At 39.1% G+C, this 288358-nt stretch overlaps 14 protein-coding genes and 3 long non-coding RNA genes across 24 annotated transcripts; 8 read left to right on the plus strand and 9 right to left on the minus strand.

Moving 5' to 3' along the window:
• Window positions 1-4046: 4046 nt before the first annotated feature.
• On the plus strand, window positions 4047-10421 carry LOC135083741 (general transcription factor IIH subunit 3). The gene is made up of 9 exons (XM_063978477.1): window positions 4047-4172; window positions 4559-4739; window positions 4960-5058; window positions 5138-5234; window positions 5713-5829; window positions 6593-6721; window positions 7375-7510; window positions 9725-9761; window positions 10294-10421. The coding sequence occupies exons 1-9, from the start codon at window positions 4157-4159 to the stop codon at window positions 10355-10357; spliced, it is 876 nt and encodes a 291-aa protein (XP_063834547.1). The 5' UTR covers window positions 4047-4156; the 3' UTR covers window positions 10358-10421.
• Window positions 10422-12467: 2046 nt separating this feature from the next.
• On the minus strand, window positions 12468-16991 carry LOC135083991 (uncharacterized). The gene is made up of 3 exons (XM_063978750.1): window positions 16886-16991; window positions 16002-16241; window positions 12468-14811 (listed from the first exon to the last, which is right to left on the minus strand). The coding sequence occupies exons 2-3, from the start codon at window positions 16194-16196 to the stop codon at window positions 14560-14562; spliced, it is 447 nt and encodes a 148-aa protein (XP_063834820.1). The 5' UTR covers window positions 16197-16241; window positions 16886-16991; the 3' UTR covers window positions 12468-14559.
• A 1019-nt stretch (window positions 16992-18010) lies between these two features.
• On the minus strand, window positions 18011-46035 carry LOC135083652 (E3 ubiquitin-protein ligase MARCHF5). The gene is made up of 10 exons (XM_063978358.1): window positions 45665-46035; window positions 39152-39397; window positions 32041-32234; window positions 31682-31777; window positions 30402-30497; window positions 30040-30135; window positions 29823-29884; window positions 29195-29321; window positions 28019-28189; window positions 18011-22931 (listed from the first exon to the last, which is right to left on the minus strand). Exons 1-10 carry the CDS (start codon window positions 45836-45838, stop codon window positions 22739-22741), a joined length of 1455 nt encoding a protein of 484 aa, XP_063834428.1. The 5' UTR covers window positions 45839-46035; the 3' UTR covers window positions 18011-22738.
• Window positions 46036-49016: 2981 nt separating this feature from the next.
• On the plus strand, window positions 49017-89066 carry LOC135083736 (P3 protein-like). 6 transcript variants are annotated; one of them, XM_063978466.1, is made up of 10 exons: window positions 49017-49197; window positions 72130-72311; window positions 73780-73932; window positions 74540-74670; window positions 75327-75446; window positions 75831-76005; window positions 79043-79305; window positions 79989-80175; window positions 82458-82533; window positions 86605-89066. In XM_063978466.1, the coding sequence occupies exons 2-10, from the start codon at window positions 72149-72151 to the stop codon at window positions 86714-86716; spliced, it is 1380 nt and encodes a 459-aa protein (XP_063834536.1). In that variant the 5' UTR covers window positions 49017-49197; window positions 72130-72148; the 3' UTR covers window positions 86717-89066. The 6 variants fall into 6 exon arrangements, with proteins under 6 accessions (XP_063834536.1, XP_063834535.1, XP_063834534.1 ...); XM_063978465.1 differs by lacking the exon at window positions 49017-49197 and adding an exon at window positions 51804-51915; XM_063978464.1 differs by lacking the exon at window positions 49017-49197 and adding an exon at window positions 70562-70666.
• Window positions 89067-89398: 332 nt separating this feature from the next.
• Window positions 89399-91735, plus strand: LOC135083744 (uncharacterized). Its single transcript, XM_063978483.1, has 4 exons — window positions 89399-89748; window positions 90209-90470; window positions 91003-91122; window positions 91463-91735. Exons 1-4 carry the CDS (start codon window positions 89546-89548, stop codon window positions 91553-91555), a joined length of 678 nt encoding a protein of 225 aa, XP_063834553.1. The 5' UTR covers window positions 89399-89545; the 3' UTR covers window positions 91556-91735.
• On the minus strand, window positions 91725-120681 carry LOC135083754 (isocitrate dehydrogenase [NAD] subunit beta, mitochondrial). Its single transcript, XM_063978495.1, has 9 exons — window positions 120526-120681; window positions 119867-119956; window positions 115355-115453; window positions 113856-113972; window positions 112605-112812; window positions 107384-107547; window positions 106055-106264; window positions 104431-104567; window positions 91725-92244 (listed from the first exon to the last, which is right to left on the minus strand). Exons 1-9 carry the CDS (start codon window positions 120565-120567, stop codon window positions 92148-92150), a joined length of 1164 nt encoding a protein of 387 aa, XP_063834565.1. The 5' UTR covers window positions 120568-120681; the 3' UTR covers window positions 91725-92147.
• Window positions 120682-121095: 414 nt separating this feature from the next.
• Window positions 121096-143431, plus strand: LOC135083653 (sideroflexin-1-3). Its single transcript, XM_063978359.1, has 8 exons — window positions 121096-121300; window positions 129487-129665; window positions 130468-130622; window positions 131184-131301; window positions 132171-132246; window positions 141055-141143; window positions 141590-141717; window positions 143232-143431. Exons 2-8 carry the CDS (start codon window positions 129520-129522, stop codon window positions 143429-143431), a joined length of 912 nt encoding a protein of 303 aa, XP_063834429.1. The 5' UTR covers window positions 121096-121300; window positions 129487-129519.
• Window positions 135927-139228, minus strand: LOC135083838 (uncharacterized). Of its 2 annotated transcripts, none has more exons than XR_010259722.1 (7): window positions 138913-139228; window positions 138099-138262; window positions 137831-138019; window positions 137210-137714; window positions 136954-137125; window positions 136560-136656; window positions 135927-136037 (listed from the first exon to the last, which is right to left on the minus strand). It is a non-coding gene; the product is annotated as an uncharacterized LOC135083838 (long non-coding RNA). The 2 variants fall into 2 exon arrangements; XR_010259721.1 differs by having other exon boundaries at window positions 138099-138309; window positions 138913-139227.
• Window positions 143432-144125: 694 nt separating the features above from the next.
• Window positions 144126-146965, plus strand: LOC135083839 (uncharacterized). The gene is made up of 2 exons (XR_010259723.1): window positions 144126-144263; window positions 145233-146965. It is a non-coding gene; the product is annotated as an uncharacterized LOC135083839 (long non-coding RNA).
• Window positions 146966-149892: 2927 nt separating this feature from the next.
• Window positions 149893-154987, minus strand: LOC135083943 (zinc finger protein egl-43-like). The gene is made up of 3 exons (XM_063978708.1): window positions 154915-154987; window positions 152436-152579; window positions 149893-150075 (listed from the first exon to the last, which is right to left on the minus strand). The coding sequence occupies exons 1-3, from the start codon at window positions 154942-154944 to the stop codon at window positions 149941-149943; spliced, it is 309 nt and encodes a 102-aa protein (XP_063834778.1). The 5' UTR covers window positions 154945-154987; the 3' UTR covers window positions 149893-149940.
• A 205-nt stretch (window positions 154988-155192) lies between these two features.
• Window positions 155193-166243, minus strand: LOC135083654 (zinc finger protein 271-like). Its single transcript, XM_063978360.1, has 13 exons — window positions 165695-166243; window positions 165211-165345; window positions 164396-165076; window positions 163926-164059; window positions 163388-163721; window positions 162935-163068; window positions 162398-162472; window positions 161708-161837; window positions 160922-161058; window positions 159757-159901; window positions 156262-156375; window positions 155738-155851; window positions 155193-155285 (listed from the first exon to the last, which is right to left on the minus strand). Exons 1-13 carry the CDS (start codon window positions 165800-165802, stop codon window positions 155193-155195), a joined length of 2334 nt encoding a protein of 777 aa, XP_063834430.1. The 5' UTR covers window positions 165803-166243.
• Window positions 166244-166438: 195 nt separating this feature from the next.
• Window positions 166439-169316, minus strand: LOC135083960 (snRNA-activating protein complex subunit 4). The gene has a single exon (XM_063978723.1). It carries the CDS (start codon window positions 168967-168969, stop codon window positions 166663-166665), a length of 2307 nt encoding a protein of 768 aa, XP_063834793.1. The 5' UTR covers window positions 168970-169316; the 3' UTR covers window positions 166439-166662.
• Window positions 169317-170299: 983 nt separating this feature from the next.
• Window positions 170300-171741, plus strand: LOC135083864 (gastrula zinc finger protein XlCGF17.1-like). Its single transcript, XM_063978608.1, has one exon. It carries the CDS (start codon window positions 170519-170521, stop codon window positions 171629-171631), a length of 1113 nt encoding a protein of 370 aa, XP_063834678.1. The 5' UTR covers window positions 170300-170518; the 3' UTR covers window positions 171632-171741.
• Window positions 171742-174254: 2513 nt separating this feature from the next.
• LOC135083746 (dynein light chain roadblock-type 2-like) lies at window positions 174255-175467 on the plus strand. Its single transcript, XM_063978485.1, has 2 exons — window positions 174255-174403; window positions 175054-175467. Exons 1-2 carry the CDS (start codon window positions 174322-174324, stop codon window positions 175263-175265), a joined length of 294 nt encoding a protein of 97 aa, XP_063834555.1. The 5' UTR covers window positions 174255-174321; the 3' UTR covers window positions 175266-175467.
• A 63-nt stretch (window positions 175468-175530) lies between these two features.
• Window positions 175531-217238, minus strand: LOC135083748 (dosage compensation regulator). Its single transcript, XM_063978488.1, has 23 exons — window positions 217043-217238; window positions 216436-216698; window positions 215883-216130; window positions 206585-206758; window positions 205669-205748; window positions 205009-205203; window positions 202124-202218; window positions 201919-202041; window positions 201143-201291; window positions 198099-198225; window positions 197648-197797; window positions 196621-196765; window positions 194507-194613; window positions 193786-194019; window positions 193085-193240; window positions 192437-192567; window positions 191621-191796; window positions 187695-187888; window positions 184719-184833; window positions 184012-184163; window positions 183307-183498; window positions 182417-182575; window positions 175531-176050 (listed from the first exon to the last, which is right to left on the minus strand). Exons 1-23 carry the CDS (start codon window positions 217116-217118, stop codon window positions 175655-175657), a joined length of 3837 nt encoding a protein of 1278 aa, XP_063834558.1. The 5' UTR covers window positions 217119-217238; the 3' UTR covers window positions 175531-175654.
• A 1038-nt stretch (window positions 217239-218276) lies between these two features.
• On the minus strand, window positions 218277-229321 carry LOC135083807 (vesicular integral-membrane protein VIP36). The gene is made up of 6 exons (XM_063978554.1): window positions 229120-229321; window positions 228917-229032; window positions 223781-223978; window positions 222909-223071; window positions 221968-222134; window positions 218277-221133 (listed from the first exon to the last, which is right to left on the minus strand). The coding sequence occupies exons 1-6, from the start codon at window positions 229244-229246 to the stop codon at window positions 220921-220923; spliced, it is 984 nt and encodes a 327-aa protein (XP_063834624.1). The 5' UTR covers window positions 229247-229321; the 3' UTR covers window positions 218277-220920.
• On the plus strand, window positions 225511-228415 carry LOC135083808 (uncharacterized). 2 transcript variants are annotated; one of them, XR_010259705.1, is made up of 4 exons: window positions 225511-226483; window positions 226827-226949; window positions 227285-227873; window positions 228009-228415. It is a non-coding gene; the product is annotated as an uncharacterized LOC135083808 (long non-coding RNA). The 2 variants fall into 2 exon arrangements; XR_010259706.1 differs by lacking the exons at window positions 226827-226949; window positions 228009-228415 and having other exon boundaries at window positions 227285-227660.
• Window positions 229322-288358: the final 59037 nt, after the last annotated feature.

The raw sequence follows: 288358 nt of genomic DNA on the forward strand, positions 1-288358 counted from the left end.
ATGACATTGACAGTGGGGCGCCACCGTCAATACCGGATCGCTGTTCAGATTTTTGCCATGTTGGAAACCATATAGTTGAACGATGGTAGCGCCCCCCTGTCATTGAGTTTGGTGGGACAGTTCAGCGTGGGTCAACTATAGCTGACTGTTTTTGCTCTCTCAGTTCTGTATGATGCGTTCTCGGTTTTTTTTATTGTTTTCGGTTGTTTTGCTGATTCGATTCGATACCAAGTATTTTTGTTTCGATACCGATTATGTATCGCAAAATTGATTCGATACAATAAATACTTGGTATCGAATCAAAAGTATCGAGTACCTACTCGTATTTATTAGTATCGGAATATCCCTATTTCGGAGTACTTTTCGATGTCTTTTTTTCAACGTGCTATTGTCCTACCATCACTGGCCGGCTAACACAAAAAATGATCGAAAAAATAGTTGAAGCTATAGCTTCAATTGTATCTAGCATTAAATTGGTATTTTTATTGTGAGTACCGATTGTTAAGTGTAGTGAGGCAAACAAAGATCACTAACAAATTAAAGGCTCTTGGGTATTTACTGCATATGACATAGGTTATTATTTTTGTGATCATTTTCTTTATACATATACTCGTTCCATACTCGTTCCATACTCGTTTTTCAGGTGGATGTTTCAATTTAGTTTCAGAGAATTAAAAAGGCATCAGTATACGAAGAAAAACCAATCACAGTACTACAAAAAAACTTTCGACTTCCCGCCAAAAACAAAGTCTCTAACAAAAACATGATCACAAACGTATACAGCCTACATAAATAAATAGTTTAGTTAGGCAAAGGTCGTAACATTTGCGAAGTTGGAGCATCCATTATTAGAGTTATTAACAAAACGGAACGCACGGCTAATCTGGGCGCTGTGTAATTAAATTCTGAGAACAAGCGAGCTATTAAGGCGAAACGGTAGCGCTTTCCCATTATGAAACGGAACGTGAATAATTATTTCGTTCCTTGCTTCTTTTGCACTCACATTTCGATTTTGGACGCTAATTCACCGTCGCCTGGCCGCGGCACGGACTTGTAAACAACGTTATTCAATTACAACCGAGCGTTCAAATAAAGTTAACTTTACCGAGTGTTAATTATTTTCGGCTGGCTCTGAGGGTGCACTTTTGGGATTTAATTAAACCGTTAAAGGGGAGTTGCAACTTAATCTCGGACTAATGGGCCGGGGTGTTAAGATGATTAAAACTGAACCTTATTATTAAACTAATTAGTCGTCTATTTTGGCAGAAACCTCAGTCTTAATTACAGGGACTAGAATCATTATTTACTTAATATTACTTAACTGTAAAAGAGCTATGACAGTGTATTAAATTAAAATTTTCTTCATCAGGCTTGTTTTAAAATGATAGATGCCTGTCTCATTACAGGCAGTCATTGAAGTGAGGCATTGTGAAATATTAAACCTAACGTTCTTTCAGATCAGAATACGGGCTACAGTTTTGAGTGGTTTTGTTCTAATTTCTTAACACTTTTACAAGATTAGTATAAGTTTAAGTACTATAATATTTTGCCTCAGTTCAGCCTTCAATCGACTTCAATAAAAAATTGCCTCTTTCTCTACATCTACTTAAATTACGGCTACTTTTTCATCAAAAGTCAAAACATCGTCTTCGATTTACATGTCTTCGCAAAAACCGGCGCAGTTTTCCGGGGACCACCGGCATTCAAATGAGCCATATCATTAGCCTGGCATAAACAATGTCGTGAAATGACAGCTAGCGCCGCTGTCATGTCGCTTGTGCCATCCCGGGAGGAGTTCCACTGGATGCGAAGCTATATTTTCAAATTATTCTGATCTGACCGGTTCTAGCTGAAGAAAGTTATAAACGTAACAGTTGGAATCCTTCGCTTCGGGTTTTTTTAGGAAGTAGTTAGTGCTCCACATAAAACATAAGCGTGGGGTTTATGGCAAAACCCTCCACTTTAGTGGAGAAGGCTCATAGTCCTGGACTGTAAAGAGCTGTTGATGATTATGATGATGATAAAACAGAACCGGAACTCTCTTTATATCCCCTGAGCGCTTGTGAAAACAACAGACATTTTATTAACTCCACGATGATCCCTTTTGTCGTTAACTCGCTCATGTAGAGTAGAGCTAATTATGGCTGGGTTGCACCATCTTACTTTAACTTCAAAAATCTGTCAAATTCCATCCAAAAAACACCGGTTATGTTTAAGTTATAACAGGAAACCTGCCTGTCATATCATATTCCTATTTAAACTTATTCTCAAAATAATGTAATCTTGCAAAGCGCATCGCTTCTACTGTACAGCCGCCTCGCGCGCTTATCAGGGCCGATCTCCATACGCACTGTTAACATGTATTTTGACAGATGACATAAGTTTCGTCGTATCGCGCCGTCATCTCTGTCGAGAGACAATTCGGATGCAATAATAAGCTCCCGTCTTACGATACAGGTATACGTGAATCATGTAATGGGCCCGCGTTAGATACGATAACTTTGTGGGACAATGACGAACGGTTATGATAATTTTCACTGATACACGCACTACGAGTATATTTACGTGTCATAATAGGTTTAGGGTAGGTATTGTAAACATATTGCTACGTTGAGTGTGAGGACCATGCGCCATTTTTTTGTTGTAGGAAGACCGTGAAGAGAGTGTCCTATTCCTGTACCACGCAGGACATCTAGTAGCATCTTTGCAGTTGAAATGTGTTTTTTTTTATTTGGTAGATAAGGTAAAGTCTGGGAAAGAGTCGCGAAAGAATGTCCAGACTGCCTAGCCCCGTACACGTAGGTATATTAGTTCCACCTAGACTTCGGAAGACATTTTCAAGGTTTGTTGGTGGGCGTCGTTCACCCAGGTAGAGCCCTACATAGGTAGGTATAATACTAGAAAATGTGGACTGTTGTGTGGAAAAGTGAGTCTACCTTACTTTAAATTCATAAAGCTAATATAGGTACTTATGAGTACGTACAGGACTTTAATTACCTAATGCTTTTAGTAAAACAAACGAATGCATGTAGGTTACATTCTAAGCATACTTTTTCAAAATGCCGAGCCTTCAAAAATGATGAATTGTTGACAACAATTTTATTTGTACTACCATCAGAACGCGAGGAATGCGCCCGTGACAAATATGTATCACTGGCATCGCGACGTGTGTCCGCGAGGGGCTCCTAAACAATTAATTAGATTAATAAACAACTGATAGGCGCACGCGCCGGGGGAATGCTACCGTTCTACTTGCATGCTCATTAATTTGTTGTCTGTGCAGGTTGATGGACCTTCCAAATAGTTTGATTTGATAATTGAATAATTCTTTGAGCCATTAAACTAATAGAAACAGTATTTTGCCACTTTCGGTTATCTTAACTCTATCGAATAATTATTGTAAAAACGATTTTACACTTTTCACTGTGTAATAATGAAACTTTTTCATGAGCATGCTCCTAAAGTCCTATACCTCAAGTTGCTTGCCCATTGGACCTCCCCTAACCCATTATCTTTAAATTTACCTGTTATACTTTCCAATGGTTATTCTACCACAAGTATTTATTTACTTAAAAGAATTCCTCGATCGCAATATAGATATGTAAAAACACCTGGTTATGAATAAAGAAATTAGAATTTGAATGGTTATTGGTTAGCAATAAATATCTGAGTTTATTACAAATTCATGGCACTAAAAGTTGTGGAATTTGCAAAAATGATGATCAACATTTCATCAAAATATCTCAAATAAAATTAACCGGAAGTTTTGAAAATCTGCTATTCCGTTATACTTCCGGTCAAAATTTTAACAATGGAAAATCACGACCGTTCAATAGAATCTAAAAATACACGATGCAAAATTGCAAATACATAAAAACAAACAATAAATGAAGAAATCAATAAATTAATGCTAGACCAGCAAAAATAACGTTATAAATACCGTTATACGTAACGTTAACCCTTACCAAAAGTTCAAATAGGCCTCTTGACACATGACAGCGTAATGACAATGACAGTGACAGCCAACCTGACAAAATGTGAAGAAACCAAACTGCGGCGGATGCATTTTGCAGATATTTTGCATTTTTATTTAATATTAATTAACAATAGTCTATACAGTGCAATCTTGTACATTATTCAGTGATCCTTACACAAAATGGCTGACGACGAAGGTAAGTGTTTACTATCTAATCTACAGTACTTATTGTTTTGTATTTCTTCTTACATGTACATTTTTTTAACTAAATTCTCTTTCTTCTGTTCTCTCTTAACTCTGGACCGTTTTGGATGTCCCCCATGAATATTCTCAACTATTGTAATCATCTGTTATAGCATTATTACGGAGTAAATAATATGCTGTTTTAGGTTATATTTTGGACTACAAAAACATACACAAACTTATTTTTATCAAACATGAACATCTTTTAAGTCATAATACTTCCAGTCATTCATCACAAACTGTTTTATGCATAAGATTAAGTAACTATCTATCTACTAATATATTTTTTTAGGTATGGACTGTCCCATTGACTGATAATATTATTTGTTTATTTTCTAGCACCATCAGACAGCAGCCTGCTAGTAATAATTGTTGATACAAACCCCAACCAGCGATACATCACAGAGGACCCAAAAGTGCTGACAGGATGTCTGGACGCTGTCATAGCGTTTGCCAACTCACACTTGATGCAAAAGGCTCTGAATCAACTCGCTGTTATTGGCTGCCATTTTCATAAAAGGTATGTTGCTCATTTATATCTAAAAGAAGAGTGGGAATGATCTTATCCTCTCTGCTTCTACCACACTGTTAAGAGAGGAGTCAAGTTATAGGGAGGTCGATTAGTTGTAATATTGTTCGGTATGTTGTTGACCAAATCCTTTTTTACCTTCGGTGACTAATATGTATTTATAAAAAACTTTATACTGATTTTTTAACCACAGGTTTTTGTTAATTTTCAGTGAATATCTGTACCCTGCACCTGGAAAACCATTGGACGTCAGACAAATTGATGGACAGTATGAAGTATTTACATTAGTTGAGAAAACAGTAAAATCCAGGTACATTTGCTATTTGTATTATTTATTTAACTATAATTCCCATATAGTATTCAATATTGACATGTATATCTTGTTGTAGACTGGTAAATTTAATCAAAAGTCAACCTCAGGAAGAGAAACCTGGTGAATCTTTGATAGCAGGAGCTTTAGCGATGGCACTATGTTTCATAGCAAGAGTAAGTTAAAACTTTTATTGTAAAAACTTTACATATTTTTTATTTTTAACCAAATATCAAGTAAAAAGTATAATTTGATACATACGAACAAGGAAATTTTACATATACGAGCAGTATTTCAGCAACAAAAAGGCCCTTGTCTTTGTGTGTGTCTTAGACTGATGTCCTACCATGTTTTTCAGATGGAATATTAAAATTCTGGTATATTTTAGTATTTCATTTTCTCTCTACCATTTATTATATTATGTACTAGCTTTTGCCCGCGGCTTCACCCGCGTGAAATATAGTTGTCACAGATCGTCATAAATAATAGCCTATAGTATATTATTCGGGGCTATAAACAATAATACTGTAAAGTTTCATCAAAATCCGTAGTAGTAGTTTTTGCGTGAAAGAGTAACAAACATTCAGACATCCACACAAACTTTCACATTTATAATTAGTTTGTCCCATTTCAATAAATGTCTCTCCTCTCCAGATGCGCCGCGAATCACCACCAGGTTTACGCCTAAGCAGCCGCGTGCTCATAGTGACGGGCAGTTCCGACACCGCCGCGCAATATATCAACTATATGAATGTTTTCTTCACAGCACAGGTAATCATGTCATTCATATTTACTAGGATTTTGGTGTTTAGGAAAATGATCTCAGACAAATTTTATTTCATTTGACAGTAATTCGATTCGGTGTCACTATCTACATACCAAAGTTCATGAAAATCATGCCTGTTTTCACCATCAATTCCTAATTAGGTAAAAATTAGGACATAAACAGAATTTTGTTTTCATATGGGTCACTTAAAAATTAGGGATTGATGGTGAAAACAGGCATCAGTCTGATTTAAGTGTGAAAAGGTAACAAATAGATTTATGGAAGCATGTATTGTAACTTTCAACCTCCTCAACCTTTCTGACCATGGCCGCATGGGGAGAGTAAGCCAAATCCTGCATTTGCCTCTGGTAAATTTATTTATTATTTTACTAGCTTTCCGCCTGCGGCTTCGCCCGCGTGGATTTTTGTCTGTCACGGAAAAACTATCGCTCGCGTCCCTGTTTCAAAAACCGAGATTAAACTATCCTATGTCCTTTCCCGGGACTCAAACTATCTATGCCAAATTTCATCAAAATCGGTTCAGTGGTTTAGGCGTGAAAGCAAGACAGGCAGACAGACAGAGTTACTTTCGCATTTATAATATTATTATAGATTTTATTTTACTTTGTAAACCAAATCCTGCATGTGCCTCTGGTAAAATTATTTATTATTTTATTTTACCTTCTTAGGAAAACAAACAGTGCTATTTGATTTTTGAATTAGAGATCTTCTTCCTGCACTGGAGACTAAATGACCTGACGATTGCAGAAGCAGCAAGTGCTAATCGACGTGTGCTCACTCGACAAGCACCTGAGCCTACTCCAGCAGGGCTGCGACATCACTGGGGGTCTTTACCTGCTGGTGCCCTCGCTAGAAGGCCTGCTGCAGTATCTACTGGTTAGTACAAACACCTCTAAGTCCCCAAAGTAAATACTTAAGAGTAGGCGCACACCGTTGATTTTTCGTCGGCTGATAGTTTAGTCGGGCAGTTAATCAGTATGGGCATGTATGGGAGTGCGCACACTACGCCGATTCGATTTGGCCGATTCTTCATACAAATTAAAATCGGGCACAACTATCGGCCAACTAAAAATCAACGGTGTGCGCCTACTCTTACTATCCGTCTTTTTTTGGACTTGACGCAGACCGTCCCATTCGAAAACTCAGATAAAAGTTAAAGTCTACGGCCCGGTTCCCACTACGCCGGACCGATAAAACTCCCGGAAGAGCTAGTGGCTGTACAATTTATATGAAGCTATTCCCATTATTCCAGATCCATAATTTTTTGCCAGGACCGGCATTTTTACCGAACGTTTTGTCACTGCGAAGTTCCGGCAGTATCACTGGACCGGAGCAGTGTGAACGAGTGTGAACCGTCAAACGTGTATTCATTTTTTCCTTTAAATTCTAACGTTATGAATATGAAACAGGGCGAGGGGATGGGCGTATTCTTATAATAGGGAGGGGATCAAAAACTAGCTTAAATATTCGTACATAGTAAATAAATGAATGGCCCCTAGACTAACGTTGATGCTTTAAATGACCTACAGTGGGTGTTCCTTCCTGAGGCGTCAGAACGCGTGAAACTAGTGCTGCCTGGTCGCGGTCGGGTCGACTACCGCGCGGCTTGCTTCTGCCACCGCGAGCTGCTGACCATCGGCTACGTCTGCTCCGTCTGCCTCAGCGGTAAGTGGCCCCGGCTTCATACAGGGTGGAAACGATAATATGTGCCTGCCTGAGGCATCATCATTTCAGCCATAGGACGTCCACTGCTGAACATAAGTCAAAGTCAAAGTCAAAATTTCTTTATTTGTTTAGACTAATAAATAGTTCTTACAAATCGTCATATGCTCTTAAGGAGCCTCTACATGTCTCATAATCTTTTTACCCTACCCGCGCTTCGAGACCAACATTTGGCAAGTGCTGAGAAGAAGCGCCGCAACAAACTCAGTCACCACTGTCTGCCGGTTAATATAAATAAATAGAAATAGTAGTAGTAGGTACATTCGATTCAGGAGCAGTTCACTGAATTTACCATGCATTCTTGTATGGTGTATCATAAGAATGGGTATACAAGATTGCGTGGTATACGAGGGTGGTCTGAAAAGTTTCCGACCTCAACGTGAAGATGGCAGCACACATCAATTAAAATCAGGGAATGTAATTGTGCATCTTTTGACAGCAACACTTCAAAGTTTCAGCCATTTTTGACGCGCGGTTTTTATTTGAAAGTCGTTTGAGTGAGTCGATGTGAGTATTTTTGTGAAAATGGAAAAAATCGAGTATGAGCTGTCATAAAATATTTGTTTTTGAAAGGGAATATCCCTACGCAAATCAAAGATGAGTTAGATTCTGTGTACGGGGACTCTTCACCGTCATTTACCACAGTAAAATTTTGGGCAGCCGAATTTAAACGTGGCCGTAAGAGCTTGGGAGATGATGAACGTTCGGGACGTCCAAAAACTGTAACTACTGACGATAACATCGCTAAAGTTCACCAAATGGTGTTAGACGACCGCCGAATTAAAGTGAAAGAGATAGCAGAGGCAATGAAAATGTCCAAAGAACGTGTTTGTCACATATTCAATCAAGATTTAGGCATGAGAAAGCTGTCCGCGCGTTGGGTGCCGCGTTTGCTAACGTCAGACCAACGACGTGTTCGAATGAACATTTCCAATGCTCTGTTGGCGCAGTTTAGGCGCAATAAATCCGAGTTTTGGCGCCGACTAATTACTGTAGATGAGACTATGTAGAAAAATAAAAATAAATTTAAAGAAAAAAAATCTTGTATCTATGTTAGGTCGGAAACTTTTCAGACCACCCTCGTATTAAACAAGGTAGTGACGTGCTAATATCTAGATTAGACATATGCCTCCCCCAATGCTTTCCATGTTGATCGATTGGTAGCGGCCTGCGTCCAGCGCTTCCCTGCTACCTTTACGTCGTCGGTCCACCTTGTAGGTGGACGTCCCACGCTGCGTTTTCCGGTACGCGGCCTCCATTCCAGAACCTTGCTGCCCCATCGGCCGTCAGTTCTGCGTACTATGTGCCCTGCCCATTGCCACTTCAGCTTGCTAATCCGTCGGGCTATGTCAGCGACTTTAGTTCGTTTACGGATCTCCTCATTTCTGATTCGATCTCGTAAAGAAACACCGAGCATAGCCCTCTCCATAGCACGCTGTGCAACTTTGAGCTTCTGTATAAGGCCTCTCTTTCCCACCGCTACAACTCCTGTGTAGCCAGGATCTACAGCTTGACCGCCATTAAAATCCAACCAGTGATGGTCAAGTTTGTGCCGGAAGAAAGTTAAACTGTCATTGGACCCGCTACATGTCGCAGAATTGCTAAACTCAAGTGTAAGTAGGTGGGGCACATAGATCCTAAAGGTGATAGTCGCTAGGGCAGAAAAGTTCTCGAGTGATGACTACGGGCCGGAAGACGCAGACCCCCCACTAGGTGGGCCGACGATCTGGTCAAGGTCGCGGAAAGTACCTGGATGCGGGCGGAACAGGAACGATTTTTGTGGAAATCCTTGGGGGAGGCCTTTTCGTAGTACAGCAGTCGACGTCATTAAGCTTAAACCAACGAACGAAATTGATATTATTCATATCGATTCTACTGGTTACCTAAACAATTTATGATCGATTAATAATCCATAGTGATTGAGTAAGAGACAGTTTGTACCACCACTTCTCACAATCAGCCGATATTATATTGATCCGAAGTGTTGATACACCAAGCTATATTTGAGACCTTAAGTGCCTGAGAATGGCCTACCTACATACTATCCCCCTTATTAAAAGTTACACCCTAGTTGAACTGTGGCTTAAATTGAGATTTAAATCCTAGGTATAAGTTTAATTTAAAACATAATATTAACTGCATTTTTTTTTGTTTCAGTGTTCTGCAAATTCAGTCCAATCTGCACGACTTGCCAGTGAGTATTTTTAGAATTATCATATTCTAGAAAGAAGTGATTATGTATAATGTTATCAAGATTCTAATTACGATATGAACGCGTCTCGTTCGATACGATATGCTTTATTTTGCTACTGAATTTATATTTAATTTCAACATAATTATTATAAAACGATTGAGTATTTTTGACCCCTTCAGAAACCCCTGATAGGTTATTTATTAGGAACTTATCTGTCAGATAAACTACAACTTGGTTTAACACATAACTCGGATAGAAATACTGATATTCAGTAACCACCATTTACCAACTACCTATTTGGAACTTATCTGTCAGAATCACAAAAACAGGTCGTTTTACTGAAGTCTCGTATAGATAGACCGATATGCAGTAAACTTTAAGAAAGCGTTAATATCACTGACATTCTGACATTGTGTCAGTTATATCTAAACCTTCATTTTAATCTGGCAAAATAGGCTGTGGTTCCCGTAAATAAGGAATCTCAAGTTTAAATTGTGGGATAATTCTTTTATAATTAAACTATTTTTTTCAGTACCGTGTTCAAGATCGGAGGGCCTCTGCCCATCAAGCCGAAAAAGAAGAAGATGAAAGTGTAATCCTTACTTATGTACGTAACTGATATTAAAATTTGTAAATAATATAGGTGATAAGCTATTTTTACTTGACTTGTTTTATTGATCAAAATCATTTTTCATAGTATTTTATATTCACTGGTAGTGGAATTTGGTAACCAATCTTCAGTTCAGTCAGTTGCAGTCCACTGCTGGTTCAAAAGCTTCTTTCTTTTCCTCTTTGAAGAAAATGATGACTGAGAATAATTACACATAATTACGTCGATTAAAAATTAAAATGCGTCCAGTATAGGTCGCTCAACGAAAGTTGAGGCAGAGTAAATACTAATGAGTAGGTCATCTTCATAGAAACGCACCTAGGGCGGTTTGTATGTGAGCGCGCCAATATACGTATGCGGCGCGCACGCACACTGACAAAATTCGGCGCAACCACGACTGGCTCCTCGATAATCCATGCTAAATTTTGTCAGTGTGTGCGTGCGCGCCGCATACGTGTTGGCGCGCTCACATACAAACCGCGCCCGTGCGTTTCTATGAAGATGACCTACTCATTTGTATTTACTCTGGTTGAGGTGAACACTAAAGCTAAGTGTCCACATGTCGGTATCGTACGCATCGGACGTATCACACGCAACGGATCGTAGTATTATTTATATAGAAACTTATATAAGTGCGTCCACCTGTCCGCATCGTACGCATCGCACATCCGATACTAATTTCGGTTTCGTAGAGCGTTATCTCTGTCGCGTTCTGTTGTTCAAGTGAACAACGACTGACAATGACGTTTTGTCAAAGTGTAAACAAACTATTTTAAATGTGTGCAATTGATTTTGTGAATTAAATTGCTAAAATCTTTTTATAGTCGTGAAAGAAAAGTTGTTCACAATGTGTTAAAGTATTTGTCGAAGAGAAATACTAAGGGTTCGGACAATATTTTCATTGAATAATGTTTTGTCAATGACGTTTTGTCAATCGTATAGGTAGTGTGCGACAGAGATAACGCTCTACGAGCCGAAATTAACCGATTGTCTCTTTCCAAAGGTCGATGTGCAATATTTATTGCCGGGTACTGTACTCACACTGATTTGCATATTACAGAACATTAAAGTTTAAATATCGAATACACTAGCTACCTCCCGCTTGTCTGCAAGCGAGACAGAAAGCACTAGTCAGTACGACAGTCAGTCAGCGTATACAGATACAAATCTTTGCTTGTGTTGATGGCCTCAACTCTTATTGAGCGACCTATAACGCAAAGAAGTTAGGCCCGATTCGACCAAACTTTTATCCGAGAATAACTCCTGGCATGTTGACAGTTTCAGTATGGGAAATATTATGTCAAAACTGACTTTATTCTGAGATTAATGTTTACTCTTGTTTGGTCGAATCCACTCTTATTATGTAAGTAACTCAAAATCCTGACACCCGTGTTGTAACGTCAGTCTAAAAAGTCCACATGATGATTTACATCAAATATAGACTTCGCCCTTGTCAGCAGATGTATCAAGTACTACTGATCCTATGATTTAATTAGACCAATAGACTTTCCTGTCTTTATCATTATTGATAAATATCTGAGGGTTTACCCTCAAAAAACTAAAACAATTACTAGGTTTCCCTAATCTGACCATCTCTACGAAAATGTAGCATACGATCATAGCAATAAATGCTATTTTAGTTTACAAATCTGTCAGACCTAGTCTGCCTAATAAATAATCTGTATAGATATCAAATGAGCCAAAAAAATATAATTTCTGTGTAACTAGATACATTATCGTAATTTAGATAAATATTATTTTAATAGCTACCGCCTAAGTTTCAGACCGACGATTATACTTTGATAAGGTATCAGTAGGTATATTATTATTATAAGTGGATTATAAAATGCAATTTTATAACCGCAATGCATTTTATTGTGCACGTATTATGTACATGTTTAGTAAGTGCGGGATGTTTTATTACTGTATGTGCCAAAAATTATAATTTTATTAAATTAATTAGGTAATGTGACCTATAAAGATTGTCTGCGGTTACTACGAACTAACTAACGAGGTAATGAACTCGTTAAATGTCACCGTTTTTAGGTCAGATATTTAAGAACTAAAGACCTTAGTTTACCAATAAAAATAACGTATAGCAATCAGTCTTTTAATCTAATCAATATAAACATTAATTTTAATTACAATATCATTCACAGTCGGAAATTTGACTTAAACTAAGATATTTAAACTGATACTAATAACTATAATACGACCAAGTCGATAGAGACAGCCAAGTTGCATCAAAAAATGTAGTCTTTAAGGCCCAGAACAGACGGTGAAACGCAACTGCAACGAAACTGCAACTGATAGTTACTTTTGAGTTGCATCTAAGTTTCTGCCATAGCGTCCGTTGAGAGACCACATATGACGCGACCAGTTTGAAACTTTCAGTTTCAGTGTCATTCATCAGAAAGTTGCAGTTGCGTTTCACCGTCTGTTCTGGGCCTAACTGGTCGAGTGTAGGTAGGTACTCAATTACGTTACAGAATTTGCAACATGTTTTAGAAATAAAATGATTTACCTTAAATGCTGTAGCAGAAAGCACTCGTCATTAGTATCATTGCGCCAAAAACATAATTATAACTATAAAAATATAGATACAAGTAGATATCGAACAATAGTTAAAACAACTCGTGTAAGTTAACAACACTATATCACATAAAACTGGGAATTATTCCATTCTAAATATAGAGATAAATCTAGATTCCAGAACCTGTAGGTACACTATAGTCTTTTTCACGTAAGATGATCCGTATGACACTTCAAGGTTATCCATATTACGCATACTACATATGCAGAATATTTTTGAAAAAATATTTGTATTTTATTAGCAATATAATAAAAAAAATTTAACTACTTGTCTTGAAATATATAGTAAAATCTGAGTTTATTGATTATATTTTAATTAAATACGATGTAAAAATATTTTTTATTTAATGTACGCAATGTGTGAAACGGAATAGATTTAGTGCTGGGGTATTTCTTGTATAATAAAATCGATTATTTCCGCGGTTCATTAATCGATTGCAGTGAATACTTAGTTATTAAAAACATCACAAAAATCAACTATATTTTTCAATTATTGACTTTAATAAACGCATTGAAAATAAATTAATAGTTTTTAATTTAAAGAAACAGAACCAGTACTATTTAGGAATCGTTTTTTTTTAACACGAACCATGAAATTTGAATATTATCAATAAAAAAATTGTTACAATAATATTTGTAATAAAAAAAAACATGTTTTTTGTTAAATAACACCTATACAAAATATTTCTCTAAAAGTAGGTTTTATTAACACTTCGAAAAAAATCGATAGATAAATCGCTATGGTTTAGTTATGTGACATCTCTAAATCTTTCAAACTCGAAACGTCATACGGATCATCTTAGGTGAAAAAGACTATAATCCATTATGTAGGTACCTACTGCTAAAAGGTAGTATTAATTTATAAAATCACTTTTAATTATACGACAAAAGGAACTCTCTCGAATTCTAACAACCTAGAAAAGTACCCAAATGAGCTTACACTAAAATAAATTGTACCTACACACTAGGTAAAGCTGTGTGTTCACTAGGGACAAAATAATGACACCCCACACGTCCGAGTAGCCTACGCCAGTAAAACGGAAAAGTAGCTTGCATATGCTTGTTTACGATACGAGCAAGTAACTGGCGCTATGGATACACTACACTTGCATGCAATTTGCATAATCCATGTATGCCACTATTTTCAACTAAAAAAATCCGATCAAATGTGTGTATCTTGCTATACAGGGTGGAAACGATACTTTATCATTAAAACGATAAGTGATCTCACTCGATTATTTCTAAACTATACAAGATATCGAAAAACTGGTTACTGATCCTGAAAGTGCTTCACGAGCTCTTTCAGCTAGAAACATTGAATTTTCGGATAGTTCCAGTTTATTCTGAAACCTATTATTGGTACAGTTTGAAAGTGCTCGTGAAGCACTTTCAGGATCAGTAATCAGTTTAGAAATAATAGAGTGAGATCACTTATCGTTTCCACCCTGTATACCTACAGGCATGATAATTGCTAGCTAGCGTAAGTACACAATGGCAGTTGATTACTTACAACTGGTATGTACTTTAACCTCTAGTATATACCAAGCTTAACTCTCCCTTCCATCAGACATTATTTCCTAATCCTAACCAACTATGCTAAGGTTTGTCAATAATCTCAAAAGCGCTATCGATTTCCTCATCAGGACTCGTCACAACAGGGCTAGTATTCTCCTTACAGACCACGGTCACCTGGTTCCCCTGGCCTCTTAGGATGACCTTCCCGCTGTCCGAAGATCCCCTGGACTCTCCACTACGCCGGCGCTGGTTCGTGAATGTTTGGACAGGGGGCGATGCAGGGTTGACGTGGTATTCCACCGATTTCGGCTTTTCCGTTGGGAGATTCTCGCCCTGTAGGAGAAACGGTTGGATATAGTCAAACTCAAAGCTTTTATTCAGTTCTTAGGCTTTTTCTAGGGCGCTTAATACACGCCCAAATAGCTGGCCCTACCACCACTTCGAGACAACATATGGGCTGGTGCTGAGAAGTGGCGAAAGAAACTCTGTCACCTTCCTTCGAGTTAGGAAAGAGAAACCAAGAATTATACAAACAATGTTTATAAAGTGCGGGGATCGAAGTCTTCGAACCCGCGACCGCTTATGGCGCAAGTACACTATGCAGATTGGCCAAGACGTAATTGTGTGAACACCATCTCGGTTACTTTCTCCTCTCCTCGCGTGGGTCGCCCATACTTCGGTGTGCGGGCTAGCGCTTCGACTTGGACAATTTGCCGCATAGTGTACTTGCGCCATTACATAGTAGGCTAGCCCGGTACGCGAACCACTCTACCAAAGGGTCAATTATGTTATTAAAAACTTGTAAAATCTCATCCGAGGCAGACATTTTTTCAAGTTTTTTGTTTATTTTATTGTTGTTTAACAAACTAGTTAACTTAGTACGTATGTACGTGATTACGTGACTTGTAATAAAAAGTGTCGGCACTTTGATATCATAGTTGTTGACTGTTGTTCCATAATAAATGCATATCAGCTGATAAACATCGTGCATGATGCGTGCGCGCCGGTAGGAATATTGTTAGGTTGTTATTGTACTTTATTAATTTACTGTCCGATAGCGTTTTCGGGAAGCTTAATTTGGATTTGGATTTTCCAATAAATTAAATTTTACAAAAAAGTAAATGGTGTCCTAACTTTTACAGGCTTAAACCAAACTTTCAATGCTGTGATTCCTGGTTTTTCGTGCTTGGGACAGCACATTACCGTTATGGCGCGAACGGAGGAAGTCTTTAACATGATAGGGAACTTTTGCGGACCTTTTTTTATGAAATGGACTTTTTAATTTTAATATTGACACTGGTTGGTTACAGATTTTTCTCTTCAAAGGCATAGTTTATAACAGCTGGATCTGGATGAAAAATGCGAGAGATCGTAAGTTGTGTGATTCCATGGAAGGCTTAGTGTTCAACACGTGCTGAAATCCACACCACAGAAAAAAGGCACTAACACGCAGTGGAATGAAATGATGATGACAACAGAGTCTGTGATGATGACCATATTCTATCAAAAAAACAATTACTTACATCAGCTCCATAGATTTCCAAGCTCAAAGACAGCCGCTTCTTTTGAGCCTGTCTCATCCTCCCAGACCGGGATATAGACAGCTTCCTCCTCCCATCAAGCGGAGGGTCCGTTCTGTCCTCCTCACTGCTGCCCTCATAACTGACCGTCCTTCGGGTCTCGCTCGGCTGGAATATAGACTTTATGTACTTGGCCATAGCGATCGAATTCTATCGCAGTATTATCTGTACATCGTCGGTTACCTGAAACAAGTAAGTAATGATTATATTTCAAAATTCTTAAAAATCGGTTCAGCCTTTCAGAACAAGCCGATACAAGCACATTTTCATAATTGATCTACCGTCTTAGGGCCACAAAGATCTAATCACTAGGGAAACACTAACTCTAGCACGACTGAAAGACTACATGCTTTGAGACCGTTGGTTATTTAATATCGTTACTTAGTTAACTACCGTCTAGTCGTGAGATATTTATATGGATGTAGATTTGTAGAGACGGATTCATTACACACGTAGGTACAACACCTGCCTCTTTCATTTTCCTACAATAAGTAATTAACTTACTTTTCAGGGAAACTCATCCGGAATTGTTAATTAACTGATTGAATTTACTACTAAATATTATTACCTGAAGTCACTATTCCATCAAATCTGTCGCTACATTTACCGAAGTTGATTTCATTATGAATTTATTACCGAAAATACCCTGATTTCTCTGCAAGACTATTTTTACGCTCAAGTATATAACGCACAAGAAAATTATCATAAACATACCCAAATAAAGCGAATTTACACATCAAAAGATCTATCCGAAGGTCGTTTTAAATTAAACAATCTACCCTCGTCATATCGCCCGATAATCATCTTAGCAACGAAAATGTACTTACTTGCTTTTAATAACAAGTCTATTAACACTTCCTCTACCGATATGCACCTTTTGCAAACGATAACGCACTGCGCGAAACACAAATAAAGACTGCATGCATTGTACATTTTGCCAACCATAATTTCATCTCAGGATAAGATAAGCTTATCAATTGTTTCTTGCGATAGTAAATTAGTTTATCGTTATCAATTTTAATGATGCTTAGCCTTTTGATTTGGCGATACTGTTTTGTTTTTTAATTCGCGAGTAAATAAACTGATTATGTATTTGGGTCGGCAATAAATGTTGAATTTCGGTTACATGCTGGATAAAAATATTCTTTTGTTATAGATTTTTATTACAAATTAGTTTATTGTCCACTTACTGACTTCACTCGCACAAATCCTTAGGAAATCCACTTTTAAAACTGCTGTTATATTGCTATTTAAAACACTACCAAAATTCGCGAATTTGCTTCTAACATCACGTCTATTGAAATATTAACTAACTTAACTAAATTGTTGGTACAAAAATCACACAGAATTTGAATGTAAAATTGTACAAAAACGTAAACCTTGAACTTTTTTTACGTCAAATATTCGTTTGCATATTACGCGAAAAAATTGCAATCGCAAAGAATTAAAACAATCTCATTTACATATCTGTGTACCTACCTATTGTGCACCCACACAGTATACAGGGTGTTAGTTAGGTAAATGGGTATATGAGCCGACACTAGCCCATGTTAACATGGGCATATAAATGGTATGGTGAAGACAGAAATTTCATATCATCATTTAATTTTCATATAAAATAAATTTTATAAAATCCGATTTGTATGAAAATTTAAATAATTTAAATGAAGATATCAATTTTCTGACTTCACCATACCAATTATATGCCCATATTAACATGGGCTAGTGTCGGCTCATATACCCATTTACCTAACACCCTGTATTTTTTAGGTTTGTCAGTCCTGTGTACCAAATATGATACAAAAAAATCATTTTAACCTCCATAGTTCTTTTTCCTATTGTACAGTGGCGGACTTAGTGCCAGGTGGCATTTAGACGTTCTCTTCCAGTCAACCACAGGTCAAGCAGAGAAGAAAAAAGGAATGGGTTAGCAATTAATTGAAAGACGCGTGATTAATAAAAAATATTTATATTCGTTTTAAAATGTACAATAATAGACAAAGTTAAAAGTTCGCGATATCTACAAAGTCGCTTCCGTAGAGCTAGATACAAACGACTAGCACTGCCTCGTGACTACCGACTACCGACCGACGATTATGAAACCACGCTCAAGTATGAACTCAAGATTAGACTTAAACCTGTGATCAGTATAAAATAATAGCCCCTGGACCATAACCCGAAGATTCACACATTCGCATATACTTCGATGCTTTTTTTGTATATTCGCGAGATTTAGCTACTCAGTCAAATCGATGTCGCCCGAACGTTATCGCGATGTGTGGCCAGGGGTATACTTTTTCATGTTCAATTTTAGGTTCTCACTAAAGTTTATGTCTATTTAGATATTGAAATTAACTCAGTTTTAATTAAGCGTCTTTCATAATACAAAAGTTAGTATCAACACCTCCAGTAACATAATTATTATAGTATGTACTGGGTTGGGTTTCTTAAAATTTAAATGTATCATATATGTTACAGGGGGTATTGATACTTAATCGTCGATACATACATGTTCAGAAGACATACAAGAAAAATAATATTAACATACGAATAAAAAAGAAGAAATAATACACCCAAAAACTTCCTAATTGAGTATTCCTAAGAACACCGTTAACGCCATCTATACTAAGTTTCCTTCAGATATTGTCAATTGTTATTTGTATGCGAAAACGATCGGCGTACAATAAAATGAAAAAGAGAAAAAAAAAACAGAAAGAACACAAGTTCGTAGTCACAAGTACATAAAGAACCAAAATAATTACAAACTATACAATTTCACGTTAACATCAAAATACAGAATTTAGTTTGCGCCAACCATTAAAAGATGACAGCGCGAATATTATCATTAAGGTCAGTATCGACTAGAGCGTTTCTATGTAATGTCAAGTTCTTACGAATGGTACAATACAGGTAAAATGTACGACGTTTCGTCATAAAAAGCGTTTCTGTTACAAGTAAATGCTCTAGTCTATACTCACCTTTACACTAAAGCTAAACTAAAATTAAACTGAACACACCGGTAAAGCCGTATTTTCAAAAACAGTGTATTGCAAGTATATTTAATGGGCATTTTAATCAATTCCTTCGTATTTAAATTTACAACGAATCAGCTAAATTAACTATAGCTACATCTTCTAAGTATTTTCTAACTATGTCTTTATCTTTTTAATTCAAGAACTTGCAATTTTGAACGTTATATCTTTTCAATTAGAAATCATTATCTATTCTTTCAAAATCACGGCTGTATAGTGATGGCAAGATATGTCATAGACTTGATGATCAGTCTTATGTCCACTAGATAAGTAACTGCTAAAAATAAACCACAAAGTTACATATTAAAGTCAGCGTCAAATAGTTCGTAACACCCAAAGTGGCCAAAAAGTTGACAACACAACCTTATTCTAATGAGGGCTATCGTTTTTATACTTAACAGTTGGCACCCCTGGCGATTGACAGGACCTTACTCTACAGTGGCGCCAACTGGTGAGCGCTAAAACGATAGCCCTCATTGTAACAAAGACGTGTTGCGATCTTTTTGGCTACTTTTTTGACTCTGATTGTAACAAAACAACGGTATATAACTTATTGCTTTTAACCCTTGCATTTTTAATCATTGTTGTTATATTTACAAAAAAATCATCATCATTCAGGTCACGCTTGCCAAATGACAGATGTCAATTGATTGCTCAAGTCCCTTTTCTATTCTTCTGCTAATTCTGCTATTATTATATAATTTTATTGCTATATTATATTTGACATAGTGTATTTTAGTATTACAGCAGGGATATTGTGCATTTTACGTTGGATAGTATAACGGATAGCTACCAAAAAGGCGTATGTATACTTTATGATACAATTGACAGTACCATGTATCAAACAACTATAAACTATGTCTACTTTTGAACTTTTATATCTTTAGCACCTAGCGAATTTGTAATATTAGAAATATTGAAACGATTCAAAGAAGAAAGGCTGCAAAAGCAAAAGTACATTTGCGTTAAATATTTACAATGAATCGAGAATTAGGAAATTTAAAGTTAACAACATTACTCGTTTTTTTAGTAGGACGAAACGAGAAAGTATTATAAGTAGGATACTTATTTACGTAATCATCACAATCTTAAAATATCTATAATTTAGTACAAAAAGCATTATAAATTCAAGGGACAATCCGCGCACAAATATGAGAAAACTGAAAAACAACTCTAGGTAAGGCTTCTTAGAGTCTACTTTGGATTAGCCAATTGCAATTTTGCAGTTGTCAGGCAGTTCAAATGTCATACAGTCAACGTCAAATAGTGACACTCAAAGTGGCCAAAAAGTTGACAACACAACCTTATTCCAATGAGGGCTATCGTTTTAGCGCTCACCAGTTGGCGCCACTGTAGAGTAAGGTCCTGTCACTTGCTAGTAGCGAAGACAGTGGCGCCGGCTGGTGAGCGCGAAAGTGGTAGGAGGACTATCGCATTTGCGCTCATCAAGATGGCGCCACTGTAGAGTAAGGTTCTGTCAATCGCCAGGGGTGCCAACTGTTAAGTATAAAAACGATAGCCCTCATTGTAACAAAGACGTGTTGCGAACTTTTTGGCTACTTTGGGTGTCACGAACTATATTTTGACGCAGACTGTTACAAGGGATAGTTACTTGCATTTTAGTTGTCCCCATTTTTGTGCACGGCTTACAAATAGTTTTGGATAAAGCTATTTTAACACTCTAAATTTTAATCTAATGAATGACATTTTTAGAACAAAGCATCTCGAGGGCCAGTTTACATGAACACGTACTTTTACAATCGTCAGGAAATGTCAATTGTTTGTTATCCAATGGATTTTGAACTGTATGACTTTAGTATAAGTTTCAAAATCAACTGAGCTGATGTCATTTTGTGGTTAGATGTAACTCTATCCGTCTCTCTCACTTATCCTGATTATTCAGAACGAGAGAAAGGGATAAGAGTCCTATTTTCAATACATTTGCAGATCAATTTATCAAATACCATGACACATGTCATTTTTTTTCTCTGTATCTCCATTCAATTTATTTCTTTATAGATTTAATGTGCATGCTACTAAACTAGCGCATCTTGAAATTAATTTATTTATTTATATTAAATTCCTCAAAATGGTACGATGTCAGTTGGTAAACGTCCCGATGTAAACTGCCCACATTCTACAACTACCCTACGCTATAATATCTATTCTCCTCACGATGAAAGGCACTCCGTAGATTCTTTACAACAATTTATACAGTGACAGTTTGACAGACATTCTTAACTTAATACATCGTTAATTTTTGACAAAAATACAGTTTGTTAATAAAGACATAGTTCCAGATTTTTCCACCGAGTAATTGTGGCGCTGTATAGTTGAAGACTCAAAAGTGCATGAAACATACGTTTTATTTTTAGAAATGAGCGTTTAACAATTTAAATTATGTACTTATTATGATAAAAATACATTACATTTAAATTGTGTTGTTAAGTAAGCAAACTTTAGTTTTTGGTATTGATTTTATAATGTACTACAGCATATTAATTATTCTTTTGCTTCTAAATAATCATTTTTGATGGTGTGGTGTTGCTAAGAGTACATATTTAATCAAAAACATGCTGGAAAACGAATTTAAATAAAATAGACATTAAAAACAAATTACATTAAGCTCATTATCATTATTTTTAATTGAGTGAAGAACATTGGCCTCTATTTACAATTCCGACTAAGACAAGTTCAAGTACTAGTTATTAAGATGTACTTACAACGTTCATATTTACATTTGAATAAATTTCCATACAAAAATCAAAACAATCACAAATTCCAACGTCAAATTTATGTCAATGTACTGTCAAGTGTCAGCGATTTTTTCGCTAAGGACCGGCGCAGACGACGTAATTTTGTCAGTCGATATTTGTAGGGTTCTGTTCCTAAAGTCCGGTCGCTACCCATTCTTATCGCTCGCACATAATTATATTGTTGTCGCGCTCGCACACTCACTACGTGCGTGCGATAAGGACGGGTAGCTTGGGGTCATTGGACGAAATTCTACGTGCTCGGCGACCGGACTATAGATAGTGCCAATGGGTAACAAAATTCTCAAATCTTCTGTTGGTCTGTGAGATATATCTAATGAATCAATACGTAGGTAAAAAACTTAACACAAAATGAAAAATGAAAGGGGGTGGATGGATGGCGCTTACTGGAATTAAGCTGCTATTTTTAAATGTGTTTAAAAATAAGGCCAAGGTGATGCCTAAATTTTTAGTTAAGGCAATCTGATAGGTCATAAAATTATGTTTTACTATTTGCCGACAATTTCCATAACTGAACTTATATGGTCAGAAACTACAAGTTTTGGCGTCACAAGTCTTCGGTAAGCAGAAACCTTTATTTGTTAGCTCGCGTTACATACAGTCAGCGTCAAATAGTTAGTGACAAAGTAGCGAATAAGTTCGCAACATGTCTTTATTGCAATTGGTTGTCAAATTATTATACTTTGGTCACTGGGTGTCACGAACTGTTCGACGTTGTACAAGTGTCAGATAACTATCTGAACCTTTATCAGGCACCAGTCAAACTTGATCACAAATTCAATGGACAAAAAACTGTCGACTGCGCATCCCTTAAGCTACACGCCCATACGAACGTCCAATCATTTATTCCATACAAAAAAGACATACATAAAACTTAAACGACCTGTTCTGAATCATCCCTAGTGCTGGAAACGGCGTCTGTGGTGGTGTTACTCCTGTAAAGTTTCAGGTTCGATTCCGTGTAGTCTAAGATCTTTCTGCTGGAATGCCTGATGTAGAGCATCTGTTTGTGGTAGATTTTTAGGGCTCCCTTTATGGTGATGTACGTGAGTCCACCTAGTATTGTCCTGGAAATAAGCACAATTGGTTATTCATTATTTTTATACAAACAGTCAAGCTTTAGATCCTAGCTATGAAGGAGTCCCAGCGGCAGGAAGGAATGGTGGTGCTAGTTCATTTCATTTTTACACAGGTCACACCAGGATTTCTAAGCAGGGTCCATCCATAGCACGTTGGCAAAGATAAAAAGGTTCAAGATGAGCAGTTACTGTCTCGTTAAACAATATCTTCCAATGTTGGGCATATGAATCAGCCTCCAAAAAGTATTTCATCCTTATATGTTTTGCTGATTGGTGCAAATTAAAATTAAATTAACATTAACATAGTAAGTAAACACAGTTCCAGCTACCTATTTCCGTTTTTTCTGTCGCTCTCATCAAATAGTAATTCTTTGCGATAGAACGAGACGATATGACTGGAAATGTTATAGTTGTTGCAACTCACGAAGGCGAGTGAGCTTTACGTGGCTCGCTACTGTTCGTTTTTCAAAAGTTTTGATAGACATTGACATTACACTATCGTTATGTGCATGTACACGTACACACACAAGTAAAGCTCACTCGCCTTCGTGGGTTGCAAGAACTATAACATCTATACAGGGTGTCCCGTAATGTAACGTCAAGCCGGAACTGGGTGTTGAGGCAAGTTATGCTGGTTATCAGAAAAATATAAAAAAAAATCTATGTGGCATTTTGTCAAAATAATAGGCATTTAAAAAAAATCAAAAAATTCTACTCCCGGTGACGGTCTTTTTACTCGTGTTGCCACAAATCTTCACTTTTTCCAAATTTTTTTTTTTTTGTTATGTAACCCTGAATAATGCTTCTCTAAATTGTTATCAAAATTACAAAACCAGCTGCTCCAACTTGGATGAAAAAAATACATTATTCCCAAAAAAAATATCAAAATAAAAATTTTGCCTAGTTTAAACTGACTGTACTGAAAAAAAATTGTACTACGCGAGTGTGGCAAGTGACGTCATAATTTGGCGCATTTAGTAAGGATTCCAAAATAGTATAACACTTTGTAAAATCTTGGTGTAATTGTCGACAATTTTTGTTTATTGGAAATAATCCCGTTTTTAACTTTATCTACCTTGGTTAAAAATATTATTCTAATGTGCCCAAAATTCAAGTTTCTGGCTTAAGTGAGGTGGAGAAGCCATTTTAAAAGGTATGAGCGGGACGGAGAGGGCCATCTTACTTAGCAACAGGGATGTTATGGATATCCGTAACCGTAACCGAAACTATCGGATATCCGAAATAAAAAAAATTCCATAACTGTAACCGAAACTGATTCAAAAGTTACGGATAGTTTTGGATAAAGGCGGAGTCTAAGGGTACAATTCCAAACTGCAAAACTCTATGAAATCTGCTATACACGCCGCAGCTGCAATGCCGCGCTGCCGATTTCATAGTTTTGCAGTTTGCGGTTGCAGTTTGCGGTCTGCGGCCCGTCTTGGAATTGTACCTTAAATCTTAATATTTGTTATCAACTTGTCTGGCATTCGCTGTCACCATCTAATATGCCAGCCTGTTTTACCTTTATCATACATAGGTGTCGTCTTAGTTGGTACATAAAGTAGCTATGTGGGTCACGCTCACGCAGCATCTTGCTATTTGTATTATACCTACATTTTTGAAATTCTAATAATTCCGTAACCGAAATTATCCGAAACTTTCGGATAATCTGAAATGATTTCATATCCGTGACCGTAACCGAAACCGGTATAATATTATTCTAATATCCGTAACCGTATCCATAACCGAAACTTCATATCCTTATTATCCCTGTTACCAAGTACAAGTGCAGGCAGAGCAGGTAGTAAAGGCGCGCGCGCACGGGTGACTTTTGTCACAGTATGTCAACTACTAATTACTGTCATAATGACAAAAGTTTCTGTGACTGACTGTACGGTAGTCAGTCACAGAAACTTGAATTTTGGGCACATTAGAATAATAATTTTTAACCAAGGTAGATAAAGTTAAAAACGGGACTATTTCCAAAAAACCAAAAATTGTCGACAATTACAGCAAAAATTTACCAAGTGTTATACCATTTTGGAATCCTTACTAAATGCGCCAAATTATGACGTTACTTGCCACACTCGCGTAGTACAATTTTTTTTCAGTACAGTCAGTTTAAACTAGGCAAAATTTTTATTTTGAAATTTTTTTTGGGAATAATGTATTTTTTTCATCCAAGCTAGAGCAGCTGGTTTTGTAATTTTGATAACAATTTAGAGAAGCATTATTCAGGGTTACATAACAAAAAAAAAATTTGGAAAAAGTGAAGATTTGTGGCAACACGAGTAAAAGGACCGTCACCTGGAGTAGAATTTTTAGATTTTTTTTAAATGCCTATTATTTTGAAAATATGCCACATAGATTTTTTTTTATATTTTTCTGATAACCAGAACAACTTGCCTCAACACCCAGTTTCGGCTTGACGTTACATTACGGGACACCCTGTATATACAGGGTGTTACTTTGCATTCTTGCCATATTTACAGAGGTTACTACACTCGCGAGCAAAAGTATGGAATCACTTACATGAAGTTGTTTCCACGCGATCTTGTGTACTAACGAATTTGTTAGGAACAAAAAAAGTGGCACCATTTTAAAGATTAAACTTTTATCTTTAAATTGATACCAAATTCATTTAAATCATACCAGTATTTAAAAAGATATCCTGGCTGATGTGAAGAAGTAACGAAAAAGACATGTATGAACTGTTTGATACGTCGCGAGTTGCGGCCTATTTACCCCCTATAAAAGCACGCATTTTCGGATTTTTGCTTTCACACGTTGATTCATACACATCTCCGCTTCTTTTGACACTTTACCTGGGATTCTACACCTTCAGAAGCAGCACAAATCGTTGCACTATTGCAAGAAGGGCTCAGCCAGCGGGCTGTCGCACGTCAGCGCCACATAAGCCAGTCCTGGGTTTCGAAAGTTTTAAGACGCTTTCGGGAGACTGGTGGCTTTATCCCGAGACCAAGTTCTGAACAGCGCCGGCGCACATCGCAGAGGGAAGACCGTTTTTTCATGTCAAACTCTCTATGAAATCGTCATTTGACTGTAATCGACGTCCAGTAAGAGCTCAGAAATGTTCGTAGGATAGCTGTTAGCGAGTAGACAGTTTGTCTAAGACATAAGCAATAGAATTTAACTCCAAAACCTGCCACAGGCTCGAAACTGACGGCAGGTCACCGATAAGCACGCTTTCAATTTGCTCGTACACATCTCGATGTTAAGTCGAGCAAGCCACCCCCATAAGCCACTGTTTTAGCGAACCAGCACTGCACAAATCGCTCCTCAGGCCGCCTATAAACCCGACCTCTTCGACTGCTGCCCTGCAAACACAGTTTGCATTCATCGGAGAACAGAACTCGCCTCCATTACTCGCCTTCCCATCGAGATGTGTACGAGCAAATTGAAAGGGTGCTTATCGGTGACCTGCCGTCAGTTTCGAGCCTGTGGCAGGCCTTTTTGGAGTCAAATTCTATTGCTTATCATCATCAATCATCAACAGCCCTTTACAGTCCACTGCTGGACTATGAGCCTCCTCCACTATAGTGGAAGGTTTTGCCATAATCTCCACGCTAGGCAGGCGGGTTGGAGATCGCAGTTTAAAAGATTGATGTTTTTCAGAGAGCGCTGCTGCCCATTCTCTGTTTGATGTGTAGTCCCTAAGTCGCCTCTTACGACACCCGCGGGAAGAGTAGGGGTTGGTGACAAATGTATTCTACTCTGCCGTCACCACACGGCACGGCTATTGCTTATATCTTAGACGAACTGTCCACTCGCTAACAGCTATCTTACGAACATTTCTGAGCTCTTGATGGACATCGATTCCAGTCAAATGATGATTTCATAGAGAGGTTGACATGAAAAAACGGTCTTCCCTCTGCGATGTGCACCGGCGTTGTTCAGAACTTGGTCTCGGGATAAAGCCACTAGTCTCCCGAAAGCGTCTTGAAACTTTCGAAACCCAGGACTGCCTTATGTGGCGCTGACGTGCGACAGCCCGCTGGCTGAGCCTTTCTTGCAATAGTGCAACGATTTGTGCTGCTTCTGAAGGTGTAGAATCCCAGGTAAAGTGTCAAAAGAAGCGGAGATGTGTATGAATTAACGTGTGAAAGCAAAAATCTAAAAACGCGTGCTTTTATAGGGGCTAAATAGGCCGCAACTCGCGACGTATCAACAGTTCATACATGTCTTTTTCGTTACTTCTTCACATCAGCCGGGATATCTTTTTAAATACCGGTGTGATTTAAATGAATTTGGTATCAATTTAAAGATAAAAGTTTAATCTTTAAAATGGTGCCACTTTTTTTGTTACTAACAAATTCGTTAGTACACAAGTTCGCGTGGAAACAACTTCATGTAAGTGATTCCATAGTTTTGCTCGCGAGTGTATATTACTGATACTGAACACAAATCCGTAAAAAAATAATGCCCGAAAAAATTTTTTTTTAATCTTGATTATTTTATTTTATCGATAATCTGTTAAACACACCACTAATTATCGTAACGCATGCACATCACTTGTTGGCGATGGCGATGGAGACTTTTTTACTTTTTATTGTATTTTTAAATATCTATTGTCTTTAAAATGTCTTTTTGACACTTGTAAAAACCTGAGAAATCCATCAAACACAAATCACGTTATAAATAATACAAAAATGACTGAAGTGTATTCAAACAACGAATAATTTAATCAAAATGGTGCTTAAAGTGTCTGCAAGAGTCTCTTGTTTATCTTAAATAATAGGTATTGTTACCTACTTTTATCTCTGTGAATATGGCAAGAATGCAAAGTAACACGGTGTATAAAAGAAAGTCGTGTTAGTTACACCACTTATAACTCAAGAACGGCTGAACCGATTTAGCTGAAAATTGTCAGGGAGGTAGTTTAGAGCCAGGAGAAGGACATAGGATACTTTTTATCCCGTTCGAAATTTAAAAAAAGTCTGCTTATTTATTGCCATTAAGGCGGAACAAAGTTCGCCGGGTCAGCTAGTAATAAATATAACTGAAACTGTGACCCACTGTGCATCTTTCTGTAATCAAGTAAAAAATAAACATACCTATGCAAGTTATTTTGTATGGACCGGAAGAATATTTTTCCGATGATGGTGGATATGGTAGGCAGGAGGAGCGCGGAACAGAATATCCTCGTGGGGGAGAGGTGGGAACTCGCGTTCGGGTTCTGGTTGTTCGGTTGTCCCGGCACCACTGCTCCCCTGTCTCCTTCCACGCTGGAATAATAAACAATATTGTTTAGTGGAAAATATAAAGAAGGTAGTGACGAGATATAAACAAGTATGAGTCAGATAAGTAATTAAAATTGGAAATATTGAACGCAAACTTTTGTCCCGAGCGTCTCGTGTACAACTACATAAGCATGTACAGTCACGGAATGAAAAGGTTCGTCAGTTTTCAAATTGATTCCTTCAACGAATCGCGAGCACATATTACCTTTTGAAACTATGTTACAGAATAATCTCGAGTTAGAGAAAATAATCTTTAACTGTTCGTCAGTAAAGTTCAAAATTATTCAGATCAAAGTTGTTTGACGATTTATCTTGTCAAGAAGATTATTATGATTGATAAACTAAAACCTTCTTGTTGGTTCAACCTGCCATTATTATTTCTATTTAATAAAAAAAAACTATTGTCAATTGGTCAATGTCATTATTGCATTGCACTGATGGGATAGAAAAATAAACAAGCAAAACCTTATTTGTTAGCAAACGTCATATTTATTTAAATGTTAGCAGCATTGTTTCTTGCACTGTTATGTTGGCAGGTTTGACTCTTACAGTACCTAGTGCAAGCGAAAACCGACACTAAGGTGACGAACCTTTTCATTCCGCGACTGTACATACGTAGACAAATACCTTAGGCTTAGAGTATTCACCTCTAAGGGAGGAGTACCTACCCTACATTTTGGCGCTGAGGTAGAATTGTGTAAACTGTAAAGCAATCGTTATCATTTGACAGTTCATAACGTACGATTATTCTGTCAAACGCTTTGTTTAACTGACCTTATCGTACGTTATGAACTGTCAAATGATTACGATTGCTTTACACAATTCCACCTCTGATCAGCTTCACCGGAATCGAAAGAGAACCTTATGAACAGCAACGTAAGACTCACTTTTCAAATAGCAGTATATCAGCGTCACCGAGACCATCTACAAGATTGAGGACCTTCAGCTAGATGACAAAAGAAACCTTATAATCAACAACACAAGACTCACTTCCCAAACGGCAGTATGTAGGACAGCGCGGGCACCTTCGCGCAGTACTTCCTAAGGAACAGCAGTACGGAGTCCTCCCAGTTGTACATCTTGGCGCTGATGAGTGTCACCGGGATCGAAAGAGAACCTTAAGAACAGCTGCGTAAGACTCACTTTCCAAACGGCAGTATAATCAGCGTCACCGGAATCATCTTAAGGACTAAGAGGACTAGCAGCTAAATGATAAAGAACCTAAAGACCAGCTACATAAGACTCACTTCCCAAACGGCAGTGTATCAGCGTCACCGGGAACGTCTGCAGGATTAGAGGACCAGCACCTAAATTATTGATAAAAGGAACCTTAAGACCAGCTACGTAAGACTCACTTCCCAAACGGCAGTACATCAGCGTCACCGGAATCGTCGCAGAATTAAGAGGACCAGCAGCTAAATGATTGATAATAAAGGAACCTTAAGAAAAGCCACGTAAGACTTACTTCCCAAACGGCAGTATGTAGGACAGCGCGGGCACCTTCGCGCAGTACTTCCTAAGGAACAGCAGTACGGAGTCCTCCCAGTTGTACATCTTGGCGCTAATCAGCGTCACCGGGATCGAAAGAGAACCTTATAAACAGCTGCGTAAGACTCACTTTCCAAACTGCAGTATATCAGGGTCACCGGAATCATCTTCAGGACTAAAGAGGCCCAGAGGCTAAATGATAAAGAGAATCTTATGAACAGCCACACACGATTCACTTTTCAAATAGCAGTTTAGCAGTATATCAGCGTCACCGGGAACATGTACAAGATTGAGCACCAGCAGCTAAATGACAAAAGGAACCCTATGAACAGCTACATAAGACTCACTTCCCAAACGGCAGTATGTAGGACAGCGCGGGCACTTTCGCGCAGTACTTCCTAAGGAACAGCAGTACGGAGTCCTCCCAGTTGTACATCTTGGCGCTAATCAGCGTTACAGGGATCGAAAGAGAACCTTATTAACAGCGATGTAAGACTCACTTTCCAAACGGCAGTATAATCAGCGTCACCGGAATCATCTTAAGGACTAAGAGGACTAGCAGCTAAATGATAAAGAACCTAAAGACCAGCTACATAAGACTCACTTCCCAAACGGCAGTGTATCAGCGTCACCGGAATCGTCGGCAGGACTAAGAGGAGCAGCAGCTAAATGACAAAAGGAACCCTATGAACAGCTACGTAAGACTCACTTCCCAAACGGCAGTATGTAGGACAGCGCGGGCACTTTCGCGCAGTACTTCCTAAGGAACAGCAGTACGGAGTCCTCCCAGTTGTACATCTTGGCGCTAATCAGCGTCACCGGGATCGAAAGAGAACCTTATTAACAGCGATGTAAGACTCACTTCCCAAACGGCAGTGTATCAGCGTCACCGGAATCGTCGGCAGGACTAAGAGGAGCAGCAGCTAAATGACAAAAGGAACCCTATAGTGTCCGACCGAAACTAGTTTTACGACCGAAACCGAAACCGAAAACGAATTTCGGCAACGGTGTCTATTTCGGCCGAAACCGAAACCGAAACCGAAACTTCCTTACAAGGCTCATTATTTTGAGGGAAAAATAAAGAAAACGTTATTATAATCAGTCAGTCTTTATCGTTTTCTCTTTAAATTGCATTAAAATTGAACTGATAAAGTGCCTTTTTACTCTAAAAGGTATCAAATTATGTATTAAAAAGAAAAAGAAGGATTTATAGTCTGATTTTTTTTAATTACTCGCAATATTCAGGACATCTATGTACATAACCCGTTCCATGGTCGGGTCTTTTACCTTAATAATTTCTCAAAACAAAATTGGTAGTACGTAAGTTAGTATCTAATGTACTTGCCACTTGGATAGCTTGGTGATAAATACTAAAATGAACTTTGAAACTCTGAATCCATAATATTATCACCATGAAATGCACTATAGTCATTACTAACTACTTAACTAATGTTTGTTTACGTATAGAATTTGCGAAACAAAAAAAAAATTGTAGGTTAGATTAAACTTGATTACTTACTATAACTTTTATTAGTCATATTGAATATTTTTTTATGTTTACACCCGCTCTTATAACGACATAAAACGAGATAAAACTTATCATACCATTCAAAATAAATCACTTGAAAACTCGCCACCACAACAAAACAAAACTAACAGCAAACAAACATCGGATTCATCCACCCATTCAACGCGCCGAACATGACCGATAACAGCGCGGAAACTCCCGAATGCACATTCGGTTTCGGTCGTAGTTTCGGCAAGTTTGCCGCCGAAAACGAAACTAAACCGAAACTCGTGTTTTTACCGAAACTCAACCGAAAACGAAACCGAAACCGAACATTCGGTCGGACACTAGCCCTATGTACAGCTACGTAAGACTCACTTCCCAAACAGCAGTATATCAGCGTCACCAGGAACGTCATCAGGACTAGTGGACCAGCAGCAAAATGAAAAAAGGAACCTTAAAACCAGCTACACAAGACTCACTTCCCAAACGGCAGTATGTAGGACAGCGCGGGCACCTTCGCGCAGTACTTCCTAAGGAACAGCAGTACGGAGTCCTCCCAGTTGTACATCTTGGCGCTGATCAGCGTCACAGGGATCGAAAGAGAACCTTATGACCAGCTACGTAAGGCTCACTTTCCAAACGGCAGTATAATAAGCGTCACCGGAATCATCTTAAGGACTAAGAGGATTAGCAGCTAAATGATAAAGAACCTAAAGACCAGCTACATAAGACTCACTTCCCAAACGGCAGTGTATCAGCGTCACCGGAATCGTTGGCAGGACTAAGAGGAGCAGCAGCTAAATGACAAAAGGAACCCTATGAACAGCTACATAAGACTCACTTCCCAAACGGCAGTATGTAGGACAGCGCGGGCACCTTCGCGCAGTACTTCCTAAGGAACAGCAGTACGGAGTCCTCCCAGTTGTACATCTTGGCGCTGATGAGTGTCACCGGGATCGTGGGCAGGAGGACTAGCAGCACTAGTGGGTCGGCTGACTCCATCATCTCTAGCCCTTCTCTGTGGCCGACCACCTGGAAATAACAAAAGTATTCATTCACACGACTCATTTAGGAAACTCAACTTTTCTTATATTATTCTTCCGATACATCGGGTTATGGACGCAGGTCTAAACTACTGGACTTCACTAGTTGGTCAAGGTAAGCGCTTGTACCTACAATCACCGGTACACTTTTTGTTAAAAATCGCTCGTAAATTACATAGGATACCAATGATACCATAGTTATGTACTAAACCAGGCCTGGCTCACTCCGCGCGGTACATCCGATAATTACCTACAGCGAAGCGCCCCGCCGGCGGGTATTATATCAGTCGAGTGTCACGCGCGCGCCCGTCAGGACGCTGGCGTGCGTTGTAGTACCTAATTCTATGATCGAAGTATTATTTAGAAATGGACATAAAGAGAAAGAAATATTATTGTGCGGCGTTCGGGTGTTTAAATTCGAAACGAAATCTACCGGATTTATCTTTTTTTTCGCTTACAAAAAGATGCTGAAAGGTATGTTGGCCATGTAGGTAATCAATAATTCTTAGGATAGTATAGGAACCTAACCTACCATGACTACTGCTTAGAATGCGTTCGTTCGTTTCAGCCAATTAATGACGTCCACTGCTGGACAAAGGCCTCTCCCAAGGTTTTCCATAATGAATGCGTACTTACCTACATACGTACCTCATTACAAATAAGTAGATTAATTATTTTTTTACTAGACACTACTAGACAGCAACCCTAACAGCGTAAGAAGAGTTCAGAGGCACGCGATAGAAAGAGACAAAACTTGTAGGTGAATAAAATTGTAGGTACGTAGTGCTGTGCGAGCTGAATTCCACTGTATCGCGTCGTAGCAAGACTCGCATTTATTTAAATCGTCTTGCGGAGTAATCCTTCTGTACCTGTACTATTACTTATTCTGTGACTAAACTCAAAGGCCGTAATGTTACATCAAAATACTATTTTTATTATAATAAAATGCTCATTATCAATACGTAGAGCAACCATTATCTGTTGCTTTTCTTTATGATTCCATAACATGACATGTATGTAACAGTGCGAGAATCCAACCAAGATCTTGGGCAAATCGAAAGAATAAATTATCTAACCTAAAGAGCATAAGACGTTAACATTTCAAATTGATTTGGTCCACTTTGTGTTGTAGAAAAGAACAATTGACTCTTTTGTTACATTTAAACATAGTGTGCCTTATTACAAAAAACTTTAACGTGTGATGAACTCTGGTTTAAAATGACATTATTTCCATAGGACATTTAATATGGAACAGTATGGAAATAGTGATCAACGCGAGTTTAACTTTTTGTCATAAGGAGGATTGTGTTTAGCAGAACCCAACGTGAACTTTTCAACGACTCCACAGAACAAACACAAAAAATAAGTAGGTATCTTATTTGCTCATGGCATGTTTATTTAGTCCAAAATACTGGTCCAATTATGTCAGTAAAAAAACTATTGACTATTTATTATTTAAACATAGTGTGCCAAAACTGAACCGGTTTCCAAAACGAACCTATCAAACGGCGAGTGAGACCACACGACACGCGCGAAGGCGTTTCGCAATAGAAAGTGAGAAAGTCGGATGAAGAGGAACTGTTACATAAATTGCGTCAAATTGTTACGAAATATCATTTAAGATCATATAGAAGCGATATGGGATTAAATTAGTAATGTTTGTTGCATTTTAAGGTCGTTTTAAGGACATTACTTCGACGTAAGCAGAGCGTACGTTTCATAACGTACGATTAATCTGTCAAACGCTTTAACTGACTTTATCGTACGTTATGAACTGTCAAATGATTACGATTGCTTTAAATGGACAATTTGACACCATTCTCCAATAATTCTAAATCACAACTTTTTTAAAAAGACAGTTAATTCTGGTCTTAAAAACTTAATTAATTTTAAATTACCTGTAAATTACGATTTTTGGTCGCATTCTAATTAAAAAAAGTAGTTTATTTGAGTTGACAAAATAGTGACGTCACTTGCTTGTAGTGCCATACAATCATACAAAATCTATGGGATAGTTTCGTTTTGACAGTTTTAAAAAGTACGTCAATTGATTGGTGGTGTCAACATGTCTATTCCACCTCAGAAGTACTATTATAAACTGAAAGCACTAGTTCTAATCAATAAGCCAACGTTTGCTAAGTAGGCACTGCCCAATTCCGATTGCCTCCCTTAGGCCTTCTTGTTTGCAGGTTATTGTCGATTTGCAGAACAGAATCGATACGTCACGAAAAAAAGCCTGTGACAGTAATTTTGTAAAGTATGAAGAATCGACTTGGTGGCGAATCGACAGTAACCCATTATTGCATACGGATTACATAGAATTAGTTAAGTCCAAGTCTGTGAAAGTAATAAGGCGATAACCACCATTAGGGTTGTTACAGTCCACAAGACAAACGATATGGAAAACAAAATCATACTTTCTATGTCTTTTTAAACACCAGTCGACACGGTCAGCAGTGGCTGGCAAACTGATAATTTGTTACAACAAATACACAGACTTGTGAATTCTACAGCTCAATGCTTTCGAATGTCATTTTTAGGACGAAAGGCGTGAACACACTCATTGTGTTTCACTCGGTGATTGATCCTCATTCAGTTTTCAGATCTGGTGAGTAATGACTGATGACATTAAAATACGTTTGTGTTGATAAATAAGATGGTTAGATAATATTGTTAAAGAAAAAATAAAACTGTGGATTGAAAAACTTTAGAGTTTTGGCACATTTTGGTATTAAGACTGGATGGGTCAATTTTTCTCTTAAATTTGGAACTTTAAAAGACTACCCATTGTTGCAAAAATACTTGTAAAAGGAGAGCTAGTTAAATGAGAATATTTCAAGTTGAGATGTAAATGTTCATTCGAATGTTGGCAAGAAAAAGATTTTCAGAAATAGGCATAGTTCGATGGCCGCTAGTGAAAGACAGGCAAAGCCGTAGGTAGAAGCTAGTTATTGAAATTACCCACGATTGCAATTTTAAACCGCAGCCAAAGGTACTTATAGTCTTTTTCACCTAAGATGATCCGTATGACGTTTCGAGTTTGAAAGATTTAGAGATGTCACATAACTAAACCATAGCGATTTATCTATCGATTTTTATCGAAGAGTTAGTAAAACCTACTTTTAGATAAATATTTTGTATAGGTGTTATTTAACAAAAAACATGTTTTTTTTAATTACAAATATTATTGTAACAATTTTTTATTAATAATATTCAAATTTCATGGTTCTTGTTCAAAAAAACGATTCCTAAAAAGTACTGGTTCTGTTTCTTTAAATTAAAAACTATTAATTTATTTTCAATGCGTTTATTAAAGTCAATAATCGAAAAATATAGTTGATTTTTGTGATGTTTTTAATAACTAAGTATTCACTGCAATCGATTAATGAACCGCGGAAATAATCGATTTTATTATACAAGAAATACCCCAGCACTAAATCTATTCCGTTTCACACATTGCGTACATTAAATAAAAAATATTTTTACATCGTATTTAATTAAAATATAATCAATAGACTCAGATTTTACTATAATATTTCAAGACAAGTAGTTAATTTTTTTTTTATTATATTGCTAATAAAATACAAATATTTTTTCAAATATATTCTGCATATGTAGTATGCGTAATATGGATAACCTTGAAGTGTCATACGGATCATCTTACGTGAAAAAGACTATAGTAGCCAAGTCAATCTCACTAATCTCACGTGCTACTCTTAATTTATAAATGCGTAAGTTTGGATGTCTGAATGTTTGTTACTCTTTCACGCAAAATCTACTGAATGGATTTTGATGAAACTTTACAGTATTATTGTTTATAACACAGAATAACATATAGGCTTATAATTTATGACGATCTGTGACAAACTAAATTTCACGCGGGTGAAGCCACGGGCAAAAGCTAGTTATTTATAAAATACATGTCAGTGCGCTTTTACCGTAACGCACTCCGGAAGTATGTCATGTTGAAACAATAAATAAATCGAACAACCGATGACACAGTGTACGTAAAATAGATACTAAACCGTTATTTTCACACCTATTCTGTCGAATAACGTGTACATTACCCAGTTCATTGCCTTTTTCGTCCAGTTAAACAAATAAAAAACGCTAATTTTTAACCAGGTTTTGTATATTTGTATTATTTTGTATACGGGACTTTTGCCTTTGACGTATAAAAATGCCGCAGTAGAGAATACAAGTACTTGACTCATTTTGTGGTCAAGGTTAGAGAAGTTAGATATCTAGGTTACTACTTAGACTTGACTAACTCGACGAATTAAAACCAATCAAACAATTGTTATTTAAAATGCAAAATAGTATACTTCGTTGGGTTGTGAGATACTGGGTTTACTGTATTAATTTTGCGTCTAATTTTATTCTATTCTAATAACAGAATCTTGTCTTGCTATGAGAGGAAGTCATGATGAAGCATTGTCCCTAGTTATACAAGGTGAAGACATAAACAACTCATAAAACTCATTATTTATGCAAGTAGGCTTTTAAAAAGCACTTTTGTACGCCCCAGTATTAACCCTACGGACCCTACCACTGCATCAGGACAATAAATGGGAAAGGTGCTGAGAAAAAGCAGCGCAAGAAACTCAGTCACTATTGTCAGCCTCTTTTTCAAGGCTTTACAGACTTTAATAGTTTACATAGTTACAAATATTTATGCGAGCTAGCTAAAAACAACTAACTATTTAATTAAAATAAGCATAATTAATATCAATCAAACATAACCGATACTTTTAGTCATAATACATTATTATCAGGTAATTTAGTTTCCACTACAGGAGCACTACCCTCTAATCTCTCTCCCAGAGATAGGTAAATGGAGGATTTGGCCTACATTACCAGCGCTGGCGATTTGGGGAGGCATACTTTTAATACATCATCATCATCTCAGCCATAGGACGTCTACTGCTGAACCTAGGCCTCCCCCAATGCTTTCCATGTTGCCCGGTTGGTAGCGGCCTTTTAATACGGAATATTTTTAAAAAAATTGCATCTTAAAAAAATCTTATAACTATTTTAAATTACAGCTCGTACTCGTAGGTACAATTAAATTATGTTTAATTGCCGTTTCCGCAGTCGTTATAGTGATAAAACATAACAATACTGATTGTTTAAAATTTAAAACAACACTGAAACCATATTAAGGTTTCACACACTGCACCATAAATGCAGCTGTTTTAACTGCTGCAGCTGTAGTCGTAGCGCATCGTAGGATTTCAGCAGTTAACCTACCATGAAAAATAAATGAGGCTTCCGGCGACTGGGACCGCAATCAACTAGGACCGCAGTCCCAGCCGCCGGATCCGTAAGAATTAAATAATTATCTTCCGGCGACTGGGACCACTCATCTTTTATAACTATACCTACATTATCATTTATAACTGAATACAAAAAAATGTACAGTCAAACGAAAATTTTTTAGGTGTAAAAATGGCCTAGCTTAATCTACTTAATACTAAGCGCATAGGATAAAATCATGTCTAGAACGAGTCAATGATATTCATACAAATAATTTAGTTTTTTTTTTCGTATGACTGTACCGATTTTGGCTTGAATAATATATTTTTTAAGTTATCTGTGAGTGGTCCCAGTCGCCGGAAGAAAATTATTTATTTTTTACGGATCCGGCGACTGGGACCGCGGTCCTAGTTAATTGCGGTCCCAGTCGCCGGAAGCCTCAAATAAAGAGGTAACCTACGTACAGTCAGCGTCAAATAGTTTATGACACCCGGTAGCCAAAAAGGTGACACACAAAAGACGCGTTGCGAACTTTGTTTGTGGCTACTTTGGGTGTCACGGTAGTCCGTGACTTTGTCTTTGTACTTTGACCCTGACTGTAAATACGTCTATGTCTGCTGGAATACCAAATCACTGTAAAGCCCTATTTATGAGTCAGTGATGAGTTTAACAGATTTTCCAGATTACTCATATTGATATTGATCCGTGATTTCTTCACCTATGTTGAATTAAACAATTAGGCAAGTCTCAGACCACACAAAATACAAAGAATCGTGAATGATGATGATCGATTGGATGACACATGCAGCTCATTTCATTTCGTTTATTCCAAAAATGCTCTTGAGTCATTGATTCTCGAGAGTATTGCTCGTTAAGTCACGCTTGCATGGCACTTTTTTGGGGTTTAACCGTCAAAACTCCAGTGAATATTTACCGATAAATATGAATTCAAGTGGTGATCACTTCATCAATAAAAATACCTAGTGTAACAATAATTCAGGTATAATACATCATCATCACTACACTTCAATTCATAACTTCTCTACATCACCGCCATCATCAAAATCAGGTCTTAATGTTCACTGCAGGAGAACAACCTATTCTAATTTACCAGAGGCAAAGGGTAGAATTGGCCTACACCGCTCACGCTAGCCTGATGTTCGCATATTTGTCGCTTAGTCGCTTTTTACGGCATCTAATGTTGTCTACTCACGGACATTGCCCGCGGGCGGCGTGACCGGAGGGAGCGGCGAGCGTTCGGCGAACGAACGAGCAATGTTCGGTTCGCGAGCGAACATCTAAGAAGACGATCCTGACGCACTCTCTTCAACGACTTTGGACTAAACGGTCTCAATATCATTGTTAATTTGTACCGAATAGACAATTAATTGTATACAGTCCACTCTTTCATTTAATTAACTTCCACTACACTCACTATCGAAGTAACAAATGTGGATCTATTCTACTTTCTCCTGAACTAAACGATTGAAGCTACAGGCTAGGTCAATCAAATTAGATCCAAAAGATGCGTTTTCAAGAATTACCCAATTCTCCAAGAAAAATTAAGGTTTTTTCACTTAGTAGTGACACACACCACTATAAAAAAAATTAAACTGGCGACCCTCCCAAAAGGATCTTTAATCAACTGACCTGCATGACTGTGACAGCTCCGTACGTGATTGCGATCCAGTATATGGACCCCAAGAGCACTCCTCCAGCTATGAACGGGCAGATCTTGTGGGTGATCTCCTCCATAGCATCCAGGAGAGCCACGAAGGCCCCCATAGAGGGGAATACCACTATGTATTCCGCCTTGCATTGCGGGCAGAGGACTTTGCGGGTGATGTTGCCGCGTTGCTTCTCGTCAACCCATCGTTGGAGGCAGCTTTGATGCACCTGGAACAAGGGACAACAGTAATGTAAGACTTCTGGTGCCTAAAGTCGAGTCGAACCTTAACTTCGAATTCCTCTTAATATGTTCTTCTGATTAATTTCGTTGCGGGTCCAATGATAGTTTAACTTTCCCCCGGGACAAACTTGGCCTTCATTGGTTGGGATTTTATTGGCGGTCAAGCTGAAGATCCAGGCTACACAAGATACGGCGGTGGGAACGGCTATTAAAACACATTTCCTCTGCGATTTCGTGGAAACCGAGAATAAAGCCCGAGTCTGAACTAGTGTGGTCCTGTGTGGTGACTGGTGATCTCACTTGCTACAATCCACACAATAAAATAAGTTAGATGATGACCTAGGACAAACAAACAGAGCTGCGTGACGTATTACATACTGCAATCATCTTATCGGTCACCTCATTATTACTGAAGTAATGTCATTACGATTAAAGAATTTTAATACGATATTTAATACCATTATTATCAGCTCGTAACAATTATTTTTGCTATCTCCTTATTCGAGCCATATCCGATGCCTAATGTGCAGGCAAGTGTAACAGTAAGATATTGTATCAATAAAGTCATATTCATTTGTTTTTGTTAATAAGGAACGTCGCAAATCTATCAAGAAATAAAATATCGTCGCCCATGGGCGTAGCCGCGGCCTTCAACAGACTACTATCTTAGAGGCTCTTCGTTTCCACGGAGTACCCTCATACCTGGGGTCCTGGGGAGGCTTTTGGAGTTATCTCCGAGACAGAGTGGTGGCATACATAGACGAAAATGGAACACTGGTTCGTAGGGCGATGCATTGCGGTGTTCCACAGGGTTCGGTGCTTTGGCCAACTCTGTGGAATATTGGATACGACTTTGTCCTACGTAGCCTCTGTCCTAATACGCGACTGCTCAGCTATGCAGATGACACCCTCATTGTGGCTCGAGGGAGGAGCCTCGCTGAAGTGCCAGGACGATAGACTGCATCCAGGCACTGGGTTTGAAAGTGGCCCCGTCTAAAGCAGAAGCAGTGATCTTTCACCGCGGGTATAGTTTGCTACATATTATTTTATTTTAGACGGCTGCCCCACCCTGAGCCCATAGCCTGAGACGGCTGCCCCACCCTGTATTACTGTGTTTTTGGCAAATAAACGTTTAGAATTTGAATTTGAAATTTGAATTTGAATTAGCTAGCTACGCCTATGTCGTCGCCTTAGAGTGAAAACCTCGGGAATGCATTTTTCTCATATTTACGCATTTCGGTCAATCTTACAAATACCAGTTCTGGATCTTCATCCTGATAAATTGCACACACTTAAGAGGTTTTCACTCTAAGGAAGGCGTCGATATAGGTTCATAAAACTTTTATACTATCGTAGACGTTCTTACAGTACACGCATTAAATATTAGCAGCCAAATCTTTAAATGAGTATTCAAAAAACTTTTGTAGCGCAAAGAATGACGAAATCGAAACGAATTTCAGTGCAATGTCATGTTTTCATGCACTTCACGCTAGTGTTGCCGATCGATAGTCGACTATCGATAGACTATCAATAGTCTATCGATAGTCAAACTATCGCAAGACTATCGATTGGCCTATCGATAGCTCAAAACGAGGCAATACTATTGAATATGAGCAATACTATCGATACTATCGATAGTATTGTTGCTCGTGAAGAATAAACTATCGATAGTATCGATACTATCGATACTATTGTCGCTTTTGAATAAAAAGCTATCAATACTATCGATAGTATCGATACTATCGATTGTTCTAGACTATCGATAGTTTGGCAATTTACAATAGTATCGTTTACAATATTTGGGTATAATAGTCAATAGGCACAACAATAGGGTTATTGGAATACTTGAATTATTTCATATAGGTAGTTAACCATAACATCCCAACTAATATTATAAATGCGAAAGTAACTCTGTCTGTCTGTCTGTCTGCCTGTCTGTCTGTTACGCTTTCCCGCTTAAACCTCGCAACCGATTTTGATGAAATTTGGCATAGAGATAGTTTGAGTCCCGGGAAAGAACATAGGATAGTTTTTATCCCGGTTTTTGAAACAGGGACGCGCGCGATAAAGTTTTTCTGTGACAGACAAAATTCCACGCGGGCGAAGCCGCGAGCGGAAAGCTAGTTTAATTATATGTTTCCAAAATTGGCAATACATTTTATTTGCCGTACTTAACTAATGCAGGTAGTTTTAAATACAAGTGAGATTATTATTTTTAGTTATATGTTTAGTTGGTAAGTCAAGCGAAACATTTGAAATATTGTAAAAATGAATTTAAACATACCCAATACTATTGCAAATTTCCAGACTATCGATAGTCTAGAACAATCGATAGTATCGATAGTATCGATAGCTTTTTATTCAAAAGCGACAATACTATCGATAGTATCGATACTATCGATTGTTTATTCTTCACGAGCAACAATACTATCGATAGTATCGATAGTATTGCACATATTCAATAGTATTGCCTCGTTTTGTGCTATCGATAGTATCGATAGTATCGACAGTATCGATACTATCGATAGGCCTATCGATGGAGAAGGCTTTTTCGAATGAAAACTATCGATAGTTTTACTATCGATAGTTCGGCAACACTACTTCACGCCGTGTTAGAGAGGCACTTCACGGTAAAATTGAGGTTTGCTTTATCAGTAAGTAAGGATATCTCTATCATTTCAGTAATTTATTGGGGTTAGGTACATTTAAATAAGTGAGTTTCACAATAATAAGTACCTAATAATAAAAAAATACGTATGAAATGATATTGATTAAAAAAGTTATATTAGTTATATTTATCGACATATAATTTTAGTCACCATCACAAAAACTAATCGGGCATAGGTATACGCTTGGAATTCCAATACGCAAAATTTTGGAAATGGGTTTATTAGATAGAGCAGCGGTTCCCGAAAGGTGGTCCGCGGAACTCTGGGGTTCCGTGGAAAGGCCGCAAGGGTTCCGTAAAAAATATTATCCCACGTTTCGTGACCGACGTTGTTCGCTCGCACCGACTTGTTTACGCACAAGTGAGGGGCAGGGCGTGCGGGCGGAGTAGTACGGGGGTTCCGCTAGGAAAAATATGATCAATTAGGGTTCCTTGGCAAAAAGAAATTGGAAAACCCTGATATAGGTCAAGGGGAATCGAACTTAGGGACGTTGGGTTTTGTCGTTACCGTTTTAAACATGACCTAGGGTAGGTAATTCAAATTCTTTGCTAGTATGATGCCTTTACAATTTATAAACGCAAATATCTCAATATTAATCATTAAAATACACAAAACAATACCTTTATCAAATACGCTAATGAAGTGGAAAAGGTTATTTCTTTATGTAACTGTGTCATAGACAGATTTATTTACTGATTAGTAATTAGTGAAAAATGATAAACTCAAAATCGCAAAGTTTATCTCAGACACAGTTAATTTGGCGCATTATAACAGGTGTATTATTATGTAAATATTTAATTATCATAAAAAATAACCAATTAACGTTAACATATCTTTGCTAAAAATAGCGCAACCTTTTTGACTAGGGTACAGCTACAGTTTATGCATGAAATTATCAAACTAATCCTGAACTCTGCCCATGAGGACTCAGGGGAGACTTCAGCTAGCAACCTCAAGTAATTTAACATTTATGTGTGCCTGATGTGTTGGCTTTGTCTTATAGTTCCAAAATACTGAACTGTCCTGTGCATGACATTGACAGCGGGGCGCCACCGTCTATACCGGATCGCTGGTTCCGATTTTTGCCATGTTGGAAACCATACAGTTGAACGATGGTAGCGCCCCCCTGTCATTGAGTTTGGTGGGACAGTTCAGCGTGGGTCATCTATACCTGCTTTGAACAGTTTTTAAGGGGCTTGAGGTTTGTCAAATAAGAGGAGAAAACTGTAGGTAGAATACTTACTTAGAGGAGAATGCGGATATAAAAATATTACTGGGAAATTAAATGTTACGGACAATAGCCAAACAGTTGGTGTCGAATTGGCTGATTCAATATTCTAGGAACGCAGGTTCAACGCTGCTGGACTATTGTGGTAACCCCACTTGTAACACAAACATAATATTTAACTTACTATGAGAAGTTTAATTAGCATAAAATAACTTAAAGGGCTTCTATTTTTATTATTTATAGAAATTCTGATGCACATCTCAGAGGTTGTCAAAGATATTGATTTGTTGTATGAGAAAGACATCAACAAAGGGCTATTGTGTGGGATAAGGTTGATAACCTTGAGAGGGCAAACACCTCGATCTTGGGAAATATTCACATTGTAACAAGGATAAAAAAACGCTTGAAATAAGTGATACAAAGTACAAACATTGCCAGAGGAAACTGTTAAGTGGTTGAGACATTGTTTTTAATTATAAGCAAAATTTTATAAATTGCTAAAAATAATAACTTACAGCCATATTCACAAACGATGCACGCTTAAGTGAAGCAGCAACGCTATGCGAAGTCAAATCAAGTACCACTCAACTGTCTATGAACAGGTTTTTGGGACCCTGTGCGTCATCACAGTGTGATCGTAGTAATGTTTGTGAATATGGGTGTAATTTTAAATAATTTTACTTAGTGCATAATGAGGTTTTATTTATGTTTTTAAAAACTATGATATAAAAGATGGGGTTCATCAAAGATCCTGCTTAAAAATTAAGAACGGGCGTGGTGTACTTTTTTTACTATCTAGCTGTAAATCCTATCTACACAGGAGCACAGAATAAGTAATAGTACAGGTACAGAAGGATTACTCCGCAAGACGATTTAAATAAATGCGAGTCTTGCTACGACGCGATACAGTGGAATTCAGCTCGCACAGCACTACGTACCTACAATTTTATTCACCTACAAGTTTTGTCTCTTTCTATCGCGTGCCTCTGAACTCTTCTTACGCTGTTAGGGTTGCTGTCTAGTGAAAAAATAATTAATCTACTTATTTGTAATGAGGTACGTATGTAGGTAAGTACGCATTCATTATGGAAAACTTTGGAAGAGGCCTTTGTCCAGCAGTGGACGTCATTTGGCTGAAACGAACGAACGCATTCTTTCTGAGCAGTAGTCATGGTAGGTTAGGTTCCTATACTATCCTAAGATTTATTGATTACCTACATGGCCAACATACCTTTCAGCATCTTTGGGAAGCGAAAAAAAAGATAAATCCGGTAGATTTATTTTCGAATTTAAGCACTCGAACGCCGCACAATAACATTTCTTTCTCTTTATGTCCATTTTTAAATAATACTTCGATCATAGAATTAGGTACTACAACGCACGCCAGCGTCCTGACGGGCGCGCGCGTGACACTCGACTGATATAATACCCGCCGGCGGGGCGCTTCGCTGTAAGTAATTATCGGATGTACCGCGCGCAGTGAGCCAGGCCTGACAGGAGGTAGGATAGGAATGGTCTTGTGCTTACTAGGGGAGTCCCCAAGTAGTACTTTGGTACATATTTGAACCCTGGATCAATTCTTTCTTGATAATGATAAAAAGATAAAGCTTAATAATGCATGAATCATTTGTGTTAATGGGTTATTAGATACTAGATTATTCAGATAAAAATAAAAAATAAATTAGTCACAATTGTCTTACTAATCAATTGCTTCAATTTTGTTATTTTAATAAAAAACATTAACGCTCCTTCTGGCGCAGTTGGGTAAAATATTAAACAAACAATAATCACCAGAATCTGACAGTTTTTTATTTGATTGTTGTCAATATTTAATAAGTTACATAAAACACAAAATATGTAGGTAGGTACTACAAAAAATTTTAAATGGTACTTTTCTTATAAGATTTTAAGTAGGTATTAATAATATTATGTATTTTGTCATTTACAATATTAACAGTGAATAATAAGAACTAGAGAAAACCTCCTAAATACATTGGTATATCAAAATTAATTCAATAATCATATTAATTAAAATTCTATCATGTGCCGAGTTTTTAAAATGGAACCTAATCTTAAAACACACTCAGCAATAACATATTTAACTTATTTTATTATAACAATAAAAGTCAATTGAATTTTCATTTTAATAATAAAACTGATTGTTTTGAAACAAAAACAAGCTCATTTAAAATTGTGTTTGATGTTCCTGGTCATATTACCCTCAACAAAATCAACAAACAAATTAACTTTCTACTACGATGCAAGTACCTACAGGCCAAAAAACAATACACATACTTCAATAACCAAAGCCGGAAGACGTTTTTGCAACAGTTCGCAATACGGTTCAACACACTCACCCATTTAGTAGTGCCAATGCATTTGCAGGGCTGTACCCACGCCGCCAGACGGTCGTCCGCCTCCGTGGCAAAACACACCCAACAAGACTTCAAGTTCTCATCATCAGCAGGCTGCAATGCCTGAGAACTGCCCTCACTCGTTCCATGATTCCCACTAGGCTTCTCGCTCGACATATTAACACCTATTGCGTCTTCACAAATCAAAACACACTAAAACTCCAAAACCAAATGCTAAACCGCACAACGCAATAAATAAATGCTAAATGCTCTAGTCACAGTACAAAATAAAAGGAAAACAAATATATTTTTTTATCTAAATGATAAAAATATTTTGTAAATCTACTCCAATACAGCTGTTTCAATGTCCGTGACAGAAATGAATGAAATAGTGGTGCACGCACAGACGCTGACAAGCGCAAGCAGCGGTATCGATTATCGTATCGACTCTAACAAAATCAATGCTCGGTTAGTTCGGTAACTCACTGAAAAATATATATTTTTTTAATTTGTCTATACTTTTGCAAATAAAACTGTACAGTGGTGGACTTAAGGCCAGGTGGCATTCTCTGTCAGTCAACAACAGGTCAATTAAAGAGACAAAGGTGGTGCAAAAAATATGACGGTTTAGTTAGTTAATATACTTAGGTACATAGTATTAGATAAAAATATATGTATAATCATAAGAATACATTTTATTAGAGCAGACACAGACAGTAGTAGTAAACGTAATAATAATATTGGCGTACTACACATAGTATAACACATGCCATGTCAGATATAGGAAAAAAGTATTAGTCCTTAAAATAATTGCACAAAGCCTTTTTAAATGTACATTTGGAGGATGCTTTTCGCGAACTCGCCGGAAGACTGTTCCAGAGCCGTACTGCTGAGACTGAGAAGGAGTTATACATGAAGCCGGTGGTATGGCGAGGGGTGACAAGCTAAAGAGGTTCAAGAATATTGACCATCATGAATTTTTTTGTGTCAAATTAATATTTTAAACAGCACTTTGAAACTTGAATAAGGAATGAAGTCGATATGTTGACGTAAAATGTAAATAAAACGACTGAGAGATATTTTTGTCTTTAAATAGATCTAGCAAATAAATTCATCATCATCATTTATCATTTTAGTAATTCTTGGTCTCCCCCAATGAATTCCATCCCCCAATGCTTGTTGGAAATGGCCTGCATTCAGTGCCTTCCTGTCCTGCTACTAATTAAAATAAAGTATCGATAATAAAGTATATCTTTATCGATATTCAACAATAGCTTAGGGTGGTGGTGCGAAGGGTGAACATCCATTTGTCAAAAAACATTACTCTATGGTGATTGTCTGTGGTTTCACCATGAAGCTAAAGATAAAAATGGAGGGCAAAGTTGGAACAAAAACTTGAGTCAAATACCTACTTATATCTATCTCGCTCTCTGCGGCCCTACCTCTCTTTTTAGTGTGAACTGTAGTATTGCTATCTTCTGATTTAAATCTCCTTGTAAATTCTTCGAAATAGCCAATTCACTAACCAAATCAGAAGTTAAACAAATAAATAATTAATATTTGAAACTAAGATTACCTAGTTAAATAAAAAATCACAAAATTGTCGGCCATTTAGGCTTAATGTGTTGGCGAATCAGGGAATTACAATCCCAATTCCTGGGTAATCGGTACCATGTGGCAACATCGGCCCAATCCGGCCCATCATGGCGGTTGTTTACTATTTTGTTTATTAAGCAGTTAATTTCGTTTGAGATTGTTTACAGGAAATAATCATTGTTGTATCACAAGAATTGGTGCAAAATTTTACGTGGTGTCCTGGAAGTGACATAAGATTCCACGCGTAAGTGTTTATTTCGTGATTTCCGACATTGGATCATTGTAAACATTTTTCACATTTTTTACAGTAATTTCTTCCTAAAACGTTTTACCACTAATTACACTTATCATTTTTAATGATACCTATGTCAAGAAATAAAGATTTTACATTGGTTTCATTGAATTTGAGCAATTTTATATTTTTTGTTTATTTAGAAAGAGCGAGTCTGCCCACAGAGAGCGAGATAGTGATACTTAGTTTGTGCTTCAAGTAGGTATTCGGAGTGTGGCCTCCATTTTTATCTGTAGCTTCATGAGTTTCACGCCCTACTTCTTCAATGTCATGATGACAGCAGAGTTGAGCAGAGTGTATATTACTGCGGAGTGTCGTGTCGTCATTATTGATGCAGGTCAGACAGGTCAACAAGAAGGTGGAAATGGGTACCAAAGAATACTCATACTATGGGTACTCAGCGAAAATAGAGTCGATCATATTCAAATTTAAATTGTTTTTATTGTGAAATCACAGGTAAATACATAAGTCACGTCCTGACTGGTCAGGTACTGTGTTCCGCCACATGGGCATACAATTTGAAAGATACAGAATAATAATTGGTGAAATGATAGGTAGTACAATTTTTATAATACAATATTAATGATACAATTGTTAGTCAATGATTAATATATTGATAAGTTAGTCATACAGAAAATATTATATTGTTTATTAAAACGATTGAAATGAAATATTAATTAAATCTGCACAATTATTTTCTTCATAAATTACAATATTAAATATGTCAAAATAAAATTTAATAAATGTCAAAAATAAAATTGAATAAATGTCAAAATAAAATTTAATAAATGTCAAAAATTAAATTTAATAAATGTCAAAATTAAATTTAATAAATGTCAAAATTTTTAAATATTCTCACACTAACTAGTGTAATATTTGAATACGGACCTTAATTTTTTCACACTTATTTACATCGACACAAGAAAACCTAAACCAAACAATATCCACCGGAAAGTGTTTTGAAATAATTCTCATCAACCGATCAACAAATTCATAGGTCAGTCAAAATCTAAAAAGAAGACTTTTCTATAATAAAGCAGCCCCGAGACGATCAATTGCGATTGTCAATGTATTTACGTTCCAATTGACGGAAACGATTGTCAATCGCTCAGCGAAACGATCAATATTAGCTTCAATGGCACCCGTCAATTGGCTTCAATTAAAATTATCATCAATTTGCTTCAATCACGTAAATTCAATTGACAATCGCTTCAATGCCTTTTGTAAACGATCAATGTCAATTGACAATCAGGTATATTGACAACCGCGATTGATCGTCTCGGGGCCACTTTAGGGTACGTCAAAGTGAACTTGTATGCCGAACATGCCCGCGGGCAAGTGTTATCGACTTAGGACGGCGGCGCGACACAGCCTATAACTTCATCAAATGTCAAATAATGACATTTCTCCTCTGGGTCCTTTCTCGGTCGCTGGATCACAGATTAGAGAGTATGTCTAAAGCGCTGGATGGATTTTGGACGACTTACGAATGGATGAAAAGTTAAAATGATTTTTAATGAGATTTATTAACTTATTGCTTAATAAGTGGTGAAGTTGTAGAAAAGATTGATAGACAGCTGTGTTAATTTTTGGGAATTTGCTCCAAGAAGCTAAGTTCTAACCCGTCAGAAAAGAAGAAAGTTTTTGGGTAAGTAACACGTTATTTGTTATGAAACCACCTTGAAATTTCTCACACAACACTTATTTGATTCACTTTAAATTAGAGAATACACAGTTAATTATATCTTAAAATTTGGCCTTCGATTGAATTCTCGGATCGAAAGTTGGCTAAGTCTAAGTTAGTTTGTACGTGCGTTTCGACATGTTACCTAATTTTACATAACTGTTTTTACTTGTTGATTCCACAAACCACTGATCTTATTGTTTGGCGGTGAGTTGAGCTGTGCTTTAATTATATTATCTAAACTACTATTATTCATCCCATTTGAAAAAACCAAAGTTCTTTGCCACATGGTTGTACTGTTATTTTCATTAATTTTTCAACTGTCGTTGTATGAGCTGTGTAGTATTATGTCCACTGTATTGCCTTAGTTGATGTTATTGTTATTTATGCCAATCATAAAAAAATTTAGTAATATTGTTATTTAATTCACAAAGTAAGATATTTTTAAGCTGTATTAAAACTTCAACAAACTTATTAATAAAAAGTTACACCTAGGATGAAGTCTGGATTAAAATGACATTTCCATACTAAATGACAACTTAGGCCAGAATTCAACCAGGGTGTAACTTTTATTAATAAGGCCTAAAGAGAGTGAATGACCTCTCCCCTCCTAAGGCTTAAGTGTCTCTCGGGATTTTGATTAATTTTGGCCACAATCGTATTGTAAGTAATTTCTTTTTAATTACATAATACTTTATCATCACAGGAGGTGAACTTTTTTACTGAATGAAAGTAACCTTTACTTTTATATTTAGCATATTTGAACAATAAATGGGTTGTAACATCCATATTTATGTGTTGAAAGAAAATTGTTTGAATTAAATAATAGAAAGTCTCCTACAATGTTTGTTACTTCATAAATTTTCTATTGAACTAGTCAATTAAAAATATATTACTTTATTCTTTTAGTTACCGATAATAATAAAGATCTTAGGATCTAGTGTAGAGAATTTCATACTAAAAACATTTAGATGTAAACTTATATAAATAAGCCAGTTTATTGCTGGAAATCATCATTATTTTTTACTTTCTGGGAAATTTTAATTCTTTTGTAAACTCTTGACTTTTGCCCATTGTGAAATACTGAACTACACACTTACACAGTTAACATCATAGGCCAGCAAGTAAGTACAGACAAAGTACAGACTTGGAACAATGTTATTGACTGAAATTATAAAATAAAATTATTGTCAGTAAGTTTACTTTTACATTAGTTACTAAAAGTTAAGAGAACCAAATGCATTCTGTATTATTTTTGTCTATTGTGTCCCAGTTTATAATTTGTTGATGTCCCAAAGCAATGGTAGGGTTAATACTGGGCCTTGTAAAAGTGCTTTTTAAAAGCCTATTTGCAAAAATAAATGAGTTTTATGAATTTTATCATAACATTTTTTCTTACTGAATTATTTTCAGCTTTATTGAAGTTGCACAGGTTCTTTTAGTTTCTCCAGATACTGCTTTTAGAGTATTTTCTATGTAATAGTTTAAACAAAAGCAGTAATTCATTTAAGATTTGGCTATAATCATAATTATCTGAAGCTATTTTTTTTTATTCTGATATAAATCATTCAATATGACTGTGCATGTCTCCCATGTAGTCCACTCAGGGATGTAGTTCAGTAATAAGCATTAATCATCTGACTACATTATTATTCCAAAATATTTTTTATTTATTTTCCAAAGTTATATTAGCATTTAAGATACCATAGTCTGTACTTCAGACCAAATCACAGGTCGTAATTAACCTCGGATATGATCGTGCCATAACAATCTATCCTACATTGCGCCTTCAATCACGCCCATTCAACTGGATAGCCTTGAGAACCGCGAGAGGGGACACCGGGAGCACAGCCCGGCGACAACAGACAGCTCAGTGCCCACTGTTCTATCTGTAAGCTGTGGCAGGACCGGTTAATAATTACGACGACTAAGAATGAAGACAAGAGTCGATATCGTGACGCAAATAACAAAGATTTATTTATTTAAAAAAAAATAGTATTGTATGTGCTTTGCATGAAGTCAATCGTGTATACCAGTGATGTCCAAGAGGTCTACCGGTCGACCCCGAAAACAATTTTGGTAGCCCGCGAAAGTTAAATAAACTGAACAGAATATTGAAAATGACAAATGTTTTATTTCAGTCTACCGCAAGAAATATTTTCGAGCATAAGTAGACCTCACAGGTCAAAAGTTTGGCCACCCCTGGTGTATACTATGCATAGCCATATTCACGCTACTCATTAACTTCAGATAAATAAACTGGTTCCTCCCTAATTCGATTAGCTATTTGGTGTTTTCCGGTATTACACGCACACGCCGCACCCCTAAAAAATTCCTGCGATAAATCAAATCTGTCGACTTCTTTCGGCCTATCAGATGGATGGCCACATCGTTCCTCCTTTGGTTAATTCTAATAGGACATTCTCATTAGAAGATAGAGTTCTCCCGTCTTCGTTGGATCTCGTAGTTGCACCATCACCTTTGAACTTTTCATTTGGGCTAGCTGACTTCCCCAGGCTGTGCCTACTACGTAATCCGCTGTTGCAAATGCTCGCGATCTACGTCAGTGCTAACTCGCGTCGCGTCGCGTTCGCTCGTTCTCCCACGGTAGTTTGTGACCCCCATCGGGTAGTGTAGTGACTTTCACTTCGAATGCTTCTGTGTTGCATCATAACATCCCAGGTGAGCCGGCCGTGTGTGGTGAATTGGTGATCTCTATCACGTACGCTTGAACAAGAAAAATACAAGAAATCTACAAGAAAACGTAGAGAAATAAGTTAAAAACTTGATCTAGTGTTGCCGTTAGCTTTGATCTCGAGATAAATTGCTATCTGCGAGTTGATAACGTTCCGGAGTTTGCGTCGATGTCGTTGACTTGAAGTGTGGCGAGTAACCGGAGTGATAGCAACGCGACGGGAACGCGATGTCACGTTACCTCAATTTGTCAGGCTGGCTGTTGATTGGTAAAAGTTTAATCGTACCTAGGGTTGCTAGGTCCAAAAACTTGCTTAATTTGGCCGGACATTTAGCCCTAAAAGCCGAACAATTAGTCCGTAAAAAGCCATAGATGTCCGGCTGCCGGACACCTGGCAAACCAAATCGTACAGGCATCAGTATGATTAGGGGCTTTAGTTCTTTGCAAAAACTCTAAACTACTCTAAAGTTAAACTAGCTAAAGCTAGGTAGTTTCATTACGAGTATAACAAAGATAACTTAAAATAACGCAGTATAAAAACAATCTACGGTATTTACTCTCATGGTCAGTTGCCTACTTAAAGTTAATTGTAGTTTTGCTTGCTAGTTGCTAGGTAGGATGCATTGTATTATTCTGCCTGTTCAATTTTATAGAAAAGACCAATTTTATTCATTGCATATTTTATTCAGCTTTGACTGTTAGCGATCTCACCCAGTCAATTTTCAGATAAAAGCCAAAAGAATTATCAACAGATTAATGTGGAACTAAAATATTATGTAATAGGTGTTATTGACTTGTATATTGTCACTATGTACCTACCTACCTACTATATATGTATTTGTGCTCGTTTTATCGAGTATTTATTTACTAATACTTATGAACCTGTGCTTGAAGAAGGTTTCTGCAGATATCTTAAACCTCGGAGTAACAGAGACTATAAATTCTCAGATACTTACTCAGATTATAACCCGAAATCGTTATCAATGTCCTTAAAGTGCCGCAAAATATTATCTTTTCTACACAATAACCTAAAGTTAAAGATAATCTGATACATACAATGGGCGGCGTATCAAGCCAAACTCTAGCATCTAATGTGGTTATAATAAATTATAATATTTAGCAACCGAAGTGTACAGTGAAGTGCTAACTGTACGTTATGTTTCTCTAAGGCAGCTCGCGTGTGTGGACCTTGGATATGTCATTAAGGCGATGGAACGTCCACTCAGACGGATACCTGCGGCCAGCACGTAATAAAACTTAATTGAGCACCTGTATGGTAAACAACTAGGCATAAAAATGATGCATTCCGACTTAGTACGTCATGTTAAGACCTTTCGTCTGTCTAAAACATAATCTTAATGTGACTCCGGATAAGGAAAAACTAAGGATATTAACCCGGATCATAATCCGCACTCGGTTCAAAATCCTCCCAGTAGTTTTGGTTTTGTTAAAAACTTGAAAGTAGACGGTTAGTTTTGGGTACCAAAGTGTCGTATTTCATGCTAATCACTGGCATTTTATGATAAAAAACAAAAAACCGGTGCGTTCGGGCTAATTATATTAAAATCCTTTGCTCTGCAGAAAAGCCTACGTCTGACCAAAAGTCTTAAATGATCCCGGATAAGGAAAAATAAGGAAACCCGAATCATCATGATTCATCACTCTGTCCAAAGTCTTCCCTTCGCGAATCAAAATGCTGTTTACCTCTACCTAATTACCAATACTGTGTAATCATTGGCATCTTAAGAGTACCTATTCCAAGTGACATTTTGTAACAAAATTGTCAAGTCTCATGTGCTCGGGACAACTCCCACCTAGGGTTGCCAGGTCCAAAAACACAAAAGCCCAGACTCTGTGCTTCATTTGGCCGGACATTTTACCCTAAAAGCCGGACCTGTGACTGGCGTGCCAGCCAAACAAAAAGCCGGACAGGCCGGACAAGACCGTAAAAAGCCAAACATGTCCGGCTAAAGCCGGACACCTGACAACCCTACTCCCACCTCTCGTTCCCACCGCTGCAACTCCTGTGTAGCCAGGATCTACACAACTTGACCGCCAATAAAAAAAGTCGGTCGACTCTACCAACTCCACCTTTTTATTTAGTTCCATTAGGTCAAGTTTAAGGACGTACTGCAAGTACAGTAAAAACAAGCTGGCAGACATTTTAATTGCACTGTAGTAAACAATTTAATATGTATATGTCCTCTATATTTGAGTAACCTTAATAAAGGCAAACTACTCACTCGAAATGTAACTCAATTTTCCCTTAACTGTAGCTTGCCTTCAGTAATTTACAGCTTTAACCATCGCAATCATTTAAATTGGAAGAAAACTGCTTACATTAACTTCGTAACACTTTGATGCGGAGTGTATACGTAAGTGTATATTCACATCGATATGGTGTATATTTTGCTGGCGCATGATGAAATAACAAATATTGGCAGTAATGTTTGCCCAATAAACTTATTTGTGTTTTAAATGAACGACAAATAATAATAAGAATTATTACAGTTTCTAGTATATTTTGTTGTGCTTGATAATACGAGTCATCATGACTTAAAATGACTGGCATATTCAACGTAAAACCTTGAATCACTAGTATTTAGCAATGACGATTAGGATTCAGCTCCTTTCGGTGTAGGAGACAAATCAAGATAGGCAGACACGGGGCTATTCCCACCTCTCGTTCTTGCCACTGCAACTCCTGTGTAGCCAGGATCTACAGCTTGACCGCCAATAAAAACCCAACCAGTGAAGGTCAAGTTTGTCTCGGGGTTAAACTGTCATTGGACCCGCAACGAATATCTGAAGAACATAGGAGGAGTTCGAAGACAGCCAGACAGAATCTTATGAGATGCATAATGTTATTCAGTTTTCAGTGGCTACAGAAATTAAGACACCAATCATTCTCTATTGCGCTTAAGATTGCTGTGCCTTTACTCAAATATCACTTAAGTGTCTCACATTTTGTATTCGTCATCTTGAGCATCTTGAGTAAAGGTTCCTCTACCTGTCGCCCTTTTCAAAAGAACAGAATGTCTAAATAACCCTCCTTCTGGCACAGTCGGGTAAAAAATAAGGCGTCATCATCATCTCAGCCATAGGACGTCCACTGCTGAACATAGGCCTCCCCCAATGCTTTCCATGTTGCCCGGTTGGTAGCGGCCTGCGTCCAGCGCCTTCCTGCTACCTTTATGGTGTCGTCGGTCCACCTTGTGGGTGGACGTCTCACGCTGCGTTTTGCGCTTTTAAAATAAGGCGTACGTGACAAATTGAATTCGACTTGACTGACGTAGCTAATCGAAAAAATAATCGCCGTTCCCTATCCTAATTAGGTAGAGGATATTGATTGGGAAAATCCTAGAATTCCTGTTGTAGTTTAATGATAAGAGAAGGAAAATAAAAACCTGCCATTAACCTTTTATTCGCGTGCCGTAAAATTCTGTCGTCTATTCTAATTCTACTCATGTGAAGTGTCATTAAATAAATAAATAACAAGTTTAAGTCAACGACTAAACTGGTTCCAATATTGCTGACGCACTACTTACGCAAAACTCGTCGTTGAGACATACCTAGTTAATTTTATTGCTTGCATTTAAAACAACTTCATTTTGTGATATGTGACATTAACTGCAAAATGACTCTGGTTAAGACGTATTCCGGGAAGGATGTGCTAATAAAGATACTGATTAGTCGTTATTAACTGTGATAATATGAAAGATGGGGGATACGTAAGCTCCTGGTACTGATATTAACAATATTATAGCAGTACTTCCCGTTTGTGCATTGTTTTTGTTGCATACTTCATTTTTGGAAGCCAAAGTTGTTACAGTCATTCGATCTTCATTAGTTTCATCCACGTTATGATTATGATCAGCATCATCATCAACAGCCCTTTACAGTCCACTGCTGGACTATGAGCCTCCTCCACTATAGTGGAAGGTTTTGCCATAATCCCCACGCTTGGCAGGCGGGTTGGAGATCGCAGTTTAAAAGATTGATGTTTTTATGATGATTATGATAGTTTAATGTAATCAAACGTATTTTGTAACATATTATACGAATAAAACTAGTTTTGTGACACCAATTTTTAAAACGAGCTCGTTGAACACTGTTTTTGTTGATCTGGCAAGAACTAGAGTGACTTGAAACTGAAGATATTTTTCTAGTCTATTTTTCATACGTTTTATATGATTGTTGCTTAAGTACCGACCTGTTGTCCTTGCTGTATGTGATAAGTACCAACTGTGTCATCATTATAAAAATAGTGCATGTAATACATGATAGGTACCGTTTATAATCATATCATCATTTCAACCACAGGACGTCCACTGCTGAACATAGGCTGCCCAATGATTTCCATAATGACCGGTTGGTAGCGGCCTGCATCCAGCGCCTTCCTGCTACCTTTATGAGGTCGATTTGTATCGTTCATTGGGTTAGAAATGGAACCCAGAACCTCTCTCATACAAGAGAGTCAAGCGGAACTCAGAACTTTTAATCCAACAAGAGACTCCAGCTCTTTCCACTGGATTGGATCACATAGGCCTTGATTACATTACTTAGTTTCCTTAATACCTTATTTAATTCCCACAATCCTGTTATTTTTAACCACTAAAGGTTAAGGTTAAGGAAGTTAGTTCGCGATAACTTATTATTGTACCCACGCGCATTCCCAACGTCAATTTTCCGAACAATTTTCCTTATTTCTACGTACGTTATCTAACTGTATTTTGCGTATTATTTATTGAATGAACTAAATCTACCTACAGTTTTATCGATGCAAGGTCTAGGTCGCCATCTTTGAATATGCCTATCTGGTTGCAATTGCAATATGCACCTACAGCTACATACATAATGTTTAAAGCTATTTTAATTAAAACTAGAATATAAGAACTTAATATCAATGTCAAATTAATCAATCTAATGAAATCAAAATTGTTGAAAAAGAAATTGCCATAGATTTTTATGGGACAGGAGGCAAAAACGGATTACCTGACAGTGTCATTTTACTTTTGATATTTTATGGTCAAATAAAAACCAGACTGCAGCATTATCTTTAGATATTGTTCGCTTCAATATTAAAATAACTTTTATTTCTCTATTTTTTTCTCCTTGCGCGACACATACTTTGTTAACTTTACGATAAATCCGCGAGATAGTAAAAAAAACCAGACTAATGTTAGATTGGGACATACATAACTGTTTGGTTGCTGCTTTTCTCGTAAACTTGGTTTTAGTGAAATGCATCTTTTTATGCATCGTTATCGTAATAGCTTTCACGGAAATGAAGTACGGCAAATACTTATTAGTAGGGAATTTAGTGCAAGAACCCCTCCACTTTGGTATAGAAGGCTCATTTTTGCACCAGTTGTTCTTTGGGTGCTCCTGAGTAGATTTCCGTCGGTAGACATCGGGAGCCCCCCCTGTGGTAGCAGGGGGAGGGGGGGCAAGTTTCCTTCTGCCGCGCTTCACTTTGAGGCCCATATCTTCAAAACTATAGGTATTAGGGCAAGTGTGGTGTCATTTTCGGATAACTAAAGGATGGCGAATTCATTTCTAGAACAAACTTTATGCCTTTTCATACAAAAAAATTGAAATATTGAGAAAAAATCACAAAAACCAAAAAGCATTTTTTTAAATAAACGTCGTTTACTTTTAAACCATTGGAGATAATCTAATAAAAAAAAATATGTACTGAAAGCTACATTTACCAGGATTATAAATATATACCATTGTATGGTACTTTTTTCGAAAAAAGTAGGTGAAAAAAATTTTTTCTTCAGGACACAGCGGGCGAATTTTACTGCGCGTCGGAAAAAAATATTTATTTTATCCATGAATTCATACTATTTGGTTCATAAGCAAGTAAGGATTATTATTTTAGAATTTATTTATAGTTCCTGGCACATCAAGCTAACATGATTTGTATTTTTTCTTCAATTAATTTTGAACTCTATGTGTAAGACATAAGGTTGAAAATAGCTTAAATACATTTTAATATTGAAAATATCATAAGGAGAAACCACTGAATAAAGAACTTTAATTTGTCTAAACGTCTAATGATTATTATTATTTTAATTAACACTTATTTCTACTTACTATTGTACCAGTGATTTAACGGAAAGGTAAGTGTGAGGAAAGTGAGGTATGATAATCATAGTACGGGAGATTATTTTTAGCACAAAGGCTACGGCTGTGACCATTATAGTTGTTTGTTCAGACTGCACCAGCTTCTGCACTACTTCTTGCACTTACATCTCACCATTTCCAGGCAAGCTTCGGCAGCTACGGGCAAATCGGTCCATGTAGGCTCCATGTTGCTATCGACTCTGGTCCACCCCCAATCAGAGTCTTACAGCACTCGTTCATAGTCAAGCATGTAGTAATAGTAGGAGGTACTTGATCTTAAACAATACCAGTGGATTAATATGATAAGTGAAAAGAAAACAGTGGATTGAGCTAATAAGTGGATAGATCTTGAACAAGGGACGATTAAGTAGAAAAGAGGACCAAAATCCCAACAGAACAGCCAAATCTGGTTTACTGACAGCTCCAAGCCAAGATGCCCTTGGGAACGGGAGCGGGCGTCTACTGTAAACACGAACACACTGAACGTTTAAGGAGGTTTGCTACAGTATTTCAAGCTGAATTTTACGCTATAATTATGTGTGCACTAAAAAACAAGGGTGTAAAAAACGCAATATTTACATCCTGAGCCACAGCCAGGCAGCACTCAAACAAAGCCATCGCCTTAGTGAAGGTTGAGTCTAGAATTATTCTAGATGCAATCTTAAAGATGAACAAACTCGGAAGGCATGACAAAGTGTACCTGATGTGGGATACCTGGACATACAAGGATCGAATGCAATGAGAGAGCCGACAGTCTAGCGAGACAAGGGTCAGAGACGATAACTATTGGGTCAGAACTGATAGTATCTTTATCTAAAAGCATACCTCATGGCCATAATATGGCCATATCCAAGAAGCACAGGGATGAATGGGAAAGCTTCAACGCGATATAAGCCTCTCCAAATCATTCCTAAAGGGAAATACAGGGTCATGGGGAAAACTCATCAAAGGTAAGCCCAAGCAATTACAGGTACGCAAACTGGGGAACAAACCACATGTCCCACAAAATGGGCCTAACAACAGAAGCTCTTGAGCATTTGGAATACATGTTGGGTCCTTGAAACACTTAATACTGTAAGGATGTGTCTGCTTGGGTCAGCATATCCGGCATCAGAATACTATAAGCTGGCTTTCACTCAGACGCTTAATTCACCTAACTAATGGATAGGATTTTTTTGGATGATAGGGAATAAAAAAGGGAGAATAAAGATCCTAATGGCTCGCTGAGGACTACGCTTAGGTGTGGCCCTACATAAAATAACCCAAACAGCTTTGCATCAGCATTTGCTACTGGCAGTATATCAAGGGGTTCGCGTATAGGGTCAGTTGCAAGCAACCGACTCAGTCTTCCCTTTACTCGACTGGTTGGGGGTGGACCAGAGTCGATAGCAACATAGAGCCTACATGGACCGATTTGCCCGTAGCTGCCGAAGCTTGCCTGGAAATGGTGAGATGTAAGTGCAAGAAGTAGTGCAGAAGCTGGTGCAGTCTGAACAAACAACTATAATGGTCACAGTCGTAGCCTTTGTGCTAAAAATAATCTCCCGTACTATGATTATCATACCTCACTTTCCTCACACTTACCTTTCCGTTAAATCACTGGTACAATAGTATGTAGAAATAAGTGTTAATTAAAATAATAATAATCATTAGACGTTTAGACAAATTAAAGTTCTTTATTTAGTGGTTTCTCCTTATGATATTTTCAATATTAAAATGTATTTAAGCTATTTTCAACCTTATATCTCACACATAGAGTTCAAAATTAATTGAAGAAAAAATACAAATCATGTTAGCTTGATGTGCCAGGAACTATAAATAAATTCTAAAATAATAATCCTTACTTGCTTATGAAACAAATAGTATGAATTCATGGATAAAATAAAATTTTTTTTACGACGCGCCGTAATATTCGCCCGCTATGTCCTGAAGAAAAAATTTTTTTCACCTACTTTTTCGAAAAAAGTACCATACAATGGTATATATTTATAATCCTGGTAAATGTAGCTTTCAGTACATATTTTTTTTATTAGATTATCTCCAATGGTTTAAAAGTAAACGACGTTTATTTAAAAAAATGCTTTTTGGTTTTTGTGTTTTTTTCTCAATATTTCTATTTTTTTGTATGAAAAGGCAAAAAGTTTGTTCTAGAAATGAATTCGCCAACCTTTAGTTATCCGAAAATGACACCACACTTGCCCTAATACCTATAGTTTTGAAGATATGGGCCTTAAAGTGAAGCGCGGCAGAAGGAAACTTGCCCCCCCTCCCCCTGCTACCACAGGGGGGGCTCCCGATGTCTACCGACGGAAATCTACTCAGGAGCACCCAAAAAACAACTGGTGCAAAAATGAGCCTTCTATACCAAAGTGGAGGGGTCTCCATACAAATCATTGCACTAAATTCCCTACTATATGTGGTTTACTCTTTAGCGGTTCCACGCACATAGTTATGTAGTAGGTATTTTTATAGGAGCATGTTTTATCTTACCGCAGACGAAATACATAAACCATATTAATTGGAAAGTAACTTTTTTTGTTTTTACACCTAAAATCAATTTTGGTTAGTGACGAATCCTACATAGATAAGTCTGCGTTGTTAATTAGATTTTTTTGTTATTATCATCAGTGTCCCTTAATTAAAACCAGTTTAATTTATATTTAAATGAGCAGGAGTTTTCCTTTCAATAATCTTCAGTATTAGCATAACAATTGAAAGTTACGAAACATCGCAGATACAGAAATACCTAAGGAGCATTCTTCACAGTTCGCAAAATGTTGCGATGGTTGTAATTTGTACTGTCATCGGTAATATCAGTTGGGTCATGATTACAATACTAAGTCGATTGACGTCGCGGTTATAATCGGAGCGGTCAAGGGTCGCCTCGGTACGGATTCAGTTCGAAAATTGACCATAAATGTTGGTCAATGTTTCAAAACAAGGAATATTACGCGAAACTCGGCGCAAAGTCAAAAATGTCTTTATCTATCTCTTAAATAGTGCTTACAAATCGTCAAATATAAAAAAATAAGATATAGTAAAGAAATATAAATAATAAAGAAAAATTTGAAGCCTTTACGTCTTATAATTTTTTTGCCCTACCGCGCTTCGAGTCCAACATTTGGCAAGTGCTGAGAAGAAGCGCCATAACAAACTCAGTTACCAGTTCACCACTGTTTGCCGGTTGAATTAAATAGAAAGGGTGCGACATCTTTCCATTAAAATTTATTTATCAATTACTTTTGAGTGAGCAAAAATGTTTTCAATTACGCTATCGTGGTATCTTTGCAATTACTATAACTACGAAAATTTCTTTTGACCATGAAACCGGCGACGTCGTTTTTGTAGCAAAATAGGACCATTGCAAATTCCATAAGATTCCACAGTATTTGGCTTGTCGTATCACCGTCTGTACAGTCGCGAGCAGTTAAAACTGCCAAAAAGACTAAATTCTCTTTAACTTAAGGTACAAATTTCACTACTGCTTTTTTACAGTCTGCAGTAAGGTGGTGATTATTACACACCGTACTTACAAGTCAATCTTGCAAATAAAACCCCTGAATACCAGTTACATCGATCAAGGTTACCAAAAGTGGTTCTAGTTCAAACTGGTTAGCTGTATGGCGCAATTTCTTTTTGGTAACATAATACATTGCTTAATCGGATGCCGCCATCGACAGCCGTTGACGAATTGTTTTTGCCCCTTGCCCCTGCCTGAATCTTCAGCATCAGCAGTCAGCACTTGCCACATACCTACAGCTCTTAAAAACTGTGACGTAGAAGAAAATCGATAAACAATAAGTCGTCAATGTAATGAATGCTCTCTTTTTTCTGGAAGGCAAAATTGAACTCAAATTATAATGCCAAAGTCGTCTCCGTATGGGGTAAAATATAAATTTGCAATTTGCACCATTCTTATAGAAATTTGTATTCAAATCTTGCTAGTGTAGAATTCTTCTCCTGAACAATAAATCTCCGGACCAGTTTGTAGACTCTCTTTAAGACTGAGCTTTGCTGAGATAACAATCCTATTTGCTGGAAAAAGATCTTCACTTGGATCAGTCTATCGCAGGACTTCCCAACCGGAGTGGGTCCTAAGGTGGGCATAGAAAAATGTCAGGAGGGGGGGGCGTAATAGGTAATGCATTTCGCGCATGAAAAATATTTTTTTTTGTTCAGGGAGGCTCGGCGAAATAAAGGTTGGGAAAACCTGATCTATTGGATGGTTTACCAGAATAGCCGTCAATTGTGTGGCCGCAGCATATCCGACGGTGTCAACTAACACAATAGGGGAGCAATAGAATAGGTGTTCGGATTACCTGGCTATTGTACTGTAACCGATACCCGTAAGGCTTCTGGGAACAGGTGACAATCTATTGGAGCGATCCAGGCTTATTGATTGACGTTGTTCCAGTTTATAAACAAACTAGTTTTCCGCCCGCGGATTCGCCCGCGTGGAATTTTGTCTGTCACAGAAAACCTTTATCGCGCGCGTCCCTGTTTCAAAAACTGGGATAAAAACTATCCTATGTCCTTTCCCAGGACTCAAACTATCTATATGCCAAATTTCATCAAATCGATTTATTGGTTTAGGGTGGTTTAGGCGTTACTTTCGCTCGCGCGCGTCCCTGTTTCAAAAACTGGGATAAAAACTATCCTATAGTATGTCCTTTCCTGGGACTCAAACTATCTCTATGCCAAATTTCATCAAATTGGTTTATTGGTTTAGGAGGCGTTACTTTCGCATTTATAATATTAGTATAGATAGATACATTAGATACATTGTCACTTCTGAGGTCACTTCTATCAAATTATCTATTCTGTGCTTCTATTTAAACAAACAGTGGTGGACATGTAGTATATGTTGATATAGCTAATAAGTTCCTTAATGATAAAATAATACTGGTCTAATATGGGAAAACCCGCGCCCATGTATTTATTATACCTACATAAATAGAAATCTTAATGAAGTCTCAATCCGGTGCACTCTTCGACCTTTGTACGACTATTATAATGCTGAAGGTTGATTCGCAATAATACCACAGAATAATACTTACGTGCATACGTGTCCGCTGTCCGGAATTTTTGTAGTTTAAGAGTAGGCGCACACCGTTGATTTTTAGTTGGCCGATAGTTGTGCCCGATTTTAATTTGTATGAAGAATCGGCCAAATCGAATCGGCGTAGTGTGCGCACTCCCATACATCCCATACTGATCAACTGCCCGACTAAACTATCGGCCGACGAAAAATCAACGGTGTGCGACTACTCTTAATATTAACTTGAACTTGGGTTTAAAAGGCGCATGCTTATGCTAAATGTAACAACTACCTAGTTAACTACCTTTTAATAACATTGATGTTATAAATTGAAACTGTATTTAATAGAAGCCATTCATCATACTTCTATTCAAATAGCTTAAGCCAAAATAATAGCAGGAACAGGATTAACCGATTGAGTCCCAGGCGGCATTAATTAATGTCATAACAATTGATTATCTATTGTGTCTAGATTCGCGGAGCTTGAAGGATTAAATAGCAATTAAAATGTTTAGTTTAATATATTAATTACAAGTTTGCGTGTCAGCTCAAAAATAAATTACCTATTTAGGCAATTTTACAGTCATAATAAAATAGGTTTGCTTATTAATGTACTAGCTTTCCGCCCGCGACTTTGCCCGTCAGTCACAGAAAAACTTTATCGCGCGCGTTCCTGTTTCAAAAACCGGGACAAAAACTATCCTATGTCCTTTCCCGGGACTCAAACTATATCTATGCCAAATTTCATAAAAATCGGTTCAGTGGTTTAGGCGTGAAAGCGAGACAGACAGAGTTACTTTCGCATTTATAATATATTACTTTCGCATTTATAATATTAGTTGGGATAATATTAGTATACCTAGATTTTTGTATTTTGATTACAAGCGGCTAGTTTCCTAATGGCCCAGAAATTATGATATAATCAGCGTTTTATTGTGGTTTTCGGGCAATAACTGTAAATAATTTGCATGCATATCAAACACCTACGTAGTATAAATTCTTATCTCTGAACACATCTCCGCTTCGATACCATGTGGAGCAAATTTTATCAACTGAATTATGTTATCTTACTAAATAAAGACAAAAACTGACTGCTAAAATACGCTACGGTTCTATTAGAACTTCTCATCTCAATGTCCTTTATAACTCCTAACGCTATTAATATTGTTGCAATGCAAAATGATAGATGGAGTTTTGCAACCTTCATTTGTTTATAATTTAAAGGTCAGCTATGGACTGAAGTACAACAGTCAACAGCACAGCAGACTGTCTATTTTGTTTCAAAATAGCTCCTGTTGCAACGATATAAAGATGCTATTGGTTTTTTACCCGACTGCGGCAGAAGGAATATTATTATCACCATTTTTCTATACAATATTTTGTTTATATCTGTTGCTAAGCTTGTTTTACTCTTGATAACTGCGAGTATGTCATTTTATTCATCCAAGTCATTATATTAACCTTTTATACATTGCCCTTGACGCTGCCTTTCGTTAAACAACTTTTTAAATAGGCTTGGTGATTAATTAATGGTGTGCGTCGTGTGATTCAACTTCTTCGATCAATCTGAGGCTACGGTCTCCTATCAAGCGATATACGCGGCGTACGATGGCAGCGTCATACGTTCCTTCGACGTCCATACACCGACGTCAACGCCTGAAAGATACCACAACAGTACCTACATAGTGACGCGGCGTTTATAGGAGACCATAGGCTTAAACTTGGTCCAGTAGGCCTAAGATGAGCGCCGCGATAAGCGATTATCACGCCATCGCCATTTTATCGATTCGCCCATACATTTTGACGTCGATAAGAGTATATCACGACGCGCATCCTATTCCGGCTGGTGTCGAGGGTTGAGAGTGTTGAGACTTATGAATAGATGTCTAACAGAGGTAGATACTTCAATAAAACCAAGTAACGTCTTAACTTGCCCTAAAAGCATGGAAACTTAATAATTCTATTTACGCACAAAATTCCACCGTTTACTTTACCTTGAAGGTGATGGATGAATCTAAATTGAGACACCTTCATATTGTTATCATTACTCATTACCTTCCAATCCAATGAATGAAGTGCGTGACTGTGTCTTTTGGAAGGATATTTGTACGTAAATACAATCGAAATATTTTAAGTATACTTACGTCACTTACGTGATTGACTCATATTTTGACTTTTGATCAAATCCTAATCAGCTCTGAATTTATATCAGGTCGTTTAGTCTCCACTGCTGGAACACCTCTCCTCCATTTCACCAAAAGCAATAGAAGATTATGGCCAACTCTCCTCACATTACCCAGATGGGTTGAGGAGGCTTTGATGTTCGCATATTTTGTCCCTTAGACATCCACGGAATAAGTGGAGTTTCAGACTCCCCGAGGACTACAGATTTTTTGTTTTTGATTAACATCTATGAAAGTACGCACATTACACAGGTTTGGTATCGTCTGATTCCTCATACAAATTAGAATCCGACCAAACTATCGGCCGACTTAAAGTCCGTAGTCTTAGAGAGACGTCTGCCGTCTGGTACGTCTGGAAGTTTCCAGCACTGAAGTGGAACTCGGTAATTCTTATTCAGTACTGATCAAACGTCACAAATCATCTGATAAGAACTAATAAGCGCTAAGCACTTTATCCTGTCTACAATCAATATTAACACTAAATCCAACTACAAAGTTCACACTCACGTGTACATCGTGATTATTTAGCAATGTCGCTAACAGCTTCCATATAAGATGACAATGTAGGTACTGCAGGAGACCTTCATAAAGGCACACCTTCCTTATAAACGTGATTTTAATCCAGTTCCATAGTTAAAAAAAAATGTTTGTCCAGCGACCCACTTTTAGCTTAGTCCAAGGCCAAGTCGCTGGATTGATTTTTATTTTTTTCTTCGTCCGGCAACAGGGCCCGTGGGCCAAGCTAAAAGTGGACCAAATCGCTGGAAGACTCCAGAACTAGTGACATTATAGCTGCCTATTGCTATACATATCAGGATCAACTAGGTATAATATGCCAACTCACAGGATTAAGTAGGTTTATTCCCGTTTTCACCATCAATCCCTAATTTTTAAGTGACCCCTATGGTAACACATAACAGGAATTTAGTTTTCATAGGGTTGAGTGGCGACCACGAGCTGGAAGACGTAGCGTGGGCAGGCCTCCCACTAGGTGGACCGACGATCTGGTGAAGGTCGCGGGAGGAACTTGGATGCAAGCGGCGCAGGACCGGTCTTTGTGGAAATCCTTGGGGGAGGCCTTTGTCCAGCAGTGGACGTCTTTCGGCTGAAACGAACGAACGAGGGGTGGGTCACTTAAAAAGGGATTGATGATTTTAAGTGACCTCTATGGTAACACTTCAGGAATTTGGTTTTTCACAGGGGTAACATAAAAATTAGGGATTGATGGTGAAAACGGGCATTATTTAAGTACAGTACAAATGACAGCTTATCAAGCTAAACACTAATAGCATCTATGCAGTGGTAATAAATGCTTGTTTACAACAAAAACGTGTAGACTCATATGTTATCAACTGTACGTTATCAGTAATTTAATTACATGTAATAATCTTGTACGTGAGAATTTTAAAGATTGCTTAAAGGGTATCAATCTATGTATTATGTATCTAATAGCTTTATTGGGTTGATAACAGTTATCAGTGAGCGGTTCCTAAATATTATTATAGTAAATTATTCAGTTATTTCATTTATCTGAAAATGTTTTTTTCATCATTAAATTTCAGTTTTATTTAAAACTAGCTATCCCGACAGACATTGTCCTAAGAAAAGTTAATCTGTAGGCCTAAGATGCGCGCCGCGATAAGCGGCTATCACACCATTTTATCGATTTTCTCAATACATTTTGACGTCGATAAGAGTCTTATCACGGCGCGCATCTTAGCTCGGATGGACGTCAAGTTTACCCAATTTTTTCTATATTTTTCCTCCTAAGAACCTTCTTCCGATAATAACAAACACATCAAAAAGAATTAGAGAAATCCGTCCAGCCGTACTCAAGCTATAGCGTTACCAGGAGAAAAAGGAATCTAAAGTAAATTAATGATTTTAATACATATTATGTTGTTAATACACAAATATTCAGTTTGTTTCACGGTTACTTATCTAATGAATGAAATTGGTATCTACATAATTAGTAAAATTAAACGTTATTCGAATACGATTATTGTTAAACCCTTAACTACATAGTAATAAGGGCTATTGTGCAGTGTAAAAATCAACGAATAACTAACTGCATCTCCAACCTTGACGCACTCAATGCGCTGAAAATAACTCATCTCCGGTTATAACTGGTGTTGTATAAACACTTCAGGTGCTTCAAAGAACTGGAAACAAATAAAAATAAATAAAATAAAAAATAATAAGTATTTATGGGAAATTTTGGGATTTTCCAAACTGAAAGAAATAAAAAAAAGTTGAACTATTGGTAAATCACAGACCACAAAAGGTAACAAAAATAAATGAAATAAAAACAGTTTTGTAAAAAAAACAGGACTTTTCCAAACTAAGAAATACGTTGTAATTTGGAATAATTACTAGGACGCCACGAGAGGTTTTTATTATTTATTAAAATAAAAAAAAACTGTTACACTTTAGCTACCTACCTCTCACTTGCGAGTAAAAACTTAACCTTTAAAAAGGCGTATTCCAGTAAAAGTCCAGACAAGGTTAACGGAAAAATATCTCGAGCCGTTGCGCATGACCGCGATACCACTCTGTTTCTCGGTGTTAATAATTTAAATTTCAAATCGGCACCCTCTGTTATCGAACAAAACAGGAAATTATGCGAAATGAATAATTTCCTTGTGATCCCGGAGTCGGGTCACTTTTTGTGACGCAAAAACGTTTTAAAATAGTGCAAGAAGTAATGCTTTTAAAAATGGTCAATCTACATTATAACATCATCTAAAAATAATAAACATTTTACGCCCGTATCCACAAACATTACTATGAGGTCTCATAGTGCGCGTTGACGCACAGGGACATACAAACCAATCACAGAGCTCTGTTCAACGCTGCGCGTTCGATTTGCTGCTTCACTTAAGATAGCATCGTTTGTGAATATGTACACATGACAGCACATCAGGTTACCCATTTTTGTTGCAAACTCGCCCCTATTACAACTGCACAAGAACCCACAGTGGTTACGTTGACGTGCCGTCGTCCGTACTACGATGGAGTTGTATGATACTACATATTTTGCAACAAAAAATTTACAATCTGAAGTGCTGATGGCTGTATCAAGCTTTTATTGATTTCATTTATGTAATAATACATTTATCTTTGAGCAGAAGAGAGAGGAGCTGTGCTTGACCCAGTTAATCAGTTAATGCTAATGTAATCTTTCATTGGCTATTTAAGTCTTGAATGAATTACTGAAGTTAATTACCTAAAGATAAAGATTTTGAGACAAGGAATAAAATATACTCACTGAGTGAACGAAAAAAATAACCAAGTTGTAAGATCACCAAAACTGCTATAAATCCAAGTATTTGTTGAACTTACTTGCACTAAAGCTGTACCTATTGATATTGACGCTTCATCATCATTTCAGCCACAGGACGTCCACTGCTGAACATAGGCCTCCCCCAATGATTTCCACAATGGCCGGTTGGTGGCGGCCTGATATTGATGCTTACGATGCGATATTACAAGTGCCAAAAATAATAATGCTGACAAAATAAATGCACGCGAAAAAGTGTCCTTCGACTAGGTATCTGGATAATCGTAGTTTAGATGAACGTGACATAATTATGATAAGGATATGCGTGCTAAAGAGGCATGATACACGTGTCTGTCAAAATATATCTTGCTAATAAATTAATTGTCAAAACAGATTGGAAATGATGACTTGGAAATTATTATGCATTGTTGAGTTCTGAGCTCGATCCTTATCTGTACTTCCATCACTCCATCTCGCTTGCTTATCAGGGCCGGATTTACCATATTATGGCTTTTTGGGATACAGTCCAGGGCTCCGTGGAATCAAGGGGTTCTTAGCTAAGTGAAGTCAAAGTCAAAAATAAACGATAATGCGAAATAGTATAGAATGTTGGCCCCTACCTAAGTAGAATGCCTACCTATGTAGAATTTATGGGGAAATGTATTAAATTATTTAATAAATTACCACAAACTGTTGTAGAACTACCCATTCATAAATTCAAAGCACATATTAAAAGTACTTTAATGAAAAAGGGCTACTATAAAGTCGGTGATTATTTAAAAGATAAAAATGTTTAGGATGCGTAACTGCCTAGTTCGCATAAATATTTATAACTATGTATTTTGAAAACCTGTAAACCTTTGAAAAAGAGGCTGACAATAGTGTCTGAGTTTCTTGCGCTGCTTCTTCTCAGCACTGGCCCATTTATTGACCTGAAGCAGTGGTAGGGTTAATACTGGGACGTGTAAAAGTGCTTTTTTAAAGCCTACTTACAGAAATAAATGAGTTTTACTGAGTTTTAATTAGCCCCCCTAAACTTACGGTCCGGGCTGGACGGTTGCTTATATCCTGAGCTTCTCCAAGTTTTTCTGTGGTGCAACTAGTAGCTCAGTATGTCATTACTAGAGTCCCTATTGTATGAATAGTACTAGGAAAACCATTAATGGTCTATTCAGTTCATGTATTTGAACCTAGCCTACCTGTACAAACACTAACTAAAAATTAAACTCGTAGCTGACAATAGTGACACTGTTTCTTGTCCTGCTTCTTCTCAGCATTGTCCTCAAACATTACCTAGTTTAGTAGGGCTATTGTTAAACAAGTTATTGTCTGTAAAGATATTAAAAAAACAATAATAAACTGAGCTTATGAATGAAGTTTATCAATGTTTTTTTTTATCATCAGCAGTTTTGAGACACACGTTTTAAATGCACTCTTCTTTTGCCTGAACCACCTGCAGACCAATATCTCAGGCGATAAACACGTTACATGTTATCTAATTACATAATTTACAGAAAACTCACATAACATAAGGGCCCAATGCCCGTTTTAACTATCAATCCCTAATTTTTAGGTAACCCCTATGGTAACACAACAGGAATTTGTTTTCAAAGGGGCCACTTAAGCCTATGCGCAGATCACCGATTTTTAGTCGGTCGATAGATAATTGAGCCCGATTCTAATTTGTATGAAGAATCAATCGGTGTAATGTGCGCACTTCCATACATGCCCATACTGATTAACAGCCCGACCCAACTATCGGCCAACTAAAAATCGGTGGTCTGCGCCTAGGCTAAAGGCTTATGAAGCCCCCAAAATCCGCAAACGGTGCCTATGTACCGTGATATTGATTACCTGTACTAATTAAGTAATCCTTATCAATTACGTGACCAGCCCCACGAGACCACAGTCACGGGTTGCCTGCCTATTCGTGCGCAGTTTTATGACTTTTCGATAGCTTAGTACGATATAGTTTCCGAATTCAGTGATAAGATAAACAATAATGTAGTCAATCGTTTATAATACGTTGGTTTACAAGTATATGTGTAGTAGTTAACCAGCATTCGGCGTGGACGCATGTGCTATACGTTTTCTAACAGCATCGTGTGAGTTTCTTCAAGTGTTGTTTTCCCTTTTCATATTGGTTATGTGTGCGGTTATTATTCGGTTCATTGATATCCTGCCTTAGTTTTTGTGTATTATCGACTCAGTTTCACTGTTACTAAGGATCTTTTTAAGGTTTTATCTTATAATTTAACATTTAAGGAGTGTAATTAAAAATTAATGATGATTGAATGTGGATAAAAAGGTTGTGTGTTACGTGATGCATTATTTATGAGAAATATCAGTTCATTTTCTCAATTAACATTATTTTGGCAATAAACTGTACTTTTTGATGATGATTGATGATGTCTTCTTCCTCTAAAACTTACCTACTATACAATTAATTTTACATAATACTTACTTTACATGCAAATTCATTCATAGTTAATTTATTTGAACACACTCGTTAACATGTTCAACTAATAAGTGTATTATTTACTGTAACTCATGCCTCATACTAATGAAATAACAATACAATAAAACTATTTACTTAAAACATGATTTAAGAATTATAAATAACTTGAAAAAATCGAACTGCCTCAGTTGGAAAAGCAGTCGCCCGGCAAGCGGAAGGTCGTGGGCTGAAAACATTGAATTTTCGGATAGATCCAGTTTATTTTGAAACCTATTATTGATACCGTTGGATAGATCTTGTGAAGCACTTTAAGGGTCAGTAACCAGTTTTTCGATATCTTGTGTAGTTTAGAAATAGTCGAGTGAGATCACTTATCGTTTCCACCCTGTATATCTAACTGACTGTGGAGAACTATTAAATACAAGTTGTAGATAACAATTTTCTTATAAACATGTTGTTTATAAACTCGTTGCACTTGCACATTGTGAATGCAATCACGTGTGCTACACCTGATAATTTTAATTATTTTTAATTATTCTTTCACTTTAATCAAATATTTAAAACAGTAAATCCTATTTATCAGTAATTAATTCAACATAAATATCTTATCTCTCTCTAATCGGGAGTTTGCAAATATTTTTATCGCAGACTTTTATGTCTATGTCTAATATGTCTTATTATCAGTGTAATATCACGTTATTGAACCAATTGATATACACAGTTTTCCAAACCACAAGGCTAGTCTTTTCTTGATATACGTTTTGACTACAAATCGAAATAGGCTAGTTTCCTAAAAAAACTTTTAGTCGTCCAATATTTTTATCCAATAGGATATGACGTATTTTTGTTTGTCAATCAGACAAGTAAATACGAAGTTATGGTACGATGAAGTTCCGCGTGACGTCACACCGTGCTACACTTTTAACCACGCCACGACGTCACGAGCCTCTTCATTTGAACTTTGGCGCGCTTTGTCTCTCTCAATTTTCATTACTTTAAAATAGTGACGTGTCGAGTATTTTTTGATAGGTTAACTGACGACTAATTCATACTTGCTTTTTTACCCAGGAAACATCCCTTTTCTAACCATTCCTTTTGTTTCTATTCCAGTAATTAAAAAAGCGGCATCATGTGTCCAATATGGCCGCTTCACCTTGTGCTGCTGTACCTTCTGGCTATCTGTCCGCTGTGGGTGCTGTGTCAGCAACTACCTCAGATATCGGCGGTGTTCAATCCAGACTCCGCCATGATCCACATGAACTTGTACGAGGATGTCAACGTCACTGTTAAGGGTACGTTCTAACAGTATTATTTAGTTGCTGACGCTGTGGGTGTTTTGTCAGCAACTGCCAGCGATCTCTGCTGTGTCCAATCCAGACTCTGCCATGATTCACATGAACTTGTACGAGGATGTCAACGTCACTGTTAAGGGTACGTTCTATCAGTGTTATTTAGTTGCTGACGCTCTGCCCGCTTTGGGTGCTGTGTCAGCAACTGTTAGCGATCTTTGCGGTGTTCAAACCAGATTCCACTATGATTCACATGAACTTGTACGAGGATGTCAACGTCACTGTTAAAGGTAAATTCTAACAGTATTTTTTAGTTGCTGACGCTCTGCCCGCTTGGGTGCTGTGTCAGCAACTGCCAGCAATCTTAGCAGTGTTCAAATCAGAGTTCGTTTTGCACTGGAGGGAAGTCGAACCTTAATGCGAAGAAATTAACGTCATGATCATGATCTAAGTCTGTGTGACTCTGCTGCTTTTTTTCGTATTTGCTGACGCTTGACCCAACGTGGGTGCTGTGTCAGCAACTATAGCAGATCTCCACAATCAATATGCGAAATAGGCCTCTTTCAATGCTCATACTCTTCCCAATCTACAGATTAGAAGCCGCCTGTCTTTACAATCTAGTCGTTATATCGTAAATATTTATTAAATATATGATAATGTTATGTAAATATAATTCAAAACTTACTAGGCGAGACGTGTAAGAAAATGATAAGTTCGTTTTGGATCCAATCGCTAAACTGGTCTGCATACATGATTGGCACCTAAACAAATACGCATTTTCTGTAACATCACTTTTCTATACAAAGCTAGTTGTTGTCAAGTACGTAACTGTAATAGAAAATGTACATACAAAACAGAATGAGAATTATTTTATGTCCCTATAGGTTGTACAATAAATTGTACTTATAAATTGATGGTGACTAACTAAGGGACAAATAGCTGTAAATCCTGGCTATACAAGAGTTGCAGCGCTGGGAACGAAAGGTGGAAATTAGGCCTAAGGCCTTTTTAAGGGTCAAAGGTGAATGCCTCCCCAACCTCTCTGGCCATCGTAGGGAGCGTAGGCCAAATCCTCCATTTGCTTCTGGTAAATAGAGTCGAGCTCCACTGCAGGAGATGAAAAATTACCTGATTGATGAAATTATTTAAATTCAAGACGGTATCTCCTCAAAAGAGTGTGCAATGCAATGCCAAAAACAAGAGCGTCCGCGGAAGACCAGCTTCTTGATATGCCACAGTGAAATAAGCTGCGCTATATCTATTTTAACATCTACTGTATTACCTGGTCTCAGTAAATAAATAATCTTAGAATCTTTGCCCTTTCAAACATGTCAAGATAAATGCTGAGCGAAAGCCTGTTGGCACAGTATTAACTGCCATTATTTTAGTTTTCTGTACCTCATCAATTTACTAACTTAATTAAGTTTTTTCTATTTCTATGATAATTAATTTTAATACAATGAATTTCCAGGTGTCGGTCTGCTGGAGAACGACGAAATACTCGTGACAACAGAGAACGCGGGCATATCGTTCGCGGAGATAAACTCGACGAGCAAACTGACGCAGGAGGACGCAGACAACGGCGAATGGCACGGGAAGATACGGATATATGGAGAATTCTTAGGTAAAGCTCTTAAACGCCTCTGTGGTCTAGTGGTAAGACCACCTGCTTCAGACGCAAAGGTCCCGGGTTCGATTCCCAGTGGGAGCAGATTTTTCTGTTCGGTTTGGTTGGTGGTAGGGCTTGATCTAAGTCCGCCTGGCTAGCTACCACCATCTTACCTAAGTATGTCGCCATAACAACAATGTTAACAGCATTGTTGTGTTCCGGCAGTTTTGTTAGAAGTAAGATAGCCAGTTCCTCCGTGGTTGAGGATTCCGGGTGAAGCTCGCTTCCACCTTCGGCCTAAACGTCACTTACCATCAGGTGAGATACAGGCCAAGAGCTTAAAAAAAAAGCACGCATGTTTTAATAATAAAAACTTTATTTGACATAAGAGATAACAAGAAAAAAAAACAAGATTAACGATTTATGCTTGCACAGAACTTGTTTTGTCGTAAATAGCAGACAAACAAAACACTGCGTACTTAACTAAAATAAACTAATAGCAAAGTAACTCATACTCTCTCATACTCATGCAAGAAAAATAATATAAAAACATACACAGAGTTGACCACTCCGACCCCTATGTACTCACTGTATCAATAAAGTTTTTCTATTTCTATTACAGGGAGGACAAACATAGGCATCCGTGCGGCACGCAACGGCGAAATCTCCGCCGCCAACGAGACTGTGTCCGTCATTGTGACGCGCCCAGAACGCGTCATTGACACCATCTTCACTGCCAGCATTGCCCTCTTTGTAAGTTTCCTCTTACTGTACCAGGGAGGACAAACATAGGCATCCGTGCGGCACGCAACGGCGAAATCTCCGCCGCCAACGAGACAGTGTCCGTCATTGTGACGCGCCCAGAACGCGTCATTGACACCATCTTCACTGCCAGTATTGCTCTCTTTGTAAGTTTCTATTTATTATCCAGCAGTGTTTGTAAAGCAGTGTCTCAAGAATGAAGTCTTTGACCGTTTCCTTGTGTGAGAACGACAATCCGTTTACCAGAGGCTAAAGGATCATTTGGCCTACACTCCACACGATGGATAGACGGTTTGGGCAGGCCTAAAAGGAGGGGAGGTTTACCATTCATTGCACAAATAAATTGGAAAATCGCATTTCGTCAGCTCATATACAATACTGTAAATTAATTTGTGGTATTAACTAACTATACTTTCATTATGATTATCTGTTAATTTAGTCACTACTGACACTTCTGAAGGACAACCGCCTCTAATTTACCAGAGGCTAATGGAGGATTAGATTTAGCCTACTCACTAGACTCTGAGGTCTGATGTTTGCATATTCTTATGATATCCCCGGAAAAAGTGGGGTTGGTCCTATTCTACTTTGCTGGAACCACGCAGCTGTACTTAACTGTATTTTAATGACGTATTATTTGTTGTCAGGTGTCCCTTATCTTCATAAACTTCGGCTGCGCGATGCACTGGCCCACAGTTAAAGAGGTGCTGAAGAAGCCCATAGGACCCGTCATTGGGATGGTCGGACAGTTCATTTTTATGCCTTTGGTGAGTTAGTATATTAGTGTTTAATAGCGATCGTATTCTTTCAACTTCTCTTAAGAAGTCCGGGAAATGTATCTGTAAAGTGCCACCACCTTTACTAAAAGGGAAAGGGGGAGATATCATTAATGTGCAAACCACATAAAGTTAACGTTTACAGATTTATAAGTTATAAGATTTTTTTTCTCAATCCACTTTTTCACTTAAGTTGTAACATTTCACTTAACATGAGAACACTGTATTTCACTTCAAACTTAACATGTACATATTTGTTAAGGGCGTATGGATTTTACAACAAGACACATTGATATCACTCTTTGACTCTAGTGAAGACTGCAGTTTTAAGTGCTAAATCTTGGCCAAAATTAAATATTGACATTTCATTTCCAGATGACGTTCGGTCTCGGCTTCCTGATCTTCCCCGACAATGCGGCGCTTCACTTGGGAATGTTCATGACGGGAGTGGCTCCCGGCGGTGGTGCCTCCAACATCTGGACTTTTATTTTGGGCGGGAACCTGAATCTGTCGCTCGCTATGACGTCTATATCCACCATCTTCTCCTTCGGTGAGTCTTCATTCTTTAATTCTTACGTTTTAGCCAAATGACGTCCACTGGGAACTTTAACCTGTCGCTCGCTATGACGTCTATATCTACTATATTCTCCTTCGGTGAGTGTTTGGGGCAACACGTGTTCCCAGACTACGTCACGCTTCACTTAGGAATGTTCATGACGACGCATTCCAACATCCTGAGGTGGAATTGTGTAAAGCAATCGTTTGACAGAATAATCGTACGTTATGAACTGTCAAATGATAGCGATTGGTGCAAAGTGGGCGATAACGCCCCCTTAAGAGACCCAGAAAAAAAATCGGGACGTTGTGTAGAGGCTTGGGAGGCGTCATCTACTAGGAGGACTCTTGGACATCGACTGAGCTCGACTCTTGACTACAAAAATGGGAGGCGCTAAAAAATAATTTATTCTCAAAGTGGGCAGTAGACTAAATAAGTTTGGGAACCACTGCTTTACACAATGAGGATCAGTACTGTTGTAGAAAATTCAATAAAACTAGTATCTACGTTAATCTTTAAGACATAAGAAAGATATATCTTTTTGAATTAATAAACATAGGCCGTTTTTGCCGCTAAAAGTCAACGTACGCAGGGCCGCGTGACGTCATTATATCCGAATCGAGCGCAGCCGGCGTACTATTGGGATGGAAAATATTTTTTTCCAGCTAAACTATCAGTTTTAGAAAAAAACTTTTAATGACATTTATTCATCAAAATAAAGTAACCTATCGACCAGTAATTTTTAAAAATAAAAATTGTGAAAAATAAGTATCGCTATGTCCAAAAACCACATTTTCATAGGATTCGATGCAATGCGGAGACGCGGTTGGGGTGAGTGTAACTTTTAATGATTGTTTGTATTGAACATAATAATACATAATTTGATGCTAATACCCAGTTTCTGGCCTGGGGGGGGGGGATAAGTCATACCCAGCTTATAGCCTGGGGGGAGGGGCAAGCCTTACCCAGCTTCTGGCCTTGGTGGGAGGGGGGGAGAGGCAAGTCATACCCAGTTTCTGGCCTGGGGGGGGGGGGGTATGTAATACCCAGCTTCTGGCTGAGGGGGAGTCATACCCAGCTTATGCTTATGGGCTAGGGGGAGGGGCTACCCTTACCCGGAGAGGGGGGGGGGGGTCAAGTCATACCCAGTTTCTGGCATTTCTGGCATGGGGGGGGTGTCATACCCAGTTTCTGGCCGAAGGGGAGTCATATCCAGCTTATGCTTATGGCCTGGGGGGAGGGGCAAGCCTTACCCAGCTTCTGGCCTGGGGGGAGGGGGAGGGGTCAAGTCATACCCAGTTTCGGGCCGGGGGGGGGGGGGTAAATCATACAACTTCTGGCCGAGGGGGAAGTCATGCCCAGCTTATGACCTGGGGAGAGGAGGGGGGCGGGGGAGTCATACCCAGCTTCTAGGCTAAGATTAAATAGATTTCTAGGAGGGAGCAGCTGTCCTTTCCTGCAGCAGCTGGCCCGCCCATGGGAACGGCGCATAGATAGGTAGGTACGTAGGTTTAACTCAGAAAAACTAAATAACAGGTAGGTATTGCGTGTACATCGAAATGATCTTCATAGCAATGTCTTGTAGCCTAGGCAGAGTGTATCTGCCTCAGCTATACCTTATTGTTAGAAGTAAATAAATTAATACATATACATTTTTATATTTTACTTGGAAGAAGATATGACTCTAACAACACTTATGAACACTTTATTTGAATAAATCGCCAAATATACCATCGCGGAGACCCCAATCGCGTCTCTGCGTTCCATTGAATCGTATGAGCGTGTGGATTTTTTGCGTTATTTTTCACAACTTCTATTTTTAAAAATTACCTATCGATAGCTTACTTTATTCTGATGAATAAATGTCATTACAAGTTTTTCTCTAAAACTGACAGTTTGGCTAGATAAAAATATTTTCTATCCACGCAGTACGCCGGCAGCGTTCGGATCGGATATAGTGACGTCATCGTCCCCGCGCCGGGCGGTCAGTGAACTTTTTTAGTAATTTGGCCATAACTTCGTCAATTTTTGTCGTAGAACAAAAATTTTTGGACTGTGTGTTAAGGATTTCTTAGCCCTATAAATCTGCATTCACAGCTAAAAATCGAAATGATCCTCATTCCACCTCTGAACCTTTATATTGGGCGGAAATCTGAATCTGCTCGCTATGACGTCGATATCCACTATATTCTCTTTCGGTGAGTCTTCGTTGTTTAATTCGTTTCAGCCGAATGACGTCCACTCTTGGACAAATGCCTTCCCAAATGATTTCCGTAACGACCGGTCCCGACCGGGTGCTTCGCCCGTGACCTTCACCAGATCGTCGGTCCATCCAGTAGGAGATGTGCCCAAACTACGTCATTCGGTCCGTGATATGCCCCGCCCACTACCATTAAGTTTGACGATTCTTCGGGCTATGTCGGTTCTTATCACCTTCTCTAAATTCCCACGGGGAAGGCCCAGACATGCCCATAGGTGGGCGATATTTTTGTCCTAGTTCTTTGAGGCAATTCGACAAATGTTGAGAATAACACCGCAACAAACTCAGACACATTTGGTTCTGTAATGTTTGGTACTGTACGAGGCGCAGTGTAAAATTTCCAAGTATATTTAGACTGCGTTGCACCATCTTACTTTAACTTTTGACAAACGTCAAAAATCTCTCATACTCCATACAAAAAACACCGGTTATTGTTACGGTTATTATAAGGTGATGCAAGTGGTGCCGTTTAGGCGCGATTAGTCCAGTTCGCGATTGGACCAATTCGCTATTTTCTGCATAATTAGTAAAAGTTGTATGACCTCTTTATTTTTTTCATTTTGGATAACCTTTTATGTTGGACCAATTACGAATTGGCCCAATCGCGAATTGGACCAATAGCGATTTGGACTAATCGCGAATATGTATTTTTTTCTCGATTGGACCAATTGCGAATTGGACCAATCGCGCCTAAACGAAGTGGTGCAACTCATCAGATGTTTATTTATTCCAATGTGCGATACATTTTCTATTCCCTCTTTTCTTGCCCAGGTTTCATGCCACTCTGGATCTTCTCTCTCGGGCAAGTGGTATTCGCGAATGCCAACATCGGGGTGCCATACACCAACGTGATAACGTTCGTGGTAGGCCTCCTGGTGCCTATGAGCATCGGTCTGGCCATGCAGCGTTTCACACCTAAGATCGCAGCGTTTATGGTCAAGATATTAAAGGGATTCTCAAGCACGCTGCTGATATTTATCATCGTGTTCGCTATTGTGACGAACCTGTATATATTCCAGCTTTTCACTTGGCAGGTTAGTTGTTTTTGCTTCATTGAGAATAAAAGATGGTGTTTTTTATAATAATTAATTGATGTAATATTTTTTTTAATGCAGACGTAGATTATTTATTAACTTTGCAACACTTTAAAATTGCATGTACAAATATTAAAAAGAATTGGATGGAAAACCGTCTGGAGAACCGGCCAGCAAGTTATAATACGTTACAAAAACTAGTGCTTAGAACGCGTTATGGCTTTTTGTCATTGCCACAACGCCTCGTGAACTTTTCAAAAGAACCATTCGGCCTAGGAGGCGTATCTTACATAACATAAACTCGTTATCTACTAATATGGTCTAAAATCGATGAAATGCTTCGATAAGATTGTATTGTGGCGCGCATTCAAGGCAAGCATAAAATCGTATACTTACAACAGTCGCAAAACGTTGTAGTTGTTTTTTCTCAATTTCACAGAGATTTTGGTCTCTGAACGAATCATACATTCGTGTTCATCCAGTGTCTAAGTAGCTCGGATGGAAGAGCAGTCGCCCGACAAGCGAAAGTTCGTGGGTTCGATTCGCGCCTTAGGCAGATCCATTTAAGTTGTTTATTTAAAATTTAGTTTGAGAAGCGATTCTAATCGCTAAGAAAATTTTAATTACCATATATTGTGTGTTCTTTTATTCCGTAACATATTCCTTCCTTCAACAATCAACAGATAGTAGTAGCGGGCATGGGAATCCCGTGGCTCGGCTATATGTTCGGCTACGCGCTCGCGCGGATCTTCAAGCGGCCGCATAAGGACGCACTCGCCATTTCCATCGAGACCGGCATCCAAAACACAGGCATCGCCATCTTCCTGCTGCGCTATGCGCTGAGCCAGCCCGAGGCAGACATCACTACAGGTAGGCAGCTATCTAGAAAAATATTCTATACTATAGATCTAAGGGGCCATCCATAAAGTACGTCACACGAATTTCATGATTTATTGAGCCCGTCCTTGTCACAGGTGGTCACATTTCTGAGACCAGAAATGTGACCCATCCTTATCGCCCGCGCGTAATTATATTGCTGTCGTGACTATGCGACTGGCACCCGCAGTGAGTGTGCGAGCGCGATAGCAACATAATTACGCGCGAGCGATAAGGATGGGTAGCTAGGGATCATTGGACAGAATTCTACGTGCTCACGGACCAGACTATAGACTGGAGATCATCATCAGGTCATTTAGTCTCCATTGCTGGAGCGCAATCTCTCTCTCCTCACGCTGGCTAAACGGGTTGGGAGGTGTAATGATCGCATAGTGCCGTGTAGTTCCGCCAGTAAAATAAAACCACTCCAATTTATTTTCGTGGATTTCGCAAAAGCCACTAAGGGATTAACGCGATCATGTTTGTTTAGTTCATGTTTTTATACCACACGGGGATCGAACCCGCAACCTCCAGCTTAATACAGTACCGACATCTAGAACACAGGCATCGCCATCTTCCTGCTGCGCTATGCGCTGAGTCAGCCCGAAGCGGACATCACTACAGGTAGGCAACTATCTAGAGATCTATTTTATACTATAGCGGAGATCACTACAGGTGAGCAAATACGGGCCTGTGGCGACACCGACGATACGCCACTACAAACTGTGTACCAACAGATGGCGCTGTCACTACTACACTATGGCACACTCCGCCGCTCATACAAACCTGCATCGCGGTGACGGAGTTTTATATCCTGCCAAATATATATAGACACACCGAGATGGTGTAAATTGGACCTTGGTCCCCGAGCACAACACCCGCTCGGAAGGAAGCACTAACATCTAACTTCCTTATTGTGGTTGAGCATCATATCCCACAGGCCTATTCCCACCACTGCAACTCCTGTGTAGCCAGGATCTACAGCTCGACCGCCAATAAAAACCCAACCAGTGAAGGTCAAGTTTGTCCCGGGGGATAGTTAAACTGTCGTTGGACCCGCAACGGATGACACGTGACAAAACAAAGGTTTAAGTAACCTTTAAGGGAAGGCGCTGGATGCAGGCCGCTACCAACCGTGCGATGTGGAAGTCATTGGGGGAGGCCTATGTTCAGCAGTGGACGTCCTGTGGCTGAAATGATGATGATGATGAAGAAAAGGTGAGTAGAGGTATTATACAGTGTGTACTCCGCGGGATTTGAACCAGCGACGCGCTCGCATTTCCATCGAGACTGGCATCCAGAATACAGGCATCGCCATCTTCCTGCTGCGCTATGCTCTGAGCTAGCCCGAGGCGGACATCACTACAGGTAGGCAACTAGAGATCATACTCTTCTTAATTGAGGACCCTACAAACTGACCAAATACACTGGTCATCACAAAAATCGACCCTCCCGCGACAAGCACTTTCAAACGTATGCATCCCCACTTCCCACCAATATTGGCACCATTTAAAAACCTAGTTCTAAACTTCATTTCATTAAAGGAAAGGTTTTTACCCCAAAAACCAAATAAATATTTTTTCTTTCTTTCTTTAAAAAATATGTCTGTAGAAGAACCCAGAGTCACATCTTCAAAAAATAGGTAGTTACGCTTGAGCCAACTTTTATGGCTATAAAACTGTTAAGTTGGGATTAATCGCTATCCATCTGTTAAAGAGGACACGTGAGATCATTATTTGGTTTTATAACCATAAAATTGGTCTAATTGATCCCAGAGGTGAGCCCAGAGTGAGGTCTTTTTTCAAGTCACATTTATTGTATATCGCGTTAATGTTAATCGTTTATTAAGAAATTAAATGTGTTTTTCTTTAAGGATATTTATTGGGCTTTCAAATAACACCAATATTGTTGGGGCACCATGATTGTGTCAGTAGAAACGAGTTTTCCTGTAAAACGTAGGAGGGCCGATTTTTGTGATGACCAGTTTGCGAAGCCTTAGGCCCGGTTTCCACCAAGGCGGAACGTAGAAATGTTTTGAAGAACCAATCAGATTTCATTTTGTCAATATCATTCAATTTGAACCGAGCCTTAGTTGCTTGCCTTTTAAGACATCCACGGAAAAAGTGGGAGTGGTCCTATTCCAACTGTTCGATTCTTAGATTCTTTACAAAACATTTCAGGCGTCAATCAACTTGATTTACCGATAAGAAATTCAATTTCTGACTGTCACTTAATAATATGAACGCATATTTATACTCAATTTTATTCGTTTACAGTGATTCCAGTATCCGCGGCCATTATGACGCCGATCCCAATGACGGCGATCCTTATCTACCAGAAGATCAAGGGCTGGTACGTACTACCTGTGTTCGCTTGTGTGCGCTCTAGTAAACGTTTGGCGAGTATGAGGTTGCTGAATTATAAGGCCGTGTAATAAAGTTACATTTTAACAAATTATATTCAAGTATATTTGAGTACGGAACGTACCGGAAAGCGCAGCGTAAGACGTCCACCCACAAGGTGGACCGATGACCTCATAAAGGTAGCGGGAAGGTGCTGGATGCAGGCCGCCACCAACCGGCCGTTGTGGAAATCATTGGGGGAGGCATTTTCAGCAGTGGACGTCCTATGGCTGAAATGATGATGATGATTGACTTGAGTTAGAATCGAATTTTGAGTTTCGTTTTATAATAAAAAAATGCCTTGGAAAACTTAAGCGTTTGTTTTTGGTATCAAAGATGATCTAATAAAGATCCAATTCCAAACGCTATGCTATCATAAAAAATTTGAGACTAAGATATTTTTAAATCTAGTTTATTTTATTTTTCATTGTGGTGATTATATTTTTAAACCAGAATTTTAAGACTATTTTGAATAATTCAGCAACCTTATACATTTTTTAAGTAAGGGATAAAGAAAATAAATATTGGAATCTTAAGTTTACGTAATTAATTACATGATTAAATTGTTTCGTTGGGGATTTTAATTTGTGCCGTCTTTGTCTACAAGCGTAACAGTGGACTTAAATTGTTTTAAAACATGGGTTTTCATTTATTTTAAGTACAAAAACACAAATGGGTAATTCAAAATTAAAATTGGGAAAATGTTTAAGGGGTTTATCAATTTCAAATTGAGGCACAATCAACACAAAACATGAAAAAAAATAGAATCTGTAATAAATGAGTTATCGTTGGGCCCAATTTCAAGATTTACACAAAATAAAAACTACATTAAAGAATGAAATGCGCAACGTATTCTGTTTGTTATTCAATTACTATGGGACTATTCCCACCTCTCGTTCCCACCGCGCGCTGCAACTCCTGTGTAGCCAGGATCTACAGCTTGACCGCCAATAAAAACCCGACCAGTGAAGGTCAAGTTCTTACTACACTGACTTAGGTACTTTGAAAGAGGTACACACCAACAGAACTGCTCATAAAAGTCAAAATATTGTTACAATAAGCTTTTAAAAAGCACTTTTACACTTTTTATAAAAAAATTGCAGCCGCCCGCGACTTCGTACGCGCGGATCCCGTTTTACACCCTTAGGGGTGGAGTTTCGTAAAATCCTTTCTTAGCGGATGCTTACGTCATAACACCTGCATGCCAAATTTCAGCCCGATCCGTCTAGTGGTTTGGGCTGTGCGTTGATAGATCACTATGTCAGTCAGTCAGTCACCTTTGAGTTATATGTATTTAGATTGTCTTGAAATCGGGCCCATACACCAACATCGATTGAAAAAAGTTTGTTTATGTTGTTTTTTTTTTATTTTCATATAAACATTACGTGTCGAACATCATACACATTCGATTGTCGTCATAGTATGGGAGGTACGTCTGTTTTGTAAAAAGTTCGGGTTGTGGTAAAATGGGGACGCTTGCACTATCGGTTTTTGGATATAGGGTAAAATTATCGACATGTTACTTCAAAATTTAATAGTAGGTCGTCAACGTAAAGTATAGGTATAGCCCTTAAATAAGTCTATACTAGCAGAGTAAATACAAATGAGTAGGTTATCTTCATAGAAACGCACCGAGCGCGGTTTGCGCGCAACACCCATCTAACCACGCTACATTTTGTCAATGTGTGTGCGTGCGTGCCGCATACGTATTGGCGCGCTCACATACAAACCGCGCTCGGTGCGTTTCTATGAAGATGACCTACTCATTTGTATTTACTTTGGTACTAGCCTGAGGTATGGGAGCGACTCGGGAGGAGTGACAATGACATAAATTATGTTGTGACAGAGCGTACAAATCTGAAGGAGATCTGGGGGCGTGCTGTGAGTTTACGTCAAACGCATTCGATATTGACTGCATAAAAAAGTGTCAAGAACTAAAATCTTCATATATTTTTTAACGCTGTCGGTATCGTATGCGTTTGAGGTAGCTCACACTACGCTCGCTGACGTCTCGCTGACGTTTGACTGTCACAAAAACACCCTCCCTTGCCGGTCCCATACCTCAGGCAATGACTCAAATAAGCGCTATAGTCTGGTCTGTGAGCACGTAGAATTTTGACCAATGACCCCAAGCTACCCATCCTTATCGCTCGCGCGTAATTATATTGCTGTCGCGACTGTGCGACGGGCGCCCGCAGTGAGTGTGCGAGCGCGACAGCAACATAATTACGCGCGAGCGATAAGGATGGGTAGCTTGGGGTCATTGGACAAAATTCTACGTGCTCATAGACCGGGCTTTAGACCTATTAGTCTATTACACTGGGTCTTTGTTTCGAATTCATTTGACGATTGTTTTTTAACCACACAAACACATAACTTCTACTATGTACAGTCAGCCTCAAATAGTTCGTGACACCCAAAGTAGCCAAAAAGTTCGCAACACGTCTTTGTTACAATTGAATAAAATAATGTCAACTTATTGGCCACTTTGAGTCTCACAAACTATTTGACGCTGACTCTACTTTCTGATGTGACATGCGATAATTTTAAACTACGCACGAGACACGAATGTCTCAGGGAGAAACAAGTGGGAAATAATATGTTCTTATGTACACTGTCGATGTATTTTATGTATGCTGGGTTATGTTTTTGGCTTTATTTCATCACTGGGTATGTGCTGTCAAATTAGTAGTATGTATTTGTTATTAAAATAATGCATGTATGTATTTCTTCTTGTGTTAAAGGTGTATTGAATAATTTCAGTAGAATACAATCTTATTTCACTTGTTCCTTTCTTCTGTCTTTTTCTTCTATTTTTTTACTTCTTTACTATTTTATTTATTTATTTACTCTTCTCGCTGAAATTATACATCGTGCTTCGTATAAATCCGTAAAGAATTGTCTAGATGTTAATGTCAATTTAAATAAATATTATTTAACAACTTTTATTAATTTAGATATAGCTTAGTAAAAGTAGTTAAAATTTAATTAAATCGGAATAAAATTCTAATGTTAATTTTATAAGTATTTGATAAATTGTTTCTTCATGAGTTATAAAATAATTTGCTACACTAACTCGTATTTTCTATAATCTTATCTTTCGAGTTTATGTGACTCAGATAATTAATTATGGTATTTTCCTATACATATTTTTTTCTTATCTCTACATTTAGTCTCTACATATCAATTGCCAAGAAGGTACGTCTATGTGTAATATTTGTATGAACATAAGTCGGCTTCTTTGAAAGTCTTATGCCCGTTTTCATCATCAATCCCTAATTTTTAAGTGACCTCTATGATAACACATAACAGGAATTTTCTTTTCATAGGGGTCAATTAAAAATTAGGGATTGATGGTGAAAACGGGCATTATACAAACATATAGGTACGTGGACCAAATCACGTGGCATTATACTTTATCAGTCTTAATTTATTTTCATATATCAGATTCTAGACAACCCTTTACAAGTCTCACTTGTTTCAATGATCTGAGGCATACAATACAAATACACTTCTACTTCTGTACACTCAATTAAATCTATTAAGAAATGACCAGGGTCTTAAAATTATTTTAAAGTAAGTTAATATAAACTAGGTTTTTAAGTCACTTTCGAATTACTCCAGTTATTACTCGAATAAGATCAGTAAAGTGACGAATGAATAAATGTAGAGGCAGAAAGTGTCAAATCTAAAGCTAATTTAAACTGACTCTTAGAAAAATTGTTTTCTCCAATTTATTATAATAAACGGGACTATTCCCACCTCTCGTTCCCAGTGCTACAACTCCTGTGCAGCCAGGATATACAGCTTGACCGCCAATAAAAACACAACCAGTGAAGGTCAAGTTTGTCCCAGGGGAAAGTTAAACTGTCATTGGACCCGCAACGAAATTATGATAATCTCACTTACTAATTATAAAATATATTTCTGAAACATGCACATTTCTTTGCCTGGTCATTTCTACATCGATATCAACGTCCAACACCAATACGTTTTTCCTAATCATTTATGTATTTTCCAGCATTGTCGCCCGAAGAAATCGACACAAAAAAATCGTGGAAGACCCCGTCACACCCGTATATGAAGTCGGCCAGCCCGACGGCATCACAACCATTGATGGCAACCTCAAATAGTGCTGCCTAGAGTCGATAAACTTGTCGATAGCCCAGGCGAAACGATGGTGTAACTTTAAAGTTTTAAACCGCATCAAAATTGGTCCATTCGTTTAGGAGACATAATACCGTAGTAAGCCACGTCAAACTTATAAAACCACTCTATTGTTTAACTTTAAACCGCATCAAAATCGGTCCATTCGTTTAGGAGATAGTATCATAGTAAGCCACTTCAAACTTATAGAATTTAGTTTAAAACTCAGCATGTTACATTATAACAGCCAAGTTGTGTCATCGTTAAATAAGAAAATGAAGAATAGACTTCAAACTCCATCGTGGCCCATTTGACACTGGTAAAAACGCACCTTTGAGACCATAAAAAAGAAAATCAAAGTTTTTTTGGCATTTTACAATTTTAAAAGCATTTTATACACTGCCAGATTTTTGGACGTCAATACCTAAAGAACCGTTTGAGGCATATTTATGAAATTTGAAGCTGATGTATATCTTGCAAGTCTCAACACATGAGCCAAATTTGAAGTGTTAATGCACAGTAGTTTTTGAGTGATGAGGAGTCAATAGTGGCTCAAAGTGGTTCGTCTAAATATACGCACGGTGCAGTCCCCTCCCTGGAACTAGGCTTAACATGCTCCCGCATGTCTAGAATGATTGCTCAATGTTGATTTAGTCGATTTTCTCCTGATAAGAACATGTAAGACAAAAATAAAATTTCCAATATTACAGACCTTCTAGAGCAGATGCCGCGAAAACTATACAATTTATCAAAAAAGTTGACTATCTCACCTGTAGCAAATTGAATATGCTTTTTTTGGTTCATAGTAGTCATGTCACTAGGACGCATAGTTTCCGAGGATTAAGCGAAAAACCGAAAAGTGGCACCTTTAAACCCCCCTCTCCCCGCCGGCTCAAGGGCTAAGGACGGGGACTTTTGCTATGTTCACCTCCTAACTAGTCTAAATAGTCGTGAAGTCAGAAATTGTGTTCTACAGTTTTCCATCTATAATGCTTTATTGACTGGACTATTTGTGGAGATATGGAATTGTTTTTTCTTTTTAAGAATCTATTAATGATTCACAAAAGCATTTAGTATCATTAAGATCGGAATCTGATAAATTTTAAAGTTACATCATTGTTTTTAAACACGTTAATACCTGGGAGTGTTCTCAGCATTGATATTAATGCATTCAAAACACATAAAAGATCTACTTATCATAAAAGGTAGTGGGAACACTAACTTATTATAAAATATGTATGTTATACTCGTAGATGTGTCTGTATACCAGTGTCGCAGTCAATTCTTGTAACATTTATTTTTTGATGGGTGCTCAAAATTTCTGCATCAAGAACTACTTAAATTTTGGAAGGTTTTTTGAGAACTTTTTAATATATTAATTTATTGTAGAGGTGGCACAGGCCTTCATATGTTTTGGCGCCACTCGCCCCTCTAAATGACATTCCTTTTTGTCATTTTATTTGATTTTCACCTATAAAATGTACGTCACATGCAAAACTGATTTATAATTTTTATTTCAATGAGTTTATCTTGCACAATTAATAGAGATGGGCACTTTTAAATTAATGAAATTAAAATGTAGGAGGATTTAAATGTCTTGTCGCTTATTTTTATGTTATTTTTTGCTTATTATTTCCAATTTCGACGTTGTAGACTAATTTTAACAAAGATATTATTGAATATTTGTTATTATTTATTCGAATTTATGCTGTTTGACAGCCGAATTACATAAATATTTGTTACACAACAAATTCAATGTACAGTTTTTGTCACAATGTGAAATATTGTTCTGTATACATATTCTATTGTTGTTATGTATGTATTTATCTGTTATATGATGTTAATTAAAAATGTAGTCTACAACGTGAGATATTTGTGATATTAGTTATCGCAAGTTTGCGTTCCGTTGTGTTTGCGATGATTGACACAAGCGCCGCCTGTGGCATAAATTATAACTACTTTTAAACGACATGCATGTAGCTTATAACATTGGAATAAGATTCAAAATATGTTACCACAGTTTTTGTTGTTTGTCTTAGAATGATCAGAGTATAATAAATTGGAATATTATTTTTTACATATTTATCTATTACATTAGAACGTTGTGAATTTTCAAAAGATACGCTTGTGTCAATCATTGCATCTTCAATAGAACTTTTAGGTTTGCTTTTTCCATAGTGAAGGATCTCAAAATGTAAAACAGTCGTTCACATGACTGGTTTTATAGGTGAAACAGATGTGAAACAAGGCTGCTGTACGTTTGTGAAGATCAGTATTCTGTTGTGAATTTATAAAAGAACAATTTATGTTAAGGTTTAATACAAACGTTTTCAATCATTTCTGTGGTTTCATTTACATCTTTACATACCTAGTAAATACACAATGTACAGAGTGCGAAAAATAAGTGATCTGAGTTTAGAAATAGTCGCTTGTAAGTGCAAGGTATTTAAAAACTGTTTACTGATCCTGAAAAGTGCTTCACGAGCTCGTGAAAGCTGTAGCAAACGGTGTAAGTAAATAATAGGTTACAAAATAAACTTGATCCGTCCGTAAAAGTACACAAGGCACCCATTTCTCACATCATACAGAGTCACAGACAAAAGTTTGCAAGGAAATACTTTTTCAATATTACAATACAACCTTTCCAAGAAACAAAAAAGTAAAACCCACACTTCGAAATTCAGACACCTGTCAATCAACACCGCCGTCGAGAGCGCACGAAAATGGACACCAAATTGAAATAAACACAAAAATATAAAATGTAACACCCGGACATTCCCCCTACCACCATATAACTCTCTGAATAGCTAGCTACCATGGGCAAGCCGAAATTCGATCTGCCAACGAGCACCTTCCCTTACAAAATATCCAGGAGGCTGAATATCCTGAGTGTACCAAGGAAGTACATCATCGATACGGGTGAGGGCATGCCTGCTCTCACGCCAAGAGGGATACGGAAGTCTGCTATAAACGCGCAACTGTCAGACAGGGTCAATGACGCCGCATGGCCTTATATTCGGTAAGTCTGATCTCACTTCGATAGATAGACTATAGTTAGACTAGCACGCGCGCGATAATAAGGAAATTGGCAATCGTGTGATTGATTACACATACCGTAGCCCTTCAAGCACCGCGAGACTCAATAGATAAATCAATTGTTATGCGGTTAAATACGACTGCTTGGGTTGGGGTTTGATGGAATAAATATGTAAACTAATACTATCATACTACTGAGATTGAGATACACAATAGGTATCAAACTATGTTGAGATCGCAAGCTGCATGGTAGGCTTATTCCACTAATCTCCGTTGATGGATAATCCCCGTTGACAATCTCCGTCAACGGGGATTAGCAAGATTTTTTTTTTTGGAATTGAACCCATGAACTTTATCTAATTTTCAGTGGTCGCCCAGCTTTAATTCTTATTCTAAGTAATCATAATATCGCATCTACTAAATTAACTACCCTCAAATTCCAGCCGCTTCCTAATCATCAAAAAGATGTACAAGCACCGATTCAGCCAAGAGCGTATGGAGCGCATCGACCGCATGATCGAGGCGGCCAACGTGACATGCTACTCCAAGCTCGCCAACTGCGTGTTAGATCTGAAGAAGCAGGACACGAAGGAGGTTAAGAAGAAGCGAGGCTGGACCGAGAGCGAATGGAAGAAGCACATGGATTACATCGGGCAGATCGCCGGGCCTAGAAGAGAGGAGATATTCAAACCCCCGCCTATAAAGGTAAGACAAACCTGTTACAAAAGCCATTCTCTGACGTAGGCATTCTTGTAACGTCTACGCAACACAGAAGACCGAACTTCACTACGCACGCGTCGCATAAGGCCCGGTTTCCATTAATGCGAAGAGCGCAAAGGTGTTTGAAAACTATAAAGATTTCCGAATGAGCGGAAAAGTGATGTGGAAATAACGAGATCCGGTTGCTTATTCAAACACATCCTCTCCTCTCCGCTTTGATGGAAACCGGGCCTAAAAGCTGATCCTTGTGTTGGCCTTTTGGTTGTGGATACAGCTGTACAAGCGAAGAAGTTAATTACTAAAGAGCTCATGTATATTCTCAAACGTATCTCGCAGGACCCCTCTTATTTAAAGACCTGACGCCGACCCTGGTCTGTTTGGCCACGCCTATAATGGCTCATATTTTAGTCTGACATCAAGGATTTTTTTTAAATTCTTCGTCGAGTGCAGATTAGGTTTATGAATTTATTACGTATAATGTACCTATAATGGCAAACCATTTATATTGCTTTTACAGAGAGGCAACATCAAACCTCTAGACCAGTTACTACCGAGGATCAACCAGATATGCTACCGGCCAGACTTCAAGATCTACAAACGGCTCTCGCAGGAAGCTTGGTACAGAGATCCTATCAAAGTAAGTTTAAGAGTAGGCGCACACCGTTGATTTTTCGTCGGCCGATAGTTTAGCATGTATGGGAGTGCGCACACTACGCCGATTCGATTTGGCCGATTCTTCATACAAATTAAAATCGGGCACAACTAGCGGCCAACTAAAAATCAACGGTGTGCGCCTACTCTAAGATTTTATTCATATTATTCCTAATGACAAATTTTAGTGATACCTTACAGATTTTTTGTATCGATATCGATATATCGGTAATCCTGTACTTATAACATTAGACTGCGAGCTAACAATTTGATAAAGTAATGCACCTTCTTTTAGTTATATTCTAATAAAAAATATTCTTCATCAGGTTCCAAGGGGCGCCCTAAAGTACGTGATATCAGACAGAGTGAAGAAGCTAGCAGTTCCGAGAGTTATACCGCAACCCGGCGCTTACGACTGATCCCACAACAACGCCGAGTCAACCGTCCTTACGAAGACAAAGAACAAAACAACCGAAGTCATGTAACTAAAGCAGTATCCAGTGTCAGTCTCCCCTCATATCAATAGTGGTGTACGTTCAACCAAGTCGCGACGGTATCGGTGGATAAAGCAACCAATAAAACAGTAAGCAACTTTAAAATTGTTTTATTGTATTTACATTTGGTAACAATGTCGATTTTCTACTTAATTTAAAAAAAATACTGCGAAATTAAAACTGATTTTTGCATTTTAAATTCATTGACAGATCTAAGACAAAATTAGATTAAAATAAATATTCTTACGAGCTACCGTTGGTTAAATGTTGCGTTAAGTTTTAAAAGTAGTAAAGTATTGTCACTTGTTAGAATTATCGATATTCTACATGGAAGATAGCATGAGTATTATCTAATTGAAACTTACGTTCTACATTGGCTATGCAAATGCTGTCTTCAACATAAATATCGATATTACATTTGAATTATTTTGTACTGTTGACTCGATATAACGTCTACTTTTTCAAGGATATCGATATCGGTAATTATACGCACGCAACACTAGTGTCAGTTCTGTGTTTAGTGGTCGAGGCTGTGGATAACGGCGTTTGTGAAGTCCTTGGTGGTGTTCTGGCCGCCCAGATCCTTTGTCCTCACTTTGCCGTCCATGAGAACCCTGGAAAAAACACATTAGCATTATCTACACTGGTAAAGAATTCGTTTTAGACAAGGCATCTTGTAAAAAGACCAGTTGGGAAGAGCATGTGCCATGTAGTGGGACGTAATAGACAAACATTATCTTAAACCATGGAACACCTAGGTGTACCACTTTGGTGTTCCACGGGTCAGAAAGGATTATCTTTTGTTTTATTGTGTGACTTCATAGTTTCGTACAGCGCCCCTAACGGAAACTTCTAAGAACTAAAATCTCCATATTTTTTAACTCAGTCGATATCGAATTCTTTTGACGTTAACTCTCATTACGCCCCCGAACTAATGATTCACCCGCTCGAAGTACGTTTGGCATTGTAAACACGCAAACGCCAAGATCAATGCCAGAGTAAATACAAATGAGTAGGTCATCTTCATAGAAACGCATTGAGCGCGGTTTGTATGTGAGCGCGCCAATACGTATGCGGCGCGTACGCACACACTGACAAAATTTAGCGTGGATTAGCGGGGTGTTGCGCCGAATGAAGAATGTTCACTAATTTTGTTTTTTAGCTTTCTGTATTCTCTGTTAAAAATAAAAAATACACGTGAAAGAATTATTTCGATACGTCAATTAGTTTCCAAGATATCGAATTTTAAAAGTGCGGACGGCGGCCGGCCAGCCATTTTATGCGCGTGACGTCATATTACAACGACTGGCTCATATTTGTATGGGTGGAATCTTGCAAACTGAATTAAGACCCACTTCCAGGCAACCGATTAAGCTGAAATTTCGCAAACACATGTGATTTGGATGACCATGCAATATTATGATGACATGGAGCTGATCTGATGATGGAGCTGGAAGGTGGCCATAGGAACTCTATAATAAAACGACTTAAATGCATCGAGTTTGGGCTCGTTCGTTTTGTATTGATGAGTATTTTAATTCTATATAGTAATCGGGGTCTAATGATGGAGCTGGAAGGTAATTCGCAATAAAACGACACAATCGCATCAAGTTTGGGTTTGGTTCAATTTTAATTTCTGTGATGGGTCTGGGTGTTAATATGTATAATAAGTTTGTATTTACAAAAAAAAATTATTTAATTATGTTTATATCCGTTTTCTAGTGAGCGGACGCTGTGAATGTACGTCACACGGGGTCACGTGACCGTCGGCGGGACTCAATATTTAAGCGAACTTTGAATGCCTATAAAATCATAACTACTGGGTATTTTTGAATGAAATAAAAACCAATGTATTTGTAAATGTAAAAGCTTAACTGTAACATAGGTTTCAAGTGATTTTGCATACCTAGTAACATTCTCAATTGTATTGGCACGCTCACATACAAACCGCGCTCGATGCGTTTCTATGAAGATGACCTACTCATTTGTATTTACTCTGTCAATGCACACGCGTCACTGCAGTCTGATTAAGGTCTGACATTCATTTTTTGACCGATCGACGATCGGTATGTACCTCTAGCATGAAAAACTTTCGTCTTCGAATCGTTTGCGTATTCGACAAACTTGGAATTAAACGATAATGTGACAATTTTGATTCTCAAAATAAGTTTCATGCAACCATTTCTCATACTAAGTTCACTTTACGACAAGTTCACAAAGGCGCTGTGGTAGTTTTCGTACTAATAGTAGGGAATTTAGTGCAATGATTTGTATGGAGACCCCTCCACTTTGGTATAGAAGGCTCATTTTTGCACCAGTTGTTCTTTGGGTGCTCCTGAGTAGATTTCCGTCGGTAGACATCGGGAGCCCCCCCTGTGGAAGCAGGGGGAGGGGGGGCAAGTTTCCTTCTGCCGCGCTTCACTTTAAGGCCCATATCTTTAAAACTATGGGTATTAGGGCAAGTGTGGTGTCATTTTCGGATAATTAAAGGATGGCGAATTCATTTCTAGAACAAACTTTTTGCCTTTTCATACAAAAAAATAGAAATATTGAGTAAAATTCACAAAAACCAAAAAGTATTTTTTAAATTAACGTCGTTTACTTTTAAACCATTGGAGATAATCTAATAAAAAAAATATGTCCTGAAAGCTACATTTATCAGGATTATAAATATATGCCATTGTATGGTACTTTTTTCGAAAAAAGTAGGTGAAAAAAATGTTTTCTTCAGGACACAGCGGGCGAATTTTGATGCGCGTCGGAAAAAAATATTTATTTTATCCAAAAATTCATACTATTTGGTTCATAAGCAAGTAAAGATTATTATTTTAGAATTTATTTAGAGTTTCTGGCACATCATGCTACCATGATTTGTATTTTTTCTTCAATTAATTTTGAACTCAATGTGTTAGTCATAAGGTTGAAAATAGTTTAAATACATTTTATTATTGAAAATATCATAAGAAGAAAGCACTAAATAAAGAACTTGAATTTGTCTAAACGTCTAATGATTATTAGTATTTTAATTAACATTTTTATTTCTACACTAGCTTTCCGCCCGCGGCTTCGCCCGCGTGGAATTTTGTCTGTCACAGAAAAACTTTATCGCGCGCGTCCCTGTTTCAAAAACCGGGATAAAAACTATCCTATGTTCTTTCCCGGGACTCAAACTATCTCTATGCCAAATTTCATCAAAATCGGTTGCGAGGTTTAAGCGGGAAAGCGTAACAGACTGACAGACAGACAGAGTTACTTTCGCATTTATAATATTATATATATTATATAGTTGGGATACTATTGTACCAGTGATTTAACGGAAAGGTAAGTGTGAGGAAAGTGAGGATTGATATTATCATAGTACGGGAGATTATTTTTAGCACAAAGGCTACGGCTGTGACCATTATAGTTGTTTTTTCAGACATCATCAGCTTCTGTACTACTTCTTGCACTAGCATCTCACCTCAATCGGTCCATGTAGGCTCCATGTTGCTATCGATTCTGGTCCACCCAGTCAGGTAAAGGGAAGCCTGAGTCGGTTGCTTGCAACTGACCCTATACGGGAACCCCTTGAACCAACTAAATTTTAAATAACTTAAAAAATCATAAGGACATAATTACTGCCCTTGATATACTGATACAAAACTGCCTAGGTTGGTGGGCACTTACAGCACTCGTTCATAGTCAAGCATGTAGTAATAGTAGGAGGTACTTGATCTAAAACAATACAGCCTAATCTGTTTTACTGACAGCTCCAAGCCAAGATGGCCTGGCCTTGGGAACGGGACCGGGAGTCTACTGTAAACACTACGAACACAGTGAACGTTTAAGGAGGTTTGCTACAGTATTTCAAGCTGAATTCTACGCTATAATTTATTATGTGTGCACTAAAAACAGGGGTGTAAAAACGCAATATTTACATCCTGGGCCACAGCCCAGGCAGCACTCAAACAAAGCCATCGCCTCAGTAAAGGTTGAGTCTAGAATTATTCTAGATGCAGTCTTAAAGATGAACAAACTCTGAAGGCATGACAAAGTGTCCCTGATGTGGGATACCTGGACATACAAGGATCGAATGCAATGAGAGAGCCGACAGTCTAGAAGGGTCAGAGACGATACCTATTGGGTCAGAACTGATAGTACCTTTATTTAAAAGCATATGTACCTTATGGCCATATCCAAGAAGCACAGGGCTGAATGGGAAAACTCCAACGATATAAGCCTCTCCAAATCATTCCTAAAGGGAAATACAGGGTCATGGAGAAAACTTATCAAACGTAAGCCCAAGCAATTACAGGTAGGGCAAACTCGGCATTATGAAACGAACCACATGTCCCACAAAATGGGCCTAACAACAGAAGCTCTCGAGCATGTGGAATACATGTGGGATCCATGAAACACTTAATACTGTAAGGATGGGTCTGCTTGGGTCAGCATATCCGGCATCAGAAGACTATTAGGTGGCTTTCACTCAGACGCTTAATTCACCTAACTAATGTGTAGGAGATTGGGATAGGAATGGGATGGGATACCTTCGATTGAGCAGACTCCACAGGACGGTCCAAGCTTGGTTCTTCTTTCACTTTCACAAACACTTGAATTTTTATTGAGATGAGTTTAGCGCGCGATTTGTGTTTATTTGAATTGGTTTATTTTGGATACTTATTTAGTATTAACGCCAAGATAGGTAGGCGAAGCGGCGCGTTGCGATGCGAGAGCGAGACTGAAGGTGGGAGGGAGAGGATAGGAAAAGGACTGTCAGAATGAGTGATAGAATAGTGTGACATGAGTTTGAATTGCATGAGGTTTTAATGCTGGCGCGTACAACTCCCCCGGCCTAGAGGTCTTCCTCTAGATTGAGTAGCGTTTGTAAAAAAAAAAATAAAGTTAAAAACGCAAAAAAGCATGCGTTAGAGAGAACTAAACGAGTTAAATTTGAGTTAAATGAGCGTTAAAGTTGAGTTAAATTAAAGTTAAGGTTAAAATAAAGTTAAGAACATTATTTGAGTTACTGTAAAGGAAGAGGACAAACTCTAACTACAGGCCGAACATAAGTACCGGTTGCAGTGCGAATCTTTAAGGTGCGAATGATTTTGTCCTTTCCGGGATATACTTCCACAACCACACCCAATGGCCAACAAAGAGGATGCGCATTGTCATCTTTTATAACAACAACAGAGCCCACATCTATCGGTTTGGTCACCGTATTCCACTTTTCACGGCGTTGTAGAGAAGTTAAATACTCCTGACTCCAGCGACGCCAAAAGCTTTGCACTAATTTATTGACTAACTGATAACGCGTTAACCGATTGTCAGAAATATCAGAGACATTCTCTACTGGTAAGAATTTCAGTGGAGTTATATTGAGAAAGTGATTGGGAGTGAGAGCGGATATATCAGATGGGTCAGAGCTAAGAACACACAATGGTCGACTATTCAATAAGCCTTCTATTTGTACAAGTACAGTGTTGAACTCTTCGTATGTTAACACTTGAAGACCAATAACTTTATAAAGATGCGTTTTTACATAACGAACATTTATCTCTGTGATGCCGTTAAAGTGCGGACCATATGGTGGACTATGAAGAAACTTAATGCGTTGTTCAGCCAAATGTGAACTTAAATAATTTTTGTGAGAGTCAGATTCCAAAAGAGCGTAAATTTCGTCAAGCTTGCGTTTAGCGCCAATGAAGTTAGTACCTCCGTCGCTATATATCATGGAAACGGGGCCTCTTCTACAAATGAATCGACGAAAAGCGGCGAGAAATAGATCAGAGCTTAAGTCTGAAACTAACTCTATGTGTAGAGCCTTAGTTGTAAGACAGCAAAATAAACAAATATAAGCCTTCTGGCTTTTAACACCTCTGCGGCGAATGTGAGTAATAAAGAAGGGACCTGCATAATCGACCGATGTATAAACAAAGGCTTTAGCTTCTGAAACGCGAAATGATGGCAAGTCGCCCATAAGAGGGTTTGTAGATTTAGGGTTTAAACGAAAACAGATATTGCATTGATGCACTCTTTGACGTACTAAGTTACGTGCGGAAAGTATCCAAAATTTCTGTCTAAGCAGACTGAGTAGAAGTGAAGGACCAGTATGTAAATTACATACATGAAAGTAATCAACTAAAAGTTGAGTGAAGCGATGTTTAGGCGATAGAATGATTGGATGCCTTTGTCCATAGTTGAGTTGAGAGTGAGTGAGTCGACCTCCGACACGAAGTATATTATCAGAGTCAATGAAAGGGTTAAGTTTGAGAAGCGATTTGTTAAAGGGTTTATTATTTTTAATTGCGTGCATATCTTGAGTAAAAAATAGTGCCTGTATATGGCGTACTAAATAGAGTTCAGCGAGTTCTAAATCAGAGGATGTAACCACTCCGTTTGAACGTAGTATTTTTGCGAAGCGTAACACGTACACAGTAGCGCGTAATAATTTTGGGTACGTGGAAATGCGATCAATTAATCGATCGAAAGGGTGAGAGTTCGATTGAGAGCTTGTCTCTGAAACAAGAGCGATAGTTTTCTCTTCCAGTCGAACACTGTTAGATGAAACTTGAAATGGCTCGATAGGCCATTGCGAGATTGGCTGAGCTGTCCATTGAGGAGAGTGAAACCAATTTAATTGATTTAATAATGCTTTAGGAGTTACCGGTCGCGATATTACATCTGCAGGATTTTCATTTCCATTAACATGATACCAAATTTTGGCGTTGAGTTTCGAATTAATTTCAGTAATTCTATTCGCAACAAATGTGTGAAATTTGTACGCGGGAGAATGTATCCACGTGAGAGTGACAGTCGAGTCTGAAAATGCGTAAATTGAGTTAACAGGATAACGATTCTCTATACTATCGCGAACCGGTAACAAAAGATTTGTTAAGAGCAGCGCTGCGCACAGTTCAAGCCGCGCAAGAGATATTTTCTTTAAAGGCGCGACGCGCGATTTGGATGCGATAAGAAAGACTTCACCGGGTGAATCTGCATCAGAGCTCACGCGCACATAAACTACAGCTCCGTAGCATACTTCGCTGGCGTCCGCGAAGCCCATGATAGTGACGTGACAACCCGCGGTGATTCCTATATGACGAGATATTTTTAATTGCGATAAATAGTTAATCTCACTATCAAACCGATTCCATTTATTTTTTATTGAGTCTGGAACTGGCTGATCCCATTCAAGTTCGCGCTGCCAGCATTCTTGAATTAAGAGTTTGAGAAACGCTGTCACAGGGCCTAGCAAACCCAAAGGGTCGAATAATCTAGCGGTTGCGGAAAGAATCGTGCGTTTTGTGCATTGGTCAGAGTTAGTAGAGTTAATTTTGTAAAGAAAAACGTCATCATTAGGTTGCCACTGCATGCCTATGATTTTTGTCGTAATTTCTGAGTCAGTGTCAAAATCGACGAGCTGTGGATTTTTATGCGAATCGGGAATCTTATTTATAAGCTCAGGGTTGTTCGAGATCCACTTAACCATTTTAAACCCCCCGGCCATGAACATCTTAACCATTTGATGGTAAGATTGTTCAGCTTTTTCTAACCCGTCCATCGATGAGACATAATCGTCCATATACATACAGGATTGAGCTTCAGACGCGGCGATAGGATAATTCGCGCGCTCGTCCTCAGCGAGTTGGCGAACGACACGCATAGCGAGGTAAGGCGAGCTAGAAACGCCAAAAGAAACCCTATTGTATTGATAAGTATCAATCGGTGATTCAGGATCAAATCGAAATAATATGCGTTGAAACGGGTGGTGATTTTGATCAAGCTTTACACAGAAATACATCTTTTCAATATCAGCAGATAAAGCGACTGAGAAAATGCGTAAGTTAATTAAAAGATCAAAAATATTACTTTGTAAGTTTGGGCCAGTGTAAAGAACATCATTTAACGACTTTCCAGAGGTTGTTTTACAACTTGCATCTAAAACGACTCGAGTTTTTGAAGTGAGTTTATCTGGTCGGTATACTGCATGATGAGGTATATAATAATTTGGAGTATTTTCCTCTGAATTCGATGCGTTTTCGACTTTTGACAGAAAACCGCGATCGATACAGTCTTGAATATTTTCATTATAGTTAGTGCGTAAGCCCGGAGTTGAGTCTAACCTTTTCTCTAAGTTATAAAAGCGACGCCTAGCAGTAAAGTAAGAATCGCCGAGTTCTGATGGGTCGAGTTTAAATGGCAATGAAACGGTATACGTCCCAGAGTCGTCGCGAGAATGAGTTGATTGGAAAATGTTTTCACATATTTCGTCGTCAGGGCTGATGTGTCTCTTAGTAGGTACATTTTCAAGCTCCCAAAAGCGTTGCGTGAGTGATTCTAATGAGTGCGAGTCTACATTGCAAAAGAATGCTTTATTATCATTGCGTGAATGAGCTGAGTAGCACTGAGCGCGTCCCATAGCGAGATATCCGAGCGTGGTTTCGATGGCGATGACAGAGGATTGCGGTGAAGTTATTTTATTACTACCTAAAAGAAGCGGGAATATCTCATTGCCTAACAAACAATCGATTTCAGCAGGGATATCGAAGCTGTCATCAGCCATAGGAAGACCTTGTAAATGCGATAACTGGGTTATGTCAACCCTTACATTAGGTAAATAATCGGTTATTGTATCAATGACGCGTGCGTTTATTGTGTATTTACACCTGGGATCAAAGCGTGAGGCAATTGTGAAAGATACATATCCTAGCGACACACTTTCAGACTGACCTATGCCCTTAATAGTGGTAGGTAGCGGATTGACTTTTAAGTTCAGTCGCGCACAACATTTATTTGTGATAAAGTTGCTCATCGAACCTGTGTCTAGAAACACGCGTAATTTTTGACACGTCTTATTATTGTCATAAGTATACACTGACGCGGTGGGTAATAAGACCGTGGTACTAGATTCATCAGCGATCGACGGCGTGACTGCAGAGAGAGATACATTGTTGGTTGGCATCGATTGCAACGGCGGCGTGACCGGACCGGGCGCGGACATGGACGCGTCGGTCGGCGAAAGCGTCGCGCTGCAAGTCAGCTGTCGTGACGTCATAGGTCTATTCACGTTAAAGTTATCTATATGAATAAGAGTGTGATGTTTACGTTGGCAAACTGAGCAACGATTTTGAGATTTGCAATATTTAACATTATGAAAGCCCAAACAATTGAGGCAAAAGTTACATTTTTTCACTAAAGAGTAGCGAGTTGGCGCATTTTTCGAGCGAAAATAACTGCATTTGAACAGGGCATGTTCAGGTTCCGTCTTACAAAGTTGACAATTCTTGCGTACAGCGGATGGAGTGTATGAGCCTTGCGAATTCGGTTGAGATTGGAAGTAATGTTGATTGGGTTTTACTCCAGAAGCTGTATTAGAAACAAACGACTGTGTCGGTTTCGAGTTTTTAGACTGCGATGCGAAATTCGTTTTATTATTAACGTACGGCTTATTCTGCGTAAAACATAAGCGTAAAGCATGGATTTTATTCTGTTCTTTTATAAAAGTCTTGAGATCATTAAACGTAGGCATTTTTACGTGCTTAATGGATTGTTCAAATAAATTTAGAGTGTCTTTGTCTAATTTACTGAGAGCAATATGAGTCAAAATGAAATCGGAAAGGTCATCAATCTGTAAACGTCGTAAGGCAGCTTCAGCTGAGCAATACTGTTCCAAAAATTCATCTAAAGATTGCGATTTGAAGTTTATTAATTGTTCCAAATACATAGAGGCTTGTACTCTTATGTCTTGGTATTTTTCTAATAGGTTGTTCCAAATTATGTAATAGTTCTCACCAGTCGGTGGAATACCCGAGCAAATTGTAAGTGCTTTTCCGGAAAGTTTTCCTATAAGGTATTGAGCCTTTTCACCTGGAGACAAACCAGTGTTCTCATGAATAAGCGTTTTAAAATTTTGGTAGAAAACGGGCCACTTGGAAGGGGCTCCGTCGAAAGAGACTAGTTCTAAAGGCGGTAATTTTTTTACGAAATCCTGTTTGCGACGCTCTGTGTTGGCCTTTAGTTGTGCGATGGAGCTTTGCACCGAAAGGATGTTACAGTACAAATCGTCAAACGAGTTGAGTGCGGCAAATGTAGGTTTGAGTTCCTCATCATGTTTCATATAACACAAATTAAGTTCGTCAATAGTATCAAGAAAATCCGATCTTGTTTTTTCAATCGAATGCATGCGAGACATGAAAATTTGTTCAATCTGAGGGTCGGAGACCTTTAGGCTGAGGTCGTATAGTTCCTGAACCCTCTGAAAAAGCGCTTCTTTTTTAGCTTCAAGCAAATTAATTTTGCGTTTTACTCCCTCCATTGTATTGTAGGTGAGCAAACACACGCACGAGAGCTAGCGTTAAAAATGAGTTGAGTTGTGCGTATTTATTTATAATCCAGTAGGAAAATAAAATGCGTAGCGTATGTAAGCGAATTTGAAATTGAATTGAAATAAAATTTTAAAAGATTGAATTTAAAAAATACACGTGTTTACAAACAACGAGTTGACGTTTGAGCGAATAGTAATTTCTAGAATGTGTCAAATGTCAAACGAATCGAACTTTCCAGAAAGAATGTGTCAAACGAGCGAATTTTCTAGAATTTTCTAGAGAGTTGTCAAAATGACGGATGCGTGAAAATGTGTAGTTGTGATTTTCTGTAAGTGTAAAGGATAGGAAATGAACCATGCGGCTCGGTAGGACCAGAAAGGAGTTGTAGGAGATTGGGATAGGAATGGGATGGGATACCTTCGATTGAGCAGACTCCACAGGACGGTCCAAGCTTGGTTCTTCTTTCACTTTCACAAACACTTGAATTTTTATTGAGATGAGTTTAGCGCGCGATTTGTGTTTATTTGAATTGGTTTATTTTGGATACTTATTTAGTATTAACGCCAAGATAGGTAGGCGAAGCGGCGCGTTGCGATGCGAGAGCGAGACTGAAGGTGGGAGGGAGAGGATAGGAAAAGGACTGTCAGAATGAGTGATAGAATAGTGTGACATGAGTTTGAATTGCATGAGGTTTTAATGCTGGCGCGTACATAATGGATAGGATTTTTTTGGATGATAGGGAATAAAAAAGGGAGAATAAAGATCCTAATGGGTCGCTGTGGACTACGTTTAGGTGTGGCCATACATAAGATAACCCAGACAGCTTTGTATCAGCATTGGCTACTGGCAGTATATCAAAGGGTTCGCGTATAGGATCAGTTGCAAGTAACCGACTCAGTCTTCCCTTTACGCGACTGGTTGGGGGTGGACCAGAGTCGATAGCAACATGGAGCCTACATGGACCAATTGACCAGCTGCCGAAGCTTGCCTGGAAAAGGTGAGATGCTAGTGCAAGAAGTAGTACAGAAGCTGGTGATGTCTGAAAAAACAACAATGGTCACAGCCGTAGCCTTTGTGCTAAAAATAATCTCCCGTACTATGATAATATCAATCCTCACTTTCCTCACACTTACCTTTCCGTTAAATCGCTGGTACAATAGTATGTAGAAATAAAAATGTTAATTAAAATACTAATAATAATCATTAGACGTTTAGACAAATTCAAGTTCTTTATTTAGTGCTTTCTTCTTATGATATTTTCAATAATAAAATGTATTTAAACTATTTTCAACCTTATGACTAACACATTGAGTTCAAAATTAATTGAAGAAAAAATACAAATCATGGTAGCATGATGTGCCAGAAACTCTAAATAAATTCTAAAATAATAATCTTTACTTGCTTATGAACCAAATAGTATGAATTTTTGGATAAAATAAATATTTTTTTCCGACGCGCATCAAAATTCGCCCGCTGTGTCCTGAAGAAAACATTTTTTTCACCTACTTTTTTCGAAAAAAGTACCATACAATGGCATATATTTATAATCCTGATAAATGTAGCTTTCAGGACATATTTTTTTTATTAGATTATCTCCAATGGTTTAAAAGTAAACGACGTTTATTTAAAAAAATACTTTTTGGTTTTTGTGAATTTTACTCAATATTTCTATTTTTTTGTATGAAAAGGCAAAAAGTTTGTTCTAGAAATGAATTCGCCATCCTTTAATTATCCGAAAATGACACCACATTTGCCCTAATACCCATAGTTTTGAAGATATGGGCCTTAAAGTGAAGCGCGGCAGAAGGAAACTTGCCCCCCCTCCCCCTGCTTCCACAGGGGGGGCTCCCGATGTCTACCGACGGAAATCTACTCAGGAGCACCCAAAGAACAACTGGTGCAAAAATGAGCCTTCTATACCAAAGTGGAGGGGTTCTTGCACTAAATTCCCTACTATAATCTTTTCATGGCGATTCGAATACGCAAACGATTCGAACTCGAAAGTTTTTCGTGCTAACCGTACTGGTGAAGGTCGCAGGAAGTACATGCAGGCAGCGTAGGACCGGTCGTTGTGGAACTCCTTTGAGAAGGTCTTTGTCCCGGCTTTTACCCGTGGTCCCCCCAACATGTCCCCAATTTATTTTAACCATGGTCCCACCGCACTAAGTGGCAAACATTGCATGTCACCTACTATGTCTAGGATGAAATATCAAACGCCGAGTAGGATATGAGTGACTTTAACCCAAATGTGTGATGTGAAGATATTATAAAGATATTATGGTGCCGTACCTACCTATAATTATTTTCTATATTAATTATAGATTTTTTTATAATATTATAGATACCTAGGCTAGGTGACAAGCAATGTTTGCCACTTAGTGCGGTGGGACCATGGTTAAAATAAATTGGGGACATGTTGGGGGGACCACGGGTAAAAGCCGCTTTGTCCAGCAGCAGGCGTCATTTGGCTGAAACGAAGAACGAACTCACTTGTTGATGGCGTTCTTCATCATCTTGGAGTAGGAGTGCAGGTTGACGTGCGCCAGCATGTTGGCGGAGCACAGCAGCATGGCGGTGGGGTTGGCGATGTTCTTGCCCACAGCGCCGGAGAAGATGTGGCGCGCGCCCTGCCGACAGATAGATAAAACGTTTATTTGCATAACAGGAACACGCATTACAAACAGAGTTCCAATAGTAGAATTAAAAAAGTACATAGGTACTATAGTCTGGTCCGCGAGCACGTAGAATTTTGTCCAATGACCCCAAGCTACCCATCCTTATCACTCGCGCGTAATCACACAGTCGCGGCAGCAATATAATTACACGCGAGTGATAAGGATGGGTAGCTTGGGGTCATTGGACAAAATTCTACGTGCTCACAGACTGGGCTTTACACAGAAAAATATGACATGGTATAGTAAAAAAGAAACATTATGGACACATTATAATAGTGACACTTTATACAGCAATGTGTGTCGCAGCAACGCAAAACGGCAATAGAGAGACGACTTGCTTAGGCTGAGTTGCACCATCTTATTTTAACCGTGACTATAACCATAACTGGTGTTTTTAACACTATCTCTCGCTTCTTTCATTTTTGGTCCTTCGAGCCGTCCTACACAAGATTTAGATAATGGGTAGAAGTGTTGGGAGGAAGGTGTCTGATGCGTGAAAATTAAATGCCTTCGTGATGATCACTAGTATCTAGGGCTGCCTCAAACTATTAGAAAGTCCTTACCTCTCATTCTGATCCAGTTACTGCCAGCTGTTATCTTAAAATTTTTGGTCCTTCGAGGCGTCCTATGTTACACTTGCTGGACTGCTAAAACTAATTAATCTCGGAAGGAGAAACTGATGTTGTTTCATGTCTGATGAGCGAATATCTTCCAATTCCAAGTCCTGGCATCTAGGGTTGGCTTCTTAGGGCTCTAACTTCTTACCTGTTCGAACACGGCGCACTCCGCACTATAGGAAGCCCCAGCCACGACGCCCGCGCCGCCCACCAGCCCGCTGGCCAGGTTGTCCACGATGTTGCCGTACAGGTTGGGCGTCACCATCACGTCGAACTGGTTGGCTCCCACGCCGTCTTCCATGCAGCTACTAACAGCTATTCTTCTAAGATTATTCCTTCGAGCAAGGGAGTGTCCTACACTACATTTGCTGAGCTTCTAGGGCACGCAGGTTGCAACTCCTAACCTCATTCTGATTCAGCTACTGCCACCTATTATCTTAGATCCTTATTCCTTCGAGCCGTCTTCCATTTGCTGAACTGTTTTACTAAAGTAATTGATCTTGGGAGAGAGAAACTACTGTCGCTTGAAATGGAGAGGAGCTCCAAGCCGCTTCTTCTAGTTAGATAGTTTGACTTAGCTTTCTGAAAGTGACTTTCAAGAGCAGCTGCCAGTTACTGCTGTTCTCGTCATTCAAGCTCGTCCTCGTCATTCAAGCAGCAATTCTTTGGTCTTCCTGCATCCTCGTCCTACCCTACATCTGCAGGTATCTGTATCTATCTTGGTATCTGAAAGTACTAATGGTATCCTGACCTGTTCAAGGTCGTCCTCGTCATTCAAGCAGCAATTCTTTTGGTATCTGAAAGTACTAATGGAGTCCTGACCTGTTCGAACACGGCGCACTCGGCACTATACGAAGCCCCAGCCACGACGCCCGCGCCGCCCACCAGCCCGCTGGCCAGGTTGTCCACGATGTTCCCGTACAGGTTGGGCGTCACCATCACGTCGAACTGGTTGGGGTTCGACACCATCTGCATCGTGCAGTTGTCCACGATCATCTTCTCGAATTGGATGCGCGGGTACAGTTTGGCCATCTGTGAAGAGAATGCGGGTTATTAAGAGCTGATGAACTTGAAACGGATGAACCAATTTTTTATAAAACATTAAAAGAACTAAACGCTAGAACATTCTGCTTTCAAATCAAAAATAAAATTAAAAAAACTAGACAATGTCTGACAGACATATTATACCTACATAGCAATATTCCTCATAATTATCTCAGATATTTTGTGGACTACAATCTTCACGAACCTCTCGTTACATCTGCTCTTCTCTCTCGATCGAAATTGTTGAAAAATGGCATTTATTACAACTACATAAAAGCCACAAACGTCCTCGCAACATTGCAGAAAAAGCATCTCCCAGCTTTATAATATTTGCCTTGTCTACAATATCGTAGCAGAATATCACCTATTACAATTACATAAAGAACCAGAGTGTTTGTTTTCCTACCCCGTACACATAGTCAGCATAGTATACATATTGCTGCAAAATTGCACCGTATTACAACTACATAGAAGCCACAATGTCTTACATCCTCGCAGCATCGCAGGAAGAGTCCGTCGCCCAGCTTCATGATGTTTGCCTTGAGCACAGCGGTGACCTTCTTGCGGCCTTGTTGACTAAATAATGTCGTTGCAAAATAGTGCCTATTACAACTAGATAAGAAGCCAGTGTTTGCCACGCCCCCTCAGAGTAGCGCAGGAAAAAATCGCTGCAAAATAGCTCTTATCATAAGCACATACGTCCTCGCAGCATCGTAGGAAGAGCCCGTCGCCCAGCTTCATGATGTTTGCCTTGTGCACGGCGGTGACCTTCTTGATAACTATACAATGTTTATGCAAAATGGCACTTTATTACAAATACATAAGAAGCCAGTGTTTGCCACGCCCCCTCAGAGTAGCGCAGGAAAAATTCGTTGCAAAATAGCTCTTATCACAAGTACATACGTCCTCGCAGCATCGTAGGAAGAGCCCGTCGCCCAGCTTCATGATGTTTGCCTTGTGCACGGCGGTGACCTTCTTGATAACTATACAATGTTTATGCAAAATGGCACTTTATTACAACTACACAAGAAGCCAGTGTTTGCCACGCCCCCTCAGAGTAGCGCAGGAAAAATTCGTTGCAAAATAGCTCTTATCACAAGTACATACGTCCTCGCAGCATCGTAGGAAGAGCCCGTCGCCCAGCTTCATGATGTTTGCCTTGTGCACGGCGGTGACCTTCTTGCGGCCCATCTTGACCGCGTAGTCGAACGCGAACTTGGCGATGCGCTCGGACTTCTTGGCGGTGATGATTTTCAAGCATTCCACCACACCTGGGAAATAATTAAGTGGTCAGAATGCGGTAGTCGACATATTAAACAAAATAACAGGTGGCGGTAATGATATTCAAGCATTTCAAGACACCTGGGGAAGAATTAAGTGGTCAAATCATATTTTAGGCAGGATCCCCGCATTAACAAAACTAAAGACGAAACATAAGGGATCCCCGCTCTTCTTACTTTTCCGAAAAAACTGTATTGGCACCACATAGATCCGGCGTTCAACAGTTATCAATTAAATATTGGCTTCGCAGCGACATTCGAAAGACTTACGCTAGTGTGGGAGAGACTTAATGTAGGTATTAGTATTTAAGGGTATACCATTTCCAGCGGGGGCAGATGACCTCACCTGTCCCCCTCTCAATTTAAGTTGCAGGCAGACCTACTGGATTCAGGACGTCCAGACCTTTGCGCAACCTCATTTTAACTATTTATTAAACAAAAGACGATCAGTCTCCACTCACTGGGAACTGACTCGTGCGCCTCGTGACGTCAGCATTGCGCAACTTCATTTTAACAATTTATTAAACAAAAGATGCTGCGCTTCCCGGTAGACGGTGCAACACAATGTGGATAGATGACCTTATAAAGATTGCAGGAAGGCGCTGGATTTTTGGGGGAGGATTATGTCTACATGCCTAGCAGTGGACGTCCTATAGCTGCAATGACGATGATCACTTACCAGGAACTGACTCGGGCTCCAACGCTGAATATTCGCCCTCGGTCTGTTTTCGGATGATGGCATCATCATAGGACTGCATAGTCCATGTTGCTGTGGCGATTGCGCAACTTCATTTTAACTAATTAAACAAAAGACGATCAATCTTCACTTACCGGGAACTGACTCGTGCTCCAACGCTGAATATTCGCCCTCGGTCTGTTCCCGGATGATGATGCAATCCATGTTGTTATGACGAGACTTGAAGTTGGGCAGCGACTTGACGTGCACGACGTTGGCGAACAGGTCCAGAGCGTTGCGAAGCTTCATTATAAGTAATTTTTAAACAAAAGACGATCATTCTCCTCATCACGTCCTGGCTGTGAAGTCGAGCGCATTGCGCAACTTCATTTTAACTATTTATTAAACAAAAGACGACCTACGTTCAAGCCGCGCTTCCCGGTAGATGACGCACCACAAGGTTGACAGGTGCAAAGGCGTATCTAGCTTGTTACCAGGGAGGGGCAGACTGGCCAAAGGGGGCAAATTTTGGGCAGGATCCCCTCATTTAGACACTTAAGGACAAAACATAAGGGTGTACCATTTCCAAGAGAACAGCTGCCATAGCCTGCTTCTCTTTCTCTGTACACCCCTGGAAAGAAGACCGTATAAAGATTGCTGGATGCGGGCCGCTATAAGCCGACGAATCTCAAAATCTCTGGGGAACGCCTATGTCCAGCAATGGACGTCCTATAGCTGCAATGACGATGATCACTTACCAGGAACTGACTCGTGCTCCAACGCTGAATATTCGCCCTCGGTCTGTTCCCGGATGATGATGCAGTCCACGTTGCTGTGGCGGCACTTGACGTTGGGCAGCGACTTGACGTGCACGACGTTGGCGAACAGGTCCAGAGCGTTGCGCGACTTCATTAAAAGTAATTTTTAAACAAAAGACGATCATTCTCCACTAACCGGGGACTGACTCGTGCTCTCCGTCTCGTCCTGATTGTGAAGTCGAGCGCATTGCGCAACTTCATTTTAACTATTTATTAAACAAAAGACGACCTACGTTAAAGCCGCGTTTCCCGGTAGACGGTGCACCACAAGGTTGACAGGTGCATACGCATAGGCGTATCCAGCTTGTCACCAGGGAGTGCCCCTCCCTGGCCTGGAGTGACTGACCAAAGGCGGCCAATTTTAGGCAGGATTCCCTCATTTAGACACTTTAGGACAAAACATAAGGGTGTTCCATTTCCAAGAGAACAGCTGCCATAGCCTGCCCCTCTTTCTCTGTACGCCCCTGGAAAGAAGACCGTATAAAGGTTGCAGGACGCTGGATACAGGCGCTACCAATCGGCCAATTTGGAAATATCTAGCAGTGGTCGTCCTACAGCTGCAATGACGATTATCACTTACCGGGAACTGACTCGTGCTCCAACGCTGAATATTCGCCCTCGGTCTGTTCCCGGATGATGATGCAGTCGACGTTGCTGTGGCGGCACTTGACGTTGGGCAGCGACTTGACGTGCACGACGTTGGCGAACAGGTCCAGAGCGTTGCGCAACTTCATTTTAAGTATTTTTTAAACAAAAGACGATCATTCTCCTCATCACGTCCTGGCTGTGAAGTCGAGCGCATTGCGCAACTTCATTTTAACTATTTATTAAACAAAAGACGACCTACGTTTAAGCCGCGCTTCCCGGTAGATGATGCACCATAAGGTTGTTGTTACCAGACTTACCAGGGAGGGGCAGACTGGCCAAAGGGGGAAAATTTTAGGCAGGATCCCCTTATTTAGACACTTTAGGACAAAACATAAGGGTGTACCATTTCCAAGAGAACAGCTGCCCTAGCCTGCCTCTCTTCCTCTGTACGCCCCTGGAAAGATGAATGTATAAAGGTTGCAGGACGCTGGATAGAGGCCGCTACAAACCGGTGAATCTAGACAATTTTGGAGGAGGATTATGTCCAGCAGCGGACGTCCTATAGCTGCAATGACGATGATCACTTACCAGGAACTGACTCGTGCTCCAACGCTGAATATTCGCCCTCGGTCTGTTCCCGGATGATGATGCAGTCCACGTTGCTGTGGCGGCACTTGACGTTGGGCAGCGACTTGACGTGCACGACGTTGGCGAACAGGTCCAGAGCGTTGCGAAGCTTCATTAAAAGTAATTTTTAAACAAAAGACGATCATTCTCCTCATCACGTCCTGGCTGTGAAGTCGAGCGCATTGCGCAACTTCATTTTAACTATTTATTAAACAAAAGACGACCTACGTTTAAGCCGCGCTTCCCGGTAAATGATGCACCACAAGGTTGACAGGTGCAAAGGCGTATCTAGCTTGTAACCAGGGAGGGGCAGACTGGCCAAAGGGGGCAAATTTTAGGCAGGATCCCCTCATTTAGACACTTTAGGACAAAACATAAGGGTGTACCATTTCCAAGAGAACAGCTGCCATAGCCTGCTTCTCTTTCTCTGTACACCCCTGAAAAGAAGACCGTATAAAGGTTGCTGGATGCGGGCCGCTATAAGCCGACGAATCTCAAAATCTCTGGGGAACGCCTATGTCCAGCAGCGGACGTCCTATAGCTGCAATGACGATTATCACTTACCGGGAACTGACTCGTGCTCCAACGCTGAATATTCGCCCTCGGTCTGTTCCCGGATGATGATGCAGTCCACGTTGCTGTGGCGGCACTTGACGTTGGGCAGCTACTTGACGTGCACGACGTTGGCGAACAGGTCCAGAGAGTTGCGAAGCTTCATTATAAGTAATTTTTAAACAAAAGACGATCATTCTCCTCATCACGTCCTGGCTGTGAAGTCGAGCGCATTGCGCAACTTCATTTTAACTATTTATTAAACAAAAGACGACCTACGTTTAAGCCGCGCTTCCCGGTAAATGATGCACCACAAGGTTGACAGGTGCAAAGGCGTATCTAGCTTGTAACCAGGGAGGGGCAGACTGGCCAAAGGGGGCCAATTTTAGGCAGGATCCCCTTTAGGACAAAACATAAGGGTGTACCATTTCCAAGAGAACAGCTGCCATAGCGTGCCCCTCTTTCTCTGTACGCCCCTGGAAAGACCGTATAAAGGTTGCAGGATGGCGCTGGATGCAGGCGCTACCAATCGGCCAATCTGGAAATATCTAGCAGTGGTCGTCCTATAGCTGCAATGACGATGATCACTTACCAGGAACTGACTCGTGCTCCAACGCTGAATATTCGCCCTCGGTCTGTTCCCGGATGATGATGCAGTCGACGTTGCTGTGGCGGCACTTGACGTTGGGCAGCGACTTGACGTGCACGACGTTGGCGAACAGGTCCAGAGCGTTGCGCAACTTCATTTTAAGTATTTTTTAAACAAAAGACGATCATTCTCCTCATCACGTCCTGGCTGTGAAGTCGAGCGCATTGCGCAACTTCATTTTAACTATTTATTAAACAAAAGACGACCTACGTTTAAGCCGCGCTTCCCGGTAGATGATGCACCATAAGGTTGACAGGTGCAAAGGCGTATCTAGCTTGTTACCAGGGAGGGGCAGACTGGCCAAAGGGGGAAAATTTTAGGCAGGATCCCCTTATTTAGACACTTTAGGACAAAACATAAGGATGTACCATTTCCAAGAGAACAGCTGCCCTAGCCTGCCTCTCTTCCTCTGTACGCCCCTGGAAAGATGCCTGTATAAAGGTTGCAGGACGCTGGATAGAGGCCGCTACAAACCGGTGAATCTAGACAATTTTGGAGGAGGATTATGTCCAGCAGCGGACGTCCTATAGCTGCAATGACGATGATCACTTACCAGGAACTGACTCGTGCTCCAACGCTGAATATTCGCCCTCGGTCTGTTCCCGGATGATGATGCAGTCCACGTTGCTGTGGCGGCACTTGACGTTGGGCAGCGACTTGACGTGCACGACGTTGGCGAACAGGTCCAGAGCGTTGCGAAGCTTCATTATAAGTAATTTTTAAACAAAAGACGATCATTCTCCTCATCACGTCCTGGCTGTGAAGTCGAGCGCATTGCGCAACTTCATTTTAACTATTTATTAAACAAAAGAGGACTTACGTTAAAGCCGCGCTTCCCGGTAGATGATGCACCACAAGGTTGACAGGTGCAAAGGCGTATCTAGCTTGTAACCAGGGAGGGGCAGACTGGCCAAAGGGGGCAAATTTTAGGAAGGATCCCCACTTTAGAACAAAACATAAGGGTGTACCATTTCCAAGAGAACAGCTGCCATAGCGTGCCCCTCTTTCTCTGTACGCCCCTGGAAAGAAGACCGTATAAAGGTTGCAGGAAGGCGCTGGATACAGGCGCTACCAATCGGCCAATCTGGAAATATCTAGCAGTGGTCGTCCTATAGCTGCAATGACGATTATCACTTACCGGGAACTGACTCGTGCTCCAACGCTGAATATTCGCCCTCGGTCTGTTCCCGGATGATGATGCAGTCGACGTTGCTGTGGCGGCACTTGACGTTGGGCAGCGACTTGACGTGCACGACGTTGGCGAACAGGTCCAGAGCGTTGCGAAGCTTCATGTTGAGGGTCTGCAGCTCGCCGGTGTGGGAGAAGTCGGGCGTCGCGAGGATACCCTGAGGGATTAATTAATACTGTAGTTTTATTTATTCCCAGTTTGCGTTTATCACAACACAGGTAACCGAGATATCCCGCAGAATGCAGAAACTTAAATGGTAGTATGCAGTAGCACATAGCTCGTGGACAAAATTGGCTTTTGAAAAGCACTTTAGTACAGTGGTCTCCCATAAACTCCATGAGCATAACGCTGGGCTGGACCGCGTTCAAGATGCTTCCCATAAAAAAATAAATGAACTGTTGTGGTTTTCAAAAAAGAAGGTGGTTAAATGATGTCTAACTAAACCTTGCCAAAACTGATAAGAAGCCTGGATATTTTTATCAATTTTTAAATTCTGTCAGCGTAGTTATTTATTAACCAGGAGCCGCGGACGAATGTCCAATAGGACAATAACTCGCGGCTTCGTATCAATGGCCCCGGAGGACACCGTCGGGTTTTAGTGGGTAGGCCCCGCCCTCCCGGCGGGGAAAGTCCCACATAACCCACTGACTGACTGTCCCCATCAGCAAGTGGGTGTACGCAAAAAAAAAAAAATTTATTAACCATATAAAGACATTTAGTTACAGCAAAGTAATAAAAAATCCGTTTAAGTATAGTTCGTTTCATCCACGAAGACGCGCGGGGTCGAGCCGAGCGTCATTGTTGGCATTGGCAGCGTTGCAATGAGGGCTATCGTTTTTATACTTAACAGTTGGCACCCCTGGCGATTGACAGGACCTTACTTTACAGTGGCGCCATCTTGATGAGTGCAAATGCGATAGTCCTCCTACCACTTTAGCGCTCACCAGTTGGTGCCACTGTCTTCGCTACTAGCAAGTGACAGGACCTTACTCTACAGTGGCGCTAACTGGTGAGCGCTAAAACGATAGCCCTCATTGGATAGTTGTTCGTGAGTGCGCGCGCAAACTACAATGTTGACGCTCAGATTGGTCGGATCATGCTCCCCGCACCCCGCGCGTCTTCGTGGATGAAACGAACTTGTATTAGAATATTAGGGAAACAAACAGTCATAAAATTTATTTAGGTTTGTAAAGTATTTACCTTGATACAGATCTTGTTCTTGGAGATGGAGTTGACGACATCTTCAAGGGGAGCACTGAGCGTGGGGTTCACCTCGGAGAAGAAGAACGACTCGAAGTCCACGGGAATGCTCGCCGCCTGTTCCAGAGAGAAATGTTCAACTAAGCATGACACATTAGAGTAGGCGCACACCGTTGATTTTTAGTTGGCCGATAGTTGTGCCCGATTTTAAATTGTATGAAGAATCGGCCAAATCGAATCGGCGTAGTGTGCGCACTCCCATACATGCCCATACTGATCAACTGCCCGACTAAACTATCGGCCGACGAAAAATCAACGGTGTGCGCCTACTCTTAGACTTAGCCTACGCGCAGACCACCGATTTTTTAGTCGGGCAGTTAATCAGTATGGGCATGTATTGAAGTGCGCACTTGATTGTTCATACAAATAGAATCGGGCCCAACTAGCTTAAGTGTACGTCGATGATACAATATTACATGTAATTTTTATTTCTCTTTGTTCTTTTTTTAATCAAATACCATAGATACAGATTTTGTGACGTCACAAACGTTTATACAATGCCAAATCCTAAACCAGCTGGTATGTAAGTGTTATGTGACGTCACGTACAGTTTAAATGGTACCCACATATCTTTTTAATTTTAGTCCGATTTCATTACTTCTTTTACAGATTGTTTAGGTTTTAAGTAGGTAAATTATTTAATTATGTTTTAAAACAAACAATTTTTCCAATACATTTTATAATTTTCTATTTATCTGATGCAACTCAAGTATTGCAAATCTCAATCTAAAAATAGTAAACGGGGTTGAATTTCTTTCAAGCTTAATTTTTGCCTAGGCGAAGACCACCGACTTTTAGTTGGCGGATAGTTTGTTCGGACTGTTAATAAATATGGAGATGTATGAAAGTGCACACATGACACCGATTTGGTATCAGGGTTGCATGATTTAAATCAAGTTGATTTAAATCATGATTTAAATCACGATTTTTATTACATGATTTTTTTAATAAAAATCATTGATTTAAATCAATGACCGAAAATGGAATTAATGAAAGGCTGGGAGTTAATATTAATCAACTGTAATGTTCGAAAACAATGTTAATATTAGGTGTTAATGTATGAAATTGTCGTTTTGTATGGAGAATCTGAAAAATTTAATTTGCGATTTTTCAGATAACCACATAATTAATTTTTTTTGGCGGTGTTGCCTGCTCCATACATCAATTCTACGTAAATAAAAATGTATTCCGTAAGAAAAACTAAAGAAATGATCGCAGAACCTAATAAAAATCAAATTAATCAAAATAATCGTGATTTTTAAAAAAAAATCTGATTTTTTTGATTAAAATAAAAAAATCGTGATTTTTATCCACCCTGTTTGGTATCGGGCTATTCTTCATACAAATTAGAATCGGGTCCAACTATCGGCCAACTAAAAGTCGGTGATCTGCGCCTAGGCTAAGTCGATACTACATTAAGATCCGAGGCTGAAACGTACCTTGAAAACCTCCTGTACGGAATATACCAGCTCAGGGCCGACACCATCGCCGGGTATGAGGGTGCACTTGATGCGGCCTTCCTTCGTCACTTGCGATTGCTACATCACAATAATGGCGATTACAAACTGCCCACAACTGTATAGATGACCCACGCTGAACTGTCCCACCAAACTCAATGACAGGGGGGCGCTACCATCGTTCAACTATATGGTTTCCAACATGGCAAAAATCGGAACCAGCGATCCGGTATTGACGGTGGCGCCCCACTGTCAATGTCATCGATAGGACAGTTCACTATTTTGGAACTATAGTTACCTGACCATTATGCCTGTCAGTTACCTGACTACTGCACTTGTCAATTATTTTCTGACCACTTAATTTGTCAATTACCTGACTACTGCACTTGTCAATTATTATCTGACCTGTCAATCACCTAACTACTGCACATGTCAATTATTTTTTGACCATTTTTGTCTAGTACCTGACTATTATGTCTGTCAATTGGCTGGCCATTAAACTGACCTACATTCTAAGCATTTAACTGACCAACATGTCTATTACCTGACTAATATACCTGTCAATGTCAATTAACTGACCATTATACATACTTAATCTATTACCTGACCATTATACCTGCCATTGCCTGACCAATATCCTATTTGTATTATTTTACCTGATATAAAATCTTACAGAAAATACTAACAACATTTTTGGATTAACAATTATTTAGATACCGACAATTTATGACGCATAAAACCTAATCACAGTATAGTAATCAAATCATATGAAAGTGAATATCAAGAATAAAATTTATCAATGCTGATAATGTCATTAATTGCATTCAATCATTATTAGACAGTGAAAGATTTATGTGTGTTGTATACCTATACAGGGTGTTGATTTCAATACCCGCCATATTTAGGGAGTTGATTAAGTAGCTTATTCTGATCACGAATCAGCAAAAAAACTGAGTTCAAATTTTTTTAAAATTATATTTTAAATATCTACGATTTCCATAATCGACCACTACAGTGCAGAATAGTCCCCCAACGCAAACGGCGCGCGGCGCTCACCCGGTGACCCGGGCAAACGCTGCGCCCCCCGTCCCGCGCCCCACTACCCGCGCTCGCCCATGAGTCAGTCAACTATCAGCCACAATCAGCTGTGAGTTCAACGACGACTACTGGACGGAGCTTAATCCAAATCTACCCTAAAAATGTAATGAGTAAATTAGTTACTTACACCTTATCACGTTACGAGTTTATTTTTTGTTCTAGAAACTAATTAATTAAGTAGGTCTTTAATAAAAAAACCTTTTACACGAATTTGCTTCCTTCCGCAAAATAAAAATTTTTACAGAACCTACATTTTAAAAAAAAATTAAACCATGCTTTTATGTGTGTGATAAGCTTGTACCTACTTATCATTCAAAAGTACTGTAAACAGATGACAATAATGCTCTTTCATACAGGTTCGTTATTCCTTACATTTCTAGCTCTCTACCTTAATAACTTTTACGTCTTTACGATAGTAATTATTAAAATAAAACTTAACTTACCGCAAACTGAACACCTAGAAATAACACACTGGCAAACTCTTGTTCCTTCACTTTCGATAGGAGATAAGACAAGATTTTGTTTTTAAACTCGATTGATTTCAGTATCTAAACAAAATTTCTATCATTTAGCACTTCTTTCATTTAAATACAATAATACCGCCGCGCGCTGCACGGATATCGGGCTCTACAATACATACTTCGCTCATCTTCGTGTTTCGGGCGTCATCGGCGCTCAATCGTGGATCATCGATTTTCTCCATTCATCAGTCCGATTTTGCTTCCCACGTTGAGAGGCTGCGCGCACGCTCCGCAAAATCTAGCTCGTATTTAGAATTCCTAGTACTCAATCGCTATTTCTTTATTTCTTGCCTTGTAACATCAACTTTTCTCTTCCTCTCTGCTTGATAAATGTTTTCTAGTACATAAACTTCTTACTACCGTTACCGTGTTCTATCTCTGTAAAAATTTATTTTAAAATAATAACGTAATTTAATTTCTATCGGCGTTTAATTTAAATTCCCTGAACGACTGTTAGGCTGTTAGTTAGGTTCAGGTTAAACTTCCATTCTTCATAACTTACATAAAATAATTCATAATCATGTTCGTGATTATTTTAAATGAACTTAATTTCATTAGGTACTTACACGAAATAACTATCAAAATGTATTGATATTCTTATCGTTTTAATAATAACGATTGAGCTACTACAAATCATTTGCATTTGAGTATTTTGGAAGCGTATTATGATAGGACGGATCTTTAGTTAACAAAGATCTTCGGTCATCGAATGTGCTTTTCTAATTGCAAATTTGCGATTTTTGATTGTTTTCTCGTGCGGTTTTGAGTAGTTAGTGTGTGAACGTGTGATAGTGAGTGTGGTAATAGTGAGTGAGTGTTAGGAAGATGCCTAACCATACGTACAGTGCTCGTGAGTAGATACGTAAACATGGTTTACTGTTACGGGAGGGCACGTGGAAACGCATCTGAAGTCGCATCGGTAAGTACCTAGCTCTAAACTTAAAGGACATTCCTTTTTAATGTAGGAAGTGAATAATCTGGTAATTTTGTGTAGAAAATACTCCCGGCCGTCGCGGTAGGTAGTGGCGGAAAAGCGCTCCAATACACTCACACACACATAGGAAACAGCAAACTAATTTAAAACGAACTTTAACTTTAGTTAGTCAAAGAAAAATACCTATTTATACTACCAACTTTACGTATCCTTCAGTAGACTATCCAACATGATAAGCGAGCGATCCGCGTAGCTCGATGGGTGCCCGTGCCACAGTAAACGTATTGCATTATTGCGAGCCATAGTACAGTTGATGTTGCACGGAAAATATTCGCTAAAAATTCCACTTTCGTTTGTAATTTATTTTTTGGTGGATAATGCGTTTATGTAAGTCATAATATATCACCTAAATAAATATGGCGAGTATTGAAATCAACACCCTGTATGTATAAATGTTTTGATGTAGGTATTGTGTTTCTTTTTTGTTTAGTTATTGGTTTCAGAGCACCTTCTTTCTTTACTTGATACTTACATAAATAAATAACAATTTCAAAACTTACCATAGTACATAAATATCTATAAGACATATAATAAGATTCTGTTATAATAAAAATAAGTGAAGTGGATGATTTTGCAACATTAATTAAAATGTATCTTCATGTGTCTCTTGTAGTGTGTACCTACTCTATTTTTTTTATTCTGGTCTACCTATTTCTATTATAACAGAGTTAATACTTAAGCTAGCGTGTTATAGTTAACGTTATATTTGGACGACACAAAGGTTGCTCGCACAAAAAAGCCTGCCCAACAACAGCATTAAGATTTCCATTCATTTTCATCCAATTTCAGATTCAAAATATGTATGCTTACGATGTTAGTAATGCCAATGTGCCAGTGCCAATGTATCATCAATCAACTTTTGAATTTGGTGTCTGTTTTGCCTAATTTTTTAGCGATGTAATATCGATGTTTCCCAATATGGACTGTTATCAAACAGGTGTAAAAAAGCTGCGGGGTTCATGCTAATTACAATTTCTCAAATGAAGCCCTTCAGAATAATTTATAATCCCGTCCAATAATGATTTCCCTAAATAATCTTCAATTTTGGGGTATAACATAGTGTTTAGACACCCAGACAACATGCTATGTAATAGTCATCCTATTCGTTTAAAATTTTAAAAAACATTTTCAGAAATTAACGTGCTGTAAAGCCAAACTGTGCAGTCAAGAATAAAATCTGTTAAAACAAACTTCATTTCGAGTTAATCTAAATTTTGATAATAATAACACATTGTAATTACAATTACTCGAGAAACAGTTGAAGAATAGAATGACTTAAATTACCATAAAAAGGGATACACAACGTACTTATCACAAAAATATGCATGCATCTATACATAAAAAGCTTACAGTTTTCTGAGGATAAGGACCTGTAAATACTTACAATTCAAAAATATAAAAGAAATACAAAAGAAATAAACAATTTGATAACAGTTATTTTCCAATTCAGTTCGAATACAACAATATTATACGTTAAACAGTTTAAAAACTGAAAGTTAAGCTAATAGTGTAGTGAGTGATAGAATTTGATTCTTATTCAAAAAATAACTTTTACATTTAAAAATTTGGACAATACATTTATTTGGATATTTGGTTGGGTGAAACTGGCAATAAAGCAAATTAAGTCATCTATCAAAATAATTTGAGAGATTCTGATTGATTCTAAAAGTAATAATATTATTTTAATTGCACACAGATAAGAATTGAATTATTATAACTATTTAGCCAAGGCCTAAACTTTTACTGTATTGAAGAATACTGTCACCATGTGTCTCAAAAACGCATATTAGGTCTAGTCCAGAAAATAAATCATCAAAAATACTGCTTCATTGCCATTTTCTATGAATACTTGCAATTAGTAAGGAAGGTTAGTGTTCTCACCAGGGTGCTGATGGAATGTGGTGCTAAACATACGTTTTTGTCCGCGTTTACCGCGCTTGTGTGGACGCCTTTGCCGACGTGTTGAGATCCCTGTAAAAAAAACAAACAAAGAACTTTTGTATTATCCAGAATATCATAAATAGAGGGGCTGTATTATTTGTAAGCATAGAAATTGCAATATGTTAGGATACTAATATGAATAAGTGCATAATATTTATGCTTAGGATTAAATTTTTAAATTTACAAGACGCGTAACGCGTCGCGTTGTTTTTTTTTAAAGGAGGTAGTTAGTAATAATAAAAAACGGCCTAGAAGTAACTCCTGCGTATCTATTACAGCATCTGTAATCTAAACCACAATATTGCTTCAATTAAAGAGTAATTTACTTGGATATTCCAACAGTGCTTTTAATTATTTTCATGGCTGTTTAAAATTGTCACGTGATAATTATTATCTACCTTCAGAGTACCTTTATTGCAATATTACTGTAAATCCTACGTTATTATTTTGAATAGCTATATCAAAAATAATTAGCAAAAGCATTCATATTTAATACCGAAAGAAAAATACCACGAACCGCACAGTAGTTACGAAACATTCTTCACAACTATTTTGATGTCTATTTGTCGCTATAAAAAGAAGTTATAAGAATAACTTACCTGAAATAGGGCTCGGAAAACATTTCTGCTAATTAAAGACATGTTTTAAATTATCACAAAACCTTTGAAAAGGTTATTTTTACAATAAAAATTTATTTTTGGCTTCACTCCCTGCAGCAAGCGAAAGACGTCGTAATTTTTATGAATTCCGTTCCACGTAGTTTGACAGCTTAGATTAACAAAGCTTGACAGTAACCATTACTTAAGATAAAAAAATCTTCCTATTCAATTATTTTCTGAAAATGTCTCAATCTATAATAAAGGGAGAGATTTATTTGATGTTCTAGGACGGTGATGTTTATTCATGATTTACTATTTGAATTCAAACTTAAAAAGAAAATCGTACTTAACAAACAAAGCATGCATGTCACGGAACGTGTGGTTTTTTTGCTATTTCCTCAATATTTTTTTTTCTTGATTTACCTTTTTATTTTTGTTTCAACATTATTGTAATAAATACCTACTCGATTACATTCTGTTATAAAATAGTTTATATTTTTTCATGGAATTACCAGTTAAAAAATCTTGGACAGGAAAATTCTGCACACTAGCGCCACAGTTCCTTTTGTCAACATCTGAAACAAATTGATTTTTATGTCATTTTCCGAGACGCTGTCACGGCGCAACATTTGAACTATTCACATCGATAAAACACAGAATTGGACAAAAAATGAAACTTACGTGTCCGTAACGAGCTTATCGAGGCGAATTTACAACATCTTGTTTAATCCGCCACTTTTCGTGTACAAGAAATATTTTGGAACCACTTTTTTAGGTAAGTGAAATTTGGAACATTTATTTCGATGAAAATTTCAATTTCTTTAAATTTTATTAGTTATTATGTAATGCAGTCCCTGTTGCATAATTTCCAAAATAATAATAAAGCTTTTTTCAGTTTTTAAACGAATTTTACGAGTGTAAGTTCCAATTTGTTACTTTTATTGATCCTTGTGAAGATGTCAAGGCAAGAGATGCCAGTCATTATCATCACAATATTCTATTGATAAGAAGGTGCTCGGTTCACGGTTTCTTTTGATACAATAATATCTAAAACTGCTGTAGTAATTAGTTGTAATTAGTATTTTATTATGTAAGATATTATACCACCCAATTTTTCATTAATTTTCAGCTGAAATAGTGTTCCTAAAACATTTTTGGGTGTATCTTTGTGTGCTATTTTTTCCCGAAAAAGAAACGCCCACTTTATTAAAAGTATTAGGTGATGATTATATTTCCGAATAATATTATTAGGATAGTCCGTTACGATTTATTTCAAATCGAGTGGCATCACCGCCAACGCCTATAAAAGAGGCACTCGGCGCATGGGAAACTCATTTGCCCGAGCGACTCCGAGCGGTGAGGTTGTTGGATTGGTGATCGGCCCGATTTGCAGTAAGTCGTATCTTTTCATTATTTTTGGTGGTGATTATTTTTGTGTAAATTAGTGGCTGTTTGATTTGATTCCAATTTCTTTGTAAAATCATTATTTTGAGTAAATGTTATTTTAGTTTGTTATTTGTTGTTTTTTTTTAACGCTACCCGCTTCTGGTTCCTAAAATCAGAAGTGGGATAGGCCTGTGCCCACAAGTACGTTTGATTTCTTTGTCAATTATGCGGAATTTGAACAGCCACTAATTTGTTTTTGTTATAATGCCACGATCATCCCGTTCGCGTGAGAGATCGGACTCCAGTGAAACGTCGCGTCGTAAGGCCAGGCGCACTCGTAGCAAATCGCGCCGAGGCCATAGACATAAACACCGCTCGCGGTCGCGTCGTCCTGCGTCCCGTCATGTTAGATCTCGATCGCGTACCCCCGATAACTCGGTGAAACTGGCGTTAGGTTCGATAATTGCGCGATTGAATGCGATCGAGGAGAGTAACGCGAGCATGTCTCAAACCCAGTTTCCAATTGCTCATGCCAGCACACCTCAACATAATAACGACACTTCGTCAGCCAGTGCCACACAAGCCCTGGCAGACGCACTTATTGCAATAAATCGAGTAAAATCACAAAATTACTATGTGTCAAATTTTGATCCTGCCGTTAATAATTTTGAGGTGTGGTGCGATGAGGTGGAGCGAGCTAGGTTAGCTAACCACTGGGAAGATTCAGAGTGTCTGTCGCGCGTTGCTAATTGTTTAAAAGGGGATGCCAAATTATGGCTAAACGAATGGGCTAATAGTGATCGCTCTTGGTCTAATTTTGTGAAAGAATTTAAGTCGCTTTGTCCTCCCAAAATAGACTACGCTCAAACACTTTTCGATGTCATGAATACTTCTTCTGACAAGTTTTCTACTTACGCTGAATACGCACGACGATCACTATTGCGCCTGCGCATAGTTAAAGGTATTAGTGAGGAACTTATGGTTCAAATAGTGATACGCGGTATTAACGATGCGCAAGTGAGGGCTGCGGCTGCGAACGCCAACCTCACGACAGAAAACTTAGTCTCGTTTTTAGCTATTTATGTCAAGCCTGGCTGTAGCAAAGACAATCGACCTTCTCATAATGTTTTTAGAAAACGAAATACCAACCGTAGTGAAAATAAATGTTTTAACTGCGGCCAGACTGGACATATAAACTCAAACTGCCCTAAAAAGCGTAAGATTCCTGAAACTCAGCCAAAAATAACGTGTAGTTTCTGCAAGAAGCTAGGACATAGGGAGAGTGATTGTTTCGCCAAAGCTCGATCTGAAGGCCAAAATAATAATCAACGCAAAGTCAACTTATGCAAAGAACTTTCTAAGTCAACAAAAAATAATGACGTGTGTACAGCAGTGATACAGGGTATACCGGTAGACGTTTTGATAGATAGCGGAGCTTTGAACGTTTCGTTAATATCTTCGGCGGTTCTTAAACACTTTTCTTGTTCAAAGAAACAAATTCACTGCGTTCTTAAGGGAATAAGTGATAATGAGATTATTGCTCACGAATATGTCACACTCACAGTTGAGTTCAGCAATATCGCCCTGGATATAGATTTTGTGGTAGTACCTGCCTCTTGCATGAATACGCCAATCATTATCGGAACGGACGTCCTAAATAGGGATGGTGTAACTTTTGTGAGGACGAAAGATCAACAATACTTGACGCATTCATCCAATACGATCCTAAACGTTAACTCTGTTAATATCAAAGAGCCTAATAAGGTCAACACGCCTCTTCAAGGTGAAGAATTGGACTCTTTGATGACCGTGATAAACGATTTCTCTTCGTTTTTGATAACTGGCACGGCTACTACTACGGTAAAAACTGGCAAAATGAAAATAAACTTAACGAGTGAGGTTCCAGTAGCCTATCACCCCTACCGTTTGTCATATCAGGAGAAACTTAAGGTTCGCGATATTGTGAAGGATTTATTGGACAAGAACATAATCAGGGAATCTGACTCCGAGTATGCAAGCCCAATCATTCTGGTTAAAAAAAAGGATGGCACAGACAGGATGTGTGTGGACTTTCGAGCACTCAATCGCATTACTATAAAAGACAGATATCCACTTCCATTGATCGAGGATCACATTGACCGCCTTGGATGCTCGAAATTCTTCACCAGCCTGGACATGGCGTCAGGTTTTCATCAAATACCAATAGATGAAGACTCAATACACAAGACTGGGTTTGTTACTCCGGAGTCACATTATGAGTATGTCAAAATGCCATTCGGACTATGTAATTCACCAACGGTTTACCAACGAATTATCAATAACACGCTTCGAAAGTTGATCGAATCAGGGCACGTCTTAGTATACATTGATGATGTACTCATTCCAAGCATGACAGTTAGTGACGGCATAGCTTTGTTGCGGGAAGTGTTAACTACACTTACCGACGCTGGATTTTCGATCAATCTTCAAAAGTGTTCCTTTCTGAGTAGCGAAGTAGAGTACCTAGGTCGCGTCATTAGCCATGGTCAGGTTAGGCCGAGCCCCCGAAAAATTGAAGCGCTAGTAAATGCACCTACTCCGACGAATGTTAAACAAGTGCGTCAATTTTTGGGTCTGGCTGGGTATTTTCGGCGCTACATCAAAGACTATGCGACAAAAACTGCAAGTATCTCACGTCTTACGAAAAAAGACGTCAAATTCACTTGGGGACCTGAGCAGGAGGAAGTCCGCCAATATCTTATAACGCAGATGACGAGTGAGCCAATACTTGCAATTTTTGATCCTAACTTACCGGTCGAGCTGCACACAGACGCAAGTAGTGCTGGATATGGGGCTGTACTAATGCAGGTACACTCTGATGGTAACAAACGCGTGGTAGCTTATTTCAGCAAAGTTACCCAAGGCGCAGAAAGCAGATACCACTCGTACGAGCTCGAGACGTTGGCGGTTGTCAGAGCATTGCAGCATTTTCGGCATTATCTGATAGGCGTAACTTTCAAAATCGTAACCGACTGCAATGCCCTGAAAGCCACCGAGCGTAAGAAGGATCTGCTTCCGCGGGTTGCTCGCTGGTGGATTTATCTGCAAGATTTTAACTTCACCATTGAATATAGAAAAGGCTCCATGATGGGCCATGCAGATTATTTGAGCAGAAATCCACCAGCGATGCAAGTCAATCATATTGATCGACCTCTAAATTGGGCACAAATGGCCCAAAACGCTGACAATGAGACCCAGGATTTAATTCAAAAGCTTAGAGATGGGCTCCTTGACTCACGCCGATATGTGTGTCAAAACGATCTTTTGTACTACCGTTATTCACCCGTAGGTGAAGAGTCACGCTTATTATGTTTCGTTCCTAAAGGACATCGCTTGAGCTTGTTACGCATTTTTCATGATGAACATGAACATATTGGAGCGGACAAGACTTTGGATCTCATACTGAAACACTTTTGGTTTCCGGGCCTTAGGCCCTTTGTTCAAAAGTATACCTCACATTGCCTTATCTGCATTTCAAAAAAACGAGTCCCACGAGCTCCTCATCAACCCATTACTTCCTGGGAAAAGTCAGATGTCCCCTTCAATACTGTTCATGTTGATGCGCTAGGGCCGTTGCCGGAATCGAATGGCTACAAGTTTGTCCTAATACTAGTTGACGCATTCACAAAGTTTTGTATGCTTTTCCCAATGTATCGACAAGATACAAATGAACTGAAACGCGTCCTAAATGATGCAATCTCATTGTTTGGTACACCAAAATTGTTAGTTTGTGACCGAGGGCGTATGTTTGAAGCGTCTAGCTTTACTAACTGGATATCCGAATTAGGATGTGACATCCACTACATAACGCCAGAGATGCACCATGCAAATGGTCAAGCTGAGCGTTATGTACGGACCGTCCTCAACCTGATTCGTGTTGAAAGTTATAACAAAGACTCAGCCTGGTCCGAGGCTTTGCGAAAAATTCAGTTAGTTCTTAACATAACTAAACAGAAAACCACTCAAGTTTCAGCATTGTTTTTGTTAATCGGAACTGATACTACCACTCCTGTCATTCGTGCGCTGATCCGTGATGTTGCTGTTGAAAACAACAGCCCCAATCATCAGGCAATTAGGGAGATCAGTAGGAGCCGAGCCAAGGACCTGCTTAAGAAAAACAAAGATCAGCAGGACTCTCGTGTTAATCGTCATCGGAACCCTCCAAGAGTATTCAGACTGGACGATCAGGTCTTTGTAATTAAATACTCCCAATCAGTTGGAAAGCTTGACTCGGGCATGCGAGGCCCTTACCGCGTGGTCAAGGTCTTACCAAGCGGGCGATACGAGTTAAAGCTTTTAAGCGGCGCGCGTGGCAAGACCACCCAAGCAGCGGCCCAATATATGGTGCCTTGGAAAGGAGAGTGGTGCCCTGAGAGTTGCGCTGCCTTTTTCGAAAGTAAGTTGTGAGACTGTCTAACACTCCTATGTTTCAGCTTGCTTTGTATGGCCGAGTGTGAGCGTGTGTGAGGCGAATGATCACGCTTTGCGCACCGGGCTGAGAGGGTTCATCAGCCAGTGCCATGGGGCATGCATCAGAGATGCTGCCTTGCAGACGTACTTTTTAGTGCGTAGGGGCTTCGGCCTTGCAGACGTACTTTTCAGTGCGTAGGGGCTTCGGCCTTGCAGACGTACTTTTCAGTGCGTAGGGGCTTCGGCCTTGCAGACGTACTTTTTAGTGCGTAGGGGCTTCGGCCTTGCAGACGTACTTTTCAGTGCGTAGGGGCTTCGGCCTTGCAGACGTACTTTTCAGTACGTAGACTGCCTTGCAGTCTTTGTGGTTATTATGGGGTCTGTACGTACAGATAGGAGTATGAGAATGAGTGACACGTGTGTATGGAATTCTTTGGAAGTATGAAGCGTTAGTGCAGTTGACGAAATAGCTAAGCTTGTGTGTATTACTGAAAGAGGGCCTTGTATGTGTGAGGAATGAATGAATAGGCACATGTTGTGAGACTGCTTTGTAAGTCATAATTTATTTTACATCTACAGGCTATGAGGGTGATGATGACGATGTTGAGGCTGGCCCTTCGGCATCCCATGCTGACTCCGAGGGTACACAAGATACGCCTGAGGAGATACTTCGGGCAGATCTCGCGCTGAGTGATGACGATGACCCGGCTGCAGCCGTGTCACCAACTTTCACCGGCTCTTCAGGAGACTCCACGCAAGACACGCCTGAGGACATACTTCGGGCGGATCTCGCGCTGAGTGATGACGATGACCCGGCTGAGGCTGTGTCACCGACTTTCACCAGCTCTTCGAGGAACTCTTCTTGAAGATGCGGCCGGGGACGGCGCACGTTCAGGAGAGGCCGTATTAGGATAGTCCGTTACGATTTATTTCAAATCGAGTGGCATCACCGCCAACGCCTATAAAAGAGGCACTCGGCGCATGGGAAACTCATTTGCCCGAGCGACTCCGAGCGGTGAGGTTGTTGGATTGGTGATCGGCCCGATTTGCAGTAAGTCGTATCTTTTCATTATTTTTGGTGGTGATTATTTTTGTGTAAATTAGTGGCTGTTTGATTTGATTCCAATTTCTTTGTAAAATCATTATTTTGAGTAAATGTTATTTTAGTTTGTTATTTGTTGTTTTTTTTTAACGCTACCCGCTTCTGGTTCCTAAAAATATTTATTTTATGAATTTTATTACGAGTGTGGAATAATACAGTACCGGCACAATAAATAATTATTTTTACTAATTAATAAACCTACTAAAACAAATCATGAATTATATAAAAATGTAATAACAAGTATAATCCAGATAACAAGTTCTGATAAGAACTGATTTCGTGATAACGGAAAAGAAAAATAAAAGCACACCTACTTACTTAATGAGAGAGATAACACAATCGTGTGAAATATAAATGTTTGAACAACTGTGAATACTTTATTTTTCAAAATTTAAATAAACTGACCTACCTATAATTATGTTTCTTGGCAAACCCAAGCGAGCGTATTCAATGCACCTATTTTTAATATTAATAAAAAAAAATTGGCAAAATACCGCAGTTCCAAAATTTAAATTCTTGCCTCGAATTTATAAATATTATAGGCCTAACATTTCGAAAAAAATGTTGACACAAGTTTTAAAAAATAATTTGCCCTATCCACAACAGATTAGTCCCTAGTCTAGTCCCTATAGCTAAGTAACTCGTCTTTCTTGAGGACACATACTAAATCCTATCTTGAAAAAATCTATTAACTTTTATTTTGTTTTAACATTGTACAGTATCCTTAAAATGTCATCATGGTTCAATGCGCGTTCCTGATAAGAATCGTGTAATATTGTTCCATTAAATATTATCTAAGTTACCTAATGTATTATTATTCTCAATAAACAGTTCAAGATTAAGATCCGAGGAGAACTGGCAGAAGACTTATTTTCGACAAATACTTCGTCAAAACACGATTTAAAGCCCGAAAAAGTAAAAGTTAAGCTTATCTTACGACACAGGCCTTGATCAGGGTGGGTAGGTATATAGAGTTTGACTTAGGCGGCCCCGTGATCCATTTTCAAAACTTTCTATCACCAATAATTACAAATAATAGTCGTTGTGGTAAGCTAGCTAATATCATATGCTTGTCTTGTCTTACGAGTTGGTTCTTCACCACGAAGTTCACAGGAAGGGCAGCGGGAATTAAACCCGTGTTCCTGGGATCCGACCTGAAACGACAGCAACCGTTGGGCTATTCTCGCTTCAAGATTATGCTAATAGGTACCTACTTGTTAACCCTGTAGTCAAGTTAACCGCGTCTGTGGTCTAGTGGTAAGACCACCTGCTTCAGACGCAGAGAGGTTCGATTCCCAGTGGGGGCAGATTTTTCTGTTCGGTTTCATTGGTGGTAGGGCTTGTTCTAAGTCCGCCTGGTTAGGTACCACCATCTTACCAAAGTCTGTCGCCATAACAACAATGTTAACAGCATTGTTGTGTTCCGGCAGTTAGAGGTAAGATAGCCAGTTCCTCTGTGGTTGAGGATTCTGGGTGAAGCTCGCTTCCACCTCGGCCTGATCGTCACTTACCATCAGGTGAGATACAGGCCAAGAGCTTCCTCGTTGTGTATAAAAATATAAAAAAAACTAAAAATAAGAAGCTTGTATTCCGGCTCACAAATTATGCGAAACACAAGTTCATTCCAGAGTAAAGGTCACGCAAAGTCTACACGGAGACATTAGTACGTTTATTTTGACGAGTTTGTATGTTTTACTTATCGAGGCACGTCATGAAAATAAGTTTACTGACGCGATGACGTCGCGATCTATTTCCTGTAATGTTTACAGAACGAATTTGCATCATGGTTGTGTACCTAAGTACTCTAATGATGACATAACTAATGTTTTCTCTGATTCGTTTGTTTTGCTTCCAATAATACTAAAGTAATTACCGATATTTTTACCCGACTGTGCCAGAAAGAGGGTTATTTTATAGAAGCAACTAAGTAGTGCTTTTTCGTAATCGACGAGAACGATGTTTCTTCTTCTTATCCCCTATCAAATGCTCTAAATACCCAAATAATTCTCATCATATTTTCCCAGGAATCAAACCAGTCCAGAAAAAAATCAGCCAAGATGTCGATCGACCTCGACAAGCCGCGCTACGACCAAAGCACCTACATGGGCCGCGCGATCCACTTCCTGCAGCTCACCAACCCTATGAATGCGCTCGCCTCCGACAAGGAGCTCGACGAGGCCAAGAGAGTCGTCACCGAGTTCAGGTAGCTCATACTCAGGATTGACCGCGGCAAGTCACGCTATAAAGGCACGTACATGGGCCGCGCGATCCACTTCCAGCAGCTCACAAACTCCATGAACGCTCGCTCCGACAAGGAGCTCGACGAGGCCAAGAGAGTCGTCACCGAGTTCAGGTAGCTCATACTTAGGATCGACCGCGGCAAGTCACGTTATAAAAACACGTACATGGGCCGCGCGATTCACGTCCAGCAGCTCACAAACTCCATGAACGCTCCTTCGACCAGGAACTCGACGAGGCCAAGAGAGTCGTCACCGAGTTCAGGTAGGTTGTATTCTGGGCCAACGGTATTTGTTGGGAGTAGAAAGAGATTGTCTTTGGACGCTCGCCCCTTTCGTCAAAACTTTGACATCACATTAGAGCTAGACACTGTTTTGACAGCAAGCAGCATTTTGGCGCCTTGCCGTCTTGAGTGACCGCTGCTAGGACGACAGAGCATGTATCTAAAATGAACCCAGGTTTTAGTAAACCTGACCATGAGCATAGGTGACAGTGAGCCGTCACTCTTCTACAAGGGATTTCATAACTTACTGAAAAGAGCCTGTAGTCTTCCATGCTTATCAGTAGGTACACCTATTAATACTAGGCAGTGCGCCTCATTCACCATACTTTACCGCCATGACGTCAGAAGACACGTAAAATTGTACACAAACTTACATGGACCATAAAACACACTTGAAATATCTTTTCTTAATATTATCTGAAAAAATCCCTAGAGCCCGCATTCTTCCCGAAGTTCAAGTAAAAGAAACTGTGCTCCCTTGTAGGAAAACTCGCCGCATGCCACCAGGGTACGACGAGGAGAAGCTGTGGAAGACAAAGTACCTGTACGACAGCGCGTTCCACCCGGATACGGGAGAGAAGATGCTGCTCATCGGCCGCATGGCGTCACAGGCTCCCATGAACACTATCATCACAGGAGGTGAGTCATTTTTACCTTCTAGTAAATCTAGTAGTTAAATGTGTCTAGCGCTTAACTCAACTCGCTGACGTTTGTCCGTTTGAGTTAGGCGCTAGACCTACAGTAGTTAGGTGCGGAATTCGGATTTCGTTTGATAACACTTGTATGTTTTTCTAGTGAACTGAAATAACTTGAAAGAGTAGACAGATTTACAAACAGTAATATCGGTAGTCGGTACATCTGATATTGCTGCGTAAGCAAATCGCGAGAGACGGGTACCTACAATTTTTTTAGCAGGTATTTGACTTGACTGTAATCACACCTGATGCAGTCTAGGATGACATAGGTCTGCTCTGACAAGTGCCCATTCACTCGCCTTGAAGAGGCCCGGATTATAGTGTTCGGGAAAGACAGCAGCAGGCAGCGAATTCCAGTCCCTAGCTGTTCGCACTATAAAAGAGTTAGCGAAGCGCTTACAATTAATAATTGGTCCTTCGAGCCGGATCTCACCTTTTTCAGCAATTATAATGAAATGAAGCAGATTCTTCAGACGACATCTAAGCTGAAGCTGCTTGTTCTCAGGAATGATCACGTTCTACAAGACGACAGCCGCGACCGTGTTCTGGCAGTGGGTGAATCAGACGTTCAACGCCGTGGTCAACTACACCAACCGGTCTGGTGACACGCCCATGTCTTCATCGTAAGTGACATCATTATTGCAGTCCTTTTTATGATTGATCGCTCATCATAACTAAATGACGTCCACTGCTGGACAAAGGCCTCTCCCAAGGATTTCCACAACAACCGATCCTGCGCTGCCCGCATCCTGATAAGTAGATACTTACCTACTCCACGATCTTGCAGTTAAGATGATTTTATCTTTTTAACCTCTAGCTTTTTTATCTGCATTTGATCATGAAAATCTTCATAATCAGATTTAGGAAAACCAGGTTTTACACTAACATTGGTTAAAAAAGAATAGATAATACAATACCTACGTACAGTACACCTAAAACAAATTGAAAACAATTCAGAAAAACAACTTAACATTCCTTATAAACCGGTCGCTCAGCTGTCGCTAATGTGAAAGATGTCAATGTTGCCCAAATTGACTTACCTACCTATTTATTGTTCCTAATCCAGTGAAAATAATTTTGCCTGTAAGTAGTTAAGTAGAGTAAGTTAAGGATGTTTCCTGGGTAAAAAAGCAAGAGGTTGATGTACAGTCTGTCGGTTAAGTGAGTTATCAAAAAATACTTGACACGTATTTTTCACTTTTTCAAACTAATGAAAATTGAAAGACATACAGCGCGCCAAAGTTCAAAAGAAGTAGCCCGTGACGTCAAGGCGTGCTTAAAAGTGTAGCATTATATGACGTCACGCGAAACAATGCATCATTATTTCGTAATTACTTGTTTGATTGTCAAATAAAATTACACGTTTCCAATATTTCTTGATAATGTTGACGGACTAAGTTTTTTTTTAGGAAACTAGCCTATTGGCGAGGTCCCTTACCCTACCATTTGTTTTATTTAATTTATTTCTAACTCTTTCTATTTCTTCGCCCAGACAACTGTTTGCATCCTACTGCGCTGCTTGCGGTGGCGCGTTGGGAACGGCTCTGTACCTCAACAGCAAAGTTAAGGTAAGCTAGAAGTAAGTCATCATCATCGGTCATTTGGTCTCCACTGCAGGAGCACCCTCTATTTTTTACCAGGGGTAACTACCGAATTAGGAAAGGTGGACCGACGACCTCCTAAAGGTAGCAGGAAGGCGCTAAGGAAGGCCACCAACCGGCCATAGTGGAAATCATTGGGGGAGGCCTATGTTCAGCAGTGGACGTCCTATGGCCGAAATGATGATGATAATGCCGAATTTGACCTGCACACTCCACCCACTGGCTGACCAGTCGGGTTAGGAAAGCAGAAGAAGTAGGTCCTACTATCCTTGATTTATAAAAAATAGGATACTTATGGTTTCAGTAAACGCAAACCGCGAAAGCCAAGAAAAAAAATGGTTTTAGTCTTTAGCTTAGATTATGCATTGCCCCCTTGATAATAAAAAGTTACACCCTATAATTGAACACTGTTTTAAAGTGACATTTCCATACTTAACGTAGTAAGTAAGGGGGTTGGAGTATTTTTGTCACGTAAAATGATTGCGAGACTTATGACAACTCTGTTGTACTTATCTACGTATAATAATCTCTCAACTACCGTAGGAAATTCAAATCAAATCATATCATTTATTTACTTTCACATTTCAGAAGTAATGACTACTACTCACTACTCATTATGCTGATAGACAGCATTTATCTCTAGTTTTGACAAACGGATACTTATTCGTGAAGGCCAGATGGTATAGGTACAAGACATTTTTCTTGTACATCACACAACACAATTACTTTGTGTTTTTACAACTATCTATCAACCTACCTTCAAACAGGATCTTTAACTCTCACATTTACCGACACGGGATTCGAACCCACGACTACCAGGCGTTAGAGGCCGAGTATACGAACCACTATATCAAGTGGACGACATATACCTCTGAAATCATCAATAAGTAGATTAAGTATTTATCTCAATTCAAAGGCACAGTTCATCAAGAATGATCGATAATACTCAAATTGTCATATTATAATGATTTATCGCAAGAAAACAAGATTAAGTAAGTACTTATTTAAAAACGACATCTTAAAAATAGCTCGTAAAACATTTTCCTGTATTCCTAACCAAAATAACATCCATTTACTACAATACTACATGATGCAATGAATACTTAAATGAATTAATTATGATTAAACGTAACCTTTGCTACAATATCTGTAGTTTGCGGGGAGTCTTATAAGTAAGTACCTATTTAGATTTTTACTTTGATGTGACTTTTTTCAATAGCAACTTCTTGTTAACTACAAAAGTTTGAACTATCGAGAACACATCAGGCTAACTACTTACTTTACATAGGATTTTTAATTGCAAAAGCGAACCTATTAGAACTTGAAGATACCACGGAGTTTATCTTCGTAATTATTCACGACCTTTAGGTCTGATTCCAAGTTCCAACCATCCATTATTTCAGTAAACTACAGTTAAATGTTACTTCCTATATTCTGAATCTTAGCCATTAAATTTGTAAAAAATTTAGTCATAGCAATTTTTAACCCGACGAAGTTACCTTAAATAATCACCAAATTGTTTTCATGCCGACAACAGCTGAATAAAGAACGTAGTGTGTTATTATCACAAAATGCTGTAATAAATCAAATATCGCAATAACGCTGTTATCTACATAATATCGTATCATATTGATCACTATTTTTCAAGTTAACGTAACGTAAATATGCGGCTAACTCATTATCACCCTACGTCATGGAACTTACGGAGGTGTGTCGGGTGTTTGGCACGATGATGGAGTGTGGTTTCAGTATTATACCCACCATAACATAACAACAGGTTATTTTTGGCTTAATACTAAATAAGGACAGTCAACTACACTATTATGGATGGAGGGAAGTCGAACCTTAACTTCGAACTCCTCCTGTGTTCTTCTGATTAATTTCGTTGCGGGTCCAATGACAGTTTAACTTTCCCCCGGTACAAACTTGACCTTCACAGGTTGGGTTTTTATGGGCAATCAAGCTGTATGTAGATCCTGGCTTGGCATCACAGGAGTTGCAGCGGTGGGAACGAGAGGTGGGAATAATCCCGTGTTATTACATCTTGGTTGCAAAATATCACCTTTTACAACTAGAATAAATAAAATGCCACAGAGTAGCTTGATGTGCTGTCACTCCAAGTCGTTTCATGGTCAAAAACTAACCCATTCCATAACTTTTGTCACGCACAATTTCATCATCGTCTCAGGCAGTCTCAGCCATAGGACGACCATAATCATTGCTGAACATAGGAAGGCCTCCCCCAATGCTTTCCATGTTGCCCGGTTGGTAGCGGCCTGCTTCCAGCGCCTTCATGCTACCTTTATGATGTCGGTCCACCTTGTGGATGGACGTCCACGCTGCGTTTCACGCACAACTTACTTGATCGTATTTGTATATTTCCTTTTAGAATTCAAAATTCATAACTTTTTAACCACTAAGCGGAAAAAATAGGGACGATATCCAACACCTGTGTTCTGAAAATATAGCGCAGGTATTGCAAGAGACAAAATCTTGCTGCAATACAGATAACCTGGCTAGAAGGCATATGATGATGACAGAATGTCACTGTCCTCATTTTTATTCATTCTTTTATCGCCACGCGACTTATATCAGAAATATGTCAAAAGGTCACTCATAATAAGTATGTCGCAATTACTTATAGTTGTTATCGATATAAATAAGTATTGTATCTTTTATTATTTGTCAAGTGCGATGACCTAATGCTGCCATGTGCCCGGTCAAATAATACCTACCTACAATCATGATAAATCAAGGCTAGACCTTCTTTCTTTATCCCGGTGATCGAGATTTTGAAGTCGATTCAACTGAAGTCAATCCGTAGGTCCTGGGTTCGATTCCCAAATTGAAGAAAATTTTGCATACTTACTGCCTACTTATGTAAGTGATCCTAGTTTGGTTGACATCAACTTATTTCTGCAATAAGAAATAATACGTATAAGAGCAACGTATGTCGTTGTAAAGGTAGCAGGCCGGCCGCTACCGACCGGGTAACATCCCAGATAACAATTTAAACTTGAATCTGACTTGCAGTAAGTTTGATGTATCAAAAATGAAGCTTTGTTTCAAATTTGCCATGGCAAGTATATAAACTTGAGGCAAGTTTAAATCAAACTTTCTAGTTTCCGAGCGACAAACTTGCATTAATGTGTTTCTATAAAGTATATGCAAGTTTGCCTTAACAAACTTGCATTATGTCTGCTTCTATAAATTATATGTAAGTTTGCCTTAACAAACTTGCATTATGTCTGCTTCTATAAATTATATGTAAGTTTGCCTTAACAAACTTGCATTATGTCTGCTTCTACAGGGTGTTAGGTAAATGGGTATATGAGCCGACACTAGCCCATGTTAACATGAGCATATAAATGGTATGGTGAAGTCAGAAAATTGATATCTTCATTTTAATTATTTTAATTTTCATACAAATCGGATTTTATAAAATTTATTTTGTATGAAAATGTAAAAAAATAAAATGATGACATCAAATTTCTGACTTCACCATACCATTTATATGCCCATGTTAACATGGGCTAGTGTCGGCTCATATACCCATTTACCTAACACCCTGTATAAATAATATGTAAGTTTGCCTTAACAAACTTGCAATGAATATGCATGTTTGACATTAAATAAAACAACAAACATAACATATATTTTTTTATTATTTATACTTTTATCTTATCTTACTTTAAATGAGAAAAAATCGGTTTCATGGTCGCCGCTATTGGTTTTTTTCTTTATTTTGTGTTTCTGCTCTGAAACAAAAAGAAACAAGTATATTTACCACAGGTTAAGACATTATTTTACATTTAATTGTATAAGTTTCTGTACTACTAACAAAATTATGAACTATGTCTGAAATAAATATATTTATAGTAATCCTTAAAAACTACTATAAGGGTAAGGGGTTATTAGTTAAAATTCTGAAAGGAGCACATCTAAAATTTGTAAATCACTAGGTACATAGTATAAAAGAAAGTCGCTGTCTGTCTGTCCCTTGTGTAATAATAATGTAATATATGTATAACTAGCGACCCGCCCCGGATTCGTATGGGGTTCTATTATATAACCTTTCTCATAAATCCCTCTAACTATTGTTGAAAACCGCATCAAAATCCGTTGCATAGTTTTAAAGATTTAAGCATTTATGTATATAGGAACAGACAGCGACAGCAACTTTGTTTTATACATATGTATAATACATGTACCCGTGTGAAGCCGGGGCAGGTCGCTAGTGTAAAATAAAATACATCTAATGTAAATAAATTAAATCTTACCTTCTTGAAAGTCTAACTATAGCTTGATTTAGCCAATCACTTATAATTTCTTTTAGACTGTCTTCAGTTACATCTTCGTTGATTTTTCTACATATTTCTGAAAAATAAAATAGAAATAATTAACACTAACAAACACGAATGATTCAGAAAATAATAGTAGTAGGTATATTGAGAGATATACAGGTGTATCTAAATGAATTCATTGGCAACCTTGCAGGGGGAAGCTCAGACCATCATTATGAACAACTTTATTTTCGTGATCAGTTTTTGTATGAAAACAGGAAAAATTGGTCATAGGAAAAGTTCATAATGATGGTCTGAGCCACCCCCTGCAAGGTTGCCTATGAATTCATTTACACCCTGTATAAGTTTGTAATAAAATAAAGGTACTTACGAAAGATTAATTTATAGGTTTCTGTACTCATAAATGACTTTTTATTCGAATTTTTCATCTGTTTCCCAGTTAACGAATACAACTCGGCTACATCATCTAGAATTATTCGTCTCAACATATTAGTCGTAAGGCTTCTTACATTTCTGCCGCCAATACCAGACAAAAATGACATCTGAAATTTAATTAAAGTAGCATTAGAATGTTTTCATAGAATAATAAAATTTGCCCTGTGTTTAAGTATTTAATTTATACATACTATTGCCTGTATTCTTGTTTATTTTTAAATGGTCATCGAAATTATTAAAACTTGCAATATCTTTACTGGTAGACTTGCCAAAAGTTCTGAAAGACCTGCATTGTCATCTGTTGGTGAAAATGTTTCTTCGGACCTAGCTAACGGTAAATCCAATTTTCTATTGATTTCAGCCATTTGGTTAGCTAGGTCTGACACAATCTGAATCATATGACTCTGCTGTATAGCATACTAGCTTTCCGCCCGCGGCTTCGCCCGCGTGGAATTTTGTCAGTCACAGAAAAACTTTATCGCGCGCGTCCCTGTTTCAAAAACCGGGATAAAAACTATCCTATGTTCTTTCCCGGGACTCAAACTATCTCTATGCCAAATTTCATCAAAATCGGTTGCGAGGTTTAAGCGGGAAAACGTAACAGACAGACAGACAGACAGACAGACAGACAGACAGACAGACAGAGTTACTTTCGCATTTATAATATTAGTTGGGATTGCTTGTTTGTAATGCACTCTGTAACAAATAAAAAAACATGGAAAAGTCATAACTAAAACAAGTGAAAATATGAAATTTTGTCGCATTGCATCTTTGACGAGAGAAGCTCATTGCATGTTATAAAAACCTGTTACCTGATTGGCAGTTAACAGCTTTGAGTTGTGTTTGCTTGGCCTCTTTAGAACCGGAGGTGACTGGGTAATTTACAGCAGACATTATGTCCACTGTCACTTCATTTGTAACATCATTTTCTGCTTCGTCTGAGTCCAAATTTCAGGTTTCTTCCGCTTTTTTTAAATGTAATCGTGCTTCGCCATAAGTTTCTGAAATAAATAAAAAAGTCTCACAATAGTAGAATCTAGTTATAACTTAGCAATACAAAAATAAAGAAAATTATTTTACCATAACTTTTAAGTATTTTTATTTGATATTGTGACCATGTTGCTTCAGGTGCAGGCATCTTCTTCAAGTTTGTTTTTGATTTCTTCAGTGCATACATTAGGGTAATAACAAGTGTTGGTATCTTAACCACTTTGATGAAACTATGCCAGGAGCATCATCTTCATCTAAAAATGTAACCAAAAAAAATTTTTTTGATTCCATTATGCAAAGTCTGAAACCAAATAACACTATTAATTATAATTATATTATATAATAATAGATAGGTATGTAGGAGGAAATTTATGTTACCTTTGCTAAGACATAACTAACAATTTTAAGAATTAAACGAGGTAGGATAAAAGTACATGATAAGGTGGATAGGATGTTTAGGGGGTATTTTATATTTACATTTACAATTTTGAAGTGTTATGAGTGTAGCATTTTCATAGCAACATGATAATTATTGAAAGGAAAAACTATGACTTTTCCATCAATGTCAGTCACTGTACAGCAATTAATTTATTTTATTTGAGGATATTTGTTAATTTTAGACGTTCTATTTATGTATTATTTTCCAATTGCAGTGCAAGACAGGGTCCACGATGTACATTTACAACTTACAATAACACCTTTCTGTTACACATAGATAATTAGAAATAGATATTGAGTAATATGCATAACTAAACAGGATCGAACATGCAGGAACTATTTAGGGTTAGGAACACTTGGAACACGTTGCCTGGGTTTGAAAGTAGGTAAATAAGGTTTAAGGGATAGATATGAACTACATATTATCATTAATTCTGTTTGTAAAAGTAAAAATAAATGAACTAACCTTTAATCTTCAGCACGTCACGCGTCCAATTCGCACAACAGAAGCGTTTATTAAATAAAACACCGTGCAAAACAAAAAAACTTGTAGGTTCTACGTTCTACCACTGATTTTGTGCACTGCAAAACACAGATTAGAAGAGAGTATGCTGCAAAAATGCAAAACACTTGGCTGTTTTTTCTTCCGGAACCGGAAGTTTTTGTTTTCTTTTTTATGGCTTCGGGCGAGTGACGTTGGCGTATGACCACTAGTGATTATTTGCAGTGTTGCCAGTCGGGTCTTGTCAGAAATTACCAGAAATATAAAAAAATGTAACCTTTTTGAATAAAAAGTAACCTTCATACGGGGGGGGGGGGGGGGTGCGGAGCGATTGTGTAAGGTTGTTCATGGATGGTTCATGTTTACCTAAATTCGAAATTTTGACCATTCCATGAAGACCGAAAAGTGACCGGTCGTATAAAACCGTTTCATGGATTTGCGTTTTATTATCAAAAAAACATTTGCTAAAACTCATTGTCTTTAACAAATAATAAATCAAATTCATGTTTAAATGCAGTTTATGACATAATTTTTAAATTGTCACTATTAATATTTTTACTGAATAACCTGTAAAAGTTAATTCTACAATTTCTGAAAAATCACCTAAAAGTAACCTTTTCATTAGTGTAACCAATGCAGTTCAAAAGTAACCTAAAAGGTTACAAAAGTAACCTTCTGGCAACACTGATTATTTGCTCCATGCGTATGACAGTTTAACGCAAGTTTGTAACAAACAAAAAACAAACTTGATACTTCATCTTTGAAACATAGCGCAAAATGCAAACTTGCTTCAAAATTAAAAAAGCCTTGAAACATCATACCTAAATCAAAAAGCTTACAGCAATATTGCCACAAACTTGATTTGTCATATTTGACGTGACAATCTAATTTCAAATAAAAATCATGTTTGCAGCAAGTTCGCTTGCTATCTGGGATGGAAAGCATTGGGGAAGGCCTATGTTCAGCAGTGGACGTCCTATGGCTGAGATGATGATGATGATGATGAGAGCAACGTATAAGTTGTTGGTCCGATTCAGACAGTAAAAATGAAGTCTGACTGACACGAGAGTGACCATCTTAATGATGACCAAAAAGCGAAAGAGCCGTTCATGACTGTTAACATTTACCTGCAATTCGCGCTGCATAAATATTTCCAATTCTAACCCGTGATTGATATGCAATTGACCCTCATAATATGAAACAATTGCCCCAAGTGGTAGTTTGACATGTTTATAAACCAAGAACGACTTCGATTATTTCAAAACATTTTTAACTTCTTAGGGTTTTTCAAAGCAAGTGATCCATTTTCACACTATTTATACGACTACGTATCTTCTAAACGTAGATATGTTTTATTTTATAATAAAAATTTTAAACCTTTTTATCAACAAGATCTTTCGCGTCATAAAAATATAATTTTCGAGCAGAGACAAAACTATAAAGAACTCAATCTTTTTTATCAAAGTGAGACTCGAAGAAGAAAAAACTAAAACCCAATCTCAATGCGCGCATAACATAGCGATTCCTCAAATTGGAGATGATTTCAAGCCGTTTATCTAAGATATATATTTATTTTTCTTAAAAATAGAAAGTATAAAGTTTTAATAGCATTTTTTATTGTTTTATTCAAAGACAAATATGACGAGATGGGTTAAACCTCCTTCAACAGTTTATTCATTGTGCAAAGAGATCACGTCACGACGCTACGTTGGTAGGCTTTGTAGACACGCGCTTATTTACGCAAACTCGCAAGTGTTAATGGACATTGCATGAGCCATCTTTGTGCTAAATTAGAAAATACAACCTTTTATGATAGTTTGCACACCTCCAGACAAATCACCAACGAACAACTATACCTACTTACTACACAAAATAGAATCTATCTTTGAACTTCATATTTTGAGAAAACTGGAATCCAGATTTAAAGAAAAACCTATAACAAAGCCTAAGTCCTTATTTGTTTCTGAAACATCGTGATGTCAAAGGTCTCCAATATGGACGAGATGTTATTACTATTTATTTAGATATTCGTTGTACAACGCTAAAACATTTCATCCCTAATCATATTTTCTCAATATAAAATGGTTTTATTGCTTTATTTTCCAGAAAATGAAGAATCCCATGTACGCGCGGTTTGTGCCATTCGCAGCCGTGTGCGGCGCCAACTTTATCAACATCCCCATGATGAGGAGCAGGTAAGAAATCTCTATAATACTTTATGGTGAAGGAATGAATCTCAAAGACCCAAAACCTTTGCATAAGTGCTACTTAAAGGTTCTTAGAGCGAAGAAACAAATCGTGGCGCGTTGTGGTTATAATAATACAGCCCACAGTCGTGTTAAGGCGCTTTTGAGAAAGCTCATGAATCTACGGAAAGGAGAACCGTGATTTGTTGAGTTCTCGTTTGCTAAACATAATATTTATTGACATTCAAATTCAATAACTTATTTGCTAGAATACATATCACATGCTCGTTTTACATGCATTGCATGTTGTTGGACAAAAAAGTTGGTATAGAGTTGTGCTTTGTACCTAACTGTTATACCTAAGTTTGTCAAAGGCGCTGTTTTCACTGAAAAAAGTTAAATGATTACACTCAACAATCGCCTTTTAATCTTACCATTAAATCTCTCTACTCCAGCGAGATCCTGAACGGCACACCAGTTTTTACCGCGGACGGGCAGCGCGTGGGAGAGAGCAAGACAGCAGCTATGCGTGGCATCTCGCTCGTGTGCATCTCGCGAGTCATCATGGCGCTGCCCGGCATGAGTGAGTGATCATTCATCATCATCATCATCATTATCATTTCAGCCATAGGACGTCCACTGCTGAACATAGGCCTCCCCCAATGACTTCCACAATGGCCGGTTGGTGGCGGCCTGCATCCAGCGCCTTCCCGCTACCTTTATGAGGTCGTCGGTCCACCTAGTAGGAGGCCTGCCCACGCTACGTCTTCCAGCCCGTGGTAGCCACTCGAGGACTTTCCTGCCCCAACGGTCATCGTCTCTTCGAGCTATGTGCCCCGCCCACTGCCACTTGATTTCATTCATCATCATCATCATTTCAGCCATAGGACGTCCACTGCTGGACAAAGGCCTCCCCCAAGGTTTTCCACAATGAACGGTCCTGCGCTGCCCGCATCCAGGCTCTTCCCGCGACCTTTACCAGATCGTCGGTCCACCTAGTAGGAGGCCTGCCCACGCTACGTCTTCCAGCCGGTGGTCGCCACTCGAGGACTTTCCTGCCGCAACGGCCATCGTCTCTACGAGCTATGTACCCCGCCCACTGCCACTTGATTTCATTCATCATCATCATCATCATCATTTCAGCCCTAGGACGTAAACTGCTGAACATAGGCCTCCCCCAATGATTTCCACAATGGCCGGTTGGTGGCGGCCTGCATCCAGCATCTTCCCGCTACCTTTATGAGGTCGTCGGTCCACCTTGTGGGTGGACGTCCTACGCTGCGCTTTCCGGTACGTGGTCATTATAATATGAAAACTATAAGCGTATCCAGGGGGAGTATTTTGGCCCAGGAGAGGGCATTCTGGCCCTGGGGTAGGCATTCTGGTCCAGGAGAGTCCATTCTGTCGCAGGGGAGGGCATTCTGGCCCAGGGGTGGGCATTCTGGCCCAGGAGAGGCCATTCTGTCTCAGGGGAGGGCATTCTGTCCCACGGGAGGGTATTCAGGCCCAGATCGCGTATTTTGGTCTAGGGTAGGGTAGGCCATTTTGGCCCAAGGGAGGGCATTCGTTTGATCCAGGGAATGGCACTCTGGCCCAGGGGAAGGCATTCTGGCCCAGGAGAGGGGCATTCTAGCCCGGAGGGATGGGGGAATTCACACGCTATGACACTTACGGACTAAACTTACACTTGCAAGTCAATCAGATGAACTAATGCGTTTTCACCGACAAGCCCGAAATTTGTAAGTGTTAAATTTGAGGAACCACCTACTAGAATAGAACTACCCATGGGCTTGTCGATGAAAACGGGCAAGATTCACACTGAAAAAGATTTTTGGTTACAGCTTACACAAAAAAGTGACAGGCGAACTAAGTGTAAACTTTAACCAAACTAAGTCTAGCTCACTACAGAATTATTTGTTTAATTTACACAACATTTTGTTACTCATGACCAAAGTGTTCGGTGGTCACTTTTGTAGTGTAAGCAGTAACCAAACATTTTTTCAGTGCAAAAAACCTTTTTTCCAATAAGAACTCTATTGAGTTCTTATTGGAAAAAAGGTTTTTCGGTATATTTACCGAACCTTCGTTTCTTTCCAGCTTTGACGCCACTTATAACCGCATACGCGACGCGCCGCGGCCTATTCTGCCACTACCCGATGGCCGTCATCCCGTTCCAGCTGTTCCTGGTGGGACTCTGCGTGACATTTGCCACGCCACTATGCTGCGCTATATTCCCGCAGCGAGCCGCCATCGATGTAGAGAGCTTGGAGCCTGAGTTGAAGGTCAATATGTTTTAATAGCTGGATATACCTACGTTCCCGGTAACAAGGAGAATAGTCAGTAGGTAGTCCCTGGTGCGGATTTTTTAATACCTCCTTACCTTGATTGTTCTACTCTTGGATAGTTCTTGGTGTGACTCTTGCGTGACATTTGCCACGCCATTATGCTGCGCTATAGGTATTCCCGCAGCGAGCCGCCATCGATGTAGAGAGCTTGGAGCCTGAGTTGAAGGTCAGTAGAGTTTGACAGCAGAAGAATTGTAGTTCCAGTTGTTCCTAGTGGGACTCTACGTGACATTTGCCACGCTACTATGCTGTGCTGTATTCCCGAAGCGTGCTGCCATCGATGTAGGGAGCTTGGAGCCTGAGTTGAAGGTCAGTATAGTGGGACTGGTAGTCGGATATACTTTCCCCTAAGATGAAACTGGCTATAGTTGGTAACAAAAAGAAGTCAATAGTTTCTGGGACTCTCTCTATATTCACGCAGCTTGCCGCCATTTTTGTTGAGTTTGAAACCTGAGTTGGTCAGTATGCTTTGCCAGCACTGGATAATTTACAGCCCGTAACAAGAAGTCAGAATTCTCAGCTGTTCGTCTGTCATATTTTCGTCGCCGCTGTGCTATATTTCCCTAGCTTGCTGCCCTTGATGTAGAAAGCTTGGAACCTGAGTTGAAGGTCAGTAGCGTTTGACACAACTGGAAATTGACTGTTCTGCCACCACCCGATGGCCGTCATCCCGTTCCAGCTGTTCCTAGTGGGACTCTGCGTGACATTTGCCACGCCACTATGCTGCGCTATATTCCCGCAGCGAGCCGCCATCGATGTAGAGAGCTTGGAGCCGGAGTTGAAGGTCAGCAGGATTCGCTTATAGCCGGTAACAAGAAGAGAAGTTCTCAAAACTGACCCATTTACTGTCACGAAGCAGTGCTAGGGTTAAAGTAATATTGAACTGGCTGGGACATGAAAAGCGCGAGTTAAAGGTAAGTAATAAGTATACTTTGATAAAACGAGACAATTAAGAACTCTTACCATGACTGTTTTACTGTGGGAAAGTCGGTAGTCCCAGCTATTCCTGGTGGGACTCTGCGTGACGTTTGCCGCAGCGCGCTGCCATCGATGTAGAGCTTGAAGCCTGAGTTGAAAGTCAGTAGAGTTAGCCCGACGGATTAGCAAGCTGAAGTGGCAATGGGCAGGGCACTAGTACGCAGAACTGACGGCCGATGGGGCAGCAAGGTTCTGGAGTGGAGGCCGCGTACCGGAAAACGCAGCGTGGGACACTCCCACAAGGTGGACCGACGACATCATAAAGGTAGCAGGAAGGCGCTGGACGCAGGCCGCTACCAACCGGGCAGCATGGGAAGCATTGGAGGAGGCCAATGTTTAACAGTGGACGTCCTATAGCTGAGATGATGATGATGATGAGAGTTTGACAGAACTGAGAATTTGACTGTTCTGTCACTACCTGATGGCCATCCCGTTCCAGCTGTTCCTGGTGAGACTGCGTGACAATATCGGACCTAGTTGTACCAATAATATTTTTGTTAAAAGTTATTTTCATGTACTCCAAACGCTAGCCTTGTACTGTAATTATTAATCCACAACGATGATACAGGGGGTCGAAAATGGCCTGAATTGCTTCGAGAAAAGGATGGTACGGCCATGCCGCTTTTTTGCTCGACTTGGTGGGGGCACGACAGTACTGATATTTCGATTTAGGGTGACTCATAAGAGTAAACACTGTCGATATTCGTATCATACGATACATAGCGATACTCGATTGTCTTTATCCTTCAATTAATATCTTGTTCTCTTTTCACAGGCCAAGACAAAATATAATTTCCCCAAAGCAAAAGAGCTGTACTACAACAAAGGGCTCTAAAGAGATCGAAGCTGGAACTTCGTGCCATAGACTATTCTAAGATGACTACTGCCCTTCTGTGACCGCAGGCCGCTCGCACACTTACGACTTTGTCGCACGCAACGATAGAAAAGTCGGGCGGGATCAAACAATATTGAGGCTTATTTTAGAAACGCCTAAAGAGTATTTCGCTCGTCTTTATTTCTGATAAATGAGCTTACGTCCAATAATTCCAAAACAAGGTTTTTTTTGCTACGATGATGGCAGTATATTTAGCGAAATTATATTTATTGAAACTGCCGTCGTCCTATTTATTATCATTTGTCGTGAGTGTGTAGCGCGCCTTATTTGAACACTTGTTATATTGGCTATGCTATACACTAAGGTAAGCTATTTTAAGTGTTAGCCTAAAACAATTATAATAGTTCTCAATTATAATGATATGTTATATTAAATTATTCGTTAAACGGTTATTGATGTTGTTAATTTTAACATAAATGTTAGATTGTTAAGATTTCATGCAGGGCAAAGATTATCATAGACTTAATGTTATTATTCATTCCAATTTGTAAACTTCCATTCCATTTATTTCTTTAAAATAATGTATATTATTATTACTTTTCTGTATATTAGCTATTTTAACTATTTATAAGTTTTTGTATGTTGCGTTGATGTGTGATATTTTTTATGCTCAATATTTTTGGTTGTGATACACATTTTATGATCTGAGCAAATCCCGACTGCCCATATCTTTTGATAACTCCCCTTTACAAAAATGTGAATGTAATCAAATCGTGGCCATAAAATTATACGAGGGAGATGTCACGTTTGACATTGACATTTGCACCGTTTGACGCTGTCATAGACTAAAGAGCTCTAATGATTGTTTTAGAGATAACGTGCAATAATTCCAAAGATATTGTTTAGGTTATTGGAGAGTTTATAATTAGTTGTAGTTGAACGGTTTAATCGAATATGCAAGTCCACTGTCAAAAAGTTAAAACAAAGATATTTTGAGATTTGAAATGATAGGTCTAACGCTTAAGGCCCAGTTTTTTGATTCTTAGTTAAAATAACCAATAGTTAAATTTGACAGATGTCAAATGACAAGTGGTGAAATATCTGAAAAAAACGTTTTTCGAACAATGGTTAGCTTGACTTTTAGTACATTTTTAACTATTAGTTTACATTTGTTCATATTTAACCATTAGTAGCAAAATTTAACAATTAGTTATTTTAACTATGAATCAAAAAACTGGGCCTAACTGGGTCATTGCTTGAGGTATAGGAGCGGCACAGAAGGGTGTTTTTGAGATGTCATCAAGATTTCAAATGTGCGTCAGATTTGTACGCTCTGTCACGTCACAATATGTCAATTTCACACCTCCCATGCCGCTCCCATAACTCAGGCACTGGCTGAGTTATACAGTAGATTTATTATTCACAGTTTGACTATGACAATTTATTATTTACCTTAAAATGTAATTTCTGAAATGGTCAAACTAGTCAATTAATGTTTTTAATTGAAAAAAGCGGGTAAAAGACAGTGGACTGGTCGCTAATTAGGTAAATGTCAATTGATGTACCTTCTGCCGTGACAATAACACTGGAAGTGACTTTATCTGAGGCAATGAAAGTGATTGCTGTTATTTACTATGAACAATGTACAAAATAAAACGTACGAGTATTTCAAATTTTCTTTCATTTTGTTATCACTTCCCCTGTGTCCTTTCGATTTTATTTAATGAATATAAAGTTTAAAATACGGTGACCGTATTGCTGAAGCCGTCTAGCTGTGTAACGGTTAAATAAAATAACTTCTTCTAATTATATCGTATATTAAAGATACATTACAAATTAATATTAATCTGTTTCCACTTTATTATTTACAATAAAATTACATATCAAGCTACACAAACCTATTTAGTCTTATTTGAGGCGTAGACAATTTAGTTTTTAGTCTATTCAATGAATTTAATTTCATTTAATCTATCCTCGATTAACTAATCATAAAGAAAATACATAGATATCTATCGTCCTTTGACTGTAAATATAAAGAAAATAATACATAATATAAATATTACACAATAACAATTTGCCTGTCGAATATTCAACTACGAAATTAAAATGTGCGCACACCCTACACTCTGTAATCTAATAAACTATAATAATACACTTTAATTGCAACGAAATACTTAAACATATTTCACTACATTACTACTTGTAATGGTGAATATAACTTCTTATTCTGATAATACTCAAGCGTAACGGATGTAAAACGTTAATCGTATATGAACAGCTTCGATTATAACAGAGAAAAGATAACATTGCATTAGGTCACCAGTGGCGCCCACTATAGTCCAGTTTACTTTGAAATTATAGGTACAGTCAGTGTCAATTATTTCGTAACACCCAAAGTAGAATAGATAACTTTTTATTTCCAAGAAAGGTGTACAAGCAGGCAAGACATAGATACAAACAGAGAGAAATATACACTGGTCATCACAAAAATCGGCCCACCTACCTACGTTTTACAGGAAAACTCGTTTCTACTGACACAATCATGGTACCCCAACAATATTGGTGTTATTTGAAAGCCCAATAAATATCCTTAAAGAAAAACACATTTAATTTCCTAATAAACGATTAACATATACAATAAATGTGACTTCAAAAACTTGAAAAAAGACCTCACTTTGGGCTCACCTCTGGGATCAATTAGACCAATTTTTATGGTTATAAAACCAAATAATGATCTCACGTGTCCTCTTTAACAGATGGATAGCGATTAATCCCAACTTAACAGTTTTATAGCCATAAAAGTTGGCTCAAGCGTAACTACCTATTTTTTGAAGAAGTGACTCTGGATTCTTCTACAGACACATTTTTGGGGTAAAAACCTTTCCTTTAATGAAATGAAGTTTATAACAGAACTAGGCATTTAAATGGTAATATAGTATAGTAATATTGGTGGGAAGTGGGGATGCATACGTTTGAAAGTGCTTGTCGCGGGTGGGTCGATTTTTATGATGACCAGTGTACAAAGTAGTCAAAAAATTCGCAGCACGGCTTTGTTACAATTGGAATAAGGTTGTGTTATCAACTTTTTGGTCATTGGGTGTCACGAACTATTTGACGCCAACTGTACATAGCACATCAGTTGGTACGTAAGGGCGTTTTTATTACGTCATAACGTCAGCAAAAATTCAATTGTGTTTTAGACGTATGATGATTCGATTGTATTTACATAATGTAAGCCAATTATTATGAACAAAATGACGCAGAACGTTCAAAATGTATCCACCTTTGACGTCACATAAAACTTCTGTTATTGAAAGTCAACCAAATCATTTATAATGTCAAATTAAATAATAATCAAATACAAAATAGCGCAGCTTTACAATCATAACTTTTATCCGATATTACGACACAAGGAGTTAGGTTTCGCACTAGGTTCGATTCGAATCCATGGAAATACGGTCCGGAATATCATAGAATTATTTGTGTGTTAGTTTACGTGCTTGATCCAATATCTGTCATCCAATATCTTCTCTTAAGTAGTTTTCTATATCCGTATTTTGACGAATTCGTACCGGACGTAATGCAAAACCATTCTAAGGCCCGGTTTCCACAAGCGGAGAGGAGAGGAGATTTGCTTGAATAACCAATCATAGTTCCGAACCGAAGCTGAGTGGAGAGGTGATGTTGAAATAACTACACATTTATGTACAATTAAATGCTGTTGAAACATTGTTAAACAAATAAAATCAAAAATAAAATAAATTAATAACAACATCTGCAGTGGGTCTAGACAAAGTGCACATTATAATCGCAAACCAGTCGAAAAGTGGTCGAAAAGCCTTTTTTGTATGGAGTTTTGACAAATGGCACTGTTTGATCGAATCGAAAATCGAATCCGTTCACGGAGCTATGTAACTCCATACGAAAAAGCTAGTCTAAGGCCCAGAACAGACGATGAAACGCAACGAAACTGCAACTGCTAGTTACTTTTGAGTTGCATCTAAGTTTCTGCCACAGCGTCCGTTGAGAGACCACACATGACGCGACCAGTTTGAAACTTTCAGTTTCAGTTTCATTCATCAGAATCATCACAAAGTTGCAGTTTCGTTGCAGTTGCGTTTCACCGTCTGTTCTGGGCCTAAGTCTAAGGTCTTTAGACATTATAACTGTCACGTTTTGCCATTCTAGGGGGGCTGATTGGTTATTCAAACACATCTCCGATTCCGTGGAGGGTAATTGAACGGGAAGCATGGTCGATCTGTTTTAATGGTTTCAATTTATTATTTAATGGACTTTAGTGTACAAATTTGGTGTTATTTTGTGTTCTAAAGTGCAGTGCAGTGATAAATTATAAAAAACATTGAAATACTTCGAATTTGAGCGCGCATCGAGTGTCGAGTGGGTTGTCGTATGAACAACCCGCTTTGGACCCGGTGGCGTCTCGAAACCTGCTTACGGGCATACTTAACTCCACGGAATCCATGAAAAATCAATAGAACTCCCACGTTCTATTGATAACTATGTCAATTATTTTTCACTCGACATTGGCAGAAATAAATCTCCCAGATAGGTTTGGTTGCCACTAAAAAAAAAAAAACATCTCTCCGCTTGGGTGTAACCAAGGCTTTATTATGATCGTTCCCACACACTACTCGTCGTTATAAGTGATGTACGCGTTGAGATAGTCGCTCTGCGCTTCCAGGATCAGCTTGTGAGGGTTGGTGGGAAAAGACGCGCTTACCGGGTCTACGGTACTCACAGGTGCCGACGTGCCTTCTAGTTCCTGTAATAATACACAAATGTTAAGAGCGTTTACGCGAAGCGCGGCGTTTCAAGGGGCATCATTGGAAATGATTCGCGCGCGGCGTTTTTTAATAGTTTTCAAATGTTTATAGCAAAACAATAACAATTAATTATATATCGTTTCAAAGTAAATATTTTAAAGAAGATGTTATTTTATTATATTAAGCTATTTTTATGTTGAATTAAAGAAGAATAATGGTGTAAAAATCACTTTGATTTTTGGGTATTTCACGTTCTTCGAATTTGTGATTTCTTATTGTAAAATGCTTAAATCTAAGAATTTTCTCAACTAACCATTTGCCTAAGGATCTATGCTATAGGATATAAATGTTTGTTATATCGTTTTCACAGTATTAATATAAAAATTTCAGCTTGTAAACTGACGCTAAAGTGGAAATTTGAAAACCTGTGTGGACTTATCTTGATAGAACTCTTAAATACTATACTAATCGAAATATTTTCTCAACTAACTATTTAGACGACGAAATTGCCTAATTATTTATGCCTTTAACATATTTGTAATGTAACTGGTTAATGATTGTAACGGGTTGAAAAAGTACTGTTTTTGCGCCAAACGGCGTAAACGCTCTTAATACATTTGTATTTTGTATGTATGTTGCTATTAGGGCAGTGTTTTTCAACCTGTGGGTGGCGATCCCCTGGCGCCTCTGGGAGTCGCGAGAGGTCGTAAAAACCTCAGTAAAAAAACAGTTAAGTTTTAAAGATTAATCTGAAATCTAATTATGCGAATGCATTAATGTTGTATGGTTTGAAGAATTCGGTCCCTACAACATCTTTGTAACATAAAATGCATGAAAAAAAAAGCGAACGGTCGGGGGGTCGCGTCATCAACAAGGTTGAAAAATACTGTATTAGGGCTTAAATAGTAAATCTTGGGCCTGCACTTGAACGTTAAAACAACACGCAGCGTACCATACCATAGAGTATGGACGCGCGGCATTTGAATTCACGTTCAGCAATTTTACAGTTCACTGCACGGGCACTGTCCCTATGTGCCTAGCGTGCTATGCTTGGAATTTTCTTGAAGGATTTCGGGAACCGCCTGGATGCGGATAGCACAGGATCGCCCATGTATGGACTGAAAAAGACGCTGCCAATTCCTTGAGGGAACTTTGCATAGCTATAAACTCCTTTGGGAGGCTAAGGAAAGAATAACACCAAATCATTGGGGGAGGCCGTTTTCTAGACATCTACTGAAATGTTTTTCAGCTGCTAAGGAAATATTGGCACTAAATCCTTGGGGAAACCCAATTTTTTTAATGGCTCGCGCGGCTATAGCGTCAAGTAGTGTCCGACCGAATGTTCGGTTTCGGTTTCGTTTTCGGTTGAGTTTCGGTAAAAACACGAGTTTCGGTTTAGTTTCGTTTTCGGCGGCAAACTTGCCGAAACTACGACCGAAACCGAATGTGCATTACGATCATATGTAGTTTATACTTAATTTATAGTATTATACAATGTGGCATGTACCTAGTGATCGAACTTTAAGGGCGTGATCTATGGTCAATTTTATCGATGAAAAACCTTCAAATTTGGGGCTTGACCCATTTCTCAAAAAATTACAAGGCTTTCAGTTTTTAATTTTTAGAATTCACCTCTTCCTTCAAAAACAAGTGACTGCGTGGGCACCTTAACACTAATGAGCAAATATTTTATGTCATGCGATAGCTGATAAAATCATCTATTAGTAAAGTAGAAAACAGACACAAGTTTCATACATTTTAAGGGAGTAGGAATGGATTTAAGTAGAAAAAAACATGACTTTTTTCACTTCTTTTTTAGTTATTTTCCAACACAAGAAAAACCAGGTCGTTAAAGTATGTTTTATTTGCATTGTATTATTAGTATTTGAGCTATTCTACAAAACGAATGTAAATTTATTAGTCTACGTCTATTACTTTCGAAGCTATAGCGCGGCTAGTCATGTAGTCGGAGTAGGTTGTGCGATTCTTTCAGGCAGTGCATTTTCGCATTTATTTATTTTTCCTTCAAAATATGAGCCTTGTAAGGAAGTTTCGGTTTCGGTTTCGGTTTCGGCCGAAATTGACACCGTTGCCGAAATTCGTTTTCGGTTTCGGTTTCGGTCGTAAAACTAGTTTCGGTCGGACACTAGCGTCAAGGTAGGAAAACGGATGTCAATAAAAAGGGGAAACCCTTAGTCAGTGGATATTAGTTGATATTTCAGTGTGGGCTTAGTGGGCCAATAGGTGGACTGACGATCTGGTGAAGGTAACGGGAGGTGCCTGGATGCGGGCAGCGCAGGACCGATCGTTCTGGATAATCTTGTGAGCTGGCTGAAACAAACATTTGAGGATAGGTTACCTTGCGCCGCTTGCGGTTCTTCTTGTCCCAGGGCGCGTAGGGGATCTTGAGGTGCACGGTCTGGATGTGCAGCTTGACGGCGCTGCTCTGCGTGAAGCGCCGGTGGCAGTGCTGGCATTGGTAGCGCTTCTCGCCCGTGTGCACCTGGAATTACGTTATTTACTAGTGTCGGCGTAAACGGGCCACCGACCACGGCCACCGGTGGCCAGCGACGGCGACTTAACACACTTTTTAATATATTTTGTATAGACGCGCCGCACACGTGTATCCGGTGGCGGCCACTCGCTACATTAGTATCCGCTACTCGCCCCTAGTGGACACTACGTGCCACACAAAACGCCAACACCCGCCACTGTCGCACTACTTCACCCCCCGCTAGAAATTGGTTGGATTAAGATATTTAGGTGATTTACCTAATCCACTTAATTCAAATATTTTAAAATACCTTATCCAAATTACCTATTCCGAATATTTAGCAACGAGTGGGTTATAAAATGAGTTGGTGGCTGTCGCCTGCTTCTGACACTCCCACCGGTGGCTGTGGTCGGTGGCCCATTTGCACCGAGCCTTTTAGTTCTTGCAACTCACGAAGGCGAGTGAGCTTTACTTGTGTGTACGTGTACATGCACATAACGATAGCGAGCCACCACACACCTAAAACTATATAAAACTATACCCATTGCTTATATTTTTTCCAGTTACTTGCATCACACCAGTTATTTTGACCTCATATAAAACACGCCAGATATTTGGACCCCATGTTACACACCAGTTACTGGACTTCATGTATCACACCAGTTACTTGGGCCTCGTATCACGCTAGTTACTTAAACCTTAGTATCACATAAATGATACTTGGACTCCATGTATCACAAGATACATTTGTCAAGAAAAACACCTAGTCTTCCGCTTTGCAATGGAGGGAAGTCGAACCTTAATTTCGAACTCCTCCTATGTTCTTCTGATTAATTTCGTTGCGGGTCCAATGACAGTTTAACTTTCCCCCGGGACAAACTTGACCTTCATTGTTTGGGTTTTTATTGGCGGTCAAGCTGTAGATCCATTGGAGGAACATTGGAGGAGTTCGAAGTTAAGGTTCGACTTCCTTCCATCGCAAAGCGAATGACAGATGGTCTCTGCACTCCTTTTATGTGTAAAAAGCAATAAACGTTTTTTATTTTTTTACTAGCTGACCCGGCGAACTCTGTTCCGCCTTAAAGGCAATAATAAGCAAATCTTTCCTTATTTGCTCACCGTTTAGACCTACCCTGGACTACGACAAACATTTTAACACCAAAATCAGCTCAATCGGCCCAACCGTTCTCGAGTTTTAATCAGACTAACGAACATCAATTCATTTTTATTTATATAGATATTTAGATAGATTGTAGTTCTTGCAACTCACGAAGGCGATTGAGCTTTACTTGTGTGTGTACGTGTACATGCACATAACGATAGTGTAATGTCTGTCAAAACTTTTGAAAAGCAAACAGTAGCGAGCCACCACACATCTAAAGCTCACTAGCCTTCGTGAATCGCAACAACTATACCCATTATTTATATTTTTTCCTTGTATCAGTAGTAGTAGTATAAAGTAGCTGGTACTTTGACCTCATATAAAACACGCCAGATATTTGGACCCCATGTTACACGCCAGTTACTGGACTCTATGTATCACACCAGTTACTTGGGCCCCTTATCACGCTAGTTACTTTTTGGACCCAATGTATCACACCAGTTACTTAAACCTTAGTATCACATAAGTGATACTTGGACTCCATGTATCACAAGATACATTTGTCAAGAAAAACACCTAGTCTTCCGCTTTGCAATGGAGGGAAGTCGAACCTTAATTTCGAACTCCTCCTATTTTCTTCTGATTAATTTCGTTACGGGTCCAATGACAGTTTAACTTTCCCCCGGGACAAACTTGACCTTCATTGGTTGGGTTTTTATTGGCGGTCAAGCTGTAGATCCTGGCTACACAGGAGTTGCAGTGGTGGGAACGAGAGATGGGAATAGTCCCGTAAGATACATTGGTATCACACCCACCAGTTACATGTATCACCCGTAATTTTGACAACAAGTATCACGCCAGTTCCTTGGTGGACCCCAGTATCACACAAGTTCTTTGGACGACGTATCACACTAATTACTATTATTTTTCGTATACTCACAACGATGTGCCGGTCGCGGTTACTGGGCATGGAGAAGCGGCGGTCGCAGTGCGGACACTCGTAGGGCCGCTCGCGCGTGAACGCACGTGACTACGTTTCTTTATTGTATCCTAGTATCACACCAGTTACTCATATCTTCGTATACTCACAACGATGTGCCGGTCGCGGTTGCTAGGCATGGAGAAGCGGCGGTCGCAGTGCGGACACTCGTAGGGCCGCTCGCGCGTGAACGCACGTGACTACGTTTCTTTCTTTCTTAGATCCTAGTACCACACCAGTTACTTGTATCTTCGTATACTCACGACGATGTGCCGGTCGCGGTTGCTAGGCATGGAGAAGCGGCGGTCGCAGTGCGGACACTCGTAGGGCCGCTCGCGCGTGAACGCACGTGACTACGTTTCTTTCTTTCTTAGATCCTAGTACCACACCAGTTACTTGTATCTTCGTATACTCACGACGATGTGCCGGTCGCGGTTGCTAGGCATGGAGAAGCGGCGGTCGCAGTGTGGGCACTCGTAGGGCCGCTCGCGCGTGATCGCACGTGACTACGTTTCTTTATTGTATCCTAGTATCACACCAGTTACTCATATCTTCGTATACTCACGACGATGTGCCGGTCGCGGTTGCTAGGCATGGAGAAGCGGCGGTCGCAGTGTGGGCACTCGTAGGGCCGCTGGCGCGTGATCGCACGTGATTACGTTTCTTTCTTTCTTAGATCCTAGTACCACACCAGTTACTTGTATCTTCGTATACTCACGACGATGTGCCGGTCGCGGTTGCTAGGCATGGAGAAGCGGCGGTCGCAGTGCGGACACTCGTAGGGCCGCTCGCGCGTGAACGCACGTGACTACGTTTCTTTCTTTCTTAGATCCTAGTACCACAACAGTTACTTGTATCTTCGTATACTCACAACGTGACTACGTTACTTTATTGTATCCTAGTATCACACCAGTTACTCATATCTTCGTATACTCACGACGATGTGCCGGTCGCGGTTGCTAGGCATGGAGAAGCGGCGGTCGCAGTGGGGACACTCGTAGGGCCGCTCGCGCGTGAATGCACGTGACTACGTTTCCTTATTGTATCCTAGTATCACACCAGTTACTCATATCTTCGTATACTCACGACGATGTGCCGGTCGCGGTTGCTAGGCATGGAGAAGCGGCGGTCGCAGTGCGGACACTCGTAGGGCCGCTCGCGCGTGTGCGTTCGCATGTGCACCATCAAGTTGGCGTATTGCTGGAAAAAACAATATCACCGTTAGATGTTACTTTACAAATATGACTGAAAACATTTTTTTTTTTTGATACGTCGCGGCGTCGTGTTGTTTCCAAGATAATACATTTTTAAGATGGCGTGGGACGTGGGTTTTGACATCTCACTATAACAGTTGCTCAGAGCGCGCTACGCTCCCAGCCCTTGTGATGAAGTTTTAAACAGGACTAATATAATAAGTCTAAAAAATCGAGTTCAATATTCTCATACACAGTTTGGAGTTTGGTACATTATAAGGTCTAAGGTAAATTATCATCGACAAACCTTTGGACAGAGATGAAAATTTACAGTAACATAGCAAGACACACACAAAGTGTCATACAGTACGGTAAGAGTAGAGACTACTTTGCTAGAACATTCCAACAATATGTTACCCTGGTAGTGTGTCCGCAGACGTCACACATATACCGCTTCAAGTAATCAGCTCCCGGGTGCTCGGCCTCGTAATGCTTCCTCGCTTGCACGTCGTTCGGCAGGAACTTGCCGCACTGTAACCGTCAATTATTTGTTTTAGAAGCTTATTTAGGATAGTTGATTCACACTTTTATTAGCTGTCAAAGCGCGAGTCTGCTATAGATTTTGCATGGCAAATACAAACTATAACGTTACTTTTTCGCTAACTCAGTTGAAATTATATGTTTTTGGTGTTAACTATATCCAATTTAACCTGTAAATCTAGAAGGTAGACTGAGAGAAAAATGTATTGATGAAATAATAAAGAATGCTGGTGAAAATTGGATCACAATTGTAAAGGACAGAGAAACATGGAGATAAGCTTTTATCGCGCCATTTTATCGACTTTACGCGATAATAATAATAAATACATTATTTTGTCGTCTAAAATTATTGTTAGAAAGTAGTTTGAACACCAAATAAACTATAGATAATCTTAAACTCTATTGAATGTTTTGTCTATGTAATATTTTATGGATTATAAAATAAAAGACTCTCGATCTTCGGCTTTCACAGAAATACGTTATTTCATTTCAATTATTCCCATTATAATAGGTTATGGGCCCAGTAAACCCAAAAAGTCATCAATAAGTGCATTATCTGGAATAGGCGCGTATTTATTTACAAGAAGCAAGAACTGAAACATCAAAAATGTCTTCGAACGCATTCATAACCAGTGTGCCTAAGCTATTGGGTCGCCAGAATTACCACGAATGGGCGTTTGCAGCGGAAAATTTGCTGGTCTTGGAGGGCATGTCTGACTGCATCAAGCAAGAAAGTTCAGAAGCCAGGGCAACAGAAGACAGAAAAGCAATGGCCAAGCTGATCCTAACAATAGATCCGTCATTATACGTCCACATTAAAGAAGCTAAAAGCACCAAAGATCTGTGGCAGAGAATAAGAAACATGTTTGATGATTCTGGATTCTCAAGACGAATAACATTACTCAGGAATTTGATATCAATTCGCCTTGACAGCTGCGAATCAATGACGAGTTATGTTACACAAATCATCGAAACGGCCCAGAAGTTGTCGGGAACAGGTTTCTCCGTAAATGACGAGTGGATCGGGAGTTTATTGTTAGCTGGTTTGCCTGAAAAGTATTTCCCCATGATTATGGCAATCGAGCATTCGGGAATCGCCATTACCAGTGACGTAGTGAAAACGAAGCTCATAGATTTGGCAGGAAATGACTGCGAGGCGGGAAGCGCATTCTTGAGTAGAGGGCAGCACAGTCGTCATAGTTTGAAAGTTGGTAGCACTGGCAAGTTCGACAACTCCAACCAACTTCATGGCGGTGCGTATGGCGGAAATGGAAAGTCTATGCCCGACTCATCAAATGTCAAATCGGACAAGTCAAGTGTCAAGTGTTATCGTTGTAAGCAGTTTGGACATTACAAATCTCAATGTAAACAACAGAGTAATCAGCCTCAGATAAAGAAAACAAACGCATTTTCGGCAGTTTTCTTGAGTGGAAATTACAGCAAACAGGACTTCTATTTGGATAGCGGTGCGAGTACACATATGACTCCAAATATAAACATGATACAGAATGCATCTTTTACTACAAGCATTAAGGAGATTATAGCGGCAAATCAGAATGCTATGCCAGTTTTATGCTCTGGGGATGTCGATATCATGACCGTTACTCCGGATTCCCTTTATGAAGTGACGCTGAAAGATGTGTTGTGTGTACCTAACCTTACCACAAACCTAATTTCCATCAGTCAACTTATCAAGAATGGGAATAAAGTCGATTTTAAAGAGAATTGTTGCTATGTTTACAACAGACAGAACACTTTAGTGGCTGTAGCAAATCTGATAGATGGTGTCTACAAGATGGTCATAGAAAAGAAACAGTGTTTGTTTACATCAAGCTCTTCAGCAGCAAGCAGTGAAGTGTGGCACAGGAGACTTGGACATCTGAATATGAACGATCTGAACAAGATGAAAGATGGAGCAGTGACAGGAATATCGTGCACTGATAACTCCGTGATCAACAAAAACTCGTGTACCGTGTGCTGTGAAGGAAAGCAGTCGCGCTCACCATTTGGCCATGTGGGAACGAGGAGCAGCGAGCCATTGGAAGTTATCCACGCTGATGTCTGTGGCCCCATGGAGGTTACTTCAATTGGTGGAGCAAGGTATTTTCTTATATTTGTTGATGATTTTACTCGAATGGTGTTTGTCTATTTCCTCAAAGAGAAAAGAGAAGTTTTCAAGTACTTCAGGGAATATAAGGAAGTAGTAGAGAACCAACAATGTAGAAAAATCAAAGTATTCAGAACTGATAATGGGTTAGAGTTTTGTAGCAATGAATTTGAGAATTTCCTAAAAAAGAGTGGCATAATACATCAAAAGACCAATCCATACACTCCCGAACAAAATGGTTTGAGTGAACGAACTAATAGGACAATTGTAGAGAGAGCCCGTTGTTTATTATTTGATGCAGGATTAGATAAGAAGTTCTGGGCAGAGGCAACAAACACCGCTGTCTATCTTAAGAATAGATCTGTAGCATCAGGACTAAATAATAAAACTCCTTATGAGCTCTGGACAAACAGGAAACCAGATTTAGCCCATATTAGAATATTTGGCAGTCATGTTATGGTTCACATACCAAAAGAGAAACGACTAAAGTGGGATAGTAAATCAAGACAGCACATATTAGTCGGCTTCTCAGATAATGTAAAGGGATACAGAGTTTATGACCCCATCAAAAGATATATTACAATTAGTAGAGATGTTATTGTACATGAGAATGCAAAAGGAAACTGTACATCAGATTCTAATGTAACAGTTTCAGTTGGGGATATTGTCCAATCAGAGATTCCAAGCAGTAGCAATAACATTGATGAAGAAAAGTTGGATGTCATTATGAGCCCTGTAGATTTCACTGAAAATGAGTCCCATGATGACACAGTAGGACCTTCAGAGTCTAATGCTTTGTCGACTGATTTGGATTCAACTTTGCATCAATCTCAAACATCTGAAGAGGTGAAGGAAACAATGTTACCAGAACCAGCAATTACAGTAATACCCAAACGAGTGAGAAGGCCACCAGAACGGTATGGGTATACCAACTAATGCAATGCCAGCTGATGTTCTGACTTAAGCGTTATGTCCCGTAAAACTTGTTTTTTGTAATTATCGTTTATTTGCTGTAGTTGGGGTGTTAGAAAGTAGTTTGAACACCAAATAAACTATAGATAATCTTAAACTCTATTGAATGTTTTGTCTATGTAATATTTTATGGATTATAAAATAAAAGACTCTCGATCTTCGGCTTTCACAGAAATACGTTATTTCATTTCAATTATTCCCATTATAATAATTATCTTATATGATTTTATCACGGCGCACATTCTAGCCCGGCAAGGCCTAAATTTGTTTTCCAGGGTGGTCAGTATACTCACCACCTCGCAGGTGGTCGGCGTCTGCTCGCCGTTGTTGTGTATGATGTCGGCCCAGGAGCGGCGCGAGCGGCGCGGGCGCGGCGTGCGAGGGACGCGCTCGCGCGGGCCGAGGTTGCGCCGCGTGCGACGCAGCGAGCGGATCGACCTGGTGGATAGGCAGCTTTAAGTAATCTAAATACATATAACTCAAAGGTGACTGACATAGTGATCCATCAACACACAGCCCAAACCACTAGACGGATCTGGCTGAAATTTGGCATGCAGGTAGATGTTATGACGTAGGCATCCGCTAAGAAAGGATTTTACGAAACTCCACCCCTAAGGGCGTAAAACAGGATCCACGCATACGAAGTCGCGGGCGGCCGCTCTAAGAATGTATGTGCATGAGCACTCGGTACAGTTTTTGCAGGATAGACGTTATTGAATACACATCATAATCCCAGCCACAGGACGCCCTTCCCGAATGATTTCCAGATTAACTGGTTGATAGCGACCTGCATCCAGCACCTTCCTGCTACCTTAATGAGGTTGTTTGTCCACTTTGCAGGTCGGGGGTGCTTGGGCACCCTTGCCACCTCCATTTGACGGGAACGGCTTGGCGTTTCGGGCCATTCCCGTCAGCCCCCCACAAAGGGGGGCGTGTAGGGTCCGCCATGAAGACAGGCTGTCGCCGGTGGTGTCGCGGAAATCCAAGGCTACAGCCGGATACTCGCGACACGCTCACTCGGGCACTTTGTAACCGTTTGGGAATATAGGTACTACCCGTTCGCGCTAAGTTTGCCGGTCCGTGAAATGCGCGTCCCCTCCACCAACCGCGATTAAACGCAATTTGTTATTGATTAAACGCAATTAAGTGTTTTATTTTACGCAAATACACAATTCTTATCAATATTAATAAATAAAAAATATTTTCAATATAGTTTGCTAAAGTTATAGACGCTTTCCTTCGAGTGACGTCATATCGCTAGCGGCAAACTTATCGCGAACGGATAGTAGGTTATCTTCATAGAACACACTGACCTGGGGAGCCAGTCGTGGTTGCGCCGAATTTTGTCAGTGTGTGCGTGCGCGCCGCATACGTATTGGCGCGCTCACATACAAACCGCGCGCGGTGCGTTTCTATGAAGATGACCTACTCATTTGTATTTACTCTGTTGGTACTCACTTGTTAATAGTCGAATGCTTGTTAGAACTTCCCAGGTGTGTATCGAAGGCCGTCGCGCTCACAAACTGAACGTCACATTCAGCGCAGTAATGCGGGCTGGATTTGTCCACTGTTACGGTCTTGGTAGACTCTACATCCTGTGGAATAAAGACCAATTTAGCATGAATTCTTATGGATGGTTCTAGCAATAGATCCAGTTTTGACATAGGGTAGGGGAACAAAAAGAATCAAAAGTGTATAATAGAAATAGAAAATAAAAATAGAAAGTATTTATTTGTCTCAAAACAGGTTTAATATAGAGTTTGTGATTTTTTTTAAATTGCCATAAGCTGGGTATGACTTGCCCCACCCTTGTCTTACGTTCGTATTCACAAACATTACTATGAAGTCTCACAGGGCACGTGGACGCATAGGGTGATACAGGAACCAATCACAGAGCTCTATTCAACGCTGTGTTCGATTTGCTGCTTCACTTAAGCAAGCATCGTTTGTGAATACGAATTTTAGACCACTGTAGTAACATTGTTCTAAAATGAAGAATCGTAAAGCCCGGTCTCTGAGCACGTAGAATTTTGACCAATGACCGCAAGCTACCCATCCTTATCGCTCGCGCGTAATTATATTGCTGTCGCGCTAACACACTCACTGCGGGCGCCCGTCGCCTTACCCGTCGCACATTCGCGACAGCAAATATAATTACGCGCGAGCGATAAGGATGGGTAGCTTGGGGTCATTGGACAAAATTCTACGTGCTCACAGACCGGGCTTTAGTTGATGACGACTGACCTCTTTAGTGTGCGAGATGGCCATGTGGTTGTGTAGCCCGGTCACGCTCACGAAGCTATGGCCACACAGGCTACACACGTTCGTCGACGGGTGCTTGATCCGAATGTGCGTTAATTGGGTCGATATCTTCCTGATAACACAAAACAATATAAGTTAGATGATGATTTTTACATAGCACGATCTATACTCGCAAAGACTCATGGCAGGCGGGGCAGCTATTTTTGAAACAGAGATGCACACTAAAGCCTGGTCCGTGAGCACGTAGAATTTTGTCCAATGACCCCAAGCTACCCATCCTTATCGCTCGCGCGTAATTATATTGCTGTCGCGACTGTGCGACGCGCGCCCGCAATATGTGCGAGCGCGACAGCAACATAATTACGCGCGAGCGATAAGGGTGGGTAGCTTGGGGTCATTGGACAAAATTCTACGTGCTCACAGACCAGGCTTTAGACATATATTTTATTAGCTTTCCGCCCGCGGCTTCGAATTTTGTCTGTCACAGAAAAACTTTATCGCGCGCGTCCCTGTTTCAAAAACCAGGATAAAAACTATCATATGTCCTTTCCCGAGACTCAAACTATCTCTATGCCTTTCATCAAAATCGGTTCAGTGGTTTTGGCGTGAAAGAGAGACAGACAGACAGAGTTACTTTCGCATTTATAATATTAGTATAGATTTTATACTTACTCAAACTTTCTATCACAGTGAGGACATGGGTATATAACATTTTTGTGCCACTTGTAATGTGTGATTGACTGGCCCCTGTAGAAAAAATAAAACCGATTAAAGTTAAAGACGTTCTAACTTCATTACATAGTATAAAACAATGTCGCTTTCCACTGTCTGTCCCTATGTATAAGATCTTTAGAACTACGATTCGTGGAATCGACTATAGTTTATTTCTATTAGAAGTTACATTAGGTAGCCCAGAGCAAAATTATTGTCCAATATAGGCTACAGCTAATTTTAACTCCTAAAGTCCGGTCGTCGAGCAGATAGAATTTTGTACAATGATGAACACACTCACTGTGCGAAGGGCGGCCGTAGTGAGTGTGCGAGCGCGACGGCAATATAATTACGCGCGAGCGATAAGGATGGGTAGTTCGGGGTCATTGTACGAAATTCTATCTGCTCGGCGACCGGACTTTACTACAATACGTAAATAGGTTGCATAACAAAATATCAGAGATGGATATTGAATATCAAAAAACGTGCGAAACTTACAAACTGAAACACTCAAAGTTGCACAATTGACACGAGTACTTGCAAACGTGCGTCATTCGCATGTGTTTATACATTTTCCGTTTCTCCGGGAAGTGTAGCTTGCACATATCGCATTGTAGTGGCCCAGATATTTGCTGGAAATAAGATAGCTTTTTAAAACAACCAATATTACGTAGAGGATGATGAACGTAAAATAAAGCATAAGTTTCGCTCTCCGTCCGATCCGAATCAATCAAAATACGGTACCAGAAAAAACTATCTCGACAATTTTGGTGACTGAAATCGGATCTATGTGTAAACTAATGTACAAATAGTTTTTCAACTACTCCAGACTGTATACTATTACCATAAATTTGAGTCGGATGCTGTGCGAAACCGCCTAAAGATTATTGTTGCATAAAATATCTCCAGTCCAAAGATTTAAATATTGTGTTAAATTGTAATTTTTCTTACCGGGTCATGTTTTTTCAAATGAGTGTTGAGGGTAGTCTCTGACCTGAAGCCTTTAAAGCACAATTCACACTTATACTGCGACTCCAAATAATTTTTAGTCATCTTTCTGGCGAGAATTAATTCATACTGTTCGTTATGAGATATTGGTGTGTACACTGGAAAATCAATGGGATTCTTTCTCCTCTTTTTAATGTGAGTTTCAGGTTCCTGGACGGTGTTTCTCTGACGTTTCCCACCTCTTTTGTCCAGCCAGTCAGGGCGTTGGTAGTTTGCACTTTTGTTTCTTATGCCATTCTGCACGTGGACATTTAAGTAGTGCTGCTTTGCTGTACAACTGAAAAAAACATGTTAAAAGACATTTAGTTAAAGTACATAAGCCATTCGCAAATTGTAAAGGTAAAAACTATAATTTTTGTGCCAAAAAATCTGCACAAACAAAATTTGTCATTGCTGTAAATATCGTCTCACACTATTACACATATCATAATGCCTTTTTTATCATCATATAAATTGAAGGATTCACAATAAAAAAACTTACCGGTCAAAACTAACTTCAGGACACTTTCTACAAATATATTTAAACATATGCTTTTCCCTCATATGCGATTGCAACAAATGGTCAGTCTTATAACAATAATGGCACAATTCACATTCAAATAAACCACTTACATACTGAAAAAGAAAAAAATACATATTAATTTATAACTACCACAACAGGCAATGTGTTGTGTAAAGTACAGCCAACTAGCAGCGATACAAAAGGTCGATACGACTGTCGAGTTGACAATATATTCTGTCTCTTCCCATCTTGTGTATTTCTTGTAATGTCTCGTTCTCCCGCCAAAATATGTCAAAGTCAGATGGGTTCACCCATGACATTGGGTTTGTTTACATTTGGTATCGCTTCTCGTTGGCCGTACTTTAGAGGAATATGGGTGAGATCTTTAGAGAGACACAATAAAATTATCTTCTAACTAAAGTTAAGTAAATAATTTCAAACTGTCATACCTTATCATGCATACGCTGGTGAATCTTTAGCCTCTTTTCACTAATGTATGGTTTATTGCAAACGTCACAGCGAAATCTGTCTTTTTTATCACAAAGTAACGTGCATATCTCCACTACTGCTTTCGCTTCCTTCATCGATATTGGATTCACTATTGCATATTCAAAGTTGAGATCACTCCCATCTACACTGTTCTCCAGCTTACTTGGCTCATCTATAGTATTGCTATCATTTGCTGTGTCGAGTGTGTTACTATCATTTGCTGTGTCGAGTATGTTACTATCACTGTCACTATCAAGATACCTATCAACCTCAAAATCAAGCACCGTCCGTATCCTATTTTTGGCAGGACTAGATGTTGATTGCTGATATAAGTCCTGATCTTCATTGTCATCTTGAAATTTAATAAAATCTTTAATATTAATTGAATCCTTGTCATCTTCTTTTAAGTTTTCAGCAGTTAAATCTCCATTTACTTTGTTTGACTCGAACATGATCTCTTTAGATAGTGTCCCATAGGTAAATATGGGTATATCATCATTATGTTTTACCGATAACCGGTTGTTATGAACCCAACAAAACTTAGCTTGCTCATAGTGAACTTTGTCTAGATTTAAGTATGACAGTGAAGGCGCAATACCAATAACTTCCCGATTAATCGCTTCTAGAGTTGATTTTTGTATCTGGAATAAACATAAAATTTAAGATATTTTATTAAATTAGCAGTAGCATTTCACATTCCCTGAGCCATTCATGAAAATTAAATTAAAACATAAACAAACAATAAACATCATTTCACGAAGTTTTGTACTTTTACCTCTTTATTTTGGAGTAGCAATTCCTTGAAGGTAAAATGTGCTCTCTGGCATTTATCTCGGAATTTGATAAAGCGTTTCACGTAACCAACACATTCAAAACATAAAAATTCTGGTAGCCCATCGTATCTTGCACTCTGAAAACAAATTCAAAATTATTAATGTTGAAAAGAAAATGTAGATTTATTTATGCAGACTTTGTTAATATTTTAGAGCCAATACATAACTTCAAACTTGTGATTTTTTGAACTGGGGGAAACTCAACCTTGAACTATAGAGAAGCAATTTTGTGACGTTATTATTAATTAAAAAGGAAAGATGAACTTTAGGTGTAAACAACAAGGTATAATTACCAAAGAAATTCAGTGCAAATATTCTTATTAAGTTGATGTAACAATACAGTATTTTTATAACGTGGATTAGAGCCTTCCCTTACCTTAAAAATATTAGAATTAACTCATTTTATAGTAAAAATAAACAAAATACCTGAAGCCCTGTTAGTTTGTAGAATTGTTCACGTAATTTTCCACTTTCCAGACTGATTAATGTCACGTTAGTGCTCAGGCAGGCGGCACATGCCTTTAAATTCAACATTTTACAATTTGAAACCACATAAATACATTAGAAATCATAAAAAATCGAAATTAAAAATCGTAGCACACATCTCGGTACGCTGGCGTTTACTTTTTTAATTTGGGGACCACAGAGAAAATAGCTGTGTAGTAAACTAGTGTCAGATTCACAGATTTGTATGTGTATTTGTACAAATGGATAGTCGAATGAATAATTTTATGAATTGATTTTTTAATTGGATTTCTGTTTTTGAAATAAATACACATTTTTTCCATTTTTATTTCAGATATAAATCTGCCACCCACGAATAAATGAACTAGTCTTTGTAGAGGGGGGGTAGTGAACTAGTCTTTATAGAGGTGGGTAATGAACTAGTCTTTATAGAGGGGTAATGAACTATTCTTTGTAGAGGTGGGTAATGAACTAGTCTTTGTAGAGGGGGGTAATGAACGTCTTTGTAGAGGGGGGGTAATGAACTAGTCTTTGTAGAGGGGGGTAATGAACTAGTCTTTGTAAAGGGGTAATGATCTAGTCTTTATAGAGGGGAGTAATGAGCTAGTCTTTGTAGAGGGGGGTAATGAACTAGTCTTTGTAGATGGGGTTATGAACTTCTGTCTGCCAGGCCAGTCTTTGTAGCGATAAATACAAACGATTACACAGTAATTATTCATTTATTACACTTGTATTAAAAATTCAATATTACTTATTAATTAAAGTAAGATAATACGCAAACTAATGGTTTACCATTTCTTATAAAACTGATACATAGGTACGTGAGCACAGTGATTAATAAAATTGATAAGCTTAAAACACTACTCTTATCAATAGGTACACAGTCTTAATATTATAATGGTTAAAATAAAATAATTTATTATCACATACTACTTTCTTTTCTTCTTTTTCATTTGTGGTTGTTTATTTTTACTGCAAGAAGAACTTTGTTCTTTAACTGTAGGTAATGTTTTTTGCTCAGTTCCTGATGTGGAAGGCAATGCGAGCAATGGCTGAATTCTTCTGGCAGCCGGGTTATAAAACTCAGTCATCTGATCGCTATTCGGATGTTCATTCGATAGCAACATAGGCCACAAGAACAAACTGTTAAAACGTTCCATCAAAAGAGTCATGTTCTCTTTGAACAAAACATTTCTTGCTTTCAATAAGTTCAAATCAACCTTTGGTAATGAATCTCCCACCGAAGTATGGGCTAACAATGCCCTGCATCCAGTTATCGTACTGTAGTGAGGAGGAAATACATACTCTGTGTTTGTCAATACATTTTCACCCCATATATTGGGTGGAGATTTAATGTTTATAGTGTTGCTCGCATCTTTTCTCGAATATGACTTCACTTTGACTAAAGACACTTGTTTCTCAGGGATTAACAGTTCAGGATATCTTTTGGCATATTTACTTGATGTGAATTGTTGTTTGCTTATGCCTGATTTTAACAAAATAAGGCATTTTTGTAAATTTGTCGCATTAAGTTGATTATGTGAGATTACTACATCATCTTCCAAAACCAGCTTATCAGCCATCTTCTCTCTATAAGCTTCTTCTTCTTTAACCATTATTGTGGTAAGAGTAGCTACGATAGCATCATCTATTTCTTCCTCTGTCGATTCCTTTGTGATTCTTGTTGCTTTTTTTGTCTCCAGTTCAGATTCCATTCTCCTTTTCAGATCATCAATCGCGGTATTCAAATTAGCCGTAGCTTGGCCATGGAACAAGCGCCGCGCACCGCGGCGTGGCGCGTAAATAATGTCTACATTAGGGTTTCGTTTCATCCATTTCATCAATGTAATATATCTCGCTCGAATGCTAACACGGTCTTTACCAACAAAATCTTTGGCAATGCTAGCAAAATTTGAATTACCATCTTTATTTATCAAATGCATTAGTTTTTTGTCTTCCGATATTGTCCACACAGTAGACATTTGCTGTTTTGCTATTACTTTGTACCGATACCTTAATTGAGACTGAGACCTGCCAGGTAGAAATTCAGCAATTTTCTTAAAATTTGTCCCATACTTTGCAATGCCAGTTAGAATGACTGCATCTTCTTCGGTCAGGAACCGACCTTTCCTTAATTCCAACAGTCTGAGATACTTATTATAAATCTGAATTTTCGTTCTATTCTCCATACATGCAGCAATTCTCGACCACGGAATGTAGTTGTCTTCACGATAAAATTCTATGAGCCTTTTGAGATAGGCTTCTTCTTCTTTTGTCCATCTATTTCCCGATAAAGTGTTAGTCATGTTAGTGCGAAAATAAACAAAAACCTGATAGCCAGTACGGTCAGTGTTCAGTTGTGCTGCTACGGATTCCCAGTCTTGTAATCGATGGACATGAGCGAGACGTTGCAACGCTACATGTTCAGTTACAGTCCAACATTCTTTATTAATGGATGGATGCATATACAACTTCCATAATGAGGCGTATTCTTGCGGACTGTGTCTATGGTTCAACTTGTTGGCAATAGTTTCCCAATCATAGTCAAAGTCTGAACTTAACGGCAAAGCTAATTGATCAAGTGACTTTTTACCCACAGACTTTATTTCTGATTGAAGAGCTTTAACTAGTTTGGATTTCCTTTCTTCAGGTATATTATTGTCACGTCGGAATTCAGCCAATTTTGAATTGAGTTCTTTTATCTTTATAGCTTTTGACATTTTGAGCATGGATGAAATGAATTCACTCTTGTCTTTCACAGTCCATCCGGGCACGGAGGCCACGCAAGAAAAGTCGTACATGCCCGACTTTCTCATCAATATTGTATCACTGTTATCTGGTGCAGGGAAATTATGAGAATCTTTAAAATATGGCTTTCCACAGCTAATAAAGCTGAACTTTGTAGGCCTGGTATACTTCTCGATGTTGACATACGAAGACTGAATTTCTGTTATTTTTCCAGTGCTCTGTTTGAAACGATTTACAAGTATACCTTCAAGTCGTTGAAGCCTCATTTCTGTGAGTTTATTTAGAGCAAGTGCAGTTTCGATTCTCGTAAACGAGTCGAGAGAAGACGCCGGAATACGCACACCACCCGAAAGTATTATACTTGGCTCTGAACACCTGGAAGTAGCACAGCTGCCAGCATTTTCATCTTCTAATACTGCTTCCAAATTCTGCAAATCCCTCAGTTGTTGAGTTTCATCGTCGTCTTCGCTTTCTATGTCGTTATCCATGATGACAATGGGTTGTTGGCAATTTATTCAGACGAAACTACGAAAGTCCAAACAAACAATAATAATAAAAACGTTTAGTCGGCTCAAAAAAGCTGAAAAACTTGATGAAAAAAACGAAATGAACTTGAAGTACTTGAACTTGAAAAATCTGTGGAAAAATCGATCGAATGAATGAATGAATGATGAATGAACGAAAACAATTTTGACAGTATTGTACTTTTTTTTAATTCACGGTTTGAATCAAATGTATTCCAGCCAAATCGAATCACCCAATGCTACTATTCCTCTCTAAAGCACGCAGGGTTAATTATGGATGCCGCTTAGTGCACATCTCTAGTATCTGTCAAACTCTTTCTTTATGTCCGCCCCATAGAGAAAAGTAATACATAGGAAATAGAGAACCCTCTCTGTCAAATTTTTGAGCCTACTAATTGACAGCCTGGTGTTAAATTCCCTGTACTTAACCTACGTACGTAACGCACACATACATACATAAAGTCCACGCACACATACACACAGTTCACGCACACATAGGCCCTCATAACCTTCAAAGAATTATTGTTTTTATGATGTACAATGTAGAATTTTTTCAAATCCATTATTTTGAAAATATTTATCTTTATGGTGTACGTATTGTATTATTTTCAAAACAATGGATTTGGAAAAATTCTACATTGCACATGGAAATGCAAATAAGTAAACAAAAACTTTTGAATTTAATAATTTTACTTTATTTATGAACACACATAATATTATACACTAAAAGCGTCTTTTCGCAAAGTTTTCAACAACACTAAAAAAGCATTTGCACATTGAGAAAACTCAGATCACTTGTGAACTTAACAGAAAGTTTCTTCGCGATTCACGAAGGAACGAACAAAACTCCGATGAACCAGAACAGCAGCAGGTACGAAGGAATGAACTTTAATTTCACTCGACGACTCTTCAATACTTTAATAGGGCCACAGAAAACTTAAATGATGGCTAAGAAAACAAGAATGCATTTAACATAACAAAAACAACACCGGCCATTTTGGAGGAAAAACAAAGTTGCCATATGTTAAATAGTAATTTCTACTACTCTATTATGTAAATTATAACAAAAATGTCAATGTTCAGTTTTAAATTAAAACAAATTAATTTCATTTAAAAAAAGTTTTCAGATTGTAATTAACAATATTCTCAAATATATTTTAATTAAGAAAAAAATGAAAATATAAAGGAAACAGGAGCAACGACATCTAGAGCGTTTTAGGGTAGTTAAAAAGTATTTGAATTTATTCACCGATGTCGCTGTTTGGAAGCAAGTTTCACTTCGATGACCGTTGTATGGAACTTTCCACACCCTGGTCCGCCCGTGGTCAACAAAACAACTTGTTTCATGAATGAAATTCATGAATATTCCTGTGATCAATAGAAAAATTTCGTTACTGTTGTTAATGTATACCTGTTCACTGCGGGGTTCTACGGGTACCTTTTCGTAGTTCGTTGAACCCATTCTTTAAACTTCGTATTCCATTGTAGGTATCAATCAAGTGACTTCAACAAAATGGTCGGGCCACTCCTGCTTATGAAAATATTACACTGTAAGAAGAGATGTAAAGGATCTTCGCGCCCAAATGAAGAGGTTTCTCAGAGACACTCGTCCACTTCCAGAGGAGAGGCAGATGATTCTCTCACTTTCTGCCGGGTCTGTTTAAAAGAAGGCGATATTCCAATCTTCGCCAAAAAAGATATTTCTGAGGCGCTAGCTACATTCGGCGGGATAGAAATTGATGAGGATGATCGACATCCAAAACATCTATGCGGCCCGTGCCATGCGCTACTTAGAGGCGCGATACTTTTTCGCAAAACTGCCCAAGAGTCTGACCAGATACTTAAGAAACAAGAAGACAATGATGACTTCCCCAATGGCATGGATATGGATGAGGATTCATTAGATTGTCACATTCCAGTAGAAAGACGCAGCGAATATCACTGCAAAAGGTGCAGCGAATATCATTGCAAAAGGTGCAATATTGGTTTTGATACTCTCTCCGAATACAGTGAACACAGAACATCAGATGAGCATGAGAACAGGCGACAGGTCTGCCCTATATGTCATAAGTCTTACGCCTCATTGTATTACAAGAAACACATGATGCTACACAAACTTGAAAGTCCTACACATATTTGTGATATTTGTGGGAAAACATTTACAATTCGTGGGCAATTCACACGCCATAGATTGACACATTTCTATGAACTACCGTTTAAGTGTTCTTTATGTCCTTATCGAGGCAGATTCTCTGAGTCGTTAAAAATGCATATGAGGTCACATACTGGAGAGAAACCATATCAGTGCTCTCAATGTGCTGCCTGTTTTGTTAGCAAAAGTAATTTAAACAAGCATACTAGGACACATCGAGGACCGCAGGACTTCAAATGTGAAATGTGCGGAAGAGGATTCTATACTAAGAGGAACCTAGAAATGCATTTGAGAGTCGATCATACTGGAATCAAGGATCATATTTGTAATATTTGTGGCAAGGCTTTTGGGTATCGAAAACAAATGATGAAGCATCAACTAAAAGTACATAAACGGCAAAAGTTGAGAAGTGGCAGACTGCCTCTGTACCTTCAAGTTGAGAATATGGGAGATAATGATGAATCAGAAACGTAGAATGTTGTTAAACATGTATTATTATATTATCTGTTAAGTTTACAATCTTACTAGCATAAATTTTGTACTTGTTTTTATTTTATAGCAAGCCCCTTATAATCTCATAATGCTAATATCGATACCTCTGGGCTCAAAGGTCGTAAAGGACAAAGTACGACTTTTCAGGAGAAGCAAAAAACGTTTTTTTATTTTTTTATTCGACAGTAACTTTTTTGTTTTTTAAGCTTTTAAAATATGACCTAGGAAGAAAGTGCTTAGAATTCACAGCATTTTCCGAAGAGGTATTGAAAAACTGGACTATGGCTGTATTTACTGAGATAGATTTCCTTTACGCCCTCAAAATTACAACAAAAAGACCTTTACGCCCCTCAAATATTCGTCCTAGGCAAGTTACTCAGGACGTAAGTCTATTTTTATTTTACAAAACTCCAAAACCAAGGTAATAAATGACAATTTACAGAGATTTATAGGTATTCTTAGGTCGTAACGGAACATCCAGGTAAGGTATTATGCAAGGGTAAATTGATAATTTAGCTTAAATATTTAATGTTTTATGGTGTTTGATATGAAATATACCATTTCTTCACATATTTTTAATGATTTATAATATTTTAAATGAAATAAAAGGATTTTTCGTAATTTCATAATTTAATGCACACAATTTATGAAACTATTATTTAAGCAAGCAGATGTTTTGATATCTTCGGACTAGAATATACCATTTCCGATATAAGAGCGAATTTAGAAAATATATATTATGACGTTTTTAAATAAAACTTCATAATAATGTCTACTTTATACGAAAAGCCGAAACCAATTTAATTTATTTATTTAATCATTATTATTGTTTCAAAAAACTACAAATGGCGGACTTAATTCCATAGGGCAGTCTGTCAACCAGTTGACCTTATGTATGTATTATGACAATGCAGATAGGATAGAATTATTAAGGACAAACGAAAACCAAACTATAATTATTCTAAATAGATTAAACATTGTTATTCATAATAGCTTGAAATTATGTTACAAGTAGGAAGTTTTTCATTCCAGTAAAGTACATCCACTTACTTTACTACTACATAATACCGTTTATAAAAGCCAATTATTTTTAATATAAAATATAACTTCGAAAAAAAGTGCATTCACGCTTTTTAGTACATTAAGTCTCAATTGCCACTATATTTTCCCATGTTAAGCGTAAATATTTTTCCTACTAGTTAGTAGTTATACTTTATTAGCTGATCCAAATAACTTTAGAAACTATACTTATTTATTATAATTGTTACAGTCAAAACTCAAAAGTGGTTTTGACCAAGGGCGTTAGTCAAAATAACTAGGAAATCATTAAAAACAATTGTGAAGCGTAGCATTTGTGTGATTTATGCAAAACATATATACACTCGAAAAAATATAACCCTCCTTCTGGCGCAGTCGGGTAATAATGACACCTTGTGGTACTACAGTAAGGTGACTTCTTTTTCTTATCTAGCTTTTTCATTGTTTAAATTTGTATGATGACTATCCTAACTTAATTAGGTAATACGTTATTTTATAGTATGTTTTCATTTTCTTAAATCATCTTTTAATTATCTTTTACCTGACAAATACCTAGTTTCTTCAAATATGAGAAATAATAAAAAGCATCATTACTTTACCCGATGTGGATAGATGTAATCATTTTATAAGTACAAATCATATAAACGTTACACTCTAAAATAGTTTTATTACATATTTTTGATGATTTTTCAGTTCTTTCGTTTGTTCTTAAGTCACATACTTAAATACAATAAGAAACGTCTATAAAATTTACCTACTCAGTTGTTTTAATATCCTCTCTTTGTAGATTTTTAAAATATTTGTTTAATAATCTAAGGGCGTAAAGGACAAATTATTTAGACTTTGGTATGAAAATTTTAGGTTGTATAGGACAATAGATATATTTCATGTACATTATACGCCCAAAAAATTGTGTTTACTTGTTCTTTACTACCATGGTAACTGTACTAAAAAATCAAATGGTATTTACATCCCAATTTTCACGATGATTTCTGTTTAGCTTATCAAAAATGATGGGTCGTAAAGGCACTTTTTTTGAGAATTTCGACAAACTAAATATACAGATCGATAGAGAATTAAATTCTGAGTAAAACTGTATAAATAACTCATTTTCGGTATTTTGTCCTTTACGACCTTTGAGCCCAGAGGTATCGATATGATGAATTGTTTTGTCTAGTGTACTTAGAGTGTACTTAATAAACACATGTCTCATTACTGTGCTTTATCATTTTATTAATTTATAATAATATTAGACTAACAGTTCTGCAGTAGCTGCTACATACACTGATAAAGTATTCCTCTATTGCAAAAATTGACTTATCATCCAATTAAGGTGCATAGTAAGGAGTCCTAATAAATGAATAGGATTATAAAATGATCTTTTTGAATGTATTTTTTTGGGGTGCTGTTCTTTTTGTTTGATAAAATGTCAGCCTGGAAGAAAATGCCAGCTCAGGCATTAAGTCCGCCGAGAGCGCAAGATTTTAAAATCCATAAGAAAGTTAGGTGTCATGAGGGTACTAAAAAAATTAAATTTAAAATTGGAATCACACTGGCAATAGTGACAGTGTGTCAGAACGAATTTACAAACAGGGCTACAAGTAGGTAAACAAAGCCAAATTAATTTCTAAAGCATGGCAAACGAAGCGGAGGAGACAGTTCGAAAGCTCGCCGGCCATCGGGGAGTGGCTGGCGTCGTCATCGTGAATGGAGAAGGTAAAACAAATTAGAATTCCAGTCCTTGTTGATCAAGTACACAGTAGAAAGTAGAGCGTCTTAGAGCAATGAGGGCTATCGTTTTAGCGCTCACCAGTTAGCGCCACTGTAGAGTAAGGTCCTGTCACTTGCTAGTAGCGAAGACAGTGGCACCAACTGGTGAGCGCGAAAGTGGTAGGAGGACTATCGTATTTGCACTCATCAAGATGGCGCCACTGTAGAGTAAGGTCCTGTCAATCGCCAGGGGTGCCAATTGTTAAGTATAAAAACGATAGCCCTCATTTCTCAATACTTCCGATTCTACGCGTGAACTCCGACTCGCGGAATAGTTCTATGTATTCCCGGGCCGTATTTTCACGTATTCGGATAGGACGACGCAAAAACGCTGTTACATGTACAATCACAGAGCACGTTATGCAATATTGTCGTAGGGCAGTAAGAGAGAGGATTTTTCTTAATTACCTAACCAGACCCAGAATCGAACATGGAAATCCTGCTGACACTATGTACCTATAGGAAATTTGGAATAGAAAGCGTTTTCCCTTCACTAAAATCTTTGTGAAATGAGTCATACTTATCCTCAGAATTAATTTTCTGAGTACTGGTCTGGCAGTCGACTGCTAAAATAGCTTTAAACATTAATTTCGTAGGTATACCCATCAAGACCACTTTAGAGAACCACGTCTCAGTCCAGTACGCCGGTCTGATGTCAGCTTTAGTGGACAAGGCGAAAGCAGTGGTCAGGGACCTGGACCCCTCCAACGACTTGACGTTCCTAAGAATCCGCAGTAAGAGAAGCGAGGTGATGGTGGCACCAGACAAGGAGTTTATATTGATAGTAGTTCAGCATCCGGTTGACTGACGAAGGCTAACGCCGACGGGCGTTTTTATTTTAGATTTTAATGTATTTCTTCTCATCATAGTTGTTACTTTTCCTTAAAATCAGATGCAATGTTAGACATTGATTTGCTTTTCTTTTAATTATTTTTAGTAATATCATTATGTTCTTTCATTATATTTTACTGATAGTTATTTTAATCATGAGTGGTCTGTGTATGCTTACACATAATCGTATTATTATTTTAGATTAGTGCTATTGTTATAATGTGATAAATAAAACTAGTTACTTCTTTAAACTTTGTCACTTTATTACATACACATAACACATTATTATAGATCTATCACAGACTATAGTCATTGAGGTACCTAGGCGATAGACTATAGTCCAAAAATTAGTTAGGTAGGAATGCTTCAATGCCAATTGGAGTTTCCCCTGAATCCCCCTCTGCCGAAACCTCGGCCGCGGTTGCCGAAACCGCCCCTATTGCCGAATCCGCCGTCGTTGCCGCCGAATCCGCCTCGGTTGCCGCCGAAACCGCCTCGGTTGCCGAATCCGCCGCGATTGCCGCCGAAGCCGCCCTGGTTGCCGCCGAAACCGCCTTGGTTGCCGCCGAAACCGCCCTGGTTGCTGCCGAAGCCTCCTCGGTTGCCGAAACCGCCTCCGAAGCCGGCGCGGGGACCACTAGTACCCCACCCCCGGTTGCCTCTCTTGGCTCCATCGGGCCTGAACGCGAGGGGAGTCGTTTCACGCGTGATATTGTAATCTCCGGCGTCCATGATGCAGAGGGCCTTTATGCAGTCCACTACCTGTAAAGACACATGACAAAAATGATTATCTTGATTTTTGGAAAACTATAGCTTGGAACAGTTGTAAACATGAGTGGAATTTGTTCATGAAACGTCATTTAGAGAGGAATCATAGCATAAGCAGATATAGAGGCATCAATTCCTCTAGCAGCTACCTTTTCCCCTTCCTGAGCCAGACTGTCCCCTTCCTGGGTCAGGCGCTCCCCCTTCCTGGTCTAAATTGTCCCCATTCCCGGGCTAGGTTTTACCACTTCCTGGGCCAGGCTGTCCTCCATTCTTCTGGCAGGCTGTCCCCTTTCCGGGCCAAGCTCTCCTCCTTCCTGGTCTAGATTATGGGTCAGGCTGTCCCCGTTCTCGGGCTAAGTTTTCACCTTCCCGGGCCATGCTGTCTCCCTTACCTTCGGATCATTGCCAGAGGGATCAAATGTTACTCGCTTAGGAAGAAATCATGGTTTAGGTGTAGAGTCAATTCCACTGGCAGCTGCCATCCCCTTTTCTCCCCGTCCCTAGACTGTCCCCGTTCCCGGGCTAGTTTGTCCCCGTTCCCGCTCTAGTTTGTCCCCCTTCCTAGGCCAGGCTGTCCCCTCACCTTCTGCTCGTGCGGCGTGAACTGCAGCGCGGCGTCGGGCTCGGCGGCGGCGCGCTCCACCAGCCGCTCCACGGCCGGCCGCAGCGCCACCACCAGCGCCGCCGCGCGCGGACACATCTCTAGGTTCAGCCAGTTGTCGAGGCGGATCAAAATCCCCCACATTTTAGACACTTAGGGAGGAATCATTAAGTGTAGAGGCGTCAATTTCTCTGGCAGCTGACATCTCCTCTCCCCATCTCTAGAAGACTATCCCCGTTCCGGGCTAGTTTGTCCCCGTTCTGGGCTAGTCTGTCCCCCTTGCCGGGCTAGTTTATCCCCGTTTCCTGGCCAGGCTGTCCCACTTCCTAGGCCAGGCTGTCCCCGTACCTTCTGCTCGTGCGGCGTGAACTGCAGCGCGGCGTCGGGCTTGAAGAAACTTAAGATAGGTATACAGAGCTGCAGAGGCGCACAATTTCCAATGGGGTCTCTCTCTCATGGTCGTCAGTGTACTAAGTACCTTGGTCATCAGTGTACTAAGTACCTTCTGCTCGTGCGGCGTGAACTGCAGCGCGGCGTCGGGCTCGGCGGCGGCGCGCTCCACCAGCCGCTCCACGGCCGGCCGCAGCGCCACCACCAGCGCCGCCGCGCGCGGACACATCTCTAGGTTCAGCCAGTTGTCGAGGCGGATCAATATCCCCCATATTTTAGACACTTAGGGAGGAATCATTACGAAAGTGTAGAGGCATTAGGTCCTCTGGCAGCTGCCATCTCCTTCTCTCCCCGTCCCTAGAAGACTGTCCCTGTTTTCGGGCTAGTTTGCTCGGCGGCGCGCTCCACCAGGACACATCTCTAGGTTCAGCCAGTTGTCGAGGCGGATCAATGTCCTCCCTCATTTTAGACACTTAGGGAGGAATCATTAGTAAGTGTAGAGGCGTCATTTTCTCTGGCAGCTGCCATCTCCTCTCCCCATCTCTAGAAGACTATCCCCGTTCTCGGGCTAGTTTGTCCCCTTCCCGGGCTAGATTGTCCCCCTACCTGGGCCAGGCTGTCCTCCATTCTTCTGGTAGGCTGTCTCCTTTCCAAGTCTATATTATGGGGCAGGCTGTCCCCGTTCTCGGGCTAGTCTGTCCCCGTTCCCGCTCTAGTTTGTCCCCCTTCCTACACCAGGCTGTCCCCGTACCTTCTGCTCGTGCGGCGTGAACTGCAGCGCGGCGTCGGGCTCGGCGGCGGCGCGCTCCACCAGCCGCTCCACGGCCGGCCGCAGCGCCACCACCAGCGCCGCCGCGCGCGGACACATCTCTAGGTTCAGCCAGTTGTCGAGGCGGATCAATGTCCTCCCTTATTTTAGACACTTAGGAAGGACTCATGAGTAAGTGTAGAGGCGTTAAATCCTCTGGCAGCTGCCATCTCCTTCTCTCCCCGTTCCTAAGACTGTCCCCATTCTCAGGCTAGTTTGTCCCCGTTCTCGGGTTAGTTTGTCCCCCTTCCCGGGCCAGTTTGTCCCCGTTCCCGCTCTAGTTTGTCCCCCTTCCTACACTAGGCTGTCCCCTTACCTTCTGCTCGTGCGGCGTGAACTGCAGCGCGGCGTCGGGCTCGGCGGCGGCGCGCTCCACCAGCCGCTCCACGGCCGGCCGTAGCGCCACTACTAGCGCCGCCGCGCGCGGACACATCTCTAGGTTCAGCCAGTTGTCGAGGCGGATCAATGTCCCCCACATTTTAGACACTTAGGGAGGAATCATTAGTAAGTAGAGGCGTTAAATCCTCTGGCAGCTGTCACCCCCTTTTCTCCCTGTACCTAGAAGACTGTCTCCGTTCTCGGGCTAGTTTACTCGGCGTCGCGCTCCACCAGGACACATCTCTAGGTTCAGCCAGTTGTCCAGGCGGATCAATATCCCCCCACATTTTAGACACTTAGGGAGGAATCATTAGTGTGCAGAGGCGTTAAATCCTCTGGCAGCTGTCACCCCCTTTTCTCCCTGTCCCTTGAAGACTGTTCCCGTTCTCGGGCTAGTTTGTCCCCGTCCCGCTATAGTTTGTCCCCGTTCCCGGGTTAGTTTGTCCCTCTTCCTGGTATAGACTGTCCCTATTCCTGGACTGTTTGTCCCCGTCCCGCTATAGTTTGTCCCCGTTCCCGCTCTAGTTTGTCCCCCTTCCTACACCAGGCTGTCCCCGTACCTTCTGCTCGTGCGGCGTGAACTGCAGCGCGGCGTCGGGCTCGGCGGCGGCGCGCTCCACCAGCCGCTCCACGGCCGGCCGCAGCGCCACCACCAGCGCCGCCGCGCGCGGACACATCTCTAGGTTCAGCCAGTTGTCGAGGCGGATCATGTTGTCCACATTTTAGACACTTAGGGAGGAATCATTAAGTGTAGAGGCGTCAATTTCTCTGGCAGCTGCCATCTCCTTTTCTCCCCGTCCCTAGAAGACTGTCTCCGTTCTCGGGCTAGTTTGCTCGGCGGCGCGCTCCACCAGGACACATCTCTAGGTTCAGCCAGTTGTCGAGGCGGATCATGTTGTCCACATTTTAGACACTTAGGGAGGAATCATTAAGTGTAGAGGCGTCAATTTCTCTGGCAGCTGCCATCTCCTTTTCTCCCCGTCCCTAGAAGACTGTCTCCGTTCTCGGGCTAGTTTGCTCGGCGGCGCGCTCCACCAGGACACATCTCTAGGTTCAGCCAGTTGTCGAGGCGGATCAATGTCCTCCCTCATTTTAGACACTTAGGGAGGAATCATTAGGTAAGTGTAGAGGCGCTAATTCCTCTGGCAGCTGCCATTTCCTCTCCCCGTCACTAGAAGACTATCCCCGTTCCGGGCTAGTTTGTCCCCGTCCCGCTATAGTTTGTCCCCGTTCCCGCTCTAGTTTGTCCCCCTTCTTAGACCAGGCTGTCCCCTTACCTTCTGCTCGTGCGGCGTGAACTGCAGCGCGGCGTCGGGCTCGGCGGCGGCGCGCTCCACCAGCCGCTCCACGGCCGGCCGCAGCGCCACCACCAGCGCCGCCGCGCGCGGACACATCTCTAGGTTCAGCCAGTTGTCGAGGCGGATCAATGTCCTCCCTTATTTTAGACACTTAGGAAGGACTCATGAGTAAGTGTAGAGGCGTTAAATCCTCTGGCAGCTGCCATCTCCTTCTCTCCCCGTTCCTAAGACTGTCCCCATTCTCAGGCTAGTTTGTCCCCGTTCTCGGGTTAGTTTGTCCCCCTTCCCGGGCCAGTTTGTCCCCGTTCCCGCTCTAGTTTGTCCCCCTTCCTACACTAGGCTGTCCCCTTACCTTCTGCTCGTGCGGCGTGAACTGCAGCGCGGCGTCGGGCTCGGCGGCGGCGCGCTCCACCAGCCGCTCCACGGCCGGCCGTAGCGCCACTACTAGCGCCGCCGCGCGCGGACACATCTCTAGGTTCAGCCAGTTGTCGAGGCGGATCAATGTCCCCCACATTTTAGACACTTAGGGAGGAATCATTAGTAAGTAGAGGCGTTAAATCCTCTGGCAGCTGTCACCCCCTTTTCTCCCTGTACCTAGAAGACTGTCTCCGTTCTCGGGCTAGTTTACTCGGCGTCGCGCTCCACCAGGACACATCTCTAGGTTCAGCCAGTTGTCCAGGCGGATCAATATCCCCCCACATTTTAGACACTTAGGGAGGAATCATTAGTGTGCAGAGGCGTTAAATCCTCTGGCAGCTGTCACCCCCTTTTCTCCCTGTCCCTTGAAGACTGTTCCCGTTCTCGGGCTAGTTTGTCCCCGTCCCGCTATAGTTTGTCCCCGTTCCCGGGTTAGTTTGTCCCTCTTCCTGGTATAGACTGTCCCTATTCCTGGACTGTTTGTCCCCGTCCCGCTATAGTTTGTCCCCGTTCCCGCTCTAGTTTGTCCCCCTTCCTACACCAGGCTGTCCCCGTACCTTCTGCTCGTGCGGCGTGAACTGCAGCGCGGCGTCGGGCTCGGCGGCGGCGCGCTCCACCAGCCGCTCCACGGCCGGCCGCAGCGCCACCACCAGCGCCGCCGCGCGCGGACACATCTCTAGGTTCAGCCAGTTGTCCAGGCGGATCAATGTCCTCCCTCATTTTAGACACTTAGGGAGGAATCATTACGAAAGTGTAGAGGCATTAGTTCCTCTGGCAGCTGCCATTTCCTTCTGTCCCCGTCCATAGATGACTGTTCCCGTTCTCGGGCTAGTTTGCTCGGCGGCGCGCTCCACCAGGACACATCTCTAGGTTCAGCCAGTTGTCGAGGCGGATCAATGTCCTCCCTCATTTTAGACACTTAGGGAGGAATCATTAGTGTGTAGAGGCGTTAAATTCTCTGGCAGCTGCCACCCCCTTTTCTCCCTGTCTCTAGAAGACTGTTCCCGTTTTCGGGCTAGTTTGTCCCGTTCCCGGGCTAGTCTGTCCCCGTTCTCGGGCTAGTTTGTCCCCCTTCCCGGGCTAGTTTGTCCCCGTTCCCGGGCTAGTTTGTCCCCGTTCCCGGGCTAGTTTGTCTCCCTTCCTACACCAGGCTGTCCCCTCACCTTCTGCTCGTGCGGCGTGAACTGCAGCGCGGCGTCGGGCTCGGCGGCGGCGCGCTCCACCAGCCGCTCCACGGCCGGCCGCAGCGCCACCACCAGCGCCGCCGCGCGCGGACACATCTCTAGGTTCAGCCAGTTGTCGAGGCGGATCAATGTCCCCCACATTTTAGACACTTAGGGAGGAATCATTAGTATGTGTAGAGGCGTAGCAAGTGTAGAGGCGTCAATTTCTCTGGCAGCTGCCATCTCCTCTCCCCATCTCTAGAAGACTATCCCCGTTCCGGGCTAGTTTGTCCCCGTTCCCGGGCTAGGTTCTCCCCCTTCCCGGGCTAGTTTGTCCCCGTTCCCGCTCTAGTTTGTCCCCCTTCCTACACTAGGCTGTCCCCTTACCTTCTGCTCGTGCGGCGTGAACTGCAGCGCGGCGTCGGGCTCGGCGGCGGCGCGCTCCACCAGCCGCTCCACGGCCGGCCGCAGCGCCACCACCAGCGCCGCCGCGCGCGGACACATCTCTAGGTTCAGCCAGTTGTCGAGGCGGATCAATGTCCTCCCTCATTTTAGACACTTAGGGAGGAATCATTAGGTAAGTGTACAGGCGCTAATTCCTCTGGCAGCTGTCACCCCCTTTTCTCCCTGTCCCTTGAAGACTGTTCCCGTTCTCGGGCTAGTTTGTCCCCGTCCCGCTCTAGTTTGTCCCCGTTACCGGGCCAGGCTGTCCCCCTTCCTAGGCCATACTGTCCCCTTACCTTCTGCTCGTGCGGCGTGAACTGCAGCGCGGCGTCGGGCTCGGCGGCGGCGCGCTCCACCAGCCGCTCCACGGCCGGCCGCAGCGCCACCACCAGCGCCGCCGCGCGCGGACACATCTCTAGGTTCAGCCAGTTGTCGAGGCGGATCAATGTCCCCCACATTTTAGACACTTAGGGAGGAATCATTACGAAAGTGTAGAGGCATTAGTTCCTCGGGCAGCTGCCATTTCCTTCTGTCCCCGTCCCTAGAAGACTGTCCCTGTTCTCGGGCTAGTTTGCTCGGCGGCGCGCTCCACCAGGACACATCTCTAGGTTCAGCCAGTTGTCGAGGCGGATCAATGTTCTCCCTCATTTTAGACACTTAGGGAGGAATCATTAGGTAAGTGTAGAGGCGTCAATTTCTCTGGCAGCTAGCATCTCCTTTTCTCCCCGACCTTAGAAGACTGTCCCCGTTCTCGGGCTAGTTTGTCCCCCTTCCCGGGCTAGTTTGTCCCCGTTCCCGCTCTAGTTTGTCCCCCTTCCCGGGCCAGGCTGTCCCCCTTCCTAGGCCAGACTGTCCCCTTACCTTCTGCTCGTGCGGCGTGAACTGCAGCGCGGCGTCGGGCTCGGCGGCGGCGCGCTCCACCAGCCGCTCCACGGCCGGCCGTAGCGCCACTACTAGCGCCGCCGCGCGCGGACACATCTCTAGGTTCAGCCAGTTGTCGAGGCGGATCATGTTGTCCACCTGTAAGAAGATACGAGCGCATTGTGACTACGTTCTAAAAGTTGATTTGGGTCTGCACGCAAAATAGATTTAACGCCCGTATTCACAAACGATACTTGCTTAAGTGAAGCAGAAAATTGAACGCACAGCGTTGAATTGGGCTGTGATTGGTCCGTGTGTCACCCTGTGCATCCACGCGCACTGTGAGACCTCATAGTGATGTTTGTGAATACGGGCGTAATTCTCTCCACTGCAGGAAGACAATCCCTTTTAATTTACCAGTGGCATAATATAATATGATATACACTCCACAAGTTGACGGGTTCGAGAGGCCATTTCTCCCTTAATTGCATATTGCGACATCCGCGACCCGCGTATGGTTGCAGTTGAATAAAATAGGATGCCACTCTTTCCAGTATTCTTACAGCACCTTAGTTGCTAGTGGCACCTACTTGGTGAACGCGCCAGCCACTAGTGACGGACGACCTCACAGGTTAACTGGTGTTGGTGGAATAACCCACCCTATTTCAGTGCCTATATTATATACACCTAGCGACCCGCTCCGGCTTCGTACGGGTGCTAAGTATACATTTATTTATTTATTTATTTACATATAAAATTTCCTCTTGAATCACTCTATTTAAAAAAAAACGTATAAAATCCGTTGCGTAGTTTTAAAGATCTAAGCATACATAGGGACAAACAACGGAGAGCGACTTTGTTTTATACTATGTAGTGATGAAGCGACTCACCCATTCCACCTTCCTACAAGCGAAGAGCAGTAGATGCAGTGGCGCCACCATGGTGGTCTGCTTGCAACTAATGGCGCGCGTGCGCACTTTCTCGCCGAACACGAACAATGGCGACGGGAACTTCTGCTCTAAGTTACTGCAGTTGACTGAGGTCTTGTGGATGAGGGCCGGCTTGCCTTCTGTTGTTAGCACCTGGGAAAATGAAAACAAACGAATATGCAATAAGGAAGAAAACAAGCGAAAGAAACAAGCTATCGAAGATCTATCATCATGAGGTCATTTAGCCACCTCCTCCTTTTCTTATACAGGGTGTTTCCTATGAGGTGTCAAGCCGAAGACAGGTGATAGGTGAGGACCATAGGTCCTAAGTAATTTTAAATGTACTGCGCAGTTATCTAAACTTTCATAACAGTACAAAAACATGTACTTAATAGGCCTTAATTTCCTGTAATCGCTCCACTAAAATGGGAAATAGGATATTCCGTTACATGTTTTTGTCTTTCTAATGTGAATTAATATTGGCAATCCTCTAAGTTTACATTACGTAGAACAGATTTGGTGATAGTTACTGACCAAAAATTTGTTTATCCACAACAAGGTAATTTTCCTTCCTCTTCTTAGAGAGGAATAGTTACTTAGTAAGACCATTTCATTTTGCTGTCACGTCTGTCTTTTAGTAAAGAAGGGAAGCAACGTAGCACTTACCTTCCTTTTTCCTTGGTGTAAACAGACATTAGGGTAGAGCCCCATGCACATAAGCGCCACGACGAGATCCAACATTGGGTCAGGTCCTGTTGGGTTCCAGCGTTCCGGCGCACAGCACTCTTCGGGGAAACCGATGGCGGTCGTCAGGATGTCTGGTGATAAAGCATTGAAGTACTTTATTGATAGCTTACGATATTACCACTTTGGGACATTATTTACAGCCGAGAATGGATGAATGGATTTTGACATATGTGTCAATGTCATGTCAAAAATAACCAATCATGCAGCATTTGGACCTCTCGTCTACGTATTGCCATCTGGCGGATTTTTCAATCGCGAAAACCCTCATTGGTTGAAACCTCAGTGACATGTTTAGAATAAGCGACTGATTCCCGTTTTCACCATCAATCCCTAATTTTTAAGTGACCCCTATGGTAACACATAACAGGAATTTTGTTTTCATAGGAGTCACTTAAAATTAGGGATGGAAACGGGCATGAGTTTCAGATTGAGGCATTGAAGTTAGGCAAGAGCCTACATAGTATGGCCTGGCCATAAAGGTTCATGAAATCATATTTTATGATGAAAAGTTGAAAAATTGTTTTATCAAATCCGTCCCGCAACTTTTGCGATAGTAACAAACTTTCATACAAGATGGATTCTTGAATAAAAACAATAATTTAGTGTTTGAGAGTCAATATTCTTACTTATAAGTTGATACTTCGCTTCAGACGTCACCCGTAGAGTCGTTTGTTGCACTCCCTTCCACTCGCACCACTGGAGTTCTTTCTCTTCGCCCTTGTTGCGCTCTCGCTCCCACATCTATTGACAAATATGTTAAATTAAGTTCACGAACACTTGTGTGTATCTGTGTATAATGGGGAACTTGGGAAATGCTTTGCGCATCACTGATTGATGGAAACGGCCAGTGTCATATGGAACTGTCTCGTCATCTCTATTCCTAAGAAGTGGCGAAAGAAACCGTCACCTTTGTCTGCTACGCGTTATCCAGAAGCCGTTGCATATGGTCACGTGGCATTCTATGGTCATGGTTATGGTCACGGTCAAGGTTATGGTCATGATCATGGTTATGGTCATGGTCACAACCAGCACCCACCTGGAAGGCGTTGGGCATGGCCACGTGGTCGGAGGCGCGCTCCGGACAGGCGGCGGCGGCCCTCCAGCGCGAACACCTCGGGGAACGTCGTCGAGTTGCCGCCATCGTACTAGCACGAGGCCTAGAGGGCTACTGTCTATCTGTCGCCGTCGCTCATGCTGGTGTCTTGCTTTGCGTGAGAGGGATGGCAACATTCGAAGCTTTGGATAACGATTTTTGGACTGAACCTAGAGCACGACACCTAGAAGGCTACTGCGAAACCCTTAAACACTCTTTCTGATCTATCTGTCACCGCTCATGCTAGTATCTTGCTTTGCGTGAGAGGGATGACAATATTCGAGACTTCGGATAAGGTATTTTCGAAGTAGCTCGTGCTGACTTCTGACTTTGCGTGAGAGAGATGGCAACATTAGAAACTCCGGGTGTCATTTTTGGAGTAACCCTGCTAGCACCATCATCTTGCCTAGCCGTCTCAAGTTCCAGTAGGCGTTGCATATGGTCACGTGGCATTATCATGGTTATGGTTATGGTCATGGTCAAGATTATGGTTATGGTCAAGGTTATGGTCATGGTCAATGTTATGGTCATGGTCAATGTTATGGTCATGGTCAATGTTATGGTCATGGTCAATGTTATGGTCATGGTCAAGGTTATGGTCATGATTAATGGTTATGGTCAATTGCAAAAACACACAACCAGCACCCACCTGGAAGGCGTTGAGCATGGCCACGTGGTCGGAGGCGCGCTCGCCGGCCAGCGCGCGCTGGTGCGCGGACAGGCGGCGGCGGCCCTCCAGCGCGAACACCTCGGGGAACGTCGTCGAGTTGCCGCCATCGTACTAGCACGAGGCCTAGAGGGCTACTGTCTATCTGTCGCCGTCGCTCATGCTGGTGTCTCGTTTTGCGGGAGAGGGATGGCAACATTCGAAGCTTTGGATAAACGATTTTTGGACTAAACCTAGAGCACGACGCCTAGAAGGCTACTGCGAAACTCTTAAACACTCTTTCTGATCCACCTGTCACCGTCGCTCATGCTAGTATCTTGCTTTGAGTGAGAGGGATGGCAACATTAGAAACTTTGGATAAGGTTTTTTCGGAGTCGCTCATGCTGACATCTGGCTATGTGTGAGAGGAATAGCAACATTTGAGAAACTTCAGATAACGATTTTTGGAGTAACCTCGCTAGCACTATCATCTTGTCTAGCCATCTCAAGTATAGCTTGCCCTACTAACATACAGGTTGCTGCTGCGAAGAAGAGCTGGAAGAAACTGTCACCTTTGTCGCGTTGTACAGTTATCCGTCTAGCATGAATCCGAGTACCGCCATCTTGCCTAATGATCTCAAATGCTGCTTGCCCTGCTGCTACTTCGGGCACGTCGCTTGCTGCTGAAGAAGTGGCGAAAGAAACTGTCACCATTGTCAGCCACGCGTTGTAGTTATCCAGTAGGAGTTGTATATGGTCACGCGGCATTCTATGGATATGGTCATGGTTAAGGTTATGGTCATGATTATGGTCACAACTTTTGTAAGCCACGCGTTGTAGTTCGAATAGTATCGAGTAGGCGTTGCATATGGTCACGTGGCGTTCTATGGTTATGGTCATGATCATGGTTATGGTCATGGTCAAGGTTATGGTCATGATCAAGGTCAAGGTTATGGTCATGGTTATGGTCAATTGCAGAAACTCACAAGCAGCACCCACCTGGAAGGCGTTGAGCATGGCCACGTGGTCGGAGGCGCGCTCGCCGGCCAGCGCGCGCTGGTGCGCGGACAGGCGGCGGCGGCCCTCCAGCGCGAACACCTCGGGGAACGTCGTCGAGTTGCCGCCATCGTACTAGCACGAGGCCTAGAGGGCTACTGTCTATCTGTCGCCGTCGCTCATGCTGGTGTCTGGCTTTGCGTGAGAGGGATGGCAACATTCGAAGCTTTGGATAACGATTTTTGGACTAAACCTAGAGCACGACCTAACCACGACGCCTAGAGAGCTACTGCGAAATGCTGCTTCTGGTCTATCTGTCACCGTCGCTCATGCTATCTCGCTTTGCGTGAGAGGGATGGCAACATTCGAAGCTTAGGATAACGATTTTTGGACTAAACCTAGAGCACGAAGCCTAGAAGGCTACTACGAAACGCTGCTTCTGGTCTATCTGACAACGTCGCTCATGCTAGTATCTTGCTTTGCGAGAGAGGGATGACAATATCCGAAACTTCGGATAAGGTTTTTTCGGAGTCGCTAATGCTGACATCTGGCTATGCGTGAGAGGAATGGCAACATTTCGAGAAACTTCAGATAACGATTTTTGGAGTAACCCCGCCAGCACCATCATCTTTCCTAGCTGTCTCGAGTAAAGCTTGCCCTACTGATATCTAGGATGCTGCTAAGAAGAAGAGCCGGAAGAAACTGTCACCTTTATCAGCCACGCGTTGTAGTCATCGAGTAGGCGTTGCATATGGTCACGAGGCATTTTATGGTCATGGTCATGGTTATGGTTGTGATCATGGTTATGGTCATGATCATGGTTATGGTCATGGTCACATGGACTCCGGCATGAAATAAGGTACCCACCTGGAAGGCGTTGAGCATGGCCACGTGGTCGGAGGCGCGCTCGCCGGCCAGCGCGCGCTGGTGCGCGGACAGGCGGCGGCGGCCCTCCAGCGCGAACACCTCGGGGAACGTCGTCGAGTTGGCCGCCATTGTGGTCAGAGCGTCGCCCACGCCCAGTACGAAGCCGAGGACCATCATCTTGCCTAGGCGAGGCTCTGGAAGTTTACACATATAAAATTAATATGGTTTCTTCGTTGACACGATTTTTTTTTGTTAGGCTGGTTTCAGACTAACGCTGGCGGCACGTGCTGTCGGCCAGTGCGTCTCAATAGCGCGCGCATGACCGGCAGACCGCTGTGAAACGAGTCTTATTACTGTTACGTGTACTGTTTGAACGGCGTGTCTATGAAACGCAAATTAATACTACCTAGTGTAATTGTAAGTGCGCGCGTGCGACCGGCACCGGTTAAACGCTTGACTCTGAAAACAGCCTTAATCGTGGTTTTGGAAGAGCCTGGTTGTGGCTTTTGAGGCCAGTTGCGGCTTCAGAAGCCGTCTGTGTCTTTAAAGGAGGTCGATTGCAGCATTGGGGACCAGTTGAATCTTCGAAGGAGATCGATTGCGGCTTTAGAGAAGTCCGTCAACTACTTGTTAATATTTTATTTTCAATATTTCTAGAGTTCTAGTTCTTCTAGAGTTGTCATTATGCGAAGTTGACCAAATGCGAATTTAACATTGTGAGAAATAGACATTATGAGAAGTTGTCTTTTAGCGAAGTTGACATTTTAAGAAGTTGTCATTTCGAGAAGTGGACATTTTGCGCCCCGGTTGTCATTTTGAGAAGTTGTCATTACGAGCTGAAACGATAATCACGCCGTGAGTTCTTAGCCTTAACTTGACCGGGTTGTAGATGGTACTTCTAGCTTTAGTGGCCAGTTTTTCCTTTGGAAGTGCCCGGTTCCCAAGTAGCATTCGGGGTTCTATATAGTATGTCTAGTCGTTCACATGTACTCCACAAGCTGTGTATGTCACCTGTATACGAGCTGTATAGCTTGCTATAATGCTTTTATAGAACCAGTTTGGGCACAAATTAGACAGCCTTAAGTTCACTATGGCTGTACATTAGCAGTATAATAGCAGTTTAAGTAGTAACATCGGACTTAAGGCTGACTTACGGCACTATATGGGACGCAGTGTGAACCATACAACGTACGTGAGTGTAATAAAGAGTAACAAGTGGCTAAATGCACAGCTTTCAAAGTTATAAAGTCCGACAAAAGTACTCCAATGCTACATAAAGTTCACGTGTGTCCTAAATTATTTCCACATTTTAATATTAGTTTGGTATTTGTACGTGAGTGCCAAGAGGGAAACAACTCGGGCGGATAATCATTTATGCAAATAATAACACGGGTTTTAAATACTTAATAATGTTAATGCCATTGGGAATGCAACTTTATCGTGAAATGTATACATATTTACAGCTAAAATATTTACGCGCCTCTGTAAAAACGCGATATTCATTTTAAAATATTTAAAACTGGCTGAGAGGAAATCTACAATTTTCAGTTTTTGATATTGTATTGGCATTATAATTATATTACGGTAATTAATTATAACATGAAACCAAAACTCAATCGCTCTATCTGCGAATTTTGTGATAAATCTGCATTAATTTTGGAGATTTATTTGGTAAATATTTTAGGTTATGTAGAACAAAATGGTGGAAATGAAATACGGCTATGTGAACTGTTATAACTCCAATTTAATGCGGTGAGCGTATATTAGGTTCACATGTGTTCTGTTAGAATGCTGTTATCTATATGAAGTTCCACATTTGTACCACTACAGCGCTAATGTCTATAATTCTAATGTGAACTTATGTACTGCTTTAAGATGTACCTAGTTCAGGTCAATTGTGTATCTTTAATTCTTTCAAATACTGAAATTTTAGAGATCCGCAATAACAATTATTAATGTCCGTTAAATCGCCTAGCCCAGGTACTAATAGTCAAGTATGAATACCTTAAGCATCAGACGGTAGTGTTCCCGGTTTAAATTCGTTTATTATGCCTGACAATTTATTCAAAGCGGAATGAGGAATACGATTTTCAATAGCCCAGTTCTTATTTTTTTGCGAAAGGTTAAATAATTGTCCAAATCAAAATGGTATTCACTATCACTAGAACTGCAATCATCACACTCTGATATCTGTATATTTTGAATATTATAAGATTCAGAAGTGGAAACTAATTAAAAAAAAACAAATTCAATAGAAAACCCGTTTATTAATTTTAAACATTTATTCGCAACAACTCAAAATAATTTCAATCACATAAAAATAACAATTGCACACTTATTTAACAAGAAATAGAGATAAATAAAAATAGCTCACGTGACCTTCAATCGACCGACAGAGATTCCTCCAGACAACCGTCCGTTCCGAGCGCCGAGAAGCAAATGGGCTCCGGTACACGCGGCGTTGGTTTTTATAAACGACGCCCGGTAGTTTGATGACGTAGCCAGGCAGTTCCTTACAATATATTTTGAAGGGAAATTTCAGGTTCAGGCATAATATTTTCCTCTGCATCATGTACAGAACCACCATGAACAACTAAAAACAGGCTTGGGGAAATGTGTAATAGAATATCACATTCATGTTCAGCTTAAAGCAAATAAGAGTAGTACTTGTGGACAAATAAACTGCTGTTGATGTTAATGGACAACACATATAGTCCTTTTAACAGCCTACAGTGCACATGCGAACCATTGAAACACTTTTGTACAGATAGTAAAAAAAGGTTATTTTAATTATCACAAACAAGTCCTACTACAGCTACTAGCTGTATAACAGTCTAAAATAAGTAAACATAACAGCCTTTGGCTTTATAAATGACCACGTGTGTTCTATTAAAATGCTAGCTCTATAACATCGTACAAGTAGGCCGTTAAACAGCGGTTGCCGTATCTCTACCCTCCTATAATGCTCTTAGTCAGACGGCTGACTAAAGGATAGTTGTTAGAGTATTATAACACCAACAATCGTATAAAAGTATAACTCTACACTAGTCTACACTCCTATAAGTCCCTTAGGCAGGTATAGGTGTAATTAATTGCAATAATACAGCTTATACATCACGAGTGAACTGTACTAATGCTTTAAGTACACATTGGAACTAAATGTGAACTCTTAAATGTAGTAAAATGCTACTTGGGTTATGTCTGTCGTATTCCTAGAGCAATAAGGACGACTATCACTTACCAATAGGCAGCTTCGCGAGTATAGTCCCTAGTGGCGTCAAGGCATCCTGGTTGGCCACATCCAAACATCCCAGTTCTCTCAACATAGCTTCTGCCTCTATGACGGTGTCAAGCGCATGTGGCAGTGCATTTCCTGTCGTATTCCTATAGCAATAAGGTCGATTATAACTCACCAATAGGCAGCTTTGCGAGTATAGTCCCTAGCGGCGTCAAGGCATCCTGGTTGGCCACATCCAGACACCTTAATTCTCTCAACATGGCTTCTGCCTCTATGACGGCGTCAAGCGCATGTGGCAGTGCATTTCCTATCGTATTCCTATAGCAATAAAGTCGACTATCACTCACCAATAGGCAGCTTCGCGAGTATAGTCCCTAGTGGCGTCAAGGCATCCTGGTTGGCCACATCCAAACATCCCAGTTCTCTCAACATAGCTTCTGCCTCTATGACGGTGTCAAGCGCATGTGGCAGTGCATTTCCTGTCGTATTCCTATAGCAATAAGGTCGATTATAACTCACCAATAGGCAGCTTTGCGAGTATAGTCCCTAGCGGCGTCAAGGCATCCTGGTTGGCCACGTCCAGACACCCCAGTTCTCTCAACATGGCCTCTGCCTCTATGACGGCGTCAAGCGCATGCAGTGCACTTCCTGTCGTATTCCTATAGCAATAAGGTTGACTATCACTCACCAATAGGCAGCTTTGCGAGTATAGTCCCTAGCGGCGTCAAGGCATCCTGGTTGGCCACATCCAGACATCCCAGTTCTCTCAACATGGCCTCTGCTTCTATGACGGCGTCAAGCGGCGGCGGTTCTGGTGCCTTGGACAAGAAGTGGCCTATACTGCCTAGGCGGAGGAGCTTGATGCTGCAAAGATGATTCGTGGTCAGTTGAACAGTCCACCAAAGCCCTATGGAGGGCATAGTCTCCACTGCAGAAGCAAGACCTTTTCTGTCTTGCCAAACGTGGGGAAGCGTAGACAAAATACTACATTAGGCTAGTTTCCTAAAAAAAAATATTTTAGTCCGTCAATTTTGATATAAAAAAATATTTAACATGTATATTTTGAATTGTCAATCAAACAAATAATTACAAAGTTATAGTGCGTTGAAGTTTCGCGCGACGTCACAAAGTGCTGCAGTTTTACGCACTCACTGACGTCACGGGCCTTTTCTTTAGAACTTTAGCACGCTTTATCTCTTTACATTTTCATTAGTTTTAAAAAGTGAAAAATACGTGTCGAGTAGTTTTTGATAAGCTAACTGACGGACTAATTAAAACTCTTGCTTTTTTACCCAGGAAACATCCCTTTTGTCTCTGGTAATTTAGAGGGTTGTCTTTCTGCAGTGGTGACTTAATTAATTACCATTGGGCCTAGTATGTGCGCCACGATAAATTTTTTTTCGTTTTTGCCTGACACATTTGTCGTCTAAAATCAACGATAAAATTATATTGTGGCGTGCATCCTAGGTCAACTGATGTTGAAGGAATAATAACAAATAAGTACCTGAGAGCCAGTTCATGCAGCGGAGTGCGGAACATCTCAGCCGTTTGGTGTTCTTCTAACTTGTCGAAGCGCGCTCTGGTGCAAAGCGTGAAGCAAACGCCAGGCCTCACACGACCTGCCCTGCCTTTGCGCTGTGACAAACACAAAATATTATTATTGAATTTGCTTTTGGCATTTCTTATTAGGTCGTCGTTTCAGCCAAATGACGACCACTGCTGGACAAAGGCCTCCCACTAAAAGGATTTCCACAAAGACCGGTCCTGCGCTGCCCGAATCCAGGTTCTTTCTGCGACCTTAGATCGTCGGTCCACCTAGTGGAGGGCCTGCTCAATACGTCTCCCGGCTCGTGGTCGCCACTCGAGAACTTTTCTGTCCCAACGGCCATCAGCTCTACGAGCTATGTGCCCTACCCACTACCACTTAATTTTAGCAATTCTGCAGGCTATTTCCACCACTGGTTTTTATAAAAGGTCAATCATAAATAGCTAACCTGCTCCTAATTAGTGGCGTATGACGTCATGTTATTGTGTGACGTGAACAGTTTCATCTTAACTTTGCACGAGTCTATGACGTTGACTGTGTACTTTATACCTTTAATTTAAGCCTGAAAATCTTTTTTTTACGCACGAATGGCATAGAAATACTAACCTGCTCCAAATTAGTCCTGCTGGCCCACACAGTGGCGTATGACGTCATGTTGTTGTGCGACGTGAACAGTTTCATCTTGGCCTTGCAAGAGTCTATGACGTAGACCACGTCGTTGATCGTGATTGACGTTTCTGCGATGTTGGTCGACAGAATCACCTGTAAATAAATAACTACGGTGAGTAATTTTTATATTGGCAAAATGTTATTATTATTTTTATTACAGTATGTAAAAATTTCTCATTCGATCACGCAGGGAAACTCTGAGCATAGCCCGCTCCATCGCCCTTTGGGTGACATTGAGCCTTCTTATGAGGCCCATAGTAAGCGACCACGTTTCAGATCCATACTCCATCACTGACGAACGAATGTAAAAATACCGTGACCAATTCGAAAAGGGGGATTCTTTTTATTAGTGCTGAAATGAAACTCTTCTGGAAACAACTGGAAATCTCGAAAATCAACTTTTTATTTTCATTCTATTCAAATCTACTTTCGCATACAGGCAATTTACAATGGTTTGTATTTCATTTGAGTTTTTTATTTACTTAGATATTGGTCCTATACCTAAAGCTATGATATTTGAGCACCTTAGGATTGGAAAGAGCCTTTTTATGCTGTAGAATTAGTTAGCAAGATTTCACAGCACATTGTCAAGATTTTCTGTTTCTTTTATGAGACTAGATCCACGCCTATCTACCTACCTTGGTAATTCCCGGCGGAGGCGTAACAAACACCTTCTTCTGATCCTCCCTCGGTATCTGGCTGTGCAACGGCAGTATCACAAACTGGGACTGGTCCCCGAACATGCGGTGCTGGGTCAGATGCTTCATCAGCGCGAAGATGAGATTCCAACCGGGGAGGAACACTAGTACGGCGCCTTCCTTGTTCAGGTTGGCGATGTAGGTCAGTATGGCTTCTATGAGTTCGAAGCTCATCTGTAATGGAGTGTTTAATTGTAAGCTTTTACTTGGGTTAATTTCACCAGTTCACGTAGATAAAGAATAGTACAACTCAAAATATTTCAACAAGTTTTTGACGCAGTTTAGGATAGTAGCATTAACTTGAGCGAATAATGAAGCTAAGATTTGCAACAACAAAAAGACAATGACGGAAATTGGCGTCTTTTTTTTCGCGCGGCCATCGACCAAACCTTGTTTTTTTTATGATAAAATAATGTAATAAACCAAACTCACTATGACATGTATACCTCTAAACTCAGTCTGAACTGAGTTACGAGCATTAGAAGTTTGATGATTTTACATACTAGATTTGCTTTTTGCGCGCAAGTTTTGTAAGAAATTGCAACAAAATAGTGACATTGTATGTGTAAACAAACAATACCATCCATTATAGGCTCCAGACATCAGTGTGGAGCAGAATCAGCGCAATAAAAAATAGTGCAATAGGGTTGTCTCAACTCACATCTTTTTCCGAGAGTTGCTGGAGAGACCTTGCCGTTTCCGGCGAATAGTCGTTGCTCAATTGGCAGTTCTTGTTCATGTCTTCATCTTGCTCGTCCCCGCCGAGACCTATTTGAAATACAAATAAAGATTATCAAAATGGCCGCCAAATTAAAATAAATTCCAAGCACGTGCATTATTGGAGGATTTACAGATTTGCGTTTCACATCGATGCGCAGGTACGCTTTGGACAATTTTCTAAAATTTGTGTTTGGACGACTATTATTTAATGTGTAATAATGGTATATTATTGTATAGCCTGACCAGGAACATAAAAACCCTCGCCATGTTGCGGAAAACTAATGGTACTAATTTCTTTTAATGGCAACAGTAACTGAAAACTTCATTGACATGTCACCTTGCATGTCAGTCTATTGCTGTCAAAGTGTAAACAAACTTTATTTTAAATGTGCGCAATTGATTTTGTGAATTACATAGCTAAAATCTTTTTATAGTCGTGAAAGAAAAGTGGTTCACAATGTGTTAAAGTATTTGTCGAAGAGAAATACTAAGGGTTCGGACAATATTTTCATTGAATATTTTTTCCGACAAGGGTGTCAAATTGATTGACATGTTTATCGTATAGTACAGTCCACTATAAAAATTAGCTGTGGTTTGTTTCAACTACCTATTTTAAAGTTTTTTGTCACTTTCTAAGTGTTGAATTTTATGGAATTGAAAGAAAGAAAGAAAAAAAAAAAAAGAAAAAGGAATTGGGAAAGAAGTACCGAGTTTGAAGCGTTCATGAGCAGACATTGCAGTTGAATATTCAAGTTCTGAATTTGATTATTGATGAATAATAAAATAAATCCTACTAGCTCGATTGATGTTTTCATTTAATTTATTTAAACCAGGTTACCTATAATAATATTTTTTCGTTAATTCATGAAAATATCAAATTAGCCCGTAATCCTGAATCCTGATACATAAAGTTAGCCTATTAATTTAACACAGGTACGACTGTACTCAGTGTTGCAACTATCAAATGCAATTGACGCGCCTCTATGCCAGGGTTTTTATGTTCCTGGTCAGGCTATAACACCTATGTGACAAACCGAACCTCTTTGCATTTTATACTTTTTTATTTTATTTTTTTAAGAATAAATCTGTTTTTGATAGCTGTCTTGTAAGCAACGTCTCGAAATTAAACGCGAATTTACTTGGATATTTTCTTATATTTTTCACTCTTAAACCTCTGATCCCTCACTGTCATCAACAACCTATATTACTATTATGGAAGCAATAAACTTATTGAGCATTATTAACCATTAAGTGTTCGTGAAAGTGCATGAGTGTAGGCAAATGAAACAAAACAGTGCAGCGTGATTTTTCGGATTCTCATAAATAGTCCATAATATGAAGTCTCAGTAAAGCACCACAACTGCTTAGATTGCTCGGATCAAACTCCCCGCACCCCGGGCTTCCTTTGACCAAAAATTGGTGGAGCGCGTCTTTGTGGAATAACGATCTTTACCCTAATGTAGTTCCCCTTATAAACCTCTATGATGAACCCTTAGAAAGAGTTTATAAATTTAAATATCTTGGACATATCGTGACTGACAGCCTTAAAGACGATGAAGATATTGATAGGGAACGTAGGGCGCTGTCGGTCAGGGCGAATATGTTGGCACATAGATTTGGTCGCTGCACAGATACTGTTAAAATAACGCTTTTTAAAGCATATTGTGTGTCATTTTATTCGTGCAGCTTATGGAACAACTATACCAAAAAGGCCTACAGTGCTCTGCGTGTCCAATACAATAACGCCTTCAGGGCGCTGTTGCGGCTGCCGCGGTTTTGTAGTGTGTTTGCGTTGGCGGGCGTAGATAGCTTTGAATCTATAATGCGCAAAAAGTGCGCATCATTACTGCACAGAGTGCGCGGCAGCTGCCACAGCGTACTGAAGGAGATAGCCGATAGTGGGGATTGTCCACTGATCGGTCACATGTTCAGCAGGACGAAGTCTGTTTTAGAAATAAGATACTAACATAGCCTAAGTTTTTACTAACATTATGGATCCCTGTTATCCGAAATAAATACTTTTTATTTTTATTTTATTTATTTATTTTTATTTACCTTCATCATCATCTTCCTCGTCGTCCTTATTCGCCCTCTTTCCCGAGGACTTGCGTTTCCTCGAGTCGATCGGAGGCACGAACTTGGTCAGCTCTATGCAGTCCTCTAAGAAATATTGACGGACTGGATACGTGCGGCCGGGGACCTGTGTTGGTAAAAAAAAGTTGATAAAAGTATTTTTGAGTGTATTTAACGACGGCTTCGAAAAAAGAGATGTTTAGAATTGACGTTTGTAAGGCCTCAGCCTCGAGTTTAGCGGGCAGCGGGGCGGGAGCGGCGGCGGCGCGGGAGCGGGGCGGGCAACGCAGACCCGTTCTCGAAACAAGCGGGCAGCTCGCGCGGCGCTTTAGCGGCGAAGTGTTGTGTTCGGGGTTGTGTTGTCGAGATATTTGTTTTTATTCGCAAACGAAATATCTGAGCAAAGGCGACAATTTTATTTCGATTCAAATTTATTCCTAACGCTCGATTTATTGTGGGCAAAAGAAGGAAAGCGCTGCTCGCTCGTTGCCCGCTCCCGCGCCGCTGCCCGCTCGTTGCCCGCTCCCGCGCCGCTGTTTTCGAAAACCGGTCTATTTGATTTTACGCATAAGATCCTGCCGCTCCCGCGCCGCCGCCGCTCCCGCCCCGCTGCCCGCTAAACTCGAGGCTGAGGCCTAACTGTATGTCCGTATCTAGGGATGGAGCTGGCGATCACAAGAAGAACCGTTAAAGCTGTAGCTAACTATGAACCTACCAAAAATACATAAAAAAGTTTAACGTATTTCCGTTTTGATGAAAATACATAGGCCCCATAAGATAGATTAATGCCCGTTTTCACCATCAATCCCTAATTTTTAAGTGACCCCTATGGTAACAGATAACAGGAATTTGTTTTCATAGGGGTGACTTAAAATTAGGAATTGATGGTGAAAACGGGCATAACACTTTTATATTAGGAAAAACTAATAAATGGAACCTAGGAAAACCTCATATAAGTCACTTTCCACTTTAACGACTTTCTTTTAGGCGGACAAATCAGCAGACTTACCTCAATAACAGGACAGTTGCCAAAGTAAGAGGTGAACAGCGTAGTGTCGACTGTGGCGGACATGAGAATGATCCGGAGATCCGGGTACGTGTGTGCCATGTCTCTGAGCAAAATCAACGCGAAATCCGTATCCGCATCTCGTTCGTGGACCTGTTATAGAAAAAAATTACACTTATGAGACTGTTTAAAGAGTCCACAGAAGTAAAATATAGGACAGGACATCGGACTATAATTTTTTGTAGCAAAATACAACCTAATACGACTACATAATATGTTTAGCTGGACGTGCTATTCATACGAACATTAAAAAATTACTGGAAGAGTGGTAAAACATTTTTTATTAAAAACCGTGAAAATTGAATTGGCCGAGTTTTGCTCGAAATCTCGAACAGACTTTGCTGTCGAAAAACAAAGAAAACTAACAACTTATTAAGCTCATAGTTAAACTTACTTCATCGACAAGAACGTGACTGACGCCTCTCAAGCCACCCTCCAGTTTTCTCAGCAGAACACCCACAGTGCAGAACAATATTGATCCGTACGGCCTTGGCAATACGGACTCGAATCGCACCGAATATCTGAGGACAAAATATTTGTAACAATCAAATGAAGTACACTACGAAGTTCTTAGCACTGCTGTCTGTCCATTTTAATATTTAACTGTAAATTTTTACAGTTTATCAAGCTGAATAATTGGCAATGGGCGCACATAGCACGTATAACTGACGACTAATGAAATAACGCAGTAAGGTTCTGGAATTAAGGTCATATGCCTGCAATCACAACCAATAGGACGTCCACCCACAAGGTGGATCGAAGACCTCTTAAAGGCAGCAGGAAAGCGATGGCTACCAACTCATCATCATAGAGGGGAGACTATGTTTTCAGGAGTGGACGTCCTGTGACGAAATGATGATGAAACCTACCGCACACTATTACCCAGCTCCTCACAGTACCTGGAAACCACTGGGGAGGCCCATCTTCAACAGTGGATGTCCTGTGGTTAAAATAATGATGATGAAGCCTACCCAACACTTATGCCTTGCTCCTTGCAGCATCTGGAAGCGTCCTCTGGCTGAAATGATGATGATGATGACTCACTCACCTCACACTGTTGCACAGTTCGTTGGCTATTCGATCAGCGACGCCTATGTCCAGCTGTGGACATCCTGTAGCTGAAATGATGATGATGATGATGACGATGATGAAGCTCACCTCACACTGTTGCACAGTTCGTTGGTCATTCGCTCGGCGACGCCTATGTCCAGCAGTGTACGTCCTGTGGCTGGAATGGTGATGATGATGATGATGATGACTCACCCCACACTATTCCCTAGCTCCTCGCAGCGCTCGGCGGCGTCTAAGAAGTGGACGACCTATGACTGTAATGATGACGATGACTCACTTACCCCACACTGTTGCCCAGTTCGTTGGCCATTCGCTCGGTGACACATATATTGTTCAGGAGTGCAGGAATGGTGATAATGATGATGATGATGATGACTCACCCCACACTATTCCCTAGCTCCTCGCAGCGCTCGTTGGCGACCCGCTCGGCGACGCTGACGGCGGATATTCGCCGCGGCTGCGTCACGAAGATGTTCGCCCACGCGCCTTGTCCGCTTGCTATGTAGTCGTCCAGTATGCATAGAGACTAGACTACTATCCGTTCGCTTTAAGTTTGCCGCTGGCGATATGACGTCACTCGAAGGGAAGAGACACATTAATTGCGTTTAATCACTAACTAATTGCGTTTAATCGCGGTTGGGGGAGGGGACGCGCATTCCACGGACCGGCAAACTTAGCGCGAACGGGTAGTACAACGAACGTAAACGAACTAAAGTCGCTGACCCGACGGATTCGCCTGCTAATGTGGCTATGTACAAGTGATAGGGCAGCAAAGTTCTGGAATGGAAGTTATTTACGTGCTGGATGCAAGCTGCTACCAACTCATCATCATTGAGAGAAGCCTATGTTCAGCAGTGGACGTCCTGTGGCTGAAATGATGATGATGATGAAACTCACCGCACACTATTACCCAGCTCCTCACAGCATCTGGAAATCACTGGGGGAGGCCCATCTTGTGGATGTCCTGTGGCTGAAATGATGGTGATGACTCACTCACTCCACACTATTCCCTAGCTCCTCGCAGCGTTCGCTAGGCAACGCCTATATTCAGCAGTGGGCGTCCTATGACTGCAATGATGATGATGACTCACTTACCCCACACTGTTATCCATAGGCTCGGCGACACATATGTTCAGGAGTGCACGTCCTGTGGCTGGAATGGTGATAATGATGATGATGATGATGATGACTCACCCCACACTATTGCCTAGCTCCTCGCAGCGCTAGTTGGAGACTCGCTCGGCGACGCTCATATCGGTCCACCTGAATGAAGGTCTGCAAACATTACGTCTTCCGACCCGTAGTCACCATTTGAGAACTTTTCTGCTTCAACTTCCATCAGTTCTACGAGCTAAGCCCCGCCCACTGCCACTTAAGTTTGGCAATGAGGGCTATCGTTTTTATACTTAACAGTTGGCACCCCTGGCGATTGACAGGACCTTACTTTACAGTGACGCCATCTTGATGAGTGCAAATGCGATAGTCCTCCTACCACTTTAGCGCTCACCAGTTGGTGCCACTGTCTTCGCTACTAGCAAGTGACAGGACCTTACTCTACAGTGGCGCTAACTAGTGAGCGCTAAAACGATAGCCCTCATTCTGCGGGCTGTGCCAGTAACTCCGGTTTTCCTGCGGATCTCACAACTAATCTAGACTCACCCCACACTATTCCCTAGCTCCTCGCAGCGCTCGTTGGCGACCCGCTCGGCGACGCTGACGGCGGATATTCGCCGCGGCTGCGTCACGAAGATGTTCGCCCACGCGCCTTGTCCGCTTGCTACGTAGTCGTCCAGTATGCATAGAGACTAGTCTACTATCCGTTCGCTTTAAGTTAGTTTGCCGCTAGCCATATGACGTCACTCGAAGGGAAGAAACACATTGATTGCGTTTAATCATCAACTAATTGCGTTTAATCGCGGTTGGGGGAGGGGACGCGCATTCCACGGACCGGCAAACTTAACGCGAACGGGTAGTACAACGAACGTGAACGAACTAAAGTCGCTGACCCGACGGATTCGCCTGCTAATGTGGCTATGTACAACTGATAGGGCAGCAAAGTTCTGGAATGCAAGTTATTTACGTGCTGGATGCAAGCTGCTACCAACTCATCATCATTGAGGGAAGCCTATGTTCATCAGTGGACGTCCTGTGGCTGAAATGATGATGATGATGATGACGCACTCACCCCACACTATTACCCAGCTCCTCACAGCATCTGGAAACCACTGGGGGAGGTCCATCTTCAACAGTGGATGTCCTGTGGCTGAAAAAATGATGATGATGCTTACCCAACACTTGCCTTGCAGCATCTGGAAGCGTCCTGTGGCTGAAATGATGATGATGATGATGATGATGATGATGACTCACCCCACACTATTCCCTAGCTCCTCGCAGCGCTCGTTGGCGACCCGCTCGGCGACGCTGACGGCGGATATTCGCCGCGGCTGCGTCACGAAGATGTTCGCCCACGCGCCTTGTCCGCTAGCTATGTAGTCATCCAGTATGAATTGGCACACCTGGACAGTTTACAATAAGTTTTTGGGTATTCATTCTTTGAGATTACTTAGAATAAAGATATATTTCATAAGTTAGAATGGATGTGATATCACCCTTCTTGGTCTTGAACAAATGCGATTATTTTCATTCATTTGTGGACTTTTTTTTTATTCACCCACATAATCTCACATCTCACATAAAGAATCAATTCACCTGGGTGATATCATCTGAGTGTAATGGTTCAGACGTGACACGAAGACACCAAAAATGCCACTTTCTGTACTTAGGCGAAGTCACGCTTCAAACCTTTATCTAGTGGTTGCAGAATTGATGCTAGCATATTTTGTACTTTAGTGAGATAACATAAAGTTCAAAACTAATGAAAAATAAAGTCAATTTGACAAGTCTCACTCATCTTCCACGTATTTTGCTAAAATAATTTGTTTCAAAGATCGATTTCAAACTTGTTTAATCGTGAGAATAAAGTTGGTTTCATGGGCTTGTTAAATAATGTGTATGATATTATGAACACGTAAGTGATTATGGTGTAATTGTGTATGAAAGTGTTTGTTTACATTTCTGGATTCTAAAGAATTAAGGTATAATATGACCATTATTTTCAGACTTTTCTTTTTTACGGAATTTACCTGAGTAGTCTTGCCGCAGCCAGTGTTACCCCTGATGATGATGACCGGGTTCTCATTGATGGCGTCCATGATTTGAGATCGCATGCCGAACACAGGCAGGCTCTCTCTTTCACGTATACTATCCTATAACAACATTGTATGATTAGCTGAAGAATATCAGGTAAATTAGACCAATACACCATGAGATTTTTTATTATGTAGGTACCTGATACAGCTGGCTGTTTTGACACAAATCGCGGTGACTCTTCTCCAGGTCAGAACTGATGTCATCCAGCGACATCTTGGCTAGTGGACCCTCATCTGTAGAGCAAGAAAATGTTATATGAATTTCAATGTTTACATTTCGAGTTTTTTAGTTACAAGTTTTTAGACTTTTAGTTAACTAACATGTTAGTTTTAGAGGTCAGAAGGAATGCCATAGCACGTGGTTATGGAAAGCAGGAGCGTGGTAAATCAACGGGCCATCACTGCCGGAAGCCTGCAGTGTTCTGGTCAAGCTATTTGCGTTTTGGGGCGATCCGGGTTAGTTGGAGAAGGAAGAGAACCACAAATTATGCCACGCAAGGGCCTAACAGAGGGCTACGTGCTGATAAAGCCCAGTCAAACTAATAAATTGACCCCACTCCTCTATAAAGCAATCGAGTTACTAATGTTACAGTCAGTCCAGGTGCCAGTCCAGTTTTACAATGGTCTTCTGGTCTTCCCATTTTGACTAAGGCAGTTCTCCTTCAGCTGAATATTGGAAGGGGCTATATCCCATCCCTCTTTAAAACCTAATTGACTTACAGAGTTACTTGTAGTCAAGTCGTTGATCCAGCTGTCACCACTGTCTTCCGTCTTGACCTAGGCTCAGCTAAATAATGGACAATTCTATACCTCTATATCCACCAGGCCTTGGTCCAACTGTGAGATAGTTACCACTGCCTTTTCGTCTTAACCTAGAGCTCCTTAAGTTAAATACTGACTCACCAATATTACAGCTCGTCCAGGGGTTCCAGTTAGCTTGGGGCGGGGACCACGAGACCACGCCCCCGGGCGTCGGCCGCGCCTCCCGCATCGCTCGCACGCGGTCTAGTTGTAATATGGTCACCACCGTCTTCCCGTCTTGTTCAAGGCTGCTTTCCTTCAGCTAAATGTTGGACGTCTTATCCTATCCCTCTATAAAACAGTCGATTCACCAATGTTGCGCCCAGGCTTAGGTCCCGTCTTAACCAGGACGCTAATTTGCACTACTTTCAGACAGCTTTCAGGCCCCGCTCTTACTGTCTTGCTCGAGACTTTTCAAACAGCTCTTCTTCATCTAAGAGCTGGACGTTTTATCTCATTCTTCAATAAACAATTGACCTTCCAATGTTACACGCAGTCCAGGTGTCCTTCCAGCTATTAGATGGTCACAAACTATCTTCCCGTTTTATTGGCCAAGGCAGCTCTCCTTCAGCTAAATATTGGGAGGGATATATCCCACCTCTTTATAAAACCTAATTGACTTACAGATGTTACATGCAGTAAAGTCGTTGGTCCAGTTGTCTTCACTGTCTTCGCGTTTCGGTCAAGGCAGCTCTTCAGCTAAAAATTGGAAGATTTTAATCGCTCTACAAATATAGACTCACCAATATTACAGCTCGTCCAGGGGTTCCAGTTGGCTTGGGGCGGGGACCACGAGACCACGCCCCCGGGCGTCGGCCGCGCCTCCCGCATCGCTCGCACGCGGTCCAGCTGTAATATGGTCACCACCGTCTTCCCGTCTTGACTAAGACGCTAGTTTGCACTATTGTCAGGCAACCCCATGTGTGATAGACAGCCTACTATGCAAAGGCTGTATGGAGGTAGAAGAAACGCCACAGCACTTGCTTATGGAATGCAGGAGCGCGGTAAGATCATCGGGTCCAAATTCTCCAATCTTCAGCATCACTGCCGGAAACCTGTAGTGGCCTGGACAAGCTGTCGCGTGTTGGTTGGATAAGAAAGAAAACCAAAAATCCCGCACAATGATCCAAAAGAAGGCTAAGTGCGGATACAGCCCAGTCAAACTGAACATCCCATTCCTCTATAAAACAATGAGGGCTATCGTTTTAGCGCTCACCAGTTTGCGCCACTGTAGAGTAAGGTCCTGTCACTTGCTAGTAGCGAAGACAGTGGCACCAACTGGTGAGTGCTAAAGTGGTAGGAGGACTATCGCATTTGCACTCATCAAGATGGCGCCACTGTAGAGTAAGGTCCTGTCAATCGCCAGGGGTGCCAACTGTTAAGTATAAAAACGATAGCCCTCATTGACTTACTATCCACGTGCCGGTCCAGCTATAAGATACTCATCACTGTTCCTGTCCTATTTTCAGGCTGTCTTCTTCTGGTTACACATTGGAAATCTTCCTAAAACAATAGACTCACCAATATTGCAGCTCGTCCAGGGGTTCCAGTTGGCTTGGGGCGGGGACCACGAGACCACGCCCCCGGGCGTCGGCCGCGCCTCCCGCATCGCTCGCACGCGGTCCAGCTGTAATATGGTCACCACCGTCTTCCCGTCTTGTTCAAGGCTGTTTTCCTTCAGCTAAATGTTGGACGTCTTATCCTATCTCTCCATAAAACAATTGACTAACCAATATTGCGACCACTACAGACCTTGGTCCAGCTGTGAGATAGTTACCACAGTCTTTTCATCTTGACCTACTCTCCTTCAACTGACTCATAGCCCCATGTGTGATAGACAGCCTACTATGCAAAGGCTGTATGGAGGCAGAAGAAACGCCCCAGCACTTGCTTATGGAATGCAGAAGTGAGGTAAATCAACAGGCCCAAATTCTCCAAGTTCCAGCATCACTGCCGGAAGCCTGTAGTGGCCTGGACAAGCTGTCGCGTGTTGGTTGGATAAGAAAGAAAACCAAAAATCCCGCACAACGACCCAAAAGAAGGCTAAGTGCGGACACAGCCCAGTCAAACTGAACATCCCATTCCTCTATAAAACAATTGACTTACTATCCAGGTGCTGGTCCAGCTACAAGATAGTAGTCACTCTTCCTGTCCTATTTTCAGGCTGTCTTCTTCTGGTTACACGTTGGAAATCTTCCTATCCCTCTATAAATACTGACTCACCAATATTACAGCTCGTCCAAGGGTTCCAGTTGGCTTGGGGCGGGGACCACGAGACCACGCCCCCGGGCGTCGGCCGCGCCTCCCGCATCGCTCGCACGCGGTCCAGCTGTAATATGGTCACCACCGTCTTCCCGTCTTGGCCTTCAGATTGTTGGACGTTGGCGTTGTTCACATCTACTGGCTCGATTTCCAACTCTGAAACAAGGGAAATACATTTTGTATCCAGTCATCATCATTGTTGTGTATGTGGGTAGTTACACATTAATAAATGTGTGTGACCACCAACCATATTGTAGAAATAAACCAGTGTGTCTTTAGCAAGCAGTTGTTTCACTCGTGTCCCACGTCTCATATCAATCATCATCATCATCCATCATAATTTCAGCCATAGTAGGACGTCCACTGCTGAACATAGGCCTCCCCCAATGATTTCCACAATGGCCGGTTGGTAGCGGCCAGCATCCAGCGCATTCCTGCTGCCTTTATGAGGTCGTCAGTCCACCTTGTAGGTGGATGTCCTGTACTGCGCTTTCCGGTATGTGGCCTTGCTTTGAACCTTGCTGCCCCATCGGCCGTCAGTTCTACGTACTATGTGCCCTGCTTGAATCCAGTACTGTATTTCATATTTTGTTTTGAGAATAAATTGTTTTACACACTAACCTCGTAAGGTGTCTTCAAGTTTCGCTTCAAGTTCTGGACTGATCGCCACTGGGTATGGTTTCATCAGACCTTCTCCGCTCCTGAAATTGTAATTAAATGTTAAATAGACCAATGTTAAGGCACTTGTGTTAGTGATGGCGCTTATTTCCTAATTTAACAGCAAAACACTGCAGACAGCTATCCAATGCATACCAGTGAACAACTCCTGTCTGCGCTATCGCATACTTTGCTGCCTTACTTATTATCTAGGTACATAATTTTCTATCTCTTTCCTTCTCGTATCCTCGCAAGTTTCGAAACCGTTCGTTTACAGATGATCGCGTAGAAGTCATCCACACGCGCTTCCGCGAACAATGCGAACATAGATGAAGCACTGCAGAACCTTGATAGCCCCATCAGAATCCTGAAGGCATTGTTGTACTGGACCCTGAGAGCGTTACCTATAACGCTAAAGACTTATCTTTTGCAACAGACGGCGTGAAGTCACACCACAGGCTGCAGGTGTCAAATGTTTGACAGAATGCCTTATAGACAAGGTTATTCTTTCAACAATTACCTGTCTTTCCTCAAAGTGCCGCTAAAAGCTTCGATAACTCCAAGATGGTAATGCTGCCTAACCAACGACAAGGCACAAAATCCAGCGCTTATCAGTGAACTCTTTTGTGCTATAGCATTTGCTGCTTTACCAATGTCTTAGATTGTTTCATCCATGAAGACGCGCCCCACGAATTTTTGGTCGAGGGAAGCGCGGGGTGCGGGGAGTTATTAGATCCGAGCAATCCGAGCGGCATTATTGTAGTGTGCGTGTGCACTCATGGATGATTTAGCGTGTATACTCAAACATTAGCGAAAGAATAGAGGGGCGCTTTTCGTGGATGAAACGATCTATACACAAGGTTATTTTTTCAACAATTACCTGTCTTTCTTCAAAGTGCCGCTAAAAGCTTCGATAACTCCAAGATGGTATAGCTGTCTAACCAACGACAATGCACAGGACTTGCTAGCCGTCTGCTTGTTCGAAGCCGTCTCGCGCCCTGTCACGTTGCGCCCGAGTTGGCGGACGTATATGGTCATCTCGCAGCAGAAACTCCTGTAGGCATAGAACCACAGAATAATAATAAGTACTACGTACAGAAGTTTTACTTCGCGAAGGTATTTAAAAAAATGTATGCTCAATGTCATTAACAATATGGTGTAATTTAGCCTGTCTCAAGAGTCAAGCAAGTTTGTCAGAAGTTTTGTTGACAAACGTCAGTGATCGGTACTGCGCCGAAGCTATAGGGCTGACTTCGGTAAAATGATGTGACGTGAGGTGCCAATCTGCAGAAAATGGCGGAGGAAATACATGATTTAGCATGAATTATCATGAATAATATTAACTACTTATTTACCTCTCAGTGTCTTCAGGCAACTTAAAAAAGTACATTCTGTGTTTTTATTATTATTTAGGCAGTTAAATACTGCACAGTATTTAGTACACCATTTTCTTTATTTTTTTCCATCATACACAAGAATACGCGTGCGTGAGTCAATGTTCGCTCGTATGTGAGGCCTTGTCGAATAGTACTCTTGTAGGGGGCAATCGTGCGTGTTTTGTTTTCGATGTAAACTCGCGGAGATGAACAGGCCTGATAGAACTGTTAGTGGATATTGAAACGAGAGAAAAGACATCTGCCGTGCTAGCGATATCAGCAGTAACTCCAATATTTTGCTGTTAAAAAAAGTCCTTTCAACTCATCTGAAATAGAGCTCATTATAGTTTGGCCATAAAATGGAATTACTGCTGATATCGCTAGCACGGCAGAAATGTGTTCGAAGAGTATGTTAAATATTGATAAAACCTTCGCCAAATGCATTTTTTATTTATTTTTTTTTTACGATGGATGTGGCATCAAAAGATTTGGTTCATACGGGCTGACATGAACGCCACGCAAAAATCTCATCGTGGAATTATATCGATTTTAGACATCACATCGTCTGAATTCGATATATTACTATTCTGTTTAATGGTTTTAATGGTGCGTATTTGAAGCACACTGGTTTCGCCAATGTCGAGTGTTTAACGAGACACTTACGTTAAGATTACATCATGACTGTCAATCATGGTAGTAGAGCATGCTTGCGATCTCCGTTGTTAATGAGACTCAATGAGGATCATTTCGATTTTTAGCTGTGAATGCAGATTTATAGGGCTAAGAAATCCTTAATACACAGTGCAAAAATTTTTGTTCTACGACAAAAATTGACGAAGTTATGGCCAAATTACTAAAAAAGTTCACTGACCGCCCGGCGCGGGGACGATGACGTCATTATATCCGATCCGAACGCTGCCGGCGTACTGCGTGGATAGAAAATATTTTTTTCTAGCCAAATTATCAGTTTTAGAGAAAAACTTGTAATGACATTTATTCATCAGAATAAAGTAAGCTATCGATAGGTAATTTTTAAAAATGGAAATTGTGAAAAATAACGCAAAAAATCCATACGCTCATACGATTCAATGGCACGCAGAGACGCGATTGGGGTCTCCGCGGTGGTATATTTGGCGATTTATTCAAATAAAGTGTACATAAGTGTTGTTAGAGTCATATCTTCTTCCAAGTAAAATATAAAAATGTATAAGTATTAATTTATTTACTTCTAACAATAAGGTATAACTTCTAACAATATGACATTGCTATGAAAATCATTTCGATGTACACTTAATATAATACCTACCTGTTATTTAGTTTTTCTGAGTTAAACCTACGCACCTACCTATCTATTCGCCGTTCCCATGGGCGGGCCAGCTGCTGCAGGAAGGACAGCCGCTCCGTGCTGGAAATCTATTTAATCTTAGCCTAGAAGCTGGGTATGACTACCCCGCCCCTCTCCTCTCCCCAGGTCATAAACTGGGCATGACTTCCCCCTCGGCCCGAAGTTGGGTATGATTTACCCCCCCCCCCCCCCCCCCGGCCCGAAACTGGGTATGACTTGACCCCTCCCCCTCCCCCCAGGCCAGAAGCTAGGTAAGGCTTGCCCCTACCCCCAGGCCAGAAGCTAGGTAAGGCTTGCCCCTACCCCCAGGCCATAAGCATAAGCTGGATATGGCTCCCCTTCGGCCAGAAGCTGGGTATGACACCCCCCCCCCCATGCCAGAAATGCCAGAAACTGGGTATGACTTGACCCCCCCCTCCCCCAGGCCATAAGCTGGGTAAGGCTAGCCCCTCCCCCCAGCCCTAGAAACTGGTTATGACTTGACCCCTCCCCCCCCCCCCTCTCCCCAAGCCAGAAGCTGGGTAAGGCTAGCCCCTTCCCCCAGTCCATAAGCATAAGCTAGGTATGACTCCCCCTCGGCCGGAAGCTGGGTATTACTCACCCCCCCCCCCCCCCCCCCAGGCCAGAAACTGGGTATGACTTGCCTCTCCCCCCTCCCACCAAGGCCAGAAGCTGGGTAAGGCTTGCCCCTCCCCCCAGGCTATAAGCTGGGTATGACTTATCCCCCCCCCCCCCCCAGGCCAGAAACTGGGTATTAGCATCATATTAAGTATTATTATGTTCAATGGGTGGTTCTACTTTTAGAGTCCATCACAAAAATAAGGTTGTCCCCACAATAACGAAGGTTAATACTTAATACAAAATGAAGAAACTATCATTTAGTTTATATAAATAAAGTTAATAACACCTGTTTAGATTATCTAGTTACACTAAGTTTCAATTACAATTTAACTGTGTTAAAAAAATGACTTCAAACTTTTATAACAAAGCTAAAACGGCATGTCCCCATTAGGTGTTGCTTAGAACTATTACGTTTTTTAGAAATAATTTGTTGAAGCCACACATTTATTTTTAAATAAAAAGAGATATAAATTGTTAAACATGGTAACTACAAAGTTTAATTTTATTTATCTGTAAAAATATATATTTTTGGTGTGACGAAAGATTGTCCCGAAAATTGGAGTATCCATCGTCACGAACAGTCAAATATTAAAATAAGTTCTTAAAAAATACGTGAGTAGATCACGTTTTCTATTATAACGAAAGGCCATAGACCATAGAGTATAGAACGAAACTCAAATCAAGTGTTTAACATAGCCAGCTTGTCACTTCTTTTACATCAAGCACGAAAACGGGCGGCGTGTGTTTATTGGGCGTATCCTTAGTCACAGCGGTTTTTGGTATTTATTTAACGAATTTTAAATTGTTTTACTGTAAACATGATTTGTTTTTATGTAATCTTTAAGATAAAGTATAGTTTTCGATCCAAATTATCGTTATTTACGATTATTATTGATCTTTTTGGAAAATTGTATACTTCGTCACACGTATCCTTCGTAACAGGTGATCCTACATCTAAACGATGTGTCCTTTGTGCAGTTAGATAATATGTTAAGAATACTAAAAACACCTCAGAAAAAGGTATACGAATTTTGTATTCGTTTAGTAAACCAGTTGAAGCAGTTTTTGAAATGTTTTTTTTTCCTTAATACTCTTAGTTTCAGTTCCTATTTGTGTAGGTTCTTGCTGATTTTCCTCATATTTTTCATTATCTATTTTAGTAATAAGCAAAGATATGCCTGTGCTTAATGAAAAATGGCTGAGACACTCATTAGTTTTCAAGTTAGATTGATTATTAATTGTTAGATGTCTACTTCATCACATTTACGTCTCCTTCGTTACGAAGAGTTTGATCTCGTCCCCTAATAAATATTATCTCTTAAACAACAAAAATGCGAGTGTTAACTCTTTTTGTAACTCATTTATGTCGTGTAATACTTGGTTTTTAGTGTGTAATACTACTTTTTCAATATAACTTTATAAAAGAGAAAAATAATTGATTTTTGTTAAGTTTTAAAGGTGTAAATGTGACGAAAGGGACAAACTGTTGATTTTTATGGAATTGTTACCTGATTAAATAACGATTAACTACCAATTGTCCAAGACTGATTTAAGCTGAGATTTTGTAATAATAAATGCAAATATCTATTGAAATTTCTTTTAATTTATCGAGTTTTAAACAACTGAATTTCGTGACGAAGGATACATTTTTTTCCATCTTAGTCTAGTAAAACGCAAAAAATATATAAGTTTTGATACAAAACTGAGCTGCTGGTCTACAGATACCGAATCTATGGTAATTTTCCTACATTTCAGTCGTATGAAATGTACTAAATAGCTTTCTTTATTTTTTTTCATGGTTAAGACCTTAAAAGTAGAACGACCCCAATACAAACAATCATTAAGTTACACTCACCCCAACCGCGTCTCCGCATTGCATCGAATCCTATGAAAATGTGGTTTTTGGACATAGCAATACTTATTTTTCACAATTTTTATTTTTAAAAATTACTGGTCGATAGGTTACTTTATTTTGAAGAATAAATGTTATTAAAAGTTTTTTTCTAAAACTGATAGTTTAGCCGGAAAAAAATATTTTCCATCCCATTAGTACGCCGGCTGCGCTCGATTCGGATATAATGACGTCACGCGGCCTTGCGTACGTTGACTTTTAGCGGCAAAAACGGCCTATGTTTATTACTTAATATCTTCGTAAGTAATGGTCCGATTTGGATAATTCAAAAAGATATATCTTTCTTATGTCTTAAAGATTAACGTAGATACTAGTTTTATTGCATTTTCTACAACAGTACTGATCCTCATTGAAAAGATAACTATTAACTAGTAAATTCTGAGTGAAAATAATACATAGAAATGCCTCTGATGTCTGATATCTAATGTGTGTGATGTGTGTAAGTATACTATTACCCCCTTATTAATAAAAGTTATTATGTTAAACCCTAGTTAAACTCTGGCTTAAATTGACATTCAGTATGAAAATGTCATTTTAATCCAGGGTTCATCCTAGGTATAACTTTTTATTAATAAGGGGGTTAAGCTATATATTAGCTCTCTTTGACCTTCATGCACCTATACGGAAAATAATTATTAAAGATAAACGTAAACCATGGATCACCGATACAATAAAATTTATGATGACCTTAAGAGACGAAGCTTTAGTTAAATCTCACAAAACCAAAACGGACTCGGCTAAAAATTATTACCGCAGTTTAAAGAACTATACAACGACAGCAATTAAACATGAAAAAAAAGCATATTTTAATTCGTTCATCCCAACTAATCCCAACTAATATTATAAATGCGAAAGTAACTCTGTCTGTCTGTCTGTCTGTCTGTCTGTCTGTTACGCTTTCCCGCTTAAACCTCGCAACCGATTTTGATGAAATTTGGCATAGAGATAGTTTGAGTCCCGGGAAAGAACATAGGATAGTTTTTATCCCGGTTTTTGAAACAGGGACGCGCGCGATAAAGTTTTTCTGTGACAGACAAAATTCCACGCGGGCGAAGCCGCGGGCGGAAAGCTAGTAAATAATAATCTAAAAAAGCCTAATATATAATGGAAAAATATAAAGAATACCACCCTTCTCAACAACAGGCACGCGGACAATATACCTGACCATTTAAATGATCCGAATAAAATCAGTGATTATTTTCTTGCACTACCAACTTGCCAAGACGTCGATTTGAACGATGTCTCGACTAGTATTGGGAAACCTAAACAACAAAATACCTTTAACTTAGAGCCAACAACAGAAGCAGAAGTGTTTAACATTATCAACAGTATTACAACAAACTCGTCAGGACAGGATGGTTTGAACATAAAGATGATTAAGTCAACTCTGCACAAAACTCTTTCTGTTATAACAGCAATTATTAATAAATCTATAGAGACCCACACCTTCCCCGCGCAATGGAAAAAAGCACTAGTTAGGCCTATACCCAAAAAAGACTCCGCAGATGAACTGAAAGACCTGCGTCCTATATCAATTTTACCGGTTCTATCAAAAATACTGGAGAGGGTTGTGTTAAAACAAGTAGTAAACTATTTGGACAGGAATGATATTGTGCCTAAATTCCAGTCTGGATTTCGTCGAGGGCACGGAACTGAAACAGCCTTACTCCAAGTGACGGATGATCTCGCGGAGGCTTCAGATGGGGGATTGAGTAGCATATTGATTCTCTTGGATTATACACGAGCATTTGATTGTTTACATCCACAGCTTCTATTGGCAAAACTAAATCATTACGGTTTCTCAACTGGCGCATGTAAGTGGTTCGAATCTTTTTTAGTGAACAGAGAACAGACAGTAGTTACTTACGGAAATGATGGCAAAAAGTCACTCTCGTTTCCTGGAAAAATAGTACGAGGAGTTCCGCAGGGCTCTATATTGAGTCCTGTTCTGTTCACAATTTTTACTGCTGACCTTCCACAGTGCATAAAAACGTGTAAATACCATTTATATGCGGACGACACACAGCTGTACTACTCTTTTGATAGCAAAGACACTAGGGATGCTGTAAGGAATATTAATGAGGATCTCCAAAATATTTACACCTGGTCTAATAAAAATTCTTTAGTACTGAATCCTAATAAATCGCAGGTCTTGATCTTGGGAACAAAAAATCAAATAAAAAGAGTTGTAGATTGCAATGAAGAAATTTCCATCAATAATGTCGTCTTACAGAGGGTAAACTCCGCGCGAAATTTGGGTTTACTCCTAGATGGGGAGCAAAAATACGAAGATCACGTAAACAGTAAAATTAGAAATGCTTTTTTCAAACTTAAGATATTATACAAAATTAGACCGTACTTACGTGAAGAATTGAGATTACTTTTGGCTGACGTACTTGTCCTTTCTCCTTTTAATTACTGCAGCGCGGTGATCGGACCCAAACTTAATACCCGGACCGAAAAGGCGATTCAACGCGTACAAAATGCCTGTATTCGTTTCTGCTACAATGTGCCATGGAGGGAATATATAACTCCTTACTTGAATAAGAAAGGTATCCTTAATATGAAGGCTCGCAGTGAACTCCATTTTGCCTGCACTGTACACAGAGTAATCTGGAATAAAAAACCGTAGTACCTATTTGAAAAACTTACCTGGGTTAAAAACAACACACAGAGGAGCCTGCGATCTGTATTGCAAAACTCACTTAGAATACCTAAACACAATTCTACGCGTTATAGAGGATCTTTCAAGTTCTATGCAGCCAGTATATGGAACGATCTACCCCCGCCTATGAAACAAAAAATGAGCATTCAGGGTTTCAAAAGTAAATATAAAGCTGCCTTACTTAAGAAACAGATAGATGCAGAAGATCTTCGCCGTGGGTACTGGAAACTACTGCCCCTAAGAGATTATTTCGCGTAGCATACAGTACAAAACACAAAAACACACACACACCACACACACACTACACACTTACACTACACACTTACACTACACACGCAGAAAAAGTGTATTTTTTCTATTTTTTTAGTCAGTTTAAATGTTTATTTATTTTTTTTGACTCATTTTTTTTTTCGAAGCCCCCGTGACCATTTTCTCGACCAACACCTTAAGAGAAATGGTGGTGGCTGAAAACCAGCGCTGTCTAGGGCAGGTAGTCCTTGGCGGCACATGCTGAGCCACCTCCATTTGCTTTTTCTTTTAGCATAAGTTATTTTAAGCTTATAATGTAATTTTGTTTCTTGTAATTCCTTTTATGTATAAAAAGCAATAAACGTTTTTATTATTATTATTATTATTATTAAGCAAACATATCTACTCGGAAAGGGATCAACACCGTATCGCCTTTTGTGAGGCGAGGCGTTTACGTTACCGTGCAGAATGTACGTTGAAGTATGGAGTTTCATATAAAGAATACTGACTACCTCGATTAATTTGATACGGTTACAATCCCTATCCGGGTTGATAAATGTGCTACGGCCTTTATATGACACATGCACATAGGTTTTGTAGGTAACTTACCATTATGTAACACTACGGTACTAAATACCGGAGACATTCTGGAGATGTGGCCAAGTGACACCTCGGCACCTGCGTTCAGAACAAATTCCAAGACTGATCAATATGAACAAGTCATCCATAAAGCCATATTTCTCTGTTCATCATTTTGGATTATTTAAAGCAGTTCCTTTGACAGTACCTTCGAGACTTTAACTCATTTATTTGTATGTTTATTAATTTTTTGTTTGAGTTACCACCACCAATTTCTGCAGTTCCTATTTTTCAATGGTTATTTGGGTATTTCCCTGGACCTTGGGTAGTTCCTTTCCCTTTTATAAACTTTTTCAAGAAATTAGTATTTCAAAGGTATTGTCAAAGGTGATTAATCCACGGTTTAGCTAGTGAACATGCTCATGTACTTAGAACATTTTCTCTAGCAATAATGAAATGAATGAAACCATTTTAGCAAAGTCTTTACCAGGTAGCATTTTGTAAAGATATCTTTTAGCGCTCCTGCACACGACGCGTATGAACAGTGCAAAGGCGCGGCGACGGCGCGGCGGCGGCGCGGTAGCGGCGTCGTGTGCAGGAGCGCTTAGGCATTAGGTGAATGCTAGATCTTGGTGTAAAGACTTCCCTAATATATTCTGTACTCCAGATTTTATTTGAGTCAGCTAGATATTTTTTCTTTTAAACCTATAGTATGGCTGTCACTTTGGTTACTACACAGACAAAAATAAAAACTGGAGTATTAATTTATGATATTTTTAAATGTTGGAATTATGGCGATCGGAGTACTTGATTTAGGGCCGATTTTTCAATCGTCGAATAACTTTTAACTGAAGAATAAATTTGACACATTGACTGTTCCGCTAGGGGAAATATGTCAAAATGACAAATTTATTCTTTAGTAAAAAGATATCCGACGATTGAAAAATCAGCCCTTAAACAGTATTTTGTCTTGGAATTTGTTCTGCTACCATAATAATTATTAGAATTACAGACCTAATAACATTATGTAGTGACTACTTTACTAAGCAGCTTCATACATAAGTAATACATAATTTTCTTGGGTCTGATGCAGAATGTGCACTTTTTATACTAATATAAACCTCTACGCCTTCATTATGCGAATTACACATTCTCCGTCAAACACTTTTTTTATACTTGGCCACATCTCCAGAAGAAATTATGATAATGCAGCTACGGATTTTTCAGTTACTATGAATAATCTGTAGCTTGTCTAAAAGCATGGATAAAAACCTAAATTCATCAGTGATGGCAAAAGATATTTCTTATTAATATCTTATGCCATCCAGTGATTTCTAGTTCAAGAAATAATAAATATGTAATTTATGAACTAAGAAAATATTATTAGATAAAATATAGTAAACAAAAGATTTAGGTCTTTGTTTTACAAACCGTGTGTGATCTGGCCCTACGGCCTTATAGACATATTCAGCGTTGATTTTGTTGACTTGCATGAACTGATGGAGCTTAGACTTAGCATTTTCCATCGTCCAGTTTCCATGCAAGCTTGCATTCACATCCAAGTCTTCTGCTTCCTCAACATTCTTTTGTTGTTGAAGACGATCCATGTACGTAAAGTTTTGATTTTGACCACCATACGCATGGTACGCTTGACCCATGCTGTCTGGACCCATACCCTCCTAAAATGTCAAGGATATAAAAAGAGTTATTAAATTAAAACTATGAGCTAAGGTAACCCATCCGATAAAAAAATCATTGGGAGAGGCCTATGTTCAGCAGTGGACATCCTGTGGCTGAAATGGTGATATGATGATGCTAGGGTAAAAATGTTACAAAGCTTCATGTAAGATAACTAGGGATCTCAATTTCAAAATAATTTCAAGCTCTTGCTAAGCTTTTAATACTAGTAAAATTCATAGCATTTAAGGTTCTTAAACACCTTATTGAATAGAACACCTTCAAAGGAGATATAACTTATTTTTACCTGAAAAACTGGTCTCCTCTGAGGTTCATTATGCATGACTGGCCCAGGACCAGGGCCCATTTGCGGCCCCTCATTTTCTTGTTTCACTCGGACCTCTTCCGGTAGATCATTGCCGTCAACTTGGCCAGTCCGCTGCAGGTAGTTAACGAAGTCCCTAGCAGCGTTGAACTGAGCCTCTTTCTTGGTTGTAGAGTTACCAGCACCGACATAGGTTATACCGTCCACTCGCACCTCGCAGAGGAAACGTTGACGGTGCTTTGGACCTACAACAAACATATTTATGGTACTTTTTGCTGTAGGCTTTTGCTGTATACCCCTTTATGATGATCATAGACATTTATGAACTGTCGATTACTTAAAAAATAATAATGCATTTAGTAACCTACGCATCTAAGAACCACCTACTCCAAATAACGTGGGCTTTGTTACTGTCGAAGGAATTCTTATTTTTGTTTAGTACCTATTTTTTACTAGTTTGAGGTTACTTAAAAACCTAACCTAAAATAACACAAAACAAACAAAGCTAATTAAGGCTTAGCGACATTAATTACTCTATTAACACAGGAATAAGAAGTTATTTAGATCAATACATTTAAAATTCACATACCAGTAGCACGAACATCAAAAACAGGGTTCAAGCTTTTCTTGGCACACCAAGAATGCAGATACGATTTAACATCCATTCTTGTATTAAATTAGTTAATCATAAGTTCTATTATTTAATTCTGAACAAGAATTACTTCAAAGAACTATTATGAATAAAAAATCGGAAAAATCCACAATCGCGAAGACAACAAGACGCCGATACTTTTTCAATAATAGTGATGTGAAATTTTAATAACCAACCACGTTCGACCGTCACTCGAGAACATCGATAATCGAATCTTATATCGATACGTGATTGCAAATAAATAGATTTATTACCTTCCTCTCAACAAAGAGAATCAGGAAAAAGAACTTAATAAAACGTGATAGTGGTAAGGGCATGTATTTTTAGTATCTTTAGATAAAAATAACAAAGTTTATGAATTCCACTTTTAGAGTGCACTTAGGTGTGTTTGTTTTTTTTTATATAACAATCTAGCGATTGGAACTTTGGTGGAACTAAAAAAATTGTAAACACTGTATGTAAATATAAGTTCGCAAATAAAAATTAAAAATGAATTACGATTTGCTGCTTCACTTAAGCAAGCATCGTTTGTGAATACGGGCGTACATTATGTAACGCCCGTTGATTCACTATTTTAGTTGAAATGGAACGCGTAAGTTTAAAATCTTATATCATTTGATTTTATTGTGAGTAAATAATAATTCATCCAAAAATAGCTTTGAACTATTTAATGAACCTAAAAGAAAAGCAAATTGAGTAAAACAATCGAGTTACAGTAAATGAATAATCGATTCATCTTTTAATGGTACCTCACTATTTCAATTTGGGTTGACGTTTGCATCAATTTTTTTATGGCCGTTTTTTCTTTAGCGTTTTACGGCTTTGGTCTAAGTCTTTTCAGCCTTTAATTTTAGCAGGATCATTGCTTTGAGCTTACCAGGCATACATGACATGAGGATTCTGCTTTAGTATTGGACATCTTCATAGAGCCTGTTTTAAACCAAACTAGATTATGTAACAAAACGTGAAAGTTGCCTTCGCTCTGGTACTTCTTTTAGCAGTATCAATCAATGGATGGCTTGAGGTATACTTCCACACCCCTCGACAGTGCACTAAAAGGCGGGCTCCAAGTTTCAGCGTAGGCTCATACTACCTAAATGTTTGCGATTCCAGTTGCTGTTTATAAGCTAATTTAAAAACCTGTCATTGATTGGGACAAAATGATAAAACATTGAAAAGTTTATAAATTTTATTAAATTAAAAACACACATTATACAACACTCGTACATAAATCAATAAACGCAAGGCATGGATATAACCTACTTATCACTTCAAAGTTTCTTGGTAGTGTATGATACAAAGTTTCTATCATTTAGGTATACAAACTTAAACAAAAAGGTAAAAGTACCTCAGTAGGTCTATAAACAGAGCAACTAACAAATACCGCACTTAATTTTACTTCTATGCATTCAGTTCAAAAAGACAAAAGAAGACTATAGCCATGCCCTACCAGTGTTTATTGCAACAATAAATTATGCAATGTCATTACTACACTTAAAATAAAAAGAAAAGAATGCCGATTCGCAGCAGGAACACAAAAATATTTCACATACATATTAACAATGTCTAACTGTTGTAAATTGATTTAATAAATTCACTTTTTCAACTGTGAAAAAATACCTCTTATTGTATTGCATAATATGAATTATATTAGTTTGCATTGTTTGGCTAAATATTTGACCTAAAAACGGCGACAAAAAGCGTAGCTGCAGTAGACATAAGAGGTGTATTATATCTATGTGATTAAAACTCGTTGGTTTTGCTTCGATTTATGCATGTGCGAGTTTTTTCTTTCTACTTTAAGTGAAATTTTCTATCGATAAATTAGATTATCGATAGACACACAACACTAATCTCTAGTGTTGCACTGATGTCGCATAAACCGAAGTTACACCTTTAGAGTAAATAAAGAGAGGCATTATGGGCAAATCAAATAACAAACCTAATGACTAATGGTTTTACAAACTAAAACTCATACAGAAATACATTCCACCGTAAAAAATAAGATCTTTGATTTAACATCTAACTACAGTAGAAACATAGTTTTCGGATATCTAGCGTTTTTATAATAAAAGAAGCACACTTTGGGTAGAAAACAGAAAGAAATAATTAATAATTGGTATTTTCTAGTCAATATAACATCATCTTACAAGCATCAACGTACAGTTAGCGTCATATAGTTCGTGACAACCAAATGGCCAAAAAGTTGACAACACAACATAATTCCGATTGAAAAATAAGTTGCGAACTTATTGGCTAACTACTTTGGATGTCATGAAAAGTCATGAACTATTTGACGCTGACTGTACTGAAAAATCTTGATTAAATATTTTTTATCGATATAAATAATGATATGAAGATTATTGTCTATATTTTTATCTGAAGATAAGAAAATTCGTGAAGATCGAAATCAAAATCTAGATTTTTTTTAATGTAATCGTGCATAGTAGTAAGCTATCTAAAGTGTAGTTTTGAAAAGTTCATAGCATAGTAGAAATACAGGGAGTGCATGTGCATAAATATTGATTTTATAAGCTAGCTGATTTGTTGAGAAATTGTATGGCAATTTATTACGTAATAATATTTATTATACAGTAAAGGGTTTTTTGTTTAATAAAACGGATGACTTAAATTCAAGATTAGCATAACTTTACGTCAGATTGACAACCTGTGACGTAATTTGATGACGTTTCCAGTCTCTTATTTATAGTGCATTTTTTACTGCTTGCAAAAATCTATCACTAATTTAGAGTAAGGCCGGGTTTCCACCAAAGCGGAGCGGAGAGGTGTGTTTGTAATCAGAATTCCGAACCAAAGCTGCAGGATTTCTGGTCTATCTGTCACCGTCGCTGATGCTAGCATCTTGCTTTAAGTGAGAAAGATGGCAATATTCAAAACTAACTAAAAAAGGTAACGTTTTTCGGAGAAGCCCCGCTGAGCGGAGAGCTGATGTGGAAATAACGAAATTTGATTGGTTATTTAAACACATCTCCTCACCTTTAGTGGAAAATGGGCCTAACGCGTGTTAATTGCTGTATATCTACTATCTAAGTAATATTTAGAATTATGTGTTTACATTTTTATCAAAATTTGGGCAGTATTATTTTTTAAACTATGTCTAATTTGTTGACACCAAAGGACCATCTAGATTTTTATCTAATAAATAAATTATTTAAAACCTCCCATATTGTTGTAATTAAATGCAATCAATGACTATTTCAAACTTTTCAAAGAGATTTCTATTGTTTAATATTTAATTAAATTTTAGTAACATTCTGACACCAGCCAGCTAAATTGTTTGTAGCGTGAAAAATATATTCAACATTGCTTTTATGCTTTTTCCATATTGCCATTGTTAGATTTGTAATTAATTTTGTTTTACGTTAATTAGGAATGTTTTGATTTTGATGTCGTTCATGACGTTTTTTAAAGTTACAATTTCATAAAATAAATAGGCATATTACGTTGATTTTATCACACTCGTTAATTTAGTTCGTAACATAATCTTTAGTGGTCAATTTAGTAGGATGACCAGATTGTTTGAAAGCCTCCAGAAAAAAAACAACTATCTAGACTCTAGACCCACCACAAAAAAGGGATTCTTACCAAACCTATATTACGACTGTATTGGTGCATGTACACTATGCGGCAAATTGTCCAAGACGAAGCGAAGTATGGGCGACGCACGGCGAAACTAACCGAAGTGCGTGTTTACACTACATCTCAATCAATTTCCCTCATAGTGTACTTGTGCCATATAGTTCGGTCACCCTACCACTGCCAATACGTACCATATTTTTTATATACCATAGCCATCAGTACAATCGTTTTCTGGACTGTTCCTGTCTCTTCTGATACCACATAATGCCCAGTACAACTATAACGCATACTACTATTGCTATCGCCATCATGTATAGAAAGGTTTTGACTCCAGACATAGCGGGTTTGGCGTCTTCCACTCTCTCCCTTGGCGCTTCGAAGGACGCTGCTGATGGGATTATCTGCGATCTGTCTTCATCTTTGTTTTGCTGGAAGTGAGAGAATAAGTTTAAGTCAGTAGATAGTTCGTCTCTGTTTGTATGTGTCAAATAATACACGGAAACGGACTAAGTAGATATTGAGTCGTGTCTGTTTGTGTATCAAATATTCACGGAAACGGACGTCATTTGGGACGAGCGATTTTGAATAGAGTAAGCAAAATCCCACAAAAAAATTGACATGTAAAATGTTGGCAAGACGAACCGTATGGCTCGTACCTACTGTGAAAAAGTTATCAGATCTCATGATCATGTAGACTTGTAGAACCAAGCTTCTAATTCTACACCTTACTGTATGTATAGCCAAAGTAAGTATAATGTGGCATGGCATTGAAAATATTGAAATGACTTAAGATCAAAGTTCAACAAACTAAAAACGCAACGAAAAATTGTTAATCGCTGCACGCATCCAGGTGCTTTCCGCAAACTTCACTAGATCATCGGTCCATCTAGTCGGAGGCCTGCATCCGCTGCCTTCCAGCCTGTGGCCGCCACTCGAGAACTTTCTTCGACGAGCTGTGTGCCCCGCCCACTGCCACTTAAGTTTGGTTGGTGGTAGGGCTTGTTCTAAGTCCGCCTGGCTAGCTACCACCATCTTACCTAAGTCTGTCGCCATAACAACAATGTTAACAGCATTGTTGTGTTCCGGCAGTTAGAGGTAAGATAGCCAGTTTCTCCGTGGTTGAGGATTCCGGGTGAAGTTCGCTTCCACCTTCGGCCTGATCGTCACTTACCATCAGGTGAGATACAGGCCAAGAGCTTCCTCGTTGTGGATAAAAAAAATAAAAAACAAAATTCTATTTATAAACAAGTGACAATTCTTACCGTTTCTAACAGATCGAGTTCGTACATCTTAACCGAGATGATGTCATGGTTGTCGCTCAGGTCTCCAGTGGTGGCTGACGCCCCGAAGAAGTAGCCGGTGGGAAGTAACACGTTCTCAACCCTGAGGCATTCCTTCCACGCGTTCTTGCCTTCGAGGTCCGTTGATACTGGAGTCAGAAAACATTGGAGTTATATTTTATCTTGATAAGACTACAGACATTTACGTCCGTATTCACAAACATTACTATGAGGTCTCACAGTGCGGGTGGACGCACAGGATCACACACGAACCAATCAGACAGAGCTCTATTAAACGCTGCTTTATTTAAGCAAGCTTCGTTTGTAACATAATTACGCGCGAGCGATAAGGATGGGTAGCTTGGGGTCATTGGACGAACTTCTTCGTGATAGGCGACCGGACTTTAGAGAGCCCTTGGTCATCGCTGAGATGTACAGGTGATGGTGCTACGGGAAACTAGGATGAGTAACCAACAGAACTGAGGTCCGGTTTCCACCAAGGCGGAGCAGAGCGGAGCGGAGAAGTATTTTGGAATAACTAATCAGATTTCATTATTTCTAAATCTCCATTCCGCTCCGCTTAGGTGAACATGGATCGAGCGGAGATGAGAGAAGTGTCGGGCGGACTAATTTTTCTATAGAATTTGACAGCGGCGGCGGCTTCATAGACAGCATAGACTGACAGCTACGCACAGCTCAACATCTTCTCTCGTCTCGTCTCCTCTCCGCTCCGCAATGATGGAAGCCGGACCTACAATGGATCTCCGGCACTCACCGACGAGCGTGTCGTCCTTGTAGACGATGGACAGATGCGTGTCGTGGTTGAAGTTGCGGAACTTGGTCACTCACCGACGAACGTGTCGTCCTTGTAGACGATGGACAGATGCGTGTCGTGGTTGAAGTTGCGGAACTTGGTCACTCACCGACGAGCGTGTCGTCCTTGTAGACGATGGACAGATGCGTGTCGTGGTTGAAGTTGCGGAACTTGGCCTCGCAGCCGGCGAGCTGCGTGTGCGTGCCGTCGCGGTCGTGGTCGTAATGCATGGAGCCGTTGTTGATCATGGCTGAGATATATGGGTGTTGATGCTGGAAGGTATAATAAATAAATATCCTTAGACATTTTACACTGCGCCATCAAGTCCCGAACTAAGCAAAGCTTCTAAGAGACCCCCCCTCACTAGCATCTTTCAAGCGTCATCATAACATCGTCGGTCGTCACGTCAGCGCCTGCGCTTTACAACAACGTTACGATGACCCTGATGCTATTATAAAATGGAGGATTTGGCTTAGCCTAGGCGCAGACCACCAACTTTTTGTCGGCCGATAGTTTAGTCGGGCAGTTAATCAGTATGGGCATGTATGGAAGTGTGTTTATTACACCGATTTTTATACAAATTAAAATGGGGCCCAACTATTGGCCGACTGAAAGTCGGTGGTTTGCGCCTAGGCTAAGAGCACGGTCTCTCTAATTTTGCAGATGTAAATAAATAAGTATTACAATGAATTGAAGCCACGATAGCCAAATGGTGAAGGGGTTGGACTGGCCAACCATCCGAGGAACGCGGGAACGTACTTGTAACACAAGCACATTTAACTTAGCAAGAGGGGTTAACGGGACTTTTAGTAATTTGTGTAATACAAATCACAATGTATAAATATTTATGTCATTTAGTTTATTGGGACGAGACAAGCGACAGACTGACAGAGCTGAATTGGTTGAATCTGCAAGAAGAAACTTTTAAGATAGGCAAAAAAAAATGTTCTTAATCAATCTGTATCTAGTCAAATTACTTACATTGTGAGCACCGTTATGGTTGCTGTAAGTGTCCAGTATGATAGCCAGCCCATAGAAGTAATCCTTGCTGCCGAACACAGGCCCTTGCTGCATTCGGTCCCGCACGTACCACAGCGCGAACCCATCGCCGTACAGATCCTTGCCGCGACCGTGGACTTTGAACTGCACTTGAAGTTCCCAGTTGCGAGTGAAGCAAGGCTGGAAGGTAATGGGATGATGAATATCCTGAGATTATACAGTGTGATGTCTAGTGAACTAATTTATTGTATAAGGCTGCGGTACACCACCTTGGCGGGCGATGGAGCGGGCTATGCTCGGAGTTTCCCTGCGTGATCGAATCAGAAATGAGGAACGCAGAGAACCAAAGTGACTGACATAGCCCACAGAATCGCCAAAATCAAGTGGCAGTGGGCGGGGCACATAGCTCGTAGAGCTGATGGCCGCTGGGGCAGAAAAGTTCTCGAGTCGCCACCACAAGCCGGAAGACGTAGTGTGGGCAGGCCTCCCACTAGATGGACCGACAATCTGGTGAAGGTCGCGGGAGGTGCCTGGATGCGGGCGGCGCAGGACCGGTCTTTGTGGAAAACCTTGGGGGAGGCCTTTGTCCAGCAGTGGATATCTTTCGGCTGAATCGAACGAACGAAATATTTTGACATTATACATTGATGTCTAGTGAACTTTGTATAAGCATTGGGTCTTGACTCATTAGGGCACTATGGAGGCGCCACATCCGTATATACCGGGGGGCCGGATGGGAACGGTCTGGTGAAATGGGGACATAGGTTTAAGCTTCAAATATTGTATTGTATTTGAGGAAATTATTTATGAGATTTGAGGACATAAAAATCTATTTGAAGGTAAAAACATTTCTTTTTATTTTATTAACAAAATTTTACCTTTTTGGAACATTCAAAGGATCATAAAGCCCCAATTACTTTGCTATTAGCATCAACCACGTATTTTGAATTTCATGGTAAAGATTTAATAGACCATGAATTCATAGTGATAACAAAAACATGGCTGCGTGCAATAGTAGACCTTAGTCACATGTTTTTAAGTACTACTTTGACATTGCTTTCATTTTTACAACCTTGAGCTGTTCTGGTTAGTTACACATACCAAGTTTAATTGCTAAACTGTAAGTAGGTACTATCACAAGCTACATAACAATTTTTGCATGTAATTACAAATAAATATGTTAAATGATCAGTAACATGCATACATATGTCATGCTATACATATGTATAGGATATAATAATAGGAAACATTTGCCAGAAAACATTTGATCAAATAAAATGTAATATGCCATTTTGAAAAATCATACAAATGTGTTTTTTCATGATTACAGTGATGTGGTAAGTAAAGGTGAATATAGACTAGAGCATTTACTTGTAACAGAACAACGAGCCGCTCTATGAAATGTCTAGTGTTTCACCCTGTCACGAACTAAACGTCATACATTTTACCTGTATTGTACCATTCACAAGAATGTTACATTACATATAAATGTTTTAGTCTATACTCACCTTATTAGATAGCTTTTACAAACTCACAGCTTTTTAAAATTATGTTGAAACTACAAATATTGGAATAAGTTTTTATGAAGAAAATAATGATTCAGTCACGATACAGTCATAATAATGAAACTTCATGGTTTAGTAATAAAATCTATGTTCAAAAACTTTTCAAAAAGTTGACATGCATGAGTTATTTAAAATGCAAATACCACAGAACTGAGGTGCGATTGTGTAAAGTTGTTCATGGATGGACAATGAATACAATTGATCATCGATCGTATATCTAAATTCGAATTGTGTAATTTTGTCCATTCCATGAAGACCGAAAAGTGACCGGTCGTATATAATCGTTTCATGGATTTGCGTTTTATTAATGAAAAACATTCGCTAAAACTCATTATTTTTTAACAAATAACAAATGAAATCCATGTTCAAATGCAGTTTTTTTTAATAAAATTTTATGATTGCACCTTAATAACATACTTTTATTCATAAAAACATTGAATTCGAATTAAAAATTTACCTCTGCAAATCATATAACCAAACGCATAGAACGAATGAAATACGAGTTCCACTACCCGCCCCCAGGTGGCATACATACTTTAAGGCTAGGCAGGCTAAGTTGAATACTACTCTACAATAGGTGGCGTTAATGGACTACGAAAAACGACGTGAAATGCTTACTTCTTTTTATTTATTTATACTTTAATGCCAAAATTTTAACCTAAGGCGAACTTAATCTCACATTTAATAAATTATACATAAATAAGTGTTTTGAGAAGTAGTATTTTAATCTATGTTCTGTGAATGACAAGTGTTATCTGTCAAGTGTCAAAAAACTTGAAAAACTTTTACGAAGTTTTTGAATTATGTTAAATTTGTTTATAAACACAAGTAAGTATAGATTATTACACTAAATTAAGGCATTCTATCAAAAATGAAAACAACCCAAGTTTCAATAACTACTCCTGTAACTTTGGTTTCTTCATATCAAATAATCAATTTCATTTTCAGTGCCAAAGGCAAGAATAATTGCCCACGCCAGATGGAGACCCAGCTAAATAATGTAGTAACAGCGCGTGGTCGTGTGATGAGGGTTCCTTGACTTGAGTTCTGGCGCAACACGTCCTGGGCACTAAACAAGATTGGGGATGGGACGTCTAAAGAGGTGCAGGCCTGGAAAACGGTAAGGCCTATTTTATTGACATTAACCAATAAACTGTTCAACATACTTACACAACATAACATTATTATGACTCTTATAATGCGAACAGCTAGGGACTGGAATTTGTTGCCTGCTGCTGTCTTTCCCGAAGACTATAATCCGGGTGTTTACAAGGCGAGAGTGAATAGGCACTTACAGCGCAGATATGTACCATCCTAGACTGCATCCCACTTAATACTTGGTGCGATTGTGGTCAAATACCTGCCTCGTTATGCATAAAAAAAAACAGTGACTAAGATTTATCACAATTTTTCAGCCACATTCTAGCTAGCAGGTAACATGTTTTTTTTGTTTCTCATTGCAGCTCTCGTCTTGCTCTACAGCACTTGCACTTGTCCCACCATCTACCAGTGTTGGAACTCTTCCAATAATTACCCACACACAGGTGGAGAATACTCCAGTTGCTGCTACTGCTACTCTAAAATATGTAAGTTAAATAATGGAATATGATAATGTATGTTTATATTATTATTATGTATGAACAGTATGATTTATGTTGCACAAATAATGAAGGTATTTTTAGTAGCTTTTGCCAGCGGCTTCACCCTCTTAAAATTTAGTTTGTCACAGATCTAGGTTACAAACAATAATACTGTTAAGTTTACACAAAATCCGTTCAGTAGTTTTGGCGTGAAAGAGTAACAAACATCCAGACATTATGACATCCAAACTTTCGCATTTATAATATTAGTAGGATAATAGATATGTGTTGTTGCTATATCCTAGCTAGCAGCTAACATGTTATTTTGTTTGTCATTGCAGCTCTCATCTTGTTCTACAGCGCCTGCACCTGTCCTACCATCTACCAGTGTTGGAACTCGTCGAAGTGTATTAATGATTATTATTTTAGTAACCATAAAAGTTTAAAACAATACATTTTATTGCATAATTATTTGTTAGAAAAAACGACAAGTACAAATGAGTAGGGAGGCTGTTGATTTTTCATGGTTATTTTATATCTTGTTGATTGTTCCAAAAAAAACTAAGTTTTCAAGAATGCTGTGATTAAAGTACCTATAGTATTATATTTAAAATAAAAACTTAGTTTGTAAAGAGACGAAGGCTGACCACAAAAGAAGTACTTATAGCTGTCTGTGTCTGTGTAAAGAATTTAAATAAAAAGATGTGTATATTTAAACAGTTTTCTTTATTTTATTAGTCATTTATTCCTGTAAATAAGCCCACACAGGGCACTTTTACATGTCCCAACATAACTTTACCCTACCACTTTGGCAGTATTGTGGGTTAAGGCTGATTAAAACGTGTTAAGTAGATAAGTAGGTACCTACCTAACTACTTTATTGACTTAATTTTAAGTAATTAATTGCGTAGTAGTATAGTACAAAACTTAGTTAGTAAGTTTCAAGTCAAAATTTAGATTGTGCTTGTGTTTTAAGTACGTGCAATTTAATCACGTAAAATTAAGTGAAAAACACTTATCTACTTAACACGTGTAGTGTAACTCAGCTTTTAGTGCTATACTTAGTTGTTGATGAAAAAGAACTCTTGTGTCTCACTAAAACTTATTTCCATTAACACCAAGCACTCACCGCTTACCACACTTTATCTTTCAAAGAAATAAATTAACAATTTGCATACGAGGACGAGGATAGAATTACCTACACCTCGAGAATTTATACGATTATCATGAGTTACGAGTCACCGCAATCATTTGATATTAGCAATGGGCTCATGAAACTTAGACAATTCGAATTTTCTGTCAAAATCATATTCATCATTCACTCATCGTATAAAATTACGATCAAATCGTTATCATATCGTTATCGTTTTATGAACTCCTTACACAATTAGAATTAGCCGTTTGACACATCATAACGTACGTTATGAACTGTCAAATGAATACGATTGCCTTAGACAATCGCACCACTGATTAATTATTTAGTTTTGTAAAAAAAAATGCAGTAATAGGGATGAATAAATTCAGTATCTTACAATCTATGATTCATCATTCAAATCTAACTGGACAGTAAATATTAGTTAATTTATTGATACTGATGTTTAATTGATTATGACCAGAATAATGAGCACATAATCACCCATTAACACAAATTACAAAGCAAACTAGGTAATGTACGTACAACAAAGTTGGTATATAAGATTGTCAATTCAATACTCAAGACGAGCATTTGCATACAATTAATTGAGCATATTGTAAGATGTCATTTAGGTATGACGCCAAAACTATTATTGTACATAAGTATCTATTTGTGGAACAATTTATCAATAAAGCAAGCAATTTGTAGGACATTCTTGAAGATTGATAAGAAATATTGGTCAAAAATGACTTGTGTGATTAGTCAAGTTCGCCGATTTATTGCTTGATAACGCATGCTCTAGGTAAATATTTAATTATTGACTCTCTTGAGTACTCACGGCGGTGTTCCAAAGAGCGCCCGACTTCGATTGCAGGTCGGGAGTCAACCGAACGTAATTAGAAGTAACTATTGTGCTACCTAAAAAGTCCCAGTAAGGCACCGACATTCCACTCCCTGCAAATAAACCACAATTGTATTAATCAAATAATTTCTGCACAATAGCTACGAAGATCAAAGTCAACCATGTCACAGGTCACTCACCCTGGTACGGCTTTGTAAGGGAATGCTCCCGTCGCACATAGTCCCGTGTATTCCATTCCGCGAAAATGGGACTACAGAACGAGAATAAAATTAGGATTCGTGTCAGCAAATTGCCTTTTCGGTACATTTTTGCAATTTTCACCGACTAGCTGCAAAACTGACAAGCACACCGATTGACAGCGTAAACCATAGAGAAAAGTAATACATAGGAAATAGAGAACCCTCTCTGTCAAATTTTTGAACCTACTAATTGACAGCCTGGTCACCTGGTGTTAAATTCCCTGTACTTAACCTACGTACGTAACGCTCACATACATACAAAGTACACGCACACATACATACATAAAATCCACGCACACATACACGCAGTTCACGCACACATAGGCCCTCATAACCTTCAAAGAATTATTGTTTTTATGATGTACAATGTAGAATTTTTTCAAATCCATTATTTTGAAAATATTTATCTTTATGGTGTACGTATTGTATTATTTTCAAAACAATGGATTTGGAAAAATTCTACATTGCACATGGAAATGCAAATAAGTAAACAAAAACTTTTGAATTTAATTTATACTTTATTTATGAACACACATAATATTATACACCAAAAGCGTCTTTTCGCAAAGTTTTCAACAACACTAAAAAAGCATTTGCACATTGAGAAAACTCAGATCACTTGTGAACATAACAGAAAGTTTCTTCGCGATTCACGAAGGAACGAACAAAACTCCGATGAACCAGAACAGCAGCAGGTACGAAGGAATGAACTTGAATTTGACTCGACGACTCTTCAATACTTTAATAGGGCCACAGAAAACTTAAATGATGGCTAAGAAAACAAGAATGCATTTAACATAACAAAAACAACACCGGCCATTTTGGAGGAAAAACAAAGTTGCCATATGTTAAATAGTAATTTCTACTACTCTATTATGTAAATTATAACAAAAATGTCAATGTTCAGTTTTAAATTAAAACAAATTAATTTCATTTAAAAAAAGTTTTCACATTGTAATTAACAATATTCTCAAATATATTTTAATTAAGAAAAAAATGAAAATATGAAGGAAACAGGAGCAGCGACATCTAGAGCGTTTTAGGGTAGTTAAAAAGTATTTGAATTTATTCACCGATGTCGCTGTTTGGAAGCAAGTTTCACTTCGATGACCGTTGTATGGAAGTTTCCACACCCTGGCGTAAACGCCAAATCATGGCAGTTTTTTGACATTCGTTTTTTCTTTTTATTGGCCTTGGACGGAAAGTATTTTAGTTGGTAGTTTTCATTAATCGTTGAAACTTTTAAAAAGTAATCGAGATATTTTTGATTAATCATTAGTTCATTGTTTTAAAACCAATCACATTAAATTTTTGTGTCTGTGGATCAAGGATCAATAACAATCAAAGAAACAAAAGTTTAGAAACTACTAGTAGAAATAATTATTGTTATGTGGCAACATCAAAAGTCGATAAAGCAGCACAAGAGCGATAAGCGCCATCTATTGAGGAATTATAAAGTACGAGTAAGCTTTATGAAGCAATTATTTTTTAAGAAAACCAATAGATGGCGGTATTTTGGAAATACAAATAAATGAATATGATTTTTTTAGATTCTTATTAAATTTAATTTATTTGTGTAAAAGAGAATAAAATAATGTAATAAATAATACATTTAATTATTTTTTTCCCATGGTCTCTTAGTAATTTTTCTCTTACACTCGCTTACTATTTCAATTAATTACAATATACATGTTACGGTCAAAGTGATAAATGTGAAAATTATGAATAATCGCCGGTTATTATGAATAATTACCGCATGATTTGGTTAATGTGATTAATATGAGGTCATTTATGTGTGGATAAAACTAAATAGGCGGCTTAGGGGTGGCCCAAGGGCCACCCCCGCCGCACCTTAACCTATTTTTCACTTTAAATTAAAACATTATGTTATAGGCATCATGGAAAAGTAATATTATGCAAGAAACATTCCAAACTCATTATGCCAAATTATATTAATATATGATATCAAAACGTTCAAAAGTTTGGCTGTACACGAGCAAGTACACAAGATGTTGTTCTCTTTTATGAAATTTGTTAGTACTAAGGTTGAATTATTAAATAATCACTGTTAAATGTGATTAATTTATCACTTTAACCGCGACTGTCGGTAATTATTAATAATAACCGGTTATTATTAATAATTTTCAATTTATCACATTAACCGTAACATACATACCTACATAATATTAAGTTTGTACTTTTCTTAGGATTTTAAATATTATTTGCGTAGAAAAACTTGTTATAGACTTTGGGCATCTCTTAGGAATTGGACCTATTAATAATAAGTCCTGGATAAAAGTAGGTATAATTATGATTTTTTTCCGCACAAGGCAAGGGTATTAACCCTTCATTTGGCAAGACACAAATTGTTTGATTTTTTCAATAAAATCTATTTAGACCTAATTGTTACTATCAAATAAAGTTAAGAAAAATAGTAAAAAAAATATTTGGTTGGTATTTTCGCGAAAAACGATTGTTGCTTATTTACCACATTGCCAAATAGGGGTACTTAAATAAAACATTGAGATATATTATATAATTATTTTTTTTATATGAAAATCTTAAAAAAATCAATCGTATTTCACATTTTATGCATTAAACTTTTTTTTGGCCATTTTCGCAAAGTCGACAATGACCTTTTTCACCAACATTTGATAGATGACGTATGTCATCATACTTCACGATCAATATGCCGAGCCAAAGTTGGCTTTTTATTTTCTCTTTAGCTTCTGAAACTGGTATGTTACCGTTATCTGCTATAGTTGTTGACTTTAACGCAAGAAAAATGTGTTTATCATTTAAATCAGTTCAGCGGTATAAGTGTGAAGACAGACAACACAGAGACAGACAGCAAATTCTTCCTCTCTCCTAAAATGCTGTGCCCGACAGGGTCCATAATTGCATCAAAAGTAATTACTATACCATCTCTATATCATTATTCATGTAATACATGATTGATTTATTGTGTATTGACACTCTTTTGTATTAACAAAAAGCTAAACCTATTTTGTTAGATGTTTGGCACTGATGCTTCTAGGCAACATCGAGGTTCGGAAGCATGTCATGTATTAGAAAACACAGTTTCTACGCCAAATATTGCTTTATATGATTAGTTTGATTTATTATGAATAAAATTTAGACAAAACAAAAACAATTAGAGATGATAAAATAGTACAAAATCATAAAACTTCCGTCTTTGTTATTCTCATTGCGCGTCATCTTGGCGTCTGACAGAAATATTGATATGAAATCACTCAAAACTCAGTCGACGACCGATTTACTAGTGTTTTGCTGAACTAAGCTTCGTAACAAAATCGAATGATTTGCACAAAACTTATTATTTGGTGCTGTAGAAATATTCAAAGTGATTGTTGCTTAAAAGCATCACTGCCAAATGAAGGGTTAAAATAACTAACCAAAAACGCCAGCAAAAATTTAGTTTAAAGTTCTTTAAACAAAAAGTTCTTTAAATGTAGTAGGTAGGCATGGTTTCGCGATGAAGACTGAGATCTTAAGTAGGTATGATAAAGGTTTTAAAGTTTTACCTAGGTACTTGCTTACATAAAGTTACCCAGGCATATGATCAGGGAAAGAACTGTAACATCAGAAATCGCAATTAACTTTTCCCTAGCCTATTTTGATAAGAATTTCAGTATTTTATACGTTACCAAATTGGTTAATAATTTGGTTAAGATTTGAACTAAGTAGTACCTACCTACGCATAAAATAGACTAAGTTATTACCTACCATTACAATAGCCCAAAGACATGTTAAAAATAAACCCATGCTTCTAAGTAAACTTTTCTACCCATAAAACTTTCGACTTGCATTTCGTTAACGAATTTCGTGAGCAGGCGCAGACTGGTAAAAGTTGCGATTCGAAATGTCATTGACCTTCCGGACAAGTGGCTATGACCTTACAGAGGTCTATATATGTATATATGTAGCAAACAGTGGCGATGGCGAAAGTAGTGTGGTGCATCCATCACGGGAGAAAGTGAGGCACACCCTTCTTGGCTCAGACGGTCAGGCGCACGTTGTGAACTTCCACGTGGTCAAGTGCTGTATTGTCTAGTAGATGTTTGTAGGGTTCCGTACAGCACTCGCTTCAAGAAGGAAGCGTTATATCCAAAAGCGTGTGTACGAAATTCGTATAATTATGAGAACTAGCCAAGTTAGACCTTAGGATACAATTTATTATCCTAAGTCAATATATTTTATGTTGTTATAAATAGTGCATTTAAACTTGGCAGTTGGCACCTAGATTTAGATCTCACTTTTTGTCGTCTCCTTAAGAGCAAAATATTTGACGATTTGTAAGCATTATTTTTTAGTCTACTTATACAAATAAAGAAATTTTGACTTTGACTTTGACTTTGAAAAAGAGGTTGCTGACCAAAAACGTCAGAATCAAGAACATAAACTGGGTTTATATTTTGAAGCCTTTCGTTCAGTGTCCAACTGTCCAATCAGGAGGTTCGAAGGACTCTTACTGGAGGTATTTACAGAGGGAACAAAAGCGAATGACCAATAATTTTAATGAGAAAGCCTTGGAAGAGCCTAAACCAACATCTAAGCTGTGGTTAATGGGTGTCTATGTATGGTAATTCGCACGTAAATCTAGCTAACAGGCGATGGGGTCGTAAGTTTGTAACGAACGCTGTAACTACAATCGCTTCCTACAACGTCGTAGGCACGTTTACTTTCTGGACAGAGTTTGAGTACATAGTTACTTAACGAATATTTCTCTTAACTTAATCATAGTACCTAAATCGAAAACGTTTCAAAATTGTGCTTTTTTGTTATCTATGTATAACTGGTAATCTCGGGACGTTAAAGTAAAGGTAATTTCAAAGTTATGACCTCGATTTATCTGCCAATTATGTGTTACAATATAAATATTTTGATCATAACTTATTTAAACCTTATTTGTTGTATTGTTTTTGTCTTTTTAATAGTTCGCATTCAGGATAATGAAGTTGGTAGAGCTAAGCAGCAGCAGCTGCCTGAGTCTTTTGGACCATTTTATCCTCATCATCACCATTATCATGTCAGCCACAGCACGTTCACTGGCGGAGGCCAATGATTTCCACATCACCCGGTTGGTGCGCGGCCTGCATCCAGCCCCTTCATGCTACCTTATAAGGTCGTCGGTCCATTTATTATACCTACATACCTAAGTGCTACATAAAAACTGAGTTGCTATAGAAGAGCACTGCTTTCCACGATTTTCTAAACATGTCTCTACTACCCTCATTTCAAAACTCCTGATTTGACCACTAATCATTCACGGAAGTCATTTACCATCATGTTAAGTACATTAGGGACGAAATAGCTTCCCAAATCGATAAACTAAGCTCTCGATTTCGTCGATGCTCATGACCATGAGCCTCGACCCAATTCCTTAGCCCATTTCCTCTGGCCTCTGACGTCACGACTTTCTTCAACGAAAGTGATAGATAAAACCAAAAGTGATCTACCCCGAAGGCCGTCAGCCTGACCTACCACAACACTATTTAGGCCAGAGAAATCAGTGAAAGTCAGTTTTTGACCGTGATCTACTCACAACACTTTTCCTATGCCTTAAGAAGTTACATCGGGCAAAGAACATTAGACCTTATCTCTGGAGATCATGGATGGTTTTACAACTGTTTGTTCTGGTCAATGTTAAATACCTAGAGCACTTTTGATTGCACGAAGATTTCTATTTGAGTATTCTTTTTGGTTGACATACTTTCATGATTGAGATACAATTGCTTATGTTTGTTTCTGAGAACGAATGCTATCGAATATTCTGGGGCAGGAAGATGGTTCGAAGCTCTCTCTAGCTTAAGTGAATCGATGTTTTCCTCAATGCAGCACGGAGAACAATGTTTTGGCGATACTAAAATGGATAATACGGATGTGATTGGGTCACGACCGAAAATACCAACGTAAAGTAAGACGTTACGCAGGATTTTGGGGGAATTCAGGAACGAAAACATTGCTTCTTTTAAATAGGCGCTTCAAGAAAATAACATCAAAGTTTCGATTCGTTAAAGTCGTCACACATAGTACGTTGAGTTTTTTAAGAGCGAAGTGACCACCAATCTGTCTAAATTAAATTCATTGTCTAGACTGTAGCAGTATATTATCTGAGAACAGAGAATACCTATCCAGTATATCCATATTTTCTGATAAATTCAGTCATGCAACACACTATTTGAAAAATAAATCGTGGAATTCATACATGCATTACATTTTGAAAATGAAAATCTACGAGTACCTAAAAGTTGCAAAAAAGTCAAAATAACCTAGTTTTATTATGAGTAAAAATGTTGGTAAAGGCCCAAGTTATCGTTTTTGCTACTTCTAACTCAAAACAACATCATAAACATTGGATCACTTCGCATGTAGGTTTATTACCTCCAAATTGAGCCTGCCTCACTGCCTACTAGGTTTCGGCTTACCTCACATGACGCACGAGGATTTTCCTTTTAGTCGGTAAACACTGATTCACCAGTTCCGATAATAGTCGGAGTTATAGTCGTTTTGTCCGTCTCGGAAGTGAAAGTGTAGAAAGTCGGGAAACGCCGGCGAGCTAGATTGCAACGTCTATGCACTCGTGGGCTGGTGCACACCGCGTCGGACGTGGGTGGAGACAAAAGATAACATGTGAGATAGAATAAGATAAATAAGGATATGTGAGATAAAATGCAGTATTTAAGATAAACTTTTTGATACGAATTGGGTCATTCTAGTGCGCAGTTACAGTAACTTTTGGAGGTGATTATTAACTTCGAATAGTCAAACATGTATTTCTCTATTATGAAATTCATCATCATCATTTCAGCCAGGACGTTCACTGCTGAACACAGGCCTCCCCCAATGATTTCCATATTGATTGGTAGCGGCCTGCGTCCAGCGCCTTCCTGCTGCCTCTATGAAGTCGTCGGTCCACCTTGTCGGTGGACCTGATCAAATTACATCTATTACAATTTGTAACTCAAAAGGGCCTAATAGCAAGGTGTAGAGTTAGATGGGAACTCAGCAAGATAGGTCACCTTGATATCAATGGGTACCTAGTTGTAGAGTTGACGAATCAACTGACTTACATTTTGTGAGCTGAAAATGAGTTATCCCCATAGCTATTCGTAACTTTGTTCGCTAACTAAATCTAAAACCTAATACAACTACCTACTTAATATTTATGAACTACCTATGGGTTTTCCGGGGTTAAAATGTTGATATTTTTAGAGGACTTGTGTTTATGTTCAAATCCCATAATATTATGTAAATTACTTGCCACTTTATGGGCAGGTCAACGACTTGTTCGTTTGTAAACACTTTTGTTTTTCTCTTTTTCTTTTATTACGTCGTTATCTGACCTTGAGTAAGATTTTGTGCAAAAAGAAACATTTGAAAATGTTTTCTCGAATGAAAATCAAGTTACATAAGAAAATGAAAGAAAAGGAAGTATGAAAAACTATAATTATGTACCTACTTAGTTAGGTTTTGATCACAGAAATAGCAAAAAAATACATTTCTTACGTTGTATTGTGCTAAATTGTTTCTCTACAAACTTTTTTACAGACGCAGACAAAAATAAGTCTAATCGTCAGTTTGTATGATTTTTAATTGAGCTGTATTTATACGTAGGGTAATTGCGCCGGTTTTCCGTCCAGCTCCTGTTTTCGTCCATTTGACCGACTTGCCACAAACAAATACGGAAAATTAGAATACAAATCTAACTTTCCGTGCAAGTTTGGACTTGTTACAATCTATAATATCTAAGTAACAGTTCTGCCTGCATGAAAATGTAATTTGACAAGTAATAACTCCAAAAAAATCTACGGAAGTTGCTGCTGCACACAGGTGAATGGAAAACGTCGTCAAGTTAGAAAAAAAACGTGCCGGTAGGGAACTTTCATGGTATGTTTAATTACTGTTTTAGCTACTTTACGTAATGTTTTTGGCACGTATGTCTAATTATTAGCATAATAAACACTATTTTAAGGGTTTATTAAAGTTTTTGTATAGAAATCTTAGATAATTAAGTGGACTAATACTAGCATAATAATTTTGCAAGATTTTGGTTTTCGTACACGTGGACGGAAACCCTGACACCTAGTTAATATTTTTAATAATAATTTTACTTCAATGGACCTACAAAATACAATGTTTTTTCTTCCAATATGATCTTTATTGCTATTACATTAAATATTTTAGTTTACGTCCACTTTTTAACAGTGATAAACCCATAAAAACCGTTAAAAAGATGTGGACGAAAACAAAAAACAGCTTTAAACGTTGTTGTGTTTTCGTCCATGACGTCATGAGCAAGCACTGGGGTGGACGAAAACCAAAATGAGCTATAGTTTAGATTAGTTTTCGTCCATTTGTCCTTCGACCTATTGAAATATTTTCCTAAATTTAGGTAAGAAACTTATTTAAATCTTTTTGATATCATTTGAAAGCTAACAAAATTACCTTTCAAATGATATACCACAATCCATAGTTACTGTATTGTAGAATTGGTTTTAAGTTAATAATTCAACTGCACCCTTTTTTCTACACAGTGGTCGAAAACTAGCGTACACTAGGACGAAAACTGATTTTTTTGGACGAAAACTAGTGAAATCGCCTCTTTTGCATAAAATATTTTTTATAAAAAAATCCGTGGTATTTAATTATTGTCATATAATATTAACGTAAAGTAGACTATATAAGGACTAAAATGACATATGATACATATGAGTAAGGGTATTTTAAGATATTCATTTCGCATCACAAAGTTGGCAACTCCGATAATTGGACGAAAACTAGCGCACTTACCCTAAATCGATATTAAAATCTACCTCTTAGTAGGTTCTTTAATAGTCTTTAGATCCAGACTTATTCTTATGTTTTAATAGAAAGTAAAGATTTTTTAAATCTTGAGTAGGTTTAATATTAAGTTTTGATAAATACATAATAGCAAAATTGTAGAGTCAAGAATTACAAGTAACCTCAAAGATGGCGCTAGCAGTCTTCTCTCACGCTTTTCTTGTTACATTTGTTAACTCAATTTATGCAGTTTTTTACTCGGCTAAGTACCTGTTTATGTCTTTTTTGTGACCTACCAATTTCTTACATGACACTTCGTCGATCAGTTAAGATGGATGCCTCTTTTTACTGGAGTTATAAGGGATACGTTTTGGGAAAATGTAATAAATAAGTAGGTAAATATTATATATTTACTGTATTTACCACATAGGTAGTTTGCTCTACGCTCCTAAATCCATCTGACCAGGGTGAAGACTAAACCCTCTCTTTGGCTCTGGTATATTTGAAATTACCCCTTTTTGGGTGAAACCCAAGAAGGTTTCAACAAATGATAATGATAATAATGAGAGAGGTTTTAGTAAAATTGTATTTTCAATTAAGTGAAATAAATAAAAAAAGAAACATTATTTTAGTTCCTCCTTGAGAATAGTAAATGAATTGAAATATTGTGATAATACTGTGTGCACACAATCTCGTATTCTTTACCTTCTACATTTTATAAAAACACGACTCTACACGCGAAAATTTGCAGACAACAACAACTAAACATTAAATAATATCGCGAATCTACCGCAATATTTGGAGTAGTGTACCAAACTGGCTAAATTATTAACTAGTTCAATAAAACATTTATTGTACTAATAAAAACAATTTATTTATCAATGAACTCGATTTCTTCGCTACAGACATAACGAAGGTCAACGCCCGACGCTTCCGATCGCTCCAAAATCGACCGAGAAAGAATCGCGAGAAAGTATTCGAGTCATAATTTCATTAAAAGCAATCGGAATTATCATTATCATTATGAAATGTCATTAAAAACCCAAAAGGACGCGGCTTGTCGGTTTCGGTAATCGCTGTGTAAGATATGTGCCCATCCAGCAAAAGTATAAGTGCACCTTTTTTCTCCAGTTGTCAGGAGTGGAATGTATTTATTTAACTTTGCAAAAAGGTTCAATGTTTTAATACAAAATGATTTGGGTAGAGCGAAAATCTGTAACGATAAAGCTGAAAATGCTGCAGATTTAGATTTCAGAGATGTTCTTATTTTTCAGAGTAACATATAAAATTGTGTTTGTTAAGAGCTTAGGAGCTTTCCAAGCTTTATTTTGGTTACAAAATGAAGACAAAAAACACTTTTAATTATTTTTACCCGACTGTGTCAGAAGGTTACAATGCGAATTGAAATTCCGTAAATTCCACAGTCTTATCGGAAAAAATCGGCTTGAAGTGCTCTTGATATATTGGAATTTTTCCTTCTTCATTAACATAATTTATCTCCTTTATTAACTATATCTAAGCCGTGTGGTGACGGCAGAGTAGAATACATTTGTCACCAACCCCTACTCTTCCCACGGGTGTGTCGTAAGAGGCGACTTAGGGACTACACATCAAACAAAAAACGGGCAGCAGCGCTCTCTGAAAAACATCAATCTTTTAATCTGCGATCTCCAACCCGCCTGTCAAGCGTGGAGATTATGGCAAAACCCTCCACTATAGTGGAGGAGGCTCATAGTCCAGCAGTGGACTGTAAAGGGCTGTTGATGATGATGATGATAACTCTATCTACTCAGATAATTGACTGCGTTGGGGAGAAAAGTTCTCGAGTGGCGACCACAGGCTGGAAGACTGACGATCTGGTGAAAATCGCGGGAAAAACCTGGATCCGGGCAGCGCAGGACCGCAGTAGATGTCATTTGGCTGAAACGAACTAGCCGGGAACGAATAAGTAAAGATTTAACACTATGACTCTGAGAATAAAGTGTTTTCTATCCATCTCTCTAAACACTAGACCACGAGACGTGTGCGGTGTTACTTTACAAATAGCTGACAAGCAACGACAAGCAATTTATTTATAATAGCAACCACAACATTGTTAGAAAGAGCCAGTTCGTGGTCATCGGGTCCATTGATCGGTTTATAGAACTGCATCGATCTATTCGAGCATTTACATCGAGTATAAAATTTTGCTCGTAAGGCAGGGTTCAGATGGTTTTTGAAAACAAAACTGGAAACTTTCTCTTTATTTATACTTTTGTGACCCTTAAACAAAAATCTATCTTATTATTAAATGCTTTGGATGTATGAAACAGATGTAGAGTCACACACAGAAATGTATTTTATTTTAGAAGCTAACAGACCATCCTGAAATTTTTTCCTCAATTTAATTTATTGAGTGAGCAGCAAAAACTGTGATGCGACTTTTGGAGCACATACCATGGATAACTAAATGCAAGTCCATACTATAAAGTCCGCCCATAATATTTAGATATGTCTTTGTTCATTGCATCACCACTACTGCGAATTTGACCGCTGAAAAAACCTCACTACAACTGCTACTTCAAAGTCATCGACTCTTACTTCCACACCAATGTGCACCTAGCCTTACAAGAATCAATGGCCGAATAAAACATCAACAAAAGTTGTTGTAAATCAGTAAAGAGTTTCTTTTTATAGCGATTCTACTACGGAAACGATTTTTGATTGATCCGCCATTAACAGTTGGTGAATTGGCTTGTTTGATTTCTTGATTGGTCGGGGTCAATGCACTTCTGTTGTCATGTGAACTTCAGGGGTGGTAATACGGACGCGAATGGCAAGTGGTCTGACGGCGGGCGACTGCAAACTTTTTTTAAATTGAAAGAAAATAATTATGGGTTTTCTTCTTTGCCAGGTTGACAGTTTTCTTGCCATCTTGATTGTGTTTTGATTATTTTGGGAGTATAAAGAATGTAGTTAGTTATTTTATTCCCGTGACTTGGTTTGCTTATATTTAGGCATAGGGCCACGTGCTCTTATTTATTTATGTAATGGAGCTACAGCATTGTATAGTTTCGCCAAAATATGTTCGATAGTTTTTGCGTAAAAGAGGAAAAATATTCACCCATTCTTCCGACCTCTAACTTCATATCTACGGTTAATTTAACGAGTAGAATTTTACTAAAACTTAACTCCATCAATAATAATTTGGGCATTTCACATCTTCCCCCGACAAGTTTCGTCTGAATGATGAAGATGGAAAATGCCCAATCTTTTCGTCTAGTGAAATAAAAGAAACTGATACTAATAGTATAGTTTTAGTAATCGAAACGCTTTGGGATTCAAATAAACTTGATTCCCATCACAAATTGCTGGCACAATCGCTTTTTCAGTTGCTATTACGCCACCCAAACTTGCAAATAATGATTTTATAGTGTACTACGATTCATTAACAGTCTGGCCGAATTAATTCATCCACCATCAGGTTCTACTCGAATTGAATAGCGATACACAGGAGTCTATGACCTGTGGTCGAAACGTCGTTGAAACGTAGTTGAAACGCGGTTGAAATGTTTAAAGAAATTTTAAGATGCACTGTACTTCGGCTGCGATAAATCACTGCGGAGTGAGGCGAAGTGAAAAATCGGCAAAAGATCAATCGATGTAAACTGCAATCGAGTTAAGCTTGTATCGATATCCATGCTGCGGAAGCGTACATAGTAGAAAACCGGTCAAGTGTGAAACTGGATTATGCACTGAGGGTTCTCTTCCTTCCGTGTATCTTATATCTTTATTGTCTGAGAATATGGACATTGCTCTAAAAATAAGACAAAAGAAAATGGAGAGTTGGAACTGAAAGAAAATATCTGATATTTGCAATGCATATAGGCAATCAAGTACAGCCTACCTAAGCAGTCTCATAAGACTCATATTAGTGTACTGAAATTTTGAAGCTCTTGCTGCCTTGAAATAACACGTCTTTCAGTAGTGATCATAAAAGTGCAAAATGCTGAAGTGACATGCGTTCAAGAGCATGCCTGTAGTGGAGCCTAACTGGATAATGGATGAAATTAATGAAATAATGAAAAGTTGTCTAGGAGCTCTTTCTCCAAGGTAATGATTGTTGTCTTTTGTGTGCTGAAAAAAATTACCTAGCCTTAAAGTTACGATTAATTGTTATTTCTAAAATCTTTTATTGACCGTGACTATGTGCAAGTTACGTTTGTTGTCGTCCCGTCATCGACTCTACATTGAATATTCACGTCTCATTGGGAAACGCCTATTGCCTTTGTTTTGACTGTAAACAGAAACACTACTGACTGAAACACTCAACAGAAAGTAATTCATAATAAGTCATCGCCTTACTGACACCATTGAGTAAATTTACGATTTGCAACTGCGAAATTAGCGAGAAAATAAAGAGGCCATAAAGCAAACCCCACATTATCCCATAACTCGTAAAACTAAGCGTTTTTTCATTGAATGAAAGCTAACTATCGCTCTCTAGATGTCAATTATGTCGGATGGCTATTATCGCATATTTCTTACGCTTATATATATATGTTACATAGTCTGCGCATAGATATAAATAACCAGGCGAGCAACAGAGACAGGTGGTGCTACGTGTATGAACCCGCCGGCTCAGTGTGACCGCGAAATTATTTTCAAGACTACACCAACCTCCAGCGAACGCAAACACGCAAAACGCCTATCCGCACGCGCGTCTCACTACCGACATGCTTATGTAGTAGTAGTCGTGAGAAACTTGCCGTTCCATTCTTACATGACGTAACGAAGCTATACCAACAAGTCAAAGACGACTTTATCAATGAAGCGGCAAGGTTCACTAACGGGTTTCGCACAAAAGGTGTTTGCAACGTTGCTCTCTTTCGCGCAGTGTGGTAAAGTTGCTATCTTGTTCGTAATGTCCGCGAACGGAGGTACATTCAACTTTTAGCCCAGTAAACTCTCGAAGTTCGTTCACCCACTGCTTGTCAACTGACGTAAACTAAGCGAGAGAGCCAATGCAACAGATAGCCGTGTCTCTCTCCCGCGTTATTTTCAAGTTTAGAAGTTTTTATTGAGCGCTCGTTGTCGAAATAGTTTACTCTTGTCCGGCTTATGCTCGCCTGGTACTTTTGACGGTTTACGTTCGCTATATCGATACATAACGTGACTTGGCCGGTATGCGTGACGTTTCGGTTTGTTATTTTGTCGATAACTTTACGTTTTTCAATATGTTTTAATGGGTTCTCGTTTATTGACTGGGTTTTAATTGCTCTAAGAAAAGTGTTTGGAGTCATTGTTTTGCATTATGAGTTTTCTTTGTAGTCATCTTTTTCACAGTTAGAGACGAAGGAGTTTATCGTGTTCGAATCATTACAGCTAACAATTATCACTTGGAATTAGATTCATTAACTTAATCATTTACATGCTCAATTTTAAATTATACCAAGAAAAATTTGGTACAAAAGACACGATCGGCGTATGTAATGAGAGCCCACGTCATGTTACGAAATCCAAACGCGTTAGCCATATGAATACCGAATTTATATTCACTAGAAAAAATCGTGTGAACCACGAGCGCCCACATGGAGTCATGTCTTGGTCATGTTTCATGTCAAATATAAATAAAACCCCCTCGCCGCCCTGTGTCAAAGAAAACCCAAGAAAATTGGGGTCCCCGGAAGAAATTCAGGGGTCTAAATAATCTGGAGTTGTAAATACGGCATTGTCTATGACCACTGAGTGGGTAGTACCGGTTTTTTCATTATGGTATTTCCATTGGACTCTACTTGTTGAATTTATAGCCTTTTAAGTAGTTCTACGTCATTGTTGTCTTTAGTTGTGGGTTCGACAAGCAGAGGGAGTAGTGAATATGCGAGTACATCATAAGGTGGCGCCAAACCAGTAAGAAAATTATGCGACTCGAAGCGCAAACTTTGAAATCAATGATGTATGTCGTGTCAAGTATTTTCTAAACAATATGGTAGGAACTCTAACAACTAGCGTAACAAATGAGACCAGTATTTTTCTAAGAGTTAGTCAGGATTTTAAGAGTATTTGTTCTATTGGCCAAAATGTCTCTGTAATTATTCGATTTGTATATAGATACATTTATAGAATGTGTGACTAAATCGTTTCCTTGTGGATAATCAAGTATGCTCGCATTACTTCATCTTACATTATTGCATTTTACTGTTTGTTTTGTGTTTGGAGTCAATGACATTCCATAAAAATCTTATGATGCTTCCGATCCGATGATTATCTTCCTTATTATGAAGTACTAGGAGGATGTAGTTTGATATTAAAATACGTAATTATATTTTTGTCAGGTAGAGTCACGACAGACCCAGTTATATCTAGGGTAAAGTCTAATTATTGGCACTTTAAGAATCACTGTCCACTTAAGTCGCGAAGACTGTCTTTAGGAAGCTTAGCCGCAGACCACCGACTTTTAGTTGGCCGATAGTTGGGTCGGGCTGTTAATCAGTATGGACATGTATGGAAGTGCGCACATTGCACCGATTTGGTGGTCGATTCTTCATACAAATTAGAATCGGGGCCAACTATCGGCCGACTAAAAATCGGTGGTCTGCGCTTAGGCGAAGTGTTTCCATGAAAATAATTACCTATTTCAAAATCCCATAATGGCCACATATTGTTCTTTGCACCTCGTATGCAGTAATAACAGTTGCTGTACATGTTACCAATATCGAATTATTGCGGATCTTGTTATCCAAAAGAATTTTATATCATACATCAACGATCGCCATGTTCTCGTATAAAATTATAAATAACTAGCTAATACCAGTGGACTGGAAGAAATAATATGAAAAGTGAAAAAGTTACGCTATCGAAATAAATAGAGCGCATTAGATGGAAGTATATTATGTGGCCGTCGTAAGAAATAATGCACATAATATGTGTACAGATTACAGCAGCTTCTGCCAATCATTTTTAACGGTTAACCTGTTTTTTATATAAAAAAAATCGGCAATTTTTTGACAACGCTCACCTTTATTTTCAAGTGATCCTAATTTATGTATTTTTGAAACAATATGGTAACGTATTTATAAACTGATATGATCATTCTTATAAATCATCAATGCACGCCATTTTTCTCTCAAAGGTACTTTTCGTTCTCCCAAAGCATGCTACTGAGCCCGATCCTTGTTATCTATTCTTTAACCAACAACGCTGTTAAAGTTTCTTTGTGAAAATTAATAGAAAATGTATTTAGTTGGTATGTTGTATCTCTAGTCATAAAGACCTCTTTTCCATACAATTTGGTAGAGTCAAATTGTTTAATTTATATAAACGTAACATTCTTACTTATCCTTTTACGAACAAAATAAATCGTAAAAATCCAATTTAACTGCGCGCTCCAAAAAGATATGAAGCGGAAAAAGCTGTAATTTTTACCATTTATTATGTCTTTTATGTTACATCTCCATTGTTATTATTAACAATCTGGGCGATTAAATTTGTAATAAACACTAAAATATAAAAATTATTGGTCTAGCGCTAAAATATTGCCTGAGGTATGGGAGCGGCACGGGGAGGGTGTTTTTGAAACGTCAAACGTCAGCGAGATTTCATGAGCTTCAGATTTATACAGGGTGTCTCAGAATGGGTGAATCAAACTGATAGAGGTAGCTCTACTAATGTAGGTACTATCCCTAAAAAATATGAAAAAAAAATTGAGTTCGGATTTTTTTTAAATAATGTGCTCTAAACTCGAAATCATTTATTTTCAAAAGTTTGTTTACAGATAAACAAAGCGATCATGTACAATTAATATTAGTAAGAAAAAAGTACAAATAAACTCCAAACGCAGCAATCATAGCCAGATACTTAGGCAAAGCTGATTTATTTTCACTTTAAAAAAAAAGTGTCCTTTTATGCGCTTTGTTTTTTTTTTCATTTTTTTTTGGGATAGTATAGTAGAGCTACCTCGCCTATCAGTTTGATTCACCCATTCTGGGACACCCTGTATGCTCTGTCACGCCTTACTATGTCAATGTTACCCCTCCCGTGCCGCTCTCTTACCCCAGGCACTGACTCAGAAGCGCTTAGACCTATACGTTTGCGAAAGTACGCATCCTATATTAATATCACAGAATAGTTAGCCGTATGAAACTTACATCACTACGAAGTGGCCTCTTCAATTGTATAGGTTCTTAGTAACGCGCTGGCGAGTGTTGGTCTCTTCTGGCTGCTTTCCTTTACGACAACTATCCAAGTACCCTCTTTTAACAAAAATCTTTCAACAACATCTAATGCTTTTGAATAAGGTTTAACTATTAAAAGTTGGATGGTAAACGTAAGTTGGTATTTGTATACTTCCTCATACAGCGGCAAAGTGAGTTCAAAGTCGCAGCGCTAGAAAGGTGCGTCTGCGCACGGCAAGTGTAGGGTTACCAGATGAAAAAATCAAAATACAACCTATAATTAAGGCAACACTTAGATTAAGTTTAAATACGTTGTAAATATTGATTGTCTTCTAGTGTATGTCTTGTTGGTTGGATAAATAAATAAATAAAATGCCTGATTTTCAATGAAAAATCCTGAGATTTCGTTGCAGTTTATAATAGCAATAGAGCTCTGTGATTGGTTCGTGTATGACTTGACTGGATGCACACCACGCGCCCTTTGGTTCGTGTATGACTGGACTGGATGCACACCACGCGCCCTTTGGTTCGTGTGTGACTCTATGCATCCACGCGCCCTGTGAGACCTCATAGTAATGTTTGTGAATACGGGCGTGAGATATGGTAACCCTAGGCGAGTGAAACGTTGGTGTCAGACGTTTATGACAAGTTTACACATAAGGGTTTGCGGATGCTGCGGTGGGTATCGCGTAGTGTCGGTTTTTGCGATAAGTGTAAAAGGGATAGATGGAAATGCGTTTTACGTATCTACGTTAGTTAGAGAATGCTTTGTTCATCGATTAATAAGTGTGAGCTTACTTGATGAAAATTTTATAGTTTCTGAAACATTACGAATACATTAAATAAGGGAGAGTCCGCTAATTTGGACCAGTTTTTTTCAATCCCATTTTACACCTAGTTTTCTTTTGTTTTTGCTAATGTCCATGGTATATAATAAAATATACATTATTCAACTTACTATTTCATAAGTATTAATTAACATGATTGTTGTATATTTAGTACAAATCAAAAAAGTACGAGTTCAGAGCTTCGGTCCAATTTAGCCAACCGGTTCGATAATTTGTACCACAGGGTTACTAAATTGGATTTCAATAAATTTCAAGCCTATAAAAAAACTATGGCAAAATATTATACGATACATTCTTAACAAATTAGGAAACGAAAAGGAACAGTAGTTAATAACATAGAACATCGATATTGTTTTACACGTTATCACGATTTTGAGTACAAGTTTTGTAATTCCAATTGTCGTAACGCACACTTGTACCTAATCTACTTTGCCAGTCTTTTGCTTTCATTTATTGTTAGTCAAACATAACTATGCAGTTTTAACTTCAAAATATGATTTACTAAAAAAAAATTCAAAATTCTTTGGTAAAGTTCCATACAACTTGATGTGGTACAATTTAGCCGACTAGGTGATAGTGCTTTTAAAAAATCGGTATAAAATATAGCTTATAAATACCGAAAAATGTTTCAAATAATTGTAATCCACACTAATTTACGCTTCTAAATAATATATTAGAAACACCCTGTGATTAAATTTAACAAAATTACAAACTAAACATGTATTGTCAAAAGTTACTTGAAAACAATGAAAAAATACTTTTCAAAATAAAACACACGTGTTCGTTGTCACGGCAAAAACCACATGGCCGATATTAATTGATTTTAGTTGTGTATCGCTGAGTGTTGCAATAACAGACATTCAATAAATACTTTACGAAATATGAGGGTGGTACAATTTACCCGGCGGTACAATATACCGAACTCTCCCCTACAGCACGTTTCAAAATATGTAATGTACTATACGAATAAATTCCGCAAGATAATAATCTTGTCTTTTAATAAAGCAATTTTTTGAACATACACTCTAATGATAGGAAGTAATAAAAGGATGACCTGTAATTATATCATCGATGTATGAAATGCTCATTAAGGAGTTGAATGTTAGAATGAATCATAATTCGTACAATAAAAACACTTGGAAAATCCATAACAAAAGAGAATCTTAAAAAAGATATTATTTTAGAAGGTTTTTATGACTTGCAATTTTTTTACTTGTTGATGGTAAGAAGTGCCCAGCTTAGCATGGCTAGGTCCCACTGGACTCAGAGAGAGACAGAGAGAGATAAGTGTTAAAGGGATAGATGAACCTTAGCAGCGCGGTTGCTTACATCATAGCTAGGTCCCACTGGACTCAGATTAGACTGTTTCCACTTATATGCTCCTGGTAGAATGCTACGAGTTCTAAAGTTTTGGATATCCTAGAATTCAAATCGCATTTCTGAATTTCTGGTTAAATCGACTTTTTAAATTATTGTACAAAGAAGGAACATAGATATTTGTAACAAGTTGTTTATAACTTTTTTATGTGGTTTACTTTAGATGAGGATTTTGGGTGCATTTCATTTTGTACATAATGAAGCAGTTAAACTACTTCATTCTTCTCTTTAAATGAGATGAATGGTCTTAGTTAGCTTTAAAAACTGGAAAGTGATAGGTTTTTGTTAACAATTATCAACTTATCCACTCCTGTAATAATGTTAGTTGTATAAAACACTCAAGTTCTATGATTTTACAGTCTAAATTCGATACGCAAATTACATCCTTATTACCGTGACTAGACGCATGCACTTTAACGCATCTATGCGGTCCTAGTACGCGCTACATAGCCAGAAAATTTGGATAAATGCATCCCTGAGACGAATTCTGTAGCCTTGGTAGAGCTTGGCCGATGAACTTTTAGCCCACTGCAGGCAACCAGCCAGACCAGACCTAGTAGGAAGCGCGACCTGCTCGCATGTATGCTCTCCTGGTAGGGGCGACACATGTAATATAGCAAAACACATAAATTGAGCAAATAATATACAGCAAGAACACAGCCCTATGAAGATCATAGCATAGCTGATTGTGGAAATTATCCGTAGAAAACTCAGGTAGAAAGAAATCTTGAAAAAAATGTTGCCGAAAGTAATCAATAGGTACTAGGGAAGTGCCTACCATAAGGAGTTTGTGTCGATGATTTGTACCGACTATTTAGCCTCCTTTTCAACTATACCAGTGGATATAAAGAAGACTTTTCCTCTACCTTGGTGTCTTGGTGCCAATCGGTGTCTACGTGTCGTATCTTCTAAATAATGTCCAAGTTTGCTCCTTTTCTTTTTATCAATACAATAAGTTTTGTCTACGAGTATTTATTTAAACTTTTCTTAGACGACTTCAGAAGAATACTCAAGCAGGATTGAGAAAAGACAAAAGAAATATTTATAAATATTGCAGAAGATTTTATTAAAAGGAAGATTTATCATGCATTTTTGCGTCAACCCTTAACATAGTAAGTATCGATTGTATCTCCCAGTATCAACCTGTTCAATAATACAGATATCTAATAAGTTAGCTTGCCACTTATCATCGCAACTTACTGCCGCTTAGTTGACTCACACTCATGCATTATACATAGTATATTTTAGCTTATTTAAGCAAATGCATTATAGTTTGCTAATATAAAAGCTTCGCTATATCTCGGATCATCATCGAAGTATAAATAGAGTGAATGCTTCGGCGACTTAAAATAGATATAAGTATAAGCATACTTGTTTAATAAAAGAGTTGCAGGACTGTGGGCATGCTAGAAGACCACCATGTTCTTCTATCATACATTCACGTGTATATGAAGACGACTAGTTGTTCCTAGATTATTATGGGTCTCTTTTTGTTATACAAACGGTAGTTCAGTAGAAGAGCAATAGTTTGCATCTCATTGCCATACGTGATTATTGAAATTGAATTGATGAATGAATTGTAAAAGTTACTAATTAGTTAAGCGAAAAATAGCTGAAAAGATAAGAACAAGGGAACCTATGGAGAGCAGGAAACACTTATCATCGGTCTTTTCATGACCGATAACGAAAAGAACTTGCGGATTTAATGGATCTACTCGGTGACTGACGTTAGATAGTACCTAGTCGTAGTAGCTCCCACATAACCTGTATAACGACATATTTAATTTCCGCAAAAGAAGGATTGCTAACTCGAATATGATGATGTAAAGTTACAAGGTGTCGCTGTTTTTTATATGTAGATTTCAAATATTTTCCATGTTGATCGATTGGTCGCGGCCTGCTTCCAGCGCCTTCCTGCTTTTAAGATGTCGTCGGTCCAGCTTGTTTGTTCATTCACTCTTGATTTAAAGATGAGCATATCCTAACCAAAATTTCTTTGAAACCCTAAGTGCATTCTCTCCAGCGAATAAAGCACTGTGACGCATCGCTTTGTATAAAATTGAAGCAGGTACCAATTATTTTTGGAGATTTACTGCTTGTAATTGGCGCTTAACGAAAGCCTTACGAAGAATCTGCTCATAACGACGAATGTTTGCAAGAATTGTATGACGAAAGGATTTAATACGGAAAATGTAGTATTTAATGTCAATTTGGTCAATCCATTGACCACCCTGAAAGTTTTAATTACTAAAGTAATCCGCTTCTGTTATAGGACACCGGAGTCTGGGCGGTTTCTTAGACTTAAAAGAACATAAGACTTCAAAAAGTAAATCTCTACGATTCTAGCTAGAGTTGCTACTCTTGCTTCGAACCTCAAGTAGTAGTTAAGAATTTAGTGAAACCTTGGGTAGCTTGTGTCAAAATTATAATATGTTCTAAGTAGGTATACGTACCTAATTGCAAAAAATATACTTTGCGCACTAAAAATGTTTAGTTAAGTACCTAGTAAAAATTTTAAGACTGCAAAACATACCTTTCTATTTATCAGTCATTTGTATTCAATTTAAGCTGTACCTAATGTTTCATACCAAAACAACAAAAAGGTCCCAATCTTTTACCAGCGTAATTCTCCACAATGAGTTACAACATTCAATGCATCCTCCAGGAATGCAATAAACAATTTTCAGTAATGTCCAACCATTTCCCCATTCTATTATTTATCATCGCTTCCAGGATATCTCAGCTGGGCCCTAATTGACGAGCCGGGGCCCGTATTTGCATTGGACGTTGCCCCCAGAGCCGTTTGATATCAGAAGTGTCAAATAAACACAAATTAAAACTAGTTTATGAGTACGGGACTGATAAGAATGTTGCTAAATAAAATGTGGAGCTGAAATCAGATTTTTTGGGATTTTTGGAAGTATTATAATTTGTCTCTGATTATTTATAGTTTTTAAATTTTATTTACCTATCGACTTTATAAAAATCCTATAATTTACTTGAATTTTAAATAATGTAAATAAATGATTTGATTTGAAAAGCAGAACTTCTGTCAAAGGAAAATATTTCCTTTTAAATAAATGATATAAAAAAAGCATTTTCACTAAATAAAAAACCTACCCTTAATTGACTGGTTCCCTATTATTTCAGTAATAAAAAATAATGTTTTAATTTAAAGTAGAGATGTCCATAGTTAAGGTAAGGGTCCCGTCGCATTCCATACTTCCCAACATGGGCAAGCAGGATGGTATGCTGGACTCGATTGACCAAAACTCCATAACGTTGGACTGCCTGCCTCCTTTTAAAATCATATTGCATTAATTATACAAATTAATAAAATTCCCTCCCTGTATAATTAATAAGCAAATAATAATATTAATAAGCAGTAAACCTAAAAAAAAGTTTGATTTTGAAATCTAGAGTCAGTTTTAGGAGTTTTTTATTCGCTTCTAGGATATAATATGTAGGTATATGCAAGGAAAGTGCTGACAAAATATTAACGAGATATCAGTTAAAAAAAGCTAGCAACTAAACTTATTTGACTCTACAGAGAAAATGAAGGCGGGGAGAGGGCGTGCGTACTTTTTATGCGTAGAAACCTACTACGAAAGACGACTACGAAATTAAAGAGCTCTTACTACATTTTGGTGTGAACTAAAATGTTTAATTGTGCGCTTGTAATTCACTTCTTTCCCTTACATTGATTTGATTACGGTCTAAAATTACAATCTTACGGCACATAATTATTTTAATGACCATTATCACTCTTAATTAAACAGCGCAGAATGTTAACACCGTTTATCAAACACTATTCAGAATTCATTAATTTTGTTTCTTACATTAATACTTGACCAGCGAATAATGAATAAATAATTCAAGTACTTGCACATTGCTTGTGCGTAGCACGTGAAAAACTTAAATTTTACGACTTAATCATTGTAAATGTATTCTGGATTCCGACGATTTGTATTCCCGAATGAAGCTTAAACAAATTCTTAGGCGCGAATGACCTTTTTTTACTTTTCTCAACGCGGAAATGCAAAGACAGTTTTAAGAAATGGTCCTGTCAAGCCGGTTGGGTATTTTAAAACTGCTTTGTAAAAAAACTTGTATTAAAATGTATGCGCAAACGAGATTCGAGGTACCAGGCGCACAGAGTCCGAGAGAGGTTGCGTATCCAGTCGCGCTAGTGGCGCACACAGCCGCGAGCCTACGCGCACCCACACTAACGCACGCATTAATTACGGCCCTATCTCTTTCTAATAATAACATTAATTAATAGCTAAATTACAATTTCATCATGACCGTGTGAGGATTTCGGATCATTATTTAAAGACACGACTTCCGAATGTTTGCGTTTTTCTTAACTTTTTTGCAGTTTGTTCAGGCGTTTTCAAAGGGAAGATCGCATTTTTAAGCTAAGTAGCTCTTTTCCTTTATAGGGAAAATGCTTCAGAAGTCCTTACTTCGCAATACGGAAAATACATATCTACATACGTACTCGTAAGTAACAACAGTATGACCATTGTACACACATCGTCAAAATCCTTTCCACCCAAAAACAAACAACCCACTCGCCTGTCAAATTCGAAGGGCAAATAGAATTTTCGAAAAAGGAATTCGTCATGTTGATTCTATATTCAAACTCGGAAGTGACGATTGCGCTCACTAACGCAAGTGAGTTATCAACATTTCTCACGCTCGTCCGCCGTGGTGTGTGTCTGCCATCTTTGTTCCTTGCATCCGTTACATGTGTGGGTTATCTCTTGCGGCTGTGTGCGAGTGCTGAGAGCAGCGAGACTCGAGCTCTTCCTAGGTTCATTCAACTTTTAGCCCAGTAAACTCAGAGGATGATGCCTATACTTGCCTGTGCCTATGTGGCTACGACGCAGGCTCTATAGATCGCTATGTTTACACTATCTCCTTTGTTGCCGCTTATATTGTAATCGTTCCACCCCTTATTACCTCACGGTTTTCTCGGTGGTTTTACGACCGACTGTACTTTGGACGTTGATTTTTTTCATTGACTTTTGGGATGCTTTATTGTTGATTTATGTTTTAAATTCATGTTCGTCATTTAGTTTATTAACGAATAAAGTTTTGCTGTTCCCTTCTCGTTTAAATGTTGATTTATAAGGTGGGTGTAAGCGTATCATCCGTTTCAAAACTTAGTTATTTTGTACCTTGAGTTGATTTTTAATAATATACGATTGTGGAACTCTACCAGTAGAATGATCGCTTAGATTTTTAAAATTTGCTGGTTTTATTTACAACAATTACTAATGTAGGAGATTGGGATAGGAACGGGATGGGATACCTTCGATTGAGCAGACTCCACAGGACGGTCCAAGCTTGGTTCTTCTTTCACTTTCACAAACACTTGAATTTTATTGAGATGAGTTTAGCGCGCGATTTGGGTTTATTTGAATTGGTTTATTTTGGATACTTATTTAGTATTAACGCCCAGATAGGTAGGCGAAGCGGCGCGTTGCGATGCGAGAGCGAGACTGAAGGTGGGAGGGAGAGGATAGGAAAAGGACTGTCAGAATGAGTGATAGAATAGTGTGACATGAGTTTGAATTGCATGAGGTTTTAATGCTGGCGCGTACAACTCCCCCGGCCTAGAGGTCTTCCTCTAGATTGAGTAGCGTTTGTAAAAAAAAAATAAAGTTAAAAACGCAAAAAAGCATGCGTTAGAGAGAACTAAACGAGTTAAATTTGAGTTAAATAAGCGTTAAAGTTGAGTTAAATTAAAAATAAAGTTGAGTTAAAATTAAGTTAAGAGCATTATTTGAGTTACTGTAAAGGAAGAGGACAAACTCTAACTACAGGCCGAACATAAGTACCGGTTGCAGTGCGAATCTTTAAGGTGCGAATGATTTTGTCCTTTCCGGGATATATTTCCACAACCACACCCAATGGCCAACAAAGAGGATGCGCATTGTCATCTTTTATAACCACAACAGAGCCCACATCTATCGGTTTGGTCACCGTATTCCACTTTTCACGGCGTTGTAGAGAAGTTAAATACTCCTGATTCCAGCGACGCCAAAAGCTTTGCACTAATTTATTGACTAACTGATAACGCGTTAACCGATTGTCAGAAATATCAGAGACATCCTCTACTGGTAAGAATTTCAGTGGAGTTATATTGAGAAAGTGATTGGGAGTGAGAGCGGATATATCAGATGGGTCAGAGCTAAGAACACACAATGGTCTACTATTCAATAAGCCTTCTATTTGTACAAGTACAGTGTTGAACTCTTCGTATGTTAACACTTGAAGACCAATAACTTTATAAAGATGCGTTTTTACATAACGAACATTTATCTCCGTGATGCCGTTAAAGTGCGGACCATATGGTGGACTATGAAGAAACTTAATGCGTTGTTCAGCCAAATGTGAACTTAAATAATTTTTGTGAGAGTCAGATTCTAAAAGAGCGTAAATTTCGTCAAGCTTGCGTTTAGCGCCAATGAAGTTAGTACCTCCGTCGCTATATATCATGGAAACGGGGCCTCTTCTACAAATGAATCGACGAAAAGCGGCGAGAAATAGATCAGAGCTTAAGTCTGAAACTAACTCTATGTGTAGAGCCTTAGTTGTAAGACAGCAAAATAAACAAATATAAGCCTTCTGGCTTTTAACACCTCTGCGGCGAATGTGAGTAATAAAGAAGGGACCTGCATAATCGACCGATGTATACACAAAGGCTTTAGCTTCTGAAACGCGAAATGATGGCAAGTCGCCCATAAGAGGGTTTGTAGATTTAGGGTTTAAACGAAAACAGATATTGCATTGATGCACTCTTTGACGTACTAAGTTACGTGCGGAAAGTATCCAAAATTTCTGTCTAAGCAGACTGAGTAGAAGTGAAGGACCAGTATGTAAATTACATACATGAAAGTAATCAACTAAAAGTTGAGTGAAGCGATGTTTAGGCGATAGAATGATTGGATGCTTTTGTCCATAGTTGAGTTGAGAGTGAGTGAGTCGACCTCCGACACGAAGTATATTATCAGAGTCAATGAAAGGGTTAAGTTTGAGAAGCGATTTGTTAAAGGGTTTATTATTTTTAATTGCGTGCATATCTTGAGTAAAAAATAGTGCCTGTATATGGCGTACTAAATAGAGTTCAGCGAGTTCTAAATCAGAGGATGTAACCACTCCGTTTGAACGTAGTATTTTAGCGAAGCGTAACACGTACACAGTAGCGCGTAATAATTTTGGGTACGTGGAAATGCGATCAATTAATCGATCGAAAAAGTGAGAGTTCGATTGAGAGTTTGTCTCTGAAACAAGAGCGATAGTTTTCTCTTCCAGTCGAACACTGTTAGATGAAACTTGAAATGGCTCGATAGGCCATTGCGAGATTGGCTGAGCTGTCCATTGAGGAGAGTGAAACCAATTTAATTGATTTAATAATGCTTTAGGAGTTACAGGTCGCGATATTACATCTGCAGGATTTTCATTTCCATTAACATGATGCCAAATTTTTGCGTTGAGTTTCGAATTAATTTCAGTAATTCTATTCGCAACAAATGTGTGAAATTTGTACGCGGGAGAATGTATCCACGTGAGAGTGACAGTCGAGTCTGAAAATGCGTAAATTGAGTTAACAGGATAACGATTCTCTATACTATCGCGAACCGATAATAAAAGATTTGTCAAGAGCAGCGCTGCGCACAGTTCAAGCCGCGCAAGAGATATTTTCTTTAAAGGCGCGGCGCGCGATTTGGATGCGATAAGAAAGACTTCACCGGGTGAATCTGCATCAGAGCTCACGCGCACATAAACTACAGCTCCGTAGCATACTTCGCTGGCGTCCGCGAAGCCCATGATAGTGACGTGACAACCCGCGGTGATCCCTATATGACGAGATATTTTTAATTGCGATAAATAGTTAATCTCACTATCAAGCCGATTCCATTTATTTTTTATTGAGTCTGGAACTGGCTGGTCCCATTCAAGTTCGCGCTGCCAGCATTCTTGAATTAAGAGTTTGAGAAACGCTGTCACAGGGCCTAGCAAACCCAAAGGGTCGAATAATCTAGCGGTTGCGGAAAGAATCGTGCGTTTTGTGCATTGGTCAGAGTTAGTAGAGTTAATTTTGTAAAGAAAAACGTCATCATTAGGTTGCCACTGCATGCCTATGATTTTTGTCGTAATTTCTGAGTCAGTGTCAAAATCGACGAGCTGTGGATTTTTATGCGAATCGGGAATCTTATTTATAAGCTCAGGGTTGTTCGAGATCCACTTAACCATTTTAAACCCCCCGGCCATGAACATCTTAACCATTTGATGGTAAGATTGTTCAGCTTTTTCTAACCCGTCCATCGGTGAGACATAATCGTCCATATACATACAGGATTGAGCTTCAGACGCGGCGATAGGATAATTCGCGCGCTCGTCCTCAGCGAGTTGGCGAACGACACGCATAGCGAGGTAAGGCGAGCTAGAAACGCCAAAAGAAACCCTATTGTATTGATAAGTATCAATCGGTGATTCAGGATCAAATCGAAATAATATGCGTTGAAACGGGTGGTGATTTTGATCAAGCTTCACACAGAAATACATCTTTTCAATATCAGCAGATAAAGCGACTGAGAAAATGCGTAAGTTAATTAAAAGATCAAAAATATTACTTTGTAAGTTTGGGCCAGTGTAAAGAACATCATTTAACGACTTTCCAGAGGTTGTTTTACAACTTGCATCTAAAACGACTCGAGTTTTTGAAGTGAGTTTATCTGGTCGGTATACTGCATGATGAGGTATATAATAATTTGGAGTATTTTCCTCTGAATTCGATGCGTTTTCGACTTTTGACAGAAAACCGCGATCGATACAGTCTTGAATATTTTCATTATAGTTAGTGCGTAAGTCCGGAGTTGAGTCTAACTTTTTTTCTAAGTTATAGAAGCGACGCCTAGCAGTAAAATAAGAATCGCCGAGTTCTGATGGGTCGAGTTTAAATGGCAAAGAAACGGTATACGTCCCAGAGTCGTCGCGAGAATGAGTTGATTGGAAAATGTTTTCACATATTTCGTCGTCAGGGCTGATGTGTCTCTTAGTAGGTACACTTTCAAGCTCCCAAAAGCGTTGCGTGAGTGATTCTAATGAGTGCGAGTCTACATTGCAAAAGAATGCTTTGTTATCATTGCGTGAATGAGCTGAGTAGCACTGAGCGCGTCCCATAGCGAGATATCCGAGCGTGGTTTCGATGGCGATGACAGAGGATTGCGGTGAAGTTATTTTATTACTACCTAAAAGAAGCGGGAATATCTCATTGCCTAACAAACAATCGATTTCAGCAGGGATATCGAAGCTGTCATCAGCCATAGGAAGACCTTGTAAATGCGATAACTGGGTTATGTCAACCTTTACATTAGGTAAATAATCGGTTATTGTATCAATGACGCGTGCGTTAATTGTGTATTTACACCTGGGATCAAAGCGTGAGGCAATTGTGAAAGATACATATCCTAGCGACACACTTTCAGACTGACCTATGCCCTTAATAGTGGTAGGTAGCGGATTGACTTTTAAGTTCAGTCGCGCACAACATTTATTTGTGATAAAGTTGCTCATCGAACCTGTGTCTAGAAACACGCGTAATTTTTGACACTTCTTATTATTGTCATAAGTATACACTGACGCGGTGGGTAATAAGACCGTGGTACTAGATTCATCAGCGATCGACGGCGTGACTGCAGAGAGAGACACATTGTTGGTTGGCATCGATTGCAACGGCGGCGTGACCGGACCGGGCGCGGACATGGACGCGTCGGTCGGCGAAAGCGTAGCGCTGCAAGTCAGCTGTTGTGACGTCATAGGTCTATTCACGTTAAAGTTGTCTATATGAATAAGAGTGTGATGTTTACGTTGGCAAACTGAGCAACGATTTTGAGATTTGCAATATTTAACATTATGAAAGCCTAAACAATTGAGGCAAAAGTTACATTTTTTCACTAAAGAGTAGCGAGTTGGCGCATTTTTCGAGCGAAAATAACTGCATTTGAACAGGGCATGTTCAGGTTCCGTCTTACAAAGTTGACAATTCTTGCGTACAGCGGATGGAGTGTATGAGCCTTGCGAATTCGGTTGAGATTGGAAGTAATGTTGATTGGGTTTTACTCCAGAAGCTGTATTAGAAACAAACGACTGTGTCGGTTTCGAGTTTTTAGACTGCGATGCGAAATTCGTTTTATTATTAACGTACGGCTTATTCTGCGTAAAACATAAGCGTAAAGCATGGATTTTATTCTGTTCTTTTATAAAAGTCTTGAGATCATTAAACGTAGGCATTTTTACGTGCTTAATGGATTGTTCAAATAAATTTAGAGTGTCTTTGTCTAATTTACTGAGAGCAATATGAGTCAAAATGAAATCGGAAAGGTCATCAATCTGTAAACGTCGTAAGGCAGCTTCAGCTGAGCAATACTGTTCCAAAAATTCATCTAAAGATTGCGATTTGAAGTTTATTAACTGTTCCAAATACATAGAGGCTTGTACTCTTATGTCTTGGTATTTTTCTAATAGGTTGTTCCAAATTATGTTATAGTTCTCACCAGTCGGTGGAATACCCGAGCAAATTGTAAGTGCTTTTCCGGAAAGTTTTCCTATAAGGTATTGAGCCTTTTCACCTGGAGACAAACCAGTGTTCTCATGAATAAGCGTTTTAAAATTTTGGTAGAAAACGGGCCACTTGGAAGGGGCTCCGTCGAAAGAGACTAGTTCTAAAGGCGGTAATTTTTTTACGAAATCCTGTTTGCGTCGCTCTGTGTTGGCCTTTAGTTGTGCGATGGAGCTTTGCACCGAAAGGATGTTACAGTACAAATCGTCAAACGAGTTGAGTGCGGCAAATGTAGGTTTGAGTTCCTCATCATTTTTCATATAACACAAATTAAGTTCGTCAATAGTATCAAGAAAATCCGATCTTGTTTTTTCAATCGAATGCATGCGAGACATGAAAATTTGTTCAATCTGAGGGTCGGAGACCTTTAGGCTGAGGTCGTATAGTTCCTGAACCCTCTGAAAAAGCGCTTCTTTTTTAGCTTCAAGCAAATTAATTTTGCGTTTTACTCCCTCCATTTGTACGCGCCAGCATTAAAACCTCATACATTTCAAACTCATGTCACACTATTCTATCACTCATTCTGACAGTCCTTTTCCTATCCTCTCCCTCCCACCTTCAGTCTCGCTCTCGCATCGCAACGCGCCGCTTCGCCTACCTATCTGGGCGTTAATACTAAATAAGTATCCAAAATAAACCAATTCAAATAAACCCAAATCGCGCGCTAAACTCATCTCAATAAAAATTCAAGTGTTTGTGAAAGTGAAAGAAGAACCAAGCTTGGACCGTCCTGTGGAGTCTGCTCAATCGAAGGTATCCCATCCCGTTCCTATCCCAATCTCCTACAACTCCTTTCTGGTCCTACCGAGCCGCATGGTTCATTTCCTATCCTTTACACTTACAGAAAATCACAACTACACATTTTCACGCATCCGTCATTTTGACAACTCTCTAGAAAATTCTAGAAAATTCGCTCGTTTGACACATTCTTTCTGGAAAGTTCGATTCGTTTGACATTTGACACATTCTAGAAATTACTATTCGCTCAAACGTCAACTCGTTGTTTGTAAACACGTGTATTTTTTAAATTCAATCTTTTAAAATTTTATTTCAATTCAATTTCAAATTCGCTTACATACGCTACGCATTTTATTTTCCTACTGGATTATAAATAAATACGCACAACTCAACTCATTTTTTAACGCTAGCTCTCGTGCGTGTGTTTGCTCACCTACAATACAATGGAGGGAGTAAAACGCAAAATTAATTTGCTTGAAGCTAAAAAAGAAGCGCTTTTTCAGAGGGTTCAGGAATTATACGACCTCAGCCTAAAGGTCTCCGACCCTCAGATTGAACAAAGTTTCATGTCTCGCATGCATTCGATTGAAAAAACAAGATCGGATTTTCTTGATACTATTGACGAACTTAATTTGTGTTATATGAAAAATGATGAGGAACTCAAACCTACATTTGCCGCACTCAACTCGTTTGACGATTTGTACTGTAACATCCTTTCGGTGCAAAGCTCCATCGCACAACTAAAGGCCAACACAGAGCGACGCAAACAGGATTTCGTAAAAAAATTACCGCCTTTAGAACTAGTCTCTTTCGACGGAGCCCCTTCCAAGTGGCCCGTTTTCTACCAAAATTTTAAAACGCTTATTCATGAGAACACTGGTTTGTCTCCAGGTGAAAAGGCTCAATACCTTATAGGAAAACTTTCCGGAAAAGCACTTACAATTTGCTCGGGTATTCCACCGACTGGTGAGAACTATAACATAATTTGGAACAACCTATTAGAAAAATACCAAGACATAAGAGTACAAGCCTCTATGTATTTGGAACAGTTAATAAACTTCAAATCGCAATCTTTAGATGAATTTTTGGAACAGTATTGCTCAGCTGAAGCTGCCTTACGACGTTTACAGATTGAGGACCTTTCCGATTTCATTTTGACTCATATTGCTCTCAGTAAATTAGACAAAGACACTCTAAATTTATTTGAACAATCCATTAAGCACGTAAAAATGCCTACGTTTAATGATCTCAAGACTTTTATAAAAGAACAGAATAAGATCCATTCTTTACGCTCATCTTTTACGCAGAATAAGCTGTACGTTAATAATAAAACGAATTTCGCATCGCAGTCTAAAAACTCGAAACCGACACAGTCGTTTATTTCTAATACAGCTTTTGGAGTAAAACCCAATCAACATTACTTCCAATCTCAACCGAATTCGCAAGGCTCATACACTCCATCCGCTGTACGCAAGAATTGTCAACTTTGTAAGACGGAACCTGAACATGCCCTGTTCAAATGCAGTTATTTTCTCTCGAAAAATGCGCCAACTCGCCACTCTTTAGTTACTAAATGTAACTTTTGCCTCAATTGTTTAGGCTTTCATAACATTAAAGATTGCAGATCTCAAAATCGTTGCTCAGTTTGCCAACGTAAACATCACACTCTTATTCATATAGACAACTTTAACGTGAATAGACCTATGACGTCACAACAGCTGACTTGCAGCGCGACGCTTTCGCCGACCGACGCGTCCATGTCCGCGCCCGGTCCGGTCACGCCGCCGTTGCAATCGATGCCAACCAACAATGTATCTCTCTCTGCAGTCACGCCGTCGATCGCTGATGAATCTAGTACCACGGTCTTATTACCCACCGCGTCAGTGTATACTTATGACAATAATAAGACGTGTCAAAAATTACGCGTGTTTCTAGACACAGGTTCGATGAGCAACTTTATCACAAATAAATGTTGTGCGCGACTGAACTTAAAAGTCAATCCGCTACCTACCACTATTAAGGGCATAGGTCAGTCTGAAAGTGTGTCGCTAGGATATGTATCTTTCACAATTGCCTCACGCTTTGATCCCAGGTGTAAATACACAATTAACGCACGCGTCATTGATACAATAACCGATTATTTACCTAATGTAAGGGTTGACATAACCCAGTTATCGCATTTACAAGGTCTTCCTATGGCTGATGACAGCTTCGATATCCCTGCTGAAATCGATTGTTTGTTAGGCAATGAGATATTCCCGCTTCTTTTAGGTAGTAATAAAATAACTTCACCGCAATCCTCTGTCATCGCTATCGAAACCACGCTCGGATATCTCGCTATGGGACGCGCTCAGTGCTACTCAACTCATTCACGCAATGATAATAAAGCATTCTTTTGCAATGTAGACTCGCACTCATTAGAATCACTCACGCAACGCTTTTGGGAGCTTGAAAGTGTACCTACTAAGAGACACATCAGCCCTGACGAGGAAATATGTGAAAACATTTTCCAATCAACTCATTCTCGCGACGACTCTGGGACTTATACAGTTTCTTTGCCATTTAAACTCGACCCATCAGAACTCGGCGATTCTTATTTTACTGCTAGGCGTCGCTTCTATAACTTAGAAAAAAAGTTAGACTCAACTCCGGACTTACGCACTAACTATAATGAAAATATTCAAGACTGTATCGATCGCGGTTTTCTGTCAAAAGTCGAAAACGCATCGAATTCAGAGGAAAATACTCCAAATTATTATATACCTCATCATGCAGTATACCGACCAGATAAACTCACTTCAAAAACTCGAGTCGTTTTAGATGCAAGTTGTAAAACAACCTCTGGAAAGTCGTTAAATGATGTTCTTTACACTGGCCCAAACTTACAAAGTAATATTTTTGATCTTTTAATTAACTTACGCATTTTCTCAGTCGCTTTATCTGCTGATATTGAAAAGATGTATTTCTGTGTAAAGCTTGATCAAAATCACCACCCGTTTCAACGCATATTATTTCGATTTGATCCTGAATCACCGATTGATACTCATCAATACAATAGGGTTTCTTTTGGCGTTTCTAGCTCGCCTTACCTCGCTATGCGTGTCGTTCGCCAACTCGCTGAGGACGAGCGCGCGAATTATCCTATCGCCGCGTCTGAAGCTCAATCCTGTATGTATATGGACGATTATGTCTCATCGATGGACGGGTTAGAAAAAGCTGAACAATCTTACCATCAAATGGTTAAGATGTTCATGGCCGGGGGGTTTAAAATGGTTAAGTGGATCTCGAACAACCCTGAGCTTATAAATAAGATTCCCGATTCGCATAAAAATCCACAGCTCGTCGATTTTGACACTGACTCAGAAATTACGACAAAAATCATAGGCATGCAGTGGCAACCTAATGATGACGTTTTTCTTTACAAAATTAACTCTACTAACTCTGACCAATGCACAAAACGCACGATTCTTTCCGCAACCGCTAGATTATTCGACCCTTTGGGTTTGCTAGGCCCTGTGACAGCGTTTCTCAAACTTTTAATTCAAGAATGCTGGCAGCGCGAACTTGAATGGGATCAGCCAGTTCCGGACTCAATAAAAAATAAATGGAATCGGTTTGATAGTGAGATTAACTATTTATCGCAATTAAAAATACCTCGTCACATAGGAATCACCGCGGGTTGTCACGTCACTATCATGGGCTTCGCGGACGCCAGCGAAGTATGCTACGGAGCTGTAGTTTATGTGCGCGTGAGCTCTGATGCAGATTCACCCGGTGAAGTCTTTCTTATCGCATCCAAATCGCGCGTCGCGCCTTTAAAGAAAATATCTCTTGCGCGGCTTGAACTGTGCGCAGCGCTGCTCTTGACAAATCTTTTATTATCGGTTCGCGATAGTATAGAGAATCGTTATCCTGTTAACTCAATTTACGCATTTTCAGACTCGACTGTCACTCTCACGTGGATACATTCTCCCGCGTACAAATTTCACACATTTGTTGCGAATAGAATTACTGAAATTAATTCGAAACTCAACGCAAAAATTTGGCATCATGTTAATGGAAATGAAAATCCTGCAGATGTAATATCGCGACCTGTAACTCCTAAAGCATTATTAAATCAATTAAATTGGTTTCACTCTCCTCAATGGACAGCTCAGCCAATCTCGCAATGGCCTATCGAGCCATTTCAAGTTTCATCTAACAGTGTTCGACTGGAAGAGAAAACTATCGCTCTTGTTTCAGAAACAAACTCTCAATCGAACTCTCACTTTTTCGATAGATTAATTGATCGCATTTCCACGTACCCAAAATTATTACGCGCTACTGTGTACGTGTTACGCTTCGCTAAAATACTACGTTCAAACGGAGTGGTTACATCCTCTGATTTAGAACTCGCTGAACTCTATTTAGTACGCCATATACAGGCGCTATTTTTTACTCAAGATATGCACGCAATTAAAAATAATAAACCCTTTAACAAATCGCTTCTCAAACTTAACCCTTTCATTGACTCTGATAATATACTTCGTGTCGGAGGTCGACTCACTCACTCTCAACTCAACTATGGACAAAAGCATCCAATCATTCTATCGCCTAAACATCGCTTCACTCAACTTTTAGTTGATTACTTTCATGTATGTAATTTACATACTGGTCCTTCACTTCTACTCAGTCTGCTTAGACAGAAATTTTGGATACTTTCCGCACGTAACTTAGTACGTCAAAGAGTGCATCAATGCAATATCTGTTTTCGTTTAAACCCTAAATCTACAAACCCTCTTATGGGCGACTTGCCATCATTTCGCGTTTCAGAAGCTAAAGCCTTTGTTTATACATCGGTCGATTATGCAGGTCCCTTCTTTATTACTCACATTCGCCGCAGAGGTGTTAAAAGCCAGAAGGCTTATATTTGTTTATTTTGCTGTCTTACAACTAAGGCTCTACACATAGAGTTAGTTTCAGACTTAAGCTCTGATCTATTTCTCGCCGCTTTTCGTCGATTCATTTGTAGAAGAGGCCCCGTTTCCATGATATATAGCGACGGAGGTACTAACTTTATTGGCGCTAAACGCAAGCTTGACGAAATTTACGCTCTTTTAGAATCTGACTCTCACAAAAATTATTTAAGTTCACATTTGGCTGAACAACGCATTAAGTTTCTTCATAGTCCACCATATGGTCCGCACTTTAACGGCATCACAGAGATAAATGTTCGTTATGTAAAAACGCATCTTTATAAAGTTATTGGTCTTCAAGTGTTAACATACGAAGAGTTCAACACTGTACTTGTACAAATAGAAGGCTTATTGAATAGTAGACCATTGTGTGTTCTTAGCTCTGACCCATCTGATATATCCGCTCTCACTCCCAATCACTTTCTCAATATAACTCCACTGAAATTCTTACCAGTAGAGGATGTCTCTGATATTTCTGACAATCGGTTAACGCGTTATCAGTTAGTCAATAAATTAGTGCAAAGCTTTTGGCGTCGCTGGAGTCAGGAGTATTTAACTTCTCTACAACGCCGTGAAAAGTGGAATACGGTGACCAAACCGATAGATGTGGGCTCTGTTGTTGTTATAAAAGATGACAATGCGCATCCTCTTTGTTGGCCATTGGGTGTGGTTGTGGAAGTATATCCCGGAAAGGACAAAATCATTCGCACCTTAAAGATTCGCACTGCAACCGGTATTTATGTTCGGCCTGTAGTTAGAGTTTGTCCTCTTCCTTTACAGTAACTCAAATAATGCTTTTAACTTTAATTTTTCTTTAACTTCAATTTAACTCAACTTTAACTTTAATTTAACTCAACTTTAACGCTCATTTAACTCAAATTTAACTCGTTTAGTTCTCTCTAACGCATGCTTTTTTGCGTTTTTAACTTTATTTTTTTTTTTACAAACGCTACTCAATCTAGAGGAAGACCTCTAGGCCGGGGGAGTTGTACGCGCCAGCATTAAAACCTCATACATTTCAAACTCATGTCACACTATTCTATCACTCATTCTGACAGTCCTTTTCCTATCCTCTCCCTCCCACCTTCAGTCTCGCTCTCGCATCGCAACGCGCCGCTTCGCCTACCTATCTGGGCGTTAATACTAAATAAGTATCCAAAATAAACCAATTCAAATAAACCCAAATCGCGCGCTAAACTCATCTCAATAAAAATTCAAGTGTTTGTGAAAGTGAAAGAAGAACCAAGCTTGGACCGTCCTGTGGAGTCTGCTCAATCGAAGGTATCCCATCCCGTTCCTATCCCAATCTCCTACACCATTGTATTGGTAGGTGAGCAAACACACGCACGAGAGCTAGCGTTAAAAATGAGTTGAGTTGTGCGTATTTATTTATAATCCAGTAGGAAAATAAAATGCGTAGCGTATGTAAGCGAATTTGAAATTGAATTGAAATAAAATTTTAAAAGATTGAATTTAAAAAATACACGTGTTTACAAACAACGAGTTGACGTTTGAGCGAATAGTAATTTCTAGAATGTGTCAAATGTCAAACGAATCGAACTTTCCAGAAAGAATGTGTCAAACGAGCGAATTTTCTAGAATTTTCTAGAGAGTTGTCAAAATGACGGATGCGTGAAAATGTGTAGTTGTGATTTTCTGTAAGTGTAAAGGATAGGAAATGAACCATGCGGCTCGGTAGGACCAGAAAGGAGTTGTAGGAGATTGGGATAGGAACGGGATGGGATACCTTCGATTGAGCAGACTCCACAGGACGGTCCAAGCTTGGTTCTTCTTTCACTTTCACAAACACTTGAATTTTATTGAGATGAGTTTAGCGCGCGATTTGGGTTTATTTGAATTGGTTTATTTTGGATACTTATTTAGTATTAACGCCCAGATAGGTAGGCGAAGCGGCGCGTTGCGATGCGAGAGCGAGACTGAAGGTGGGAGGGAGAGGATAGGAAAAGGACTGTCAGAATGAGTGATAGAATAGTGTGACATGAGTTTGAATTGCATGAGGTTTTAATGCTGGCGCGTACAACTAATTTACTTTATTTTTGTCTATAATCCACTCTCGCGTGGTTTTCAGTCCACCCCGACTACCTATTATGATAATAATTTGTAAAACATCAATTTATTAGTGACGTATAGGAAAAAGTTTATTAATTTTTTTTTCCTCATTTTAATTTTAGTTTTGTGCTCGATTCTGTCTGTTGTATCATTATGAATTGCGTATTATTATTTTTTATGTAAAATAGAAGTGTAAATGTCTAGAGTATCTTTAAAATCTTACCGCATCATTGTAAATTGCGTATTTTTTAAAATGTAAAATAGAAGAAAATAGAAGTCAAAATGTTAGAGTATTTTTATTTAATAGCAAACGGGTAATACTTACGTAAGATATAAGACAAATTCACTCTATTAAATAGCGTTTTATTATATTTTCGCTCTCTGAAAACTCCCGTCCGTTTAAAAAATATTTAGTTAAAGATAAGGATAACGTCCTGTCGCGGGATTCCGCGAACCGACGCGTGCGCAGTCACGTAAGCAATTTGGGCGCATTTTGACAGATTTAATTAGGTTCAACGACCCCGAATAGGTCTACTCGGTTTGTGTAGATGCAAAACTCGTAACATAAGTTTAAAATGTGCATATAAGCTAAATAATAAAGAAAAATAAAATTGTGTATGTAAAAATTGGTAAAGATATGATTGAATGAGTTTTGAGTTAACTAAATTGGGCATTTCCCATTTTCATTTAACAGGCTTTTTTCGAATAAAGGAAAATGAGGATGGAAAAGCCCAATTCAATATTTTGACTATCATACAAAAACACGACTTGTAAGCATAGACTCTACAATTCCAAAAATTTTAATTACTTCTTTTATTAAATCGCACTGTAACAAATTACAAAAGAAAATCAAGACCTACTACAGTCTTAAAATGTTTAATCTGTCAAACTTTGGTGATCAATCCAAATGTCCGATCAATGACACTAATGACAGTAATGACGGATCCGTCAGCTGCCCTAAGTAAACACCAAGTAATAAAGCTATTAAGTTGCCCGAGTTAAGAGGAAAGCAATAATTTATACGTTTTATTAGTTTCGCGGGAGAGCATAAAGTGCATTACAAGTCGCGGCCGTATTCTGAACGGCGGATGTCAGCGACCGCGGCTTGTCATTTTGACATTTCAGTTAGCAATATAGTTGGACAACACTGAAGTGTCCCAAATATGACATTGACAGAAGGGCGCTACCTACAATCAGTTCCGATTTTTGCCACATTGGACAACACTGAAGTATCCCATATAATTAAGACATTCACAGGAGGGCGCTACTATCAAAGCTGGGTTATTAGTTTAGATTTTTGCCACCTGACGTTTCAGAATCGTTTCTATAGCGGAGAATGACTTTGACATTTCAACGTGTTATTAATCCAGCAATAGGGGCCCAGTGGACACCTTAGTGCGACCTGGCCATAAACAAAATAATAATAATAAGAAGAAGGACACCTTAGTCAACTAAAATTCTTTTTTGAGCTGACAAAATGCGACTCTACCATAGATTTTGTATGACAAAAGACAAGCCAGATGATACTTTTACGGCAACATAATAGACTAACTTATCGATTGCTTTCAAAGCTACCAAAGTATTAAAATACAGTTTTTAATCTGGAACCTTAAAACATCCTTTATTTAAGGGAAGTTTTGTCTTTCTTGTTAATTAACTACTCAATAGGTCACCATTTACAAATAATTCTAAATTGTGGTGGTAAGTACGCGTATTAACTGCATCTACAGGATGTCCCAAAAAGAGCGTGCCAATGTTAAGGAGATATTAGATTAGACTAATGAATGACCAATAGATAGATGGCTAGATGCTGTGATTAGAGAGAAATATGTTAGTTAAAACTAAACCAATAGATGTCCATTAGTCTATCATCTCCTTAAGTAAAGCACGCTCTTCTTTGGACACCCTGTATATGAATATTTCTACAAATCTAGCTTCAATTAGCCTGCGCAGATATGTTTAGTTTAACTAATGTATTTCTCTCTAATCACAGCATTGCATTCAGTCATGCATGAAGCTTAGTAATAAAAAAGAACTGTACTTAGTAGGTTTTCGATTCGATCTTTACATGGATATTTAAAAAGTTATTTCGTTAAACGTTTCGTAATACGTACTTGTGGTGTATGGAACGAGGTTATTTGGCAGAAAACCAAAGTAATGGTTATAGTTTAAAAACATAACCGTCTTTCTGGCGCAGTCGGGTATAAAAACAGTAAGCTCAAGTGGCAGTGGGGTGGCCATATTTAATTTTATTGAAGAATCGACGAAAAACTTTGATTACATAGTTTCGAGACCATAATCTTGACAAACGTAGCGTAGGACCTGCTGGGGCCTTCCTCGATGGACTGACAACCGCATGAGGAAGGCTGACAACAGCTGTATGAATATGAAAAAGGCGGAAAATTGTGTGGAGAACACCAATCCTCTCTCTTTTTTAACGGATTTCCATTCGGATTTTCCTGAAAATTTTCACAGAAGTTAAAACTTAAATAGCAGTTACCTACAATTATAAAAAAATACCGAATATATTTATTAGAATGTAAACAAACTATACTAGACTGAGTATTTTCATATACAGCACCCATCACCTCGCAAATAATCTCCAGAATAGGGCTGTCCAGTTCATCGAACTTTAGTTTTTGGTAGTCGTACGACTATAGAATCGGTAAGCGAACACGTCTAGACTCCTATAGACGATTTGCCAATCGATTTATTACTGTGATTATCGATTTATATGTGTAGTTGCGGTAATCGATTTTACATTTTGCAGATGGTGTGATAAGGCAAGTAACAAGCGTAAAAACTGTTTGAAGAGATACGCTGCACTTAGGTAACAGATATGATAGTTTTTGTTGATATAATTTTGCTATGGGGACACGAGAGATTACATAATGCATACAAATTACCTGCTTAGTATTGTATAGCATTTGTAATATTATTAAAGGTGTTTTTTAAGTTTACTTAGGGGAAATGATTAGATACAAAGTTTCTGATTTACCTAAAGATTTTTGAAGTTAGTAAACCTCCTCTAAATTACTGAAAGATAAACTACGAATGATGCATTTATAAGGCTAATTTCCTACATTTTAGGCAGATTCACAAATAATATTTGGTATACTTAATGGTGTGTTTTAAAGTTAATTAAAAAACATTCTTAGCGCCAGTATGCAAACTAATGAATCGAACGTCATCTCCTTAAAGACTAGACTGTGGCACCAAGAATTTTCCACGCCAGCTCTTTATAAGGCGTCTAAAGAAATCGCTAGAGCCTTAATCATTTCCTCAAACTGATCTCCTTCATAATTAGTGTTTTTTTAATTGTTAATTACCAAAAGAGACGACGGCAGGTGCAGGAGGGGGCTAGGACGGGCGTTCAACTTTGCAACCGAGACTCTACGCAGAACTAAAAACAGCCCTAACAAACGACATCTCAGCATTTGCAAAATCAACTTTATTAGAACATAGCAAAGTCCCATCTCCAGGGAACACGGAAGCGAGATCATTGAGCTTTGGAGCAATTTATCTTGCTAAAAAATAAACGGCGTAAATACCCGTTTCGCTAACAATCGACTTTGAGACTTAATTTTTGTCGGTTTAGACTTACTTTTGTTTGATTGTTACATGGATGTGGTAAGGTCGATCGTAGATCTAGCTTCCTGGTACGTCGCATATCAATTAAATGGATTGGCTTGCTAATTTGGTAGGAAATGGGGCAACTTGTTCACGCGTAACCCTAATAACTAAATTAATGGGAGGGAAATGTCATTTCGTGCTTTTGGGCCTATTTTAATGGTATTTTATAGTGTATTTATAGAGAAATGGCAGAATCATCTGTTCAGAGGTCGTAGACCTGCATGGTTCATTACAATGGGGTTTTTCTCACTTTCGTTTGCAAAACTAACCAGCATAATAACAGGGAGTAACGAAGGATTTATCAAACTTCATTGTAGAAGGAGAATAGGCGTTTAGAAATGTTTAGAAAAACTATGTATCGTAAGTTATGCTGCCTTAATTGTTGTTAAAAAACTTTCCCACATGTTTTGCTTGTTTTATACGGAATACTTCGTCTAATGAGCGAGTAATTAACAACAACTGTCATATAATGTGTAAAAGTTTTGATAGATATAAAACGACAACATTATCGGGGAATCTTCCCTAATCAAATAATGTTAGGTACATTTTTTGGAGACGTGTTTTCTTCTGTAATACAAAGATTATTTAAGATCTTATTGAATATCCTTTGCTAACACATTCTTTAAATTAAACGTTTTGAAAATTCATAAAAAATAAATGATTATTATGATTTGTACATTGGCCTTTAAAGTTTCTAAAGCTAGGTTAAATTGATTTCGCAAATAGAAATGGTTTTGTTGGGACTTGAGACATGTATTGAGATTAATGTTTCTCTATGTGCGTCGGAAAATTCATTTCTAATCGGCAAGCGGAAAGTCGTGGGTTTGAATCCCGCCTTAGGCAGTTAGATTTTTTCAAGTTGTTTATTTAAAATTAATTTTTACTTGATGGAATTGTATAGTTTTTAATTAATGTACATTCCAGGTGACATTGAATCTCTTATCTAATTGCTGATAATTACAAATAAATAAATATCCCTGATTTATTTTACACAGCGCCGTCTAGTCCCAAACTAACTCTTGATCTGTGGCTTAAAGATAACTTACACATGCAAAAATTTTCTTTATTGCAAACTAGCTTTCCGCCCCGGCTTCGCCCGCGTGGAATTTTGTCTTTCACAGAAAAACTTTATCACCCGCGTTCCTGTTACAAAAACCGGGATAAAAACTATCCTATGTCCTTTCCCGGGACTAAAACTATCTCTATGCCAAATTTAATCAAAATCGGTTCAGTGGTTTTGGCGTGAAAGAGAGACAGACAGAGTTACTTTCGCATTTATAATATTAGTATAGAAGTATAGATACATTCATAATTAGTATTTCATTACATAGAAAATACAGGTAAATACGTAGATGTTCATGCTCAGAAACCCTTTAGCTTACCGGTCCTATCATCAGGCTCTACCAGTCCATTCCAACTGCAGTTTATTTAATTAAGTGTGCGGTAAAATGTATAATGTGCGTATTCACAAACATTAGTATGAGGTCTCACAGTGCGCGTGGACGCACAAGGTGACATACGAACCAATCACAGAGCGCTTTGCAATGGAGGGAAGTCGAATCTTAACTTCGAACTCCTCCTATGTTCTTCTGATTAATTTCGTTGCGGGTCCAATGACAGTTTAACTTGCCCCCGGGACAAACTTGACCTCACTGGTCGGGTTTTTATTGGCGGTCAAGCTGTAGATCTTGGCTACAGCAAATGTTGCAGCGGTGGGAACGAGAGGTAGGAATAGTCCTGTAGAGCTCTGTTCAACGCTGTGCGTTCGATTTGCTGCTTCACTTAAGCGAGCATCGTTTGTGAATACGGGCGTTACTTTAAAAATATGGTGGTCTGTGTGATATGGTATGGCTTTTTAATTTTGTATATTACCAAGAAGGACGCGAATTAGGTCGATGCAAATCCAGGATTTTTCCATCCAGACCGAACTCGCAAATACAAAATGGCGCCAGTAACGGACCTCATTGTCTGCCCAGCTGATGTGCTGTATTTATGCATGCTGATGCACTGAAAACTGAACACTTCACACTTACGTCTAGGAATCCATTACTAGGTTATTGACTGTTGTATTTCAATTGGATGATGTTTTTCCAAACGTTGAGGATTTTCAATCCTAAACATTTTCGTGTCAATTTAATCGCTGCACTCCGGTTTTTTTAAAGTAAGATTCATCTTTTAAACTGTTACCTCACACTTTTTTACACCTGTCTACATCGCTTAGAAAATATTGTTTTTACTTTCCAAGCCCATTGTTACATTGTTTAATTTTAAAAAATCCAGTTTGTTTTGTGTAGGTAAATTACTAATTAGAACATCCATGCTACGTATCCTTACGCCCGTATTCACAAACATTACTATGAGGTCTTACAGTGCGCGTGGATGCACAGGGTGGCACACGAACCTATCACAGAGCTCTATTACAGGCGTTTATATTGGTGGGTGATCTGAAACATTCGAGTATTCAATAAACTTCATTGTTTATATCTAAAAATAGAATGGCACCTACTCTTTTATGTTAAGCATATTAAAACACTCACCACAATCGTCACCGAATATATTCGGTTTACATTCGGCCTTCCAGAAACGTATGAGAATAAAGGTCATAGCAGACTTATCAACTCGGAAAGGGATCAACACGGTATCGCCTTTCGCGAGCTGTCATCGCGTTTTGCGCGCTGTCAACCGCAAGGAGAGGCGTTTACGTTACGGTGCGGATAAGTGTGCGTTGTAGTATGGAGTTTCATCAGGCCTGTTCATCTCCGCGAGTTTACATCGAAAACAAAACAAGCACGATGGCACCCTACAGGATTACTATTCGACAAGGCCTCACATATTCTTGTGTATGATGGAAAATAATAAAGAAAATGGTGTACTAAATACTGTGCAGTATTTAAAAAATTGCCTAAATAACAATAAAAACACAGAATGTACTTTTTTAAGTTGCCTGAAGACACTGAGAGGTAAATAAGTGGTTAATATTATTCATGATATTTCATGCATAATCATGTATTTCCTCCGCCATTTTCTGCAGTTTGGCACCTCATGTCATACATCATTTTACCGAAGTCAGCCCTATGGCTTCGGCGCAGTACCGATCAATGACGTTTGTCAACAAAATGGTGCTTAACTCTTGAGGCAAGCTAAATTACACCATATCGTTAATGACATTGAGCATACATTTTTTTAAATACCTTCGCGAAGTAAACCTTCTGTACGTAGTACTTATTATTATTCTGTGGTTTCATGCAAAGAATACTGACCGCTACGAGTTTATACGGTTACGATCGCTTTCCGGGTTGATAAGTGTGCTATGTCCTTTACTCAACGTATTCATGTCATGCGCTAACGCATAATCGAATTAGTATTGCATTATTACAATATACAAATATATGGGGCATTGGCTAGTCATAATTGAATAATTTGTTTGTGGAAACCTTGGATTAAAATTTGTAGTCAGTTTTGTTGTGGTGTCATCGAACTTTTGTTTGAAAAACTGTATAACTACGCATAACATTTCCTATTAATATTATAAATGCGAAAGTTTGTGTGGATGTCTGGATGTTTGTTACTCTTTCACGCAAAAACTACTGAACGGATTTTGATGAAACTTTACAGTATTATTGTTTGTAACCCAGAATAACATATTATAGGCTATAATTTATGACGATATGTGACAAACTAAATTTCACGCGGGTGAAGCCGCGGGCAAAATCTAGTCGTATAATAATATCATTTTACAGAATTCCAATAAGCTTCTTCAAATATGTCATGACTGTAGTCTTCGCAAAATTCAAAGTACATACTTAAACTATGTATTTAGGCAAATCACGTCAGTTGACTTGAAAAAGTAAAAATTCGAAAATCTTTAATTGGGAAATGCCTAATATTTCCATACATAATTTAAAAAAATATCATTACTAATGGGGTCATCTTTCCAACTCATTAATAGAACTAAAACGTATTGCATCATTGGAAAGTTTTGATACTTTTGCATAAAAGCTTTCTTGGGTTTCAGCATCAGAAATGAAAATTACTGCTTCTATGAAGAATTTAAAGCTCAAAAGTTAGACATTTTCTTTTTCACAACTGAAATATCTGTACTTCTATACCTATGTTACCTGGGCCATAATAAAGAATTAATTGACATATTATTTACCAAAATGGGACAGCAAGATTCTGGAATGGAGACAACAAGGAGGACCGACGACCTCATAAAGGTAGCGGGAAGGCGCTGGATGCAGGCCGCCACCAACCGGCCCTTGTGAAAATCATTGGGGGAGGCCTATGTTCAGCAATGGACGTCCTATGGCTGAAATGATGATGATAATGATGACGATATTCACCAAAATGGAATGAATACGCTACGGAAGAACATGCATACTGGACTGCTAAATCCTAACCCTTGCTTTCTGTAGTCGGGTAAATAGGCAGAACTCTAGGCATATAATATACAACGTAGGTATGTTTCCGTTTGTTTGTTCGGACTTGCATATATTCATACGATTGACTTGGTAATCGCAAGGGAGGCGTTCTCTATATGTGCATTATAAGGCACACTGCCTCGTTAGATAGTCATAGCGACGTAATTAGAATTTTTCACTTTTTTCTCGTGGTAATGAGAAAATCTTACTTGACTTACTTGACTTATGGTCCTATGTCCCCTAGATGGGGCAGAGGGCGTCCACAACAGTCCTCCATCTCGTTCGGTCTTGAGCTTCTCGCTTGATCTCGCTCCAGGTCTTGCCGATCTTCTTCGCCTCGTCCGCTACAGTGCGCCGCCAAGTTTGCCTGGGTCGACCACGTTTGCGTTTTCCTTGGGGATTCCAATCCAGAGCCTGCTTAGGGATGTGATCGGGGTCCCTTCGGAGAGTGTGGCCAATCCAGTTCCACTTGCGGCGCTTGATCTGCTGGTCGATCGGAATTTCGTGGCAGCGTTCCAATAGCTCGACGTTGGAGATTTTCTCGGGCCAGTATATGCCGAGAATTCGGCGAAGGCAGCGGTTGATGAAGACCTGCAGCTGGTGCGAGATAACCTTGGTGACCTTCCACGTTTCACACCCATAGAGCAGAACGGATTTAACGAAAATCTTAGAGAAGTAAATACTATCTTATAAAAGTTCTTATAAGTCTTATAAAAGTTCAATCGCTTATAAATAAAATCTTAGAAAAGGAAACAACTTTTGTTTTTGTCACATGAAAACTTCATTGGCTAGAGATCCTGAAACTTCTGAATTGGAAACTTTGAAAGTTTCCACTTTATATTCATTACAACAAACTTTGTTATTATATCTTCAACATATTTCTACCTAGCTACCTTCTTCTTTCACCTTTTCAAGGCGAGAGTGAATAGGCACTTACAAGGCAGATATGTACCATCCTAGACTGCAATCCAATTAACACCAAGTTCGATTGTGGTCAAATACCTGCCTTGTTATGCATAAAAAAATCAATCAATAATAATTTGAAAATTACCTTTTAATTTTTATCGTATTTTATTTTCATTATTGGTTATTTTAATGATATTTCAGTATTCCTTCAATGTTTCAAAATATTTTCGTAGCAGGGTGCTACGGATCTACGACGCATAAGTTTAACATTAAGAAAAACTAAAGCTTGAGACATTTACGTTACAAGTTTAAATATTAATTGTAATTTAATTTAACGTTATTTTAGATTAATATAAACATAGGTATGCTTAATATAAAAGTCACGTTTGTATGTTTCACTTAAATTATATTTCTGTAAATAACATGTTGGCATACTTGAATATTTAAAAAGTAAATTATCATTTTTTTTTATAATATAGGTACGTGTCTTTCTCAAAATATACAAAGCGGGTTCTTATATGAATAATTGTTACACTATAAAAGGAAAAATATTTGTAACATCCCATCTTCGTAAGTCAGTGTGTTTACTACTCTTACCAACTGCTTTATCGATTTAGATCAAACTTTGTATTTATGTTTATTAAGTACAACCGATTGTATGTCAAGTGGATTCTTGTGTCATATGGACCCTTCCCATGGACATTGTGAAAGATGACTGAGGGACAAAATTATGCCAACAAACCTACTACCTACCTACCTATATGGATGGGCTAATAAGAATAATGTTTTTCCAATTGGAATCTTTCACTATATTCATTTTATTTAAAGTGTACTCAATTAACGCCCGTATTCACAAACATTACTATGAGGTCTCAGTCCTCACACGAAACAATCATAGAGCTCTATTCAACGCTGTGCGTCCGATTTGCTGCTTCACTTAAGCAAGCATCGTTTGTGAATACGGGCGTAAGAATATTGAACAGTCTCTACCACAGGTCTCTCAACATTTCGTTAGAATTGCATATGAAATATCAAGTGACAAAACTAGCTCGCATAATCCGAGCAAACTTAAGTCCTTCTCCTAGTATAGTGTTTTTCTGCCAGTTTCAAGTTACAAATTCAAATTAGTGATTATGCAATTATAATATACGCCTAGCACACCGCCATATTACGCTTCTGAATTAACAATATGCATTCGTTTGCAAAATAAATTCAAATTTCAAATTTAAATTTCGCTACTGACGGTCAAATCCGAATTTTTTAGGAGTTTTTTTCTGGTTAATTGAAAAACTGGAAGAACGAGGGTAAAAAAATAAATAAAATAAGCAATCTTGGAAGTCCCTTGTCATTGTATTAGCAAGTATGTCTGACTATCGCGTCCAGACCGGTCAAGGACAACATTTTATATGTTATTTTATACGTTATTTCAATAAATAAGGAACGTCATATTAATCACGTACTCCTAAAAGCTACCCTACCACTACCCTTAAAATGTAAATAGACACATTATGTAATAAGGAATGGGACTCTATTCGAAAACAATTCTTTTACCTAACTCATAAACATCAATTCAAAATTATGTATGAAAATCTGGCTCATATTCGTTTAAATTCTACTTTTATTTGATATTAAATCAAAATTATTCGTCGTAGGGTGACGTCAAACTTGCATATTTCCATACGAAGTAATGTATAGAGACACAGTGTTTTTTTCAGCTTGTAAAAAGTATTTCAGTTGACTAGTGGTGTCTTATACTTACTTACTCTATAATGCTATAATGCTACAAACATCCATTTTATTGTGGTTAAAAATGCTACAGTTTATCACATTATTTACTGATGTGGTAACAATGGAATAAAATTTTGAGGACGAGCGTAATTGCATGGTAATGGGAATCAAAAACGTTTAAATTTTACGTAACACTTATGAAATTACGTATATTTCTATTAAATTATGTTTATCAAAACACAACCTCAGTTTGATTTTGAAATTGCGGTCATAAAGTACTTAGAAGCAAGTAGGAGCAATTTATTCATATATTATCAACATTTTTAGTCCATTGTATTTTTACACAACCGTTTTTGCTTAGTGCTTTCGAGAAAAATAAATATTTTTTCTTTCTTTCTTTCTTTCAAAAACAAATTGATGACAACACTGTTGTATTTTTTTTCAATGTCATACATATGGCATACATTAAACAGAGTTAAATATGCAGATCTTTTCGAAATCGTGTGGTAATATGAAAATTGGAAACGTGATCTAGTTTAATATGAAAATGTTATGGATGTCTGAAATTAGGGATTCATCAACATTGGAAATCAACATCGAATTAGAAGAACTGGAATCCATTTTGTAAATTGCCTCGACCTGGACCCAATATATTCAAGGACAAAAATTTAGGTAACGTCTAAGAAAAGGGACCAAGTATGAGTTAAACAATTGTTACGAGGTAAGTTGAAGACGATCTGTATAATAAGCATTGAAATTGGATGGAGAAATAAAAAGATACAAGGTTTTATACTTTTGCTTGATTTACATCAAAGCTGAGTACCTATTGTTTTCAGTGACGTCAACTAGGTATTAACGTAAAAGATTTTGAAAATAAGTAGGTAAGTAAAAGTAGTTTTGGAGCTCTTTTAAATGATACTGCTGGCTCAATAGCTTTAAATAATAATAAGACAATTATTAAAATCAAGATTAAAAAAAAAAGTGCTTGCGAAGTCGCAAACTGAAAAAAATAAACGCTTAGAACAAATGAAATTCAAAGCTCAATCGCGTAACTCATGACGTCATTCGGTGCCATTATTTCGACACGATATGAGACTGAATAACAAATGAAAATCGAAACAAAACAACATAAGAGCGTGCGTCTGTGGCCCTGTCAAATAGATATGTGCATGTAATACCTACATAGTTTCATCACACACGCGTGTGTTTTTCAGCGAGGACCGATATGACACCACGTGTATACTTTACATTGCTCTTTGAATACATGTTTTTATTGATTTTATGGTTTGTTTTTAAATTTACCATAACCTTGTAATACGATGAAAAGTCGAGTCGCAGTCATAAACGATGCTTTCTTAAGTGAAGCATCAAATTGAACGCACAGCGTTGAATAAGCTCTGTGATTGGTTCATGTATCACCCTGTGCGTCCACGAGCACTTTAAGACCTCATAGTAATGTTTGTAAATACGGGGGGCGTAAGGTTACAAGAATATAATATTATTATTTTTTTAAGATGCAAAAGAACATTAAAGCTTTTTGAAGGTTAAAAATAAGATCACCGCGTGATAGAAAGACATTTAAAAAACGCACGAATGGATTTTTATAAAAATACATGAAAAAAAAACACGAAAAATAAGTCGGTATCCTTTAATGAGGGCTATCGTTTTAGCGCTCACCAGTTAGCGCCACTGTAGAGTAAGGTCCTGTCACTTGCTAGTTGCGAAGACAGTGGCACCAACTGGTGAGCGCTAAAGTGGTAGGAAGACTATCGCATTTGCACTCATCAAGATGGCGCCACTGTAGAGTAAGGTCCTGTCACTTGCTAGTTGCGAAGACAGTGGCACCAACTGGTGAGCGCTAAAGTGGTAGGAAGACTATCGCATTTGCACTCATCAAGATGGCGCCACTGTAGAGTAAGGTCCTGTCAATCGCCAGGGGTGCCAACTGTTAAGTATAAAAACGATAGCCCTCATTAACTGCTAACACAAGCTTCACATTCTGTTTAAAACAAAAGTCGTCACTATGAAACCAACCGAATTAAGAACCTTTTTGTTGAAGTCGGTTAAAAATGCACGTCATCGTCGTCACGTCATATACCAAAAAGTTAATATTTTCTTACCCCCGCATATTTCCAAACACCGCACCAATAAAAGCCCCATTTACAACGTTATTAATGATATTTTAACTAACAAAACTAACAATTTTGTCAGTACGAGTGCCATTTGTTACACAAAGCGGTGTCCAGCCTCTTAACACTCTTCCGAGTTTATTGTGCATATAATCCTATTGTAACACTTCATAAGGACTGTATAATGCAGCCTGCAGTTTTAAATTGCATTTTGAACCCTATTTCGAGAGAGATAAGACAGAGAAATTAGGCCAGTGCTGAGATGAAGGTGCAAAAAATGGATGGACATGAATGACCGATGTACTTTTGAATTTGAATTTACATGGTGTTCGGTTTAAGTGGTTTTGATTAATTGATATTTTTGATTTGGATTTCATGGTTACTTGTTTGATTTCTCAAAGTATAGGTACTTTTTTGTCCAATCTTTTAATTGATAAGGACGAATGTGTAACTGAGTATTAAGAGGTGAAAATACAATTGAATTGAATGGTGCCAGTTTTATTTATACCTATTGTTCACCAGAAGTTACAAATTGCATCCCAGTTGTAACTTCTAGCTAGAAGTAGCTAGCTTGTCAGCTGACGAGCGTAGGTTAACATTTATCCTACGTTTGTCAGCTAGAAGTTATGACAAAAAAAACTAGATAGAGATAACATTGACATTAACAGAAACAATACAACGCGCGGTTTTTGGTTCTCACGAAAGATTTAGGTAACTTCAATTATGAAAATGCAGCTTTGGATCAATTTCGAAAGTATTAAAATATAGATAAGTACAGGTAAAATAACGATGTAGTGTTGAAATTAAATACGCCTGGGTTTGTGAACACCCTGTATAAAATCCACGGTGCTGCGTCGGCGCATGCTAAAGCTGCGTCGATGTAATTCGCAAATCGGCGTAAGAGTAGCCCGCACGAGGCGACTTGGTCAGCTGCGAGAAAGTACTGCTAGGGTGAGAAAAATGGTTTTGGGAGTTGGAATTATTCCATATTCCTAGTTTCTGTAATAATATTATGGCTAGCACAATAAAAATAGTGGTTACTATAGATACAAAAAAATACCTGTAAATACATAACTGGCTAGCGCGATTTACAATACTCATTTTACTTATTCTATAAGTTACAATTTTGCATTATCTACTCGTACTATAGGGTCGTTTGTTCTGTATAAGTTTATATTTCATTAATTGCTAAATAATTTTTGATAAGTTGGAAACGTTAGACCTGAAATGGGCTCACTATTAACGCAAAATTATCGATATAAAATTATTAATATAAAATAGGTATTATTAACGATATAAAAATTTACAGCTTTTGGTAAAAAATAAGGGTCTCTAGAAGATGTCAGTAATTTATAAACCACAAAGAAACAATTAAATCTATCCTGTTTTATAATATTAGTGTAGACATAAAATTTACCGACAGTACTTCATTCCACCTATACCTGAATCCTTCGCCCGATCCGTCATATCTGTAGTCGACAATGTGGTCAAGCGTCCGGATAACTATTGTCCATGACCATAGACTACACCATAATAATGCGGATTAGCTCAACCCATTCGGACATTTGCGAACAAGACTTTTTTCGACAATTAGTTGTGAATAAGTGGGCTTGAGGTGGAGATGGTAGTGTTGAGACACTGATGTGATAATAGTATCGATATTTCGATATCAAAATGGTTTTAATTGAAGACGATACAACAACCGTTAAGGTTTCCAGACCCCGAGATGAATCGTCAAAAGTGCTTGAAGCTGTTCTGGTAGGCTCTGGAAATGCCCCTAAATAACTTCTTTTCATACTAACAATAATATGTCGCCTCATCAATGACTACAAAATATCTCCTTTTCACATACGTATTTGAAAATCATTACTGTGATTGCTTTTTTCAGATTTCGAAATTAGTTATTTTCTCGTCATCTGTATGTTTGTTTGTATTTTTTAATTATTTGATTACTGCAGTGAATTACATCGAATTATTGATCGGTACTTAAGTTTTTTTATTTATGCAGAACAAGGCAGGAATTAGACCGCAATCGCACCTGATGTGGATGCTCGATGTCTAGGTATATAATATTATCTGCCGTGTAAGTGCTTATCCAATCAAGGTAACGTAAGTATCAACGTTCTAACTCGAACATGAGCATCACTAGCACACAAAAACCACGGATGTGTCGCAAAACATCGACAAGGCAAGGTGCGGCGGTGACCACCGGTGGAGCAAGATGCAAGGATCGGACACGAGTGCGGACAATCAGACACGAGCGGTGCACGCTGTGATGGATCACCTATGCGCTGATTTACAAAGTTTTACATGCCACATGCTAAGCTAGTCTGTAAGAGCTCACACCTTTAGGGCTATCTAAAGGATAAATCACATACCACCATCTTACCTAAGTCTGTCGCCAGCCATAACAACAATATTAACAGCATTGTTGTGTTCCGACAGTTAGAGGTAAGATAGCCAGTTCCTCCGTGGTTGAGGATTCCGGGTGAAGCTCGCTTCCACCCTCGGCCTGATCATCACTTACCATCAGGTGAGATATAGGCCAAGAGCTTCCTCGTTGTAAATAAAAAATAAATAAAATAAATCCAGTCAATACTGTGTTTAAAGTCATAAAAGTAATTAATGTACTTTTATTTTCTGCAGATAGGCTTTTAAAAAGCGCTAGACGTCCCAGTATTAGGTACTTAAACCCTGCTTCGAGACAATTAATGGGACAGTGCTGAGAAAGAAGCAGCGCAAGAGTAAAATGCTAAGTTAAGGCACAAAATATGTTAAGGCCTGTGAGAAATGTCTCATCATCATCATAATTTCATCCATAGGACGTCCACTGCTGAACATAGGCCTCCCCCATATATATAGCAACAAAGTAACTAAGGAACTGCTAAAGTTCAAAAGATACAAAGCCTGTGCAGTGACTAGAATACTAACCGGCCACTGCAAACTAAACAAACACAAATCAAACATGAACATGACTGAGGAAACTCTGTGCAGATTCTGCCACACAGAAGAAGAAACGGCCATGCATGTTCTTTGCTCATGCGGCCCGCTTATGAGCAAAAGAAGTATCCATCTCGGGCGACACATCATGCACCCGGATGAGATAGCAGATATCACGCTCCAAAGAATCTGGAAATTTATAGACTCAACGGGACTAAGCAGTGAACTCTAAAGACAAGGGCTGCCACAATAGATCAAACCTGGTCGAGATGGCGCAAATGAAGGCCCAAAACCAATAATAATAATAATAGGCCTCCCCCAATGATTTCCATGTTGATCGATTGGTAGCGGAAGAAATGTCTCGAAAACAAATCAAAATCGATTTTTATCTTAAAACCAATTACCCTAACGGACGAAGTCTTGTCCAAAGTCTAATTGACAATAAATGGAATAATTTGCGACGGTAGTAATAAATACCATAGATAATGACTTTCAGTTTTTTCAGAGATTCAAACTTTTCCAGTAAACGTTTCCAGTTTCCAGATCTTGTCTTGACAAATTACAAATTCTAAACGGACTAGCAGTTCTTTAATTCACTAAACAAAATATTTCAATGAAATGTAAAAATTCAGTAAACAAAACAAAATCCTCAATAAAAACTTGAAACTGAATCGAGATTTGGCCTTCAGTAATACGCATCGACCAAAAGGCCATAGAACTCGTCTATGCCTTTTTTATCGTTTATTCTTCAAAATTGACTTTCAGAGTCGTGTTTGTTATTCAGCAGGACGCATCTTGTGTAAGTTGAATCTTTCAGCATCTTTTGCATCCCAAATGATTCAAATGCACCACAAAAACGATGACACGCCTATCACCGCGGCATAAAAAGCATATTCGATTATCATAAATGCACAAACAAGTTCAAACATACTTAATAAATGCAGTTGATGTATACTGTATGTGTGAGGAACAAAGGTTAGTTTCCAAAATTTCAAGACTGCAGATGTAATAAAAACAAAACGCGCGCGCGCTGCATTCATATCGAATGAGTCGAAATCAATTTAAAAATCGTTAATAACGTGCGATTTTAGTTTATGTCAATGGTGCCAATGTAAGTGTACCTAAGTAGCGACGAGTTTGTGTTTAGTATTTTTATTTCGGGTTAAGATGGCATCAAGTATCTGTTTGTTTTTTGGATCTTTTAGTAGCGATTCCGACGTTAGTCATACTTGCGTGGGAGGATTTTGCATGTTATGATCGTCTCATAAAAAGTATGATTTGTATCTACTCGTATTTGGCCATAAAAGTTAACTTCTGAAAATGTAGTTACCTACTACTGTTCAAGACAGAAAAAACTTCCACCTTCGACCTGATCATTACTTTCCATCATGTGAGATGCAGGCCAAGAGCTTCATCGTTGTGAAAAAAAAGCTTGAGTGCTTTCGGAGAAATATGTAGTAGTTAATTTTAATGTACGAAAACCGATTTAAAAATTCTATACAAGCTACAGACGTATGTGATCTTACAGAGGCCTAGTCCAAAGTTTACACAGAAAAAGTATAAAGAGATCCCTAGTAGAAAATATGGCGCCCAAAAGAGCTTATTCATTTCAAATCTTTTTCTTCAACTCTTAACATTGCCATAGATGTAGAACCGCCCAGTGGTTACACAAACTCAGTCATGGACAAATATTTTTTTCGAAAATCCATAATTACTTTACGCAGTATCGCACAGAGTTGCAAAAATGACAAATCACGGACAAAATGCACAATAAATGCCACCCAAAATGGTTATTACACGCGTTATTTAACAGAAAAATGTCGTTCAAAACCTATTCAATGAAGATTAGTGGTGCAAAAGTGGACGAGCATTGCGAAAGACTTAAGATCTTGGGTGGTGGTTAAAGAATAACTTTGAAGTGGATCCTTGGCAAATTTATTTAAGGGATTACACGGATTACTGCGACTACTTATTCCATTCTTTTGCTTTGTTGAAGTGTTTTGTTAGGCGGACTGCTACTGAGGTAGTTGAGGTACTATTCAGTGTGATTGTCAATTTATTATTTAATTTTTTGTATTATATTAGACCCTTATATCTTATTATCTAATGTGAGTATATTAATAGGTATTTAAACACAACCACACATTTGATATAGGATAGATGGGTATTTTAGGGCACTGCATTAATAAATAAATTCCTTGTTTCAGCTCTTCATCATGATTTTTTTTACATCCCAAAAAAAAAGTTCAAATTAGACACGCATAACTTCACATAACTTTGTCTATGACAGGCCAAATACAAGCGGAAGCTAGATTTATGGCCATTCATGACAACGAGAGGCATTACAAAGCAACAAAACCCATAATTTTGAATACATTAGCAAATATTCTTACCATTCCCGCAATATCCGTCATGCATTGCAACAATTGTACCAAGCAAGTGAAAAAATTGAAGAAAGCGGCGCTAACTTCCAGAAAAGATAATCCCTGAGGAATCGCAACCCTTCTGGTAGAAAAAATCTTGGACATTTTGTCCCAAAGTTTCTTGGACGTAAACCATTGTGCATGTGTAATGTCCAGGAAGCATTGAGGTGATTGTTTACGGTTGAATGGGCGTTCTCTATTCATATTAACATAAGAAAGTTGTATGAAATGCAATAACATGTTTAAATATGTTTAATAATTATGAGGCTGGTCTGCAGCAAATGTTAAGGGAGTTAGGGATTCCCAAAGTTGAAGATCGTCAGAATGCATTTACAATTTCAATTTGACTTGATCAATAGAATGCCATATAGGTACCTACCCAATATTTTGATGTAGCTGGCTTCTTTAGCTTGAAAAAGAGGCTGACATCATCATTTCAGCCATAGGACGTCCACTGTTGAACATTGGCCTCCCCCAATGCTTTCCACGTTGATCGATTGGTAGCGGCCTGCGTCCAACGCTTCCCTGCTACCTTTACGATGTCGTCGGTCCACCTTGTAGGTGGACGTCCCACGCTGCGTTTTCCGGTACGCGGCCTCCATTCCTGACAATAGTGACTGAGTTTCTTGCGTTGCTTCTTCTCAGCACTGGCTCATTTATTGTCCTGAAGCAATGGCAGGATTAACTGGGACGTGTAAAAGAGCTTTTTAAAAGCCTACTTGCATAAATAAATGATTTTTATGAGTTTTAGAAGTAGGTATCAACTGTACATTTGCTGGGATAGTCACTGAGAATAATAATGATGAATTTTATTTTCTGTGACGGGTCTGGGTGTTACTATGTATAATATGTATGTATTTAAAAAAAAAGTATATAAGTAGTATATCCGTTAAGCTAGCACCCATAACACAAGCATATTAATTGCTTACTTTGGGGCTAGATGGCGCTGTGTGAGATTGTCCAATATTTATTTATTTATTATTATTATTTATTTATTTATATCAAGCTTGAGACATGTTTTCTGATTTGATTCATAAAATTGTACTAATAATACCTACTTAGTTCTAATAATTTAATTGTGTTACCAAATATCAATGATATCAAAGTTTTCTATTACTTCTTAAAATGTAAGGGGAATCGCTTTTTTGACAGCTCATAAAGGGTCAATCCATTGCCAGAATCAACTACCTTATCAGCTATATCATATGGATCAATTTACTTTATCTCAGTTCTGGAATTTGTACTCTTTTAGTACTGAATAATCAACCGAGTAAATTACCGATTTCTCAAAACTGAGTATAAAACACCATATCATTTTGCTCATACAACTCTTATTGTGTTAGTCTGGGTCAAAAGAAACTGTCAATTTTGTAAGTACGATAATTTACTCAAAGGTTGATCAGTAAAGAATACCTGCATCTTTAGGTACATAGTAAGTATAGGATAAAGTCACTCCCGCAGTCTGTGCGCTTAGATCTTTTAAACTACTGCAACTTAATTGAATGCAGTTTTCAGCAAAAGATAGAGTGATTCTAATATAAAATAAGATAGAGTGATGATAAGGTTTATTATGTAGGTACTGAACTAAAGCGCAGCCGGGGCGGGTCGCTAGTTAAAGATATGTATTATGTTTCTCAAATCGTACTAATATTACAGGAAAGATTTGTACTTTTGTATGTGTGTAACGAATAATCTCAAAACAGTAACACATATAGGCACTCCATGTTTGACCCATCAAATAATCGGTGCGGTTTTGTTCCCCAGTCGATGAAGAAGCACATGATGTCGTGCCCTGAGTGCCTGAGCAACTACACGCAGGAGGATTTAATGAATGCTGCTGACAACGCCACTCTTGTAGCGGAGTTTTGGGCTGACACTGTGTACGTTTGTTGTCGACACGATAAGAAGAAGAAGTAACGTAGGCATAGCAAATAGCAGGCAAAAGCTAGAATGACTAGATACCTACATAAACAGCCCATTGTTAACGTCAGTCTAAAGTTACGAAAAGTGCCTAAATCCTTTGGCATTCTTCAGGTCGGTCATCGCTCCACATTTTTCTGATGATTCAACGTGCTAATTTAGGCTTTTAAAATGCAAATTGGCCAAAATCTTTTCCGTGTTTATCTGTGTCAGACACAAAGGATGTTTAAGCACCACTTTCAAAAAGAGGGCAGCACTGTTTGAGGAAAACATTAGTGTGATGTTTTGACGTCGATTCGCTAAGTCGAAGAGCCATTACGGCGTGGGTGTCGTGCTTGGACGAATAAACCACTGGACACGAAACCTACAAGATTTCTAAGGAAACACGATCAACCACTTTTTGCGGGGGGAGAGGTTTGACAATTGTCAAATAATGACATTTAGTGCTGGGAAAAGATCGTAAATTTTTATCGATAGTTATGTAAATGAATGAATGAATGAACCTAACGAGATAAATGAATTATGGATTGATTTAATATTAAAAGTTTCTTTAATTGAAAGACTATAATTAATTATTGTATCGTGTTTATTATAGTGCCATTGGTAAATCATAGGTACAAATAATATTACAAATTATTCATATAGGTAGGTAACTAGGTGAAATATTTTTTTGCTGTGTTATCATTATCAAATTCGTAAAGCAATAAACAAGTAATATTCTGTTACGATCGACTGCTAACTAGCTTTTGGTCTCAACAAATGTTATAATCTGTCTCACGTCACGGACAAAAGTTTCATCAATAGCCTATTTCTATACATTTCATGAAACACAATTTGATAACATTATGACAATGTATTGCTTTGTAGCGCTTGCAGTACCGATGCACTATCTGAGATTATTTAATTCTTATCTAATGTTGTTGATATTCTTATGTTTAGGTCATTCGAGAAGACCTCCCAGTACTTATTTCGGTTTTGAAGACGTCGGTATATCCTAACTTCATTGATTCCAGAGCAATTTCGCGTTTCCGCTGTAAGCTGGATATTATCTTTGGTCGAAGATGTGTACACAGGGTACCTATCCTGTTGATGAGGGGTATTTCTTTTAGGGTTTTGTGCAGAATCGCGGAATATCCTGTCTCCTTGTTTTGCTTTCATAGATCGTTTCCTTTAAGTCTTAGAGTGGGTGCTTATGCTTCCTCCTGAATAATGAGGTCTAAATGTCTGAGATTCAGAAAGAAGTCTGTGTGGATCTCATCATCTTTTGTTTCATGTGACTAAAATAAAGCCAAAACATCAATCAACATCAAAAATATTTTATTCAAATTTGACCAGTATTTTGATGTACAACATATTTCAAAAAAGGTGTAATTATTATTTACTGGTCTGCTTGTTTTGTATGTTCCATCTATGTCGATCTCATCATCTTTTGTTTCATGTGACTAAAATTATCAAAACAAAAAATCTATCAAAATCATAAATATTTTATTCATATTTGTG

Source organism: Ostrinia nubilalis, chromosome 24, assembly GCF_963855985.1.
Source record: "Ostrinia nubilalis chromosome 24, ilOstNubi1.1, whole genome shotgun sequence".
NCBI classification, from domain to species: domain Eukaryota; kingdom Metazoa; phylum Arthropoda; class Insecta; order Lepidoptera; family Crambidae; genus Ostrinia; species Ostrinia nubilalis.

Coding starts and splice junctions, on each gene's coding strand:
- LOC135083654 (XM_063978360.1), bottom strand. CDS start 165,802: ATGTTGAATTTAAAGGCATGTGCCGCCTGCCTGAGCACTAACGTGACA. Junction 161,838..162,397: donor CACTGTGATAGAAAGTTTGA/GTAAGTATAAAA, acceptor TTGTGTTATCAG/GAAGATATCGACCCAATTAA. Junction 155,286..155,737: donor ACCGCGACCGGCACATCGTC/GTGAGTATACGA, acceptor ATCACGCGCCAG/CGGCCCTACGAGTGCCCACA.
- LOC135083754 (XM_063978495.1), bottom strand. CDS start 120,567: ATGTCTTTAATTAGCAGAAATGTTTTCCGAGCCCTATTTCAG. Junction 115,454..119,866: donor CACATTCCATCAGCACCCTG/GTGAGAACACTA, acceptor ATTGTGATGTAG/CAATCGCAAGTGACGAAGGA. Junction 112,813..113,855: donor AGAACAAGATCTGTATCAAG/GTAAATACTTTA, acceptor TTAATCCCTCAG/GGTATCCTCGCGACGCCCGA.
- LOC135083960 (XM_063978723.1), bottom strand. CDS start 168,969: ATGGATAACGACATAGAAAGCGAAGACGACGATGAAACTCAACAACTG.
- LOC135083653 (XM_063978359.1), top strand. CDS start 129,520: ATGTCGATCGACCTCGACAAGCCGCGCTACGACCAAAGCACCTACATG. Junction 132,247..141,054: donor ACCTCAACAGCAAAGTTAAG/GTAAGCTAGAAG, acceptor TTTATTTTCCAG/AAAATGAAGAATCCCATGTA. Junction 141,144..141,589: donor ATCCCCATGATGAGGAGCAG/GTAAGAAATCTC, acceptor TCTCTACTCCAG/CGAGATCCTGAACGGCACAC.
- LOC135083748 (XM_063978488.1), bottom strand. CDS start 217,118: ATGGATGTTAAATCGTATCTGCATTCTTGGTGTGCCAAGAAAAGCTTG. Junction 202,219..205,008: donor TTGGACGAGCTGTAATATTG/GTGAGTCAGTAT, acceptor CTTGCTCTACAG/ATGAGGGTCCACTAGCCAAG. Junction 202,042..202,123: donor AAAACAGCCAGCTGTATCAG/GTACCTACATAA, acceptor ATGTTGTTATAG/GATAGTATACGTGAAAGAGA.
- LOC135083652 (XM_063978358.1), bottom strand. CDS start 45,838: ATGTCGAGCGAGAAGCCTAGTGGGAATCATGGAACGAGTGAGGGCAGT. Junction 31,778..32,040: donor ATACTGCCGTTTGGGAAGTG/AGTCTTATGTAG, acceptor GACGCTGATCAG/CGCCAAGATGTACAACTGGG. Junction 22,932..28,018: donor ATACAAAATAACTTGCATAG/GTATGTTTATTT, acceptor GCTTATTTCCAG/GACAATACTAGGTGGACTCA.
- LOC135083741 (XM_063978477.1), top strand. Junction 4,740..4,959: donor GGCTGCCATTTTCATAAAAG/GTATGTTGCTCA, acceptor GTTAATTTTCAG/TGAATATCTGTACCCTGCAC. Junction 7,511..9,724: donor CTGCTCCGTCTGCCTCAGCG/GTAAGTGGCCCC, acceptor TTTTTGTTTCAG/TGTTCTGCAAATTCAGTCCA.
- LOC135083744 (XM_063978483.1), top strand. CDS start 89,546: ATGGGCAAGCCGAAATTCGATCTGCCAACGAGCACCTTCCCTTACAAA. Junction 90,471..91,002: donor TCAAACCCCCGCCTATAAAG/GTAAGACAAACC, acceptor TTGCTTTTACAG/AGAGGCAACATCAAACCTCT. Junction 91,123..91,462: donor GGTACAGAGATCCTATCAAA/GTAAGTTTAAGA, acceptor ATTCTTCATCAG/GTTCCAAGGGGCGCCCTAAA.
- LOC135083943 (XM_063978708.1), bottom strand. CDS start 154,944: ATGCCTAGCAACCGCGACCGGCACATCGTC. Junction 152,580..154,914: donor ACCGCGACCGGCACATCGTC/GTGAGTATACGA, acceptor ACGTAATTCCAG/GTGCACACGGGCGAGAAGCG. Junction 150,076..152,435: donor AGAACCGCAAGCGGCGCAAG/GTAACCTATCCT, acceptor GTATTATTACAG/GAACTAGAAGGCACGTCGGC.
- LOC135083807 (XM_063978554.1), bottom strand. CDS start 229,246: ATGTACCGAAAAGGCAATTTGCTGACACGAATCCTAATTTTATTCTCG. Junction 229,033..229,119: donor CCTTACAAAGCCGTACCAGG/GTGAGTGACCTG, acceptor GTTTATTTGCAG/GGAGTGGAATGTCGGTGCCT. Junction 221,134..221,967: donor AACTCGATCTGTTAGAAACG/GTAAGAATTGTC, acceptor TCTCACTTCCAG/CAAAACAAAGATGAAGACAG.
- LOC135083864 (XM_063978608.1), top strand. CDS start 170,519: ATGGTCGGGCCACTCCTGCTTATGAAAATATTACACTGTAAGAAGAGA.
- LOC135083991 (XM_063978750.1), bottom strand. CDS start 16,196: ATGGCCAAGTACATAAAGTCTATATTCCAGCCGAGCGAGACCCGAAGG. Junction 14,812..16,001: donor TGGAAATCTATGGAGCTGAT/GTAAGTAATTGT, acceptor TTTCTCCTACAG/GGCGAGAATCTCCCAACGGA.
- LOC135083746 (XM_063978485.1), top strand. CDS start 174,322: ATGGCAAACGAAGCGGAGGAGACAGTTCGAAAGCTCGCCGGCCATCGG. Junction 174,404..175,053: donor CGTCATCGTGAATGGAGAAG/GTAAAACAAATT, acceptor TTAATTTCGTAG/GTATACCCATCAAGACCACT.
- LOC135083736 (XM_063978466.1), top strand. CDS start 72,149: ATGTGTCCAATATGGCCGCTTCACCTTGTGCTGCTGTACCTTCTGGCT. Junction 79,306..79,988: donor TCCAGCTTTTCACTTGGCAG/GTTAGTTGTTTT, acceptor AACAATCAACAG/ATAGTAGTAGCGGGCATGGG. Junction 80,176..82,457: donor CGAGGCAGACATCACTACAG/GTAGGCAGCTAT, acceptor ATTCGTTTACAG/TGATTCCAGTATCCGCGGCC.